Source organism: Cydia splendana, chromosome 9 (assembly GCF_910591565.1).
Source record: "Cydia splendana chromosome 9, ilCydSple1.2, whole genome shotgun sequence".
Lineage (NCBI taxonomy): Eukaryota > Metazoa > Arthropoda > Insecta > Lepidoptera > Tortricidae > Cydia > Cydia splendana.
This window is the reverse complement of record NC_085968.1, coordinates 20,643,404-20,871,398: the sequence shown is the minus strand read 5'-3', so window position 1 is coordinate 20,871,398 and position 227,995 is coordinate 20,643,404. Positions and strand designations below refer to the sequence as shown.

The 227,995-nt window shown below is 38.5% G+C and overlaps 16 protein-coding genes across 17 annotated transcripts; 6 read left to right on the top strand and 10 right to left on the bottom strand.

Moving 5' to 3' along the window:
* Positions 1-11,617: 11,617 nt before the first annotated feature.
* Positions 11,618-38,874, bottom strand: LOC134793831 (popeye domain-containing protein 3-like). The gene is made up of 8 exons (XM_063765532.1): positions 38,626-38,874; positions 38,476-38,534; positions 38,302-38,386; positions 37,708-37,889; positions 33,912-34,043; positions 25,743-25,850; positions 13,461-13,758; positions 11,618-11,920 (listed from the first exon to the last, which is right to left on the bottom strand). Exons 1-8 carry the CDS (start codon positions 38,750-38,752, stop codon positions 11,718-11,720), a joined length of 1,194 nt encoding a protein of 397 aa, XP_063621602.1. The 5' UTR covers positions 38,753-38,874; the 3' UTR covers positions 11,618-11,717.
* Positions 38,875-39,076: 202 nt separating this feature from the next.
* On the top strand, positions 39,077-63,995 carry LOC134793848 (polyamine-transporting ATPase 13A3-like). Its single transcript, XM_063765567.1, has 23 exons — positions 39,077-39,378; positions 40,657-40,884; positions 41,789-42,014; positions 42,555-42,759; positions 43,289-43,502; positions 43,817-43,947; positions 44,684-44,866; positions 45,812-46,000; positions 46,445-46,603; positions 47,163-47,216; positions 47,385-47,519; positions 48,208-48,321; positions 48,810-49,083; positions 49,657-49,784; positions 50,437-50,560; positions 51,516-51,677; positions 52,141-52,295; positions 53,258-53,422; positions 54,180-54,238; positions 54,606-54,754; positions 55,275-55,378; positions 55,769-55,852; positions 56,410-63,995. The coding sequence occupies exons 1-23, from the start codon at positions 39,345-39,347 to the stop codon at positions 56,509-56,511; spliced, it is 3,378 nt and encodes a 1,125-aa protein (XP_063621637.1). The 5' UTR covers positions 39,077-39,344; the 3' UTR covers positions 56,512-63,995.
* Positions 63,996-67,883: 3,888 nt separating this feature from the next.
* On the bottom strand, positions 67,884-77,319 carry LOC134793820 (sodium channel protein Nach). Of its 2 annotated transcripts, XM_063765511.1 has the most exons (11): positions 77,053-77,319; positions 76,836-76,933; positions 75,767-75,869; positions 75,199-75,376; positions 74,463-74,608; positions 74,184-74,289; positions 73,193-73,469; positions 72,643-72,781; positions 69,628-69,734; positions 68,731-68,914; positions 67,884-68,007 (listed from the first exon to the last, which is right to left on the bottom strand). In XM_063765511.1, the coding sequence occupies exons 1-11, from the start codon at positions 77,229-77,231 to the stop codon at positions 67,899-67,901; spliced, it is 1,626 nt and encodes a 541-aa protein (XP_063621581.1). In that variant the 5' UTR covers positions 77,232-77,319; the 3' UTR covers positions 67,884-67,898. The 2 variants fall into 2 exon arrangements, 1 of the variants encoding a protein (XP_063621581.1); XR_010144588.1 differs by lacking the exons at positions 68,731-68,914; positions 69,628-69,734; positions 72,643-72,781; ... (5 more) ...; positions 76,836-76,933; positions 77,053-77,319 and adding an exon at positions 68,569-68,711 and having other exon boundaries at positions 67,899-68,007.
* A 2,414-nt stretch (positions 77,320-79,733) lies between these two features.
* LOC134793796 (adenylate kinase 7-like) lies at positions 79,734-94,507 on the bottom strand. The gene is made up of 16 exons (XM_063765469.1): positions 94,184-94,507; positions 93,336-93,491; positions 92,344-92,489; positions 89,002-89,129; positions 88,279-88,431; positions 87,900-87,981; positions 87,444-87,530; positions 86,939-87,097; positions 86,303-86,422; positions 85,030-85,217; positions 84,021-84,112; positions 83,704-83,814; positions 81,555-81,836; positions 80,883-81,010; positions 80,279-80,437; positions 79,734-80,131 (listed from the first exon to the last, which is right to left on the bottom strand). The coding sequence occupies exons 1-16, from the start codon at positions 94,425-94,427 to the stop codon at positions 79,925-79,927; spliced, it is 2,442 nt and encodes an 813-aa protein (XP_063621539.1). The 5' UTR covers positions 94,428-94,507; the 3' UTR covers positions 79,734-79,924.
* A 2,556-nt stretch (positions 94,508-97,063) lies between these two features.
* LOC134793817 (band 4.1-like protein 5) lies at positions 97,064-99,765 on the bottom strand. Its single transcript, XM_063765506.1, has 2 exons — positions 99,642-99,765; positions 97,064-99,117 (listed from the first exon to the last, which is right to left on the bottom strand). Exon 2 carries the CDS (start codon positions 99,095-99,097, stop codon positions 97,079-97,081), a length of 2,019 nt encoding a protein of 672 aa, XP_063621576.1. The 5' UTR covers positions 99,098-99,117; positions 99,642-99,765; the 3' UTR covers positions 97,064-97,078.
* Positions 99,258-137,154, bottom strand: LOC134793818 (uncharacterized). The gene is made up of 3 exons (XM_063765507.1): positions 137,136-137,154; positions 134,816-136,855; positions 99,258-99,267 (listed from the first exon to the last, which is right to left on the bottom strand). Exons 1-2 carry the CDS (start codon positions 137,136-137,138, stop codon positions 134,849-134,851), a joined length of 2,010 nt encoding a protein of 669 aa, XP_063621577.1. The 5' UTR covers positions 137,139-137,154; the 3' UTR covers positions 99,258-99,267; positions 134,816-134,848.
* On the top strand, positions 99,916-117,055 carry LOC134793838 (eukaryotic translation initiation factor 3 subunit G). The gene is made up of 6 exons (XM_063765557.1): positions 99,916-100,053; positions 100,452-100,634; positions 101,183-101,347; positions 102,527-102,650; positions 103,582-103,799; positions 116,855-117,055. Exons 2-6 carry the CDS (start codon positions 100,452-100,454, stop codon positions 116,996-116,998), a joined length of 834 nt encoding a protein of 277 aa, XP_063621627.1. The 5' UTR covers positions 99,916-100,053; the 3' UTR covers positions 116,999-117,055.
* Positions 117,616-119,385, bottom strand: LOC134793847 (uncharacterized). Its single transcript, XM_063765566.1, has 2 exons — positions 118,961-119,385; positions 117,616-118,881 (listed from the first exon to the last, which is right to left on the bottom strand). The coding sequence occupies exons 1-2, from the start codon at positions 119,179-119,181 to the stop codon at positions 118,518-118,520; spliced, it is 585 nt and encodes a 194-aa protein (XP_063621636.1). The 5' UTR covers positions 119,182-119,385; the 3' UTR covers positions 117,616-118,517.
* Positions 120,065-121,514, bottom strand: LOC134793795 (tRNA N6-adenosine threonylcarbamoyltransferase, mitochondrial-like). Its single transcript, XM_063765468.1, has one exon. The coding sequence runs from the start codon at positions 121,307-121,309 to the stop codon at positions 120,071-120,073; it is 1,239 nt and encodes a 412-aa protein (XP_063621538.1). The 5' UTR covers positions 121,310-121,514; the 3' UTR covers positions 120,065-120,070.
* Positions 123,991-134,794, top strand: LOC134793821 (cytochrome P450 302a1, mitochondrial). Its single transcript, XM_063765512.1, has 8 exons — positions 123,991-124,283; positions 126,005-126,236; positions 126,692-126,876; positions 131,754-131,955; positions 132,440-132,593; positions 132,749-132,997; positions 133,285-133,491; positions 134,653-134,794. Exons 1-8 carry the CDS (start codon positions 124,100-124,102, stop codon positions 134,764-134,766), a joined length of 1,527 nt encoding a protein of 508 aa, XP_063621582.1. The 5' UTR covers positions 123,991-124,099; the 3' UTR covers positions 134,767-134,794.
* An 8,865-nt stretch (positions 137,155-146,019) lies between the features above and the next one.
* LOC134794048 (uncharacterized) lies at positions 146,020-146,401 on the top strand. Its single transcript, XM_063765751.1, has one exon. The coding sequence runs from the start codon at positions 146,083-146,085 to the stop codon at positions 146,365-146,367; it is 285 nt and encodes a 94-aa protein (XP_063621821.1). The 5' UTR covers positions 146,020-146,082; the 3' UTR covers positions 146,368-146,401.
* A 3,162-nt stretch (positions 146,402-149,563) lies between these two features.
* On the top strand, positions 149,564-150,301 carry LOC134793940 (uncharacterized). The gene has a single exon (XM_063765656.1). It carries the CDS (start codon positions 149,564-149,566, stop codon positions 150,299-150,301), a length of 738 nt encoding a protein of 245 aa, XP_063621726.1.
* A 6,067-nt stretch (positions 150,302-156,368) lies between these two features.
* LOC134794047 (uncharacterized) lies at positions 156,369-157,178 on the bottom strand. Its single transcript, XM_063765750.1, has one exon. The coding sequence runs from the start codon at positions 157,136-157,138 to the stop codon at positions 156,428-156,430; it is 711 nt and encodes a 236-aa protein (XP_063621820.1). The 5' UTR covers positions 157,139-157,178; the 3' UTR covers positions 156,369-156,427.
* A 2,522-nt stretch (positions 157,179-159,700) lies between these two features.
* Positions 159,701-205,730, bottom strand: LOC134793837 (uncharacterized). Its single transcript, XM_063765556.1, has 4 exons — positions 205,670-205,730; positions 163,313-163,478; positions 161,849-161,970; positions 159,701-161,694 (listed from the first exon to the last, which is right to left on the bottom strand). The coding sequence occupies exons 1-4, from the start codon at positions 205,694-205,696 to the stop codon at positions 160,996-160,998; spliced, it is 1,014 nt and encodes a 337-aa protein (XP_063621626.1). The 5' UTR covers positions 205,697-205,730; the 3' UTR covers positions 159,701-160,995.
* LOC134794046 (flexible cuticle protein 12-like) lies at positions 170,680-171,640 on the top strand. Its single transcript, XM_063765748.1, has 2 exons — positions 170,680-170,828; positions 171,270-171,640. The coding sequence occupies exons 1-2, from the start codon at positions 170,820-170,822 to the stop codon at positions 171,609-171,611; spliced, it is 351 nt and encodes a 116-aa protein (XP_063621818.1). The 5' UTR covers positions 170,680-170,819; the 3' UTR covers positions 171,612-171,640.
* Positions 202,711-204,524, bottom strand: LOC134794045 (uncharacterized). Its single transcript, XM_063765747.1, has 3 exons — positions 204,388-204,524; positions 203,866-203,901; positions 202,711-203,792 (listed from the first exon to the last, which is right to left on the bottom strand). The coding sequence occupies exons 1-3, from the start codon at positions 204,448-204,450 to the stop codon at positions 203,022-203,024; spliced, it is 870 nt and encodes a 289-aa protein (XP_063621817.1). The 5' UTR covers positions 204,451-204,524; the 3' UTR covers positions 202,711-203,021.
* Positions 205,731-227,995: the final 22,265 nt, after the last annotated feature.

Sequence of the window (227,995 nt, the reverse complement as noted above, 5' to 3'; positions counted from 1 at the left end):
TGTTAGAGGGGTTTAACATTGTCCGACCCGATATCGGTTGTCGCGTTGTCGGAAACGACTAGATAATGTATAAAACCAAAAAGTAAAAAGTACCCTGTTTGTTGTTTAAAACAAAGCGTTAATGCAAAAATGAATTAGGTACTTGATGCTATAACGAATTTTCTATCAGCGGTTTTTCTCCAAAGGCATGAACTTGACATGCTTGATTTGACAACATACTAACGGCTCGATTCGGGAAATGTATTAGATATTCACTAGATATGAAATAGTAAAGATATGTGACGTTCCACGGCAAAAGGTACCTTATGGCGGCTGGCGCCGCGATTCGGTAAATGAATTAGATATTCACTAGATATGAAATAGTAAAGATATGTGACGTCCCACGAGAAAAGGTACCTTATGGCGGTTGGCGCTTACGCTATTATTAACGCCGCTCCAATATTATTGCGGCGCTATTATGCGCCGTAACGTCACAAACATATATACCAACATACACACATAGACTTCTCAAATAACCCGTTCCTTTCGCCCTCGGCTAAAAATACCATTTCAAATTAACCAAGACTATTTTCACACCAGGAAGTAAACGCAAGTAATGCTGGTAGCCGGCCCTATCGATCTGGCAGGCGTTATTTAAAGCTCTTTGTTAGGTCCAGGCCATCAGATAACACGGAATGGTAAATCGCACGTAACTCAAGTGTTGGATAAGTAGGCATCGCACGTAAGCTGAGTAATTTACACTAAGTCACTGGGAAGTATAAGGCAGTATCGTGTAAACTGTGAGATACGCTCAGCCGCAACACTCAAATTTGACGAAATATAATTGGCACCAAATCGTCGTACAAGTTGTTCGAGAACGGTGAAATATGTAGTTATTTGTTTGTGGGGCGAGGTTGTTGTTTAACCCCTCGTGCTAATATTGATCCCATAAAAAATATTTTCATGTAAACTGTTGCCAGGACGAGATCGCACTGTCGAAAAGTGATCAGTTTCTCATGTAGAGCCAAGCTTCTAACTCAACATGCCCTAACTCTACAAGCCCTAACTTCACAACTACCTACGTACCTACACCTTAGTCAAAATATATTGCTTGGCCATTTAGTTACTTCAAGAATTATTGTATAACAGAAAAGTACTGGACAGTGAATACATTTTTCACCTAACGCCCATGTGACGGTAGCGAAACGGCCAAGCCACAATACATATTTTGACTAAGGTGTAAGTTTCGCGCGGCACGTCATATCTTCTATTCCTTTCTAATTGTTTGGCTTTACGCCCCTCTTAAGCTCAAGCAGGCTTTGTTGACCAAACCTTGGCAAGAGCAGGGTAATGCGATCATATCTATATCCAAGCTTAGTTGTTTTGAGGTCACTACTTACAATAATGATAGAGTGAGGGTGCCTTTACGACTATTTTATGTCGCTATAGTTAAATGCCTGACGGGTAAGTGCTTGGATTCTTAGTTCATTTGATACGCGGTGCTTGATAGTGGTTAATGGTGATAGAACTTTGCACCGAGACTTTTTAAATAATATTATAGAAATTATGCCTTCGGGAATCGAACACAGACTAATTGCAAAAAGTTGTAAATGCTGGCGGGCAAATGTGGGGCCAATTTATATGGTGTTTGTGTAATTGTGTATTAAGTGCTTACTTAAGTTAATAAGCCCGTCTTCTCCGAGACCACGGGGACAATGCCGCCCTCGAAACATCCGAAGTAATTTAACCCTTAAATGCATGATTTTTTCTTTTTACCCGAAATTAATATATGTATCACATAATTGTTTGCCGATTCTAGGAAAAATAGTAAAAAAAAAATTTTACTCCGATTTTCACTGCGAAATCAGTGTTAGAAGTTGAATTGGCTAAATCATATTTATGTAAATATGTAATTTTCAGTAATAGATATATGAATTTTTTTACTACCATTAGAAAGGTACACTATTTATTTGTGATATACCTACATATGATCAAGTTATTAAATATAAAATAATTACAAACCCCGAAAACACCGTTCAAAATCACATACTAAAAATTATCAACTTCTGGATTTTTCCAAGCTTTCCGACTTTTCGTCTTAAAACGAATGTAATTTTTATAAATTAAAAATATTGCGTAAATTTAACCCCTTAAATCATCACCACTACTTGACGTTTGGTATAAAGGTGCGTTCAAGAACGTAAGCCTTTTTTTTTAATCTGTGAGCTGTCTAATGCTTTGTAGACATTTGGCAACACTATGCATTTAAGGGTTAAAAGCTTAAGTACCTATACGCGATTAAGTCCCGTTAAAGTAAATAATAATGGGTCGATCCTTGGTTGTTTAACGAACGAATGTTTTAAATGAAAATATTGACGGTACACTACAAGACGGGTAGGTAGGTTAGCAGTGGCGAATTTGCAATCTTTGCCGCCCTAGGCCCTATAGCCGCTCCTTTCGCAGCGCCCATCATATTGACTAGGTACATTTTAGATTTCTTTTTATCATCAGCGAATTTTTTGTCACAATTTGCCGCCCCTAATTTTTTGCCTCCCTAGACCCGGGCCTACTGGGCCTTAGGGCAAATCCGCCACTGTAGGTTAGGTGGTATATAAGTACAACCTATAGAAACATATCTAATTCAAAGACCACAAATAGCCCGCCCGGAATGAGGTAAATTGGCTAAACACACGTACCAACCTACTCACAATCATGATTGGCAAACTTTTGATCTAGGTTAGTGTATCGATGCTTTGTAGGTTGTAGGGATAACGTTTGCGCACCTTAACGAGTTTGCTTTACTTCTGACCTGGATTCCGTGACAGGGTGCTAACTGCTGAATAAAATGTTTAGATAAAATAGACGTTACAGAGTAAAAAGCGTCCAGACCTGGAACGGCCCAGGAAGTTTGATTTCAGTACCACTAGACGCCTCGTTCGATCTTTTGTAACGAATTTTAAGCATGTTGACTATAGTTCGTTTTTTTTTGCATTAGGAAAAACGTAAACAATCTTGACGTGTCTTTTTATTAAAAAAACACTTTTGAAAAAGAAGTCACGGCAAATATGTAACAATTATGAATCATATACGATATTTACATTATTTTGCTTTCATAAGTACTATTAGTTACTGATTTTTAAAAAGCGTTTTTCAATCAAAAGACACGTCAAGATCGCGTATTCTTTTTCTAATGCTAAAAACACGAACTATAACAGGTCACATCAGTTTTTTCGGACCGACAATTTAATTCTAACAGTAGGTAATCCCAGGGCCGGATTAACCCTAAGTCAAAGTAGGCAACTGCCTAGGGGCCCCGCCTCGGCTAGGAGGCCCCGGCGGCTCAGCTCGCACCAAATAAAATTATGTTTCATAGGGTCAAAATTCACGAGTAACAATTGTTGCTTAATAATAATGAGTATGCTTTTGTTATTGTTTTTCTTTTGATCCATTGTTGAATTTAATGTAACTGGAATAAAATTGAAGCAATACGTTACAGTTTACGGGGCGTATATGCGTACCTGGGGCCCGTTTCTCAAATGCCTGTAACTTGTAATACAAGTGGAAGTCCCTTTCTAACAAAAGCTGTCAAAAAGTGACATCCGCTTGTATTACAAGTTACAAGCTTTTGAGAAACGGGCCCCTGTTAGAAAGGTTTTCTGAAAAAAATTTAACATATCCTTTTTTTTAACAACCAACAACTTCTGGGTTATTTCGACTCAGAATCACGAGGACTATTGATGAAAACAAAGAAAAAAAGTGTCTCCAGTTTTTTTGACGAATTTGGGGTGTCAGTTTAGTGACGATCCATACAAAATGTATGTATGTAAAACTGCGTCACAAAAGTGACCTTTTTTCGACGATTGGTTCATGTCAGAGCGCTGCTTCCTTACAGCTCAGCCTTCGGCGTCGCTTTTTAAGAAATATGAATATTGATTTCAGTAGCTTGGCCTCACATGAAAGCTCACTTCGCTAAAAGACGCTTCGGGCTTGTCAAGCAATGCGGAGATTGCTGAGCTCGATCTTCACTTCAGCCTCACTTTTTACCTCAATTTACCATTGGTTTGTGTTCCTCATCTCCTCTACTTCAGCTTAGGCTTTGGCCTCGCTGCGCCTAGCTGGGCCTGCAGTCTCGCTTTTTAATACAATGGAATTTGGTTCGTGTCTTTGCTCAACTATGTACTTATCCTGAAGCCTGAAGCACGGCTTTGACTTCGCGGCATGAAAGCTCGCCTCACTTCGGACTTTTAGGCCCAGGTGAAGATCGGTACCCGGCCTGGCCTTTTAAGAGGCTTTCACAATTTGCGATATTGTTAATAAAAATTTCGCGCTCGCTTCGCTCGCGTTTTTGGTACGTTTTTTGGTTGACCCTTTATCTACATGTTAGCTTGACTGGTAAATGAATACAATTAGACCACGAAAAGTCTGCAATGATTTTGATAGGATACGCAGTGCAAGTGTTATTTATACGTCATAATTTCATAGCAGTTTGACGTTTAAAATAACACTTGCACTGCGTGTGCTATCAAAATCGTTGCAGACTTATCTTAGTCTAACTCTAATAATTTTAATATATGGAAATTATTTATTACTAGGTTGATTCTAATCATGTGGCTCGGCGTTTTGTCTTATGGTCGGACAATCGTTGTTCAGTCTCGCAAAATTAAGCGTAGCCTCGCTTAAAATTTGCCATTGTTAGATAGGAAAGTGACGCTCAAGCTCAAAGCTTTGATATTCCACTGGGGATTGGCCTTAAGCCTAAAGGGCTCTTCCTACACATGACGCAACGCGGAATCGGCAAAAATTGATAGAAAAAAGCTTTATGTCCAAGCAATAAGAGCGAAAAAGACATCGTTCTGACTAGACTCGGATCGTCTCGGCTGAAGATTGAAATTAAAAACGCAAACTTATTTCCCTGTAGGTACTGAACAACTGAACATGCTGTATACAGAATTGACTGTAGGGGGCCCCGACATGCTTAATCCGGCCCTGGGTAATCCACCCTAGCCCAGTATACCTATCAGGTTAGATTAATACAAGACACAAGATATGTATTCAATTACCATGCAGTCCATGTTGTGTTCGGTAGAGCGTAATCAATCTATAAAGGCTTAGTAGTAATTGCAGTGTAGGTACATACAGATGAGCAATTCAAATGGGGTAATTTGAAACTAGGTAGGTAGGTATATCATAATTATAACATATAAGTATAGGTAAGCGTTTTCAGAAATAAATATCGAAAACCCGATTCTCACAGATCCCGGTGTTTTTGGGTTCTTTCAACTCAGAATGACTAGCATATTCAATTCTGATGATAAAATAAAATGTCCCAAAAATTTGTATGAAAATTGTACATTGCACTACTACGTCACGCACATACAAGTGAAAAAAATTTTCATACTAAAACGTGACGTAATGGAATGGACATTTTGGGACATCTTTTTTTAATGGTGGGATGGAGAATGCTGTCGATTCTGAGTAGAATGAGCCCAAGAACGCACGGTGGCTCGGCTTGTATGGAGAGAGGGTCAAAAATCAATTTCTCCGAAAGTATCAAAGATACTCTCAAAATAAAAATATGTTCGTGTTAGTTGTTTAAATATCTAGTAAAAAAGTAGTAATAAATAGTTCTACTTTGTATATTTTAGCATAAAAAAAATCTAACTGATAACAAAAAAATATGCAAAATACGTACAATTTTAAAGCCTTATAAAAATAGAATTAAAGAATAAATTACGACATATTCTTGAATAATATAATAAAACAAATAGTTTTTATCAATTATATTGTAAAAATATATATTTAAAATTAAAAAATATATATTTACAGAGATGCTAATATCGTACAAATTATGCAACAAAAATATTTCACGTCACGTGTCAGTCACCTTAAAAAACTAACCTAGATCAACTAATATTTTAGATTCATCTAAAATGTATTTTAAACATCTAGTTAAATAAGTACACATTGTGACAACTATTGATTTTTTGTTTTCGGTAGTTTCCTACGGCCCGTAATCATAGGGTCCGAATTTACTAGAAAATTATTTAAGATATTCGTATTCGTCTATGTGCGCGCACACAATTACTTTACCAAACGAAGGTAAAACAGGATAAACTCGAAAATTTATAAAAGTACGTAGTAATAAATATTGGTGTTTTGTTAGTATAGCTTCTGTGAGAAGAGATAGCACGTGCATCGTAAGGATTTGATTGGTCTCTAAATTAGCTAATATTCGTCAGGTTGTTGACTGCTGATGCATCCAAGGATGCTAGTGCTGCTAACCTTCTGCGTTTTGACCGCTTACTACAAGCCGAAAAGTCCTTTTTTTGGCCATCCGGCTGAAGTAGAGGGTTCCGAATTGCCCGATGATGACGGTTGTCCCAATTCAATATTTAACGTCTTTTCAGTCACCTTATTTTTATTGGAAAATTATCACTTTGCTTCTCACTTAACCAGTTCGAATGTTTCTTAAGAACTATACACTGATTTCGCAAAGATGGTTTCCAATAAACTACAAGTCTACTACCAATGTAAGTACTTTATTATGTTATACAAATCACTTGTATCTACGTTTTCTACATCTGGCAACATTTCTACTAATTTTTTTTAAGCACTTGACAACATCCTTCTGTATCTGAACTACTAAGTTAAATAAAAATCCCTTTGTAAAAGCTCCGACCTACACATCACCTGAAAAAAGAAAGAAAAAGGGTGAATTGTCTTTCGTAATATTTTCGTAGAGCTGCTACGCGTTCGCTTACCCAAGCGTAGCAGTCTTTTAACTATCAAACGCGCAGGCGTCTGCATATAATCTTTTATGGCCGTTAATTTAGAGATATCAAGCTTCAAAACAATACTACTTTCGATGTTAGAATTCATTGGGAACATAACTAGAAGTTTAAGTAAACAAAATATTCTAATCCTGTTTGTTTGACTTTTTGTTACCTCGTAGACCTATTATTATAAATATACTTTTAATGAAAAAGTTATAATTTGTATATGAAATGAAACAACATACCTGATTCCTTAAGCTCCATATTAATAATAATCACTAAAATTACTATTGCCTCAGGAATTCACTACTAATGACGTTCACTTAATGAGCCTTTGATAAGAGAACGCGTACAAACGGGAGTTGCGTTAACTTCAAGGATTGTTAGAGAATGAAAGTAATTAGTTATGCGGGATCTATTTATACCTGATAAAAGTACACTTATTAGCTAATAATATTCAGTCATTGGAAACCAAAAAATACCACATGCGTTTTTTTTGAGTTATGGCCTAAGGCCAGCCCACCGTGGAACGTCCAGATGTGAAAGAATCAGGTTTTCAATATTTATTTCTGAAAACGCCCAGGTAGGTTATTGAGTCAGAAGGCTGATGTGAGGAAAATAAAAACTGTCTTTTAATTATTTCTTAAAGCCCTTACATTCACACATCACACTCCGGGACATCATTATGAAATTTTAAAATCTACTTACATTACAATATCTGTTGTTTATCGTTTGCTTGGAAAAATATTTTAATGTGCCAATTACTGAATGAATGAAATATACTCTAATTCTGGATCTCATTGCAACAAATAATCTTCATAATTTATTCAATATTAGAAATGTTTAAATTACAAAATAGTAAGTCTAGGTAGTTGTTTACACTAAACGATGAGATTTGTTAAGAACAGGTACAGTCAGCAATACTATTCCCTTAGCACCTTTGCATACAAACTTCTATTCAGGGGCGGGAGGGGGAGTGGTCACTTCTATGCAGGGTGCACTGTGGGTCGGCTTTTGGCGGCAGTTTTTACCAGTATTAGTTGTGAGATCCAGAATTAGAGTATATTTCAATCATTCAGTAATTGGCACATGAAGTGTTTTTACAAGCAAACGATAAACAACATTGCATGCAAAACTTCACCTATCAAGCACAGCTGCATCAATACAGTTAATTACTTACCGATCGGGCCAACTTCAAACGCCAAATGGCACCAAAAAGCGTGGTCGAGATGGGCTTCATTTGGCGTGCATCTGGTTGGCGGGGCCGCCTGGCAACGTGGGCGCCGAGCCGCGCCAAACGACATCAGTTTGTGTTTAATTTGACAGCTGGATTAGGAGGGTACGCTGATCTGTGTGATATTCTTTATTCCTAGTGAAGAGGGGCTATAGGAATATCAGTTGTGTTCAGATTGTTTTGAACACCTCGGATTTTATCTAGATCTTAATTTCTTCCACTGATGGGTGCCTCAATTCAGAGCTTAAATTACACTGCTAATAATTATTATACACCTATCAGGAACAAATATTTGTGATGAACACACAAACAAATGCCCTTACCAGGATTTAAACCCGGGACCTCCTGCTTCGTAGCACAACTCCCACAGTAAGTACCTACGTAAAAATAGTCTGGCATGTAAGTTTTTTTATGATATAGGAGGCAAACGACCAGACGGATCACCTGATGGTAAGCGATTACCGCCGCCCATGGGCACCTGTAACGCCAGAAGGGTTGTAAGTGCGTTACCGGCATTTAAACTGGGAGTACGGTTTTTTCTTGAAGGTTTGAAGGTCGTATCGGTCCGCAAATACCGCAGGCGACAGTTCATTCCACAGTTTAGCTGTGCCATAGAGAAAAAAATACATAGAGTGCTCACTCGATACATCAGTTCTGGTACCAAAAAGACTATTATGTTCATAGTCGACATCAAGCATCGAGTAGTGGAATTATCAGTACCTACTGCTACTTGACAATAGATGTTGCACTGACCGAAAAGTCTAATGATCAACATTTTTCAGCTAATATTATAACCGGATTAACCAAGACTCTATTTTCAACTATTTCTGCTTTAATATTAGTTGTAAATTGTTGTTCAATACAATTTTTGTGAGACGCGATTCACGCGACATCTAGTATCAAGTAGCGGTACTGATAATTCCGCTACTTTATACTAGATGTCGACTACGAAAATAATAGTCTTTTTTGGTACCAAAACTGATGTATGGAGTGAGCACTCTATTCTTACTATATTTCTCTATGACTGTGCGAAAATTTTTATCGTGATGTCGGATATCAATACTTTTAGCACTGAGCGATGGTCTTTACATTCGATCAACCCACGTACGTATTACAATTAGGTGAATGCGCGGTATTAATCCACTGTTGATTGCTCTATCAATCATTTTCGCTACAATATATTCCCGCTGGGGTTTTCCTTTCAGGCAAACCTTTTATCCTCTTTCCTATTAATATATCAAGCATGAGCTGTTATAAAAGGCTACTTAAACTTCATGAATAAACAACACAAATTGTAATTTAAATCATTTATTTATTTCTAAGAACCCAGATTCATTTCTTACACTTAAAATAAGTTTTTCACTTCTCATGCTCAAAAAGTGCACCTTTATGTCGTGCGTAGACGACATAAAATCGCATTTTATGCTCTAGAGCATAAAAGTAAAATTTTCTTCTAAGAGTAAGGTAATCGGTCTCAACAGCCAAACAGTTAAAACATATTGCACAATTTTACTGAGCAATAAAATTGTGTAGATGACAAAACTTTTATATTATTTTATTTTTGCTACAATTTATTAGAAATCCGTATTTTCTGTCATTAAATTTAGTAAATCACATAAAATAGGAGTCGATTATCGTTCAAAAATGCTCCGAAATGTTTGACTTGGCAGAAAACCAAGCGTCTGAAACTCTGATCACATGTTGAAAATTTAAAAAAAAAATTAAAAAGTTAGTTGGCGGGAATTGGTTATGTATTCATATTCTTTCGCTTTACGACAATTTCGTAGTGTAAATTGCCGTGAAAAATATAATTTTATTTTCCTCGCAATTGAAGTGAAAAGCAGAGTGTACAACAAGGGCATAAATGTCCATTTTTACCCTCGTCTACTATTTTGGTCTTCGCTTCGCTCAGACCAAAAAATTGCCTCGGGTAAAAAGGGTCACTTCATGCCCTTGTTGTACAATCTACTATTATAGGGCTTTTCAACTTGCCTTTTAGTGAAACATGTCCCTAAGCTAGGGAAGCATAAGGAGCACCATAGGGCGCGCGAAAGGTGTACCGATATACATTTGGTGTTTTACCATCGCAAAGGGTAGCGTAACTTTTTTTTCTTGAAGGAGGTTCCCAACTTTTAACCTAACTTTACCTTTTGCAAGAATTCTAATTAAATATGTCCAAGCGAGTTAAAATTAGGTACGCTTGAATTCGGCATTTGATGACAATACAGATGTTATTCCTATTGCATTAGCTTATGTCCTAGTACTCTCAGTCTCACGAGTGAAGTATGATCTCTAGATTAAGACTCAACTCAGATTTTCAGACTGGTCATTATGTCTTAACTTAAATTAGACTTATGAAAAAACTCTAGTATTTCAATAGCGATAATTTTATTCATTAAGTACTCTTATTCCAGTCTCCAATAATAAGAAAGCAGTCCTCTCAAGACTCAAAAGACTGAAATACTTATTTTTAGCGCAGTCCGTAAATTAATTCGAGTTCCTCTAACAACGGCTCATAAGTCACATCTCAAACGAATATAATTAGTCCCTCCAGCACAAGTAGCACAACATGTCGGATCGAAAGACACTTATGATATTAGTCGGATACCGTTCGAGAAACTGTTTCCAAGTCTAGTCATTGGCGATCACGCAAAAGTGGTTTTACTCAAGCGAATACTCGGCCACGCTTGGTAACTGGGGATTCAGACTCAGGAATTTACTGCGTTAAGTTTTGGCGTAGCGCCATCGTAACTCCGCGCATCCGGCAGAGCTTAGTCCGAAACTATTTTAATAGAAACAAATAAAAATTGGAAAACTTGCAAGATGTTGTTCTTGGTTATTGTAAGCTTATGTTTGGAACATTTATATGGAAGTAATCAATGAAGTTGGAAGCAAACTGTGTTACCTGGATATACTTAGGCTGTAATATAAATTGAATGACTATAGATGATATTGAAAAGAATGGTGACTCAAAAAGACCAAAGAAAATACAAAATAGGCACGCTCAACATTCAAACAAGTAGGTAAATCAAAGGAAGACTTAGTGTCTCAAGTCTCAATCATCAGTCACAGAGAAATAGGTAAATGACTAAGGAAAGGAAGAGGAAGTTAGTTAACAAGTGAAAGTACAATCAAAGGAAGAAGTGTACTGTGTACTGAAAAGTCTCTACTGTTTCCCTAGAAACATCAGTATAACAGTAGCAGAGAATTTAATGTCTAAAGAAGGATTTACAAGAAAATAAAACAAGGCAAGGAAGACTAGTGTCTCAATTCATCATCAGTTTCCACAGCCTCACTACTACTTCTTCGGTACTTCGAGGAAGTGTCTAGACAGAATTCTGCAACAGAGAGGTCATTAGATGATACCGCGGGGCTTCGTGTTCCGCTAAAGGCATCAGTAAGAGTAGCAGATAAATTAATGACTACAGAAAGGGAAGACTAAACCGAGGATGATGTCGTGGACAGGGCGAAGTGGAGAAGGTTAAACAGGAAAGCTGACCCCGCCACCATGTGGGATAGATAGCTATAGGAAGAGAGAGAGAGAAAGGGAAGACTAGTGTCTCAATTCGTCATCAGTTTCGACAGCTTCACAGCTATGGTACTTCGAGGAAGTGTCTGGACAGCTTTCAGCAACACAGAGGTCATTAGATGATGCCGCGGAGCTTCGTGTTTCGCTAGAGGCATTGATCAGTAAGAGTAGCAAATAAATTAATGACTACAGAGAGGGAAGACTAGTGTCTCAAATCGTCATCAGTTTCCACAGCTTCACAGCTATGGTATTTTGAGGAAGTGTCTGGACAGCTTTCAGCGACTGACAGGTCGTCAGATGAGGCCGCGGGGGCCTCGTGCTCTGCTAGAGGCATTAGTTCTTCGTCGCCGGAGTACTCGGAGCCGTCGCGCCGGGTGTCGGCGCGGTCGTTGCGGATCCAGCAGGCTGGGGGGAAAGATAGGATGATAAAAAGGTGACATTAGCCTAATTAGTTTTTTGGTCATTATAGACACACTGGAAAAAACTCGATTCTACAATTTTTGTGTACCACGTCGGTGGCAAACAAGCATATGGCCCACCTGATAGCAAGCGATCCCCGTAACCTACGGACGGAGGTGCTACATCTTTGAAAACTCAATTAAAATAAGTAAGTAGGATAAAAACCCTGTAACCACAAGGAGTTGAGACGTAAAACCAGTTCTGGTCAATGGTCATATATGGATTAGTTAATTGAGCAAAAAACTCACATTGAACAAAATTGGGTCATATATACATGAATTAGGTTTACGCTCTCCTGTGGACCAAAGCTAAGGGCCATAGGTAAAGCCTCATTTTCTGTACCCTTGTCCTCATAATTGATACTCAGTTACTTTATCATCCCTTATATGCACACAAGCAGTTAACTATTATCCACAGGAGTGCCAGAGTTTGGTTTAGAACTCTGTGTGACCCATATTGTCTACAAAATAAACATTTAATATAAATTGCAAACGTTTTTCAAGATTTTTATTTTTAACGCCTGTTTTATAGTGCGCCGGATTCCGTAATAAAACTGCAATTAATGCAATCAAACCAGAACTTGGAACCAAAATACAAACTTCTGTGAAAATGGCCTCGCAGCGGAAACGTCCCGTTGCATATTCAAGTTATGATTTACGGTGGCGCTAACTTGGTAAATAAATTGGTTTCTACGGTGGCACGGTTGGACCGTGGCCGATGGAGGTTTACCACCTTATAGAACTTCCAGTACAACTTCATATAACTGTATCGTTAATTCGTGTTTACACGAGCGTCTTAGGGGAAACGTTATTCAGGTAACTTGTGCTAATATACAGGTAGTTTTGACAATAACTCTGAGAAATTATCAGAGGAATCCCGCTTGCTCCTACATCCCGCATCCTAAGCTCGAGAATCTGAACCTATACAGTATAATATATATACGAAGCTATTACACTGGTTACTTCGGTCCTCTGCGAATGGAGAGTATCGTTGAAATGCCTATTTAGATTGTTGTTTGTATGTAGTTTGTTCTTTAAAGTACAGTAACAGTACAGTTTTGGTTTAATGGTCCATATGCGAGCACTAATTTCCCGCAGCTCAGCCTTCGGCCTCGCGTAGAGACGCGCACCAGTCGGACGCTCCAACAATCTTGTATCAGACGTACAACTAATAAACTTGATCGTTTTTCCGATGGTACCTACTTGTATTTTACCCAGCAATCTAATGTAGAGTAGACCCTTCCCGTCAGTTACAATTATATTGCAACACAACTACAAATAACTTGGTTGATGGTGGTGTGGTGGTCGATTCAGCGCTTTCAATCTCCTTGGACTTTTAACCAAACCATGCCAAACAAGATATCCAGATGTGAACCTCTATCCGTCACAAATCTTATTATTCATCGCGTATAGCGTAGTAAACACATTGTGAAGATCAGTAACAATGTATTGTCACAGTAGGTATATCCAAAGAAGTAAGAACTTACTTGGTCGTTTCTCCGGTGGTACAGGTTGAACCGTGGTCGGCGGAGGCAGGCGGTTAACCGCCCTCAGTCTCCTTGGACTCTTTGCCAAAGCGTGAGATATACTCGGCAACCGGATATCCAGATGGGAGCCCCTATCCGTCACAATTTTATTATTCATCGCGTATAACTTAGTAGTTATGTCCCGAGCTATAAGGGTTGTTATGACGGAAGCGAGGTATGGCTCTTTTACGAAGAGGTATTCTAGAGAGCTGCGTTGCCAGTAGACGTAGCGGCAGGAGGATGCGGCTACGATGGATACCTGGATAAAGAAAAAATAATTTTTTTTTGGATAAATACTATTGATGAACGTTAAATATAGAGAACTGTAAAAAATTTCATACAAGCAAATTTTAACGACAGGACAGGGTGGTTTTATATAGCCGGAAACCAGAGCCATGTTTCCATAAACATTCGATGCCTTCTTGTGAATAATTTTGTAATTGAGACATTTCACGTAAACCCTAGATAAAGATAAGATAAAGATAAAGAATATCCGATAAGTTATGTTTTATACACATCGATTGCAATGAAATGGAAATATTGGTGGATGGTGGGTCATGGTGGGAATTCAGCAACCGCCACATTCTAACATCGCGCGTTAGTAAGAGAAAAACGCGATAATCGCGACCATACGCCTGGTGGTGTTTGTGAAACGAAAAGTTTTAAGCATTGAATACAATGTAAGTTTTTTCTAGTCGATATTTAACCCAATTTTCTGCTTTATGGCCACCTCGGCTGTTATTCGCCCGTATCAGACAGCAATTAGGTCAGCGGAAAGGGGTAGCCATAGATCACTTTACATTGGACAATGCAAAGAAGATTACGGTAATTCAGTAAGTATAAGGTGATCCAGCGAGCGGCAAGAGCTGACTTCCATGTTTACGGCTTGGGAACGTGCTTAAAGGGACACTGTTACAAGGCCACAAATCCAAACTAGCAATACTGAAGGCCTATTTGAATTTTACAAATTGATCTCATGTACAAACACACGGACCTACAACTAATACAAAATTTGTATGCGAGAGTGCCAAGCTAATAGCATTGCTTCGTAGATATTTTACACTGCGCATCTCGCTTGCCCCATTATAAATAAGTAAGTATAAACAAGATGTACCGTGAAACCTATTCGGTGTGGAATATTAAATTAGGAGGTCAAAAGGCCCTCCGTTCTATAGTCATCGGGCATGACAGTCTCAGTTGCATCACTGTTGCTGAATTGTATACGACTATGAATAGCAGAGTTAAGATAATTTTAATAACAAAATTTCCGTAAACACAGACATATTAAGAACGGGTCACTCAAAATACTACTTAAAATACGTGAGTTCTTAATACACTTAAGACGAAACGGGAGCTGAGCTAAAAGTCAATTTTGAGATTTCAAGCTGAATATACCCGTCGCTCTGACGGGGGGTGAGAGACTGTATTTGTGTGTGTAATGCACGCACACAGATGCGTACGCTTGCACCCGCGCGCGCCTCATTGCCGACAATTTGCAATGTTATTTTTCGTGCGTTACTGCCACGAGGCGTTCACTTATTACTTACTGTGTTGCGATTGAATTTTTTGACCCGGCTTACGTTTACGGAACTCGATAATCTTTCTACTACTGTGACTTGGCTTTGTTTACTTGACTTTGCTGATCAGCTTATTGTTTTGGACTCCGTGAGTTGTGGTTACCTATTGGACCGCACGCAATTCATCTACCTTTATTCAAGTAATTAAGCGTAATTAGCCGAAACCTTTATAAGAGTGTAATTCATAAGAAGTACATAAGATATAATTTATGTACTGGTTTGCTGTTAGCTTTTAATTGTATCACTTTACATATATGTTACTCAAATAACTAACACGGTTACACTGTTGTAAGAACATTATTTTTCAGGTAGGCCTTATTATACCTACTATAGGCCTTATTACCTCCTAGTACCTTAGTAGTAGTAGTACTACTACGGAAATTGATTCAAAGACTCAAGACTGACTTAAGTGGCAGTAGGGTGTAGGGTTTTTTCTAGGCTTAATGAGTTCGCTGAAGCTTATTTTTTATACTTAGCGCACAGAACCACTAGTTTAACAGTATCAGCTCTAACCACATGTCACCATTTTGTCCTTTACGTAACAAACTCAGGGGCCCAGAATATCCGATGTACCTATCAAATCAAGGTTCTGTACCAAATAAGGCCCGGTTATTATAGTTCGTTATTTTTTAGCATTAGAAAGAAGGTAAACAATCATGACGTGTCTTTTTATTAATAATTATTGAAAAACGCTTTCAAAAATTAGTTTATATTACTTATGAAAGCAAAAGAATATAAAAAAGTATATGATTAATACATACATACATACATACATACAATCACGCCTATTTCCCGGAGGGGTAGGCAGAGACCACGGATTTCCACTTGCTACGATCCTGACATACCACTTTCGCTTCCTTCACATTCATAACATTCCTCATACACGCTCGCCGGTTTAGGGTGCTCTTGCTCATTAATATGATTAATATGATTTATAATTCTAACATATTTGCTATGACTTATTTTTCAATGGTAATTTTTAATAAGACATGTCAAAATCTGTTACCTTAATGCAAAAAAAACGAACTTTAAGCGTGCTAACTTTCAAAATTTCATTTTTTATAAGATAGTATAAGTAGATGGGCAAAAATTTTGCGTCCATGTCCACCAGTGAGTAAGTGATTGAGATACCTAAACATTTAACTTTATAATGTAAAATGATATAATTTACTAACCTACTCGTTTAATTTCAGGTAGGTTGAATAAGGAACCAAGTAACCATGGGGAGGAGCAGTATTTACTAACATTTTCTTTTTGGGTCTTCAGTATCGTGTATCGTTTCCTTTTTTTTGCACATATTACACTTAAATATATATTCTCTGTGTAAACCCTTACGTCTTTCAATGACAAAGGCAAGATCAGCAAATGTACAATTTGTATGATCGTGCCTGATATTTGAGATCACAGAAAATAAATATTTTAAATCCACTATTCTGCGACCTTCTAAAATTTTGTTTTATCATGATTCATGATCAAAAAGCTCGGATTCAATAGTCATATCAAACGTCGATTATGCAGTTGATGATGAGCTTGCATTTTCTACCATTGGTGCTGCAAATGCATCAACCGGTGGCGATAAACTTTGCCCTCTTGTAAAACAAATTACTATTGTGATTGTGTCCAGCAAAAGGCCAAAATTCGGTTTACTTTCCTGTTTAAAATATTACTAATTTATTCATATTTCAGATTAGGTACATAGGTAACTGTCTGAATGTTACAATGCCAGCTGGCAAATTCTATCACATTTGTTTGTTTGGTAGTCATGGTAACATTCACTTACATTGATATCCTTATTAAGATCTGTATCTTATTATCCAGACCTTAAAATATTGCCACCATTGCCCTTTAAAAAAATACTGTTTAAATAATTGGCTACTCAAACAATGCTTCTATAGTATAAATAATGACTACACAAAAATGGGTAGTATTGTATATAATGCACGAAATAAGGCCCGATTCTTAAGCGGGTTTAAATTTTGAGGCCATGTCCGCTAATACTATAGACAAAATTTCAAGTTTAATAAACACAAAAAAAAAACATTGATGGGCCTTATTTTATAATTTAGGCCTTACTTTGTAATTTAAAGTAGAGTTAGGCCAAGAAAAATCTATAGCGATTTTGATAGAACACGCAGTGCAAGTATTATTTCAAACGTCGCTTCTATGAAATTATGACATATAAATAACACTTGCACTGCGTGTGCTATCAAAATTGCTGTAGACTTTTCTTGGTCTGACTCTAAAATATTCTTTATTACACCACAAACATAAAAACAAATTAAAAAAAAAACCGGCGAAGTGCAAGTCGGACTCGCACACGAAGGGTTCCGTACCATTATTTATAAAAACGGTCACCCATCCAAGTACTGACCCCGCCCGACGTTGCTTAACTTCGGTCAAAAATCACGTTTGTTGTATGGGAGGCCCCACTAAAATTTTTATTTTATCCTGTTTTTAGTATTTGTTGTTATAGCGGCAACAGAAATAAATCATCTGTGAAAATTTCAACTGTCTAGCTATCACGGTTCGTGAGATACAGAGATACAGACGGACGGACGGACAGCGGAATCTTAGTAATAGGGTCCCGTGTTTTACCCTTTGGGTACGGAACCCTAAAACCGATTTACAATGTAGATAAAGGTAGCAACAGGCGGTCTTATCGCTGTTAGTTCTTATTCTTCGTTTGTTTAGCATTAGAGTGAAGGTGACGTGTCTTTTTTAAGCATGCAATCGTATAATTATTTATTAGCTTTTTTTGTAATAGTTATGTACTTAGTGGTTAATATTAGTATTTACTATTTTTTTTTTCAATAATGCTTAAAAACGAAGTATAGACATGACAACCAAATATTAACGCCATTGTAGGACAGGATATACAGAACATGAATCATTTGTACTGTCACGCTCCGTGATTGTTGAGCCATTTAGGGTTCTAGCTAAATTGGACATTCCATAGAGCACGAGTAAGTATGGAACAACCAATTCAGCTAGGACCCTAAATTGCTCGACAATTACGAAGCGTGCCTGTAGGTACCTAAAAATTTTGTTAACCCATTTTAACCATGCAATAAAATATTTTTGATTTTGATTTCTAATTTGAAATATTAGAATCAAAAAGTTCATAATAGATTGTATATCATAACTACAAAAATGTGTTCCCTACTCTCAACCCAAAACCCCTTGTATCTTAGGATCTAGATATTTTCACACAAGACGGTTTATCGATAACTTCTTACATCACTAGATTATCGACATTAAATGTCGACTATTGCCCATCACTTTTCTGGCTGTGTACGTATTTAGAAACTTGACTCCGCCCCTAAAATTAGTGCGATAGGGACAACTGCAGCTGAGGCGAAAAATCCTGCGTAAAAATGACAAAAATCGAGGTTTCGTAGTCCTCTTTTTCCTCCCCCAAAACATAACCAATCGTAACCAAATTTGGAAATCTAAATGATTATGAAATTATCTGTGTCGGACCGTTTTGCTTTTTTGGCTAATTGATATCAGTTTTGAATACCACGCCTCTCATTGCGGCATAGTCTATTAGGCCATTTTGGCCGTTTTTGAAGGGCTCTAGCGCCTTAAAAAACAAAAATCTCAAAAAAAGCAAAACGGTCCGACACAGATATTGACAATATTAATCTGTGTTGAAAAAATCATTGCTCTAGCTTCAAAAACCACGGAGGAAAACGAGGACTACGTTTGTATGGAGGAATGACCACTCCTGTTGGCTCTTAATATGAGTTATGATAATATTTAGATTCAGACTGCACCAATGTTACTTCTATCCGAATTCGAACGTTACCTTTAAAGTCTTGATACAATGCAACATACATATCATTTATACAAGTAAGAGAGAGTCACGCAGTCAGAGAGTGGCGGACGCGCGTTTTCTCAAACACTTCATAATGCAAAGTCTATGGGAGGTTATCTGCGAGGGTAGGTAATGCCAAAGAGCGAAGTGACTTACGGCGAAGTAAACCGATCGTGAAATGAGAAATGGATGCCTAGAACATGCCCGACAACGGACCTACTCATTTACAAAATACAACGGACTCACTTTGAAAAAAATATTTTGAAGTGGATACTCATATTCATATTCATATTCATATATTTATTCATAACAGTTCGTATTACATGTCAAAAATATTATTTACAAGAAATTATTTACAAAATAAGATTTGTAACATTATACAATTAAAATTATATTAAAATCTAAGTTAAATACTTTGTTTGCCTTCGTGTATAATAGTTATTTACGATACAAGTGCGAAAAATGGGAACTTCCGTCCATCTGTCCGTCTTTCTGTCACCAGGCTGTATCTCATGAACCGCGATAGACAGTTGAAATTTTCACAGATGATGTATTTATCTGTAGCCGCTATAACAAGAAATACTAAAAAAGTACGGAACCCTCGGTAGTACTAGCGGTTGACCAAAATCAGCTGCAAATGGTGTTAAAGGTATGAAAATCGGCACGATTAATCTTTAGGCCATTTGAATCAATTTGACCCGAAGCACCAAAAAAATAAAACAAACGGAAAGGAGTTATGACGTCATTTATTTTTTGTATGGAATAAAAAAAAAATATTTAGAAACCTATCGTGTGTGGTATTAAATGAAAGGGCATTTTGAGCCGGTTTAAAAATATATCACATTATTATATTTCCGTCACTTGCATTCAATTAAAATAAAAATAATTTTCCAAACATACCAAGTTTGGGCTCCTCCAGATACGAAACCGTTGAATTATTTTTTGTAAAATATACCTCAAATAAAACCCAATATCCTCATATCTAACCCCAAGAAACTAATTTCGAAAATATTTAGTTTTAGTATGTTTTTATTATTACAAATTGTGATCTATCAATTTATCAATGAAACAGCCTCCTAGCCTAGTCGATAGTGACCCTGCCTATGAAGCAGGAGGTCCCAGGTTCGAATCCTGGTAAGGGCATTTATTTGTGTGTTCATCATCAGAATTTATGATAAGAACCGGCTCAAAATTCCCTTTCATTTAATACCACACACGATAGGTTTCTGAACAATTTTTTTTTATTTCATACATAAAATAAATGACGTCATAACTCCTTTCCGTTTGTTTTATTTTTTTGGTGCTTCGGGTCAAATTGATTCAAATGGCCTAAAGATTAATCGTGCCGATTTTCATACCTTTAACACCATTTGCAGCTGATTCCCGAATGTCAGGGTGTACCTCTATCGCTACGGTGGGCGAGTCCGACTTGCACTTGTCCGGTTTTTTTTTACAAAAATGGATGAAGTAAGAAAAGTATCCACTTGTAATTTACGGTTAACATTTATCGCTTTTTTATCGAAAGAGATATGAAAGTAATACTTAATGGTTTTTGACAGAAAATGTATCGGTTTTATTTGCTCATTTCGCTTTATTTCACGGGTCGTTAGGTTTGTTTTTACCGAGTGCCTTGAGGTGATTAATTATTTTAGCTAACGGTAGTTTGATTGAACTATGTAAATATGTTTTTGGATTAATGACGCTGATATTTTTATTAACCGTCTTCTTTTCCAAGAAGGAAGAGGTTCTGTAATCGGTTGGGGTTATTTTTTTTTATTATTCCATTATAATTTACATTATTATATTTCTTAAATTAAAAGAAACAATTTAATCACGGGTAATTAATTAATAGGGCAGGGGTATCCAACGTTTTTAGCTTCGATCCTTGTAAAAATGCAAGCATATCTTTTAGACTTTGCCTATTATTTTTAGAAACTAAATTATGATTATTGAGTGAGATTTTTAAACAGTCTTAATTAAATAGTGACATGATAAGATAATAATGTTAGCAAAAACACAAATTTTGTTGAACGTGAAAATAATCAAGATTAATAATTCAAATCAAAATATTCATTATTCAAGTAGGGCAAGTAGCAACATATGAATATATAATCTTAAGTAATTATCACAGCAACTTATTGATGTTATTATAATTACTCTTTTAAAATATTGAATTGTTATACATATCTGAAATTTAATACAGCTTGTTAAAAAACTAATCATTTTTCGTCATTCCTAAGCCATATAACTCCGCCAAATTGCTCTTACATTGATCATCGATCAATCCTAAATAATTGCCGGAACAAACAGTACAGCGACCTTCCGAACCCCTTCGGGTAGTTATATAGGTCACAGCTTTACGGAGCCGCGGGCGCCGTGAATAATTACGTCATCAGTGTGATGAACCGTGATAGACGCTATTGACGCATTAGTCATCTAACACTACATACCGCTTAGTTAGCATGACTTGTTGTAGCGCGCGACTCCATACATATGTCAAGCGTGACTTCAAGTAAGTCGAGACGAACAAACAGTACAGCGACCTTTGGAACCCCTTCGGGTAGTTATATAGGTCTAATAGGTCACAGCTTTATGGAGCCGCGGGCGCCGTGAATAATTACGTCATCAGTGTGATGAACCGTGATAGACGCTATTGGCGCATTAGTCATCTAACACTACATACCGCTTAGTTAGCATGACTTGTTGTAGCGCGCGACTCCATACATATGTCAAGCGTGACTTCAAGTAAGTCGAGACCAACAAACAGTACAGCGACCTCTGGAACCCCTTCGGGTAGTTATATAGGTCACAGCTTTATGGAGCCGCGGGCGCCGTGAATAATTACGTCATCAGTGTGTGATGAACCGTGATAGACGCTATTGGCGCATTAGTCATTTAACACTACATACTGCTTAGTTAGCATGACTTGAGTTGCAGCGCGCGACTCCATATGCCAAGAGTGGCTTCAAGTCACAGGTCTAGAATATACAAGATTGTCTGTCAAATACCCTAAAATGGGGTGAGTTGGGTGAAATTTGACTTTCAAACCTCGATAAAATTTTATTTTTACATGTGAAAACTGAATGATGTATATAATAAGTGGTTCGGACATAGCTACCCGCGAAACCTACTCACCCCGTTTTACGGTATCAAACGTGCAACGGACGAAATGATGTCAAGTGTCCGTACCTATTATTGCCCCTATTGGAAGTAGGTATTATTTGCTTCAAGATGCGAAAATGCTTTTCACCCCTGTACTGGAGTTTACGTTAGAGGTATCCGAGCTCCCTGACATACCTAAACTTATTAATAATGCCGAAGTGGGTACCGCACTTGGGCCAGATGTCGGTAGTAACATCTTGAGTTTAAACCGTCATCCCTCTCGTTACTCACCCTCTACCATAGACAAAAGAATATTAATACGTGTGACGTGTGAGAAATTTGTACAGTCAGCAGCAGATATAACTAGAGTGATGTGTTCAAAATAATCAGAGCACAGCTTTATTGACAAAATAATAAAGAGAGTGTAAGTGTACTGATTTTTGAGACCAGGCGTTTCTGCTACTGACTGTAGGTACTGCAAATAGTCAAAAATATTCTTAAAGAAGCTGGACCTAATTTGACTTGTCTTTTCTTCCTAATAATATGTTGTAGTAAAATTACTCAACTGGGCACTAGCAAACTAGGCAATGCGGCGATAATATGCATTTAAATTTAACTTCATTTTATTTCACTGCGTTTCATATAGCGACATCTTAAGCTCTGTTAAGGAAACATTATCGATTCGGTTCTTTTGTTGAATGTCGGGAGGCTGCACGTCTTCTTTAAATACATATAAGTACTTGTCTCTAGTATTACTTTGCCTATGTTCTCCAAGAAGCACTATTTGAATTTTGTATGAAACTTCGCTCCCAGCGAGTTTTGAGTGGTGAGAAATGAATGTTTTATACGATCTAGTACTTTGCAGTTTTCTAATATAGTGACTGGGTCATAGATCAGAAAACATATATTATGCTGGTTAGTATAGTTCGTATTGAAAAACCGGGCAAGTTTATTTATTTAATCGTATGGCATCATATTATATTTACAGATACAGAGAAATCATAAATCTAACTCCAGAGAATTAATCCACTTGATAGCTTCGTCGTTCAGTTTTATCAGGTCTTCCGGGGGGCCTCCAGTATACCGAGTAGATGGGCACTCTTGGAAAATATGTCGGATACTCTGTTCCTCGGCACCACAGTGACAGGCAGGAGACTCCACCCAGCCGCAACGGTACTTATATAGGGCACAGCGACCGTGGCCGGTGCGCAATCTATTGAGGTTACACCATGTCCGCCTCGGCAGATCAAACCCATCTATTTTCTTACCCGGGATAATCCCCGATCCAAACTTTCCAACTATTGTAGTAGTCCATAGTTGTGTCCACTCCCGGTTAGCGTTGTAGTCTCCTTGTGAAAGAGTTGACGCTATACTGTAGGGGGGGTTCCTGGACTTCAGGCGACTATTTACCGGGTGCGTGAATTCGCTGTGTATTGGTAAGTTTGGATTTTCCCTAATTTTGCGAGACTCTTTCATAAGCGCATCTTTCCTTCGCAGATCAGGTGGCAGGATCCCAAGATTACTCAGGAGACGAAGATTACTCGCGTCCGCAAGAAGATTACCCTGTGTTGCCTTGCACGTGTCTCCCGGGTGGTGCTCTCAATGAGTCTCGTAGCCTATCACTAGATGCAGAGAATTTAGATGCTTACCGGGCAAGTGCCAGTCGGACTCGCGCACGAAGGGTTCCGTGCCATAATGCAAAAAACGGCAAAAAAAAACGGTCACCCATCCAAGTACTGACCCCGCCCGACGTTGCTTAACTTCGGTCAAAAATCACGTTTGTTGTATGGGAGCCGCCCCTTAAATCTTTATTTTATTCTGTTTTTAGTATTTGTTGTTATAGCGGCAACAGGAATATATCATCGGTGAAAATTTCAACTGTCTAGCTATCACGGTTCGTGAGATACAGCCTGGTGACAGACGGACGGACAGCGGAGTCTTAGTAATAGGGTCCCGTTTTACCCTTTGGGTACGGAACCCTAAAAAGTAATGCAGGGGGCAGGATAGACAAAACAATAATTGTAATTTACGATATAAGAGCGAAAAATAGGAAATTCGCAACGAGTGGCGAATTTTAAAACACGACCGAAGGGAGTCAGTGTAATGTAGCCACTGTAACCAGATGTACCTACTGTAAAAATACTTACGATATTATCTGTAGAATTTTAATTAAAGAACCGTGATCTGACTGGGCGTACGCGCGGTACCTATGTACATGTTTTTGCATTCGTGTTCATAACTTTTTATATGTTTCATTGAACACTTCTCTGAAATACCTACATAAGACGAGCATAAGGATTACTCACGTTAGATCGGGCCGTGTCCGGGCCGGAGCTTCCGGCGCATCATTTTCTATGGAAAGCATCACGTGATCGCCTGTCATGCCAAAAGTAAGCACCGGAAGCTCCGGCCCGGACCCGACCCGTTCTAACGTGAGTCATCCTTTAAGTAACAACATAACGTAACTTTTATCTACTATTAATGTTTACTTTTTTTTTTTTAAGAACAATGGTAGAACATTTATTTACATACAATATATATACAGTGGTACTACTAAACGAAATTAATAACTAGCTTAAATCTAAAATAGGCCCTTGAGGCATTGTACCAAGGATGCTGGCGGCATTTCCTCGCTGTATCGCAATGCTATGTTTACTTGACAACCAATAGTGATCGCGTCACAGAAAACGAGAAGTTATTTTCGTAATGTTACACTATTATGGCCATTTGTACTACATATTACCTAATACAGGTGAACACTCCAAACCATGTAAGTAATTCGGTCATTCAGGCAATAAAATTGCAACGTTGCAAGCCGCTGGGCTATTTAGAATTTTACTGTCATAAAACGAGACCGACTAAGGTTATTGGTAGGTATAGATTTTAAACTCCTTTTTAGGGTTCCGTACCCAAAGGGTAAAACGGGACCCTATTACTGAGACTCCGCTGTCCGTCCGTCCGTCCGTCCGTCTGTCACCAGGCTGTATCTCACGAACCGTGATAGCTAGACAGTTGAAATTTTCACAGATGATGTATTTCTGTTGCCGCTATAACAACAAATACTAAAAACAGAATAAAATAAAGATTTAAGTGGGGCTCCCATACAACAAACGTGATTTTTGACCGAAGTTAAGCAACGTCGGGAGGGGTCAGTACTTGGATTGGTGACAGTTTTTATAGATAATGGTACGGAACCCTTCGCTTGCGAGTCCGACTCGCACTTGGCCGGTTTTTGAAAGTCTGTTAATGTATCCTATGTCATCCAATCAACAAATATGAATCGCTTCACATTGTCATTCATCAAAATCGGCTTAGAACATAGTTTGGACGTTACGGTAGAACACACGATTCATGACAAACATGATACTTAAAATGACCATGGCCAAAATTATCTCTTTTAATTTGTTATTAACTTAGAATAAAGCAAAATATGACAAATTTCCATAACATTTCTCAAAAGTGTGCTACCCTCTGGTATAGTACATATAATACAGGTTGGCCCAAAAATACGACGTCACATTTTTTTAAAGTGATTAATGTTGGTAATTTTAACAAAGGTTTGCATTTGTCTAAAAAGCCAAAGGAGAATATTTTTAAAGAAAATACATTTCGTGTCTGTTAAATGATTGTAATTTTAATTTATATTGACATTTAGTAAAAATTGCGTAAGTAAGAAAATAATACCTATATTTTTTTATTAAGTAACTTATTTTTGAGCCATCCTGTGGTATTTATAAAAGCGCGTACCTTGAATTTTTCATCAATAGTCGCCCGACTGGATTCAAACTCGGGCGAATCCAAAAACTCGCAGGGAAGGATCGGATGGAGGAACTGGTGGCCGCTCATCACGTTCACCTAAGACAAACAAAACGTTTTCACATTACCTATTCGGAAAAGGGCTTTTCTTCCCTGCTAGGAGGGATCAAATTCGCATTTTGCTCCCTTGTGTAACAATCTACTATTACAAGCTTACCAGTTACCAGCAATAGTATCACTAGCCTAAAGAACAACACATAAAGCATGCACAGCACAGCTCATAGGTATATTCCGCCCATTCACCAAACCATCTTTACATAAAACGGCATCACTTATTTTATTATTATATATTCTTTGGAGTGATAAAAATCCCACAGACCTTACTATACAAACACTTTTAGCGAACGAAGAAATGTGTAACAAATTAACAATACACACTAGAATCATTTAACGTAAATACGTCAATGCCCGACACTCCCCCAAAGTTGCTATTCTCAATCTTAATTGCTTCCCTGGCGATAGAGGTGGCAAACTAGTTGTCAACTATTGGAATAAGCTGTCAAGCACTAGGGCGTTTACCTTACGTACACTATCAAAGAAAAGTTCGCAAAACAAAGGAAGTTAAAACCATTGCCATTTAACAATCCTGTTCTCGCGTCTGTAGAATTACTACTCAAACTTCCAGTCGAACTACCGTTAAATAAATCTGGTGGCACTTAAGGTTCAGAAACTCACTCAAGCCTACATTTGTTGATCTTTATCGAGAGTTATCGATGTAGTTTAATGGTTTTCAAACAAAATCGACTTCGTTGATTGGACAGACGACACAAGTAGGTAATACAATTATTGATAGTCTCAAATGTATCAAAGAAGCAGAAAAAACGGACCAAATAACTTTATATTCAGGGAAACACGAACAGCTTTCTGAACAGATGTTCGCATTGGAGCACGACGTACTCGTATGCAAACAACAGATGCCACTTGTGTAATAAAGTTTGATTAGGTTGACGTAGAATGTAGGACCAGAAGGCCTTTCGTGCAAATCAAAATTTCGTTATCTGTCTCTCTATCACTCTTGCATATTCGAGCGATATAGAAGGCAGATGACAAAAACTGAAAAAACATTTTATTTTGCACACACAAAAATGGGTTTAGCAGTGGGAACATACTTGCATGAAATCAAGGTTGCATGCATACAGCAATACTTTTACGGGTCCCCAAATTAGGCATAGCCTGTATCTAGGGCAACCAAACTAACGAATCAGACATCAGCGTTCAATGTGAGAAGAAGATGTAAGCCAAGCATTTCTTAAACTGCTAGGTTTCTATGTGACAATTACAAATTACAATTTTACCCTGTATGCGGGTAACGGAAAAAACCGTTCACGTTGACAACCACACGTTTCTACATAAGCGTAAAACACAAATTTCCGACGTCTCACAAAATGGATGCGTTATTAAAAAGTATTGCCCCGTTAAGGGAATAGGAGCGTCGAGGAAGGCACGTCTGTGCCGTTAAAGGCGTCGCAATACTATCGGGTTATAGATTACTACCTTGTGAAACTCGTATTATGAGACATATCTAAGCTAAGACACCTAAGTATGACAATAGCAGCCGTAGGTAATTATGGTGGACGGAATTATCCAAATTATAAAGCAGCTATCAATTATTAACATCGCACGATTTAAAGACACCATTTCCGAAGAGAACTTACTACACTACTACTCCTTATAAAAGGCCTGGGATAGATATTACTCCACTAACTCACTAACTAACTTTAGCCGCTAGGTATATAATAATAGCTATTAAACTTAACAAAAAACAGTCAGTTAAAAAAAATAGTTACCACCACTGATCCCTTTAAAGGGTTGTATGGGAGACTAAATTTTTTTTCGCAATTTAGAGATTGGCCTCACGATAAAAGTTGCTCAATATGATTTCGCGAAAATTGGCTAATGTTTGAAAAACAATTTACTTTGTATCTACCTATTTAGGCACAGTCGCCCACACTGTTAACTGTACATCGGCCTTATGCCTTTTGTAATAAGGTCCACTGATGTATAGCCAGGAGTGTTGCTGTGTGTACTAGGCTAATCGTAAAAACAAGTTCAAAAGATCAACTGTTGTTGAGGAATTTCCTGATCTCCAAGTATGATATCCTATGGATATCCAATATCATGTCGATGGGATACGTAAGTTTTCTATTGTCAGATTTGGACCCTAGATGGATGGATAACGAATGGAAACTGAATTATTACTTATTACATACTCCAGCTTTAAAAAACCGGGCAAGTGCGAGTCGGACTCGCGCACGAAGGGTTCCGTACCATAATGCAAAAAAAAAAACAAAAAAAAAGCAAAAAAAAAACGATCACCCATCCAAATACTGACCACTCCCGACGGTGCTTAACTTTGGTCAAAAATCACGTTTGTTGTATGGGAGCCCCATTTAAATCTTTATTTTATTCTGTTTTTAGTATTTGTTGTTATAGCGGCAACAGAAATACATCATCTGTGAAAATTTCAACTGTCTAGCTATCACGGTTCGTGAGATACAGCCTGGTGACAGACGGACGGACGGACGGACGGACGGACGGACGGACGGACGGACGGACGGACGGACGGACAGCGAAGTCTTAGTAATAGGGTCCCGTTTTACCCTTTGGGTACGGAACCCTAAAAATATAAACTTTGATATAATCGGACTATCAGAAACTAGGCGCATGGGCACAAAAATAGAAGAGTATGAAAACTGTATTCTCTGTCACATAGGACTCAAACAGGGGTTATATGGAGTTGGCTTTTTAATAAACATACGTCATAAAAGTAACATTGAAAGCTTCATTGGAATCTCAGATAGAGTCGCTCTATTAAACCTAAATATACATGATAACAAAATGTCACTTATACAAGTCTACGCTCCCACAGAAGCAGCAAGCGAAGAAGATATCGAGCTTTTTTATGCAAACTTGTATAAAGCCATAGAACTAGCACACAACGAGTATATAATTATGGGAGACTTTAATGCAAAAATAGGCCAACCCAAACCTGATGAATTTTTGATAACGAAATCAAACGGATATGGTGAAAGAAATCAAAGAGGACAGCGGCTTATCGACTTCGCTATGGAAAACAAAATATCAATTTTAAATACATATTTTAAAAGGAAACCAAGCCGAAGATGGACGTGGCGTTCACCTAGTGGTGAATATAAGAACGAAATAGATTACATTTTGTCAAACCGACCTGCTACGGCACAAAACGTGGAAGTATTGAATCTCAACTTTTCTTCAGACCATAGACCTGTTAGAGCAACAATCACACTATCAAGTATAAAAAAGAGCCGAACTGGATTTAAAAATGACCAAAAACCAACATTGAAAAATGAAGAAGAGAAAGTCAGATACAAAGAATGCATCAGGTCACACTTGCCAAACCTAATGGACCCTCAAATAAACGTTCCAGTACAAACCTATCACTATAAAATACTTAACGCTATCTCTCAAAGCCTTCACGACGCTCGAATACCAAATAAAGATACAAATAAAAAACACAAAATCTTGTCCGAGAGCACTCTAGCGCTAATGAAGAGGAGACATATACTGCAAATTACTAAAAACAAAAACAGGACTATGAAGAATGAACTCTCAGCGTTATACAAGTTAATAAGCAAGCGCATAAAATACGACTATACAAGATACAGATCGGATACCATCGAGAAACATCTCGTACAGGGAGGCAGCTCAAAAAAGGCTTACAAGGAGCTACGAACAAACAAGATATGGATCGATGGTTTAAAAAAGGACGGAAAAACCTTAAATAGTCGTAATGATAAAATGTAAATGTAGTCGTGATGAAATAGCAACTGCGTTCTACAAAACTCTGTACAGCGCCCAGGAGACAGATAACACCGATCATAATGACGCTCAGAGTAAGGACCTAACTACAATGAGTTGTGCACCATTCGTCATCACCGAGGTTGGGGACGCAATAAATAGACTAAAGACAAATAAAAGCCCTGGTTCAGACAACATCACCAACGAAGCGATTAAATCGGTCTGTACATTACTGGCTCAACCGTTAACGCACCTTTTCAACCGTATTATCGAAACTAATGAAACACCGTCACAATGGTCTGAGTCAGATATAATACTAATTTATAAAAAGGGAGACCCAGGCGACGTTGCAAATTATAGGCCAATAAGCTTATTGCCATGCATATACAAATTATTCTCGTCTCTCATAAACCAAAGAATAGGCACCACACTAGAAACAGAGCAACCGGTGGAACAGGCAGGATTTAGGAAGCAATACTCGACTATAGACCATATTCACACTCTGGAATTATTGATAGAAAAATATCAAGAGAGAAAGAGAGCTCTATATGTCGCCTACATAGACTATAAAAAAGCCTTCGATTCCGTATCACATGCAAGTATCTGGGCTACGCTAAAAGAACAGGGAGTGGAGGACGGGTATATACAGGTAATAAAAAGCATTTACAGTAACAACACGGGTAGAGTAAAATTGGAAAGACACGGCCCAATCTTCCCTATTAGAAGAGGGGTAAGACAAGGCGATACGACCTCCCCAAAGCTTTTCATTGCCATTCTAGTCGATCATAAGAAAGCTAAATTGGAAAAACTGCGGCCTGAATATTGACGGAAATTACCTGAGCCACCTGCGATTTGCAGACGACTTGGTGCTTCTATCGGAATCAAGCGAACAAATAAAATTCATGATCCATTCTCTAAACACAGCTAGCAAAGAAGTAGGCTTAGAGATGAACCTCACTAAAACAATGCTAATGACAAACAGCACGCCAAAGACCATATCTGTAGACGACGAAAAACTGATATATACGGATAAATACACATACTTGGGCAAACAAATCAGCTTCGATAAAGAAAGCAACGATGCGGAAATAGAGAGGCGTATTCAACATACTTGGAATAAATATTGGAGTTTGAAGGAGATTTTTAAAAGCAATATGCCAATTAAAATTAAAACACAAGTAATTTCGTCCTGTCTTTTACCATGCTTAACATATGCTTGCCAGACCTGGAAGTACACGCAAAAATAAAGAAAAAAATTGTCACATGTCAACGAGGCCTCGAGAGAAGCATGCTAAATATAAAAAAAAATCCAAAAAATACGGCACACTGAAATAAGAAGCATATCAAAAGCTATTGATGCTCTAAAATATGCCCAAAAACAGAAATGGAAATGGGCAGGGCATATAGCACGACTGACAGACCACCGATGGACCCTAAGAGTGACATCCTGGAAATGCCCATGTGGGAAACGCGGTATCGGAAGACCGCGAACGAGATGGGCGGACGAGATAAGCAAAATAGCTGGTACTAACTGGATGCAAATAGCCCAGGATAGAACAAACTGGGCATCTTTGGAGGAGGCCTTCACCTGCGGAGGGGTTCTTGCAGATTAAATAATATTTTTTTATAGTCGCACAATAATTAAACAAAAATAGTTAATCTTAATATAAAATTAGTATTTAAGTAAAAATGTATTGTAACGGTTGCAAGAAATAAAAGGCTTTTTTATTTTTATTTATTATTATACATACTCCATCTAGTTGTATGCTGCTCTACCAGAAAGTCTTAACTTCATTATCCTAGTATAGTGCCATAAGTCCTATGGTATTTGGGTAGAATAGGTATTCATAGCAAACATTGGCGCGTGTAGACCTGAATTGTTTTAAATTTCCCCCTACGGCACTTTGCCGAATGGAAACTTTTACATTTGCATAATTTGCGGAGATACATATCTATCATGGCTCGTTATTCGGCGTATTACTGAATTGATACTTTTTTCCCTGTGTACCTTAAAGTATGAATCGCGATAACGGTCCGGGTCCGGGCCGATGCTTCCGACCCTTCGTTTTCAATAACGGGTGATCGTTGCTTACGTGACGATTTCTATAGAAAACTGAAGTGTCGGGCAGCTCCGTCCGGACTCGGACTGTTCTAGCGTGAGTCATCCTTTATGAATTTTATGATAATTCTCAGCTAAACGAACAGTTGGGGTATAGATAAGTACTGGATACGCTTCAAGCACGGAGCAAACGAAGGCTGATAAAGGACCTTAAGAACTACTGATTCGAACCCCATGTACCTACCTAAATATGTTCAGCGAAAATTAAATGGATTCGGAGAAATCATCGAAATTGGTACTAGGGAATGCAAATCGGTTATTTTCGGTTATTTTTTGTATGGAAATTATCGGTTATAAAAAATTAAAAAAATAACCGAAAATAACCGATTTGCATTCCCTAATTGGTACATTGATAAAATCATCAGACCAGTACAAGTATAGGTAGGTACTCTTACTCTACATAGTCTACATTCGACAATTGAAGGTATATTCGAGTTAGCCTCTTAGGTATTTACTGAAACCAACACGTTATATATGATCAATAAAGGTCTTATTTCAGAGGGTTAAGTGTCTAGACATAAAAAGTTTTATAAACAGAAAGAGAATTCGGGCGGAATTGTAAAAGTTCAGATTAACGACCTGGCAAATAAAACAAGTCGCCATTTTAGAGCCCAGCGTCGAACGTAATACCTACCTACCTCTCGAGACCACGTGCAGTGCAATAGGTACCTATGTATATGTACCTACAATACTTATAATATCTGCAAATCAAACTGATGACCGGGAGTTTGTAGGTAAATTGTAAAATTTCTCATTCACGCTAATTATGTATGTAACTTATTGTAATTGCTACAGCCATGCGGTCAGTTAAAAATAACTATCATCAGTCGAAAAAATTACCCTCCGGGCCAAAATTTGTGGTGTGAAAGGATTCCTAGTCTATGGAAGGTGCTAACATAAAAAATAAGTGTTCCGTGAACAAAGTTTTGCACGGAACACTAAAAATTAAAATGCGTTTTGTAATTTTAAATCCTATTTCTTTTTAAATGAAAGTTAAATGTAGGAACAAATGCTTTTGAGTCAAATGACGTCTTAATATCTGAGACCGTCTGTTGCCGTGAGACGTCTCCGGGGGCGGTCAACAGTTGAAACTTAATTTAGCCCGGCATGTGCAAGTGCTGGCATAATATGCGGTGTCATAAGGAACACCCGTGTGCTAGAAGGAAGTCGGAATTACGAAGGTGTTGAGGCATTTACGGAAAATGTAGACGCCAGCTGCCGACTGGAAGACATGTTACTTTATCTTACATCTTAAAATCATATTATTTTAAAATCTATATTTTTTTGAAATGGCATGTTCTTGTGTTGGAGGCCATGACTCATTTTGGGTCACCGCGCCAAACTATGGAACTTGCTAACTATGTACCGTAAACTCGGGTTACTTTGACCCAATGGACAGTAACTTTGACCCACATGAAAACCTTATTTAGAAGGATCTAATAAAAAACATAAAAACGTCAAAGGTTAGCTAAAACAAACCTCACGGCATATTTCCATAATTAGACTGCAATAATATAACCTGGACCGAGTAAATCTCAATGACCAAAGTTACCCTCCAGGGCTAAAGTAACCCGACTTTACGGAACAAAAGCCACTAGTAAGTTCATCATTCAGAGACAATTTCAATATGGCGGTTTGTTTTCATAGTTAGCAAGTTCCAATAGAATGACACTTATCTCCCGGATTCTACCTAATTACACGGTTATACGAAGAAGCATCCTCGAGTGCATAAAAATGGGTAACCTAATCAATAATCATTATCAGCGTGAACTGCATTTTCCGGACAATTACAAAAAATCATGGAAATCGAACTACCTTGTTAGACAACAACAAGCCAAGTATTAAGTAGTAGGTAAGCCTTCGAGAAGTTCTGCATAATAGGTCTCTTTCGCATGAACATTTATTCCTAGGCTACCGCCTGTTACCACAAGCCGTATGTTGGTTTTTGAGGCGTAAAGTCAGATGACATGACTAGACCAGGGGTCACCAAATGGGAAACCGCGGTCTGTACTTTCAATTGTAGCCTTGTAGGTACAATCATCCTACCTTGCCAGCCAACAACAAGCCAAGTCTGTCGGTCTTCGTTAGGTTCTGAATTGCGTAGGCCTCCCCCGCATGGAAACATTACATAGGCAAAGTCGTGTGACACCTTTCGCTCAAACCGCAATCACAGAACTGTATTCTCTATTGTACAATCAACCTACCTTGCCAGCCAGCAACAAGCCAAGTCTATCGGTCTTCGTAAGGTTCTGCATGGCGTAGGCCTCCCCCGCATGGAGAGACATTACATGGGCAAAGTCGGGTGACACCATTCGCTTGAATTGTAGTCGCGATACCTAGGAAACAATATATGCATGCAATTTAAGCGCATAAGTATATTCTGCGAAAAACTGGCTAGTAATTTTCGTAAAAAAAACACCGGAAGAAATACAGTAAGAGAATCTGAAGGGAAAAAATTTAAGGATGTTAAAGCTGCATTTCTGGAGGCCAATTCAAACACGCTTTGATATCTAAATTATATCTCGCTCGCGCCAATGTGCACAGACAAGTACGAGCGAAAAAGCACGCTCTCTTGATAACTAAATGACATCATTTTGATGTCAAAGTGTCATTCGAATTAGCCTTACTGGTTTGAGATTACATATTTACGAAACATTTTATTTATCTATTTAATTATAATTGCTTAAGTACATGTATGTATAGGTCTTCAGATCTTCAAGTGTTAATCGTTTCAATACATGCAGATACATATTACCCATATCGGATGTGGCAATGACAGATGGTTATAAAAAAAAACCGGTCAAGTGCGAGTCGAACTCGCGTCCCAAAGGGTTCCGTACTGCACACATTTTCGAACGAGCGAGCAAAGCGAAGTTCTTAAGTACATTCAACTGTTCATTCAATTGTTCCACACACGGCTGGCTAGGGGCACGCCCCGGCTTTTCCGTGTTTTTTAACTGAGCTATCAGAGGATATAATATTTAAAACTTCCGCGTTTTGAACACATATAAATAAATAAATTTTTGAATACATTTTGCGTTAGACCCGTCTATAAATGTGAGTTAGTATAATATATCTTATAGTTAATAATTTGTAAATATGTATCAGAGGATAGTTACGCAATATTTTTTTTTTAGTTTTGTTCAAGTATTGTGTTAAGCATAGTGCCTACATTTTTTTGCATTGGTTAGGCGGATCTCTGTTATTTCAAGATAACAGGGCTATAACCGCGAAAATCGAAGTTCGCAAATTGCTGGCATTTGTCTCTGTCACACTAATTATGGTTTCATTGGAGTAAAAGAGAAATCTCCGCAATTTGCGAACTTCGGTGTTCGCGGTAGAGCCTCTGATATACGGCAGTTCAGCCTTCTCATTTAGCTACTCGTACTTAAACCAATTATTTGTTATTATTATTTGTTCTGTTTGAGCCCTAACCTCCTACAGCTCATCCTTCGACCTTACGTGGAGGTGCACCTCTCTCGGATGCTTCAGGCCTTTGGCCCAACGCAGAGCTTGGCCTTCGACCTTCGCACTAGCTGTCCACACTACGTTTCACGTAAACAATTGCGGTTGTGGCCCTGATAGAGCTTATCAGCAATTCTTATTCTTAAGTCCGGCTCACGCTTAATTGCAGACTTCTTATACGTTTTTCTAGTAATCTATAGGTATTCAGGGCCTTCAGGGCCTTCGACCTTCGCATTCAGACACTTGTACTATAATTGTTTTGTGTTTGAGCACTAACCTCCCGCAACTCGGCCTTCGGCCGTGCGTTTCAAAAAGTCTCTGGGGGACGCTTCGGGCCTTCGGCCCTACGCGTAGCACGGCCTTCGGCCTTCGCTGTTTCACGACGTTACACCACGTTTCACGTAAACCATTACGGCTGTGTCCCTAAAACAGCCCAACCGCGTTTTTTTTTTCTTAAGTCCGACTCACGCTTGACTGTAGATTTCTAATAGGTTTTCCTGTCATCTAGAGGTGAAGAACTATTATGTGTATTTTTTTCAAAATTTTAGACTCAGTAGTATCGGAGTTAAGGGGGGGAATGGTCATTTTTTGCCTATTTTCTTAAATAACTTCTAAACTCTTCTTTACTTCCTGGCCTCAGGCAGCTAGACACCAACTCTTTTTATTTATTGGGGGCTCCGATATTTCCGTCCGCAGTTCCTGAAGCGCTACGGGTGAGCAGAGATCTTCTTCAGCTCGCTAGCGAGCGTCTCAAAGAAATAAGTCCGCATATAGCTTTGGTCCTAATGCAAAACTGCTTTGCCGTCCCGAAAATGACGTACCTGCTACGTACATCCCCAGTTTGGCAGTTCCCGGACGAAATAACTTCCTTCGACGACACCATTAAAGCCACGTTCGAGGCGGTTGTCAACGTCTCTCTCAGCGATGACCAATGGAGGCAGGCGGCTTTGCCGGTCCGGCATGGGGGCATAGGTGTGCGACGTATCCAGGACGTTAGTCTGCCGGCCTTCTTGGCGTCGGCCCATGGGGTGGCGGACCTTGTTGCTGATATTTTATCCTTGAACGGCGACAGGGCGAGCATACCTTTCGTGGCCGACGCGCTGAGGGAGTGGTTGGCTCTCAATCCTGGAGCAAACGTGCCGGAAAACCCGAAGGTTCAGCGGGCGTGGGATGACGTGGGGTGTAAGGACACGCTGAACGGACTTATTGGGAATGCTGTGGGCACGGATCACGCAAGACTTCTGGCTGTATCGCAGTCAGAATCCGGGGCATGGTTGCATGCGCTGCCTTCTCCACAATTAGGCACCCTGCTGGATAGTGACTCATTGCGGGTGTCCGTTGCTCTCCGCCTGGGCTGCAAGGTATGTGAACCACATATATGCATTTGCGGTACCATGGTGGGGGCCGACGGCCACCACGCTCTGAGTTGCCGGCGTTGTGCTGGCAGGCACCCGCGTCACCATGCCCTCAACGATATAGTTCAGAGGGCTCTCAGGTCGGCGGGCATTCCGTCGGTACTCGAGCCTCCAGGCCTTAGTCGCACGGATGGCAAAAGGCCTGATGGGCTAACGCTCGTACCGTGGGAGAGAGGGCGGTGCTTGGTGTGGGACGCTACGTGTGTCAGCACCTTCGCCGCCTCGCATATCAGTCGCACGGTGCGCGCGGCTGGAGCGGCGGCCGAGTCTCAGGCTGCAGTGAAGCGGCAGAAGTATGCCCCCCTGGGAGCAGGTTACATTTTTGTCCCTTTCGCGGTAGAAACGGCGGGCTGCTGGGGGGCGGACGCGAAAAACATGGTGCGCGACATAGGCCGTCGACTTAGGCAGAAGGGGGAGGACCCCCGCTCCGAGTCGTTTCTGGTGCAAAGGCTATCCATAGCCATTCAGCGCGGCAATGCCGCGAGTATTATGGGCACTTTTGCACCGGAAGCGTCTAGGAGCGGCAGCAATGTTTAGTTAGTAACTTGTGTGTGTTTAGTTTGTAAGTATGACTAACTGTATGTATGTTTTGATAGTTACCAATAAATTTTAACATTTATACATGAATGAGTGTATGCCAATAAAAACTTCTAAACTATTTCATATAATATTATAGAAAAAATATATTTGAGATCCTCAAATTAAGCCCTTTCATTTAATATGTAACACGATATGGTTTGAAAAACTTTTCTCATATTCCCCCTAAAAGTGCTTAAAATTCATTTGTTTTTATTACATGTCCGTCTTTGGGTCACAGACTTCCATATGTGTACCAAATTTCAACTTAATTGGTCCAGTAGTTTTTGAGCAAATAGGCTGTGACAGACGGACAGAAAGACGCACGAGTGATCCTATAAGGGTTCCGTTTTTTCCTTTGAGTTACGGAACCCAAATAAGGTACATTTTATCAATAATTCCTATAAGTAGGATTTACAAATTAAATTAGGTTTCCGGTTCTTTCTCGGGGTTCTTTTCATTAATAGCAGCTAATAGTCTTGATAGTAACTTTCACGCACACAGACAAATTGGAACCTACATCTACGCCATAGATTGTCCTCACCTTAAAAGGCTCAAACAGCGTGTGATAAACTTCTTCCAGCTCAGGATCAAACTTGACCGGCCGCATCTCATACACGAGGTACACGACCTGCGCCAGATTCAGGAACACAAAGCCAAAGTTCCAAGAGAACGCGTCGGGGGAACAGATGACGTGCCAGGCCCAGATAGAGTAGAGCATGAAGGCTGAAAACGGTTGATGGTTAGAACGGAGTACAGTCACACCAAACTCTCGGCAGCGATTTTGATAGCCCGGACTTTGCAAGTTTTATTTATAGGTACCTCATCATTTCATAGAAGTTTAACGTTTAAAATAACATTTCCACAGTCTGTGCTAACAAAATTACTGTGGAGTTATAGTTTGGTCTGACTCTATTGGGTTGGGAATGGAAACTTTTAAGTTTACAATAAGGCTCAAGTCTTTTATTTTCGTTTAAGTAATATTTAATATGTTTACAGAAATCTGTAACAGTATTAATAAAAATAAAAAGGAGAAAATGTATTGTTATTATTTAAAAATGTATACCTATTATGAATTATGTTGGTAAGTATAAAAACGACAAACTTTTAGGATTTTGAAAGAAAAGTATTTCTTTACCGAAAATCAAGATTGTGTGCATCCAAAGCTGCCCTTTCTTTGTACTTGGGGCGCAGTACGATGCCACGAATAGCATATTGGAAAGCTAAAAAGAGAGCAAAAATTTAAATTATCATATCAAGCAAAATTTGGTTATGAAACTTATAAAATATAACGAGTGTACAGAATACGCACCTGAAAAAGCGGGTGCTGTGGAACCCTCCATAGCGGACACCAGGGCCAGTACCATGGTCCTTTAAAAACGAAATTATTCATGTTGAACTTTTATCTACATAACAGTCTCTACTACTAAAAAACAGAGTGTGTTCCTGACAAAAGCCTTACCTGATGGCATTGTGTAATTCACCGAACCAAAATCATGAAGTGTTCCATTTTCTCCAGGCCATGAATAGTTAAATTCGCCAACTTCTAAATATTCTGTCCTACCGCTAGCTAGTCCTCTTTTTGACATAATTACTTAGGTTATCATTTATGTTCCGTGACGGTAATTCGCGATAAGCATTATTGTTTTGCATCACTTCGCGCCATCCAAAACAAATCAATAACATCCGCCACTGGCACGTTTAACCCACAGTTAACGATATCCGGAAAAATATCTATGCTAGCGCCATCTTTCGAGATTTTCTCAAACCTACGGTACTTCTGTATTTTAGGAGTTAAAACATTAATTTGTAACTAATTTAATTGAATTATTGATTTAATTTAGTTAAAGTTAAATTAAAAAACCTGTCATAACATTGTTTTTTGTTTAATTTAGTTAGAGTAACCATTTATGTAATCATGGATAATTATCGTTTTTCTATAGCACTCAAACATCTTTGACGTAATTTCAGTAATTAAAAAAAAGTTTGACGTTTATCCTTGCCTATGAATTGATTCATTCATAAGGTGTGATGTGAGTAGTGGGATTTCGTATCCTGAAATTCCATATCTATTTAATATTTTGAAATGAGGTAGCACCGGTTAACAAGCGACAATTAAAGACCATCCTAGTACTATGCCTTAATTTATTTATAAAGTGCAAATAATCAGTTTTTGCGGGAATGCCGAACACGAACAGTGCCACCGTTGCCAATGGTAAGTATGATATTTCACCATGCATATCCAACCTTTACTGTATGACTCACTAAATGTAAGGGAATTTTTGTGCATCTTGAGACTAGTGTCCACGTGACGAATTATTTGCTAAGTAAATGTAGTCGGTAATAACTGCGTCCCTGTTTTAGAGATAATGAACCAATCTTGTAACTGATACATTTACAGGGGTTCAAATCACATTAGATGCACTTCATGCACCTGAAAACTGTAATACTGTATTCTTGACTCATTTCCTGTATACTTTTCCTTGATAAAAACCATATCAAAGGCTCCTAAGAGTTGTATAATTCCTAGAAATTTGTATTAACCTTGTCAGTATTTAGTTTAATTATATGGGTCATTCCTATTGCTTCAAGTACTTGTTGAGATAACTGACTGTTCATTCTATAACATTCCATAACAAGATGCCTCATGATTCAGTCAATTGAAGGTTAAGATGAAACATTTGTCAATAAGATCTCATTTAAGATAATTATTGTACATATTTTATGCACTCATTTTCCTTTAAGATAGTATTTATAATTTGAGTTTTTTTTTAAACTGTAGAAAACCACAGTAGACTATAACTTTCGTATTTATTATTTATTTGCCAGGGAATTATTGAGTGGACTCTGTTTTAAGTATTTTAATATAGGTACTTATCATATATTAATTGATGCATCTTTCTTTCTAATATTATTAAATATTTTATTTATTATTCATCTAAGGGTTGTCTTAAAACTCTTAATACATTGTGAAATAAAATAATAAATATTAGAGTAATAATAGGTCCAGGAATATTTTGGTCCCATAATCATGACAGGTAATTGATCTGATACTATCAGATCAGATAGACATATATCTTTATCTTTCCTTCATCATGCAATAAAATTATGTTCTATCATAGCTACATAATTATGGAACCAAAACCCTTAAGAAATAGAGTTGCATTTGTAAAACAGTTAATTATATGTGGCCCACACTAATTTTGGTGTGTAGCAGTAGTAGTTGCCATGCACCACTACAGAACGGATGCCTGCTCGCGCTTGCGCCACCTTGCGATCATATCTGTAGTAATAGACGCGTTTTGTTAGAGAGTGAACCTTCTGTACCTAGTACCATTATTTATTCTGTGTTACTACTTGAAATCAAGTAACTACATTTCGAGAACTATTTGAAACTTGCATATCTGTAGATTCTGTAGATGGTACTGTAAGCATTACGAGGTTAAATACTTATCCCCAGTATGATTTGCAATCAATCTCTGTCCTGTTCCAGATGATTACGAAGTTATCGGAGAAGCCCAATGGCAAATACTGGAGAATGTTGTCGACGAGGAGATCTTCAAGATCTACGGCTACAAGTACTCCAAATTACGAGCTATCATATTCCACGCTGTGTGCATAGCACTATGTGGATTGCCGTATTTTGCCTTGGGGTATTATCCTTCATTAAACAGATTCAAGTACTTAAAATGCAGTTTGAAAATGGCTGAAGAGATTTGTGGTAAGATTGTTTTACATGGTTTTAATATTAGAATTGCTATAGCACAGCAAAATGGCATTTCTTGTCTGGCCTTTGCCCAGAGGATCTGTCTAGCAAAATTGGTACAAAAAAAGGATGATCAGAGAGCAGGATTGGTACAAAAGAAGGATGATCAGAGAGCAGGATTGGTACAAAAGAAGGATGATCAGAGAGCAGGATTGGTACAAAAGAAGGATGATCAGAGAGCAGGATTGGTACAAAAGAAGGATGATCAGAGAGCAGGATTGGTACAAAAGAAGGATGATCAGAGAGCAGGATTGGTACAAAAGAAGGATGATCAGAGAGCAGGATTGGTACAAAAAAAAGGATGATCTGAGAGCAGGATTGGTACAAAAAAAGGATGATCAGAGAGCAGGATTGGTACAAAAGAAGGATGATACAGATAATATAATGTGAAATGGGACTGTCATTACAATATTTGGATTATTAAACAGAACTTACAAAACAACAACTTTTTAGGGTTCCGTACCCAAAGGGTAAAAAAAAGGGACCCTATTACTGAGACTCCATTGTCTGTCTGTCACCAGGCTGTATCTCATGAACAGTGAGAGCTAGACAGTTGAAATTTTCACAGATTATGTATTTCTGTTGCCGCTATAACAACAAATACTAAAAATAAAATAAATAATTAAAAGAGGCTCCCATACAACCAACGGGATTTTTTTTGGCCGTTTTTGCGTTTTTTGCTTAGCCTTATTGAGCTTACTGTGGGACTAGGTTGATCTGTGTAGAGTTGTCCTATAATATTTATTTATTTAATGGTACGGTACCCTTCGTGCGCGAATCCGAATCGCACTTGCCCGCTTAAAATTATTTTTTCTTTTTAACAGTGAGCACACACCATAAATATTATCTCTTCTTGCAGTGATGGATGCTGAAGGCTCATTTAACATGGAGAAAGTGCTAGAAATGGACCTGAATATAGCCAACCATAACAACAAACTTCGGTATTTCATCTACCAACACACGCGGTTTGTGTGGCTGAACGACCAAGGCGTATTTGTGAATGTGCAGTTGCTGAACGAGAAATTGACTATCAACCTTCTGATGGATAATATGTTGGGGATCAATAAGCGACAGCAAAATGAGTTGTAAGTACATATTACTCAAACTTCATATTAACTTCACACTTCAAAAATGCTCTTAATAACTACAGTACCTAGGAATTAAAGAAACCTTAAGTCTTTGAATGTGTTAATTTAGGATTGCAAAAAGGCTGACGAAAAGACATGATCACAGACAACACTCTCTTTATTACTAAGACTCCGCTGTCCGTCCGTCCGTCTGTCACCAGGCTGTATCTCATGAACCGTGATAGCTAGGCAGTTGAAATTTTCACAGATGATGTATTTCTGTTGCCGCTATAACAACAAATACTAAAAAGTACGGAACCCTCGCACTTGTCCGGTTTTTTTAAATTACGTTACGAAACGCCGTTCTTACCTCCTAAGCTAAAAGGCGGTCTCACATAAAAAAATTAACTTAGAAATGAAACTTGCAGATTTTAAGGAACATGTTTGTATTCAATTTTCATTGAAAAGACTGCTTTTTCGCTTAGCAGGACAGTATTATAAATAATGCAGTAACTTCCAACCAAACAAAGAAATTATTACTGTATTATTTTTTTTCAGAATCAAACTGTACGGCACAAACTCAGTAGAAGTAGAAGTGAAGAGCTACTGGACACTGTTCGTGAACGAAGTGTTCAACCCGTTTTACCTGTTCCAAGTGTTCTCCATCGTGCTATGGTCGCTAGACGAGTATTACCAGTATGCTACGTGCGTTTTGATACTGTCAGCCGGATCATGCATGCTGGCCCTTTATCAAACTAAGCAGGTATTAACAACTCATTTTACCTGATCCAAGTGTTCGTCCTATACTTAGTCGCTCGAGCATTACCAGGCGACGTGTGCTGATTGCTGATATTGTCAGTGAGCTTGGGCGTGCTGGTCCTGTATCAAACTAAACAGGTATTTTCCACCCGTTTTACCTGTTCCAAGTGTTCTCTGTCCTGCCATGGTCGCTAGTCGAATATTATCAGTACGCGACTTACGTACATAGTTTTTTGCGGGATCGTGCATGCTGGCATTGCTTTCCCTTAGGTAATCAAACTAAACAGGTATTTATAACCCGTTTTACCTGTTCCAAGTGTTCTCCATTGTGAATTAATGAAAATATTTATTTCAGGCAACTAGTAATGGGCCACTACCCTATAGCACATACCTTAGAACTAGCATACGTATTATAAAAAAATATATCTTACAACTAAAAATCACAAAACACATTACGGTTGCAATGAATTACGCGACCCCGCAGTGTGAGGGACCGCCGGAACTTCTTTTTTTAAAATATTGATTGTCCCCAGATGAGCATAAACCTCCACAAGATGGCCGGCTCCACCAGCTCGTGCACCGTGTCCGTGCTGCGTCCGTCCCGCGCCGGCCGAGAGGAATGCGTGGTGAACGCGAGCCGACTAGTCCCCGGCGACGTGCTTATTCTACCACCTGATGGCTGCGTCATGCCGTGTGACGCTATGTTGCTGACGGGGAACTGCATAGTCAACGAGAGCATGCTCACAGGTGAGTGAACTGAATGTGTGAATGAATGAGCGTGGTGTACGCGAGCCGATTAGTCCCCGCCGACGTGCTTATACCTACTACCACCTGATGGATGCGTTATGCCATGCGACGCTATGTTGTTGACGGGGAACTGCATAGTCAACGAGAGCATGCTCACAGGTGAGGGAATGAACTGAGTGAGTGAAAGAGCGTGGTGAACGCGAGCCGTCTAAATAAACTAAGCTCTTGAAAGCTCTTAGTTTTCAACATATGATTAGTGGTTTTTTTTTTAGATTATATTGTGCTAGTTTATAATAATTAAAATTTTGTTCCAGGCGAAAGTGTACCAGTAATGAAAGGCCCGCCCTGTCCATCCCCAGAAATATACTCTACCGAAGGTCACAAAAGGCATACCTTATTCGCTGGCACCCACGTTATACAGACACGGTTCTATGGCAACAATCAGGTTAGTTCGAGTTTCAACCTTGTTTAAGTTGAGTTAAAGTTGAAATTAGAAGATTATATGAATTTACGGAAACAATTCAATATAAACCAAACGCACACCTTTGTGTTAATTATTAACCCCTTGAACGCCATGCCGTGCGCGGCGCGTCATCGTGAACCATTGTCGGAAACTACACGTCAAAAGTGTCTACCATTATTTATAGATTAACAAAAGGAGATATGTTAGTCAGTAAGTTAGTATACATAACACATTTAAGATTTTTTCATCGCACTATCTCAAATCTTATTTCATAAGAATAAGAATAAGAAACCTTTTATTGCCACACAAAAAACAGACAGGTTACAAATAATAATAAAATTTAAAAAAAATGGCATGTGCGGCAAAGGGAACATTGATATTTATGCGGGTTAAAGGAAGTTTTCCAGAGATAGCTTGAAAAACTTATGTACAACCAAAGCATAAAACAAAAAACAAGTACAAAGACAAACATCTCTAGTTAAAGTAGGTAATAGTAGTTCACAAGTTTTGTTATTGAATAAGTCTTATCTCAAGTAGGTATTATTTTACAGTTTCATGCAGGTGTACTGAAGCACAAAGGCCAATACCGTTTCCGCGAGATTTATGGTTTGTGAAAAAAAATCTGCGGCTGTCGTGGATGTATAGACTATCGTTTACAATATTTCACTTATTTCGTTGCATGGACTATTTTTTTTTACAGTAACTTGTTTTTCCTCAGGTGCTAGCCAAAGTAGTCCGCACCGGTTTCTACACTGCCAAAGGCGAGCTGATCAAAAGCATCCTCTTCCCGAAGAAGTTCGACTTCCAGTTCTACAAGGACGCGGTGAAATTCGTCATCTTCATGTTCTGCATCGCCGCTATAGGCATGGGGTATTCCATCTGGCTGTACTTACAAAGAGGCGTAAGTATCTATACATCAGGTTCTCATCTCTCACTCTCACAGCGTGAGCGTGAGCGAGACGGCTGTGTGGGACCGCGGCCACAGGCGAGCTGATCAAAAGCATCCTCTTCCCAAAGAAGTTTGACTTCCAGTTCTACAAGGACGCGGTGAAGGTCGTCATCTTCATGTTCTGCATCGCCGCTATAGGCATGGGGTATTCCATCTGGCTGTACTTACAAAGAGGCGTAAGTATCTGTATACGTCAGGTTCTCTCGCACTGAGCGTGAGCGTGAGCGAGACGGCTGTGCGAGACGAATCGCCTGATGGTAAGAGATTACCATAGCCCATGGACACCCACAACACCGGAGGGGTTATTATTATAAGTCCGTATCCTTTATATGGGTGCCCATCGGGTGTACCAATTTTTAATTAAATGGTCACACCATTTAATTAAAAATTGCTCCTACTCATTAAAATTACTAAAAGTGGCAGTAAATTCAAGGAGTCCGGATCAAAAATTAGTGTCTGATATTGGTGTCAGCATAGTCTGATATAAATATTTTGGCACATATGAACCGTATATTTAAGTCTAAAAAGTACCTATTGATTGAGTGATTCATCTATCTTCTTCTTCTTAGTCGGTTCCTCAAGGCTGAGGGTCGTGACCATCAGGAGTGCAGTTCTTCACCACCGCTCTTCAAACCCCCCTGTCTTGGGCCAGCTGTATTGACCCCTGGATGTTGACGCCCGTAGCGTCGCGTATGGCATCAGACCACCGACATCATCTATATATGTGACGTTTTAAGCAAAAGGTGCCACTTTGTCGTTTACCATAAGGACGAAATTTGTTTGTGTCTCTATAGGAATAACCTGTCAGAGCGTCGTAATGGCTAGCGACAATGTGCTACCTTTGACTTGAGAATGAAACCTAGGTGTACCTAGTGATAATATTTTTCTTGTTAACAGAGCCACGCTGAAACCATAGTGCTCCGTACACTCGACATCATAACCATAGTCGTGCCCCCGGCTCTACCCGCCGCGATGACTGCCGGCATCGTGTACAGTCAGCAACGGTTACGCAGAAACAAAATCTTCTGCGTATCACCGCCGAGGATCATCATCTGCGGGAAGCTTCAAGTCATGTGCTTTGATAAGGTAGTTAAACGTTTTTAGTTCCTCGCTACGCTCAAAGGTTCCAAGACCCTAGCCGCCACCATACAGTCGAAGTTATACCCTCATTTTAAAACGACATTTTGAATTAACATGAAACTTGGCATGAACATTCAACTAACATAATGTCAAAGAGAATTTGAAATAAAGAGTTACTGTCATGGTAAATTATGTAGCTACAGTACATTTTCTGCCATCTTTCGACAGACGAGTTAGAACGCCATTTGACTTTGATCATTATTCTATGTGTTAACTTGTTAAATATTAATATTAACGCCATCTACGCAATTGTATTTTGCCCATTCAAGAGCGTGCAAGAGGGGAGGGGGAGGCACATTCATTTGGTTACAAATGTTATTTTCTGGGACAAAAATATGACCAGTCATTTTGACGTCGAACATAAATTCCTAAACAAATGTTATATTTCAGACAGGAACCCTCACGGAAGACGGTCTGGACCTATACTCAGTGCTGCCACACCAGTCAGGAGAACGTTTCGGCCGCACCGTGGTTGAAGTGACAGCGCTTCCACCCCGCAGTCCTCTCATACAAGCTCTCGCTTCTTGCCACTCCCTTACTAGTATCCAGGTACAGTATTTACACAATATATTAGGCTGAACTCGGTTTATCAGTTGGGGGACAGATATCAAAGCGTAAGAGGCGCTGCCCCCTACCGCTCCCTAAACATCCATATATAGACTGTAGCGTACTCGGTGACGTCACCAGTCAGGCGAACGTTTCGGCCGCACCGTGGTCGAAGTGACAGCTCCCTCCTCGCAGTCCTCTCATACATGCACTCGCTGTCGCTTCTTGCCAGTCCCTTCCTTACTAGTACCCAGGTACTAATGCTCAAAATACATACTGGCAACATTAAATAGCTCTTTTGCTAGTATCCAGGTTCTACTATTAATTCACATAATAGATACAGTTGTTCCGTGTAATCAAAAAGGGGCGCTGCCCCCTGCAACTCCCTCACCACACCCTTAGTAGGCTGTAAACGATGATCTATCAGTCAGATGACGGTTAGCAACGTGGAGGGGAAGCTGCCTCATCCATTAGATCATTCATACTGATAAGAAATATGAAACATTATGAACTATTGACTAACATTATGAACGACGGCATTAAACCTAGTTATTATTTTCAGGGCCAGCTAAAGGGCGACCCGCTCGATCTCAAGATGTTTGAATTCACGCAGTGGGTGAGTTCCTTTTACATAATTAGTTCTAGTCTATAATAAAGTACCTAGCCCTTCTATCTTCAGTTATTTTTCCTATGTTATAATGTAATGTTAGTGAAGCCTAATCTATGTTTAGAAAACTAAACAAGATATTATCCTTAAAATAACTAGATATATTTATCTCAACAGGTGCTCGAGGAGCCTGGTCCAGAAAACACGCGCTACGACAACCTAACACCTGCAATCGTGAAGCCCAAGTCAGCTCAGAACGAGCTGCAAGACCTGGACAACTATGATCCTCTCACCATGGAGATGCCGTATGAGGTACATACACAAAATATTATAGTAACTGGCAATAACAAAATAAATAAGGAAATAGCTCAGCGAGGAACGAACTTCCATGGGGATCATCATTTGACTCGAGAGTTATTGTGAGCACAGCAAATCCTATGAAATAATGTTGTCTGCGCCCTTCTTCTTCCTCGCGTTATCCCGGCATTTTGCCACGGCTCATGGGAGCCTGGTGTCCGCTTGACAACTAATCCCAAGAATTGACGTAGGTACTAGTTTTTACGAAAGCGACTGCCATCTGACCTTCCAACCCAGAGGGGAAACTAGGCCTTATTGGGATTAGTCCGGTTTCCTCACTATGTTTTCCTTCACCGAAAAGCAACTGGTAAATATCAGAATCAGATCAAATGATATTTCGTACGTAAGTTCCGAAAAACTCATTGATACGAGCCGGGGTTTGAACCGGCGACCTCCGGATTGAAAGTCGCACGCTCTTACCGCTAGGCCACCAGCGCTTGTTTCATCTGCACCCATAATGCAATATAAGTTTAATCGCAGGAGGAGTGTAATCAAATATCAGCCTTACTACCCTTCAATAAGGTTGAATTCCAATTTTGGTTAGCTTAATTAATTATATAGTTTGAACTCAACAGGTGTGATGGAAAATCAGCCTTAACACTTGTCAATAAGGTTAAAACTTCTATTTATTCTTGGCTTGCAGGTGGGTCTGCTGCGGCGGTTCCACTTCTCGTCGTCGCAGCAGTCGATGGGCGTCATCGCCCGCGTTCTGGGCCAACCGCAGATGGTTTACTTCGTCAAGGGGGCACCGGAAAAGGTTCGTTTTATACTATTAGGAAACAAATTAAATTATTTTATGAGAATGCTTTTAATTTGTGTTATTTCAACACTGCTATATAAATTATAAACCGAAACGAAAGTCATATACAAAGGAAAAAGTGAGCAAGGCTTTTAGTGCCCAGGGCTGGAATCGAAGTAGGGGGCCCACTTTAAGGAATTGCATATACTTACTTGGGAAAACCCATGGTGCTGTGACCCGGGTGGCCGTGCGGTTTTAGTTTTATAGTCTACATTTTAGCATATAAAACTATTTTGCATGTGCTAAAAATGTTATATGTAGCAAGCAGCGCGCGGCGCGGTGAGCGGCAAATCAACACCATTCATACATTGCGCTCGACCAAATGTATAATCGGCCTTGATTTGCCGCTCGCCCCTGGCGGCCAGTCCGCGGCCTTACAATGGGACATTTTGCGAAAGGGGAAAATTGGGTATTATCCCCTAACCGTATATCTAACCATTATTCAGGTGGCCGGCATGTGTAGCCCGGACTCTCTACCCGAGAACTTCAGCTCGGTCCTCCACGACTACACCTCCAACGGCTTCCGGGTGATAGGCCTCGCGCACCGCAAGCTGGACCGCAAGATGAAGTGGGTGGACGCGCAGCGCGTCAAGCGGGAGGGCCTCGAGTGCGACATGACGTTCCTCGGCTTCCTCGTCATGCAGAACAGCCTCAAGCCGGAGACGACGCAGGTCATCAAGGAGCTGCACGAGGCCGACATCAAGCAGGTTATGGTCACAGGTAATAAAAAAAAACAGACAAATAATTCCATATAATTATCGCATCTTATGGGGAAGCTGCAAATGAAACACGACCCTTTTACGCTACATCTTCCTGCAATTTCCTAATAAGCGAACCCGAAAACTCGGAGCGTCTGACACGTGCGCGCCTCTACGCGAGGCCTAAGGCCGAACTGCTGAAATTTTGGTAGCAAAAGTCTGACTGCAAATACTTCTCCCATCGCAGAACAAACGTACATACAAACAACAACATTCACTCGCCCCTTTTACCTAGACTATTAAATTGTACTATTATCTTAAAGTACATGGATCCGTACAACGCCATCTACTTCAGCTGCAATAACTGACCATTTTGCAATACTTTATAATGTATTATTCTCGTGCGGCCAATGTACATGCCTGTGGCCTATGTTTCAATATTAGAATTTCAGACTTCATTGAAATAAACGAGGTAGTATAACAAATGAATTTCAACCCAAATAAAAATACAACTATGTATATTCAAATTTCCTTAACTAAATTTTTGTATGGTGCGCGACACGTGGCTTTTACTTAAAATTAACTTTTGTTACAGGTGACAACATAATGACAGCGATGTCCGTGGCAAGAGGGTGCTTCATGGTGCAGCCGCACCAAAAGTTGGTGCTCATCACGGTCGGCCATCAGCAGACGGACGACACGCGACCGCCGCTGTGTATGGAGGTGAGTCTTATGTCAATGTGTTGAGAACTGTAATAGTATGGCAACTGAACAGTGTGTTGGTGCTGCCGCGCGATAGACAAATTAGACAAGCCTTGAGAATGAGTCGGCCGTCCAGTGGCGCCCTCATTAGGGGAATTGTGTTTTCTAATTAACCAATTAATTTCTGTATAAATCAGTATTATTGTTGTCCTACTGATTCCCCAACTTTTGGCCTTTGTCACATAGTTTAATTTTGCTTATTTTTTGCTAACTAAACGGCAAACTGCACATTTTTCCGTTAGGTAATAAAGTCAAAAGTATTGATATAAAACTAGTCTTTCAAATTTTAAAAATGTAGGTGCGAAGGGTAAGCGTACCATAGAAAAATGAATTTCCCGCCTTTTCCTACTGACAAAGTTGTTTGACCGGCTATATATTACATAGAAAACACAATTCTCCTAATGAGGGCGCCGCTGGACGGTTGACTCAGTCTTAAAAGTAGCATAAATATTAATATAAAATATATCTGAAAGCTAAAAACCACATATAAATTGACAAGGAGCTTTGCTGATTATCGCTAGTTTACTTATCGATAGTTTATTTAATAAACTATAATACGAGTATCTATACATATAATAAATATACAATAAATAATACACTTTATTATTACCAGGTGGTGGGGGAAGGCGGGCCGCCGAAGCTCGCTAGCGACATCTACGTGCTGGCGTTGGAAGGCAAGACGTGGTCCGTCATCCGAAATTACTATCCGGAAATGATGTCCACTGTACTTAATAGAGGTTTGTGATTTTTGGTTTCTAATTTTTGGAGTTTCGTATACCGACTTAACCTACAAAAATGTAACGAAATAATATCGACTAAGGTCGGTATTCCACCTGCCCAATTTCTTGATCCAATGTGTATTGCGTCTCACTCTCTTACTAAGCAAAATGTGATACGCAAATACACATTGGACGAAGAAATTGGACAGTGGATTACCCTAACGGCCCGGCCACGACATTGCGCGACCGGTCATAGGTGGGAACGAAAGGTTCGATCGCTGTCTCGCTCCGACCTATGTTTGCCGCCGCCGCCGTCGCCGGTTGGGCAATGTCGTGGCCGGGCCGTAACGTAAGGCTTGCGTGACTTGGTTCCTTTTATAATTTTCCGTGATGTTTTCTGTTTATTTTATTATTGTTTCACAGTATATTTCATTTTAGTTTGTTTATTTACGTTTCACGTCCGTCTTTGGATCACCGACTTACACATAGTATCAAATTTCAACTCAATTGGTTTAGTGCTTTCGTGACAAATTGTCTATGTCAGACGGGGTTGCGTTTTTATCATTTTGGGGAACCGAAACCTAAAAGTACAAGGTTCTATTTGAAGCCAGCATTCTTACTCAGATTTTTATTTAAGGCCCATTTAGATGGTGCGAGAACTCGCGTGCAAGTTTCATTAGTTTCATTACATTGCATTTTTTGATCGGTCGGTTGAATTCGATGTAACCAACAGTAATTTACATTGCATTTTTTGATCGTTCGGTTGAATTCGATGTAACCAACAGTCCGCAATGTAACTAAAATCGCATGCGAGTTCGCGCGCCGTCTAAGGGCTCATGTAGACGATGCGAGTTACATTACGGTTTTTGATCGGTCGGTTGAATTGGGCGTAACCAACAGTCCGCAATGTAACTAAAATCGTATGCAAGTTCGCGCGTCGTATAAATCAGCCCTTATTCCCTGTTCTGCGCAGGCATAGTGTTCGGCCGCTTCGGTCCCGACCAGAAGACCCAGCTGATCACGGCGCTGCAGGGCGAGGGCCGCGTGGTGGGTATGTGCGGGGACGGCGCCAACGACTGCGGCGCGCTCAAGGCTGCGCACGTCGGCATCTCTCTGTCTGAGGCCGACGCCTCAGGTATTCACCATTCATAGTCTTTATATACTTGTTATAAGGCTTACATTTAGTCACATTGTATTCATGAATTATCTGTCTGAAGCCCATCCATCCAGGTACACACTTAAAATTTATCATTGTAAGGCTTCGTCAGACGCGTCAGGTAACTGAGAACAGCGAGAGCATACAGGCCAATTCAAACGTCCACCTCGTCACGTCAACGATAACGTCAAACGTCAAACCGATATTTGAATCTTTTTTGGAATAATATCAGTTATCTGTCATTCACGCGTCCGTCTCGCTCTGACTTGTCCGTATATGTTTTTACTTTTATTATATTAAAGCTTGGCCAGTTTTTATTATTACTGAGTTTGAAGATAATAAACACCTTTTTAAAAAGGGTTTTTATTTAATTTTCGTCAGTCAGTCTGTAAATCTAAAAGACCCTAGATTTATGGTTTTATATTACATATTTCTGTTTCAGTGGCGGCACCCTTCACATCTCAAGAGCAGAACATTCGTTGCGTGAAGTTACTAGCGCTCGAAGGCAGATGCGCGCTCAGTACTAGCTTCGCTATCTTTAAATACATGGCTCTCTACTCCCTCATACAGTTCTTCTCTATTCTCATATTATATAACGTAAGTATGCATTTAAATTGTTACCTTAATACAAATAGAATAAAGTCTATATTCAAATCGCAAGAGCAGAACATTAGTTGCGTCAAGTTACTAGCGCTCGAAGGCAGATGCGCGTTCACTACAAGTTTCGCGCTTTTCAATTATATGGCTCTCTACTCACTCATACAGTTCTATTCCATTCTCATAATAACGTAAGTATCCATTTAAATTGTTACCTTAATCCAAATAGAATAAAGTATAAGCTGAAAAATAGTACATTATTGTCGAGGCTCGGAAGTAGCTACTTGCAGGCTGAGGATTCGTTTTAAACGGACGACCTTGGGAGTCCGTTTAATTGAATCCGAAGCCAGCAAGTAGCCTTCCAGCCGAGTCATATATAGTGCTTTTCTCAAAAATGGTGCAAGAAATATAAATATCATAGAAATATTTTACAAAAGCAACGTTCTTACGTATATATTTTCACAGAAAAAAGTAGAAACAATTGAAAAAATTAGCTTTGCCGCCTTTTTATTTTTTTAATAAAAAAATAGAAGTGTATTTTTCTGCCGAAAATACGTCAACCTATTTGAGACAGCTAAATAGTCGCGGTACTAATCATCTGTTTGGCTGTTTAATGGGCCTGTGCCTTCATTTGATATGGCCATTTCAACTTTTAAAAAGTTTGGAACTCTACAAATAATGGAATTTGTATGCAACATTGCAGTCCCAAAATCGAGACTGCAATGTTTTTAACTTTTTAATTTTTGACTGACCATAAACTACGCGCTTCGCGACCTATTTTTTAAACGGCAAAGTCGACTTTGCCGTCCATTTTTGAGAAAAAATATATTTTTGAAACTTTGAGGTCTTGTATTTTTTATTATCTCCATATATTTTTTAAGTTTCCAATTTATTGTGATAGATAGCTCATTTTCTATCTATTTAACTAGATTTAGTTATACAATTCAAGTGTATTGTTTCAGTACTTCTCTATCCTGGGCAACTACCAGTTCCTGTACATCGACCTGGTGCTGACGACGCTGCTGGCGCTGTCGCTCGGCCGCGCGGCGCCGGGCCCCGTGCTGGCGCCGCGCTCGCCGCCCGTGTCGCTCGTCGCCGCCTCCAGCATCCTGCCTCTAGTGGCTCAGGTACGTTGTCAACCGTATTGCGAACGCATAAGGTCCACCGATAGTACCACTACCGGTTCCTGTACATCGACCTGGTGCTGACGACGCTGCTGGCGCTGTCGCTCGGCCGCGCGGCGCCGGGCCCCGTGCTGGCGCCGCGCTCGCCGCCCGTGTCGCTCGTCGCCGCCTCCAGCATCCTGCCTCTAGTGGCTCAGGTACGTTGTCGACCGTATTGCGAACGCATAAGGTCCACCGATAGTACCACTACCGGTTCCTATACATCGACCTGATCTTCGCCTTATCTAGCATCCTGCCCCTTTCGCACAGGTATAGTTTGTCGATTCGTAACTGGCCCCGAGCCGCTAATCCTTTGTCTATTGTAAAGTAAAACCGCACGTGCCTCTACCTGTAAAAAAAGGGTCGTGTAATTCTCTACGATTACTGAATGCTGGCGAGTCGAACCAGTCTAAAATGTGTCATCCAGATGCGTAACGTAGGCGCGTTATCGGAGAGCGCACCTACACTGGTTTTTGAGCGCTAGACTAGCCCGCGCTCAGGTGCCAATTAGAATAATTAAGACCCTTTTTTGCTGGTAAGTAGCACGTGCGATTTTACATAACAATAGACGAAGGATCAGCAGTTCGGGGCCAGTTACCAATCGACAAACTATACCTAGCACCACATCTACCGGCGCCTTTATGACAATGGGATCTACTTTCAAGTATTCCCTTTCAACATAAAATAATTTTCCTAATTTACTGATTACTTTTTTATTCAGGTGGCACTGGTGCTTCTCCTTCAACTCGCCGCTCTGTACTTGTTGCGAGCACAGGACTGGTGAGTGACCTTGATTTGATAACCAAAATATCGCATTAATCCTTTTCTTGGCAAAAAAATCGTGAGTCAAGCCTCGACTGCGCCTGATAGAGCAAAAAATGCTCTTAGAAAAAAAATACAAATAAGAGTTAAAAATTATGTTTGTAAAATACATTGCCAAGTAAAGGGTTACCGCCTAACCAAGCAAGCGTGGGGACTATAGCTTAAACCCTCTCGTGCTTGAGAGGAGGCCTGTGCCCAGCAGTGGGACGTATATAGGCTAAGTTATTATTATTATAAGTAAAGGGTTAAAACAAATATACATGCATTTTACCCCGTTTTAAATACTTTGTTATAATACAGTTGAAAACAATCCCCTTGTACTCAGGTTCCACCAAGTGGAAGGCAACCCGGAACTGGAAGTGGTACTTTGCTGGGAGAACACTGTGATCTTCATCGTCTCGGCGTTCCAGTACTTGGTCATGGCGTGCGTCTATGCCAAGGGCTGGCCCTTCCGCGAACCGTTCTGTGCCAATTGTAAGTAGCTTTGTAATAAAGTGAACTATACCTAACTTATCGAGATGAGCTAGCAAAGCACCCTCTCTTTTGCACTTTTGTAAGCAAATGAAAGGGACAAAATAAGATCGGTGGGTGTAAACATTTGCACCTTAACAGCCATGTAAACCTATCCCGTGAGTCTTGATCAATTATGTGCTTTCTTCGATTTCTGGTACTAGTTCGTCTCGATAAATGAGGTATACTAGTCTAAGCGGTATAGGAACACGCAAGCTTTGGTTTTGCCAAAGTCGACGCTATTACAACTAAGCTAGATAGCGTTTTTTTTTATTATGACTAACGAAATTCCAGTCTCATCTATTTGAAAGGAACTGTTTTACTGAAGCACTAGATATTCCTCAATCGGAAATTGTCTGCCTTGCGTTACTAAACGTCCTCGCTTCGCTCGCCCGTTTGTATCGCAATCGACCGGATATTCTTTATTTCGCCATCTTTGCAAAGATTTAATATGTCTACTTCTTTTACCATGACTTTTTTTCAGATTACATGGTGCTGACTCTAGTCACGCAGTCGGTGTTCGTGGTTCTGCTGCTGTTCTGTCCGTGGCAGGAGCTGGCCGACCTCATGGAGGTCAAAGTGTTCAAGGTATGCAATAAACTAATTCAAAACGGAAATGAATGTGGGTCAATATTCTTTGATTTTAAAAAGGCAATTGACACTGTCTGTCATCCCATTTTGATTCAAAAACTTGATACCATAAGGGTTAGGGGTATACTTTTCGATTTATCTAGAGGCTATCTATATAAGAGATCTCAAAAAACAAAATTTGGTAGTCGTATCAGCCAAGGGTGCAAATTCCTTTCGGAGTGCCCCAGGGTAGCGTTCTTGGTCCTGCCTTATTTTTAGCGATAATTTTTGGTTTTAATAACGTTATGTTAATGTCAACTTGCTGAATAAGGCTTAAGCCTGAAAGAAAATCACCTGATGATGACCTAGTTAACATTATACTTTTAATTTTTTTAATTTTTGATACAGTGGGAAGCTCAAGAGGAAAACATCTTCCGCATCTACCTGCTGCTGGTGCCGGCGCTGCATCTCATCCTGGCTATCGCCATTGAGGTGAGTTTTCTTTTTAAACTGTAAGCGTGGGCACATTTTTGGCCTATGCAGGGGGATCAATTATCTCTGAGGTGGACTGTACAATGTTGATAAGGTATTTCACAAGCCTGAATGCATAGAGCCCGTCTAAAGGGGCCCACTGATTAACAGTCCCCCGGACGGTATCGGCCTGTCAGTTAGAACAAAATTTTGACAGTTCCGAACAACTGACAGGCCGATACCGTCCGGCGGACTGTTAATCAGTGGGCCCCTTAAGACTTAAAGCTAACTTAGCAACGATTAGGCAAGAGTATGGTAGCGCCACCATAAACATGAAATTCATATCAACGTTGTTGGGTGCGTAGCCGTAGACGTGCACGTGCGCGTTGTAATATACAGATCCTTATGAGAGACGACACACCGTCTGCGTGACGTGTGGATGGGCAGCTCAAACATTTAGGCACACACACGCAGCCGTGCTCTGGCTTTTATAGTGGACACACGCCAAGTAGGAGCAGTTAGCGTACCTTTATTTCTAAACTCGTTATTACAACATTAACTGACCTCTTTCCTTCCAGGCGACCCTATCCGACACGCACAGGTTCCACGACATGTTCCGCGGCTTGAGGCGTCGATGCGACAAGCAGCCCGGCGCCGGCGACGCCGCGCATGTGTGCTGACGCCACACACACATACACGCATACACACGCGTCGTTATACCAGGCGAGATGTATCTCTGTTTATTTACTGTAGTCGTGAGGCGGAGCGTTGCATTATGCAGGAACTTCTGTCCCTTTTTAACGCCTGTGAGGTTCCTTTGCGGACACGCAGCGGCATATATCTCTGTTTCACTAGAAGAGTATTTCTGTTTCTCTCTAGCAGTCGCGAGGCGCGCTGCGGATTGTTTTGTTGGTAAATGTTTTTCAACGGCTGTGAGATCCGCAAACCACGCAGCATTAGATATCTCTGTTACACTAAGCCAGGGGTCTTCAAACTACGACCCACGGGCCGAATCTGGCCCGCAAAAAGAGCCAAATCTTATTCAATTCGGCCGGCGAAATGGTAGCGGACGCGTGGCCTTTGGATCAAAAAGTTTGAAGACACTAAGCGATAACCGTTTGTATCTCTTTTCGGCAAAAGTTGTGACGTTTGTACGCAGATACGCAGCATTGGATGTACGTGTTATGCTCGCGCGTAAATACTTTGTTTCTTTTCGTTACACTGTTAAAGAAATACTGAATTATCTTGACAAAACATACTCATGTTCGCCTAGTCTGAAAGACAGCGTGTTAATGACGTCAGAAATGCTTGTTGCCAAAAATTGGAGCATTTTTTATTACCAATTTAAATATGTATTTGTACTAGGCACACATAAGCAGCGACAATTCGCTATATTTAGTTTAAATCCTACCAAAAAGCCATATTTCGACGTTCGCTGCTCGCCTAGTATTTTAGAATCACTAGATAATTTTGTATTATATTTCAAGGTCAAACTATGTAGACCTGACTTTAGTTCCTTTTACGGGTTAAAAAGTCTTATTTCAATGCTTGCGTTCAGTTGCTGACCTGAAATCATCGCGGGTATCCGCGATATCATACATTTTGTATAAAAATATACATACATACAGTCTGTTTTCTAAGGAAAATGAGCCGGTTTTCAAATTTATTCAAGGTCAACCGGGATAAATGCAACTATAGGCTGTATTTAGTTTTTTCCCGAATACATATGGTCGGAACGCCCTCTATGTTTTATTTCCAAGCTAGCTCCGGCTATCATCACTAGATGACGGGAGCTTTTGTACAGTCTAGTTCATAAATATGTATCCACTTTTTCACCTCATCAATGAGGTGCAAAAATGTATACATACTTATGAACTCGGCTGTCACTTTGTTTGAAAAAACAACTCAAATCGACGCTATAATCCCGTAGTGGCATTTAACCCCGTATGACCCCGTCGACCTTATAAAATCAATATATCTGTCGCGCTCACGTAAATGGGGCCGCATATTAGCGCGATAAGGACAAATGTAGCCCACAATTATCCAAAACACAATCATACGTATTATCTGTTAAAACAGAAACACAATATGCATAACAAAAGTAAATAAATATGTGTCAAATTGTATGTAATTACCAAGTATTGTAATCTACTTGGGGGCTATTCATAAATTACGTCATGGGGATCTGGACATCGGATGATGGTAGCATGACGTAGGAGGAAACGGGGTCATTTGAAGCATGATTTTTGGATGATTTTAGGGGGTTGTCAAAAATCGATGACGTAATTTATGGACAGCCCCTTGGCTCTGTTTTGTATAGCCAGACTATACAATCAATACCAGTGGTAGTGACAGTAATTATATTACCACGATGTTTATGTTGAATTGATAAATATGATGAGGAGCGCAGTTTCTGCGTAAGAATGGGGGCGTATTCTATATAATTTAATTTCATAATTTATTTATTTGCTATACTATAAGTTAGAGAAGAACAGCGTCAAGAAAGAAACAGAATGCATAGAAAGACAGAGGCTTATATCGCGGCCAAATCACTATACATTATAAAACAAAGTCCCCCGCCGCGTCTGTCTGTTTGTGTGTTTGTATGTTCGCAACTCAAAAAGTACTGAACGGATTTTCATGCGGTTTTCACCTATCGATAGAGCGATTCTTGAGGAAGGTTTAGGTGTATAATTTTCAACCCGTGCGAAGCCGGGGCGGGTCGCTAATAGTAAATAAAAATAAGTTCAAATACAGTAAAGTTTCTTACGCAGAATTTGCGCTCTTAATCAATTCCGTCTAAAGGAAAAGGTTTCTTAACTCAAACACATCAAAGCTCATTTCAATTAGTCTGGCTCCGTTATAAAAACAACAATCTTACATTACAAACTCATCTTTAAACCGACGTTATTAAGATCCCTTTTCCCATGGCAACGCCGACGGCTTAGGAATCCGTGATTCGACAGCGTTTGCTATTTTGTTTTAAAAGTAGTCACACACTGTCCTAACCTGGCCGCGGCATTTGTTATATTGTTATAGATAATTTCTCTGTTGAGATATAGAGGGCCTACCGCGAACATCGAATTCTGCCTCTATCGCTCTTGTACCGAGAGAGGCAGATAGATTTCGATGTTCGAGGTAGGATCTCAGTTACGTTTACTGTTTGGAAGGTCGTTGTTAAGTTGGTTTGATTTTATACTTTAACTTTATTGATATAAAGGTTCTCTAAAAAGTACTTAAATGGGGAAGCACTTGTACTTACGTTACGTATACTCTTATACAGTAATTCATTAAAGTTATATATTGAACCAGTTAAACCTAAGATCAATGTGGGTAAAACCGTCTAAGGTAAGACTGTCTATAAGCTATACCAACACTTACAAAAGGTCGGTAAAGCAGAAGGAGCGAAACTTTTCCTTTCTGTTTCAGAGCAATGTCCGTACTCCGTATACGAATACGATAGTTCTTGCCCTATGGCGGTCTTAACCACATTGAACTTAGTTCTTTGTAGCAGGAGGCAGTCAGGTGCTAGATTGAGAAACTCATTTATGTACTTAGGTAAGCATTTTCATTTGACACTAGCAGATGGTGCCCTCTCGCTGTTCTGTAAGTACAAGGTTTCATAATCATAATAATCATAATCATAATCATTTATTCAATTTTAGTTTTATAACTTGTACTTAGTAATTGGCGTATTTATACGGAAATATAGGTACTTGTGTACTTTAACCCGCAGTGCCTATGTATCGGTAAAATAAAAAATATTAAGTAAAAAGTGCGAAGAAATTCAAAGGTGTATGTGAAGTCCCCAATCCGAATTGGTCTAGCGTGGGGACTATAGCCCAAGCCCTCTCGCGCATGAGAGGAGGCCTGTGCCCAGCAGTGGGACGTATATAGGCTGAAATGAATGAATGAAAAAGTACGAAGTCAAACCAAATGTCATGGACCTACTCCGTATAATTATTCTGTAGTGATTTACTTAATATTATACATGTATATTATTTCAATTTATTAGCATTCGTAAATTATTTTTCCGTCTAACAGACGTTAATTTTTAGAGAATGTTTATTTTATTAATAGTTGTAGCCAAATGAAGTTAAAGGTCAATTTCTATTTATGCAGCTGCCTAAGCTGTGTTAAATGTTTGGATAACTTTTTCACCGACAGCTAAAGATTCATTGATTCTAATAGGTAGCTGAGCATTTACAGAAAAAAGTGTAGGTACCATTTACTTTTATTCGAAAAACCATCATATTTTGGGCTATTTCTACGCAGAGTCACGAGAACTATCGATTTAAAAAGGAAAAAAGTATCCGAAAAAAATTGTCCGTTTTGTGACGGATTTTCACATATATTTTCTATTGACCGTCATAAACTGACTCCCGAAATTTGTATTAAAAATGGGGAAAATTTTTTTAGTTTATTTTTTTTCTTCAGTAGTTCACGTGATTCTGGGTCGAAATAACTTTAGTTTTTCGAAATAAAGTACTTACACGTCTCTACAATCTGTGAATCTTTAGCGCTACGTTTAGTACCAAAGTATTTGAATACAAACAATTATTGTCATGTAATGACAAAAACGGTTAGTGTTAGGAGGAACTCGAGTCCGTCGAGTCTACATTTGATGAACTAGACTCGATTTACGCGACTCTGCGCTTAAAAAACTTCTGAGTGAAAAAGTTAACCAATCGGAATGAAATGTTGGGTAAATCGCCTATTGGGTAATACTGGCCACTCCCTTAATAACCATGAACGAAAAATACCTGTATAAAACATACATACCTATTATGCATGAACATTAAATTTGTTTATCTTTTTTGCAATTAAATAATTAATATAATTATTTTAAACTAGTATGAAGTAAGTACCGTCGTGATCCGGGTAGCCTAATGGTTATGGCGCCTGCCGCGAATGCAAAAGGCGCAGGTTCGACTCCATCCGTCGGCACTGGATACCTTGATCACTTTTTCATTCATAAATTGGATTAAATTTAGTTTACTACGAAGGCGCTCAATTTATCAGTTTCACTCGGGATGATCGACCACTTCTAGGGCGATTTACCCCATGAACTAAAAACTCGTAATAGTAAATTTTCATTTATCATTGTCATCAAACACGGCAGTTACCTCATTACTACTTGAATATTAGCTGTATTGGGCAATATCTTAACTTTAATGTACTTACGATTTTAAGCGAAATCCTATTTAGTTAATTTTATTGTAAATAGAGGCTGAATTTATAGGAAAGTAGTATTTCAATCGATTTTCTAAATCGTTGCTTTGCATTTTACACATTTTGTCGCTCAGTGAAACGGGTGCTTAATGTTAGTAACTTTTTTAACCTAATGTATTTATTTGACTATTGCAAATATACATTGACTGTATAAAGTGTATAAGATGTGTAAACTCGAAGATAAAATTCTGCCTCGAATTAGACAGCTGATGTAGACGGTGCTGTACTTTTCCGTACATTATTTAGTAACTTTTTGACCACAAAATATATGGCCAGAGCCCGAATTTTCGTGGCAAAACAAAAGACTGTCGCAATCTTGCTAGAGTTAGTAACATTTTTTGGTCGATATCGATAGTTGTGTAGGTGTGTTGTCTAATAGAAGAAAAAACGGTCCACCTAATAAAAAACATATTTAGTAAGAAAATTTACGTGAGGTGGATACATAATGCAATAGTAAGTATACCACACAACTATCCATATCGACAAAAAAATGTTACTAGCCTAGCAAAATTGCGTCAGTCTTTTGTTTTGCCGCGAAAATTCTGGGCTCTGTATATGGCGTAGTACATGCGCCATCTATTTCAGTTATCAAACTATGAGGCACGGATTTTTCTTAGACTTTGCACCTCTTCTACAACTCTATCAATAACTCTTTAACCAATGTAAATTCCCACTAGCAAAGACAAAAACATGTCTATAGGTACAGTCAGCATCAGATATATCGGAACGGCCAAGGTGCTCACAGATATCTGAACACGCTTCTATTCTGGAGGCGTTAAGATATTTTTGAGCACCTCGAGAGCTCCGATTTATCTGATAGCGACTGTACAGATTGAATGTATCAATCGTATGTTATATTGAACTAAGCGATCATAATGGGAATTAAAATAATTATTATAACCTGCATTTTACTGTAATGAAATAAAGGGTAAATCGTCAATTACTGGCCACCCTAAACTAAAAATGAATTCTATTCACCTATAAACAGAATTCATTTTAGTATAAGGTTTCAATAACTGGTCACCCTTCAATAATTATAGGTATATCCACCTTATACTAAAATGAATTCTGTTTATAGGTGAATTGTTTACCAGTACTTGACGAATTACCCTAATAACTTCCTATTGTGATGACCGAAAGATAAAAGGTTTTCTGTTAAAAAATTACCGACATTTGAATTTGTTAGGAAATATCGTAAAAAATTGTCGGTAGTTTCCTCTCGTTACCTCTCGCGTCGAATGATGGTCCCTATGACAGTTTCTTCTAGCCTCTTTACCGTATTTTTAATACTTAAATGTTACATTTCTAAATATATGAACGTGCCAGTGGCGGATTTGCCCTAAGGCCCAGTAGGGGCCTAGGACGGCAAGATGTTAGGGGCGGCTAATTGTGACAAAAAATTCGCTGATGATAACAAAAATAACTCAAAATGTAGTCAACATGATGGGGTGCTGAGAAAGAGGCGTCTACTGGGCCTGGGGCCTAGGGCGGCAAAGACTGCAAATCCGCCACTGACACGTGCTATACTTCCAAAAAAATCCTAAAGCATTTAAGTGACAGATGCTCTATATAAAAATAAACTGTCATAGGGATCATCACTTGACGCGCGACATATAACAGAGTTAATGTTTATTAGATATATAATGGGTACAGTTTTGAAACCTAGACAGTTTGCTATGAATTGTACCATAATTTCTAAGATTTGACATATAAATAGGCTATTTAATTGGCTATGTGTGTAATGCGGTATAAAAAACTATGACAGCGCGCTTTATTGCAAAAATTATGAACTTTGGTTGGCACAAATTTTAATACTGTTCAACGTAACATGTCAAATGACTAATGTTGCCCATAGCCGCCAGGCGAGCCCCACTGTCGTGCACATATAACTAATTACATCATTATTTATGACGTGAAAGCCAAAAACGCAATAACAAAGTGTTATTGTAAAAAAAACCCATAACATTGTAAGTAAATTTACATTAGGTCAAAAATGTTACTATCGTATTTTTAATTAGCTGGTTTAAAATTACAGATGTTATTCATTCGATATACAGTAAACAAAATTACGTAAAATAAAAATGAAGATAAGTAGGTATATCTAGTAAATTATGTATTAACCTTTTAACCGCCGCAGTCTGATAAATAAGACAAAACTTCGTGTAATTTCGTACCAGCTGCTCAGCTCGATGAAAAATTCTAAACAAGGTTATAAGGACTCCCCAATCGCGTTTAAATCAATTTTATCAGTAGGTAAAGGATTGACCACACTGCTGCTCAAAATACGCTGACGCACCGAAAAATCGCAAGAAATTACATATTATCGTTTTAATGGACGCGATTTTATACCCTGCGTCAGCATATTTTAACTTAATCCTTTCCCAGACATAGTACGATTTATCGACCATATACGCGCCAATAGAATTTCAACTTTATCATTCGGAATTAAGGTTCGAATTAGATTGAACTTTCGGGGAATGTGACCTGTCTTGTCTTCAAATTAATCATCGAAGCTGGATTAATGGGGTTGGCAAGTATCAAAGGTTTGCATAGATGGCGCCATCATAGCTTGCCCCTTTTTCTATGAGATTTGGCAGGCCTGGCACCCAGGGCATTAAAAAAACAAAAATTTGACACAATTCTAGGTATTGACATGGCAAGATATGATGGCGCCATCTGCTAAATACTTCGACCGGCCAACCCCATTGGTATGTTTTTTTTTGGAAAAACCTTATAAATTTGTGCGGTCTGGAAAAGGGTTAAACAGCTGTGTGGTTCATATTTTATACCTATAGCTTTTATGCCTAGCTAATTAAAATTACGACTAGTTCCAAAATAAAACGCTTGTTATAGACGTTATAGTTCAGTTATTTGGTTGATATTTGTGTGATACTTAAATAGGAATAAAGTGAAACTATTCGAATAGCACAAACGACTTTTTTATTATACCTATGTATTTATTAACCTTTAGACAGTGAAATATCAGATCAAGGTTCTAGAGTATGTCAAGCTATCTCTGTACCAACTTTGATGTGAAAAAGTGTGGACATGCCACAATAACCCAATAATACTTTGTCATTGTGGTCTGTCCAGAGTTAGCTTGAGGCCAATTCGAACGTGCACCTGACATCAAACCGATATTTGAATGATATTGGAATCATTTATTCGCTCAGACTTGTCGGCACATGTATTAGTGCGAGCGAGACGCCCGCGCGAATGACAGTTTACTGACAGGATTCTGTGCCCGAACTTTAAGATACGTCGATTAATAGATCTAGAAAAGATATGGATTAGATGTGTCAGTGTCAAAAGTGACGTTTTTGTTTGAAGTAACGTCACATTTGACACTGACATATCTAATCCATATCGTTTCTAGATCTATGGATTAATCCCCTGTAGCCACGTAGTCCGACTGCTTAGTACGACTAGTAGGACGACGTGGATTTATATCTAAAATAAAGTTGTCTGGTAAAACTAACGTAAACAAACCGATGGTGCCGAATATCTTCTTATTTAAGTATTTTATTTCAAAGTTTATTTAAAGTTTATATATATTGATATTTTGAAGAAGGATTCGGAATATAATTTACTCAAGATGAAAGGTGCACTCTTGGAAAAAAGAAAAAGGGAAGTTTTACGACGAGACAACTTTATTTTAGATACAAATGCAATGCTTACAGATTTTGGTATAGATGTCGGTTTCTTTTTAGAGCGATTGGCTTGGAAAGGCTCGCTCTTTAAATATTGATAGTATTCATTTTAGTGTGGTTAAGGAAAGTTTTATTTTAAAACAGAAAAGTTGTTTTGTTATGTTAAATTATTCAATTAGATATATATAACAATAAAAAAACATGTACTTAATTGTTTTTATTATATTGATTTATCCCGGTGAGAGTTTTTAGTCCGATTAATCGATCTAATAGGAAAAAAAATGCCAGGTAGACCGATCACTCGAACTAAGCGGAATTGCGAATCCATGCAGGCCGATTAGTCGATCTAACAGGAATTAAAAAGGCCAGGTAGACCGATCACTCGGGCGAGATGGACTTGCGATTCCATGCAGTCCGATAGACGAACCAACGGGAAAAATAAATCCACGTCGTCCGACTAGTCGGACTACGTGGCTACAGGGTATTAATCGATGTATCTTAAAGTTCGAATCGGGCCGTCTGTTAGTCGGACTCTAATACTACTATAGTCAATTAGTCGGATAAGATCGCCATATGGCGCTCAACAATTATAAACATATGGCAGCATCAAATTACGTGTTAATAGATGATATGAATGTGACTATGTGACTCATTCTGATCGATTTTATGTAAAAGTTACGCGTACCGTCGATTTCACAAGCATCTTTACAAGCCAACGTTCCAAAAATATATTTACTCGCCTCAAAGACACTGACAATAAGGTCGTGTATGTTTTCTACTCGTTTAAGTGACAAAAGTATGAAATCGCAATAAACACTAGTCCCAATGTGAAGGCCAACCATACTTACACATAATGACCTTATATCCAAAGAAGCTTAACACGTGGAGCTCCCTGGTATCACACGTGTGATACTAACTCAATTTGGGTCGTAGCGACTCAGTATCAGACGTGTGTTACCTACTACAGATCAATATGAGTCAAATTGCTTTGCATCAATTTGTTGTATGGTGGGCGTTCGACGGGTTAATCCTTGTGCTGCTCAGACCTAACAGTAAAATAAAACAACAGTGTATTTAGCAAACTTTAATTATGATAGTATTAAAAGCAAGGCAGGTTAGGAATTAGGACAAATATAAGTATAGACCGACAAGAAATTGTAGAAATTAAAAAGTGGCAACATCGTAGTGTCGATGTCGTCCCATTTTCTTAGATTGATTTGAAAGGGACGGTGGGGAGACACTCCTGACTTCGGGTAAACTCGGCTCCGTTCGGCTCAGCATTGCTCCGAGTAATTGTTAGGGTTGGCATCACTTGACGTCCTCTTGCGTGTACGACCACAGATAAGATGGTATCGTCTTGGGTCGTCCCATTCGTTTTTCGTCAAGTTCTTAAATTAGTCCTATTCTGCTTTCGTCACTCATTCTACATTCGTCACAATCGTCGGTGGCTTTCAATGAGTGACGAAAGCAGAATAGGACTAATTTAAGAACTTGACGAAAAACGAATGGGATGACCCAAGACGATACCGATAAGATAATCACTTGAATTTTGACAACTCTAAATAGCCGAAAGGGATAGTGCCATAAGTTAGAAAGGGATAGCATGATTCGACCCTGAATCGCTGTCAAACTTCGGTTTTGGTATTGCGTTCAAACTTTCAAACTTTGGTATTGCGTTCTCTTAATGTATCTCCTGCAGTAGTTGACTGGTTTCACAGTTACTTAGTGGGGCGTCGGCAGCGTACAAAGGTGGATTCCTCTCGATCTTCGTGGTGCAACACGCTTGCTGGTGTCCCACAGGGCGGCGTGTTGCCTCCTCTTCTTTTTTCTATCTTTATAAACTCCATCACTTCCAACATTTTGTCCTCCTACCACCTTTACGCCGACGACCTTCAAATATACTCTCAGGGCTCTGTTGCCGATCTATCACAGACTATCTGCGCCATGAACACCGACTTGGAGAGCATTTTAGATTGGAGCAAACGTTACGGTCTCAAGGTAAACCCTACTAAAACTCAGGCTATGATAATAGGTAGCTCAAAGCTTACTGCTCGGATTGATTTTGGTTCTCTACCTGCCATTGTCTTTGACGGCATTCAGATTCCCTACTCTCCCCAGGTAAAGAACCTCGGTGTGATGATGGACCAGAGTCTCTCTTGGGCGCCTCAGGTGCGTGAGGTTAGCAGGAAGATGTTTGCAGCAAGTGCATCACTCCGCAGACTTCGAAATTTCTTGCCTTACGCCACTAAGATTGCGCTAGCTCAATCCCTCTTACTGCCCATATTAGATTATGCTGATATTTGCTATCTGGACCTTACGGAGGACCAGCTGAATAAGCTTGAGCGCCTCCAGAATCTCTGCATAAGGTTTATATTTGGCCTGCGCAAATATGACCATGTGTCACAATTCCGTTCTCAGCTCAAGTGGCTTCCTATTCGACTTCGCCGTGACTCTCATGTCCTCGCCCTTCTTTATGGCATTCTCTTTAATCCCGCTACACCACCTTATCTCAAAGAGCGTTTCAAGTATCTCTCTTCTATCCGATGTTCTCAGACTCATATTCTTGCTCCTCCTTCATCTACTTCAAAATTTTATAACACCTCGTTTACCTTTCGGGCTGTTCGGTTGTGGAATGCTTTGCCAGTAGAATTAAGATTAGCTAAATCTCTCCCCATTTTCAAAAATCAGCTGAAAGTATACTTTTTATCTCTGCCTTAAGTTGCCATTTTATATATTGTATATATGTAAGTATAAATATGTATTATGTATATATATATTGTATATTTATTTGTGTATTAGGTTTTGTTGTAATACTAATATAAGTAGTTTTGTAATATGTGTGTTTGTGTTTAATAGTCTCCATATTTTGCTCCGTGCACTACCTGTTGACTTTTGTTTGAGTTCTACATTTCCTGCTACCCAAAGGTTGTCTGGAAGAGATCGCTCTTTAGCGATAAGACCGCCTGTTGTTACCTGGTTCTATTTTTCCGTTAAAATTTCTTTGTAGTTTTACATGTATGTAAAATGTATAATTATTGGTGCAATAAAGAATATTTACTTACTTACTTACTTTTGTAGGAAGTGTCCTTTCTGTACGTGTACCTACTATTATGTATTCTGTGACACTACGATGTTGCCACTTTTCTACAATTTCTTGTCGGTCTGTATATCAAGTTGTAAACCTTCTAAGGTAAGAAAGTGGTGTAACCGGGTGGTGGGGAATATTGGGGTGGCTGATCCTTACTCTTTACAAGGAGAGGGCGCGCGCTGCGAGGGCCTGGCGGTTGCTTCCACCTGTAATATCGAGAATGGGGTTTTTATTTAGTCTTGTCAGACAGTCATCGCCTCACTGGTTAATAAATTGTGTGCTCTAATGGCTCTACAGGGCGGCCCATGGGCACTTGTAACCCTTTTGGTCTTACAAGTGTCCATGAGCGACTGTTAATGCTTACCATGAGGCGATTGGTCTCATTTGCCTACCTACCATGTCATTAAAAAGCAAGCTGAGGAACAGTATCTTACCATGGCACTAAACTGAGAATTGAGATCGTAAGGAGGCTTTGGGCGAGCGAGACGCTCCGCCCGATCGCGTTTCAGCGTGTCTCTGTCTCGCACGGCCGCGCACCAAGCCCGTAGAGTGAAGAAGTAGATTAGTTCAACCACAGATAGCAATCTGAGGGGAAGAATCTTACCATGGCACTAAACTGAGGTCGTACGGCGATTTTGGGCGAGCGAGACGCTCCGCCTGATCGCGTTTCAGCGTGTCACTGTCTCGCACGGCCGCCCACCGAACCCGTAGAGTGAAGAAGTTAGTTTAACCCCAGACAGGAAGCTAAGGAGAAGGATCTTTCTTACCATGGCACTAGGTTTAGGTCGTACAACGGCTTCGGGCGAGCGAGACGCTCCGCCCGCTCGTGTTTCAGTGTGTCTCTGTCTCGCACGGCCGCGCACCAAGCTCATAGAGTGAAGAAGTAATTAGTTCAACCCCAGATAGCAAGCTGAGGGGAAGAATCTTACCATGGCACTAAACTGAGGTCGTACGGCGGTTTTGGGAGAGCGAGACGCTCCGCCCGCTCGCGTTTCAGCGTGTCTCTGTCTCGCACGGCCGCGCACCAAGCTCGTAGTGTGAAGAAGTAGATCAGCTCTACTCCGGACAGCAATGAGAAGCCAAGGAAGAGGCCGGCGATGCCGCCGAATGATACTAAAAAAAATACAGAATTTAAGTATAATTTTTTGGCAAAGTGGCGACCAACGTGGGGCCAAAAATGCAAACACTGATTATCATTTTTAACCATTCATTTTGACCTTACCGTCGATACGGCTGTCGTTTTCATGCTCTAGTTACGTAACGTGTATATACAGGTAACCAAACTGGTGCCCAATAACGTAGGACCAAAAATAATAGTTTTTTGCCATAGGAAAGATAGCATTTAAATATATTTAAATAATCCTAAAAACATAGGATGTTTCTTTAAAACTTCGCAGTCCTCACACTTGATCATTTAATAGAAAACCTTAGAATAAAACGATTGAAACGGATTATATCAATAGTTTCATGAGTAACTATCGCGGTAACCGAAGATAAATATAAAATCTTAATTTATAAAAATATACAGGTAGATAGGCATGTTTTAGCAGTACGTGTAGGTGCGTGATGCGATGGGGCGAACAGCACGTTGCCAAAAAAGCTCTGAACCTGCCGGAGAGAGAGGCTAGGCCAGGAACGCCCACCATCAACAATACATGGCCAAACATGGTGGACCAGCATGACCTAACTAATTAAGAAAATCAATTTACCCGATCCGACAACCCTCGACAGAATCTCGTGGCGCAAAATGGGTAAGAGAGACAACCCCACCTGAAGTGGGATGGAGCAAATAAGAAGGCTTAAAAGTGCGTTATTTTGGCACGTACCCAACAAGTCCACCCAGCCGAACAACACTTCACGTTTGTACCGCACCATGGGCCAAGATACGAACTCCGTTTCCAGTGACGTTGTTGACATCGGGCCTTTGCTCGTACTGAAAGAAAATACTTGAATTATTACAACAGAAATTTGTTACGTGCAATCGTAACAACCTTGGTGTGATCTCAATTTAACAATCTTAGGCATCTTAAACTTAAAATGTATAACCTCGTATTTAATATTTAGATTCTCTGACATCAGACAGACCCTAAATGATGTGCCCTGTAGTACCCTAAAGCCCCATTTAGACGGTTCAAAAACTTGCATGCAATTTTCGTTGCATTGCAGTTGGTATTTGGTCGATCGACAGAATTCATTGTACACTGTAGTTAGCAATGTATCGAATATTGCATACATATTCTTGAAACGTCTAAATGGGTTTTATGTAGGTATTGCTGAAGGTTAGAAAGGCCGCGATTTTCGCGAAACACTCCAACTGCATGCACTGTAGGTATACTCCGAGTGTACATTATTTTAATTTCTTTTTTTTTTATTTATTTATCCAAACAAAATTTATACAGTCTGACAGTATAAACCAAATCACTGTACAATTTAGAGTTAACTTATACGCTACGGTAGGTACACAACACTTTACAAAAACAGTTTTATAAAATACCACTACCATCCATCGCCTCGCAATACCTCAGACAGATACTACATACACTTTCCCATCGACTTGCAAACAAATCACTTTCAGGAGCCCATGACAGAAGCGCGTTCAGAAATGTTAAAGCGCGAATGAGAGGAGATTTTAGGTGTGCTGCAGTACGCGTTGCTGGAACTGCAAGAAGGTTTATGGTGTCTAGGCCTAAGTTCCTGCTTGGATAGGAAAGGCACAGAGAGCCTCACTATCTGTGCCACTAGGTCGGGGCAGTCGGAATCTCCGCGCAAGGTTCTACAAGCCATTACCAGAAGATTATGGTTACGCCTCACTTGCAGAGAGTTGAATCCCAGGGATCCTAACAAAAATTTTGTAGGGTATAAAAATGGATAGCACTTGTAAACATTTTTGTACAGGAATCTTAGAAATGCCTTCTGTACCTTTTCTAGAAGCAAGGCATACGTACTTTCAGCGGGACTCCACACTATGCTAGCGGCTTCAAGCTTACTCCGAACAAGGGCTGTATAAAGTAATTTAATTGCCTTTGGGGTGTTAAAGTCGCGAGCATTCCTAATGATGAATCCCAGCCTTTTAAAACAGTCGGCAGCCAGAGCCTCAATATGATCACGAAAAGTAAGTTTGGTATCAAAGATAACACCGAGGTCTTTTATAGTATTTACGCGAGTTATTATTTCGGATTCAAGCAAATATTGGGCGTGAAGCGGTTTCAATGAGCGAGTATAGGACAAAACACAGCATTTGGAAACATTAAAAAACAGTTTATTTACTGTGCTCCCATCGACTACAGCCTCTATGTCCGCATGCATTGCCTCGCAATCTGCCACTCCTTCTAACCGCAAATAAGCTTCAAATCATCGGCATAAAGGAGACATCTTGCGTGTTTCAGCATAAGTTCAAGATCATTAATCATGATTCCAAATAAAAGCGGGCCAAGAATAGAGCCCTGACTAACGCCTGATCTTGTTGGATAGATGGAGGATACGAAACATCCGTGCTTTACAAATTGTTGCCTACTATGCACATAGCTAGCAAACAGTTTGAGAAGCCGAGGAGAAAAACCAATATGAGCCAGTTTACTGAGCAAGACATCGTTATCGACTTGGTCGAACGCCTTTTTAAAATCAAAGTAAAGAACGTCAACCTGTTTTCCTTTATCTAGGTACTCAGAAATAATGCTTGTAACAGTTAAAAGATTTGTTTCGACTGACCGCTTTGATCTAAATCCATGCTGTGAGTCGCATAAGAAAGGTCTAATCTGGGGAGAAATCAACTTCTGCAGAATAGATTCAAACAGTTTTGTACAAGAGGACAGAATGGCTATGGGTCTGTAGTTTTCCACGCGGGAAGTATCTTTGGTTTTGGGGATAGGAGTAACACGCGTAAGTTTCCACTTGCTTGGATACATTCCGGTAGATAAAGACAGATTTACTATGTGATGAATAGGAAGGGTAAGAAAATCGATGCATCCCTTAATCACAAATGCAGGAATATTGTCTGGCCCCACAGAACTTCGTGGCTTCAAGCGCCTAATTGCAGCTTTCACGTCCTGAGGGGCAATCAAATCAATGTCGACGCGAAGTAATTTGCAAAAGCTTCAGCTGCCTCCCTGCCAATATATTCTTCTCCGTTATAGTTAACAGAGGCCTCGAAGCCACCCTTTGATTTTAAGGACCCCACATGTTTCCAAAAAGCACAAGGGTCATGACAAATTTTGGCTTGAAGGCCATTCATATAGGTATCGTACGCATGGATCAGTTGCTGTTTTATATCCGCTCGCAGCTTTGAGAATTCGTTATAAGTAGATACACAACCCGTACGTTTCCACTCAAGATGTAGTTTAGCCTTGTGAATGATGTCACTTATTATTTCACTACTAAACCAGACCGGATATCGTCTAGTACGTTTTTTCGAGCGCGTTTTCCTGGGAGCTATAACGTCAAAAATGCTATACACAATGCTATAAAATATATCTACGGCTTTGTCAACATTATGAGAATTATACACCTCTTGCCAGGATACTTCGGATATTAGGTGATACAATGAACAAAATTCCAGTCCAGCTCGTTATCAACATTGCTTGGATCCATGTATCCAGCTATAGGATTCTCTTGATTTGAGACGAGGTGGAAAGCTATATCTAGTGGAGGGTGGTATGCATCACGAAACGGCACAAGTCCGCCTCCTACAGTCTCCATAATACCAGTAATCCGGACGCGTTCTGCCACGAGTACTACATCAAGCTTACCCCCATACATATTCTCTATTTCATTCTTCTCGTTCAAACCACAAGAAGTTAAAAAATAACAGTAATATTGCAAAACATTCATTATAGTTAACTTACTCGACTTCGGTAAGTTTCTCCACTTCGTACACCGTGTGCGAGCAGCCCAGCTCGCAGGAACACCAGGACACGTCTGTGATGGAGGCCATGTGATTCGCGATACACTCTAGCTCTAGTACTGTACAGTACCGGTAGCCCGCTGCAAGATATGAAAGGCTTTTAACGTTTGAGAAACTCTTAGAATCCATATGATTGGCTCACTGCCCTCACTGGTGATCGTAGGTCTAGCTTCTGGTATTTATTTTCTAGGGGCATTTTAATCTACGCGGGTGCTCAGAGCAGGTGCACGCACGTGGGTGCGATTGTAGGCAAAATCTGTCCCACCCGACCGCGCCAGTTAGCGTTGCTCATTAAATTTTTCGTAAATCCGCTCACCCGCTCCGTGCAACCGCGCCGTGCCAGCTTTTGACCCAATACTGACTAATTTAAGAAAACTTAAGGGGCTGCGAGACCTATACACGACGATCCTAGAAGTTGTGTAACGATTCCTTATGAAACTTCACAAAACTAACATAACAAGAAGTGTTCCAAGATTAAAACATTTCCTTACGTATTTTAGGGTAGAAATGCGGCACGCATCTGCACGCGGCCCTGCTCCGCTGCATGCGGCACTGCCTCATACAGGCCGAGTACGTGTATATGTCCGATGTCTCCAGAGCCTGCTCGTCGGCGAACACGCAGCGCCTCTGCCGTATCGACAGCTGCCGCGCGTCCTCCGTCGTATACGTGTGTTTCACGGAGAAAGAAACCTTTTCTACGCGACGGTCCCAGGAATGCTGGGCGCTTTGCTCTAGGCCCGCCATTTCTTCGGTTGCGTGGATATAAATCTGAAATGGAGGCTTATTTAAGGTTGTATACCACGACGGTTGCAATCAAACGTACAGCCATGATGGTAAGCGGTGACCGAAGCCTATGGACGATTGCACATTTTGCACATCTCCATCTAAAGAAAACCTCGGCAGGAAGTTCATTCTACAGCCGGACGTCAGACAGATAATTCGCGAAATGAAATTCCTCTGAAACACCACAGTGCGTAAACTCAGGTTCTAAGTAGGGTATGAAGATGTAATGAACGCCCAACAACGGCGAAGATTGGCCACAGTAGGGATAAGGCCAGGAGGGGGAAGGTCCACCCCGCATTATCGTCTCCGGAGCGTCTGCGTCTAATCAACTCTATGGCTGCTGGTGCTGCTCGACGCAACGTTGGCGCAACTGCGCGTCAGGAGGCTCTATATAAGAGAAACACTTGTAAGGAATCCTCAGAGTTGGACCACGCTAAGTTTTCATGCAAAGTACGTCAAGTATGGAGCTTATAGGGATATGCGACATATGCGTGCATTCTTAGTATTCTTACTGCCTTTGTGCAAAGCTAACGTGGTCAGATAGTCTGCTGTTTCTCTTGCCCCGAGCAAAATAAACTATATATTTCTCTTACCCCACCTGATGGGTTCTTGTTGACGGGAAATTCTTGTGATTTCCTACCATTTTAAAGCTGTGCAGTGCTACGTACCTACTAATATTAAATACAGACAACATCTTACGTCAATGATAGTGTCATTACGGTACGAGTTGAAGAGGAAGGACCATTTAGCATCTGTCTCGTGGATAAACGCCTCTGCGAAAGATTCCGATTCTGTTTGTGATTGCCTGTAATATAACAATGAATTAGAGAACATAAGTGCTCAGGTATATAACGGCACATTTCATTTAGCATGCACTTATGCGGCGTGTTCCCATTTGTTTCCGCCTGGCACATATCGGAAAAGGTGTTTTCATGTAGATAAATAATAAATTTAAATAGTGAATTGTTATTATCTTACCACGGCCAAGAAGTCTCGGCGTGCCGCGAGTTGAAGGCGTAACAGAATCCCATCTCAGTGAAGACCGGCGCCAGCAGATCGTAGCATTCCTCAGAATCGCCCTTCCATTCGCACTCGTAGAACAAAGAATCGGGGTGACGAACAATCTAAAAAAAAACATTTTACGATAAATATTATGATCATGAATAAATAGTATAATAGGTATACTAAAAAAAAATCAGGTCCTCTGGCTGAATTTGAACCAGCGTCGTATTACAAGATTTCAACATTCGCGACTCAAGCCAGAACCAGAACAGATCGGCGCCTTAGTAAACGGCAGCAATGGTCCGAAGCAGCGAGTTTAAAAGAAGACCTCTTGTCTAGCCTCTCGATTCTAAAGGCTTTCTATTCGAATCACTCGGGTTTCTTGCCATAGCTAGAGGGGTGGCCAGCGGAGCGCATCTGCTGCGTGTGAGGGTGGAGTGTTTCCCCATGTTCAACACAATAGTAATATGGAGTTATCAATGTTACTCACGCTATACACAGCCTTCTTAGGGTCCGCGGCTGGCGAGGACATCACCTCAGAGCCTCGGCCGACCAGCTCGGGGTCGATCGCGAACTCTTTAGCGCGCTCCACTATCGTGCGGTAGCTGAGGGTCGCGAGCCAGCGGAGCATGTCTGCCGCGTGTGAGGGTGGAGTGTTTCCCCATTTTCTACATAAATACAGCAAGATGGCGCTGTTATCAATGTTACTCACGCTATACACAGCCTTCTTAGGGTCCGCGGCTGGCGAGGACATCACCTCAGAGCCTCGGCCGACCAGCTCCGGGTCGATCGCGAACTCTTTAGCGCGCTCCACTATTGTGCGGTAACTGAGGGTCGCGAGCCAGCGAAGCATCTCTGCCGCGTGTGAGGGTGGAGTGTCTCCCCATGTCCTATATACACACGTTTAAAGTGAATGAAAACCTACCTATAGCGAAAAAATTTAAAAAATCTTTAAGCTTTTTGTGGCTCTTGAAATAACAGAGAAAACGTAAAGCCTGGGAAAATACCTGGTACTGGTACCTGTAACTACTCTAAAACAAAGCAAGATAAATTAAAACTTTCGACTGTCTTTGAAACCCATTTGTCGATGGGCAATTCTTGCATAACTCTCACCTACATAATCTTTAATTGTTTTGTTTTTATTTCACCCAGTTCCGGTGTTAACTAATGATTTAATTGATATCGTCACTTAATTGTTCCGTAAATCTGTTACAGTAATTTCACTCCCACTCAACTGATTAGCGACAAACAATGTTTGTCAAACGTCATTAAGTTCTTACGTGTTAATATATTGTTGCAATAATTCTTCATCGACAGGATTAAGATCGCATATTGTGACCGCCGGAAAAGGCACTTCCCAGTTGTGAAAATCCGTGTCCAAACCTGCAAAACATTGTCATTGATTTTATTATATTTATTATTAAATAGGATCCTTGTTGTTCTAAAAGGTTTGAAGAAAATGATACGTTTCTGCACTATAGAGCATTTTAGGTTCCAAGTAGGAACGATTTTATATTTGTTTTACGATAAGCAATTTAAATTTGGGAATAAATGGATTTGTTATACAATTTCCATTCTGATATTTGACTCCCCGTTCCATATATAACGAACACTTTTGCCTTAATTTCTAATCGAAAGTACCTATCCTCAAAAAATACTATAAAAATGTATTCTTAGTCATGTTAAAAAAAAACATATGCATTTTACTTTCCTCGTATTCGAAATGAAAAGTAGAGTGGTTAACTCGGGTGAAAGGCATCATTTCAGCCTCGGACTATTGGTGCTCTCACTGCGTTCGAGCGCCAAACTACCTCGGCAGGAATGAAGTGCCTTTCATTTCATCCCTTGGTTAACAATCTACTATACTTGATCTTTTCAATAGCAATGGTCTTCGGAGTTCTCAACTGTAGAACTGCACTCTGGGTTAAAATTTCAGGACTCAAAATTTTAAAGACTCGCTGTTTGACTGTATAATTTAGAAACTTAAAAATTGATAATGCTGTTTTTATTTTGTAGAACTCCATTCCCTTTGAGTTCAGATTCAAATATTCGAAAATTAACACTCGACTTAAAAGGGTTGAGAGATCGAAGTTTAAGGGTAGTCTCGTACAACCGAGTCGAAACAACTAAGTAGGGGAGACCGAGGTGAGTTGTGACAGAGGAGAGTTGTAACATAGCGCGCGTTTGTTAGTTCAAGTTACGAGCTAACAAACGCACACTGTTGCGACCTAGTTTCTAGTTAATAGATTCCAAAAAATCGACGATGTTACAACTCTCCTCTGTCACAACTCACCTCGGTCTCCCCTAATTATTATAGTGCATTTAGAATGGCATATTCGTACAATGCACCTGTTATCGTCGGGTTAGTCTGGAATTTCTCCCATAAACTGACAATGATGATGCAAGTGGTCACCGCTCCTACTGCGCAGAAACTGAACCACATAAATCTGTAAAAAAAAAACAATGTTTATTTTTTCAAGCGTTTCGAAATATATTAGGCATCAACAAAATGTTTCCTCATTAGGTGATTAATTCAGTAGAAACAAACTTCCCAAGATTTACTCACTTTTCACAAAATGGTCGATCCTTCTCAGCAATATACCTGACGCCATGGAGAGAAGAATTGTTGAAAAACTCCGTAGTCTGATGACGTAAGCTCGTTGCAAACAGAGAAATACCGCCATCATTTTTCTCCTTCCCATTTTTTAATACATTCCTCTGATAAACGCCGGGGTACACCTTCATTATTTACATTTTTCACTAGATTATCATATCAAAATAAACCACATTGTGAAAAACATACGAAGTTACTGAACAAAATGAGGCATGACAAAGATATGATCTATTTTATCGATCGCGGTTGCGTGACAAATTATTTTATAACCGTAGTAAGTTGTCGGTATAATGCAATTAATAAATAAACGTTTAACGATTTTTGAAGCATGACACCGTTTTTTATCTGATCAGACCCGTTCCTATTACAATTTATCCTTAGATAACACTATAATCCAGTAACTTTGTCGAATTTTGTAACCTGGCTCTTTTGCGTCAAATCCGGTAGTTCTGATTTTTTGCAGACTTGTTTATGATGTTGGCCCAATGAATAATCCAAGTTTGTGACTTCGAGCGCCGAACGCAACTTTGTCAACCCAGTTTTGGGGGGGGGGGGGTACGATCTTGTGGCTACCGGGCCAAATCAGCTTTGATTGACCTTAGAAACAATTGAGCCAACCCATGGTATAATAATATACTCCGCCTGGTACTCCATTCCGAGATTCGCGTATGACCTAACTGACACGCGCCTACGTCATCATGCTGTTTACAGGTTCTCAAACTTTGAAATGTGGGAGAATTTTAACCAACGGTGAAAATTATTTTAACGGCATTAATTTTAAGTTATTCATGTAGAAACATAGTAAAATAAAACAAATCTAATGTATTAAATTAAACTTTATTTATCTATACAAGACAAACGTTTAAAAAACTAATTCACAGTTACACATTAATTACCAAGCTTACGACCAAGGGCCCAACGTTTTCTGTTCTCTTTCACGGCGCAGCAACTAGTATCATTTCTCTCTCCTCGCTCTTTTAAAAATGCCGTTTGTCAAAAAAGGACAACCATACTGTTGACAAGATGGACTTCAAATCAAGTGTTGCCTTTTGTGATGCGCCCAGACTGTGTATGTGTGCGTAAAAGCGTATATGTGTGCTCTTTTAGGGATGTGAAAAGTCGATTTTAATCATGTTATATATCGATAAACGCTACACAGCGGAACGAAATAGCGATTAATTGAAGCTTCAATATCTTCGTTAAACATAAACATAATTGAAATGCTAATGGATAATGAATATATTATAATATAATTCAACTATTGCGGAACACCTATTTTAAGAGGTATTTATGTATTTTAATTAAATATCTGAACTTTCCCTTGGTTCCCTGCTGGGGCGTGACTATAAAATTGTGATCTGATAACCACAATAAAGAATAAAAGCGTTTTTGTTCATTTTAGGTATCGTTAAACCTTTGAAGTAAAATTAAAATTGCAAGAAATGTCGATAGTTTATCGATATGACTTTATCGACATGGCTACAGCAAGGTGGGCCACATTGTTAATCGTACACTAAACAAAAGTGGCAACAGTGACAGCTCGCTGAGACACCGTCTCTATATATTATAAGTCTATGCTTACGACGTGAAAAGTTTGGAAAACACTGCGACTGCTGACACTGAGCGAGAAGGAAATAACAATTAACACGCGTTCGACAAGGATGACGGTCAGGGCATGAAGTTATCTAGATCCGAATTGTCAAATGTCCACAGCGCTATCCTGTGTTGCCAGTAGTATAAACAGAATTACCCGAAAGTCTGAAATTTCTTTCGTGAATCGGAAGATATTGCTAACGAGTAATTAAAAATGACGTGTTATTGTAAAATTTAAGCTAAAATACATATAAATGAAAATTATAAAGAAATATTTTAACTTATTAACCATAGGTATAATGTACCCATGTAACATGTTATGTTGAAATAAAGTGGCAATGTTATTGTGACGTAATCGCGTGTCACTCTGGGAATGGAAGACCATGTTTTATTAGACCATGAGCCAACCGGCATCGCCTGAGACAAAAGTGTATACTCACTGCACTTACTTAGATATTAGATGTTCGGCGCTCGAGGTCACAAACTTGGATTATTCATTGGGCCAACATCATAAACAAGTCTGCAAAAAATCAGAACTACCGAATTTGACGCAAACGCAAAATGTATAATTTTACTGTATTACTAGGTATATAATTAAGCCCACGACTTCACCCGCCTGGGATTCTGTCTAGTTCATATTTCATATCCAACTCCTTCCTGACTGAAATAATTTTGGAAAATGAGTCGCCTATGATCATCCTCCGAAGACCCTTTACAATACCAAACTTGATCAATATCGATGCGATGGTTTAGATAGATTAGAAAGAATGTAGGTAGGTACATACATGTATATATACATCATTGACCCAACACTAAAAGACCAAAAAGCACAAGTATCTTATTAGTGACTGCAAGCAGGGGCCCGTTTCTCAAAAGCTTGTAACTTGTAATACAAGTAGAAGTCCGTTTCTAACAAAAGCTGTCAAAACGTGACATCCGCTTGTATTACAAGTTACAATCTTTTGAGAAACGGGCCCCAGGTGTTGAAGGTATAAGTAATGACCGATTAAATTTTAATTTTTTTTTTAATAATACATCCGTTTAACCATAATTCGTTTATTAATGAGCAGGCTAATGACCAAACTGATACAATTGTATTACGATGTACCGCGCGTTATCTCTCTAATGCTAACATACATACCTACTTTAACCATTTGAACGCCATTCGTTCTAATACCTTATTCTAATACGGTTTATTGGTCATTTAGCTGTGTCAAGGACTTCATATCATTCACAGGGCACTCATTGGTTTAGGTTTAGGAGGCGATGGAGGCGAAGGCAACTCCGCTTCTGGAGGCGCCAGAGGTTCAATCTGAATGTCGAGGTCTTGCAACGCATCGTCTAGAATCTTGATCTTGCCTAAGATTTTTTCGGCTTGGAGATTGTAGCCCGGCTCTAGCATTTTGCCGGCTGGATTTTGTTTGAATAGATGTTCCGCCTATAATACAATAATACAGAATTTTAATATCAGCCGAAATACGTCTATTACTGGACCAATACTAGAGACTAATCAATGGTCCCTTGCGGTCTTGACCAGACCATCGATCCATCTTGTGAATCGAGACTACATATTACATTTATTTACCAGAAAGTCGATAGGGTCAGCAGGTCTCAGCCTAGCGACTTCGAGCAGGGCTGGAGTGAGTGTGGGAAATATGTGGTGCACCAAATAGTTGCGCATCGGCTCGCCGGCCGCCGCTAGCGCCTGTTCCTCCTCTTCTCGCATAGCGGCGTATAGTTCAGACTGAAATTGAATATAATAAAATATGAGCCGAATACCTCCGGTTGTTGTAATGAGATGAAACGTCCGAATCCAAAGATATGCTGGTGAAAATTGGTTGCAGATGTCAATGGATCGACAAAGCTAGAGGATAATGGAGGCCGAAGCTGCTATAAATAGAAAGATACCTACATGTTAAATATTGGTAGATTCTCAATTCGTCGAGAATTTCTTATGTTAAGTATAATCATAACATAAAAATAAACATACACCCACACCTATCTGTAGATGGTTATTTTTCAGGCCATGCAACACCTGATGAAACCTAAATGATGGTTACGGAATTGTACCCTAGGTGCGTGAAATGTACGTGGTTTTTCAAAAGCACAGATTTATAATGATAAAACCCAAAAAAATACCCCAGGATTGCACGCGGCCGTATGCTTGTTAGCCACCATTATTCACTCACCCAGTATTCCATCTTGTCCTCACGTTCTTTCCTCATTTTTTCCTCGAGTATTTTCAGCGATTTGGCTTCTTCATGCCGCCGCAAGGCTTTGTCTTCTTTAGCTTTCTTTTCAGCGGCCTCGATCATAGCTAAGATACGGGAAGATGTTACTTACAATCAAGTGTAGTTACAAAAGGAATTGTGTAATTGCATAGATCTATATGATCGGCTGATCGTCAAAGAAAATTGAGGAATTCGAATGCAATGGAATGGAATTCTAATACATACCTACAAAACAGCAACACTCCTAACTGTACATACTTCGGTGGACCTTTATTACAACAGGCATTAGGTCCACCGATGTACAGTTAACGGTGTGGGCGATGATACCAACAAGAACCAACGAACAAAAAGAACTACAAAAATGTTTTTTTTTTTAGTCACGAGTGGATTGTTTTGTTTATTGAGTCTTTTTGAAACGGCAACCAAAAAAAATTGAGACTCGATTAAATGAAAATTAAGGCAATTTTGTGACAAAATTATATGATATAGACAACTTGCGAAATAACAACTTTTACAAAAATTCACATACTTAACTGAAAAAATCCTGTAGCTATCCGAGTTAGGGCACCACATCGGACATATCGGGCTGATCAATTGCGAAGGAACTCCGACGACCGTATAATTTCTTACCAAGTAATTTAGAATATCTGCAAGGCCGTCCCATCCGCAAAGCAACAGCCGCATACGGCCCCTTCATAGCATAGTCGGAATGCTCCTTCACAGGCACTATGAGAGGGTGTATGTCCAGCTCATCAAAGAAATTCAGTGGTGTGACGTCACGGGCGTCGTTGGCACGGAATTCGAAGAGACGGTCCAGCATGACCTCTTCATCGAGTCGGGAGTTACCCTCTGGTAGTTTCATAGCTTTTTCGCAGATGAAGTCGTCAGTAGCTTCAAGGCTTACGACGATATCTGTGAAGAAAGTAAAAAACTCATTGTCAGTGGTGGCTCTAGCATTTTTTAAGGAGGCGCGTAACTTAAAATTGGTTCAGCGGACATTTTTTTATTTTTTTTTTATTTATGCAAACAAAATCACAGTCAGTTGGACGGAGAAGAAAACAAACGAAGAGGTTTTACGCATGGTAGGAGAGAAGATGAGTTTGTTGAGAACCATTGAAAACAGAAGAGGAGAGATGCTTGGACACCTGCTACGACACGACGAATTTATCAAAAATATCATTGAAGGGAGAGTTGAGGCAACGAGGCGGAGGGGGAGACCAAGGAGAACGTACATAGATCAAGTAAAGGAAAAGCTCAACGTCGTGTCGTATCAGGCTGTCAAGGAGAAGGCAGAGGACCGACATGCATGGAAATCGCTCCACCGACAAGAGTCTAACTCTTAAATAGATGATGATGATGAAACAAAATTTATACAGTCTTTATACTACAATATTACTGCAATGTTCTGCCGCCAGAGTGCAGCACTACCGACTCTAGTAAATTCATAGACTAACTTATACATACTGTGCCTTAAACTGTTTTTTGACAAGTTTTCACAGACAATAAAATATGACATCAAGGCGGTTTGTTAACAAGGGCCTACCGGTAAACGCGAAAATAGAAATTTAGTTATCTGCCTCTTTATCGCTCGAATATGCAAGAGTGATAGAGAGGCAGATACCGAACTTTCGATTGTCGTGTTTCACGGTAGGCCATGTGATTGACGTAGTGTCATTGATGTTTGTTTACTGTATGTGCTAGTTGTGCGCAGAGCTTTGCCTAATATTCCCTATTTAGATTCAACTTATTAGGCTACGGTACACAACACTTATACAAAAACAGTTTTATAAAATACCACGACCATCCATCGCCTTGCAATACTTCAGACATATACAACATACACTTGCCCGTCGACTTGCAAACGTGTTGCAAACAAATCACTTTCAGGAGCCCACGACAGATGATATGGGTCCTCCAGCGCCAGATCCTTAAATCCGATTGAGATAGAGATAGATAGCAATATCACTTACTCCTCTAACATTTTAAGTGCATCCCGTAGAGTCAATGCATCCACCACACACTGGGTATAGACCCAATGTGGCTCCTGGCTGGTTCACACATTGGGTCCATGCATGCAGGATAGGCATCCTGCATGCATGGACCCAATGTGTGAACTCAGCATGATGCAATTTTCGTTTGATATTAGGTTTCATGGTTGATGAGAAGTGTAATACAATTTTCGTTTGATATAAGGTTTCATGGTTGATGAGAAGTGTAATACAATTTTCGTTTGATATTAGGTTTCATGGTTGATGAGAAGTGTAATACAATTTTTTTCAAAAACCCTCTAGGTACAGTAAGAACTCGAAAAATAATTTTGTTCAGGACTTATTGCATACCTACTTGAATCACATTAATATTTTAAATATTTGAATTTAATTTTTTTTGTCTGTTTTTAGTGTTTTTACCTACTACCTAAGAACTACCTATTCTTTATATGCCATAGAAAAGTGTGTACCTATGTACGTATATAAACATGTTACCACGCCCTAGTAGGGTCCATGACTGTACTCATTTAATTTTAAGAACACCTGAAATACCATGGTTTGCGACAACTAAATGATTATGATTAATATGTAGCCAATATAATTTTCTTGGAATATTTTACGTACCAGGCAAGAAGCGCTGGCTGGACGTCGTGACAGCGGACATGGGAGAGAACAATCTCACACCTGAGGATGCCGAAGACCGGGCAAAGTGGAGAAGACTGAGCAGGAAAGCGGACCCTGGCGCTAGGCCGGGAAAATGCTAGGTTGAAGAAGAAGAAGATTTTACGTACCAGGCAGAATTTTCTTAAAAACATTGCTATATAACTCAGCATCTTCCTCAAACTTGTCTTCTTCATTGTCCTCTTCGGCTTCAGAATCCTGTTCTTCGCCTCTGTCAAATACTGCGAAAATAATTATTATATTTAGTTTTGAAAACCTATAACATTTTATTACGATATTTCGTACATAAGTTCCAAAGAACTCGTTGGTTCAAGCCGGGGTTCGAACCTGCGACCTCCGGATTGAAAGTCGCACGCTCTCACCGCTAGGCCACTAGCGCTTCCTTGAGATGGTTCTATTACTACTAAATATTGAATAACGTGCTCACGCGCAGTGCATTGCGGTATGGTGTTCGGGAATCCGTCCAGCACCCAACCTCTGTTAAGAGCTTCTCGGCACAGCAACCTTTTTCGCATATACCTGAGACAGGAAAAACACGTTCGTATTAAGTACGAACGGATGTATTTAAAGGATGACCAGAGGCCATTCATTACTGACGTCTTAAATTTTGACATGACAAAGCCTCCCCAGCCTCGCCGCCTCGCACAGCTCCTTCCTCATTATATTTTATCCCCAGTTCTCTTTAGGCCATCAGATGTCCTGGGACTCCTGGGAGATTCTCCCATAACAGCTATAAGCCCGTAACGCATACCCATAATATCTTCCTCGCTGTCGACAAGCCCAATCACAGCCAATCCTTCCCTCACACGCCTCGTCTTCGACGTTATCCTACTCATTCATCCCCCACTTTTTAGGTCACTCCTCATAGCAGGAGCATCTTTAATCCCATAGTACCTACTAACCCCATAATATGGCTTGAGAGCCTACCGCGAACCACTTCTCTGTCGCACTTGTGAATTCGTACGTAAGTGTGACAGGGATGCAACAAACGTGGTTAGCGGTAGGCCCTGTGGCCGCCTTGCTCGCAAAAAAAAGGTCATCCTCAGCAGCGTTGTCCTCCTCATCATTCATACCCACCGCTACTTCTTATGGCGATACACCTCATTTCTTCTTAGAATAGTTAGGTATATTGTACCTCATATCTATAAGATCGTAGCGGGTGTCTATTGTTTCCCATAAAGTTTTATGTCATAATGTATTGTTTGTCCACATTTTCGTTACCTAATAGTCATAATTTGGTTTTTCTCAGAAACGCGTAACTGTTCAGGATTTCCATAAAACAAATCTAACCTAACTTAACCTATCTCTAGGATAACCTTACGAAAATCCTGAAAAGTTAACGGTTTCAGAATTATGACTAATGATAATCTGACAATCATTACATTATGACTTTCGATAATTATATCAAACAAAGGGATCCGGATCGTAGCACGTACCCCATAATCTCGTCCTCGCTGATGGCCAGCCCGGCTCGCATCACAGCCAACTCTTGCCTCGCCGCCTCGCGCGCCTCCTCATCCTCAGCAGCGTCGTCCTCATCATCAACCCCCGCAACTTCCTCTTCGGCGGATGGTTGGGGCAACGCGGATGTTTCTCCCTCGTCCCAGTGGGCAACACGGCGTGCCTATCACTAAATATTATTAGTTTACATGCTTGCTACATGGCAAGATATTTTTTTTTAATTACGCGGATTCGTGTCCGTCATGTACTTAGTCGCTCCACTTGCTCTAAGCAACTAAGTAATGACGAAAGCTGGCTCGACCCTGGTGAATCTTTTCATCAGTTCCTTTTTGGTTTCAAGCTTTGGGACATGCGTAGTGACATCTACGGTAGGATACACGAACACGACACATACTTAAGTCTTACCTCATATTGATAAACTTTCAAAAAAAAAACAATAATTATCTGCTGACAGTCAGCTAAATGGGTAATAACAACTCCCTTTGTCATGAAATAATAGAATCTTTTCAGACGTCCTAAGCACGTCTGAAAAGTTTCAAATTTAAAGTTCTGAAAATTTTAAATTTGCCGAGTGGCCTAAGTAAGGTACGTGATTGAAAAGCTTGATTACTTATATCAATATTGTATACAGTTTTTTTCTATGAGTCAACAAAAATTATATTTTTACTGTTATACAACCTATACAGTATAAAACAAAATTAGGTAAATATCTCAGTAGATAAAAGGATAGAACAAAAGACATCTACGAGTTTCTTTTTCAGTAATAAAAGCTCGTTGATGTCTTTTGTTCTATCCTTTGGTTTTGTCCTCTTGATCGCGACGAGACGCGATTGGTCGCAAAAGTGTTTTGTAATGAAGACATTTAATAGTTGAGTCGAAGGCCCATAGCAGAGGTGCGAAACTCCTGACTTCGGTCAAACTCGGCTCCGCTCGGCTCAGCATTGCTCCGAGCAATTATTAGGGTTGGCACCACTTCACTTCCTTTTGCGTGCACGACCACAGATAAGATAATCACTTAATTTTTGACAACCCTAAATAGCCGAAAGGGATAGTGTCATATATTAGAAAGGGCCAGCATGATTCGACCCTGAACCGCTGTCAAACTTCGTTTTTGTAGGAAGTTTCCTTTCTGTACGGTAGTACTATTAATTATTCTGTGCCCATAGTGTAAAATATGTCATTATAGTTTGGATTACGAAGTCTTGATTCAACCATTAATGTAGTAGACGACGTAGAAAAAACGCTTACCAAATCCTCCATAACATCTTTGGCAGCAGTCTCGGGTGATATGTAAATAAGACCGTAGTTCTCACAGATTTGCTTCGCCAGAGTCGTTTTTCCAACTATAGGAGGACCGTAAACAATGATCTGAAAAATTTCTATAAGTATTATGCTATCAGAATTCAAGGTTTTTGCTCGGTAAAAGCACTATTTTAAATACTCTTCCATTAGACGTTGGCCTTCTAACTGTGAGTTAGAGTTAGGTACCTGAACTTCAAGCAAATGTTCTTACTTTGAAAATGGTATATTCTAGTACGTAATAACCGTCGGATAATTCCGAAAAAGGACTTGATATGATGGAATTTGGGGTGAATTTCATCTGATTTTCGGAATTATCCAACATACGAAAGTAGCCGAATACACCCTATTACTTATTAGTTTATTTAATCTACTAAATATTTTAGCTAGGTACGTGGCTTGACTAAGACCATCTGAGTAAAATACCATTGTGTACATAGAAACATAATTTTCTCGACATCACGGCCATCGCGGTGGCCATCCATTTTCAACTGACATGACTGTACTGACAATGATGAAATTGTCAGTATATATAGTCATGTCACCTGAAAATTTGTGGCAACCGTGATGTCCAGTAAATCTCACTTTAAATGGCTTCAGTCCTTTTAGTTTCTTGAATTCCTTCATGAGATACGGGGCATATTCGGCAAAAGTCAGCTCAGTAGTCCACTGGAGACCCATCGTCTCCACGATAAATCCCGGTTCCATGTTCAGGTTCAGTGTCATAAGGTCGAAAATCCTTTGCTGTGAAATGGACAAGAATCTCAGAAACGTTTTGCATGAGTTTAAACCATAGAACGCAAATCTGTGTTCTATGATTTTCATTTAAATGTGTTGAAGACGATAATCCTATAGCATTGACTGAATGTGTTTAAGGTCAATATGGGGAATACCATCTATCAGGTAAGTCCGTCTACAAGCTCTTTCGTCGCTATTAATTCTTGCGATTGTACAAATACTTCACTTACAGAAAAGGTCCGCAGAGCAGAAGGAGCGAAACTTAAAGTGAAAATGTGAACTTTCGTGGGCTGAATCAGCATTTCAATATGAATTTAAATTTTGATGTATAATAACGTAAAAAACACGTTACATCGAGTTCCGGAATCAAGAAGGCGTCTTCCGGTGGAATGCATTTGAACATTCCAGTCCCAGCGCAGCGACCAAGGGGTTTCACTATCTGAAGAAAAATTTAATGTTTGAATTGAGGCATTGGCAAGTCATTTACTCAATCATCATCATCATCATTTTAGCCTTCAATCGCCCTGACTGCTGAGCATAGGCAGAGAGCTTCGTGTCCGCCACTTTATCCCGGCCCTGGGCTAATAGTCTCATCCAAAAGTGCCCTGCGAGTTTTCGAATGTCATCCACCCTACGAGCCAATCAGGGGAAAGGAATAGAATACGTATTTACGCAATCAGGGGGAAGGAATAAGTAAATGGATTTAGTTGAAAAGTAAGAGCTACACAATGAATAAATACCTTAGGGTATAGGTAACTCGATCGTGAACCTATTGCTAAATGTTGTTCCACAGTTAAAAATACGTAACCTCTCTTTGCTTCGTTACATTTTGTTCAACAGCCAAAATGAATAATTTCTTCGGGAAATCCGTCAGCAAATTGTAGATGATTCTGAAACCGTTAAAATCTCGTTTGAACTATAAGTATGCATTACAAAACTTGATTTAACATAACAGCTACCATGAAGATTTAATTCAAATATTAGTCTATGTAACGTAGTATCGCTCTTGAAAAAGACAGACAGACGAAAATTCTGAGAGCATTTGGCTGCTAGTCTGCATACATAGTACCTAGCTATACGTAATTTTATTCATTTCGTCTCGGGTAGTTATAACTCGTACTGTGTGAACAGTTGTGTAATGAAGCCTCATGAACGTCAGCCGCACCCCCTAATCACCAGGCACTTACTGCGCTAAATCCTGAACGTTGATAAGTGGAATAGCGTTCGCGCCTCTTCCAAGGATCGGCATCAGAGGTTCACACTCCCAAGCCTTCTGGAACCAGTAGTACAGTACGTCTTCTCGTCCGCCGTACGTCATTCCCGCGCACACCACTATGGCACTACAATTGAGACACAAAAATTACTTATTCACCGAGTGTGTTTTGAGTGTTTTAATTTATTAAATCACCCAGTTCGAAAGCGGGGTAATTTTGAAAATCGCTAATATCTAACCAAGCTAGAAAACCTTTCTACTGTAATTTTGGGCTATTGTGAGCTCTACGTATTTGACAGTCTTAAGCGTAAGTACAACATATTGACATTCGGTTAGTCACAGCATGCAAAGGTTCCGACAAACCGAATTAGGTGAACTAAGAAGTTAATAAAAACCTATAGGTACATTATAGATTTTGTTTGAATACTGAGGTTAAACCATAGCCATACAAGCTACGACATCAGAACGCAATGCTTAGATAAGACCATAAGTGAGTCACGGCCGTACTATCCACGCGTCACTACTCATAGAACAATAGATTGGTATTACACTCAAAAGCCACACGTTTGTAACTAATTAACCTGTATATTGTGACCTAGAGATCCGTAATAACAATGCGACAACAAGGGTCATCCTTATATTGGTTATTTAATTAAAACAAAGACCTTGCATCACGGCAGTAATTATAATGTCTTACCCGATCTGTCTTCGATACTTTCTCGCGATGCCTATGACTTCGTTTTCGGCATCGTAGTGCATTTTGTAATTGAGGTGAGGCTTTCTTTTGCGGAAATCTGTTTCGATGAATGGCATTTCTGGGTTTTCCTGGGCAAAAGTTGGGTAAAGTCGTTTTTTATTTGGAAAGATATTACAAATTTATTTATTTGTCCAAGATAGGTTATAGGGTGTTACAGTTCAGCCAGTTTCACTATGTGGCGCCTTACGGCATACCTACAAATGTTGAGAGCATGCATGTCAACATATACAGTGGAAACTGGATAAATGGAATCGCAAGGGACCGGCTGTTTAGTTCAGCTTATCCAGGTTTTCCATTTATCCAGTTTTCCACTAAACCAGGTTCAAATAAAACGTTTTCTCACTTACAGAGGCTCTCGCTAACAGAGGTTGTGGATGCTAGTAATGTCGCTTATAGAGGTCACGTATGGTATGATCAAGACTTAAATAATCATCTTTTATTAAATATGTATGTAGATATGTATGTATTAACAAAAATAGGTATGTAATCCTGACTTTAAAAAAAGCAATAAGTACTGTAAATAATCCACAGTACCTACTCGTATACAATTTTCAAAATTACAAAAACAAAATCACTCCTAATATTTATTTATGCAAGAGAAACCAGTATGGTTATATAAATAATGCAAAAAAAACTGAACGATGTGTGATCTCATACAAAATACGTAGTTAAAACACGAACCATAATGTTAACGAAACAAACTACCCTCCTTGTGACGGTTTATTAAAAATACAAATTTTATAACGCCGAGCTATTCCACTCATAGAGGTTTCGGAGACGGCTGCTTCCAGTTAGGATCTATATCTGAATCCCTAAAGTCTTTTCTCCTATCTTTGCATTCCCTAATATTGTTTCTCATAATGATCAGTTGTCCTAACACTCGTATACTCTAATTTTGGTTTCCCTATTATCGAATGGCCGATTTTTTTTTGTCCTAATATGTTTTTCCCTAATGGCACTTTCCGTATTGAGTATTTATCCTAATGTTATGTAGCATAATTCTTTTTTTGCCTAATTATTGTTAGGCCTAAAAATTATATATCCTAACCATCATGTTACCTAATTTTACTTAGCCTATCGTTGCTTGACCTAACACTCGTATGCCCTAATTTTGATTTCCCTAATTCGTTTCGTTTTTACAATGGTCGCAGTTCTAACCTAACCTAACCCACTTTTGTGGCAGCAGTTCGTTTTTGCGAGCATCACAGTTCTAACCTAACCTAACCCACTTTTGTGGCAACAGTTCGTTTTTGCAAGGATCGCAGTTCTAACCTAACCTAACCCACTTTTGTGGCAGCAGTTCGTTTTTACGAGGATCACAGTTCTAACCTAACCTAACACACTTTTGTGGCAACAGTTCGTTTTTGCAAGGATCGCAGTTCTAACCTAACTTAACCCACTTTTGTGGCAGCAGTTCGTTTTTGCAAGGGTCACAGTTCTAACCTAATCTAACCCATTTTTGTGGCAACAGTTCGTTACCATTCATTATGGAAAGTATTTTTTATGATAATTGATCAATAGGAAAAGTAACTGTTATGACAATTGATCATTAGGGCAATAGCCATTAGGTCAAAACAGTTAGAGCATGTTATTTTATGCCAAACATTGTTAGGGATTTCGAAGAATATGGTAAAAAACATTAGGGATCTTGATAGTTATGGTACAAATGCTTAGGACAAATGAGTCTTAGGTTAACCATTACATTATGGAAAATAATCGTTATGACAAATTGATCGTTAGAGCATGTGCCCATTAGGACAAACCAGTTAGGGCAAGTGACTTTAGGACAAACGTTGTTAGGGATTCAGAATGACACCCTCCAGTTATAGAGGTAAAAATAAGAAATTTTCGAAAAAATGGATTCCGCTTATAAAGGTCCCAAAATTCCACTTATAGAGGTAATTCGTTGCCAAGGGACTGGAACCGAGAACTTGGGTCCACTTAAAGAGGTTTTCCACTAACCCAGGTTCCACTTATCCAGTTTCCACTGTAATAGGTATTTACAAGTCCTTTACATCTAAAAAATCTTTTATTGAGTAGTTAACTCTTTCGAATCAGTAACAGTTTCAAGACTTTTTTAAACTGATTGAGCTCTAGTAATTGTATGTCTTGTGGTATTTTTTTAAATATTCTTCGGGCCATTACTTCCACTTTTTGTCAATTTTGTGTCTACTGTAGGTAGTTATTAGGTACTTGTTATGGTTTATGGTCAAAAATACACCCACATTTCAATGAATGGACAGGTACTTGGCCTGCAGAGCAAAATAATAAAAATGTGGCACAGCACAATAGACAGGATGTCGCAAAAAGGAAACAATGTTTCCGGCGTCCTTAACGTGGAAGCATTGACTCAATTTGGTAACAAATAATCGATCGGTCAAAAAAGCTTTCTTTCACAAAACGGAAATATAATTGTGTCATGTAGGTACTTTTACCTAACTTTTGGGACAATAGATAGGTAAGGACAGTTCACAAAATATTGGCACCAAAACAATAACACAATGATTTCTTTTCAACTTTTGTTTTAATGCAAGGACGAATACTTTCGTACGAATATATTACACGTGCAATTAATAGAGATAGGAACAGGCGGCGGGTCTATGTACGAAATTCTTCGTGCTTAGCGTCCGTACTGTACTGACTAAGCCAGACAGGTCGACAGATAATCGGGGAAACTTATGGGGTCCTAAGGTTTGGTGGCGGCCCAAGTCATGACAGTGGAGATGAGAACCAGGGCTATAACCGCAAAAATCGAAGTTCGCAAATTGCGGGCATCTTTCTCTGTCACTCTTATTACGCCTTCATTGGAGTAAAAGAGAAAGATACCCGCAATTTGCGAATTTCGCACTGAGAAAAAAAATCGCTTACAACAATTGAAATTGCATTAACGTTTAATGCTTTAAACAGTTCCATTTGAGCCTATCGAACCAAGCAGTAAACTGTACTGTTTGTACAATTACGTACGAACGCAGGTACGGTTAATATTGTACATAGTTAACCTTAATGAAATCACTTTAATGTGTGCTCGATAGATCTTTTTTTTTTTCAGTGCGGTTTTCGCGGTAAGCTCCCAGATATCGCTTGTTAGAGTCGCCTAATTGCTTTTACTTCACCATCGGGCTACAACGTTGCTATCACTAAGTATATAGCTTCTAGTGTTATGAAATCAGTTTTTTTTTTAATAAACTGATCGGCGATTGGCTCTAGTAACACCTGATGGAAAGTGAAGACAGAGCCTAAGATGCTTAGCAAGAGTCTGTCAACTCTGTGGTGGAAACTCACCGGATCCAAAGGTTTGGTTGCGGCCCAGGTCATGACGGTGGAGAGGAGGATGAGGTATCGCTTGTTAGAGTCGCCCGCGCCCACTTCATCATCGTCGTCGGGCTCTGAAGCGGCTGGCCCTTGTTTCTCCAGCAAATCTTTTAACACTGCAAGCATTTTGAATGTGTGGTACCTAATAAAACCCACATAGAAAGACATTTCTCGTGATTGCTAGATTTAGACTCTGACCACGCTATCTTTGAACTGAAAATATATTATAATTATGTAGATACATTAATTATTACTACAGCCTCTTTAAATAATATTTTCATGCGCGTCAAGGAATCTTGATACAATTATTACAATTAGCAAAGCAATGATGGTTCTGATTTACATGAAGATACATCAGAGCGGTCGAGGTGCTAAAGCCATGATAGAGGCGTGTTTATATATTTCCGATATATAGATATCCGATGGCGACTGTACCTATTCAAAAACATTACATTGGTAGGTATAGACGAATATGATGGTATCTAAATGCCTAACTACAAATCCCACACACTCCACTCCACTATACATTAAGGTCATGTTTCATTCATCTGAGAGAAACGTTAAAAGAAACCAATTTCTAATTTACTTAATAAAGTACTTATACTGAAAACTTGAAAAGAGTGACGCAAGACGCAAGTTTGTGCCGCGTGGTTACGAATAGAATTAAAACATTGTTTTCCTATTTTGACTCATTTAAACCTGCTTAAACCGTGTCGCGTGTGGTTAGTTGTTCGTCAACGGTACCTAAATACCGCAGTGAAACTTAATCTTACTGTAAGGCCTAATAGTGGGCGATCAAAGCGGAGCGTTCGGCGGGGCGTGCAGCATGGCGTCGGGCTCACAAGTTAATTTAGAACCGTGCACTAAGGCCGCTCCTATAGTTTGCATTTGTTTGGACGCCGCACGCACCACCCCGCCCCGCTGCACGCCCAACTCTGCGTCCACTCAGGTCTTACACTTACGCTTAAAGTAATCCATTGCGATTCTCAATTCTTCCCGATCGTAGCTGATGTCCAGCACGACCGTGCCGCATGTGAGCATGTCTGACAGAACCTGGTCCTTCGGAATGATCCGCGCTACGTTGTCCAGTGATTTTATCTTGGGGTCAGTGACGGTACCTAAGGAATTTATTATAATCTGATATAAAATAAAGCCCATTAGTCTCAACTATACAATACATGTAGCTTTAAAATCTTACAGCATTTATAGGTACAAGAAGCATGGAAATCAGGGCAAACGTGAAAAAAAAGAAGGGAGATAGAGGTAAAGAAGAAAGCCGACCACTGATCCTGCTTGTGCATCCTTCTCTAATCAAAGGATCACGAAGAAATGCTCCAAGCGAAATAGCTCAACTCTGAGAGATGAAATAATATAGGTAAAGTAGGTACCTATACTATACATAAGGAGAACAAAAAATACTTCCATATTTATTTCATTACCTACGATCCTACGAATGAAAAGTTTTTGTTTATTAATTTTCGCATACCATTCATCTTTGTTACACTCGTTGTTGAACATAAGCTCAACAAAATACGCAAGTAAGTATAACGGGTTAGCACTGATTGACTAGCACGTTATCTTTTCGCGGATTAGCAAAATAATATTTTGGTTTTGATGAACATAAGCTCGTCTCTTTCGTTACCACGTGCAAAGTTATAGCTTGCTAGGCGCGACTAACTGTACAATTTAAGCGCTTTAATTTTGGAACGCCTATAACATATAATGGATTTGCATCAACCGCGTTTTAATGAACTGAGTTTCTAGCAGCATACGCCGTCAATAGGTGGCAAGGCCTTCGGGTTTAACTCACCGATAATTTCATACGGGAGCTCCGGCGGCGGCGGCGGCAATGGCTCCGCATCCTCGGCCAACATAACCGCGGAAGGCACCTTCGTTTGTTCCGCACTCTTTTGGAGAATAATCTTCGACATAAGCTCTAGTATTCGCTCGCCATGGTACGAATCCAAATTGTTGATGAAATATCGCTTATACGAGAACTGGATGTCTTGCTCTGAAGATGAGCTGGAGGATAATATTACGCGTGATTTATTCATTTTACGAACTTTAAGCTATATTAATAATAGAGAATAAATAAACAATTTCAATTAAATTAATTAAGTTTCAGTGACAATGATTTTTATTTTCGATTAGTGACAATGACATTTGACAAGTACTTTTTCTCTTTATTTTCAGACTGTCTGTAAGAGGTTTGTTGGTTTTATAAAAACTCGCTCGCAACTTGCACGGTGCACAAGTGGTAGAGTTAGACCAAGAAAAGTCTGCAGCGATTTTTACAGCCCTCGCAGTGCCAGTGTTATTTTAAACGTCAAACTTCTATGAAATTATGACGTACTTATAAATAACACTTGCGCTGCGTGGGCTATCAAAATCGCTGAAGACTTATCTTGGTCTAACTCTACACAATTTCAGGTACAGTCAACTGTAAGATATAGATGTGTGGGTGCACACATCATACTCAAAAATATGTCCCGCTCTTGAATGCAATGTGATGGTAGTCTCAAGCTCAGTGGCGGATTTGCAGTCTTTGCCACCCTAGGCCCGAGGCCCTGTAGCCGCCTCTTTCTCAGCACCCATCATCTACATTTTGAGTTATTTCTTGTTATCATCAGCGAATATTGTGTCACAGTTTGCCGCCCTAGGCCCGGGCCTACTGGGCCTTAGGGCAAATCTGCCACTGACCAAGCTGATCCGATGATGGAGGCCGAAGGTGTACACATGAAGTCAGTAGCAAAACACCACTCACCTTAGTTTGAAAATTTGACCCACAACAGTTGACATTTTTGATATGGCGTGCGCCCACCTATCAACATCTCACACGCTGCGTGCGTGTGTGTAGGATGTGCACGTGCGCTAAAATGTTGGAGCCGTGCACGCATACCTATATACGTCACGCAAGCGGTGTGTCGTCTCTCATAAGGATCTGTATATTACAACGCGCAAGTGCACGTCTACGCACATGCAGCCGGTGTACACAGGCCGTAAAATTCGCATTGGCAGATATGTTGCGTGCGCCACCGTGGGCATTCTTGTAAAAAACTGAGGTCCTAAACAAGTAAAACTGCATATTTTTAAAGAATGAAGCATAATATATTATGTCCAGCATGTAAAACAAACACAATGATAATGATTTATTCTCTATAACAATTAATAAGTAAAATGTCATTCAATTTATTAAAATAATAAGTAGGTACTCAAATATTAAGTGAGAACTAAAATAGGTAAGTACATTTTTAAAATAGAAGGAGATAGAGTATTTGATTATATTTTAAAATATTCGATTATACTTAGTCTTATTTGAAATTGCTTAACTTATATAATTAGTCAATAATTGTTCCCAAGCACCTTGATACAAAAAATACCAATGATTATTGGCACTATTAATTTGTAATAAATATATCGACATATATATTTGATAAAATAAACACAGCACCCGTATTCTGCCGCCTTAGAGAACATACAGTTTATATCAATTAAATTTAGTTACATATATAAATTACACTCGAGAGCAATGAACAAGGCTTGGTTTGCTATTTTAAATTTTATCACTGTATAGCTGATGTATAGTAATAGTCGAGTTCATATACAATGTAGGTATCAGTGGCGGCGCGTCCATAAAAGCCGATTCCTACCGGCTTGCCTGTTTTTGGCCGTTTGAGCAGAGTTGTAAAGGAAATATGTAAGCCAAATTAGCCCCGGCTTGCCTATGGATATGTTTTACGCGCCGCCACTGGTAGGTATACATTTTTTCACCTTATTGCAATGGATTGAGGTAAAGACATGTATACATATTTATGAGCTCGACTCTATTGACACATAGGGTCAAATAACGATGAATCAATTGTACGCTGATAGTACGTAGTTAATTGTATTTTCCATAAGGCAGCAGATTAACAAATATTATTATACAAGTCATGTTTAAACTATTTTAGGTACAATGTTCAGAGTAATTAAGTAACATGAGCAATAAACTTATAATAAATTGGTATCTACAATAAACTTATAATAAATTGGTATCTACAATTTATTATAAGTTTATTGCTTTAGTCATACAGAAATTTAAAATTATAAGTTTACATTTTATTACTCATTTCGGTTATTTCTTATTATGATAGTTAACTGCGAGAGGTGAAAAAATTATGGCACCCCTGATTACACAAAATCGACGGTTACATTTGTTAATACTGACATTTCATTGTACTAAATTCTATTGTTATTGTTAATAATACAAACATTACGAACAATGTATATTTCATAAACATGCTTCAATAGGACGGTAAAATTCCATTTATATCACAATATTAAGTAGCTACGGAATGTTGTCATCATGTTAAAACTCTTTCAGTCTTAATGAAACTACTGCATTTTATATACGGCATTGTAAATCCGAATTATTAAATTCGACACAATATTAAATTATCAGTCTCGCTTTGGGTTTCCTTCGAAACTTAGAAAGCGAAATGATTATCAATGTACCAAGATGGTACCAGCTTATCCTTATTTTAAGGCGATTTTAACATAATAATTAATAGGGGGCTTGTTATAAGTACATATTTGACCAAAACAGTTATTCAATATTCTTAAGGCACAATCATAATACTCTCCTTAACAACAAATACTGAAATCAACAGATTTCATTCTGAATTCTATATTACCACTATTATTTTATATGGTATTAGTAAGTAAACTATAACTGTGTAGTGATCACAGACTTACGATGGATTATAGTGATTTCTTTCTCACCAATCCCGGACGGAGAACTAGGCTCTGATGTCACTAGCCAGGGAGACAGTGATGATATTGGTTGAACCTTAGGAGTGACTTCCTCTTTCCTCGGCGCTGGTTTTGGGGATGCTACCTTAGCTTGCGACTGAGGAGGCTCCACCACAACTATTGACACATACTGAGAAGACTGAGCAAGGGGCTCATTCAGAATCTTTGGGGATGGTGAAGGCTGTACAGATAAGTTAATATTCGTTGTTTCATTTATAATTTTAACTTCATTCTCACGAGCTTTCAGTATGTTATTGCATTTAAGCTGTCCTGGTGGCAGTGCCTTTGTAGATGTCAAATAACATTTAGCTTGGTTGTTAAACTCCTTGTCGCCCGCCGAGTCTAGTTGATCTCTCTTAACTTCGTTTTTCGAATCATCATTATTAAGTTTTTCCTTAACCAAACTCATTAGGAGATCATTAAGAGGATTAGAATCTGACACAGGTGTGGCTGGAGAGCAATTGCAAGTTGGTTTGTTGATAACCAGTTGGGTTAGGTTATTCTTCTTTTCCTCTACAATAGGTTTCTCTACCTTAAACAAAACTTTGTTGCTTATAGAATCTTCTTTCGACACCAGGACTTCTTTCGGTGGCTCTTCATCCATGAGATTCTTAGTTGATGGCTCTCCAACTTCAGCTAGTTTCATGTCTGTGTCAAGAATAGAAGACTTCTGTGACTTAGCGCTACTCTTCCTAGAAAGTGTGCCCTGGCTAGAGTCAGGCATTAAGCTTGCTAATTCAGTGGATACACTGGGTACTTCATCTGTTCCTTCGTTGGAAACTGAAGCCTCTGCTTTTGGAGTGGTCTGTTTTTCTCTTTCGCGGAGAACATGACTTTGCCTTCGAGCAAACCTTTGACTAGGCCGTCTCTCAAACTGAACAGTGCGACGCGCGCGATTCTGCTGAGTTGTTTGATACTCTGTTTTGCCAGAGTACTGGAAGCGCGATCCCATTCTAAAGAAGTTCTGTCGCGCTGATGGGCCTTTGACTGGTGCTCGTAAGCGGAAGAATGTGTGGTGCTCGACTGCACACTTCCACAGGTGTTTACAAGCTTTTTCATTGTGGAGGCGGAACACGAAAGTATGCTCCTGTTCGCGACCTTGGTCATCATCCTCAACTACAACAAGGGTGAGCTTCTTTTTCTTGAAATCTAGTTTACTTATTTTAGGCCAGAAAAACAGACCAATTTTCTGAGGGCCTTCAAAGACAAGAATTCCTGTTGGGGTGAGACCAAGGTGATATTCACACCCGTCTTTGCCAAGAACTATATGCATGTCGACACCATACATTTCCAGCCACTTGGCTTTATTCAAATAGTTGACTTCAGCTTGAGCTGGGGTCAGGCCTTTACATTTTTTGTATTCTTCTAATATTTCAATCTCCATCTCTTCTGTTTGATTGGGTACAAACCTGAATTCTGAGACGGTGGCAGGGGTGTGCAGCACTTCATCAAAGTCCCCGAGCTCTGATTGCAGAGCCAAAGCTGCCAATTCTACAGCCGTTAAGTGAGGGCATTCTAGTTTACTCTCCAGGATATCCTTCTTCAGTTGTAAAAAGAACTGATACCTAGTAAGCTCCTCTCTCAAGTTATTTGGCTCTGATGAATAGAACTTAACCTTAAGTCTTAAGGTGTATGGTGGCCCAATTTTAACTTGCTTCTTTATGGTTTTCGTTGGATCCAGCCAGTGCTTAACATTGTTTGTGTCAGTAAATTGCAAACCGAAGTAATCTTTTTCAATTAAGTCAAGTGAATAAAACACTTGTTCATACAGATCCACAGCGCTGGCTTTCTTGGACAAGTTAATAGACAAGTCGGTATCATCTAGTAACATTACTTTACATTGTATCAAGTTTTTATTTGTAGGTGTTTTCTGACCTTGTTTGTTTCTGTTCTGGCTCGATGAGCGCCCTCTCCGGCTGAGGAAGCGCAGCATTTTGCCTTCTGCTGCAAAACCTGTAAGAAAAACAACACTGAAATATTGGCATTTGCTAACCATCTATGTCATTAACCCAAGTTCATTTAAATAGGTGACATATGGTAATTAATATTTACCTACTATCAAAACAACCTAATGTTGCGATACACTTTCGACACAAAAAGTCGCTCGTGACATTTAAATTACCCATACAGTTTCTATGCAATCTATAGTGTCTCGCGCAAAACAGGTTTTTAGAAATAACATGTAAAGTTCATTCGTCACGGATTTGTGCTGCGAAAATTGTCGTGACCTCTCTTTTAGCCGTCGTAAGCTGTTTATTCCCTTCTCAACACTTCTACTCGCAGGCCTAACTTCATTCCTGAGCCTTTTTAATTTAATTATGAGACGTAAACTTGTAAAATGTACAAGACACTTTACTGATAACTTTGCTCGTTCCCACTTGTCATTAGTGTATCGATTGTGCAAACGTGCAATAATTCACTAAGATGTGAGAAAAATCACACTGTCGCGTACAGTATTAAGAGAATAACATAATTACCTGAATAAAAGGCAGAGCTCCTTTCAAAATACGCTGGGATTTATTTAAATCATTTGAAACACAAATTCACAACACCTCTTCGAGAAGCTTACAACATAGACTAAATATATCTATATCTATACATACGTATATTATATAAACATGAGGTTGACGTCAACAAAGCGTAAACTATATTTAAGTAGCGGGTTAAACCTTAACTTAAACATTTTCAAATCCCTTTTATCCATGTGGCAACCCTATTTCATTCGCGAATTGACAGCTTTTATTCGAATCATTCGTTCAATTCGTTCAATGTCACTGATTTCGTTTCCTTCATGCACCCTTTTTGTTGCTGATGTGTTGTGTGTGGATTCTAACCCTAAAACTCGAATATAATTCCTGATATTTTGTTACATTGGTAAACAATTCAATCGTAAGTACATGATACGCATTTCTAGTGGTTGCAATGTTATAAATTTTATAACCAAAGTTGGTAAGGTTAAGCCGCCTTTGAATAAGTCGTACATGCATAACAGTTGTTCAGTAATCTCGTCGAAAGATAAAAATTTGATGTCTTAGACTGTATAATCTAACACAAAAGGGAAATAATGCTATTGTTATATCGGCACAACTACTAGTAACTTTGATATGACTGCAACAACCTAAAAACTGCATGAAAGTTCGCTAGTTAGCATACTTTCAGGGGTAAATCTACTCACTACTCAGACTACTCTGTACTCTATTTACATGTTATTACACCAACCGAGTTTCTTGCGTAATGTAAAGCGTGATTTTGTTGTTTGTAATATAATTATATGGTCATTTTGTTAGATGAGGGACGAAATCCAGTCATCATGGGCGGACGAAGTCGAGATAGACCAGGGAGCTCTGCCACCGCCGTCAGAAGTTGTGGAGAATGGACTGAAGATAGTCACAGAATATAAATATGATAATGACAATAAAAAAGTCAAGATTGTCCGCACATACAAAATTGAGAAGCGTGTAGTGTCCAAGGTAAGGTGTTTATGTTTATTAATCTTTTTAATGATACATACATTGCTCGTCTGACATAATGTAATTCACACCAAGTTTGTAATTACAATGAATATAAAGTTGTAGCCATGATGCAACTAACAAATTATAAAATCATCTAGATATCCAGCTTGTCCAACAATTCAGTACCCTTTATATTGTTCCATATGTGTAATGTAATGTCATTGTAATGTTAATCATCATTTAGGAAAATTAAATATGCTAATACAACTACAACTATAAATGTAATTATAATCATTCTGTAACTCTTGTCAAACTTTAATAACAAAACTTCTGTGAGACACAGACACCCGTTCTTAATACATTAAATATATGTATTAAGAACGGGTCACTCACATATTTTAAGTCGAAAACGGGAGTGACCTGTTCTTAATATAATTTAATATGTCTTGTCAAACTTTTCATACACTTGCTATAGTATTTTAGAATTTTGAAAAATTTCAAGAATTACCAATCAGAATTAATAAAGTATTCAACGAGATTTCAATCCAATACTCTTCCCATTACAGAGCATCGCTAAACGCAAGACTTGGACCAAATTTGGTGACTCGGCCAGTGACAAGCCAGGACCGAACCCGGCCACCACCAACGTTGCTGAGGATGTGTTCATGCAGTTCATCACCAGCAAGGAGGAAGCCCAGCGGCCTGATGATGGACAACTTGATGGACTGAAGGTATATAAGGGCCATTTTACAGGTCAGGTTTAGATTTAAAAACTAGGACGAGTGACAACTCTCCTGGGCAAAAGTTTTTAACAGTTTGTGTGAATACAAATAATGTTTTTTCACACAGGTTTAATTTAAAAACCGGCGAAGTGCGAGTCGGACTCGAACGAACGAACCCAAAAATATCACATTGGTTATATGGGAGCCCCACTTAAATATTTATTTTATTCTATGTTTAGTATTTGTTGTTATAGCGGCAACAGAAATACATCATCTGTGAAAGTTTCAACTATCTAGGTTCATGAGCGTCTATCACGGTTCATGAGCTACAGCCTGGTGACAGACAGACGGTCAGTGGAGTCTTAGTAATAAGGTACCGTTTTTACCCTTTGGGTACGGAACCTTAAAAAAGGAGGATAATACTCCTTTTTGTGGATAAGGGTTCAAGCAGAAAATTAGGCTTTGTAGCCCTTATGTCTACAGGAGGGATGTGAACTTTATATTAAATGAAGGCGGTTAAAAATCGTTTATCTTGTTCTTCCTCGCGTTGTCCCGGCCTGGCATTTTGCCACGGCTCATGGGAGCCTGGGGTCCCCTTGGCAACTAATCCCAAAAATTGGCGTAAGCACTAGTTTTTACGAAAGCGACTGCCATCTGACCTTCCAACCCAGAGGGTAAACTAGGCCTTATTGGGATTAGCCCGGTTTCCTCACGATGTTTTCCTTCACCAAAAACGACTGGTAAATATCAAATGATATTTCGTACATAAGTTCCGAAAAACTCATTGGTACGAGCCGGGGTTTGAACCCGCGACCTCCGGATTGAAAGTCTTGCTGCTAGGCTACCAGCGCTTCAAGCGTTTCAGCGGTTAAAAATCGTTTATGTAGTTAAATATTTATTTTTTAATTAACAACATGTGTGTAATTGTAATTGATATCAAAATCAGAGACTACAGCCCTTTTGACTCAAAAGCCAAAGCCACACTGAACTTTGTGTAAAATGTGTGAAGCCCATAAGTTGGCTTGTTTAGCTTTCATGCTTTTCCGTGAGACGCAGTTACATAATTTTATTATGGTCACATATTAAAATGATCCCTTTACCAATTTTGTCGCCGATTTTTAGCCTAACAGAATCATTTATCAGGACACAGCAATTACATTATTTACAATTGTAATATTATCTTGACAGCCTCCAACCAGCAGCGTGATCTTCAAGTGCCGCACGTGCCAGGGCGAGCACTGGACCCTGAGCTGTCCCTTCAAGAACACGCAGATGGCGCAGAGCAAGGTTGGAGAGGCGGCCAAAGCTGCAGGTGGGTGTTTCAATGTCCAGTCATGTCCACTGCCGGGTCTTTTATGAAAGAAAAAAATTGCCGCTGCTGTGGTCGGGTTAACCCATTAACGGCTAGCGGTGTCATATTGATCTATTTTGATTTTGATTAAGTTTTATGCTACCTAATACGATTTCAGGGATAGTATAGGCAGGGTCACAGACTTTAATCGTTGATCCATTTAGGATTCAAGCTAACTTTGCAGAGGAATGGAGAATTTGTCGCTAGCGGCGCATTCGCTTTATTAGGATGTACACCCGGTTGTAGAAGGGCATGAATTCCATTCATAATGTGCCCATGCAATTTTGTACCAAAAGATCAACATTCGAATAGGGTATTCTTCTAATACTCAAATCAGTTTCTTTTTTAGAACTGTCAAAAGTAGTCAAAACGATTTGCTAATATGGAATTTATATGAAACAATATCTGGGAGAACGAGCTTTGCTCGGAAAACATAAAAACTCAAAAATGTGCGTTTTCCCAGAGATAAGACTTAGCCAGATAGATTCTATAAATTTTATATAAATATACATATATGCAAGAATTGCTCGTTTAAAGGTATTAGATTACACAATGACGTCACGGGCAACTCGCCTACCTTTTATATTTCTATCCGATTTATTAAATAGAAATTGTGTTTCAAAATAACTGCTATCTATGTTTTTGTAATAATTATCTGGTGCTTTATTTCATAAAGGTCTGAAAAAAAAATTGCCTATATACGTCCCACTGCTGGGCACAGGCCTCCTCTCATGCTCGAGAAGGCTCGGGCTATAGTCCCCACGCTAAGCCCAATGCGGATTGGGGACTTCACAATACCTTTGAATTTCTTCACAGATCAATGCAGGTTTCCTCACGATCTCTGAAATAATTTATTTTAAATACAGTCAAATACTCTATTGTGTTATGTCAGATACGAAGCCGGGCGGCACCACCAACAAGTACGTGGCGCCGTACCTGCGCGAGGGCGCCGCGGGCCGCGTGCCGGGCCGCGGGCCGCCGGACGCGCGCCGCGACGACGTGGCCGCCATCCGCATCTCCAACCTCAGCAACTTCGCCGTCGAGGCCGACCTCGAGGACCTGGTCAAGGGCTTCGGCCCCGTGCAGAAGCTCTACCTTGCCAAGGAGAAGGTTAGTTGTCGTTTAATGAGGTCACTTTTAATCTTTATCACATGTTCGTCCCGAAAGGCGCCCGATGTTGTCAATCGGTGTATCTGACCTCGGCAATTTTGTCGTTGAGGCCGATCTTGAGAACCCGCCGCATTTTGATCCCCGAGAAAAAGGCCATCTGTAATGCATGTTTGATAAGGTCCCGCCCGAATACTTCCGATGTTGCCAGATAGGCATTAATCCGATGACCGAATTTGTCTTCTGGTGGACATATCTAGTATAGGTATAGTCAACTGTCAAATTGAGTGAGAGAAAAATTCACCAGACACACGCAAGTTTTATCGCCCCAAAATAGTCGCCAGGCCACTATGTTATCTGTATAGAAATGAAATACCTAAATCGAATAAAAACAAAATAATATATGTATATAAAAATATATATATCTGGACTGGTCAATAATTTATTTAAACTAGCCTATCGTCACCATCGATTGAGCGGACCGTTTAGTTTAGCAATTCATATCAACTAGCTCAATAGGTTTGACACCACGGTGGAACATACAATACAAAAACACCCACCCACATACAGCTAAAATCAGAACCCTTCCTTTTGGTGTGGCTATAGTCGGGTAAACTTATAATTAAAGAAAAAAGGATAGAAAACCAAGACAAAAGGAAAAGGGTACCATCCTCACCGCCGTCCACACCAACAAATAATTCCAACGGGACCGAAGAGCAAGCAAAAATTATCCGGCCCAACAAACAATCAAAAACAACGCAGTCAAAAAACTAAAATCAAAATATAACCGGAAAAGTAAACCCCATAATAATAATACAACACCACCAACAAATCAAACTAAAACAATACTCCCCAAGCCGATTGGTCATCGTGGGGATTGCGACCTATACCCTCCCACAAATACACACACACATATGAAGGCTAAAAAGTGTTTAAATTTGAATACTACTATACGTATAGGAACATATAATGTCCGATCCCTCTCATCAAATGAGCGATACCTGCAACTCATGCATGCACTAGAAAACGTCAACTTTGATGTGCTAGGACTATCTGAAGTTAAGAGGAATGGCTGCCAAATCGAAGAATTCCAGGACTACATTCTGTGTTACATTGGTGAAACAAAAGGTTTACATGGCGTGGGATTTCTAATTAAGAAGGAACATAAACACAAAATACATAATTTTACAGGGATCTCTGAAAGGGTTGCCCTGCTACAACTGAAAATAGAAGACTTTAACATCTCAATTATCCAGACATACGCCCCAACAGATACAGCACAAGATGAAGTTGTTGAAGCATTCTATAACGACTTGGAGAAAGCACACAGTCTAGCGGATGAGAACCTCATAGTAATGGGTGACTTTAACGCGAAAATTGGACAGCCTAAGAAAGAAGAAAGCCCATGTTTTGGAAATTATGGATACGGAGAACGCAATACGAGGGGTCAACTACTAATAGACTATGCTCTCGAACACAACTTACTAATCATCAATACACTCTTCAAGAAAAAAAGCAGTAAGCGTTGGACATGGACATCTCCCAACCAAAAAATCCAAAATGAGATAGATTTTATTATGACTAACAAACATCATATGGTAAAAAACATGGAAGTTTTAAACAAAGTCAACTTCTCCTCAGACCACAGACTACTTCGAGCAACATTCAGTCTATGTCATAAAAGTAAAAACAGAAAAAATTATAAAAACCAGATAATAAGTCCTAAAACTGATGACGAAATTAAAAAATATATAGAAAATTTAAAAACAAATCTTAGCGATGAATTAACCAATGTGCCGGGAAGTGTTCAAACATATTACAACTACCTGGAAGAGAATATATTGCGCAGCTTACAAACTAACGAAGAAACTAGAAGGAAACAACATACAATACTTAGCAATCACACAAAACAACTAATCAAGAAACGCACAGAATTAATACAACTTAAAAACAAAACTAAAGATCAAAAAAAGGAACTCACTGAAATGTTTAAAATTACTAACAAAGCAATAAAACAGGACTACAATAATTACAGGGAAGAGATAATTACAAGGAACATACATACACACAGAAGTACCAAAAGAGCTTACAAGGAAATGTCTCTACATAAAAATTGGATACAAAAATTAGAGAACAGCTCAGGCGAGACCAAATCAAGGAAGGAGATATTAGAACACGCAACTAAGTTTTATAGAGAACTCTACAGCAAGAAAGAAAATACACCGTTACAGCAAGAACACAATATCACCAGCAATGGGTGCAACATAGCGACATAACATTTTACTTAAACACTTAAAAAAGCTATTTAATATTATATTGTTTGTTAAATTAGTAGTTATGTAACTATGTAATACCTAAACATAAACACCGGCTCGGCAATGCCCTCGCAAACACAATATAACTTCACTTCCACAACAGCACGTACAGCCCGCGGCCATCGTACCATAGACAGTGACAGTTACTTTTTTATGGCATTGCAGCCAACACAAGGACACACGAGACGGCGTAAGTATGCTATTTAAGCTACTCGCATAATCGCATACACTACATCCCTCCCTTGAAGTTAAATTAGATAATTAACAACAAGAGTTTTATGACCACAACAAATATATTTCTAGGTACAATACTAGAATCAGTCTTCCAAATTAAACAGTAACGAAACATATTATATGTACTTTTGAAACAGATAAATCAGGTATATACATATTATATTTATAAAGTATGAAAGTACATACTAATTAACAACATTACAACCACAACCTTGGTTCCACAAACAAAATAACCAAATCATGGCACATTAAATCACAGCTACATTCGCTCATTATCACTATCATTGTGTTCTCTATCAGTTCCTTCTTCCTGATCCTTCCTCTGAACATCTTCCCACTTTTCAGATGAACCATGTTCCTTCTGAGTATTTGCCCTGTTACATAATTCTCCACAGATACATCACCTCTATTAAAACTCTGTACAGTATGAGGTGTTGGGTTGTAGTTCGATCTGAATTTATTTCCTTTATCCATATTCTTAACATATATACTCTATCTCTTTCAGCTAGACTCATACTCTTCCCCCTTTTCTTTTTTTTTCTGTGGATGAATGAGGCTGTACCTACATACATTAATACGCTAATATAATATAATTTATACCTTAATAGGTGCATTAGGTACTCCATCAGACTTTCTTGAAAGTCCTTTGTCTCCATCCTAAATGACTAAATGTGAAACATTTCACTCATTCATATAGGGCCAATATAAGTACTAAACAATGATATTACACTCTACACAGAACGATCAAAACTCCTCCCTTACAACCTGCTAGAGCTGTCTGAATTCAAACTTCAACATTTATTCAGCAAATAGGCCACAAGGGCACTTTTACACGTGAACATTGAATTTACATACAAGCAAAAATAACAATACATCAATAATTTTATAAAATACAACTAACTGCAACTACCTACTTCTACCTACTTGGGATGGACATTTGGTTAATTGCTCTAGCTTCTAAACTATTCAAGGCATTCAAGGTTTCCAATTTTTCTACAGTAATAAGGTTCTGTTTACAACCAGAATTAACCAGCAATATTTGTCAATCAATACATATTAAAAAATGTAACCTACTTCATCTCTAGCTTTTTTGTTTCCTTTTGTGTTCATATTTGTCTGCCTTTTCATACCACAGAATTGGCGAAAATGTCCCATTTTTCCACATATAAAACAAGTTTTTCCTAGTGCAGGGCAATCTTTGTAATGCATTTGATGATTTTTATTTCCACAACGTCCACAAGATTTTATATTATTATTGATGTGTGTCCCTTCCCTTTTAGTTCTGTAAGTACCATATATTTTATTATTTCTATTGACTCTATTGTAAATAGCATTAACTTCTTCGTCTTCTTGTTTCTAATCTAGGTTTCCTTGTATTTATCCTCATATATGTATTTCTAATTTATCAGTGACATCCGCCGCGTTCAGATATATGAACAATGACCTCTTCCATCTCTCCCATTTGCTGCCGATGGAACTTCGGTCGCCTTCCAAATCTAACCCCTCCAGGGTCAGCGATGGTTGTTGATATCAAATTTGTTGGTAACCAATAGGTGACCCATCAGACTGTTCTCAATTTAATGAAGGTTGTCAACCCGTTCCAATTTAATGGAGGTATTCATTTGAACTACCAGACATTTTCCAATTTAATGGGGGCTGTCAACCAATTCCAATTTAATGGAGGCATTCATTTGAACTACCGGACATTTTCCAATTTAATGGAGGCTGTCAACCAATTCCAATTTAATTGAGGCATTCATTTGAACTACCAGACATTTTCCAATTTAATGGCGGCTGTCAACCCATTCCAATTTAATGGAGGCATTCATTTGAACTACCAGACATTTTCCAATTTAATGGCGGCTGTCAACCCATTCCAATTTAATGGAGGCATCCATTTGAACTACCAGACATTTTCCAATTTAATGGCGGCTGTCAACCCATTCCAATTTAATGGAGGCATCCATTTGAACTACCAGACATTTTCCAATTTAATGGCGGCTGTCAACCCATTCCAATTTAATGGAGGCATTCATTTGAACTACCAGACATTTTCCAATTTAATGGCGGCTGTCAACCCATTTCAATTTAATGGAGGCATTCATTTGAACTACCAGACATTTTCCAATGTAATGGCGGCTGTCAACCCATTCCAATTTAATGGAGGCATTCATTTGAACTACCAGACATTTTCCAATTTAATGGCGGCTGTCAACCCATTCCAATTTAATGGAGATATTCATTTGAACTACCAGACATTTTCCAATTTAATGGCGGCTGTCAACCCATTCCAATTTAATGGAGGCATTCATTTGAACTACCAGACATTTTCCAATTTAATGGCGGCTGTCAACCCATTCCAATTTAATGGAGGCATTCATTTGAACTACCAGACATTTTCCAATTTAATGGCGGCTGTCAACCCATTCCAATTTAATGGAGGCATTCATTTGAACTACCAGACATTTTCCAATTTAATGGAGGCATTCATTTGAACTACCAGACATTTTCCAATTTAATGGCGGCTGTCAACCCATTCCAATTTAATGGAGGCATTCATTTGAACTACCAGACATTTTCCAATTTAATGGCGGCTGTCACCCCATTCCAATTTAATGGAGGCATTCATTTGAACTACCAGACATTTTCCAATTTAATGGCGGCTGTCAACCCATTCCAATTTAATGGAGGCATTAATTTGAACTACCAGACATTTTCCAATTTAATGGAGGCATTAATTTGAACTACCAGACATTTTACAATTTAATGGAGGCATTCATTTGAACTACCAGACATTTTCCAATTTAATGGCGGCTGTCAACCCATTCCAATTTAATGGAGGAATTCATTTGAACTACCAGACATTTCCCAATTTAATGGAGGCTGTCAACCAATTCCAATTTAATGGAGATATTCATTTGAACTACCAAACATTTCCTAAGTTAATGGGGGTTATGTTAACCAATTCCAATTTAATGGAGGCATTCATTTGAACTACCAGATATTTCCTAATTTAATGGGGGTTATGTTAATCAATTCCAATTTAATGGAGGCATTCATTTGAACTACCAGATATTCCCTAATTTAATGGGGGTTATGTTAATCAATTCCAATTTAATGGAGGCATTCATTTGAACTACCAGATATTTCATAATTTAATGGAGGTTATGTTAATCAATTCCAATTGAATGGAGGCATTCATTTGAACTACCAGATATTTCCTTATTTAATGGGGGTTATGTTGGGGGGAGGGGGTTCTTTCTTTATTTCAAGACGAGGTAACAAAATATAAATTGGATACATGCGCGTATATATGTGTATACCTTACCTTGCAAGTTAAATAAAACTGAAATAAATATGTTTACTTATTATTTGAGACAAACTCATTCCAACCAAAATAGAACATTTGAACCTTGATTCCTATTTCACCATCATTATCATCATCATCATCATCATCATCCTTTTCACTTTAAGGTGTCACCAGTGAAACACCGTTTTTTTTGGGTGGCTGAATAGACCGATGCGAAACCAACATGGTCTACCACATGTCCGACAAGAGAAGTTTGCGGAAACCGGTACTGAGACACCTTGTCGTCGTTTTTACCTCTTGTCAGCGAGTGCGGCGAACCAGGTTTCATTACAAAACTAGCGACCCTCCACAACACGTTTGCGCCATTCCGTCCGCTGTTCACCGTCAGTTAAGTTGAAATTTAATAAAGTATGCAATACATGTTTCTTATGGTGTGATTATTTAGAGGCTCACTGTGTAATTATAATTTATCAGATAATAGATATTTGTGCAACTCACAGAAAGTATTGTTTCTTACACCCATATGGTATGACCCATATACAGTTAATGAAATGATTTGCCTTAATTAGACTAGTGTTTTAAATACTATATTCTTATAATATAATTACCATTAAAATAAATGTGTTTATAACAACCCAGGAATCATTTTGTATCTGTAGGTACTAGCAGTACTTGTCATTATGAGTGAATATGGACAACTTATTTTTTAAGTACTTAATAGCAGGAGGAAAGTAAAAACCACAAGTTAAATGCAATGTTAACATATAAATGTAATAAGATTGCAGAAATCCCAGAAAGAAACACTATCTGGTACTCGGAGTAAATATCTATGGAGTAGAGACGCGCACTAATTTCTATCTGAAAAATTCTGTCATTTTTGGCGCGGGGGACGAGGTAACGCACACAAATAATGTTAACACTAATGCATTTTTAGCATGCGTCGCTACACACGCACACGACAAAATTATCAAACACTAGCAAAAACTATATTCACACAAGTACAAGAACAAACACAGACAACCCTGTCCGTGAACGAGATGACGTCAGTTCTAAGTAAACTTAGATAGTGCGAGGGACGCGCCGATAATATTGTCGATACTTTATTGACAATGAATTTTAATTTCTGCTTTTATCAGTTGTAATAATACAATATCAAGTCTTTGTACCAGCATTTTACTAACTTTCAATTTTTGTATTGTTTAGATGTTATTTCTAATAGTTTGTCAATTTGTTTAGGGCGAATCTTGCAAGCTGATATAGAATGATATTTTATTGTCAGTTCATTAGTTAATATTTTACATGTTGGTTTACTTCTGAAAGCAATGCAATATACTATCGAGCCTGCAGATCTGATGACAGAGATGGAACGCGGCCATAGGATGTCATTTAAGGGATATTGAGTAGGGGATAATTAGTATATATATCGGCGGTAGATCGTAAAATCGGGCATATCGCGATATTCCTAGGCATATCATGAAATGCCGCCATTTAATAATCTGCCTTTTGCATTTTTTGCCACTGCTAGTGCTGTATTCTATGTGGCATTTGGAGCAGCATGCGTAGCTACTAGGTAGGTACTAAAATCATACGCTACCCAAACACGTACTATAAGTAGGCTGTCAAGCCATTTCAATGGTTATCATTTGCTAAAATTTAGGACATCCTACTTATTCGATATGCCTAAATGTTGAGGTTTGCACGGCACATGCCGGCGTTTCATGATCTGCTTAGGAATATCACACCTTGAAGTTAGCACGATATGGCTGGTGGTCACTAGGCAGATCATCATCTGCCTAGGAATATCACTTATTCTTATGCCAAGAGATATCTTGGTGGAAACCAGTTAAATTGATCGAAACCGAATTAAGAAATTACGTTCTCTCTCCTAACCGGTTCGCATGGAACGATATAATACCGGTTACTCTTGGCTTTCAGAGACTCTCGGTTAAACTCATTGTCATACGTTAAAGTGATAGCAATACTTACCATTCTATCTCGCTTCGATGTTTTCAATTTAACCGGTTAATTTAGTTCCACAAAATCGGAAGGCGAACGAATTTGGCATAAATCAGTATCTCAATAGAATAGTTATTTAACCAGTAACCTTAAACAGAAACGATATCCTTTTCGTTCCCTGGTGAATGAACGAAACCGGTTTGAAAAATAAAATGGTTTCCGAGCCCTGGGTGTGCGGCGTAAAAAAAGATGGAAATATTGATTCTCCTAATGTTTGTTTATTTCAGACCCCGTCCACTCCCCTCTTACTAAGCAAATGTGACAGGATTAATGGACAACCTCTAACAAACGATCTTGCAAAGACTATTAAAAGGATTATGGATTATTGGTCTGAATCTAGGCTCAGGCAGAACAGTTTTACATATTTTATGGAAATAACAGCTTTTATAAAACAGCAAAAAAACAAAACAACTTTTTATAAAATCTTTTATTCGTAAATATAGTAGTGTACCCTATAATGGACGTGGAAACGGTAATGGGACAAAAAACCACAAATCCTCTAAAATAAATATCTAAAAGTAGTTTATAAACACTGGCTGTATATTATCATAAATAAGAGTCCTAAAGCTGTTTCAGGTTGAATTTTTATTAAGTACGTTTAGGAGACCATGACACATGATTTTCACAGGCTCGGATCCAGATATCCCGTGTCATTGCATCTTTTGGAAATCTGAAAAATAATAATAAAGTTGGTCAAGCAAATCTTGTAGAAAAAGGTGCGAAATTCAAATTTTCTATGGAGCGATTACCCTTCGCGCCTACTTTATTTTTAAATTTGCCACCTTTTGCTACTGACAAGATTTGCTTGACCATCTGTATATTATTCATTATGTTTATATCGATTTTACCGATATTGGTTTTTATGGTGTCCCATCACTAATATTGGTACGGTGATACCAGAGTAATAAATTAAAAGTGCCTATTTATGGAAAGTGACAGCCGTAAATACCTTAAATTAATAAAATATTTGACATGTTAAATAAAAATATATAGCTGGTCAAGCAAATCTTGTCAGTAAAAAAGGCGCAAAATTAAAATTTTCTATGGGACGATATCCCTTCCCGCCTACATTTTTCAAATTTGCCGGCCTTTTTCTACTGACAAGATCTGCTTGACCAGCTATATGTAGAAACTAAAGGAAAAATTAATTTTCAAAAAATAGTCTATCGGTAATTTTACGTTATTTAGGGGTTGTGCACAAATCACGCGAGATGTTTTCGACTAGTTTTTGATCCCCCGTCCCCCTTTTCTTTATTCTTATAGATCTATTTATTTGATTAAATAGATTAGGTTGATATGAAACTAAGGTGTTATATAAAAATAATGTGTTACATAAATTATATAACAAAAAGCAACGCAAATAGGGCGTATTACTGCAATGTTATGCCGCCAGAGTGTAGCACTAAGCTAGCTAGTAAATTTTCTCTTTTCTCTTCGCTCAAAATATGCAATAGTGATAGGGAGGTTAGATAACGAAATTTAAATTTTCTTGTTCCGCGGCGGACCCCCGGATTGTGATGGATTGTGGTAGTCGCGCCCTCTACGCAGAGTTTCGCATAATATTTCCTATTAGAAATTCTACTCGTACCTAATGAATATTATAAAGTCTTCTTTAGAATTACCCTAATTTAGATCTAATACCATATCACTGGTATCACTGTCAGATTGACAATGTTTTTTAGTTATTTGCAAAGTTAATGCACTATTTGATAATATTTAGATGTAATAGTACTTACATATGATAAGAAACGTGTTCTTTTTGTAGACTAGACGTTTCCGATCTCATTTTGCACAAGAAAACGCTGCAATTCGGCATTTTCGGCTCCTATCATTCCGCTTAGACTGACGTTTGCTGAATGGCGTATGACGTGTGGCAACTAGTTTTATATAACCACCTTGACCGGCGGCCGCGGACTTTTTGCAGAGGGGAACGCCTGTTAATGGCCGCTCCATAGATATTTACTCCGAGATCTGGTATTTGTAAATACTAAATAAACTAAGTAAACGCTCTCCAGGCGGCTTAGCACGGTCGCGCTTTCATCCCTTGTCACCATGCCTGTCACGTTCTAACAAGTATGTAAGTGCGAAAGGGACGCGCATAGTGATAGTCGATAAAAATGGAACCGTGCCGAGCCCGCAGGTTCCTTACTTTGTTTATATACGAGCCGGGTAAACAAACCTTGTATTTGCATTAAAAATCCCAATTACATCATAATGTATGGAATTTAATGTTAGAAACGATCGAGTATATTGTAAAACAGTGTTTTGTATACGATGCTACGCAAAATAACGAAAAGATCTTGATTTTGGAATGCAATTATAACCTTAATTTTGTATCTAGACCGGTCATCCCCTTCCTTGAAATTTTAGCCTTAAAGCTTACCTTTTTCTCGTCGCCACTTATATTGTTTGTTAAATTAGTAGTTATGTAACTATGTAATACCTAAACATAAACACCGGCTCGGCAATGCCCTCGCAAACACAATATAACTTCACTTCCACAACAGCACGTACAGCCCGCGGCCATCGTACCATAGACAGTGACAGTTACTTTTTTATGGCATTGCAGCCAACACAAGGACACACGAGACGGCGTATGTATGCTATTTAAGCTACTCGCATAATCGCATACACTACAAATATGATACTAGAATTTGAAATAGTACCAAAACAATGGTGCTCTTCTGATATAGTACTAATATATAAAAAAGGAGACCCATTAGATATTGGAAATTACAGACCCATTAGCCTACTGACAAGTGTCTACAAGCTCTTCACATCGATTATACTGAAAAGAATTGCTATAAAAATCGACACCGCACAACCAAGAGAACAGGCAGGCTTCCGCTCAGGCTTTAGCACAACCGATCATATACATGTAGTGGAACAACTAATTGAAAAATTTAATGAATTCAGGAAACCACTATATGTTGCTTTTGTTGACTACAGCAAAGCCTTTGACAGCATCAGTCACAACTCAATCTGGAACGCACTAAAAGTGTCAGGAGTAGAACAGAAATACATAAATATCATCAAACACATATACTCAAATAGCACAAGCAGAGTTAAACTTGAAAGAAGAGGAGATCATATCAAAATTGAAAGAGGAGTAAGGCAAGGTGACTCTCTGTCACCCAAGCTTTTCATTGCCGTACTAGAAAATATTTTTAAAAACATAAACTGGACTGGATATGGTATTAACATTGATGGATGTCGCCTAACGCACCTGCGGTTTGCAGATGACATAATCATATTTGCAGAAAGAGCTAAACAACTAGAAAATATGTTACAGACAACAGACACTAGACAAGGAAAGCGATGAAGTAGGCTTACAAATGAACAGAAGCAAAACGAAGGTAATGACTAATAGCCTTGACACCCCCATCAATGTAAAAGGAAATACAATTGAATATGTAAAGAAATACATATACCTGGGTAAGCAAATTTCCTTTTCACGGACTAATAACGAGGAAGAGGTAGATAGAAGGAAAAATATTACATGGCGAAAGTTTTGGTCATTCAAAGAAATTCTGAAAGGAAAATTTAGTATGAAGATAAAAAGAATAGTAATGGACACATGCCTTCTGCCTAGTTTATTATACGGATGTCAAACGTGGACTTACACCAACAAGATCAAACAAAAAATAAACACCACACAACGAGCCATGGAAAGAAGCATACTGGGAATAAACAAAATGCACAAAATTAAAAACGACACTATAAGAATAAAAACAAACGTCAAAGATTGGCCGCAATGGGCAGGACATATTTCAAGATATACAGATGACAGATGGACAACACTAACAACAAGATGGAAAGGACCATTACCAGCCAAGAGGAAAGTTGGCAAACCAGTCAAACGGTGGACTGATGACATAGTAGAGGTTGCAGGAAAAGACTGGATGTACAATGCCAAACACAGACATTTATGGAAGAAATGGGAGGAGGCCTTTACCCAAACGGGATCCATACCTCACGAAAGGAGGAAAAACAACAGAAACAACAGCATAAAAACATATCTTAACAGAAACTAAAAAAGAGTTATGGAAATAAAGAGGCTATAATAATAATAATAATTCGACGATCATTGTCCCGATAGTCGTTTCAGTAAACGGTCTAATAGCGAAGAGTCTCGACCAACACCTTGAGAGACTCGCTAGGTGGTTGGATCAAGGGTCAGATGCAGAAGGCGGTGATCTTGGACACGGCGCGGATAGTCCGCCGGTTCCTCTCTCTGCAGCCCCTGACCACCGGTAGCTTGGGCCTTGCCCCGCTGCTGGCGGCACCCTAGGTTAGGTTTTTTATAATGTGTTTATATTAATTTTTATTGTTTTGTAAGTGTTTTTATATTTTACTTTTATATTCATATTATAAATAACCTAACTTAAGATGAGAAATGTTTAAAGAGAATAATAATAATAATAATAGTCGGGTACAAATTAGTAATATGGGCAGGGCAGCTTGTGGCGAGCTGTTGGGAAGTAACGACCCCACGGACCCGAGTGCTCCCGTGAGTCGGTCAGGGTCTCCGTCTCCGGCGTGTCTTCGTCGGTCGGAGTGGACCCCAAGGGGACCCGCAGGACTCTCAGCTCTGGCTTGCCTTAATTGGCCGTCCAGAGAGGAGTCGTTAGAGCTATATGCTCCAGGGGTGGAAGTGAAAGATGCATAAGACGCGAGTTGGCACAGTGGCTGCTAACAGCCACTGGGTAGAAAGCGGCGCACACCTCTCGACACCCCTGAGCCGCTCACACCGATGTTGCTCCTGGTCGTCTTCGCGACGGCAGTTTCAGGGGCCCATCTAGTGCGCGGCAAGTCACCACCTGCCTCGATAACTTGTGTGAACATTGTTATGGCAGGTGTCCGTACGTCTTTGTAATAACCCAGTCTCATAGTCCACCCAAACTTCAATCCATAGACCGGTATACTGTTCTCTTTTTCTACAATAGTCCCAATGCCTGCTGAGACCGGTTCATGGGTGTCTATTGTAGCACCTGTGAACGGGTTCCAGCAGGCGTTCTACATGACATAAAAGCTCTCCAAGGGGCCTCTACGTGTTGGATCTGTGTCCCCACGCAAGCCTATCAAAAAGCCGGGATTATAGGCCCGTGATATCCAAGGAGATACAAATAATAGTCGGGTACAAATTAGTAACCATACATATTCTAATGAAATGCCTGTTACAGAGCACCGGTCACTGCAAGGGCTTCGCGTACGTGCACTTCAAGTTCCGCGCCGACGCCGCCAAAGCCATCCAGACCCTCAACGGCCACGGCTACGACCATCTCATCCTCAACGTCGAGTGGTCCAAGCCGCCGCAGAACAATTAATTTTGTATTGTCAGCATTATCGTTCCATTATTCACAAAATATATTGTATAAAATGTATAGTTTTTTATTTTACATCACACTATGCCATGGACACTGAATAACCGCGAGTTCCGTAACAGAGAAACTATTACATGAAACTAGATACATACATATGTATAGGTACTCCTTGGAAACCACGAATTAATAAACTAGTAGATAATTATGAAATATGCTGCAATGCTGCCAGTAACATGGGGTTTCTGAACGCATAGAGAGCTTATTATATGTGTGTAGATAAAACAGGGTATGTAACTGTACATAATAACTTAACTAGGCATTCAATTTCAAACAGTTGTGTGATACTTTTAAGAAACTCACTTCGTTCGTTTCATAAACCCACACTACTTTCATTATGTAGCAGTCACATAAACTGCTAAATGTAAAATCGGACTTGTCGCCACTTGCTTTCTCTATTAGCAGTTTTGATCTTCTGCAATAAAAATAGATAATAGATCAGTCGTTTTGTATACTGATTTTCAATGTATGCAAATGAAACGAATGTATCATTTGAATTATTATTCAAACAGTTTTATTGAAGCATGTTTGACAAACATCTTAAAATAATATTCTACTAAATCTTCACTTTGTATACCAGCTACAAAAAATAAATCCATGTCTTGTATGACGATACTATATTTCTTATAGTTTAGGGCTTACAATTATAACAAAAAATTAAATACATAAAAAACAAGCACAAGTATTCGGAAAAGACTAGAATTCTTATGACTGCAAACAAAATTATAATATGAAATTTATGAATTAATTTTATCAGAAAATTTAAACAATCTCAAGCACATTCACAATATTTTCCTAAACCTCCAAAAATAAGGGTGTCTACTAGCTGGCGCGGTCGCACGCACACGGTGCCATTGTAGGTAAAATCCGCCACACGCGTCCGCGCCAGTTAGCGTTGCTCATACTATTTGGTGAAAAAGCTCTACATACTACTCTATTACTAGAAGTGAATGATTTAATTAATTCAATGATGATACAAGTTAATTGTCCAACACTTAGCAAATACCCAAACATGGGTTACCATTTAATATAAGTACTGCCAAAAATATTCTTCTTATGGCAAAATCTTAATCTAACTTAGTGCAAACAAACATGGAAGATTGAGGTAAAATCAGCTGTCAAAATAATTGATTACTCATCTAGACTAAAATAAAAGAAAGGACATTGACAAATTTCGTACATTGACGCACTTGTTCCTATCTTGTCGCACGCGCGTAAATATATTGCTGTCTCGCCCGTGACATTGACAAGCAGGACAGCAATATAATTATGTGCACTAAGGGTGCAATAGAGGGCCTTATGTGCAATAGAGATAGGAACAGGTTGGTCAATGCACGAAATGCCTCATGCTTAGCATCCTTTCTTTAGCTGCTTTGCTTCAATCATCTTGATTTTTGATTTAACTGCTCAACCCGTACATTAACACTATTTACATCATTTATACATTGACACATGACTTCACTTTTTAGATATCAATATCATATTTCTCATCGTCACTATTAGGGCTGTACACTTCATCAGGAAGGTGCACCTCCCCGCAGAACATTAGCTCTACATAGTGGAAGTAGTCAAGTGCAATATTAGTTAGCATTGCTCCTGTGGTCACTCCAAGAAAAGTGCCGATTACCGGCCTCTGTCCAACTGAGCTCCTCAGTATAGCCCACATGAATATTGAGCCAAGAGGCCAGAGGCAGCCCCCGAGGAATGCCCAGGAGAATCTTCTAGCTGGCACTGCCGCTGCCATGTGGGGACGGGCCCAGAGCCATAGACCTGCTCCACCACCAGCCGATAGGAACAAAAGGTCAGTGACATCTCGTCGTGGAAATAACCTGTAAATAATTATCAACATAACTATCTGGTGTAGGTAGTTTGAATAAAAAAGGTCTAAAATTCGTGTAACTTGCTCACCTGACCATTAAATGAGGATTCATAACAGATATTGATAGCGTTGTGTAACTGACCAGACCTTGCATTGGTAAATAGTAGTACAACACATTGTCCCTTGTGAATGGTGGTATTTTCACTTTTTGCACTGACTTATTAACATAATCCACAGCTTTAGGCACTGTAGCCGGCAGGTTGCAAAGCTGTCCTCGAATGTTGCGATAAATTCTTTCTAGGATATCCATTTTGAGAGGTAATGTAATATTTCAATACTAATGCACTCTAGACTATTGGCGCTGTTAAGGTTACGCTCATAGACATAATTTGGCAAGTGCAATGGTTTGTAATGTTATTTTTAATGCAATACTTTATTTTTTCAGTACAATGCACTCCGATACAATTCAATGCATTCATTCACTCACCACCTGTCATCATACGTCGAACCGTGTGACCGCTTGGCTATGCTCTGGAACTGTGAATGAATGAATGTAGAAGGTACGAGTAGATATAAAAATAATATAAAATAAAAATAAGTACAATTTACTGATTATGTAGTTTAAATAATATATTGTACTTTCCATAATAAATATAGCCAGTCTAAAGCCCCCTCCACACTCGTGCGCGAATCGCGGCGCGAAGCCGCGAACGCGAGTGTGGCGTCGATTTTCGCAGACAGCGAAATCGACTCCACATTCGCGATCGCGGCTTCGCCCGCGATTCACGCGCATAGTCTGGAGGGGGCTTGACAACTTTGTCAACAGTAGAAAAAGGCGCGAAATTCAAATATTCTACGGGACGATTACCCTTTTCGCTTACATTTTTTAAATTTACCGCTATTTTCTACTGACGGAAATGGATAATAGATTATATTTACCATATTACTTTGTCTATGGTCAACAACTTCACTCAAAATGACGCGGCATGTGCGCGCCATTTTATGAATTGAATGTTTCAAAACTTTCAAATCATTTCTCACTATTGTTGATAGAGAATATTAAGATGTACTTATAATGTTAGGAATTGTGATCTGTCGTGGTGTGGTTGTGTTTCGTTCATGTACGAAGCTGGGCCAATAAATATATTATATAAATCCAATCACTATAAGCAAATAAAAACAAGGCCAGTAATTTATATTCAAATTTTTATTTTCATTAGTTTTGTAGGTATTTTGGCATTAACAACTTCATCTATTAAACTTTCTCCTAAAGGACTAGCAGCTTGAATATCTAATTTACTTATATCTGTAATTATATCTATACCTCTCCTCCACTTTTCTAAGCCATTCCATGCGATCATAACACCATTATCTGTACACAGTTTTGGTAAGGGTCTATAAATCTTGTAATCCGATTCACCACATAAATAAGTTAATGCATTGAATATATAGTTATTACATGCAACTCCACCAGACACAACTAGCTGTTTATTATCTTTTGGTATCAGGTTATTTTGTTCACAAAATTCCATAGCTCTCTGGGTTCTATGAATCAAGTGTCTTGAGACGGCCATCAAAAGCGCAGCACATAAGTCATTCACTTCCGGAATCAATTTGTCAGCTACAATGTTATGTTCTTTTTCTTTCTTGTATAGCTGCGAGATGACAGAGGTCTTCAAACCGTTGAAACTAAAATTACAATCCCTGTACTCGGCTAGGGAAAGTGGGAGTTTAAACACATGAGGATTAGTAGCTTTTGATGCTGCTAATTCTATAGCTTGGCCTCCACATATTTTTGAATATTCTGCTACATTTCTTAACTTCATTCTCCTGGCAACTTTGTCAAACACTTCACCAGGTGCTATATCCATACTTTGTCCGAGTAACTGAAAATGATTTATGTCTTGAGCAACGGCCAGCAAACAGTGTCCCCCTGATATTAACAAGACTAGGAATGGGAAAGATATGTTGTGATGCATTCTTGCTGCTAGAGCATGAGCTTCCATATGATGTATAGGAATTATAGGTTTCCGATGAAGTCTGGCTAAATATTTTGCATATTTCATACCAACAACTAGGCTTAGAGCTAAGCCAGGTCTTAAAGTGACTGCTATGGCAGATACATCTTCCATTGATAATTTCGCTTTCTGTAAAGTTTCATTCACAGTAGGTTCAATATACTTTTTATGCAAGTCTTGGGCTACATCAGGTATAATTCCTCCATTCCGTAGATGCATAAGATTCTGTGAGTGCAAACTGTCTGATAATATATTTCCATCGTGGCTTATGATGGCGCAACCCGTATCGTCGCAAGATGTCTCGATTCCAAGAATAGCACTTCCAGAATAATATCTACGATTAATGAGAAATTTTATTTGCCTTTGCTGTGTAAGTTTTTGAGTTAAACATTTGTACAACGATCTTGAAAAATTCATCATGTTTGATTTAGGAAACTCATTAGTTTGCAACTAGCTTATGGTGAAATTCGATATTGTACCAATATTTACATGAAAGTAGGTTATGTTTTTTAATAGCATGAGATATTTTCTCATAAGTTCACATAACATTTGATCGATAAATATTTTTAAGGATTTCTATAAACACACGATGCCAACTGGTTAATCAGCAGTCTGTAATTTTAATGCAAAATAAAATACTCTTTAAAATTATCGTAACTAAGTAATCAGCTGCTTGATAGTTGATTTGTTGACATTATTGACATTGACACTTGACAGGAGTCAATTTTTTTTTTATTCGTCCTTTCTGGACAGGCTAAGACCAAAGGCTAGTCTTGTCATACTGCCTAGTCTTCGGTGAAATTAACTTTCATAAGTCATTTTAGTTCTAAAGTCTTCCGTTTTTTTTTCCATAAGTCAAATCCAATAAATATGTCTTCAGTATATTTGTCTTCAATAGTTTGTTTTATATATTGTCCAGTCCAATAATAAGTCTTCAATTTAGTAGATTACCTTTGTCAATATCAGGGTTACCATATCTAGGTATTTCTTCAAATCCAGTAGAAATTAGAATTTCAAGTTACTTCCAGATCATACAAAAAAATGTATACTCCTCACAGAGATTAATCTGTGAGGATTCAAAATTAAACTCGTACCAAGTCAAAACAACTAATTTACAAATTCCTTATCCTATATTTCACCAACAGTGCTAACTATATATTTATACAATGGCAAATATGTACATTTATTTACAATTAAGTCTGTAATGTTACGCGGGATACATTCTGAACGCTCAAAGATAAGTAATAATTCATCCAATAGCACAAGGCGCTGAATGCCAAAAAATGGGCAGTCAAAAATAATGTGAGATATAATTATGGTTTCTTCATTTAAATTACAATGTGAGCATTTCGGACTATCAACCATTTTAAGACGATACAAATGAAAGTTTAATCGACAATGACCAAAACGAAGACGCATAATAATGGAATAAAATTTTCTATTAACATAAAAATTACTTTTACAAAACCATGGCTGACTATTAAAACTTTTACTTTAAATGTAGCATACCACAATCCCTTATTATCTACTTGAATAGCATGGTTCCAATGTGTCATCCATTTTCTAGTCATCCTATGCTTCAAAACTGGAATAAGATCTGTATAAGGTAGCGCAACATTAAAATATGAATTTACAGTATTTGAAACATTAATTGATTTAGCCAAAAAGTCAGCACGTTCATTTCCTACTACCCCAATATGGGACGGAACCCACATGAAGCTTACAGTAAAAAACCTTCATAAAAAAGATCAACCCATAACACTTTAATAAGAAAAATTATATAATTTGTTTTAGCATGAAATTTATGATTTTGTAAATTTTTGAGCACACTCATACTGTCACTTACTATAAGCCATTTTCGAAATCCTTGATTTTGATGCTTAACATGCTTTAGAGCTGCAAGAATGGCAATAGCCCCTGCTGAATATATACTACTGTTCTTATCTAACTTATACCCTAGACCTCTACCCACAGTGCTATCAAATAAGGCAAAAGAAACATTAGAATCAATTTTAGATCCATCAGTGTATATCAAATGATGATCATTCCATGCAGATAATTTGCTATACACTTCTTCTTTAGAAGACAATTCATTGTCAATAAAAATGTCAATTTCAGGGAATTTACTATCAAAATTGCCTTCGTAACATGGTAACACTCGAGTAGAGGACTTGTGAATATTGCAACTGACAGGAGTCAAATTTGACAAACGCTAAAGATGCGTTCCATAAATATAGAGTGCGTTCAGAGTCAGAGGCCGCGAAAGACGAAATTCGAATTTCTTTATGGGGATGGCGATGGCACGCTGCCTCCGATTCGCACGTCGCTCCGAAGTTTGAGCGAGACAACGCTATGTGCGTTATAGCGATATCCTGCTCGCGACGTGCGAATCGGACGCAGTGTACCATGACCCTCTGCCTCTGAATATCTGCCTCTCTGTCGCTCGAATATGCAAGAGCAGATAGAATTAGGTTTCATAAATGTAGAGCAATATGAAGCTAGACAAAAAGCTAATAGTAGCTCTTTAAATGTTACGATTTACGATTCATATTGTATGTAATAGAGTTCAATGAAGGCCATATTTTATCCAATTCCGACGAAAAAAGCTAAGTACAAATACAAAGTAAAGATCGGCCCTAATAAGGATAGTAAGAAAACTAACGGTCAAGTTTCATTGCTCTCATTGTCATCACTCATCATGTACTTACCTACCATTTTCCGAGGCTAGCTCTCCGTGTATCTCCGGGAATCATGTAAACGGGCTAGTTTTTAATTTGTAGACGAAAATTTTTCCGTTACATTTGAATAGAATTTGGCATGTTTGAAGAGCTCCTCAATGTGGACTGGAAAAATACGAAATCACAGCGTTAAAGAATAGACCGGTACATTATTTAAATCAGACCCTGCTCTGCTTCAATACATATATTTATCTGCATATTAAAATCGAGGGGTCAGAGGACTACTGCGGGCGACGAAAATCGAAATTTCTTCGTTCTGCCTTTATCGCTCTTGCATATTCGAGCGATAGAGAGGTAATAGAGAGGATTATCGTTCGCGGTATCCTCAGTTTTTGTTCTTTATTTGCAATGCGCATCTTATTTCCAACGCATAACTTTGTAATATGAACCTCAGTATCAGCCTGCGTGTCGTGTTTACCGCTTTAAGCTTGTTCTATTTCATTTAGAAAACAAATACTTATTGCAAGTAAACATGTACAAAATATCTTCAACGGTAATAAAAAGACTTGAAATAGGGCCTGTTTGTGTAAAGTTAAGTTCAACGGCCGAGCGGGTAGTGCAAGAGCATGTTATAAAAATAAAACCGTTCGAGGATATACCTGGCCCAAAGAGCTATCCTGTTGTTGGTACACTACATAAATATCTGCCGGTACTAGGTAAGTAAATATTTAATAAAAAAATATAGGTATGGTTGAACGGGTTGAACTGTTTTTTGGTTTGGCATTTTTAAAATTAAGGGACAGGGTTAACTTTTTGCTGTAAAGTTAGACCTTAGCTAATATGTATGCAAAATAGGTAGGGTAGATGGTAGGCATTGACTTAAGATCAATGTGGCGAACCCTCTACAAGCATTGGTATCGTCTTGGGTCGTCCCATTCGTTTTTCGTCAAGTTCTTAAATTAGTCCTATTCTGCTTTCGTCACCCATTCTACATTCGTCACAATCGTCGGTGGCTTTCAATGTAGAATGAGTGACGAAAGCAGAATAGGACTAATTTAAGAACTTGACGAAAAACGAATGGGACGACCCAAGACGATACCCAAGCATTTAGTCGCTTTTGACTCTTGCGTTTGCACACATACTCTACTTACAGAAGTTCGGTAGAGAAGAAGGAGCGAACCTCTTCCTTTCTGTATGACATAATTATCTGCCACCGTCTAATACCTTTCCAAATAGAGATAAATCTCTTGAGTTCTCGTTCAAAATTATTCTACTTAAAGAGACATGTTTTATTTTGTTAATCTATCAGAAAATCCGCGTAGCTTGAGCCGCTATTTTTGATGCTGACTGTACATCATCTCAGCCATAAGACGTCCACTGCTGAACATAGGCCTCCCCCTTGGACCTCCATACGTGCCGGTTGGAAGCGACCCGCATCCAGCGTCTTCCGGCGACCTTAACAAGATCGTCTGTCCATCTTGTGGGTGGACGTCCTACGCTGCGCTTGCTAGTCCGTGGTCTCCACTCGAGCACTTTTCGACCCCATCGGCCATCTTCTCTGCGTGCAATGTGGCCTGCCCATTGCCACTTCAGCTTGCTAATCCGGTGGGCTATGTCGGTGACTTTAGTTCGTCTACGGATCTCCTCATTTCTGATTCGATCACGTAGAGAAACTCCGAGCATAGCCCTCTCCATAGCTCGTTGAGCGACTTTGAGTTTTGAGATGAGGCCGATAGTGAAAGACCACGTTTCGGAGCCGTAAGTCATCACTGGTAACACACATTGATTAAAGACTTTCGTCTTGAGGCACTGAGGTATGTCGGACGAAAAGACATTACGTAGTTTCCCGAACGCTGCCCAACCGAGTTGGATTCGGCGGTTGACCTCTTTCTCGAAGTTGGACCTACCTAATTGGACTACTTGTCCTAGGTAGATGTACGAGTCAACAACTTCGAGTACCGAGTTCCCAACAGAGACTGGGATGGGCACAACATTGGCATTTGACATAAGTTTCGTCTTGTCCATGTTCATTTTCAAGCCCACCCGTTGTGAAACTCGGTTGAGGTCATCGAGCATCATGCTGAGTTCCTCCATCGACTTTGCCATGACTACGATATCGTCGGCAAACCGAAGGTGAGTGATGTATTCGCCGTTGATGTTGATGCCAAGTCCTTCCCATTTGACTGGCTGACTGTACGTATACACACAAATACGAGAGTTCATACCCTGTGAGCTAGGGACTTCCCTGCTATATTTTTAATATGCCGGTGTTACGCACAGTGACCTTACAAGTCACATTTCGTTACCTAACAAGGAAGAAACAAATCCGTAATTAATTAGTTAAAAACCACATTTGCCAATTTTCGCATACTTTTCCCTCGATTACAAAAAAATTTGATAGGTACATTAATGGAACATTGCTATAAAACATTTCCAGGCGACTACAACGCCAACTCTCTAGACAAGAACGCGTGGCTTAACTACCACCGATACGGCAACCTTGTCCGTGAAAATCCGGGCGTCCGGCTGCTCCACGTGTTCGATCCGGACGACATCGAGGCCGTGTTCCGGCAGGACGACCGGCACCCGGCGCGGAGGAGCCATGTCGCGATGCTGCACTATAGGCTCGGCAAGCCGAATGTTTACAGCACTGGAGGGTTGCTTTCAACGTAAGATGTTTTACAATATCCTAGGTTAGCCTCGACAGACAGATTTTGACAAGACAATCAGGGGTCTTAGTCAAGATGACAATCGATCGTTTGTCGAGAACCACCATATCTCTCCATACCATACATTATATATGTTTGTAGAGTCGGGCCAAGCTGACAAAAGCCTGCATGACATTTGCAACTGATAAAGTGTAACTGTCATCATTAATGTCAAAATGACATCCTCTTACTTCGCCCTGTTCAAATCTGTGCAAAGTTAGCTTAGACGATAGTCCGTCTAATTGGCTTCGTAAAAACTAGTGCCCGTGCCAATTTTTGGGAATAGGTTCCCCAAGTGAGCCGTGACAAAATACCAGGACAACTCTAGGAAGCATAGAAGTTTATATGCAAAGGTGCTAATCTAATAGTACCTATTGCGGACCTCTAATGTAAGAGGTGTTCTTTTTTCATTTCAGAAATGGCCCGGACTGGTGGAGGCTTAGGAGCGCGTTTCAGAAGAACTTTACAAGCCCCCAAAGCGTCAAGGGCCATGTTGTGGACACAGATGACATTGTGAGGGAGTTTGTGGAATGGGTCAAAACAGAGAAGGTGACGTCTAACGACGATTTCTTGACGTATCTGAACAGACTGAACTTGGAAGGTAGGTAATTAATACGTGTGAATTCATTTTTGTGTTTTAAGACACACAAACAACAAATCGCTGGCCCAATATTACAGGGTTCTATGTTTCACTTTTATCAATCAATCAATCAATAATCATTTATTTCAAATAACAAAGATTCATAATACATAGTAATACATGGTTAGTAACACAATAAACTTATTATCTAGGTTAGTATTCTTATATCTATGGTATTTGTACATTAATAACTAAATAAATACTCCATTGCAACAGTGCGCACATCACTCGACCACTTGTGCATAGTTAGTGATGTGCAAACTGCAGCAATGCCGTATAAATGGACAATCAATCCTATCCGCTATCATGGCCAGGATGCTGTTGCGGCTATCCCGCACCCTCCGCACCAGGGACGCGCATTTCTTTCTAATTGTTGCATAAAAGCAGTCTACTCTCGCCTCTGCAAACATCCCCGATGCGCTGCAGCAGCGGGGCAGCCGCATCAGCATCCTGAACGCATTATTATATTGTACGCGTAGGGCTGAGTACGTTTTTCGAGTGTAGTTTACCCACAGGCTGCTCGTGTAAAAAGATGTGCAATAAGCTTTAAAAAGCGTTTTTTTAACTTCGTTGGAGCAACGAGCAAACCTGCGGGCTAACATATTGGCTCTCACTGACAGCGCCCTACGCTCCCTTTCCATATCACTATCGTCTTTAAGACTCGGAGTAAGTATATGCCCCAAGTATTTAAATTGCTGCACTCTATTTAGTGGAGAACCATACAATTTAACCTCCGGCACACTAGTAGGCACTTGATTCCAGTGTTGCCAGGGCTCTGGAGTCCTAAGTTACGTTTCGTTTCCCTAAAAGTCACGTTTTTGCTGCTTAAGTCACATTTTTATATTATTGTTGTATGGGTCAAGCAAATCTTGTCAGTAGAAAAAGGTGCGAAATTCTGATTTTCTATGAGACGATATCCCTTCGCGCCTACATTTTTAAAACTTGGCGCCTTTTTCTACTGACAAGATCTACTTGACCAACTTTTAAATCGATTTTGTTAGAAGAAATTCAGAAAATAATATATTTTCACAAAAAATCTATCATATAAGGTTAATATGATTTTTCTTATTGAAAGCAGACACATTTTCATACTTAATGCTATTTGTGATCGATTTCACGAATTTTAAGGCGTATCCAGACTAGTAAATTTTTCGCCAATCTGATTAAATTGCCCGATCGAATCAGGACGTGCGGACGGAAACGCCAATTTGGCTCGCCGAATTAAACCGCCGATTATGACCGATATTACCGATAAAATGGAGTGCAGACGGAAAAGTAAATCCGGGAAAAAAATCAAGAAATAATAAAAGGAACTTACAGGAGTGCCCAGACAGAGGTTATCAAATCGACCGATTGAAAAACTGCCCCAAAATGAAAATACTGGCGTCACAAATTGGTATTCTTGTGTCCGCACTTCATTTTATCGGTCATTATCGGCGGTTGAATTCGGCGATCCAAATTGGCGTTTGCTCCGCACGTCCTTACAATCGCTATCGCTTCGACAACGAAAAGCATTATGTCTCTCTATCACTCTTCCATATTAGCGCGACAGTGACAGTTGCGTTTCGATCGCTACGGAGCGTAAGCGATTGGCATCTTGGCTACGCGGCCTGATTCGATCGGGCAATTTAATCTTATTGGCGAAAAATTGACTAGTCTGGATACGCCTTTATTAGCTGGTGTGATGAAAATGAAATAACCGATCGCAGATTTTTTTTGCAGTCACCCAGACAAAGTAATATTGAATTGAACCTATGGTTGACGATATATTCCAAACATTTACGTTGATACGAAATCTTACTAAAAAACAATTATTAATCAAAGTTTACTTACCTATCTATCGAATCGTAAACAAATTCGGAAAAACACTGTTATTTTCACAGGTAAATAAATAAAAGCGCGAAGCGTGAAATCACCGGACCTAGTCACATGAGTCACAGTCAGTCAGTGCGAAAGAATAGTTTTAAAAGTTTCCACTGTTTCCATTGTTCACCGCTCGCGCGACTGCAAGACCGTGCAAGTGCAACTAGTGCAAGCAACGGTTCATTTATTGGCGTCTGTACTCAACTTGCGGCATTCATTATTAATTAAACTTAATCAAAAGAAAATACAAAACCGAACAAGTGCGTGTCGGACTCGCCCACCGAGGGTTCCGTACTTTTTAGTATTTGTTGTTATAGCGGCAACAGAAATACATCATCTGTGAAAATTTCAACTGTCTAGCTATCACGGTTCGTGAGATACAGCGTGGTGACAGACGGACGGACGGACGGACAGCGGAGTCTTAGTAATAGGGTCCCGTTTTACCCTTCGGGTACGGAACCCTAAAAAAGTACCTATATGCGTAAATAATTTACCCCCGGATAAAAATGACACAGTAATGGTTTTTGAGCGCTCAATTATCTCAATATAACTGATGCAGTGCAATGAGTAGTATAGATAGGTACAGACTAAAAGAAATGAACTAAGAAATGAACTAAAAGAAATACACTAAAAAAATAACTACTAGGTATACTATCAAACTAAATAACACCGTCATTCCAAGGTAACAAGTCTCATTTTGCCACGACTATTATAATAAACATGATGGTGGATGTAACGTCAAAGTGTCAGTGCAAGTGTCAACTTGGGTTCGTTCACTGCGTTCCTAAATAATACGAATTGCATAACTAAACTTGTCCAAAATTCGACTAGCTTAAAAAGTCACAAAAATTGCCTCATGATCGAAAGTCACGCACATGTCACACGAGAAGGCGAAAAGTCACGAAAAATGTGACTTTTGTGACCATCTGGCAACACTGCTTGATTCCCCCTGCCAAAAACCATGTATTCGGATTTATTTACATGATCTGAGGCATACTTTTCACAGGTACTCAGCAATTTCCTTAACCCACACACCGAGGCGCTCAGCAGGACCATGTCGTCCGCGTAACTTATATTGTTGACGGCTACGTCGTCCACATGGCAGCCAACATGTTGACCGCTAAGCTCCTCGATGAGTGAGTTAATATATACATTAAAAAGCGAGGGTGACGTCAGCCCAGTCAGTTATCGAACTGAAAGGAGAATGGGCAATTTGTCCCATGGATGTATACTATTGAGACGTATCTCGTTTGAAAGGGCTTACACATAGCATTATTTTATTGTATGACACCAACTTTGGATAACTTGCAGGGACTGAGCTATTTAAAAAAAAGAGTGACGCATACAAACCGGTTTTTTACAATATACTTGTTATGTAGCTAGTTGTTAGGTGTGTTATATGAAAGAACATGAAAAATTCTACACTTCTGTATACCAATACCTACGTTTAAGTACGTAAAGGGCTGGAATTAATTGATAAAACATATGCTTGAATTAAAAAAACTGTAATTAAACACTTAAGCTTGCTTGTATACGCAAGCCATATATAACAATTAAAAGCCATTTTTATAAGGTATTTTTAGAAAAGTAGACTCGCACTTAAATGCTTGCAGGGGCGGAGATAAAACTAGTTTATTAATTATTTAATTGTGGTAAATGCCGCTTTGATTGTTCTACCTGACACAAGATGGAGCTTTTGTAGCAGAATGGGCATTTTTACTATTTTTATACATAAATGAAACATATCTTATTTGGAAGGTATTAACTTTAGCATTAATTTCTTATATGAAACCAAAGGCCGAAAGTATCCAGGGAAGATACTATTAATTATTATGATCATGCACTGCGGCGTAAACTGGAACTAAAAAATGTCACTCATCTAGGGTTACTTTTCTAACTATTTACATCACTTCGCATGCCTGAAATATAAAGTTATTGCATTTCGTAAATAATTATTGATATTATTCTTATATTTTCGTATATAATCAAGTCGTACTAAACAACTTAAGTATGTATTTTCAAAACCTCTCTAGTACTGACATCTTGCGTGCAATAGAAGAACCAAATAAGCAGCAAATGCTGGATCCACATAGTCGCATTTAAACGCTCAAAAATGTCACTGAGAACTAAGAATTCACGACTTCATATGTTTGTTTAAATCGGAACGTTGACAATAAAACGAGAGGTCACCATGAACATCGTAAGTTTTATTATATTTGTCTCATTTTGTTGCTCTTACATATTCGAGTGATAAAGCAAGATAAACGAGACATAAGTTTCAAAGTTCGCGGTGGGGATATAACCTCCTAGTGAGTATTATATTCATTGGATATGACCCTGGCGGTCAGGCTTAGTGGTCTATAGAACCTAAAGTCAGTCCAGTCCAGATGATCAGGGAAAAAAATTGGCGTCAATTTCATCTAGCGTCCAAGGTACTTGAATTATCGCTCTTCAAGAAAATATAAGTAGTGAAACATTAGAGCCGATACAACTTATTATATCAAGCGTATTATGAAAAATAACTGCTTATGTGCGCAACTTTTTTTTTTATATAGCTCGGTCCCTGCAAGTTGTCTAAGGTTGGTGCCATACAATAGAATGATACTACGATTAAGAGCTTTAAACCGATATATATCTCAACAGTATACATCCATGGGACACTGCCCATACTGAAGTGCCCATTCTCCTTTGAACATTGTCATAGTGACATTAAGTCGAATTTCAACTATCTTGAAAATGTAACATAGAACCCTGTAATATTGGGCCTGCGAAAAGTCCTGCCGAGGTAGGGAAACTTTTAAGAAGAAGAGTCAACCGCAGTCGAACGAAATCACTACTATAAGGAACATCGAATCCCAATTTTACTATAGTCTAAATGGTAACGCCAGTCATAAGGTCATAATAAAGCCAAATATTATGGTGAGGTTTGATTAATTAATTTACATTAGACACGTAAAGTGTTTGTTACGTTTCAGTAATCGGCAAGGTAGCATTCAACGAGCGCTTCAACAGTTTCTCAGAGGAGGAACAAGATCCTCGGTCTCGCAGCAGTATGACGATCAAAGCTGCCTTCGGTTCCAACGCGGGGATTATGAAACTGGACAAAGGCTTCCTTTGGAGAAAGTTTAAGACGCCTCTGTACAGGAAACTGGCTTATTCTCAGGAATACTTGGAGAAGTAAGATCCCACATTTATCCTCATTCCACTTTCGCCCTTGCCATTGTAGCTTCCTGAAAGAAGCGCTACTTGGTAACGTAATGCTAAGTACTGAAGTGCCGTCAGAAAGTTTCCAAAATTGCTAAATATTCACCTGTAAAATTTTTGGTAACTTTTCATATTATATATATATATAGGAATACAAAATGAAAGTTTCCTTTGTTACCTGTGAAATATTCAGAAATTTCTGAGTACCTACTTATCCAACTTCTTGGAAACACACTCCGCTTTAGCGAAAAAAATGCAATCTGATTTTACATACACAGAAATTAAGTTTGGTTGGGCTAAGTGTTGGTCACGACGTTCTTCTTTATCGAAGAATTTCATTATATACTTACCTATTTTCGTTGCTTCTAACTGCTTATAAGTAAGTAATACCTACTTACCTAATAAGTATTTAAAAAATATTAGTTATGTAATTTTGATTATTATGATTGTTTTACAGGGTTGCGTATAGAATACTTTGCTCAAAATTTCGTTTCTTCTCAATAGATCCTCTGAACCATGCACTTTTGGCATCTTTCCAACAACAGAGCAATGTAAATTTGAAGGATATTTTAGGAATGATGGTCGATATTCTAATGGCTTCTATTGATACGGTACGTCTTAAATAATAAGAGAATACTTTGTATTGTAAGTTTGAGCGACAAATTAGGTAGTTTAAAGGAAACCAATCAACTTTCATCTTTATAAAATATTTTAATTGCGAAATATTATGTACCTACATACAATTTAATACTTATTTTGTATACAGACGGCGTATTCATCAAGCTTTGCCTTATATCATCTTGCTACGAATCCAGAGTGTCAAGAGGAACTCTTCCAAGAGGCCCTTACAATCCTACCAAGTAAAGACTCACCACTGACTCCGGAAGCGTTGTCAAAGGCGCATTATCTACGAAGCTGTGTCAAGGAAAGTTTGAGGCTAAATCCAGTGTCCATAGGTGTGGGTAGATTACTTCAAAAAGATATCGTTTTAAAAGGATATCATATACCTAAGGACGTAAGTAACATTATAACTTACGTGCTACGTCAAAACGGTAGACGTATAGCTGTTTCCCACCAAAGCTTGGTGGGAAACAGTAACCCGACTAAATTACGTAGGTTGTTTTTGGCATCTTGTCAGGAATGTTAAAACATGTTTTAAGTTCGTCACATTGCCTATGTTCTGTCCCTTACGGGAGCACGCATGTGGCAACTCTATGACATACCTAATACTTGTTTTGAGCCAGCCTTCGTTCGTAAACCGGACCTTTATGTATATTTGTATGATATTATTGTGTATTCCAGACAGTAATAGTAACCCAGAACATGGTCGCCAGCCGCTTGCCACAATACGTGCGGGACCCCCTAAAGTTCATCCCGGACCGTTGGTCTCGCAACTCGCCGCTCTACGAGAACCTGCACCCGTTCCTCAGCCTGCCGTTCGGCTTTGGGCCTCGGTCTTGCATCGCTAGGAGACTTGCTGAGCAGAATATCTGCATTACTTTGATTAGGGTAAGTAGGTACCGTTATCGCAAAAAATAAAATAAAATTAATGACCCTTAGTCAACCTTACTGAAATAATATAAGGTTCATCTAAATCTAGATTAGTTAGAGACATTTGGTCTCGCAACTCACCGATGTACGAGAACATGCACCCGTTCCTCAACCTGTCGTTCAGCTGTGGGTCTCGGTCTTGCATCGCGAGGAGACTAGCTGAGCAGTATATGCGCGTTATTTTGATTAGGGTAAGTATCATCGTCGACGTGACTAAATGACCACTCGTAAATCTTATTGATATGGCGTAAGTTCTACATTATGGTCCATCACACTATATGCTTGCATGGACGCTAAATAAAAGAAATGAGAAATATCTACAAGCATTTGAGATGTGGTGTTGGCGAAGGATGGAAGGAATAAGTTGGACGGAAAGAGTTACTAATGAAGCCGTCCTAAACAGAGTGAAGGAAAAGAGAAGTATTTTTAAAAATAGAAGAGGAAAAATGATCACTTGATCAGCTACCTGCTACGACACGACCAATTCATCAGAAACATCATAGAATAGAAAATAAATGGAAGGAGAGGGAGGGGAAGACCAAGGAAAAGTTATATGAGCCAAGTAAAGGAGCATGTAGGGGCCGTGTCGTACCAGGACACTAAAGGGCTGGCTTCGGACCGACCAAGGTGGATACAACTTCATCACGCTGCACCGACAAGAGCCCAGCTCTTAAATTGAATGTGTTCTACCAATGGCTAATGAATTTTAATTGTTAGTAATCTGGTATTTTATGATATATAACATCGTTTTCTTGGATAGCTATTCTACCGTAGTACAGTACTTTACATAGTTATAAAGATGACGAATTACTTAAAAAGTAAAGTTTGATGTAACATACAAATGTAGCAGGTCTAACCAGACTAAACGAACAGATCGATGAATTATGTCCACTAATGGAACATGGTGTGTATAATTAAAAAACATTAGTAGAGTTCGCATTGCACTTAATTTTTAAAATAGGTAGGTATATTAATCAGGTATAGCACGTTTTACAAATTATAATAATTACAGCAGGTTTATATAATTATCAATCAATATTTAATCATTAATTGCATTTTAAAGAAACGCTGCACTGTTAGGAACTGTTTGAAATAATTTTGTTATTTTTTCTGTTACAGGTGGTACGTGAATTCCAGCTTCATTGGGCAGGCAAAGAACTTGGAATCAAAACACTGCTCATCAACAAACCGGATCAACCGATAATGTTGGATTTCAAAAATAGAACTACGTAACAAACTTTTCAGAACAATTTTATTATAAGTTTTTATCCAAAAGAGTTACTTATTTATTTATTTTCTACTAAACTGGGAATATCTATGAACACGGCAAAAATGATGCAGGTTTGATTTCGATATTCTCCATAGGTATAAAGTCATTTGATAACATATTTGGCATCACATGTTGCATTACTAGGTTATACACGCATGGTGTAGATCCAATTGGTTGGCTGGGAACCAAAATGTTTTGCGGTTCCTTGGCTTTTTCATTATAAATTGTAACATAGTTCGGGAAGAGTTTTTGGTAAAACGGGTGAGGCATAACAGCTGGTGCACATGGCTCCTCGAATTCCACTTTGATAGGAAATTCCGGCATTTTAATCTCCGGCAATGCTGGTGGTTGGGGAATGATGATTGGCTCCGGCGCTTTTTCTTCAGTCAGCCAAGGCTCAGGTAGAGAAATCATTACTGGCAGTGAAGGTATTTCAACACGAGCTGGAAGCTCCGGCAGGCTAGCTGGGGGTAACTCGGGGGCCTCTGGCAAAGGGGCTAGAGGTCGAATATACTCCGGGGCTACAATAGGCGCTGGCAGTTCTTCTAGGCACGGCGCTGCGGGAGCGGGCACATCTGCTACATAAATCGGCATCGCTGACATCACATAAGGGGGCAGTTCTGGAGCCTGCGGTATCGGCATTGGTTCATAGTCTACCATATTGTACTCAGGCAACGGTTGTTGAAGGGCTGCGACAGGTATAAAAGGCATTGGCGCAATTTCAGGTTCGGGTGATTCAATTGGGAGCTCTGGCATTACGAATGCTGGTAATTCCGGGGCAGCGGGTAGTGGCGCTAGTGGTATCGAAGCTGGAATCTCATCTTCTAGGCACGGCGCAGCTGGCTTGGGCAATTCTAGTTCTACCATTTGAATTGCGGGGAGTTCAGGCATTACGAAAGCTGGTAACTCTGGAGCGGCCGGCACAGGTGCGAGTGGTTCGACGTAAGCGGGAATCGGCGCTGGAATTAGCTCATCTTCTAGGCACGGGGCAACAGGCTTGGGTAGTTCTAGTTCTACCATTTGAATTGCGGGGAGTTCAGGCATTACGAAAGTTGGTAATTCAGGGGCAGCAGGTACAGGTACCAGTGGTTCCACGTAAGCGGGGATTGGCGCTGGAATTGGCTCATCTTCTAGGCACGGGGCAACAGGCTTGGGTAGTTCTAGTTCTACCATTTGAATTGCGGGGAGTTCAGGCATTACGAAAGTTGGTAATTCAGGGGCAGCAGGTACAGGTACCAGTGGTTCCACGTAAGCGGGGATTGGCGCTGGAATTGGCTCATCTTCTAGGCACGGGGCAACAGGCTTGGGTAGTTCTAGTTCTACCATTTGAATTGCGGGAAGTTCCGGCATTACGAAAACTGGTAACTCAGGAGCGGCAGGCAGAGGTGCTAGAGGCTCAATATACGCAGGGATCGGTGCTGGAATTGGCTCATCTAGGCACGGCGCGGCGGGCTCCGCTGCAGCTACCACGTGAAAAGGAATCTGTGGCATTACGAACGCCGGTAATTCGGGAGGCTGTGGCACCGAGATAGGTTCAAATTCAATAGTATTTGAATTTATTTCGACAATCTCTTCAGGTGCAGGTTTCACTTCTATGTAAGATTCATGTATTTCCATAGGTGGTAGGACCGGAGCTGCAGGAATATTCACAGGCATTACAGGAATGTCTGCATATTCACCAGATTCAGGGATAGACGCTGGTGGTTCCTCAATGATGACGGGAACTGGAAACTTCGGGATCGTCATTGGCGGCAGCACGGGCGGCTCAGGAATCACTACAGGTTTGAATTCCTCAATCGGTGCTGGCAGTTCATCCATTTGCAACTGCGGACTATCGCATTTTTCAACTACCAGTGGTGCGATGTATGTCGTAGGCGCAATAAGCTGTGGCTTGAATTGTGAGAGCGTTGGCTGCATAAATTTGCAAATTATTGGAGCTAGTTCAGGGCCAGATGGGCAGCCATTTGATTTGGAGGCTATGCCCATACGAGGAAACCATTGGCAGGATGTTAATGTTGCTCCAAACAAGAACAGTATTGCCGCTTTCGTGATCTGAAATAATTAAGTATAATTATGACGATGAAATATTATGTACTTACCATCGTTCACACTATTAACTGACAATTTATAATCTTTATTGCAAAAACTAAAGGTCCACTAATTCAGAGCAGCTGTTAGTCTTCATAAATGTATTAATCTAATTAAATAAATAACAATAATTAAAGGATAGGCTTTCACTATATAAAAAAAGTTAATATACTTTGTGATTTAACATTGCTATTTAATTTTTTGTATATTTTTTATTATTTATGCAAAAAATCATAGTACTTACCATGATCCCGAAGTTTGTTGTCAGACAATTAGCTTGGAAATGATGTTAGATAAAAAAAGTTGCATCAATTTATACTTCAATCGTTGAGTTGACGAATCGATTAAAATTAGTATGTTCCTGAACCAGTCGCTTAATTAGCTAGTAAATAAATACGCATTAAATCTGCTACCTTAAGAATAAAAATAATATTTGCGAGAAGGGTTCCGTCATTTGTAATATTATTGTAGTAATTCTGTCGTTACAAACATAATTATAAAAATTAACTCTATTCCCTGCACTATAGGTTCAAATTTCAGTGCCGAATTTTAGGCTTTTTATTTGTATGGCTGGGCCTTAGGAGTTAGGAGGTTAAAGAACGTTTGTTTGGAAACATGGCTGAAGGTGGGATGGGAATTAAAAGTGCAGTAACAAGTCTCTTTAAGCGAAGCCTTTATGTATAAACATTCAGGCCAACTCGAACGTACACTGATAAAACATCGCAGACGTCAGTTTGGTTATTGGTAGAGTCTGTTCGGAAAGAGAAGAGTCGGGGAATGTATGTACGTCGTATGTATAATGAATGGCCCCATACATTCCACGACTCTTCTCTTTCCACACGGACTCTACAAGACACCTATTGTGCTATCGAACATCACATAGAGTTTAAAGGTTTCCCATTTCATTTTTAGCAAGTGAGGAACCTTAATGAAGTCAATTATTAGGTGAAGAAATAGTAGTATTGTCTAATTAAAAAATAATACGTTTCATATTATTTGAGGGTTAGAAAGCAATTAAGACTAATAACTTTCTGCTAAGCGGATGTATTCAATTACAACCGAGAGCAAATAAACGGGTCATTTTGTGTGGATGTTATTTACGAAATGACTAGTTTTTATTGTTATTAAGTGTACTTACACTTAAAAATTGACCTTTGATATGCCTTCTGGGTTTAGCAATGTCAATACATGTTTTACAAGGAAGTAATTAGTGAAGGGCTGGTATTCCGTACACCAATAGTTTCAACTGTGTCTACTCTACTATAAACCAGTAGGTGTATATCTAAGGCTTAGACTATACTGCCAACAAACTGTCCTGCAGTTTGGCAGAACAAAAAAATGTAGAAATAGGGTCTATTTCGCCTGAATAAATGATTTTTTTTTATAACTTAGAGGCTCTTACACCATGGCCATAATTATCTATTTCTTTCCTTACAGGAAAAGCTGTGGTCAAGTGGACCTTTAACCCTTTATTACATTTACCCACTAGGCCAGACGACCGGTCTGGCCTAGTGGGTAGTGACCCTGCCTATGAAGCCGATGGTCCCGGGTTCGAATCCTGGTAAGGGCATTTATTTGTATGATGATACAGATATTTGTTCCTGAGTCATGGTTGTTTTCTATGTATTTAAGTATTTATATATTATATATATCGTTGGCTGAGTACCCACAACACAAGCCTTCTTGAGCTTACTGTGGGGCTTAGTCAATTTGTGTAAAAATGTCCTATAATATTTATTTATTATATTTATTTATTTATTTACACGTAGGTGGGGCGGGATTGACTTATCGCTTATCGAGTAAAGCCTGGGGGCCTAGCTAAGAAGACGATCGTTGATTAGAAAATGAAAATCGAAACTTAAATAATGTACCTATGGAAGTATGGAAGTAGTCACAGTCAGCCGGGGTGAATAGGGATGGCTGGGGTGAATAGGGACAAAGCATAAAGTGATTTACCTGACTATTTCTTAAAAAATACCCACACAAATAGTATCATTCGATTGAAAATAGTAGTAGAATTTGTATGATACAATTGGTGTCAGTAGTTATTAAGAAATGAATGAAATCAATTTATTCCAGATTTTTTTTCCATATTTAATTAAAACTAATTACATAATACAATATAATTAATTAAGAGCCCATCAGCGTGCACACTAGCGCCACTGCTAAATAATCGTGATTATTTAAATATAACGACATGTATTAAAAGGGGGGGGGGGTAATTAAGAAATTGTCAGGTAAATCACATTTTAAGGTTTGTCCACCCCAGCCATCCCTATTCACCCCGGTTGACGGTATATTTATTTTCGTTTCGCGTTTGTCCCTCTAAAGTTTACGAGTATTTCAGGTGAACAAGAATATAATACTACAATATAGAGAGCGGTGGTGGCCGAGTGGATATGACGTCCGACTTTCAATCCGGAGGTCGCGGGTTCAAATCCTGGCTCGTACCAATGAGTTTTTCGGAACTTATGTACGAAATATCATTTGATATTTACCACTAGCTTTTCGGTGAAGGAAAACATCGTGAGGAAACCTGCATACATCTGCGAAGAAATTTAAAGGTGTATGTGACGTCCCCAATCCGCATTGGGCTAGCGCGGGGACTATAGCCCAAGCCCTCTCGCGCATGAGAGGAGGCCTGTGCCCAGCAGTGGGACGTATATAGGCTGAAATGATGAATGATGATGATGAAGAATATAATATATATTTGAACTCAGGACTCCGTATGATTACCTCAGTAAAACTATTCACCATAATGTCCCTTAGTACAACCGCCATGAGATATATTGGAGCGGCCAAGGTGCTCAAAAATATCTGAACAAAACACTTTAACGCCTTGACAATAGAGGCGAGATCAGATATTTGTGAACGCTTTGGCCGCCCCGATATATCTGATGGCGACTGTACTAACTATTTACATCAATGTGATTTAAACCTTTTTCAATTGGAACAGAGTTGCATTTCTTTTGTGTCCTTTGATTTGAAAATAAAAGAAAATTAACCATAAATGTCCAAAACTATTGATTTTAAATTTTACTATCAATTTGCAATGAGTCTAAGCCGACCACTGACTAACAGGCCGCCGGACGATATCGGCCTGTCAGTTAGAACAAAAATTTGACAGCTCCGAACAACTGACAGGCCGATATCGTCCGGCGGACTGATAATCAGTGGGCCCCTTAAGGATAGGTAAACGCTTTCGGTATGCGATTCTAGCACAGATGAAGCAAATATCACGATTTGTATTGAAACCAAGCGTGCCGACTTTTTACCACGTGATTCTAGTAATATGGTGATTATAGTGTGTGTAGATTCTAAAATGAGAAATTTTTGCGGTTGATTTTATAAGTTTTCTGACATTTTATTCGGTTATCTTCATTTGTTTATCAGGATTGCTGGCAATTTGACTTTTATGTGTCATCCCTTATAGACTACAGTGGCTCTGCTCTGTGAGCTATTGTAAACCTCGCGATTAGGGTTACTAATGGATTACAGATTTTTTTTGCCAGATTTTCATATCCCAAACAATCTATCCCAAAACTATAAAAGCCAACTAATCATTTCCCAACTAAACAAGTCGCATATAAATATTGTCCAAGAGAACGATATGCAAAAGGGGCATTCCACGAGACTGTCGCTTACATAACGCAATTCTTCTAATACTTCTGGAAATGCTGAGTTAGCGATATTCATCATCATCATCTCAGCCATAAGACGTCCACTGCTGAACATAGGCCTCCCCCTTGGACCTCCATACGTGCCGGTTGGAAGCGACCCGCATCCAGCGTCTTCCGGCGACCTTAACAAGATCGTCTGTCCATCTTGTGGGTTAGATATGAGCGCCGATAGGCATTTAGCCGGCGGCGGCGCGCCGGTCAAAATCGGTCGGCGGCGGCGGCGAATCGGCGGCGTGGCCTTGAAACACCTTTGATTAATGAAAAAAGAATTCAAACCAAAATTTTACTAATTTAAGGAAGTTTTAAAATAAGTGCATTTTTCAATTTCAAGCAAAATTTATTCAATAAAGGTACGAAAAAAGTTTTATAAAGTATGAACAGTATCGCGCGGCATCAGAGGCGGTCTTAATCTTGGCGAGGCCCTGGCCGGAAGATCTTTGCGAGGCCCTTATCTTTTGTGCTTAGTAAAAAGTAGCGGATTGACTGTATCAGGGAAACGTCTGGTCGACAGTCCAAAGAGCCGAAGTGAGGAAAATCAAGCTCCGTCATTAACCAATTACGACCCAAAAAACAGATTTATGTCAAAAAGTGAGGTCCAGGGCCGAGCTCCACCTAACACCGAAGACCTGTTTCCGACGCCTTCCCATGCGAGGCCAGAAGCTGCAGGTAATGCCAAGTGTGAGCTTGGCTGACGGCCGAATGCCCGGAGCGCCGATTACGGCGCGCCTCTGTGCGAGGCCGAAGGCCAAGCTGCAAGAGAGCAGAGCTTGGAATTGAACTATAGGTCCAGTGTAAGCAAGTCCGAAGGCCGATAAAGACCGAGGCCATAATGTTAAAGACCTGGAGCTTTCCTGCAGGTGCATTGGTGCGAGGTTAAAGGCCGTGCTGCAGTGAAGCTAAGATCGGAGAAGATCTAATGACCAAGCATTTATTTTAAAAGTGAGGCCGAAAGTTAGGCTCCAAACACGGCCGAAAATTTGGAGGTTCAGATAGCGTTTTACTTCTATGCGAGCGATGCGAGGCCAAAGATTGGGCTGCGAGAAAGCAAAGCTTGAAATTTGAACAATAGCCAAGCTTATATGAGACCAGATTTCGTTTCCGAGGCCCTTCCGTGATTCCGTGCGAAGCCAACGGCCGGACCTTTGGGCGTGAAAACACTTAATATCTGAAATTAACCCCTTTTAAAGACATTCAATCCATGCTTGCAATGATTAAATTCGCGGTGAATGACGGATGAGCACGCAGAGAAGATGGCCGATGGGGTCGAAAAGTGCTCGAGTGGAGACCACGGACTAGCAAGCGCAGCGTAGGACGTCCACCCACAAGATGGACAGACGACCGTATTAATGTCGCCGGAAGACGCTGGATGCGGGTCGCTTCCAACCGGTACGTATGGAGGTCCAAGGGGGAGGCCTTTGTTCAGCAGTGGACGTCTTATGGCCGAGATGATGACGGATGAGCTAGCCAGCTGGCAAAATTAATCATTTCGTTGCCCTAACAGTACTAGCGCGGTTACCAAACAGAAAAGTTTGAATTTACCATCAATATTTTTTAATTATATGGACCTATAATTATTTATTTATTTATTTATTTAGTTATTTATTATACAATAAGTTACAACTTACAATACCTTTTGAATGTCTATAAGCTATTAAGACTGGCGCTGTTAAAGATCTAAACTAAATAAAATATATATTTCTGATTCTGAAAGTAGTACTATCTAACAAGGTCACGCCGATGCCACGCCGATAGCGCAGCGTCGGCGGCCGCGGCGCGAAAATTTTGTCGGCGGCGGCGGCGCGCCGGCGCGGCGCTCATATCTATTGTGGGTGGACGTCCTACGCTGCGCTTGCTAGTCCGTGGTCTCCACTCGAGCACTTTTCGACCCCATCGGCCATCTTCTCTGCTAGTTCGTCTACGGATCTCCTCATTTCTGATTCGATCACGTAGAGAAACTCCGAGCATAGCCCTCTCCATAGCTCGTTGAGCGACTTTGAGAACTATGGAATGCCCTAAAAAAATATTTTGACATTTCCTTGCTTTGGCAACATTTATTTTACCAAATTTTAATTATTCGAAATTATTAGATGCCAAAGAATACAAAAACCATAACAAAATTTGACAAATGTAACAGTTATTAAAAAAAATTGCCAATTACTAACCAACTTAGGTAAAAATATAGGTAATACTGCAGTGTTTTTTTTTCAATGCTGACTGTTTAGTTTACTAAACCAAACTAAGCACCCACTTTACCTAACCTATCCGTAACACATTTTTACTAACATAATGTTTTGGATAGACATAATTTGTCAAGTAGTGGTTTTGCAATACCTACATTTATTTGAACAAACATTTTTCAAGAACCTAAAGATATTTTTGGACAAAATAATTTTGTCCAGTGATTTATTTGGAAAAATAAATTTGAGCGAACATTTATAGTCTAAGTAAAACAGTTCCCAACTGTTTTTTGGGAAAAAAACAGTTGGTCTTATAAAAGTTGCAAAGTAACAGTTTGGGAAATGATCATTGTCGGATTTTAAGTTTGTTAAATGTTTATATGGGATAGATTGAGTTGACAAACGTGCAGTTGGTAAAATTTGGTTAGGAAACGAAATTTGGTCAAAAAAGTTTCGGTAAATTAAAAGGATCCCGTCGCGATAAGCTTAATAAATAATAAGTTTAAAAACTAAAACCACAGCGTGCAAAATTACCTAATTTGCGACTGCAATTTTTTTTTTCTTTTTGACTAACTTTTTTGTACCTTATTTTTACGTTTTTTTTGTGGTATATTATTTTTTTCATTTTAACTCTTATATTAGTTTTGTTGTATTAAATTAACATAATAAAGATAGATACTAACCATCTTCTGGGGAGAAGCGTGTTAGGTTAACCTTGAGCAAATATCGCAAGCGCAAGCGGGGGCTTCGCTCGTCGTCACACAATATGTGCTTAAAGGTAAAGGTAGGTAAGCAAATTAAAAAAATAAGCATTTCACTTTTCAATTTATTCATCTCAAACTGGGACCTTAAATGCGATGCATGTACGGATTGTACGGGTTCACGAAAATATTGTGAGCAGGGAACAAGACCGGCCCAGTCGCTGGTGCAGGGAAGGCAGGCATCGTGATTGCTGGACGTACAGGCAATTTCACCACTGGTGCAGGCTCGCATGGATCAGCAACTATGGTTGGTTCAGGGATAGGAACGATAGGCATTGGCACAGGTTCTGGTAGCGGGATAGGAACAATCGGGATCGGCTCAGGTTCAGGTACTACGCCTGTAATGCAAGGTTTTTCGATGACCATCGACGGCGCTATCGGTGCAGGGATTTCTACACGGACAGGAATTTCGGGGAGAGGCGCTGGGGGGAGCACGGGGGCAGGCGGGATGGTTAAAGGCTTAATAATTGACCCAGGAATGGCCTCGGGAATTACAATCGCTGGAGCCTCTGGAACCAGCATTGGTTGATAGTCGATCCAATTCCCCACCGACTCCGACATATCAGCTCCATGATACTCAATAATCTCAGGGAAAACAGGCATCTCTAGCGGCGGCCACACAGGCGCAACAGGAACGCTTACAGCCGACGAAATTGCGATTGGAGCAGGTTCACAGGGCTCCACAATAGGCATCGGTGGGATAGGCTCTGGGATCACAGGTACCGGGAATTTCGGGACCGTGATTGGTGGTAGTATAGGCGCTTCTGGGATCACTATAGGGTCACGTGCTGGCAATTGGATTTCCAATTCAGGCTTGTCGCATTTCTCGACAACTAGCGGTGGGATGTAAGTTGAAGGTTTGATTAGCTGTGGCTTGAAGAGTCCCAGGTTTGGCTGCATGAATTGACAGATGACGGGCGCTAAAGCAGGGCCGGTGGGACAGCCACTTGAACGCAGATATGGCATTAGTGACATATCGTAAGGTGTGGGCCTTAGCAGTCTTGGCATGAATTGGGCCGACGCTATGGTCGCTCCAAAGACAAACAGTAATACTGTTTTTGAAATCTGGAAGAAACAATAATAAACTTAGTTGAGGATATAGCGGGATTAATGCGAAAAATGTATCTGTATTAAATTGTAATATGCCTAGGCATCACGCTTGTTTTAACTGTATTAAGCACATAAGGCCAAAAAGTAGGTTTTTTTCTATTCAAAACGGGAACTTACCATGATCACAGTAGTTTGATGACAGACTGCAAAAACTAAGTAATGATTGAAAGTAAGAAGTACTCCAATTTATATATACATTACTTTTAGTAGTTCCCGTTTCTTGGGAAATTCGGGCTGTCACGTTAAACCTGTGCGCTAATTATTCATCAATAGTTTTGCGCTAATCACTATTTAACACCTAACTTCTCCGTTATGTGTATACAATGCAAGATATGCGATTAATTACTAAGGTACTTAACAAGTATATTAACGTAGGTATTATATTAGCTCTTGAATATTATGTAAGTACGTCTGGTCTGGTCTGGTGGAAAAGGGTTCCGTACAAAGGAATAAATCGGTATCACAAGTCCACATCGTTTTTATTTTGAGAACCGTTCTATCAGAAAATATCTGATTCCTGAAAAATATCATTATATACTTATACTACTTATAAAATATCAGATGTGTATGATATTTTTGGGAAATTTGACTCTCAATCATCATTCTCTTGCCCTTGTCCCATTCACTTGGCGTCGGCGCAGCATGTCTTTCTCTTCCACACCTCTCAATATTTATCTTAATGCTAAGTAAGATTCTTAAATTAATCTAGTAGGTAACCTAATGATAATCAGTAAATTAAATCCAGAAGTTACCTATAATATTGTGGGAATAAAATACGTTTAAAATAGGAATATAGGTGTAAGTAGGTACACGTCTTTTACAAAACATATTTAAAAAATCTAAACTACAAGCATTTAATTAAAACAAAAAGTAGTATCTTCAAAATATTTTCCCTTAGATTTGTTAGTCAAACGCAAACGTTTGTTAAAATTATCAGGTAGGTAATATTATGCCGCAGTAATTTTGACAACATATTTTTAGGCCACCCTGTAATTAAAACTTCTAGTTACAGATGTGAAGTTAAATAAAAATCAAGACACATTCGGTGTACAAGGTAACTTGCACAGGACCCTAATTTCAAGTTATTGTTTCGAATCAGAATAGTAACCTTTGCAATAATGCGGATGTTTAGTCGAAGTTCGAGTTTGTAATTAGCAGATTATGACATATTTTTGTATTTAAGCTAACGCTTACATTGTATTTGACACCAGTCGGCTTTGAGTTAACCGATCATTCAACATGAACACCGTAAGTATTAATCTTCCGTACAAAACTTTGTTCACGGAACACTTAGGTATCTAACGAACCATTGAAAATGTACCTACTAAAACGTGAGAGTAACGTCGGCATTTGGCATATTTCAGTTACAATGCTTTCTAAGCAGCTATTCCGATATTTAAAATGGCGTTTTCTATACTTTACAGTTCATCATCCTGTCATGCCTCGTGGCCGTCTCCCTAGCCATGGGAGTCCCCCGTAGCCCTCTCGAGGCAGCGGCGGCCCGTCGCGCGCTCCCCGCGCTTCAACACGAGGAGATCCACGACGAATTCGGGCAGTACGCGCTCCGTTACGTCACGGCCGAGGGCACCGTGGTCTCCGAGCGAGGCCGCCTGATCCCCTCCCCCAGCGGTGGACATGTCCTCATCACCGAGGGCGAGACCTCGTACATCGGCGACGACGGCAAGACCCACATCACCAAATACAGCGCTGGTCTTGATGGCTACAAGGTTGAGGAGAAGACCGCTTGATTTTGCTTTTCGAATTCAGAACTGTTTGAAGACGTTGGTTATTTAAATTACTAACTTATATTTAACGTTTTGAATTTTGAAAGGTAGTTCAGTTAATAAACGTGTACAGTTTCAATATTGTTTTTTTACCCTAAATTATAAGCTGTAGGTTTTTAAAAATTTAGTTTATTAAGACCCCTATTCATACAAATACACACACACACACACATACACACATAGCTAAACTGTGGAATCTGTCGCGCGCGGTATTTACGACCTTCAAACTCTTAAGAAAAGTGCGTAGGTACCTACTTCCATCTACCCCTCTAGTGATGCAAAGTGTCTATGGGCAACGGTAATTGCTTACCATCAGGCGATTCATCTGCTGGGATGCCTGCTAAGTATATCATAAAAAACATAAAAATAGTAACGAAACTTTATGCTTTAGGTCTGGAAATATTATCATGAACATTTTACGTCAAATGCCCTATTGGTTAAGCAGAAATGAAAACTAGTACCTATTAGTAGACTGATTAATTATTGGTTATTGCCTAACTAAGTAAAATGTAATCAAATGAGCGGCAACTATAAGTTAAAGTGTCACTTATCTACAAATTCATTGCGTATTCATCTGCACCCACGTTAAGGTAATGTCTCAATAATTACTTCGAGTTTCGTCATAATCTTGTTAATTTAATCGGTTTAAAATTACAATGTTATTAACGTTATTTCAGATGTTACTCTTGACTCTGTGTCTCTTTGGAATTGCAATGGCGGCTCCAATCATTTTGGAAGAACTGGCAACAGCGGAGTCCCTTGTAGCAGTACCTTCATACATCACTATAACATACCCAACCCAATTCGTTCCTGTTACAAAATTGGATTTAGATACGTCTGTAGCTAAAGAAAATCAGCGATTTCCTTTCAAAGAATTGGTGCCAGAAGCAAAAGAAACAAATGGGGACGCAAATCGCATGGGGATGATTGCTCTCTGTCAAAGAAATCGGGGCATCTCTGATTGGTTCTCCTTTTTACCTTCATTACCATCCTTAACCTCCTTTTTTCCCTCATTACCGTCCGTATCATCATTATCATCCATGTTACCTTCCACGTCTTCATTACCCTCCATCTCGTTGCCCAATATAACACTTCCCCCTTTCATAAACAACTTGAATTTCTTCCCTTCTTTCACTTACAACAATCCTAAAAATCCTAAGAGTGTGTACAGATCTTATTATACAAGTTATCCAGGTGGTTTAGTTTTTCAGGTTCCTAAACCATAATAAATAGGATTTTAGTGTAGGTAATAATGTGTTTTGTACCTAATTTGTATCTGTACCTACCTGTTTATTTCAATTAGTGATTTATTGTTAGCTTGAATTATTATGGAATAAAATTCATGCTAGTGCAATGCAAACTACTTTCTAGTATATTGTGGTTTTATTTTTGAATTATAAGTAGGTACCTAAGTATTATAAGTTACCATAAACCTATTGGTAATGTTAACTTTGAGAAACTCTTTATAATACTCGTACTTATAGTTGGTCAAGCATATCTTGTCAGTAGAAAAAGGCGGCAAATTTAAAATATGTAGGCGCGAAGAGTTTTCGTCCCATAGAAAATTTGAATTTCGCGCATTTTGCTACTGACAAGATTTGCTTGGCCAAGTATAGTAACTTTTGCCAGTCTTCTATGTGTACTATCCTATGGCAATAATTCTAGCAGAAACAAGTGTATTAATCAGAAACGGGATCATTATGTATCGTTTTCAACGTAAATAAATGTCGATGACGATACTAGTTGTCGAGATAATGCAGATTTAATTTACATTGAAAGCAATACATTATTGATGAAAACATTTTATTGTTTAAAATAACATCTCGATTAGGAAATACATGTAAAAAGCACAACTTGAAAAACAACAGGACTAAAGTTTAACGGCATAATTGGTTTCCTGTTAGATTCAATAGGTACTGCAATGTAATTTTCTGTTATTGCCTGCCTTGCCCGTATCGCAAGGCGTATTAAACAATAAAGAAACAGTAAAAGTTACAAATCTTAAAAGTAGATGTAACACAATGGCTAAAATTTATCGCTAAAAAGAGATCTCTTCCAGACAATCTAAGGGTAGCGGAAATAATTGTAACAATAATTTTGTATAAAATGATTTGAACACAGTAGAGTGTTTTCTTGCTGATATATTTTAAATTTATTTATAATCCATTTTGAACTGTGTAGTTAGGGATTACTTAAATTGCAATTCAAAAAAATTTAACCCTGGAACCTATCCAATTTAATACAACGGCAGGTATGACATGACGGTCATATTATTACATTTATCGAAGTTACGAGGTGTTTCTAAAACTTTGGCCAGTCAAATACGACACTTTTTAAAGTGTAATTTTATTATACTTTGAGCATTTTGTAAACTGGCCACCACGTTATGGCAAGGTACCGGGGACAATAGTTTTTTTTTAAACAAATGTTTATTACCTATAGGGACTATGTTTACACAAACCGACTCTACGCTCGTCCTCTGTCGTGATCCTCGAAGTTTCTCCTGAATTTTTAAAGGCCGGAAACGCACTTGCTACCCCTTTGTTGTTGCAGGTGTCCATCATAAAAAAAGAATTTATTCCATTTTGTTACAAAGATCAGTACCTAGACACTTACCTACTTACCTATACAGAACTTTCTGAGCACTATAACGACTCCCACTTAGCCGGTTGAATTAATATAACGAATAATCTCTAATAAGCTATTTACTAATAGTTACAGCTGTCCAAATTTCATCAATCCTAATGGATTAATATGAGCTGTAATGTGTTGTGCCTCTAACCGCAAAAGTATGTAACCAAATTACAAACTGTTAGTTTTTATTAATTTCGAATGGGTTTAATAATTATGCCTACCATTTTAATCTGTATATAAGATGTGTTTTTCTCAATAACTTCATTACAGTTTCAACTGTACCAAAGTCAAGGTAAGATCTAAATAAGAAATAATTAATATTACAAAAAAAATATTTCCCCTTTATTACACAATTTAAACTCAAAAATAAAGAAACACAGTAAAAGTTACATCTTAACAGTAGAGGTAAAATACCTAATGGTCGATTTTTCACTAAAAATGCTCTCTTCCAGACAACCCTATTATTTATATAATTTACATTTGTTTTACTAAACGATCAATTATAAAAAAAATATTTTCTTTTCAGATGTTTCTCCTAGCAGTCCTATGCCTAGTCGCAACCGCGCTGGCTGCTCCAGCCATCCCAGCAGCACCACTAATACCAGAGGATTTCCGCATACTGTCATCCCCATACATCAATTACCCGGACCCAACACGTTTCATGATGATGAGAACCCTGGACATGAAGATCGAACCGGAGCCTAAGGAGGAGTACATTGAGCCAGAGCTGTATGAAGAGCCGAAAGAAGAGCTCCCTGAGCTGATTGAAGAACCGAAGGAAGAACTCCCTGAGCTGATTGAAGAGCCGAAGGAAGAGCTCCCTGAGCCGATTGAAGAGCCGAAGGAAGAGCTCCCTGAGCTAATTGAAGAACCGAAAGAAGAGCTCCCTGAGCTGATTGAAGAACCGAAAGAAGAGCTCCCTGAACCGTACAAAGAGCCAAAGGAAGAACTCCTTGAGATTGAAGAGCCAAAGGAAGAATTACTAGAAGAACCAAAAAAGCCCCTACCTGAGCCCCCAAAAGCCCCAGAACTCCCCAAACTTGAGACCAAGCCTGAGCCCGTCCTGATCAACCTGGAAGTCCCCAAGCCTCCATCTTTCATCTCCAACTTCATCAACGCCTTCCCTAGCTTCAGCAGCATCCCGTCTTACATAAGCAACTGGTTCAGTTCTAGCCCCAAACCTACTAAGATTTTGTATTCTCCAATGTACTATACTGCTCCAATGTACCCCGGTGCTGTGATCGTTGAGGCACCTAAGCCTTAAATAAAATTGACATGTAGTGTGTTGTTAACAGCTGTGAAATAAAACGACTGAAACTTTAGTACAAAATGACTGTCTTATTTTTTAACATGTTCTAGAAAGAAAACCACACGAGCAATGAAAATGAGTCACTAATGTTTGAATAGCATTTCCGTATACAATGTGATCCGTTTCTTTCTCGAGAGTGTATGAGTAAATAATAAATAAGTATCTACTTACAACCAAGCATATTTTAACTTATATCTAAAAGCGAATAGACTTGCACTATAAAATAATAATCAAATAGTGATCAGAATCTATTAATTGGAAATTAAAAATCAATTATGGGTACGAATTTAGATTGCGGTGAGAATCAGCACACTGCAGGATGATACCTACTAAAAGTTAATATACGGTTGGAGCCAATAAACAGAACTTTTACTACTACTTAATTCCTTATTATGTGATGATATATTATTAGGTACATTCCTAAGCCATCCTTGCAAATCTTGCAATGATATTATTCCAAAGATCTTACAAAGGCAACGCATGAAATAAGAGTGTAAACGGCGTTCTATGTTTGGATACCTACGTTCGTCCAGATTTTAGTTCCATACAAGAGTAGCAGGAATATACTATCTGCTTTCTTATTAGTGCAATTCGCATTTACTACTACCTAATTTATGATATCTTGGGACCATGGGAGGCATGCTTGGGGCCAAAGTCAACATCGCAGAGTCCCTTAAAGACAAGTTTGTTGTCATATAGAACGCCTGCTGGAATATTATTTATTATTTATTTATATTTTTTATGATCTAGAAGTTCTCTATACTGGCTCATTGTTTAACTAGTTATGAAGCGGGTTGAAAGGGATATTATTGTTTGTTTCGAAGTAATTTATAATTCCCAACATTCCAAAATGTTTATAAGAATGCAAAAGTTTTAATTTATACAAGCGTAAATTGCATTCAATACGTAATATCTAATATATAAGTCCGGCCCTGGGAGTTTGCGACTTGAAAACAAAGAATGTGCGATAGGCTCAATGCATTCAACTGCATTTTTTAAGATTGTGTAAACTTGTGTTGTGTGTTTAAACTTGTGTATAATATTATATTATAATGATTAATGATTGCTTAGTTAATAGGTACTAGGTACCTATATATATTTAATATTAGTTTTTATTTTAGATAAAATAGTGAGTACCTACTCATGTAAACTGCTCTTTTGATGCTCTTGTAATCCAAGATAAATATACTTGTATTTTATGTAATTTTTCTCATTAAGCGAAATGTAAATTTATTTTGAGAAATAAAGTTCTTTAAACCTATGTAGATGTATTTTTTAATTATGCTTTATTTAGATTGACAATAAAAGTTCTGTTCAACATGAAGTTGTATTATCATTTCCATTACCATTACATGATTATGATATTTAACTCCCGATTCCATAAATCCCGCCCATATATCCTTTTAGGTACTTAATTTGTTCAGCGAAAATTACCTCGAAAAAACATACTAAAACTTTGAATTTGCCTTCTATTTCTACTGACAAGCTGGGTGTGCCAGAGTATAAGACTTATGTACCTATAATTAAATCATGTTTCGTAAAATAGACATGTACCTACCTATTTTATTTCCTCTTGTATTCGAAATATGTAAAGTAGTGTGAAGAGACCCATTTCTGACACAATCTATTGGCAAAAACACAAAAAAAAATGTTTATTGACTTTCACAATAATCGTCTTAAATTTAGTGATTGGAACCTCCTTTTAAGCTTCAAAGCCTGTGCCAGGTACCGCTCTTCCTTATCTGGAGAATTTTAATAAAATTGTGCTACATTTAGGTAAGCATTGCAAAGTTACAATAAAAATGCTGAAAAGCTATATACAAAGCAAGCAAAAGGTATAAATAGAAAACAGATATACAAACGTAAAATGTAAAATCCCTCGTGTGTGTGTGTGTGTGTGTGTGTGTGTGTGTGTGTGTGTAAGTGTAAGTGTATGAATAAGTAAGGCTGTGCGTATTTTATGTTCGATAGGTTACTCGAGTGAGTAATTCTTTGGTTTCCTCGTATGTTTGTGTTATAATCACAATATCTCGTTAGAAATACTGTTCTATTCAACTAAGTAATTACTGACTTACTGAGCATAACATAAATAAGTCCCACACAACCCAATCTAAAATAATTTACAACGTAAGTGTATAGTAAAAACCTCAAAGTTAAGAATCTTCTATAATATGTATAAATCCTGACTTAAATCAACGCCCAGGTCAAACCAAATGACCATAAATAGAAAGCTGATACTAAGAAGATACTAAGAAGGGATTTTCACAAATTAAATTCTTAAGGGGGATCGGCATTTGAAGTTGTAGTTTTGTATGGATATCGTGTAATTGAAAACTCTTTTACATAAGTAAGTTTCGAGAGAGAACGCTTCATCACAAGATATGAAATGTACTTTCGCGGTATTTCAAAATTCACCCCATAAAGGGGTAAAATTGGGGCTGAAATTAAAACTTGTATGGAAAACACGTAATTCTATGAATAAAAAGTTATAGATATTTAAGTAATATTCCCCGTATAGGTACCTACATCTTCCTCAATTTCCTCATGAAATTTACAAAACTTCCTTAAGGTTGAAATTTTGTATCGGGAATATCGGGATCGAACTTTTTTTTAGTAGGACTTGAAACTTCGTAAATAAACACCATACAACAAGAAAAACTATTCCAGCGTTTGTAAAAATTCATTGTTTGCGGGGGGTTGAAAAGCGTTAAAAAATCAACAAGTAATTAGACATGTCTTTTACAATTTAAGGGTTCCGTAACTCAAGAGGAAAAATTATCTACGGGTATGTTACGTATTTACACCTTTAAAATCATAATTTGTACCACCTATTTATTTATTTTTATAAAATGGGGATTAGGTGGATCACCCGCTTATCGCTTGTTTATCACCAACGTGGTATAAATATAAAAAGCTGATTCTTACGAGACGTTGTTCCTCCACTGTAAAACTAATATCTACTAGCTTATTTACTTTGAGATTAATATTTAATCGAGAATACACCATTAATTGAAGCAATCTAAATCTCATTATGTTGTAGTTGTGCATGTGTCATTAGTCTTAAAAAGCTGTTAAATATATAAATATCTCTTACCGCAAAATAAGAAACCTAGAATTTATTAATTTCATATTTATTGTTTTATAATTATTTTTACTGATTTGTTCTGTATATAAAGCGTAGATATCTTTCTCAAGACATTCATAGCAGATTCAGCTGTACAAAAGTCAAGGTGAGTCAAAACAATTAAAAATAACTACTACTACTATTAATACTAAAATAACTTTTGCACCACCACCAATCAGAGAATCACTAAGGTGGCCAAACTGCCTGTTGAATACTTGAATCGTCAAATTATAAGTGGCATCGCATCGGGCATAATGGATAGGTAGGCCTTCTACGCCCGTGCCTAACCCTTGATCTAATGCTGTGAAAACCATTGAGGCAGGCTTCAGGAGGGTCTAGCAGTGCAAATATTTTGGTTCATTGATGCTTGTATGATTAAAGTTTTAAAATTACGCCTATTTTTCAGATGTTTCTCCTAGCTCTGTGCCTCGTTGGAACCGCTTTGGCTGCTCCAGCCATTCCGGAAGAAACGATCATTCCAGAGGAGACCCATGTCCTGATGTCTCCTTACATCACTTACCCGTCGCCAATTCTTCCTCTGAGAACCCTCATGATCGAAACGGAGCTTAAGGAAGAGAAAGAGCTAAAGGAAGAGCCTAAAGAATTGAAAGAGTTACCAGAAGCCCCTGAACTCCCTAAACTTGAGGACACTAAGCCTGTTCTGGTCAAACTGGATACCAGCAAGCCTCTTTCCTACTTCACCAACTGGATCAACTCATTACCGAGCTTCAATCTGCCAAGTCTCCCTTTCATAAACGGTTTTTTCCCTACCTCGAATGGTAAAGTTTTGGTGCCATCGTACTACCCTAGGTATGCTCCTTTGATCGTCGACCCAACTAAACTTTAATGATTTCCGCCGATTTATGATAAAGGAAAATAATTATTTGAATAAAATTGCAGCTTTTACATGACTATGTTTTTTTATTAAAATGTATTCATACTTATCATTTTAAATTGACTAACCCCATTATTAATGTTGCAGTTCATTGAAAATAAAGGTTGGCAATAACACTTAGCCAAAATTCGCCTTTAGTACATGACTTCGCCTTAAATCATAATGCCGCCATAAATTGTATCATGAGATTCACGGGCGTATTCAACATTTAGGAATTAAAATAAGTTTTAGTATAATTTTAATAATTTAAAAAGGTTAAGTTGACTGGGGATGGGTGGTGAAGATACTAAATTATATATTTTTTAATTTTTTATCTTTTACACAATTTTTATGCAGCTCATTTTATTATGAAATCAAGAATATTTATTTCTTAGTAAAAATATTATTATAATATTTTACAAGGGCGAAGTTGGTCACCGATGGCGAAGTTAGGGTTCCCTACAGTCAATACTTTTGCCAACCCTGATTTTTAGTGAATTGAAACATTGGCAATGCAATGGCAATCCCATCATTAATGTAATTTTGCTTATGCAAATATGACGTTTGTAATGACACTGATCATTTTGTTCTGCTCAAGTCAGTGCAAAGTTAGTCCAGACGGACTCTAGAAACTTTGATTATCGACATTCGGTGTTCGCACTTAGGTCTCCATACTGGTGACAATTTCATGAAAAGTATTACGAATATGGGCCGCGATAAGATGCAACCCAAGTTTGTGTTCCATAAGAATTTTAGCGTTAAAATTTCAACAAGGGCTGAATGGACCGAAGATCTTGAAGCACCAATTTCTGATGAAAACGACATCATGGTACACAGACGGGTCTTTTGTCCCTTGGGTTTGGGTCCCTTGGAGTGGCCGGCACTGGCCCATCGTGTAGAGGAGCCATAAGACAGAATCTGGTACGGGGGCAGGCATTTATGAAAATGACTTTAGTAGTATAGGTAAGCATGGGCAATTACGCCACTGTCTTCTAAGCCGAGACATTCGCTATAATTGCCTGTGTGCATGAGAATATAGTTAGGCAAACCCAAGGGAAGAATATCTATATACTCAGCGACAGTCAGGCTGCACTCAAAGCGCTTGAAGCGCCCAGAGTGGACTCTAGACTGGTATATAATGGCGTCCAAGCTCTGAACCAGCTTGGAAGGCAAAACAGAGTGCAACTGGTATGGATCCCAGGGCACGAGGGATTCATAGGCAATGAAAATGCAGATGAACTTGCCAGATCTGTAAGTAACCTTATAGGTCCGGAACCATTCGTGGGGCTCTCACAGGGAACCATCACAACGGCTATTAAAGACCATACCAAGACCAAACATCAGGATGAATGGGACAGTCTGACGGGTCTAAAGCATGCAAAGCTCTTTATGCAAGGAGTAGACTCCGGCTGGAGCAAAAAGCTTTGGAAACTTAGCAAATGACAACTCCAAATCATAACGGGGGTGTTTACTGGCCATTACGGGGTCAAAGGATTTCTGGCCAAGATGGGACACTCTGACAACACCGATTGTCGTATGTGTGGCGAAGAGGAAGAGACAGTGAAACACTTAATGTGTAAATGTCACGCCCTCGCCAGACAAAGAATGAAGGACTTTGGGGCAGGATATCTGGAACCAAAGGACTTTAAAACGCTACCCATGAGCTCCATCATCCGACACATGGATATGGTGGGAAAAGCTCTTGAGTAGTTGACGGATCTTCTCTAGGGGGTTATTGCACAAAAAATCCCTGTGTAGAAGTGTATCCGCAAGGGCCCCCGAAAACAATAAGATAAGATAAGATAGGTCTATACGTAAGATCATTTTGTAGTGATATCAGCGATTTTATTATTTTGAGAATAGATACGTAGTAAAACAAAAACCATTTTCAAGAAACATCACGAAACTTATTAAAAATCAATTTCATGAAAAAAAAGTGGTTATACTGGTCATGTTAGTTATGCAGTATATTTACAACGAATTTTTTAAATTAGGATTTAACTCGAAAAGAAATTAAGTCGTAATTGAAGTATCAGTCGTTTATTAATTTATATCTAATGTACATCATTAAGCCAAACCAGCTTTAGAAACCGTCATACCACGGGGACAGGGTGGGCACAGGTGGAGGCGGCATGCGACTCGGTGCTGCCGTAGGAACGTTGATGGGCGTCGTGGTTGGGACTTGAGTGTTTACATCGTCCCAGTTGAATCTATGGTTCCCTCTAGAGCTGTGTCGCATGGGTACCCTTGGAGCAAACGTCGGTGCAAACGTCACAGGCGCAAAAGTCACCGGCTCAAATGTTGACGAAAAGCTTGACACAGCACGGCTGCGAATCTCAGGTTCCTGCCAATGGGGCTCCTCCGTGACCACGATCGGCTGCCTGTATTGGTTCTCGTAATTGTTTTGGTTGTTTGCCAAGTTGTCCCAATGGGGGAAGGTAGGAGGGGCGGGCACGTTCTTCCAGTTTGCGACTGGTCCGTCATATTTCGGGGCTTTTAGCACCGCATTCCATTGCTCTGCCGTGTATGGAGTAGGATTTTCTGACCGCATCGGGCTCATGTCTCTGTTATCGATGCTGGGGATAGGAGTGGTCGTTCTGGGTCTGTTCATGTACTTGTGAATGTTTTCTTCCCTCATCTCGACTTGTGCGGGTTGGTCCCGTCTTATCTGCTGGAAGTTGAACACCAGGTTGGTGTCCGGCCCGACTGGATGATAACCTGTATTGTCAATCGGGAACGCATTTGCAGCGAATGCCGTTTTGGCCACCAACAAGCAGATTGTTAGACGCAGCATTTTGCAGGCAGTCTGGAAAAAAGTTACCTTGTCAGTTCTACCGTACACTACATAAAATAAATTGTTAAGAGTCACATGAACCCGCCGTCTAAAGTCGCTCCCATACAATCGAGGTTACGCACTCATTGTAAGTTTGATTGTATGACGGCGGGCGGCTAGGATCGTGTGACTCTTAATCATTAGTCGGACTCAACAAAAAATATTAAAATGTATCTACTTTTTTGCTATTTTATTTAGTGCATGACACTACCGTACCTTAAGCGCAGCTGCAACAACTGTTCCAGAACACACCTCGATATTGTTTATAAATGGCCCATTTCTGTCAAAATAAAACTTGAATAGATTTCACGTTTGCTTTTTGTATGCTAATGATAATTGGGTATGTTATTTATTTTTAATTGCTGTAGATGCATTGGGTAACTCGTTAATGGGAGCAAGTATCCGCATGCCGAAATTATGTTCAAGAAACGTTAAGAAATATACCTACAAGTCTAATATATGAACATACGAGTATATTATCGTATGCCTATATTTGCTTCCCACAGGTTAATTGTGCTCCAACAGTTTTTAGGGTTCCGTACCCAAAGGGTATAAACAAAACGCTCCTTTTTTTGTGCAGTCGTGTAAAAACGGGACCCTATTACTAAGACTCCGCTGTCCGTCTGTCCGTCTGTCTGTCTGTCTGTCACCACGTCACCAGGCTGTGCGGCTGTCTGTCACCGCATGAACCGTGATAGCTAGGCAGTTGAAATTTTCACAGATGATGTATTTCTGTTGCCGCTATAAGAAAAAATACTAAAAACAGAATATAATAAATATTTAAGTGGGGCTCCCATACAATTTACGTGATTTTTATGCCGTTTTTAGGGTTCCGTAGCCAAATAGCAAAAAACGGAACCCTTATGGATTCGTCATATCTGTCTGTCTGTCTGTCCGTCCGTATGTCACAGCCACTTTTTTCCGAAACTAGAAGAACTATAGTGTTGAAACTTGGTAAGTAGATGTATTCTGTGAACCGCATTAAGATTTTCACACAAAAATAGAAAAAAAACAATACATTTTGGGGGTTTCTCATACTTAGAACTGAAACTCAAAAAAATGTTTTCCATCAAACCCATACGTGTGGGGTATATATGGATACTTGGATAGGTCTTCAAAAATGATATTGAGGTTATTAATATAATCTTTTTCTAAACTGAATAGTTTGCGCGAGAGACACTTCCAAAGTGGTAAAATGTGTGTCCCCCCCCTGTAACTTCTAAAATAAGAGAATAATAAAACTAAAAAAAATTTATGATGTACATTACCATGCAAAGTTCCACCGAAAATTGGTTTGAACGATATCTAGTAAGTAATTTTTTTTAATACGTCATAAAACTCATAAATCGTAAACCGCAATTTTATTATGTTACTTGCTGCTACGGAACCCTTCATGGGGGAGTCCGACTCGCACTTGGCCGCTTTTTGCGTAATGGTACGGAACCCTTCGTGCGCGAGTCCGGTTCGCACTTGGCCGGTTTTTATATATTAAAAGTACGAGGATGTCACAACCTCATTTAAGTGTTGCAACGTGATGGTCTACTTTAAATCGATATACCTACCTACAAGCACAATATTGTCTATCGCCAACCTGTCAACCAGACATTTCAATCAGTTGGACCAGTTGGACGGTTAGATAGTTCTATTTTACCCAAGTATGGTTTATTGGTTATTAGTAAGGCGTTCCTGGCTGTAGGGTTGACGTCGAGGGCTAGACGAAATGAAACAGATACCGTGTCATCATAATTTTATAATACTTTTCCATATAACAAAACAATTAGTGACAAATAAATTGCTATTTAATTAGTTAGAATAAATTACATATTCGAGAGCACAGACAGTATGACTATGACGTGATAATGTAAATTACTCATTTAACATACTTCGACGGGTGAGAATACGTTTGTGCCATACGCCACTTACATGGTTTGTAGGAGAGCGAAACCAAGCAAAAAAAAAAATATTTTTCGAAAAGTTTTACATTTAGGAAATATTGAACGTATATCATTTAGGCACTTATGTTTACTATTTATAGTACCAAACAAATATTGTGAATACAGTGGTAATCATGAAATAAAAGCATTTTTATTATTGCCATATCCGTTTTTGATGAGTAAATGTTAAACGTATAATGTATGATATGACACAAAAGTTGTGGATATGTCACACTTTTGTGATAATTTTCTGTTAACAGAGTGTAATTATCCTATAGTACTCGTAAAATGAGGATATGGCACAACATTTTTCAAAAATAGTTTTTTTCATAAACCGATTAGTGTCAATTATAGCTATTTTTTTGTTATTTTAGGAATCGCTAAAAAACGATTTACTCAAAAATAGATGTGGCACAAACGTATTCTCAACCGACGACTTATTAAAAAGTTTTGACTGTGCTTTTTTTTTTGCGCACGAACACTAGTCAGTATAAATTAATTCCCGTGGTAGTCGCGGCAACAAGTCGGCATTTTGTCGTCGTCACTGTAGGCGCCCTATTTGACTCAAGAAAGTAACAGAGGGTTACCATTGCGATTAACGGCCAAACTGTCAAACGGCCAAGTGTTAAATCTTATCATATCATCTTCTGATACAATCTCAAGTCAAATAGGTCCCTGACAATTTGCACGATGTAATGAAGAATTATTGGCCGCGACATAAGACATGCACCAACTTACAACTATGTTACTGTGGAGCATCTACAGCCAATATTAAAATTAACATATTATTCATTAAAGTGTTTATTATTAAGTACTACCTTTTTAAATTTTGTGGTCGACTGAGTCGACTCTATAATTATTTTTTAGTGCCGTTATAAGCTGGTGGTATAAGTAATAAAATTCGTAGAATTCCCATTAAAAATATCAAGACGGCTAAATTGTAAATATATTTGGATGCATCATGTAATGATATGGTATAACTAGCAGATGTAATTTTGATGTCGGAATATTGTTTTTAAGGCTTTAAAGTTAATAAAAATATCTGCTTTTTGAAAAATTTTGTGTCAGAGAGTATAATTTTTCGACACAAAAAGTTTCGAAATGACTGGTCTCAAAATATTGTTTAGCGGCAAGCTACAATTGAGTTGAATATGAATATATATACATACTTATATTATAAACAGCGGTCAAATTAAGTACGCAGGTTTTTTTATCTGGATTACTTTTTTAGTCTGAATACATTAACTACCTACACTCTTCCTTTTACAGACAAAATCACCACACACGAGTTCACTGACCTTCACTTTGAGGCGTGGGTATAGTCACAATGTCCTTATTTGATAGTTTTATTGTCTTAACGGTATTTTTTCTAATTTTTACATAATATTGTAAATAGAAAGAATACTTTTGGAATCGCTGCATTGTTATCTTTTGTCTTATTAAGGTAATTACGATGTGATTTTCAATAAAATAAATAAGTAGGTACAATGTATGTGATGGCACTTACTTGATCTAAATATACATAAATATTTTGATCATATATTACACAATTAAGAATATTAAGCGCGTGCAGTTTCATAACAGAAATATTATTCCTGCTTTTATAATAATCGTGTTCATAAAGTATAATTAATATAACTCATTACTCATTACATCACTCATTTTATAAACTTAAGTTATGCGTTAAATAACTTAATTTATGAGCATCATTTTTTTACATTTTTAATTACTTAATTACACTTACAAGTAATATTAATGGCTAAGTGTTCGCGTCGTTCGAAAATCGTTTTGTCTCCATTAATTAGTCACATGTGAACAATACTGATTCATAGTTAATAATTTAATTAGGTAACTATATTTCACTTACAAAGTTTTTTAAGCACACTAATTTATTGGCCTTGGGTCGTAAGGCGTGGCGTCATGGCCGACATATCTATTGTTCTTGCGTACTTGGAACCCTTGTCCTGGCGAAGTGTTATAATATATCACTCTGCGGATACCGAATGGGTCTACGTATCCGAAGCTACCCGTTCGTTCGTCGGAACTATCAGTTTCCTCCTCATGGTACTGTTTCGGTAGATAATACCGGAACCCGTTTCTCCTAAAGGCTACGCCGTCGTAAGCAGGGAATTGAGGAGTGTAGCCATCGCCGATCTGAGCTCCGGCTCTCTGCCTTGCTAGCCAGGCATCCGCGTGTCTATAAGAATTTGGGTTGTAGATGTCGACTCTTCTGTACGGTGTGCTGGCGCTGGCGTAGTAGCCATCATCGAGGCTGTTAGTGTCGTACGAGTTTGGAGAAGGTGTGGCTTCGCTTGCGGTTATCGGTCTGAAGTCGTAATGAGGAGTTGAGGTATCGATAGAGTTTGGCGATACGTGGACGCGAGGTGTCGAGGTCGGGAGGCGAGCTGTGATGGATACCTCCGAGGGGAAAGGCGGGGCGAAGGTTGAAGATGGCACTGGGGTTTGGGTGGTGGTGCTGAAGCGAGGGGTCCCTCGATTCACTGGCACCTGTCGGTGGGCTGGTGCGGGTGTTACGCCGAAGCCAGAGTCTGTTGGTGCGGTTTTTGCTATTTTCAGCGACTCCTGAAAGAAACAAAATGATCAGCAAAATATAAAGGAAGATGAAAGGAAAGAATACTACAGCATTTATTTAAAAAATAATAATATGGTGAGTTGTGATAGTGAGGAATGATAAACAAAATTGATAATGTGTTAATGGAATTATGAAACATCATACCCCAATTGGTCGGTTCTGTCCCACAAAAACAGTCTTAGATTTGTATATTCTGTAGCCTTCATTGTCAGCTATGTAGTCTTGCAACCTTAGGTAGCCATCTGCACCGACCCATCCAGTCGTACCTGTATAAAAACAACATAAAAATAAATACATGGTCCAAATAAGTTGCAAGTCCATAAAAAATAATTGTGGGCGTGGTAAGTAAGTAAATGTCTCATAACGAGATCATAGTTTACCATACGGCCACCCACACTATGTGTTTTTTGTCTGTTATCATGTGTGATACATTTAAAGACATAGGAAGTCAAGTAGCAAGATTTAGTATACAAACACTATTCAGTTTTAATTGCGTCTTTACTAATTGTTTTGGAACAGCTGTTCTTGGGTTGATTATGCATGAAATACCTACATACTTATTTTAGAACTAACTAAATATTTATTTAATCAACCTTATTTAGATATGTAGATCTAATAGAAACGACAAGCTTTAGATAATTTTATATGCTGGAAAAAATTATGGAATTTTCAGATTTCTGAATGTGAACTGTAATATGACATCTACGCCATATCACTAAGCTCCGGGATACTATTGGATTGACAAAAAATATTGTCGAACATCGCTCTTATGTAGAGCGGTTTATCCGCCGCCGCCGACTTCAAGAGAGACGTGTCATTGTTAACAGATTTTTCTGTGAAAAGCTAATAAGTAATAAGTAGTGCATATATTATATTTAAAAACCGAGCCGTATTTCAGCCTATACGCTCCTTGCGGTATTGCCCGTTGCTGGTAGAACAGAGCTCTAATCGTTTACATCTTTATGTGTTGGTCGGTCCTGTACCTACTGTACTCATCGACAACTGATCCATCTTTCAGCCGACGCTCCTTCCTGTACTGCCCGTTGTGGGTCTGGTAATGGAAGTAGCGCTCGTCTGTATATGTTGATCTATACTCACCGACAACTGATCCATCTTTCAGCCGACGATCCTTTCTGTACTGCCCGTTGTGGGTCTGGTAATGGAAGTAGCGCTCGTCTGTATATGTTGATCTATACTCACCGACAACTGATCCATCTTTCAGCCGGCGCTCCTTCCTGTACTGCCCGTTGTGGGTCTGGTAAAGGAAGTAGCGCTCGTCTGTATATGTTGACCTATACTCACCGACAACTGATCCATCTTTCAGCCGGCGCTCCTTCCTGTACTGCCCGTTGTGGGTCTGGTAAAGGAAGTAGCGCTCGTCTGTATATGTTGATCTATACTCACCGACAACTGATCCATCTTTCAGCCGGCGCTCCTTCCTGTACTGCTCGTTGTGGGTCTGGTAAAGGAAGTAGCGCTCGTCTGTATATGTTGATCTATACTCACCGACAACTGATCCATCTTTCAGCTGGCGCTCCTTCCTGTACTGCCCGTTGTGGGTCTGGTAAAGGAAGTAGCGCTCGTCTGTATATGTTGATCTATACTCACCGACAACTGATCCATCTTTCAGCCGACGCTCCTTTCTGTACTGCCCGTTGTGGGTCTGGTAAAGGAAGTAGCGCTCGTCGTCCTCGTCGGTTTGTATGTGGAACTGGTCCGGGTCCTGCTGCGGGCTGTAGCCGTCGAGCGCTGCTAGCGCACCGCACGCACATATCTGGAGAAAAGGAAATAAAATATGAACATTACGCGGTCAGTATTTTGCTTTCAACGAACACTTCGGTGCCCAGGGGGCTCTTAGCAAAGGTGATAATCTTACATCAACAAGCGCCAAACGAAAATAAAAAATATATCGGGATGGTTGATGGTACGAAAAGTCACGTGATTATTTTCCGCACATTATTTTCGATAGGCGTTTTCTATCAACGATCGTCAATTTATTAGATGGTTGATGGTTGGTTCATATATTTACCGGGTTCTTCGTAGCCTAGCTAAACTGAATATCGTCATATTTCCTTGAACAGAGCATAAAATAAACTACCTAATTAATAATTTGGCCAGAAATTATGCCTCGAGGGCAATTTTTTAGTAACGTTTTAAGATTTATTTGTTGTTTTTGTTACCATTTTAATGGAAACTTTCATTATTTAATTATTAGTTAACTTCAAATGACAGGTCATTTTAAAACAATACTTACACAAAACCTAAAACTAACAACTAAAACTAAATACTATATACATTTTGTTTCTCTTGCTCACAATAATTGAATGTGCGAGATACTTATTGGTACCTATAGTTACCATTACTTCCACAACAGATAGCCCATTTTCTTACACATCTGTTTTCCAAGTAATATGTGGCCGTGCGTTGCTACACCGGCCTTCGGGGTTCGGTTAACATCTATTGTTTAGAAGATTACTGATTCCGTCTCTAATTCGTGGCAGCCATTGTTCCTCACAATCCACCCGATTTTACGGAAAACGCGAGCGAACAAAGTAACTGAACAATTTTAAACCTTACTACCATGAGTTAAAGTATTACAATCATCATTTCATTTAAGTGTTCTGCTAGTCCTGACAAGACATCAGTCTTCTCAAGTCTTCTCGAGAGACCTTCGAAGTCTTATTGTTTTAAAGGGACAGAGTAAATACATCATTGGTCACGTAACATAAAGAGCGGTAGTACTGGTTTCATGAATATGCAAGTTTGCGTAATGTTTATGGCATTATTATGTCGCTAAACTGTTGCTAATGTAGACTTGATACATTGACGCAGAATTAACGTTGATCCATTAGTACTTGTCTGGCCGAAACCGGATTTGTTGCCGAAACCGAAGATCTGGTTTTGCTCTAATTTCAGTAGATTTCGGCTGAAGCACGATTTTTATGCCGTGTTTTGCCGAAACCGATTATGTTATTGGCTCGTCTTTTTAGTCTTCCAATATCTGAATGTGCCTTAAAAAGGGTTAAGTCTCAATACTTACAGCGTGTCACGGGATTTTTTATATAAAATGATAACTGTGATAACTACCATGTTATTGATGGACTGCAGTCCTTGGCGCCGACAGTTGTTGCTAACGCTCCCACGCCCTGCCCGCGTAGATCTGACACGCTAATCGAGCGCAACTAGTGTTGGTATAATACTCGAGTCCCTCCAGTCTAACTTTAGGAATCAATTCTGTTTATAAACTCTTGAGATATGATTGAAACTTGGATTATTTAATGCGTGTAGTTGTTAAGCGTCATATTTAGTTCATATCATGGCTGCCGCCATAAATTCGGAGATCAAATCGAAGTGGAAAGTTTCATGTAATTAAAGCATGTCATTTTAAAATGACATGCTTTAATTACATGAAACTTAGACTACACACTCAAACACACACACTCACACACACACACACACACACACTGTCAGACTTAGATTTTAAAATGAAAACGTAACTTCGGTTGTATGGGAGATGGGAGCGGCTTTTTTCAGTGGCCGGTAACGAATAGGAACGCATAGGTAATAATACTAAGTCGGGTCTGTAAATAGACTCGATAAGGCCGGCGTTCTCACCACTAGCGTCAACCTTGGCTGTGCAATTGTGCTGCAACGGGAGCCTTTGTTGCACTAACACTGCACTGGTCTCGTTCAATTTGTACCTGTCATTAACTAAATCTCGACCTACGTATATCCGGACGCGCTTTATTCATAATATTAGAACCTACGAATTCCTGTATTTGAAATAAATTATTTCACACCATGCAGAAATAAAGCAACAGAAAAATATTAGAAAAACCAAGATCTCAGTTATTTTCAGACACGATTTCTGTATAATCCCAAATAAATCCCAAAGATCTATAAAGAGTAGGTAACTTGACCGTGACGTCATTGTTCTGTTTTTCATATAGATTCCATAGTGACTAATCGTTTTGACAGTTCAAAAAAAGAAACTGATTTGACCAAGCATTCCACGACCCTATTCAAGTTTTTAATTTGGTAAAGTAGGAAATTTACTATTGTAAATGCCGCCACTATTACAAGAACTATGAAAAATAAAGCAGATTAGCGTCCCCAGAATAATCACTTTGCGTCATACGTTGCAGTATTACATACATTAAACATGTCCTTTAAGAACAACTTTCAATCACCTAGATTTTAGATTTAAAACCACGAAATGTCACACCGAACTGGCTAACCTACGTGACAGGTGTACCTAAGTAAGTAAATAAATTTGAGATATATATTATTTTTTACGGCAGTAGGTAAGTGTAACGATTAAAACATTACATCATCATATCAACCGATACACGCGCCCTGCTAAATGTAGGTACAAAAAAAACATACGAGTACAACCGAATTGATAACCTCCTCCTTTTGAGATTTGGAAGTCAGTTAAAAAGCCCTCCCATTAATCTGTGGAAATCAGTTGGAACTATCATAATGTGTGTTTTTTTAAATTTTATTGTATGAAAAACTTAATTATTGATATGTTGATATAAAATAAATATTTGTATCAATTTGTAAGATCATAATAATTTCAAACAAAACTGATAATGTAAAACATGACGTTTGAAGCGCAATAAAGATTAGGTAAGTACATTTGAATTAAATTGGGATTAAATTGGTTGTTGCTATTACAGCCTCATTATCTTGTTCCATAACGAATCATGCGTCAGGCACTGAAGTGCAAATGCATTATTGATGGCAAATGTCTATGTCAAAATATTCTAAGACCCATGTAAGCCATTTTAGCATATATGCAGTATCTCTTAATAGTTTGTGCAAGTGCGAGATATCGTCATCAGGTGGTATAACACATGTCTAACTATTTAAATGTAGATTGAACGCTTTCTACGTAGCCTGGATGATGTATGCGAAGCCCTAATAGACCCGTAATAGGTCGGTATGTTACCTTTGTAAGAAATACTTAAATGTAAGGTTCATTAAGGAAGGAAACTCCGCACGACATCCGAAAATCACGTATAAAATAATAACTGAATTAAACAACAACATGTTAATAAATCTATTGTTTTTACGTTTTTGTCAATTGCCAAACGAATCATTGAAGACACCCATAACGTCCCGTAATAGACAAAGACTTTAAGGAAATGCCCATGTAAATTGATTACGGTTGGTGAATACCTATTGTGGCCTTACGGTCTCATGGAATAACAATGCTCATCTGACGACCTACGGACTCAACAGACGTGGGCTGGTAACTAAGGCCCTACGCGGAAATATTCTAATTTACCTCGATGTGAAGCCACCAGGAAGATAGTTTTTATTTCTAGGGCGGAAACCTAAATTATTTGTGGCATAATCTTTTAAATTATTTGTGGCATAATCTTTTTTTTTTTTTTTTTTTAATTTATTTAGAACACAAACAGTCACATAATGCAAATGGATTTTTAGTACAATGTAGTGTATTTAACATACTTAAGAAACAGACCTGGAGGTTCATTAATGAGTAGGTAATACATAATGTTAACATACATAATAACCGCAGAAAGAAAAAGAAATTTGAAATTATGAGCCATACCTACTATTACTACATACTACTATAAATTATACTTACCAGTCTTCCAAACAAAATCAGTATTGTGTGAAATTATATAGAGGGTAGGTAAGTTGAAGATTGGTAAATAGGTTTAACATCAATATCTATTTTAGTATTATCGGAAAATCTTTTAAATTATTATCTTTTAAATTATTTGTGGCATAATCTTTGTCTAAAGATAAACACAAATAATTTTTGAATGTTTTCTTAATCAAAGAGTTGTAGAGTATTTGTAAAGCTAAATAATTAATATTCAGATATATAGAAGATAGGGTAAGTGAGCCACTTAAGGTCGCACCAGAGAGTGGATCAGCTACACTCTAATAACACGAGTTAAAAATTGCCTACTCCAGAGCACACAGTCGCTGTGGCCGAAATCGGCCAGGAGAGCATCATCAGCATCATCATTCAGATATTTAAATACTTATAGCAATTACGCATAGGTATTAGGTAGGTACCTTAAAAAATTAGCAAATCGTGATCAATGAATCCATTAAAACGTTAATTGACGTTTTATAGGCACGTGATGTGCGATCAAATTGGCGAACTAAATTGTTAAGTTATTGGTTAAGTATCAGTCATTAGTCGTATTTCGCAATTCTAAAAAACCGGACAAGTGCGAGTCGGACTCGCTCACCGAGGGTTCCGTACTTTTTAGTAAGTATTTGTTGTTAAGCGGCATCAGAAATACATCATCTGTGAAAATTTCAACTATCACGGTTCATGAGATACAGCCTGGTGACAGACAGACGGGCAGACAGACGGACGGACAGCGGAGTAATAGGGTCCCTTTTTACCCTTTGGGTACGGAACCCTAAAAAAACGATGCATTGACACAGTCGAAACTTGCTTACTTATAGGTAAACTGATCCTACTATTCTTGGGGCCTATGTAAAGTGATAATCGTTTACCTATAGAAAATGAACCGGAACTTCAATAATAAAACTAACTTAAACTTGCGTTTTGGTATGTTATTATGGCAAATAAGCACCTAAGGTAATGTCAGGTTAAGTGTACAGTATGATATATTTAATAATCTTCAAAGAATCCCAGCTAATTGGTATAATATACACGTTCAGATGTGACGCATCGTGATCGTGCTTGTGTGACAAGGTCTTAAAATCGAGCACTTGGTTATTAATGTCGTTAGGTGTCACCAAGGGCATAGCTAATGTCTGAATTACATTTAAGGTCACCCAGTATGGGGTAAACAACAGCATATCGAATAATTAGTGATTTGCATATGGATGAACTGAAACATTAATCGATTAGTATTAACAAAGATATATATAACTCCGTATAAGATGTGGAAAGTTTAAGAAACAAACGTGCCTCGTAAAATTCAAGTGAAATTGACACTCGCTCAGATGGCGCTAGTACCTTTAGCCTATTCTCGACTAGATGGCGACCTAGGTGATACCAAGTATTAATCTAATGTACTTGCTTGTCTATCTATCTAAGTTAATCATTGTGGGCTTATCTTGAGAAGAAGCAAAATAATTACAGATAAAAACAAATTTTAAGGTCAGATGGGGTAAGAGGAACATACCTAGTACCTACTTACCTATATTCTGCTTGGGGCAAGAGAAATACTGCCCGATTACGAACTTCAAGATACGTCAAATATTATGATTAATACGATATGGATTAAATATATTACGTTAGTGTCAAAAGTGACGTTTCTACAAACAAAAACGTCACTTTTGACACTGCCATATCTAATCTATATCATATCTAGTCGTATTATTTGACGTATTTTAAAGTTCGAATCGGGCCGATAGTATGAGGAAGACCGCCTGTAGTCTACCAGAGTTTAATTTATAATATTATAAAATATATATGCTTAATTTGTATGTCATGTATCTTTTGATATGGTGGGCAGTATAGTATATACCTATTTGTATTGTATTCCCTACAACTTACAAGTGTTTCTCTTACCCCATCTGGACTTAGTAAGTAATATATTGAAATAAAATAGTACATATACTCGTAGGTACATACTTAAAAAAAAGATGAATGATTGAAGATCATGTACCGCGTAACTTACAGGTTCAACTTACCATCACCAGTCAAATTGACCCTTTACTACGTAGTTTGTAATTTTCGTATAAATATTAATTTAATATAAAACTTACGTCATTCACACAAAACATGTGTGAAGTCGTCATTTGACTTGTTTATTTTTTTGGCGAATACCATAAATATATAAAGTATTCGTATCGCATTGTGCCTCGCTAGGCATTGAATAATTATTTGTCATTCAATTGTAAACTTTAATCTTAAATGAAATAAGGTCAACAATTGATTTAATTCTTTTGATCTATATTAGTACTAGGTTGAGATTAGTAAGAATCAATAACAGAGCAGACGGAAAATTCGTATTCAAATGCCTTTTTATGATCATTATTTTTGACGGCGTTTACCTGTTTTAATTATGTAGACAGGATATTTACTCAAACTTACGAAACTTTAGAAACGAAAATTAGGTACCTAACCTAGTGGCTCTGTGGGCGTATAGTCCTCGCGAATCCGCATGGCTCCGCCATTTTGAAAAATTTCTATCGAACTTGCTCACCAAATTTCACGAGAATCGGCTGAAAAATGCGACATGGAGAGGAGAACATCCAGACAAACGAAAGAAATTTTGCCTAAGCTGAAACGGCGACCTTCGCTTTCACTCGGTCGGCTTGTAGGTGTGCTACAAGCATTTGCAATAGTAGAAACAAGTTTATTTCAATGTCTTATCATTATCAACGGATAAATTTTGGGTTTAACATATTGCCCTTGCACAGACGCCTACTCTCTTTCAACAATATCTGATAGTTGCACCAAACCTGTAATTTTCCTGCATCTAAATTTAATGTATGCAGTACGCGTAGGCTTCTAAATTTAATGTATGCAGGTTCCAAAGGTTCATAGAGAACGGAACTAAATATTAAAACAGTGGTAGGTAGGTAAAGAGGGCGAAAATAAATAATATAAGATAAAAATTAGAATTAACAATATAACAAATATATAGAATACCTACGTTAAATATAATAAATATATAATATCTATAGTCACGAACAAGTTAATTCCGGTCCGATAGCCACAGCTTTTTTTAGACAGCAGCAGCAACCAGGTCTTGTTGGGATTAATCCGGTTTCCTCACGATGTGTTCCTTCATCAAATGATATTTCGTACATAAGTTCCGAAAAACTCATTCGTACGAGCCGGGGTTGGAACCCGCGACCTCCGGATTGAAGACGCACGCTCTTACCCGCTAGGCCACCAGCGTTTCCTTCGCGCACCTAATGAGAGATATAAGTACTTTACGTTACTAAGCAAATCGTTGTAATTCTTGTATTATAACGATGAAAGTTAATTTCTCATTATGTTAATTGTATTATTAACGATTTGTGTCGTAATTTTGGATTATAGTTGATATTTTGATGATATAAATAGGAATGATTAGCCTAGTCCGACATCAGTCACTTGAGCTGCCTGCAATTGAAGAATTCACCTTCAACCCTCAAAATGAAACTGGTAAGTCACTTTTAAATTATGAAATTAATAGTTTTATTTTTGTTTAAAAAATACGAATGGGTACATATTAGCCAACTGCTATGATTTTATTTTTAAATAATCTAAAATATTATTTTTGTTGCGCTTTTTCTATTTATTCATATCTAGAAGATGTATCATGATAATTGTTGTGGGAATAGAACCTCTCCTTCTATTTGTAATTATATTTGACATGGGTTGAAGTTTTGAAACAATCATACCTATACTAGCTCAAATATTTAACTCGGACAAGGAAACGATTAAAAAAACATCGCCTTTCTTGATTTAATCTGTCTAAAAGAGGGTCGTTTAATACAAGCAGTTTAACAAAGTTTTTGCAGCAGATAAAACAGTCGTGTTCGTGGCCCGTTAGATAAATCTATACACCCCGTGTCCCCAGTAACTAACAAATGCTTTCTCCAGTTCGTAGTAGCCGTCTGCCTGATCGCCGCCGCCGCGGCCGCGCCCGGGAGCCCCGCTGAGACCTCGGCCCGTCGCGCTCTCCCGGCGCTCCAGCACGAGGAGATCCACGACGAGTTCGGGCAGTACGCGCTCCGCTACGTCACGGCCGAGGGCACGGTTGTCTCCGAGCGAGGCCGCCTGGTCCCTACTCCTGATGGGAAGGCCTACGTGCTCATCACCGAGGGTGAGACTTCTTTCATCGGTGACGATGGAAAGACCTACGTGACCAAGTACAGCGCCGGCCTGGATGGTACCCGCGTCGAGGGCGCTCATCTTCCCACCCCTGTTGAAGCTACCGCTTAATAAATTTGCTTGATATTGAAAAGAAAAAAGGTTTATTTTCTTCTACCCATAGTACCCATTTCTTCTAGTCATTGTAAAAGCCTTACCACGCGCCTAGGGTACCTATGTATACTCTACTCAAGAATTAGATCTCCTGAAGAAAATCTTACACATTTTTAATCACTTTTAAACATTATGGGAGATACAATGGTAGGTGTTTGACAACAGGGAATTATGTTAAATGTTGGCAGTAAAGTACTTACATAAAAAAACTGCTTGTATATAGTGCTTGTGTAGTAGTGTAGATGTGTAGTGGTATTTTGAAATACTATCATATACTTACTCCGACATACGACACACAAAGCTAAAGAACCAATACACCTAAGGGGGCATTAATCAAGTACATAATACCTTTAATCGACACACTTAAAATAATTTTGACCATCAAACGGCTTTGTGCATAAAATATGAGAATACACTATGTGCGATCAGGCTTAGGTATATTTTTAAATATGAACCAACAAACTTTTAAGGAGTGTCAACTCTAGCCAATTATCACTAGACACAAGGCCTTTTCTAGTGATAATTGGCTAAACTTGTAAGGCTAAAGCCTAATTTAAGTCAAATAAAGCTATTTTCAGAACCTCACCTAATCACCTAGCTTGGAATGCGGACTACAATGACTACATGCAAATCCATTTAGACAGCACGTTAATTGACGGCAGTTTTTAATTGATATTTGATTGAAGTCACCGGGTGACGTAGGTACAAGGTCCTATGAATCACAGCCTTGCCTAGATTTGGTCACCATTTTGCGTATAGTAAAGGTAGTTTTACACGATACATAGAGAACCCTGTTAGGTACTATTGGCAAATCATTTTCAACCCAATTGCTCGTAGCTTTTAGGCTCATAATCCTAGATATTAAACAGCGACCTTTTTTAATTATAATTATTATCGAACTTGTGCGGTAGGTATAATCCGATTATCCGATTGACACCTGGTAAAGGTCGCGGGAGTCCGCTGGATGCGAGTGACGCAAGAACGGTCATTGTGGCACTCTTAGGGGGAGGCCTATGTCCGGCAGTGGACGTCCTCTGGCTGATATGATGATGATGATGATGACCTACCTTTAAAGTAAAACAGAAGTTACTACGTAACCAAAGTAGTAAATCGTGTAACCTAGTCCTTATACAGAGTTTATGCGCCGCGCCGACGGCCTTATATGGAAACGAATTAGGGCTGGCACAGACGGGTGAATGTGAGCGCGCGAACGGGCGCCGGACGCTCGCCCACGTGTGACTGTCATGTGACTAAACTTGCAAGGTTTTTTAATTTTCTTTAAGGATTTCTACTTTACTTAATATTTGAAATCGATTGGTCACTTTAAATAGACGTGATAATTTTGTTTTCTGCTAGATTTTGCTCGCTAAGAACTAATTCATTAACAGCACTTCCTTGCCGGCAATTTCACCATCCGTTTAATTTTTAGAGTAAATAGAATTTAGATACAGGTTAGTGTCAGTTTTTTTAGCTACATCTCATTAGTTGGTTTGCTTGAGTGAGTAACAAGCATGTCGGTAAGTAGATAAATTGCCATTGGCATCATCATGAGCCTATATAGTGTAGTGAAACAGGTACCTGTAAATGATAGAGTCTTCTAACACTTTATAACACGAGGAAAATCTAGATATTAAGGCGTGCTTTTCCCGTACGAGCTAAGCGAACCAGTTTTTTGAATCCATCGGAAATATAAGAAACAATGTTTTAAAATTGTGAAAAAAATATATCTTATACTTAAGGATCTGGCAGATATGTTTTGGATCTCAAAAACATGATTAGATAAACTTTGCTCGATAGAAAAAAATTCCAAAGTTACGCCTTTTTTTAACAATAAATCAATCTCAGAGCTACAATACAAACTTTTTTGACTTGTTTTTTACATAAATGTATAGGTAATAAGATAATCTAGATGATTTGGATCACTTTGTCTCGGTAACATCATTAAAATAATTTCTATGTTTCAATACCTACTAAATCCGCAACCGCCATCACTCGCGAACGCACTTACGCCCTCTTCAGTCGCGCGGCAGCGCTTGTAGAGGACGGACCTGCGTCAGTATGTTCCGCGCGGTCACGTGATTTTACCATTTACAAACAATGGGAAACAAAGCATATGAAACGTAAGAAAAAGTCACTAAGTGCTATAAAAACACACTTTCTGATAACAGAAGCATCTAATACTTTACGAGGTGCTTGAAAGCGCCTAGCTTTCCTACATCAACAGTTAAAATATTTCAGTATTTTCACTAGGTCAGCAACCAATTTCAATGTAGGTAAATAATATTATATTTCTAGATAATATAATTGTGAGTATGTAAGTATGATATATTTACAGTATTTCACCTTTACTGATATACCTACATCCGATCTGCAAAATGATTATATTAATTCGTGCTCTTTGACTCCTTTGAAAATCAGAAATTATTTATTTGTATTGATACAGTATGGGGATGTTACAATATATGTATAGTGTTACGCTTTTAGTATGAGGGTGCCGAAGGCGCCCGGCTTTGGATCGCATGCAACGCGCCACGCCCGTCAAGCGTGCAAATTCATCATCATAATCATAAATTTAAATAAATATAAAATGTCAAATTGAAATAATTGAAAAAATTACCCTAATAGGCATATCACAATACAATTATTTAAGAACTAAATACATATCACTAATTTTAATATTTGACCACGGTCGACATGAATTAAATATAATTGAGAGTTCAAGGTGCCTACAGGCAGTTCATCTTGCGCTTGGTTGTATTAGTCTTGTTCGAGAAACTGAACACGGTGAAAAATAGAGATAATACTCCTAAAAATACGTGTGATACCTCATTAGATTCGTCATAATGCCTAGAAAAATGCATTCGAAGCGTGTAGTGGCACACACAAAATATCAAAAGTTATAAGCAAAAAAAGGGGGAAAAAGTAGAGATCTTTAATTTCCCCAATATCTCAAAAAGTATTCATATTACGGTGCGAGATGGGTGGAGGGTGCTCGACCAAATGTCATAGAGGGCCCCAAGACAAAAAAAACTGCAGTTAAATTTTTTCAAAATGGCCGACTTTATTTTTTATTTTTTTCAAGTTGGTCCGAGCGCGCTGAGATTTGGCATGGCGAAAGATAAAGGCCTCTAGATTCCTATGAAAAAAAATTTTTTTGGAAAAAATCTAAGATGGCGGAAATAATGGTCATTTTAATTTTGTATGGCAACTTTTAAACGGTGCGAGATGGGTGGGGGGTGCTCGATCAAATGTCATAGAGGGCCCCAAGACAAAACAAACTGCATTTAAACATTTTCAAACAGGCCGACTTTTTTTTTAATTTTTTTCAAGTTGGTCCGAGCGCGCTGAGATTTGACATGCGGCGAGCTTGGGGGCCCAAAATTACCATGTGAAAAGAAATTTTTGGAAAAATCCAGAATGGCGGCGGACACGGGCCAAATTCAAATTTCCAAGTAGGTTAGGCGAGCCCGAAGGGCGAGCTTCAGGCTGGGAGGCCGAAGGCCGACCCCGCGGAGGGCCGTCAGGCCCGGAACTTTATCTCGAATGTCCAAGCATGCTCCACCCCCAGTAATTTTGGGCGAGGCCGAAGGCCGAGCTGCGGGAATGACGAACAAAGCAAAATCCTATACAAAAAGTGTGTTAAGCGAGCCCGAAGGGCGAGCTTCAGGCAGGGAGGCCAAAGGCCGACCCCAGTGGATGGCCGAAGGCCCGGAGCCTCCACCCCGACTCCCAAAACGCGAGGCCGAAGGCCGAGCTGCGTGAATGCAGTTCCTCCAAACGTCCTACAAAGTCAACTTTCTTGATAAGCGGAGCCGGCGGGCCGAAGGCCCGACGGCGAAGCGTCAAGGCTCGCGAAGGCCGAAGGCCGAGCTCCGCGTTGGGCCGAAGGCCCGAAGCGTCACACGTGTGGAGGAAGTTGGAGCTGAAACACGACCCAATAGGAAAAGTTACGATTTCCCAAGCACGCGAGGCCGAAGGCCGAGCTGCGGGAATGAAGTTCTCGCATGCGGATCTTTTCTTTCTATCAAAAGTACAACTTTATTTATTTCTCCCTTTGGAAAACAAACTACTACACAACAATAACAACAGCAGGAATGGACTGCTACCAACAATGTGGGTTAGGTTAGGTTAGAACTGCGACCCTCACAGAAACGGACTGCTACCAGAAAAGTGGGTTAGGTTAGGTTAGAACTGCGACCCTCACAGGAACGGACTGCTACCAGAAAAGTGGGTTAGGTTAGGTTAGAACTGCGAACCCTACAGAAACGGACTGCTACCAGAAAAGTGGGTTAGGTTAATAGTTACAACAGCACAAACAACAGTAACAACAACACGTCAACAACAGCACCAACAGCAAACAACACGCGTACCGCGGGGCCCTCGGGCCCCGCGCACAGGGCAAAATCTAGTTAATATTATTAAAGAGGAGGATATTTCCAATACAACATTATATACTTGCAGGACTGTATCTCCATTATTTATACTTTTTATTCAACGCTGAACACAGTCCTCCACGCCTCATTTTCGGCGTGAAAAAGCGATTACGTAACATTCAATATAATTTTAAAGGTATTAAATATTCATTGAAAATTAAAAAAAAATTATGGTGTATTTAAAACATGTCAATAAATGTACTACTTGTAGAAATTTATCTTAAAGTTATTTAGGCAATTGTTAATTAACAAAATTTTCTCAAACTTCCTTCTTTATTGAAAACGAAAAAAAAATTATAAATAACTATCGTAAAATTTTGTCGCTCTTCTCATATAAATGCTTAATAAGATCACATTATAAAAAATTTAATACGTTTTAAGACGCTATTTTGGGTTTTACACATTATTACGCGATCAAGATCATAAAAAAAAACATTTAGTAAACTTTACTAAATCAGATTATTTGTGAAGGGTGCGGAATACGGGGTGTGATTACAGGGAGTTCAAAATAAGGCGGGTATAAGACAATTTTTTTTAATATTTTGTGTTATTCAGTCAGTTACGTGGTCTTTCACTATCGGCCTCATCTGAGAATTCAAAGTCGCTCAACGAGCTATGGAGAGGGCTATGCTCGGAGTTTCTCTGCGTGATCAAATCAGAAATGAGGAGATCCGTAGACGAACTAAAGTCACCGACATATACTGTGTGCATATTTATTTGCGTTATTTGACATCTGTCACTCACAACAGCAATACAACGTAAAATGTCTCGCACATCGAAATCACAAAGGAAAACAATTGCACTACGAACGTTTACGTTCTACGTCTTTTTTTTAATTTTAGGGCTAGCCGGACACCACCTTTATGAATCGGTAGTCGAGTAATCGTAATCGAGTAAATCGATATGAATTTTTCATTTTTCTTTTAATAAAAATAAGGAAAAGGTGGATAATCAACTGTAAATATGGATATATTTATCGTCACCTAACAGACAACAAATTTGACACAGAAATAACATAAATAAACTTTAAAATAGATCCCCAGTTAGTTTAGATTTTGACAATGGGTGCGACCTACTCGGTCGGTGTATTAAATGCCTTGCGCGAAAACCATATAATTCTAGCTTTATTTAAATCGCAAATAAAAATTCATTATACGTCACAATTCGATACCTCAGTCTACGTGCCATCCAATCGTAATCGCTTGCTGTGACTATCGATTTGGGTTAGTTACATCTCTATACAGAATGTCCAGTAATTAATGGACAACCTTCTAACCATCAACAGGGCAGCTTAGGCTGGTCCAGAAAATGCACTTATAGGTCTAGTAAAAGTTTCGTGGTTTTCGAGATAATCGCACTTTTGTTTTTTTTACTAGTTAGCACCATACTTCACTTTAAATACCATCTAGGCCATATCTTTATTTGTAGAAATGTAAATAGCATGTGTGATACCATTTTAGAATCAGTATTAGATAAACTATTTTTAAGAAAGTTGGCCACTCTGTTCTCCATACATTTTTTTTCACCACAAGCGACCAGACTTCTTGAAAATGTTATATATATATATATATATGGGCAGGCCACATTGCGCGCAGAGAAGATGGCCGATGGTGTCGAAAAGTGCTCGAGTGGAGACCACGGACTAGCAAGCGCAGCGTAGGACGTCCACCCACAAGATGGACAGACGACCTTGTTAAGGCCGTCGGAAGACGCTGGATGCGGGTCGCTTCCGACCGGAATGGAGGTCCAAGGGGAAGGCCTATGTTCAGCAGTGGACATCTTATGGCTTATCTGAGATGATGATGATGAGTCAGTTACAACTTAATTAAAAAATATATATATAATGTACTTAATAAAATGTAGGTACCATCGGTGCGCGAGTTTGACTCGCACTTAATTGAATTATTTTCTTGAAAACATTGTTTCGTTAAAATTGTGTGATCATTAAAGTAGGTATAAAGTCGATAGGTATTGTAAACAATAATTTATTAAGTTAGGCAACAATAGTTATTTGTACAACTAGAGATCAAAGTTTGATATTTCTTCGAGTGCTTATTTTGAGTCCCGTGCAAGCGAAAGATTCTATAATAGATTCACGAGCGTAGCGAGTGAATCTAATTTAGAATCTTGAGCGTAGTAAGGGATTCAAAAGCGCACGAGATGTAAATAACTTTGATCTCGTGTAGTACACAAAAATTTTCACCCTAAGCAGTGAGAACATACCTAGAGGGACAGAGATAAAAAGCAAAATCGCATTTTGCTCACTGTTTTTAAGAAGCAAAGTACCCTTGTTCGAGCTGCTGAGGTGAAAAAGTATTGGAAATTGTGATAATGAGACCCACCAAAAACATTTTCATGTAAAATGTTGCCAAGAAGAAACCATAAGGCTTGCACTGACAAAAAGTTATCAGAAATTTACTTTGAAACTGTTTTTTTTTGTTTTTAGAGCTTATAAATAAGTACTACTGATAAGTAACAACGTTTTAATTTCACGGCAGCGTTATTGAGTTAAAGGAATCTGTAAAGTAAAATTATTGATTAAGGTTAATAACCTTTATAAATAGAACCCTTAATTGACCGTCTCCTTTAAAATTGTTACTTTCCTTTAGGTACTTTAACTCGAACACGCTGCCATGAAATTAAAACGTTCTTTACTGATCAATAATAAGTACACATGTCTATATAAAAATAATAATTCTACATGAAATGATCAGAAATACGCAATGCAAAAAATACATACGTACATATACAATAAAAACTCTAAAACGTGACCATTTCCCGGTCTAGTTAAAATACTGCCATCATAAGATCATTATACTGTGACCCGTCTGCTATGTTTACCGTGCGCGGCGCGCGCTCACGATCTCGGCGAGCGGGTCGCGGGACGCGCGGGCGGGGCTTCACAGTTTGCCGCGCACCTCACCCCCTCAGATTCGTTGATGAGTCGAATCATATCGCCTTAAACAGGTCCCATCACAGAGAAAGGCCAAGGTCTGGTTCAGTTTACATATTATTTACTTATCTACATTATCTATAGATTTTTTACCTACCTAATGGTTAATGAGACGTTAATAAGACCAAAACAAACAATAAATAAACTTCGTATGATGAAGACGTACTTATTTAAATCTAAAATTGATTTTACTTTTAATACATAGGTAAATTTAGTCATATTTTATCTAATAAGTCACAGTCGTATTTGAATATGATTAAACTATCAAGTTTCGATACTCGCAAGTGATTGTGTCCGTTCGCCCGGAAAGAAAAGAAACTGATTAACCGTGAACTTCTCAAATGTAAATTATTGAACTTTGCATTTTTTGCTGACCGTAGTCAGTAACCTAGAGACACCGCGTGACGTCTTAAACCATCAAGTTTTTGCCGAGAATGCATCGCTGTCACTGCCTATTTGGACACAATGGACAAGCCATGTCATTATGTCATTGTTTCGTTTACGGATTCATGTTTTAATCATTTTGATGCGCAATCTACCGAGCGCCTGATACAACTAGGGAACGAATCAAATTATTTTTATGAGAGGATCATGGACGACATTTTTTCCATAGTAGTCCCCATTTTTCTCCCTGGGTATTCAAATTATGAAAAATATGTTTACACAATTTATTGTATGTTAACCAAAGCTCTATGTTTGTCTTTTTTGATTATTATAAGAGTTGGGAGCGATAAAATATAAATACTATTTTTATAAAACACATCACATTAAAGTGATTTCATTAAGATTAACTGCTACATACAATATCAACTAATAAATGCACGTACGTACGTAACGTACGAACAGTAATCTTTACTGCTTGGTTCAATAGGCTCATATGGAACTGTTTAAGAGCCAACGGGAGTGGTCATTCCTCCATACAAACGTACTCCTCGTTTTCCTCCGTGGTTTTTGAAGCTAGAGCAATGATTTTTTCAACACAGATTAATATTGTCAATATCTGTGTCGGACCGTTTTGCTTTTTTTGATATTTTTATTTTTTAAGGCGCTAGAGCCCTTCAAAAATGGCCAAAATGGCCTAATTGACTATGCCGCAATGAGAGGCGTGGCATTCAAAACTGATATCAATTAGCCAAAAAAGCAAAACGGTCCGACACAGATAATTTCATAATCATTTAGATTTCCAAATTTGGTTACGATTGGTTAAGTTTTGGAGGAGGAAACAGAGGAGTACGAAACCTCGATTTTTGAGATTTTTACGCAGGATTTTTCGCCTTGTCCTTATCGCACTACTTTTAGGTGCCGCTTCCGTTAGCGAGACGGGTATATTTACCTAAAATATTTAAAACACAGCTCCTGTTCGCCTTAATGCAATTTCAATTGTTTTTCTCAGTGATAATAATTATGTACATTTACATGACATAAATGGCGGGTCTGGACCAGCGCCTGATGTTTTGTCAATAGCATTAAAAATAAAGCTTCCGTGTAGGTTTGCTTTATTGCGCACTGGCAACCTTACACCATAACGTATACCACGCGTGGCTACCAATTTACAATGGAAATACACTGTTAGCATAATTATTGTGACAGGAATGCCAAGAGGAATGAGATCAGCTGCCTGTTAAGGCACTGAGCTAATAACAAAACAGTACCGCTTGTCTGATTAGTTTTAATTTATTTTTGGCACCATGAGCCTATAGAGTATTGTAAAGGCTCATTAGGATATGGAAAAAAAATATCACGTTTCAATTCGCATGATTTCATAATTAAATTTAGTTAGTTTACCTACTTTAAATAAATAAATGGTTGTTTTTATCGTTTTAAACATTAAAAGATATTATGAGGATTTAAAAGCATGAGACTGCGGGCTTTGAGGACGCCAAAAATGCTTTTAAAATTGCTTGCCCAGGCAAACAATTTCCAGACAACCCAAATTCACAAAGGAGTTGGGATAATGTTTACTGTGATTTAACTTACAATACTCTCCTAAACAACTGTACAGGTCCAGACCGCGCGAGGCTTTTGGCGGTCGGAGCCCGGGAAGCCGGTTACTGGCTACATGCCCATCCTTCGCCCAATACTGGTACTTTCTTGGATCCGGCCTCCCTTAGACTGGCGACTGGTTTGCGACTCGGGGTTTCGGTGTGTACGCCACACATATGCTCTTGTGGCACGGACGTGGACCGACTGGGACACCACGGATTATCTTGTCAAAAAAGTGCAGGCCGTTTTTCGAGACATGCGTCGCTTAATGACATAGTCCGTCGGTCTCTTGCCACCATCAATGTGCCTGCTCTTCTTGAGCCGACTGGCATTATCAGAGATGATGGTAAGAGGCCCGATGGAGTGTCCTTAGTTCCTTGGAGCTTGGGACGGATGTTGGTGTGGGATGCTACCTGCGTAGACACACTGGCACCGTCCCACCTCCAACGGACTACTGTAAAAGCGGGCGGAGCGGCGGAAAGCGCCGAAATTCTAAAACGTAACAAATATAAGAGCCTCGGTAGAGAGTACCATTTTGTACCATTTGGTGTTGAAACTCTAGGTCCATGGGGTCCCAGCGCGCATAAGTTGTTCGCAGAAATCGCGAAGCGTCTGGTTGACGTAACTGGTGACCGAAGAGCTGGCGGCTACCTCGCACAACGTATCAGCATTGCGATACAGCGAGGAAATGCCGCCAGCATCCTTGGTACAATGCCTCAAGGGCCTATTTTAGATTTAAGCTAGTTATTAATTTCGTTTAGTAGTACCACTGTATATATATTGTATGTAAATAAATGTTTTCTACCCACAAAGCATGCCAGCTTTAACGTTACTTATTAATTATTAAAATGTTAGATTATGGATTTCCTTAGTAGGTACCTACTAGTATTATAATATACATAATTCTAGTTCATATTATGATCTGTGTTAGTACCTACCTAATTAACGTTTAGACGTCAAAGCAAAAAACATATCTCAATCAAATGGGTTCAGATTTTTTAGTACCTGATGAAAATTTACTTTTTGAAGAAATTTACACCTGTAGCAATTCGGACATACTTAGAAGCATCATTACGTTAGAAGAATGAAAATGAAAATAATTTATGGATTCACAATAATAATACTATAATAGGTAAGTATTGAAATCCTGGTTTATGTTCTGTGTATTCTCTTTTGTTTTTTTTTGTCGTGGTGGTTTCAGGGTGGGTAGCTTTTCGTTTCTTAGTCTGGCGGTCAAAAGGTTAAAATGGATTATTTCAAATAGACTAATAGGTAGTTAAATTCGTTGAACAAATTGTACCTAAGTGCGTAGTAGTTTGCTATAAGTTTAATTTCGATAAGAGTGGAAATTTAGGTACCTAGGTCATTGGCCTTTGCGTCTCTTGCAGACGATTTCTGGTGTAAGATATTACACCGCCTGGGACGGAATTAAGGAAACGCAGGACTGCCCATCACCTGAATTACCATCTCAACTTCACTGTCTAATCCCACAGGAAAGGCGAGCCAATCCGTGTGGAGACAGGTCTTATGGCTCCTCTTCACGTTGGGCCAACGCCAACGAGGGACGCAGCCATGCGGTAAAATGAGATAGCAATATCACTTGCTCCCTCTAACGCATAAATGCGTCCCTCGTTGGCGTTGGCGTTGGCCCAAGGTGAAGAGGAGCCATTAGGTAGGTAAGAGTGGAGATTTAGGATACTTCTGGAAGCTACTACATAAAAATTGACATGATGTAACTTTCTGACGTTTTTGTTCGTAAGGATAACTTTTGAATTGAAATACATCATATTAGATCGTCATCATCCTCTAAAGGCGTACGGAATACATCAGTGTTTCACGCTGAACTAGAAAGGCCTTCAAGCAATTAAAAAAAAAACTAGCACAATACAATAGTTGTAGATGCAATTCAAAAGATACCTTGGAACTTTGCCGAGTGACGTCATATCTGTGAACCTATATCTCATAATCGGAATTTGCACTGAAGGTGCCTGCAGCAATGAACTAGGCCCTAACTTTATTACAAAAGACTTTGAACCCTAAATCAATACAAATATGGTCTACAATGTCAAAGTTTCCGCGTGTCCGGCGGCCGTGGGAGCCGCCTACGACGAAGTGGGCGGTAGGGCGCAAATCCGCATTGCGAGAAATAGGTACCAACCTTGTATGTCATGTTTTAATAGTAATTAATATTCCGTAAACATAGAAGCTTAATGCATGTAAGGTGCCGAAACATATGTGAAGCTATTACATTACCTACTACTATAGATAAATGAAAATTAAGACGAAAACTGAAGCGCATAATATAATATTTTTCACCACACCAGCTCGGAAAGAATTACTTTGCACTTCAAAAACGGATAGACTTTGCTATCAGTAATTCACATGTGAGGCAAAGTAATCAAATGCAAATTTTGAGTTGTTTTCTTATGTTTGCTAGTAGAATTGAATTTTAAATGATGATTTTGGATGATAAATATTTAATAACATTCATTTGAATTTGATTTGGTTTGATTTTGTTTGATATTTTACATTTAATATTTGCTTCGGGTTGGTGTGGTGAAAAATGTTGTGTTTCACTCAGGGGCAAATTTTGTTTAACCCTCGTGCTTTGAAAACCTCGCAACGCTCAAGATTCCATTTTTCGAACCACTCGCTACGCTCGTGGTTCTATTTTGGAATCTTTCGCTTGCTCGGGTATCAATATTAGCACGAGCGGTTAAACAACAACTTTGCCCCCGAGTGAAACAAATAACTATTGCAGCAACAATAATTGTTGCTGCAAGATTATTCGTTTTGTGGTAACTAGAGGCCTATTCGAACGTAAGTTTGATGTTAAAATGATATCTAAAGGATGTAATTTTGAAGCCAATTCGAACGTAGTTACACTGACAGCAAAATGACTAAAAGATGTCATTTAGTTATCACGGGTCTCGCTAATACATGTACGAGCGAAAATAGCGAAATACACTCATGTCTTTAGCGAATCTTGTCATCCTAGCAACATAATGTCAAGTTCTAGGGATTAATATAACCGCATTTATTTTATATTTGTAATTCAAATAATTAATTAAGTATATCAATTATGAGCGATCTAGTCACATCAAGAATGCGGCACATCTTACCTACTCGTTCATTTATTTTCACCTCACCTATTCAGAAAAGGGCGTTTTCTTCCCTGCTAGGATGGATTTAAGTGGCACTTTACTTCCCTGTCAGGAGGAATTATCACACAATTTACCTAAGTACTCGTACCATACATACGTTTATATATTAAGTATATATTTTCCTCACAACGCACTTCGCGTATGGCATAATTTCTCGAGTCATAACGTACTTGATTCAGCAAAGAATTTCGTCAGTTTGTCAAAAATGACTTACCCCTTTCCCCTGTCCGTGTCCACCAGCTTATTGTTACGTTAAGTGGCCGATTTCATCATAATCTAGGTTAGTGGGTTCTGAAGAGCTTAATATTGGATAACGCGAGTAATGTTGTAATTATTTTACTTGTCGTTAATTAAAAGGCAACGTGGGATTATATGATATTTTATCACTGATCTGTCCTAATATGATGCCATTGAGATTGTTTTGTAAAAAAGGTTTTTAACGTTTTAATGTGTTATTTTAAGATATATTTAATCATCCGCTAGATAGAAGATGCATACAATTATAATATACATACTTAAATAAGTAGGAATGTGGTATAAAACTGAATTGAAGTGCTACAAGAAATTCAACACATACTTGACAAATCGAGTTTCCTCATCTTTGTTGGGTTAATTACAGAATACAAGCACTCCATATAATTTGAACATTTTTAAATGTACTTCTCTTGTTCAAATTAGTCATTAGCGAGTACATCCTACTAATAGTGTAATATTAGCTTTACAGACAGCCATTTAAACTAATCTGTGTTCACAAAAAACTTGCCAGTTTTTCTTACATAAACTGACAGGCTGAGGTGTTTTGACGTATTACTTATCTGTAGGCTATATAATTAAGTTGTTTTAATCTTGTACGCTTGATTGTTCGCTATAAAATATTTTACGGTACCTTTTTTAAGTTTCTGATGTCCGATTACATAAGAGTTTCCGTTTAGAATATGTACGGTCGAAACTATTAATTTATGACCCATTTCGTACCTTGTCACAGAGACAATCAATATGAAAGTCGCTAGAGGGTCCTCATACTATTGTCACTGTGGCAAGGTACAAAATGGGTCATAAATTAAAACTTTCGACTGTACAGTCAAATAATTTAATTTCCTACCCATTTTGTATGTACTTTGTCACAGTGACAAAAGTATGGGGTCTCTAGGTACTTTCATATTGATTGTCTCTGTGACAAGCTACGAAATGAGTCAGATTTTTTTTTTTGTAGGTAAAAAATAAATGGAAAAACATTTTTATTCTTTAAAAACGTTGCAAACATGGACTGGTACTTTTGTAGTTAACGTAATATAATGTCAGCGTATATTTTATTTAAGCCTCATTAAATAATTCAACAGGTAACAGCGGATATTGCAATAAATAAATTTATATCACCGCATTATACAGCGTGGGCCCGAATAACTCAAATAACTTTGGCCATAGATTCCGCTACCTAATTGGAGTAAAAAAAGTTACCGATATATTCCTAATTTCATAAAATTCAGGAGTTGTTAAGTACTATCTGACCTTTGGTGCAACGGAATTTGTTTTTTTTTTGTTCGAAAACTTACTAAATTATAAATGGAAACTTATAGATATTAACATTATTGATATCATAGATTTATTAGGCATCGATCCCTAGTCCGTACACTCCCAGTGAAGCCATTTACTTTGAGGGAAATAAATGAATGCTGGCAACAGGTTTTTGTATACATATAGGTATGTGTGTGTTGCTGAGCGTAAAACACGAGCGTCGCACGCACACAACATTGATCTTGTTTCGGCTTCACTTTTGGCAGGTAAGCCGTATGGGGACTATCTGTCTATGCGTAATACGTTTATGATTGATATATCATTTTATATTCGTTATTGGTATAATAACGAATATATATCAGAAATATATCAGAAATGATTTTATACAATATTTAGGATTTTTGGAATTGGTAAGATTTTCTTTATTGTTATCAATTCTAAATCTGCAGCGAATCTGCGTCCAAATACTACCTATTTCATTTCTAGTAAGAAAAATACCAACTCCTAACAGACATTACTATTTAGTTTAAAACGATTAAATAGTTAAGGTTAAACAATTAAACAAAGCGTAACTGTCAACGTAGAAAGTTCGCATTTCAAAGAGTTCAGATGTAAAGAAACTCATTAGATCGTTTGGATAAGGCATTAAGTGCAAGCCTTGTACGGCGCTTTGGCATGTCGTTGCGAACGTGCACGGTGCACCGCTATGTTGACGGCCTAAGCGCCACTTGTACCTACCATCCCACTAACCCGGGTTACTGGTAACCATGGTAACTCTAGGTTTAACCGGTTAACCCTGTGTTATTGGAATGGTACAAGTGGCCCTAAGAAGAATATATGTGTGTATCCAACTTCGAACAAAAAAATGAGCGGATCTCGAGTAAATACGATTCGACAGATTTAACCAGGTTTAAGACTCCTTTTTTGAAGAACCCAATTCCGTAGCCCCTCGAGAAAATTTCCCCGGAGCGTGCGCGGGAGGAAATGTGCCATTTAGATCGCTAAGCATTTAAGGGTAACATTCCATTTCTGACCGCAGCTGCACTACTAGTACAAATGGGTCAGTGTTATTGTCAGTTTCCATAGTAAAATGAATGGTAGTGCTGATGTCGTTGCAAATGGACTGTCACCTTAAATCTATTTCTAGGAACCTGTGACATTGACCACTTCTAAGGTTGCATTCCCGCACCTGAACGAGTATGGTATTTAGAATAAAATGTGTATAATCTAAGCGATGACGGTGTTGGCGAAACATTTTCTTAATTTCTTAGGTTTAATTTATGTTGCTGGCACTCTTGGCATTTAAGATTAGTGTCGCTGAGAGCCACTCCTTGGAATAGATGACGTTTTTCCTATATTTATATAATATATTTAGTTGGTAACTAAAATGTCTAAAATTGTGGTTATTATGTGTCACCAAATCTTTTTTCGATTTATGATACGGAGCTTAAAAAAAAAACTGTTATACTCTAGATATTAGCAATGTCAGTCTTAGAAGCAATTATTTCATAAATCATACCTAAGGAAAACTTCGCAATTACATAATTAATCCCTACGAGTTACTACTTATACAAGAACCAAAGTATTTAGAGCAGCAGGCGTATTATGGATCGCTTTATCCACATTTATCCACGTGACAAAAGAACTGTCACTTTTTAGCTCTGCCGGATAGAAAGAGACGGACACCGTTTTATCACGCTGTCACGTAGACAAAAACGACCATCATATCCGTACGTGGTTGTATTCTTAAAAGACATAATTTCTAATTAAAATTTCCCGAATTAAGGCATTGTAGCCTAAATATTTATTCTTCACTCCGTTTCGAATAGGCTCTTGCCTACTTAGCTACGAGTATCCATACACACAAACTACCGTTTTCCAAGTTCAAAGAAAGTAAATCAGAGCGTGCTCGGATGTTCCACCGTGTTCCGCCGACAACGAAAGTGACGCACGCGCACAATGCGGTTCTCACGCGACGAAAGCTTCTGACGTAATCGTGCACATGCCCGTGCTCGTGCGCGCCTATTGGCCGAGTCCAGTTAGCCAGTGCTGTCACAACAATATCCGTTGTCAATATTCATGTCAACAGATTAAATAAAATAAAAAATTACTTTGCTAATCCGCGAAATAATAACGTGCTAGTCAATCTGTGCTCTAGTGCGTCTCGTGCATTAGAAAAGTAATGGTTTTGTTTTAATTAATGTGGATTTGCGCAAAGTCTCCAGATTCTATTAATTACATATATTGTTATGTTATCAATGGACGTCGATTATAGGACCGGGCGTTATTGGGCCGTGCTTTATCACGTAATGTACATTATTGTCTTCTAAAAGTTCGTCCAGTGTAAATTTGGTTCAAAGTACCTACAGTCACCACACGGGGTTATGGGATTTAGGGTTCTTAATAAATTTGAAATTCTTTAGCGTAACAATCAATTTAGCTAAGACCCTAAATGGCGCAACAATCGCGGAGCGTGATGGTACTAAGTGTATTTTTTAGTCAGAGTTCACTACTGGTTTTGGCTTATAGTCGCCTAGACACGGTAGGCGTTGGGAATTATTAGGTTTTGTTACCGCAACTACGATGCGACAATAGAATTAAGATAATGTGAAAATTCAACTTGTTATAAGACAAATTGGTGTGTGGTTTATGTGGCTTTACTCTTTGAGATTGTTATTATTATGGGATGACAAGTAATGGATCTTACTAATTAGCATATTTATGTAAATCTGCTTATCAGCAATAATAACGCTTTGATATTTATATTTTATATAGACAGGTTAAGTCTTAGAATTAATTTAAAACTACTCGTAGGACAACATTTAAACAAAAACAATAAAACTAAAGCGAATGACTACATGTTATATAAAATCATAAGGTTTTAAAAGTAAGTTAATAATCGAATACCTTATTATGTACATGTAAATAGTATTGTCTTCGATAACCGCGATAGTTACTCTGATTCATAATTCTTTAAAACAATTATTTTTCACACGTAGCTGTAGTTTGTTTAAGTTATGGTATACATAACATGACGAAGACATTTTTGGTTCTTCTTTTGGGATGTCATTTCTAGAATAGGAGATATCAATATGTCTCTCAACTTCGGACTAGACAAAAACAAAGGAAAGCAGAAACCGCAATAGTTTATAGATAAAGACCAAAGACCTTGTTTCAATAGTTTGACGTTTTTGGGTCAGTAAGTGGACGGCGTCCGGTACAGTTCACATAAAGTTGTTTTTGTGCGAACTCGCCTTTCGATTCATACCAACTGTTGGTTTTGCCGCCACACCTGCTTTTGTATTAAATACATACCTGAATTCATATCCTTCTGATGATTACGTATGAGTTTTACTATTGCTTAAATCGGTGCTTTCTAAAATTAGTATTAATTATCATAGCGCTCCTTTGGTGCTAAAAAGTGAATCTAACGAAAGCGCTAAAACGTATGTTTGTTTCTGTTATAACCACTGGAGACTGGAGATTCAGTATTTCGCAATGCACGTGTCTAACCATGCAAGAGCATGTCTCTACGATGTCATGTCCGATCGGAAGTCCAATACATTAAGCATGTGGTATACTAGTTACACAACTCTTGTGTAACATGCGACACTTTGGTATCTGCCGAAAATGTATCCACTTTCTAATTGGAATCTCTGGATAACTCAATAATAACAACACAAAGTCCGTAATCAATCAGTCTAAAGAGTGATTATTTAACAGTTATTTGTATTCATTACGTCTTAATCACATTAGGTCATCGCCTTATTTTAACGAAGCGCTAAACGTTTGTGAATAAATGCATAGAAAAGTTGACGTTTGAGCCGGTTCGCTTAGCTGTCAACATGCCGTTGCGTCAATGTGGTAATCAGGAGCAGTGTACTGCACAGCATGCGAGCGGATAACATTTTCACCCCGTCTTGAGACAAGTTACCGAATCGGGTCGTGTAAGGGCGACGGAAGGCACGGTCACTTTCACCCGCGCTGGGAGAGCACGGCCTCTGACGACAACATTACGTAAACATCGTGACCCGCCTAGAGTTTTTCTTAAAAGGATCCAGTTTGAGCAACGTCCGCGTGGGCTTTCGGCAGTCCTTGGCTTGCTTGCTTGGATAATGATCATCGAGCACGCATGATTACGAAGTGAATACAATTTTATAGCACGGCATTTGTAGCTTTCAATGCCATACATTAAACTCGCTTAATAATAACATTAGTTACATTGCAATGGTTATCGCAATGTCACTACTTTCCTGGTTGCTCCAGTTAAATCCATTGCCATAATCCATAATACAATCAGTGTAGTAAGTGTCCCGAGAGATCGCAACGTTGGCTAATAAAAGTAATAAATCAAAATGCTTGATGGAGTAATAGTATACACCGTATACACGTGGCTATTAGTTTACTAGGTATCATTATCTTAGGCATAATGACAAATGATTGTAGTAATGTCGTTGTTTTGGTTCAACGTCTATCAGTTGCATTACGTTTGAACTAAATACCAAAGATTTTTGAAGCGTTTGAGAAGCGGAATTTATTGCATTCGTTTGGTAGATCTTATAATCATACATTGTTAGGCTCTCCTACAATCATCTTTGTCTTCCTGCGATACCACGTTACCCAATGATGTGAGTTAAAATAACTCTGATGGTCTATATTAAATACTTAAAATTCTGGTAAATTAACTACGAGAAACGTAACGTGTGAAACGTAGCAATCGAACGGAAAATACAAGCAAAATACCTCTGTATACTATGCGAAAAAATAATTACTAAGAATTTGTATTACCAAAAGCCGGATCTTGTTGTTTTGGATACCATAAAACATTTAAATTCACATGAATGACGTAGCATTCTTAAATGTTTTTAATAATGCCATATTCCTTATGAAGGTCAGTTCTTACACGTCATTATAAAGATGAAACAATACAATTTATAACTTAATTCCTTGTCCAGTAATTAGTCGCCTTCAGTTTAATTACCGGGTGTCTTTTCCCGCGGTCATAACTGACATTGGATTGCTGCGATGTGTGTGTTTATCATTAGTTATGTGTGACATTGAGGTAGACATTTCTCACTTTAAGAATAAGGCCTTGCATCGCAGATGTGTGATTTAGGCGTGGTTTGATACTTATTGTGTGTTATCCTAGATGACCTTTAGTAAAATTCGCAAATATTTTAACCGTTGACCACAATCATAGGTACAGTAGGTACACTTTCGAAAAGGTTCATTCATTTTCGAAAGGGTTCATTTCTAACGTACGATAAAATAAAACACCTATTGAGGGCATTTTTAAGCTTTTAGTTCAAGAACTTTATATATTTCGGTATACGGATTGAAGTATTAATAGAAAAGGAATTAAAAAGAAACCTTTAACTCTTTACAGGGATTTAAATTTTATTAAAGCATCTGATTTCAAACCTAACATGTTTATGTCCGGAATGTCCGGATGTGTTACGTTTATAACATTAAAAATGTTGAAAGAAATGTCATAACTTGTTTATTTTTATAATCGAAATAAAATATTGACATAATATGTATAATAATCACGTAATCAGCGTCTCATGCTTACACGTCAAGTGTCTGACATTTAGGTTTCTTCTGTTCAAACGAGTTGATAATAGGAAGGGAAGGCTTCTCACGGAGGCCGGAACTTCACCATTCTAATCAGTAACATGGGCAACATTTTAATTAAAAGATAACATAAGATATTGACTGCTCCAAGCATGTTTGTTATCTAACTATTGCTCACTTGATACACCCATCAAGTTGGCAAGCATCGCTAATTACATGGCGATGATTAACTTTGTCGGTATTTGTCTGTTTTTTGGTGGATTAAGTGAATCATCAATGTATTTAGCACGTGACAAAAAATGTTAAACACGTAGATAATTATGACATTGTACTAATCGGTTATTTCGTTTTTATTCTTCTAAATTGTTTAGGAATGTGTTAAATATATTAAGAACACGTATTTTAAGTCGAAAACGCTGGACATGTTAATGTTTATAGGAATGTGATTTAAAGTTTCTTATTCTTATTCTAGTCTTAACTTGCAAAAAACTTCATGCAGACTAAATCAATTGACACCATATTGTGGTCTTACCAATTATGTCAAGAGGGCCAGTTGAGTACAGTGCTCTTATGACGTAAGTATTGTGTAATGCAATTTCAATGTCATAGTGTTCACTTGAATTGCTCAAAAAGTGTTTTGTTTCAATGTGTATGAATCACGGTGTTATGCTGTATTGTTATGTATCATATCAGTGTGTAGGTATTTTCGGGGGCGCAGCTAAATTACGTCTGTCATGTTACGATCCAAACGTGGGTACTTCTGGGACCTTGCATACAAAATTAATCCATTGTGAGCGATCCTTGGTTAGGCGTTTACCAGATATATCAGGTACAGCGAAGGTCGACAATTATTTTAAGTACTTAGGTATATTTTTTCCGTGTAAGGTGTCGGGATTAAATTTTAATTAGCCGTGAGCTTTAATCGCGAGGCAAAACATCGGCGCAAAAAAGGTTGTCATGTTTAATAATGGTTGGTTAATTACATGAGTTTGATGGATTGTAGGTAAGGGGTGTTGTGCACCCGTGATATATGTAGATCCGTTTTTGTCTTTATATGTCACTGAGCGACCCTTTTTCAGGGGTCGATTTTATAAAGCTGCAAGTATCTCAAGCTTTTAGTGTCCGTCACTTCTAGCTGAGTGCCCTTATTCACAATGTGACTCTACTTTTATCCACTTTTTCCCGTCTGATTCTTGTTCTCCTATAGCATTCGTGTAAATTTGTAGATGTACGTTGATATTTTTTTTTATTTGATCAGTCCATCTTACTTACATGATGTGCCGTCGGAAAGTTTTTCTCTCTTTTCGGACAATTCTCATATTTTTGTATAAGCACCTATTAATCGAAATTGTCTATTACCAAAATGAAAGTTTTATTTGTTCCTAATGTAGTCCATCTCAGTGGTGTTTTGCGCTATGCTCTGATGCCTTCGACTTAAGTTGACTCTGTATTATTGGATACTATTCACACTATTGATTTGCATCTTCGTCACGTTATATGTCCAAAGTAATTTAGAATACAAGTTTGTACTAAGCTCGACAGTCTCGAACAGCACAGTGTTGGTATTTACGTTAAAAATTTTGACTAGAAGATCGCATGACATGCAGTCACGGTGGTGGGATGTCGCGTGCCTCATCAGATGCGGCAGTGCCCACCTTGACTCCTTTTGTAATGCCTTTGGTTAAACATGCAATGTTATTACTTGTATTGTGATATACGCAAAGAGCCTTATATGGCTTACCGATTATAATTATAATCAGTTGATTATAGCAGCTGCGTTAACGACATGTATTAGGTATTGAGGTCAAATTAGAACTTAGATATTGTCATGTTACTCGCCCAAGGTAGTTGCTAGTCTATGGGGAGTTTCATCTTTATTTAAGAAGATAATTTTGGTGATGTCAGTAGGTATGTAGGTAGTTACTTATTAATTTAGTTTTATACTCTTGTCTTGTTTTATAAGTAAAAAGTATAATTAAGAATGTTCGGATTTAGACTGCACCAGCAGCCTTGCGGTGCAGCATTGTAATTTTGTCGACAACAAAAGCAAAGCAAATGTCTAAAATGAACGCGCTTTTGATGCTGACCTGAACCTTTCCTTATAGATTTAACCAAAGTTATTAGAGCGCTGGAGTATCGATTAGAGATGCCCCGAATAGTGAATTTGGCCGAATACCGAATACCGAATATTCGGCCCCTCTCTCGGCCGAAAACCGAATATTCGGCGACCGAATATTCGGCATGACATGCGAACATTTTAAGTCACAATTATTATGAAAACTGTTCGCCAACAAAGCACAACGTTTGCTAAGATATATTTTTATGTTGAACAGAATTAATGAATGTAGTTAGAGTCAATCAAATCAGACCCATGATAAAAATAAAATATTTTGTAATCAACAAATGCTCAAAAACGTGCCTTCGTATTTAACTACTTTCCAAGAATACATTTTAAATATTAAATATACCTAGTTTTTGGTTATTTTTATTGTAATTTTTCTCTTTAGGTAGGTGCAACATTACCGATATAGGCAACATTCGGCCGAATACCGAATATTCGGCAAAGTGGCCGAATAGGCCGAATACCGAATAGTTGCCGAATATTCGTGGCATCTCTAGTATCGATCCAGAGGCCGTGAGTTCAAGTCTCACCTAAGACAGTAATTTTTCCACTTTTAAATTTATTCTAAGCTTAGTAGCATCGTTAGCAGACGTTTCTGCTTGTTAAAAATTAAAGTTATTAGAGGCTATATTGGTGTGAAGTAGGTGGCCTCGGCAACTGCGAGCGAGTCCCAAAGTTGTCAAACGTTAGCGTCGATTTGCGGGTGCACGCATAAGCATTAATACAGATTGGTCTAAGTCAAAGACCTACGTTACTAGTTGTTTTAAATGTAGGTATAATGTATGTTTGTGGAAAAACTATTGCATTGAGCTCAATGCGTTGAGCTTTCCTAGCAAGTACCTACACCCAGACATACAAAAAAACATTTTAACCGAGCGGATGTTCTTCTCTACAGGTCGCATTTTTCAACCAATTCTCGTAAAATTTGGTGAGCACTGAGCAGGTTCCATAATTACGTAGATTTTTTTGTCGATTCACTCCCCGATTCAAACTTTAAGATACGTCAATTAATAGATCTAGAAACGATATGGATTAGATGTGTCAGTGTCAAAAGTGACGTTTTTGTTTGAAGACGCGTCATATATCTAATCCATATCGTTTCTAGATATATTAACTGACGTATCTTAAAGTTCGAATCGGGCCGTAAATTTTTGCAATATTGTCAAAAGGGTGGAGCCAAGGGGGGTCCGCGAGGTCTACAGTTAATCGAGCCACTAGTTTACCAATGCGCCGCTAACGCCTACGCCTTGCGCCCCGCGGCTCAGATCGCGCGGCCTTGACCGACATTAGCGGTCATAGTCATCGCTTTCAATTTACATAGGGACTACAACTCGGTTTCAAGTGCAAGTTTAGACACGGCTGATTGCTCGTGCGTTACCGATGCGCTCATTAAGGTCACATTCAAATGACGACTGCAACGCGTTGCTGTTGTAGCGTTGACGGAGGCGATGTCACAGTCAATTTATATAGGGACGACCAAGTGTATCGTATTCGGCTAAAAAGTCGATCCCCACTACACTTTAAGCTTTTCCACGCTGTATAGTAGGTAGTGTATAGCCACCGAAATCCGCTGCACCAAATCAATTAAAATAATTATGCATTTTATAAATAGGTACCGGGTGTGGCCTGTAACACGTGCAAAGAATTAAAACATAGATTGGTACTCCTCAAACCGTGACACTTTTGTTCAACAACTTTTAAAAATTATGAAGTATTTAGACTCCCTATTTTTCATACAAAATAAATATTATCTTCAATGGACGCCATCGCCACGCCATATCATTGTGATTAAATTGACTTTGCTTGTCACGCCTTAAACATAACAAAATTCGATGTACATTGCGTCTTAGAATAAACTTTAAAGTGTATTAAAAATCAAACCACAAGTTATTTTTAAAAGTCGCTGAACAAATGTTGGTCAGTATGAGGAATACAGCCTACAGTTTAATTTTTTGCTCTTGTTACAGGCCACACCCGGTATAATCAGATTATATAGGTGCCTTAAAGTGTTACCCTGTTTCATTGTCTGCAATTTTATGCCTTTTATGTCATGTATCATATTCATAATTATGACAGCTAAATTTTGCATTGCGCAAACAATGTAAAAACCGAAAGTGCAATTGTTTAACGTGTAGGTAAGTTTCTTAATTGTTATAAAAAAACATTGCGCGGCCCTGAAATGTAATGCAATTTGGTGCAACGCGCGTTTCACTCGACATTGTTTTTGTATGGAAATTAGCCATAACAGCCATAGGTTTACGCATTGACCTTGTACTTGTACTTGTTCTATTTTATTTGTTTATTAAGAAATTAAAAACGGATCTAAATATTGAATAGATTGAGGCGTTACTTTGCGGAAATCCATATTTATTAAAACCAAAATTTTACTTTGCTAATCCGCGAAAATATAACGTGCTAGTCAATCAGTGCTCACCCGTTATACTTACTTGCGTATTTTTACATGCAATTAATGTTCCCACCCTCCCACCGCAAAAATAAATACGCAAATAAATATAACAAACCACCACCAAAAGAACAATACTCGACACGTGTTTCGCCTCTCTACGAGGCATCCTCAGGAGATGAATCATCTAAAAAATACGCAAATAAGTATAACGGGTTAGCACTGATTGACTAGCACGTTATCTTTTCGCGGATTAGCAAAGTAAAATTTTGGTTTTAATTAAAAACTGTTCTTTCGATTATTTCTTGAAACGAAATTATTGACATGTGACGTGTGTATGACACGTTAATTAGGCAAACAGACTTATTGCTCTAAACTCTAAAGAGTCTGAAAGATATGCTAAAGTAAGGCGCTAAGCACGAAGAATTTCGTACATTCACCCACCTGTTCCTACACACACACGCACACGCGTAGTTATATTGCTGTCTCGCACGCACATTGGCATTGACCGCCGGCATCATGAGCGGGACAGCGCTATATTTATGCGCGTGCGATAGGGATAAGAAAAGGCAGGTCAATGTTCGAAATTTTTCGTACTTAGCGTAAGGACGCTATTTCTATACTTTCTAGACTAGACGAATGACATTAGGATCAAAATGTTCTAATTGTTTTTTTTTTTACTAACTTATCTAAGTCCCTGTCCCTGTCCAAATGGCGTGAAAGGGTCTTTGTCCAGCTGTGGGATACTCGTATATGCTAGTAAAAAAAATCTTAGTCGCAAAAATTTTCTCTACTCAGCCCTAAGTGCCATTTTTTACAAAAATATGGTTTACATATAAGAAACTATAGGTCTACATTATAAGAAATTCTAGCTGTTAGCTTATTTACCTACATGTTTTATAGGTAAGACTGTTTGTGTCCAAATAATTAAGACAAATTTAAAAAAAAAATTGGCTATCCGTTGCAATGTAGGTATCTAAGTCGTCCCGTCATCTCAAATGATCATGTTACCTAAGCCTAATAAGGTCAAATGCTAGCATCAGTATAATGTGTTTAGTAAAAAAGCTAATTGTATCGGGTCGGTTGAGCAAGATAAGAGTAAGTACCTGTATCAGCTATTACATCACAAACAGCTTTTGAACCGGCACTTAGCAGAACTCGTTTTTGAACCCCATTCTGATAGTATAAGTATACAAGTAATAAGTATACGGGAAGATGTAATGGTCTTAGAAATGTATAGTAATAAATAATTGCTAGTCGAGACAATATTAAAGGGGCCCACAGATTACCAGTTCGCCGGACGATATCAGCCTGTCAGTTAATCGCAAAAGGTGACAGTCTTTCTGAACAAATGACAGGCTGATATCGTCCGGCGAACTGGTAATCTGTACGTCCCTTTAAATTTGAACCTGACTAAAAAAATATCAAACGTATGTTTTCTTATCGACAGAGCTAAGTTTTATTACTCACAATGGTGCTCAAAAATATCTGAAGACGCACTTTAACACCCTGATAATAAAGGCCTTGGCCGCTCCGATGCAACAGTACCTAATAGTACGTTGCAGAAAATTATTTTTGATTTACTCAGACTAAAATCAAGATCTCACTAAATAAAAATTTCATTAAAAAATGTCACACATTGTTATTTCTAAACCAAGAAAACGTTATAAGTAGTTAAAGTTTTCTTAAATAGGTATACCTATATTTTTATCTCATGCTAGAACTTCTATAGGTAGTTAGGTACTCGGGCACCCAATCGCTTAAAACTTTGTATATTAGAAGACCAAAGAGAAATCTGATCATAAACATCTTGCACAAAAATCGTGATTTTGCAAGTGGGCTGATTTAATAGTTAACCGCGGTAAAATCGAGTTAGAATTAAATTAGTGGGTGTATACGAGAATACGAGTTCCAGTGGTCAGCGTGAGAGTGGCGGTTGCACCGAGGAGCCTACGCTTAGGGTTGTCACTCTTCACTAAAAAAAACGCAAATACTTTGCTACAAGTGGCAAAGTATTGCCAATTTTATTTGGGGTGTAGCTCTCAGGAGATCTTCCTAAGTGCACATCGTTGAGCACAAAGAATTCCGCCTCATGTGTATTGTTATTTGGGGGACTCCACACTTTCAGAATGTATCACCTTGTCGTCCGATTCCCCATTTCAGGAGGTTATCTTCTGACCGACAAACTCCCGCCCTAAGTCAGTTAACACATTCACTGCCCCCAACGCACCTGTGCGTTCACCGTCATATAAGTTTGTTCCTAGGCCACGCCCCCTGGCAGTGAATGCGTTAAGAGGGAAGGAAGTATAGCACGTGATCGTGCATACAAAAAGAGAAAACCTTTTTTCACTTCTAAATATTTTCCATTGTTCATGATTTTCAGTATGTTATTGACACAATGAATAACTAGGTTTATAGGTATTCCTTTTTACAAAATTTGCCATACAAAAGAAATATATATTATTAAAAAAAAAAAGCGAAACCTATAAACCTACAATATACAAGGTGTTCCAAGAAGTAGTGATATACTGAAGCTGGGAGGTAGAGGACCTAGAGGGCTATCTGAATCACCCCCATGTATGTTCCGCAATTTTTCGTATTTTCGGATCGACATCAAAATCAAAGTGATATGTTAAGATTTAGTTAGTGGAAAACAGTTTCTCCCGAAATGGAAATTGTATGAAGAAAGTTACTTTTGTCAGTAGCATACTTCCCTCTTAAGAGCTTTCCATAATTTTACAAGAAGGATTACAATTTGGAATAAGTAAAACCTTTTTCTTAAATGCGTTTTACCCAACAACACTAATATTACCAAAGAACTTCAAGGTTGACAGTCATAATCTCTAATGCAATCGCATATGGCAGCCCTACGGTGCGGTCGCGAGTTACGCAAGCATTAATAAGTAGCTCTAAACTCGCTCCACATTCGCTCTTTGTCTCGGCATCGAGAGCCATTGGCATTCCATCGGTCACAAAATCCTCCAGCTCTTTATAAACTGTTATATTATCTTTCTAACTAGAGTTACACCAGGAATAGTCTGCAGCGATTTTGATAGCCCACGCAAAGTGTTATTTATACGTCATAATTTCATAGAAGTTTAAAATGACACTTGCACTGCGTGGGCTATCAAAATCGCTGCAGACTTATCTCGGTCTGACTCTACGTCAATTCTTGGGATAAGTTGTCAAGCGGTCCCCAGGCTCCCATGAGCCGTGGCAAAATGCCGGGATAACACAAGGAAGAAGAAGATAGTATCTATCCTGACATCATGGGTACGGTAGTGATGATCTCTATACAATATATAACTTTAAAACGGAAAATCTTGCAAAATTGTACTGACATGACATCTGTCACCGCGCCCATGCTGTTTGAAAAATACTATAAGTACCTTTTGATTTCTAAGACTTGGAGGGAGTGATTTAAACATCGTACAGTTTAAAAATTGGCTACATTTGGTACCTATAGTTGCATTACGTGAGCCACCCACAAAGATTTGATATGAGTTGATTTCCTAATTCATTAAATCATTACCAATAATGTAATCGACACAGAAATCGATACTTTTAATCAATATTTTGCATAACGTTGGCATCTAGGTATTAATTTACACATTTTACATGTTCATTCGATTATGAATTTGAGAGAGAAATACTGTAGACAATGACAAATGGTCATGTTTATGTAAAGTAAATTAGTTAATTGATATGATATGATATGATTTATTTATCTCACAATATACAAAGTCCCTTAAAATTACACATGGTAAATTTTTAGGAATTTATATTGCGATTGTCAGTTTTTTTACATTATGAATAATTACTTAATCTCTAGCCGCCGGGAGGTATACAAAGAGAAATTGTATTAATGACCAACCAATACTAAATTTGTAACTCACAGTGAGTTACCAGTGAAAAGTAGACTAGGTAACATCTTTGTCAACTTTTCTGCAGGGGTAAAAAAAGCAACCGGATAACTTTGCTGATTCTACATTATATACCTGATTTAAGTTTTGATTCTGACCGTAGTTAATGTCGTCATCATTGTTTTCGAAATTAAGTACCAAATGAATATGTACATTTTAGGAAAAAAAGCATTTTAAAAATGTAAACAGTAAAATTATATGCGATTTGTATTCAAATCTGAATCACGACTTTGTGATAATGCTCACAAATCACGAGCAGTGCAATTTTCAGAATTATACACGCCAATTTGTTTAGTCTATATTTTTCAAATAAAAAATTGTTTCTTGAGGCATTTATTTTTGAATTTACATTGATTCATAATTCGTGGATTCCTAATTGCATCAATATTTCTAATCCCAGGCAGGCGGAAAGACGGCCATTTTAATGCAATTTTATACCTTGATCGGGATTTGAATTTTCGATACATTTTTATAATCTGAAATCGGTCACAAAAAATCTAGTGACCTAAAGCATCCTAAAGCCACGCGGTGTCAGTTATGTCATATGGGGTTCAATTTGACTCAAGAATATGAGAAAAAGTGATATGGATGAAACTGTTATCAGTATGACAAAAATAGCAAAACCAATGCTGTAATATTAGTCAAATCAATGGCTAGGCCTATAATGACTTTCTTACATTCCTATTCATTTTTTTATTACAGGAAAGACAAGTTCTTTTTAAAGCGTCTGACAATGGTACTGATTATCTGTTAATTATATCGGTGGCTAATAATTCTCACTGTTAACAATCTCGCAAGAATGCGTATTGTGTGTTTTTGTGCGGTCGTACTTCCGAGCAACACTAAGAGCAATCTGTGCAGTAATGTGGCTCGTATGAAAAAAGCTTAAGTGTACAGACAAGAGGTAGATAGAAAGTCCCGATGATTCACTAAATAATATTTATAAGTATTGTAAAAAAAATATTGACGCAATTTTTTTGTTTTACTTATACTCAGTAAATAAAAAGATAAACAAAAGTTAATTAAAAAGAATTAATTAATTGGTAGCGCATTGATGTCTTTTGTTCAATCCTTTAGCGACGCGTGATTGGTCGAATTCATTACAGTTGATTTAGGTAACTAAAATATTAACTAATAAGTATGCGATTAAATACAGTTGGGTATACGAAGTCTTAATTCAACAATTAAAGTCCACGAATAGAAAAAATATATCATGGCACGTACGCCTTATTTTATATTCACTGAAATACCCTGTCTGTTGGCTGACGTACGGACTAATAAACTAAAACCATGGTTAAGCTTAGAATAAATTTAAAAGTGGAAAAATTACTGTCTTGGGTGAGACTTGAACTCACGGCCTCTGGATTGATACTCCAGCGCCCTGCCATCTGAGCCACCAAGACCTCATCCATAGCCTTGGTCTCACCCAAGACAGTAATTTTTCCACTTTTAAATTTATTGTAAGCTTAATAGCATCGTTCCAGACGTTTCTGCTTGTTAAAAATTAAAAATTAAAATTAAAACCATGGTTGTTAGTTGTTACCTTGTCGTTTTTCCACGGAACGGCGGCGCGGGCGCATAGTTCTTGTCGCTATTGTTTGCCGCAGGCGATGCACGTAATAACTGATTTGCGTTTATTTTAGGCGTGTAACATGAAAAATGATTTACTTTGGAATCTATTCTGTGTGAAAATTAGTTTTGCTGTCCTCGTAAACATAATCAAATACCTAAAATACCTAAAAGGTACCTACTTAAATTTTTTTGAGGTGTTAAATGATTAAATGTGGGGCACAAATTTCGCAAGTTTTATTGATATCGAATTGAAGTCTTATTTTCTGTGCGTGCTGTTTCTAAATGTGCCTGCGCGTCCATATTGATATTAAGTAACCTATTTTATATATATTTTTGATAATAGTATTCTTCTATTGCTTATTTATACTTGGTAAATATACGGTATATAAAACATATACCGTACTTGCGTACGAGCACATGTAAGCACAAGTGTTCTAAGGTGCAATCATCGGGGAGTCCGACACTTCATTTTCTATTATAGGCGATCGGTGATCACGTGATGCTTTCATAGAAAACGAAGTATCGGACGGCTCTGCCCGGATCTGGATCATTCTAGCAGTCTTCCTTCCTTAATCTGGAAAGCTTTATCCCGGCATTTAGCCAGGGCTCACTTAGGGAGCCTGTTGTCTATTTACTCAGTAAACATGTACAGTCAACAACAGAGCTATGAATACAGGCAAAGTGCCAAAAATATGTATACACGACCTTAATGTACAGGCAACAAAGTACTGTATACATATTTTTGACACTTTGCCTGTATTCATAGCTCTGTTGTTGACTGTACCTATTCCAAATAGCCCCAATCGTAATAATACAAATGAACTGCTGATTTAAATATCGATTTGTTTACCAACAAATACCTAGATCTAATATTGTGATTGGATTTGTATAGCACCGAATACAAAGAAGGACGCGTTATCTGAAATGCATCTCGGCACATTAGGAAATCATTATACCGATACCGTTCGATTGTTATGTTGTGTAACGATACGTTATTGAGACTAAGCGGGCTTGGTTTTTAAACGATAGGTATGCGTTTCATCATTTTTACGATTTATTTTACGTTACTACCCATATATTTTAATTTAAATCATTAGGGACCAGCGCACGACTTAAGGCCAGGCCACACCGGCTACGTGTGCGTAGACGTGCACGTGCGCTAAAATGTTGTAGTCACGCACGCACACGTCACGCAAGCGGTGTGTCGTCTCTCATAAGAAACCGTATTTTACAACGCGCATGTCCACGTGAACGTCTACGCACACGCATCCAGTGTGCACAGGCCTTTATTCCTGGAAGCGATTAAAAAGATTTAAGCACAACGCGCGAGTCAATAAAAAATGTGAATTGAACCGTAAAATAAATTTAATGTTAGTATAACTCAAGAGAATTTGAAATCGATATAATTATGCACTTTATCATTAGCAAATCTATTTATTTTGACCAAAACATTTTGGGGTTCTTAGGTATACCATGTCGCAAACTTTAAAGCACAAGAATATAGAACGAAATAATTGGGAAAGAACAGAACCCAGTCCTTTGTTGCGATGACGAAATCAATCGTAATAATAACATAATGGGACCACCACATGTAATTTTATGGCGGCCAGTGTGGCCCGATTCACTTTCACTTCGCCTTATGGTATTTCGTTCCAAGGAAATGTGGTTAGGACTGGTTTAAAAATGCTTTTTGAAACTATTTCGACGCAAGTTTATTAAGCAATATTATTCACCCACTAGTGATCCTCGCTCTTCATATATGCTTGAAATTCTCTTGCAAATCTGTTGTCTTTTAGCATAAAAACAACGGTAAATATCACCACCGGGAGGTCTGTACGAAAAAGTTTGTCTCCTTGTTTTTAATACTCGGCCTGTGTATCCACACCACGGATTCCAGCACTTTAGTTTAAGCAGGACGAAAAATGTCTTAGTTTTTAGAAGAACTTCTGGTACAATTGTTGGGGATTCCTTGAATTTAAGACCTGTGGCTAAAGGTATATAAGGGTTGAGATCACAGAGGACTTCTCCCTCTGTGCTCTGCTGACATACGAATTCGTCCTGCGACAGTATGGCTGACTCGTTGGGTTTCGCTATATTCCCAGCGTCTACTAATTTGGCATGAGAGTCGACACTATCCTTGCTATGACAAATACGTTCACCCTTCTTATAAACTAAACAATCAACCATGTAAAACTGCTTGTCAGGCATAGTATTTTTCAAGAAAAGTAATTTGTCGATATTTTTTAAATAGTTGTATCTTACTCTCTCGCATTCGTACTTCTCAGGTGTTTTTAAATAGCATGATTGCAGGAACATAATGGGGGATGTGATCTGAGCTATGGATTCTAGTTTTAATGCATTGCACTCTGTTTCGGAGCAAGCGTACAACTTTACGTTGGATCTGGGTATGTAAGGGTCATATGAAGGAATAAAATCGTCCGTGGGATCTTTTACTTCATTATTTCTTCGAAGGACTTTGCATACAGGTTCTTCGCCCTACAAATGCGCTTTATTAATAAATTAATCATATAAATAATAATAACACATTAATATTTAATATTAATATTACCTTATCCAAGACGCAAACTACGTCCTTATTATACAGCTGTTGATAAAATGGTAAAATTGATTTAAGTATGAGAAAACTTTAAAAACAAACATTTAAATGGGGGGTTTTCAGAAAAAATGGTACCTACCATTTACATTTTTTCGATAATCCATCAACTTTTGTGTAATTTAGACTCAGAATCACGAGTAGGTACTATTGAATGAGAAGAAGAAAAAAATGTCTCCCTATTTTTCATACAAATTTTGGGTGTCAGTTTTGTAACAATCCATACAAAATGCGTAAAAAATGAAATTTTTTTTGGGACACTTTTTTCTTTTTAGATCGATCGGTAGGGAATACCTTAAGGAAAGTCCGCCATTTGTACCTTCATATATTGTGCAATAAATATGTATTAAAATAAATAAATAAATAATTCTAGTGATTCTGAGTAAGAGTTAGAAGTTGATGAAATTTCGAAAAAACGTAATGGTACACTTTTAAGTGAAAGTGCCCAAATTATTGAATGTTAAAGTAAAATGATACCCCAAAAACTCCATAGCTCCACGTAGCAACAGCGATAATTGAACAAAACAATTTAAAACTCATGTTTGTCTTACATCACATGAGTGAAAAGTATTCTAGCAAAGTCTAAGTGCAATCAGCAAACTGTAAGTCATCGTTTCGCTCGTTGCATTTTAATTGATAAGTAAATTGAATATCTCGAAGTGGCCAGGGATAGATTCTGCTGATTTAATAATTTGTTTAGAGTTTGATCATGTTTTGATGAGACCTTGACGAGCACTCACTCTGATTGGTGGGCGCGTGACATTAGGCATCTCGCTCGCACTTTATTGGTGCGCGTGAGGCGCTAAATGATATAAATAAAGAAAAGACGCTTAGCACGAGGAATTTCGCCTTTTCCTACCTCTACCGCACGCGTGTTAAGTACGATTACTCGTATTGCTGTCCCTCATGTCCCATGATGGCGGCGGCCAATGACATTGTGCGAGCGGAATTATTCTTATAATTATGCGCGTGCGATAGAGATAGGAACAGGTGGGTCAATGAACGAAAGTCCTTGTGCTATGCAGAATTGGCCTCCCGTCAATCAAGATTAGTCGAGGAAGTGGAGGAATTGAAAGAAAAAGTTGCATTGCACCCAATTTGCAGCATGCGTAGGCATGTAGCGTTACATGGTCGATTTCTTTTCCGTCAGGCTGACAGGGAACTACTTATATTATCTAAGAATAGTTTGTAATAAAAGTTAGTCGGAATTACGTCGACCTATACACTATTTTTGTAGAATTTTTAAAATGTTTTTTGAGTCTAACCAACACTTAATTCAACGTTTGGTTTGATCACAATTTACTTATAGGGCTATATTTGTGTAATCGACACCAAGTTATAAAATAATGCATCAATTTTACGCAGGATATTAAACAGATTATACACTGTACAGGTATACTCGTAGTCACTCACACGACGATTATCATGAAACTTTTATTTGAGTTTCCAGTAAAACGTGAGTCTAGTAAAGTGAACTATGGTAGAAAAATTGTTTAATTTTGGCTGACGTCGAGAAAAACAGCATGAAGATGTCATACAAAGTATCCTGTCTCTCTTCTTCCGATTTTCAACCTCATCATCATCCTGTCCCGGTCGGTTTCGGCCTTGGCGATTAAGTTTGTACTGGCTAGTGAGAGCGACGATCGTGAGCTCTCAGGTAGCTGACGTAGCCTATTCATCATCATATATTTCACATATATTCATCTAACCATTTTTACCGAAGTTCAATACAATCTTACCATATTTGGAATGCACTTACCAGTAAAATTAAGTCCTGCTTATACATTTTTCATCACAGTTGTGTCGGCGAGCAGCTGGACCTGGAAAACAAACAAATAGTTATTTACTTATTCCAAATCGGCAAGTCGACTAAATCTGTCTTTAACTTACACGTAGGTTAGATACATTAAGTTTAATTCGTGAGTTTTGTATGGCTACCCGAACGTATGACGTATGACATCACAGAATGTTATTTGAATCATGCCATTTACTTATCGTAGGTACATTTCACTCGTACGTATCCGTACATGTATTTAATTGGCGCGGGCGAGACGCACTACTAAATAACATAATTCAAATATCATTCTGATGTCAGTGTATATTTGAATTGGTCTGTCTGGCAGATTTGTATGAAATTATACATTTTATTGTAACCAAGCTATGTAAAATATTCTACTTACAATGAAACCTACAAGAGTAAAGCAAAATGCCTAAACGCTCTGCATTCCAAATAATCGGGGTCGATGGTTAATTTAAAAATCAATTCGTTTTACAGTCCGCAGCATGAAGGTTGCTTTTAAATACCGTGTACTTGGTGTGAAATCGCTGTTATTGTTTTAAACAGTTGATAGATTTGAGGCAGTTATTCTTAAGCTGAGCGTTTTGCTCTCGTGATGTATGACGGTCTAGTTTTGACAAGGTTGCGCGTGGGCACTAATCTTGCATTCTTGAGTCGCTTGTAGCTCATTGTCATCACAACATGTTCAACCATGGCTAGATTAAATGGGCAAATCGAGTTTTATAGCGATACTTTTCACGTCTCTGTCGTTACCCAATTTAATATTTGTCTAAATTTTAGATCTATCAGAGAGAAACTTGCTTGTTTTAACATAAAATTATATAAAAGTAATACATTATTTTTTATAAGCGAAATTTTTGATTGAAGTTTAAATGTCGTGGGTAGATTAGTATCGGCCTAAAACTTGATTCGCCCAAGTACTTGTGTTTTTACTTATTTCACACGACAATGTAGCAAGAAGTAAAGGGAAAATATAAGCTTGCTTAATATCTTGTATACTTTTACAAAAGTGCCCCAATTGAGTTAAAATTAAGTAATAATGTTTAAAATCATATTTTTATTTGCATGAAATTAGGTCTGTGTTCTGTAAGCTCATAATATACCTACTGTAGTGAATGCATGTCATAAGATGATAATGAAAATAAATGAATAAAAAGTATGCAAATGCTTATGGGTAAGAGATAAATACGAAGCGAAAGAATATAACTAATATACAAGATGTTTGTAGTGAAAACAATAGAAAATGTTTTTCTCAATGATTTCACGTCACATTATTTTATTTTGTTAATAAATAACCAACAGGCAAAAAATATTACCAAAATCGAGGCCTAACGTAAACGTAATTCAACTTATTATGGCAAAGTTCATTTAAAGAAAGTGTCGTAGGTGCACAATAAAGCATTGAACGATAGTGAAAACACCATCGCCTCCTGCATGCCAAGCAGGTATTTTATATTGACGCCGCTGCCACTAGCCTTGATCGACTATAACGTATCAACTCGTATGTCATGCACTGGCATGTTTTAGCGTCTCTGTTCAATAAAAAACCTTGTATTGAGCTAGTATTGAGCATTATACAAATGTAAGGTGCGTCAGTAACCGCGAAAGTGAATTTGAGGGTTAGCAAAACGAGAAATGAGATTTTATTATAGCGAAAGTGCCTGTAACAGCTGTAACCCTTGCCCTTAATGTAGTTCTAGTTTTATGTGTTACTGTTTCTATGAGAGATTTTGACCCGCTTGACTTTGCTATTCAAATTTAAATTGTCTCAAATAAAAACAAAATGTTAGGTACTCTGTTTTGTTGTTATATCGCACCTCGATCACATCTGTTTTCGATTGGGCAATTTACTACGCAATCATCCTGCTTTTCTACATGTACTAAAATGATAGATCAGCCAGAAAAATTGTGACAATCGAACTGTCAATATCGTATCAAGGATATAAATAACAAAGATTAGCGTGTATTTGTCGTATAACTTTTTAATTAGCGTAAAGACACTTGTTTTCTTACGGAAACGATCCATTGTTAATTTACAGAGTGTACTGTTCATAAAATTTAACGTTTTCCGTTTTAAGGCAATAACTAATCGTCGTTGAGAATGCCAAATCCGTTATGTGCACGATTTTTGATTGACAAATAGTTACCTAGCAACAAAATACATAAGGTATTAATTAATTTGATTAAAATCGCCCACATACCGTATTTGGCATTCTCAACGACGTAATACGCATAATAGTTACGTGAGAAATGCGGATGGGTAACTCTATACGCGTGTGCGTGATACGCAACAGTTGTGGTCTGCGTATAACCAGAAGGCATATGGTTTTAAGGACTCTATGTGATAACAATTGAAAACCATGTCATTATCTCGCTGTCAGATAAATGTGGTTAGGGGCTAGGTATAGGTTAGTGAACTGAATAAAAAAATAATTCTTTCAATGTAGGGACTGCGAGTGGTAATTTATTTAAAGGTTGTTTAAAGATTTTTGCGCAAGCAGAGTCTAAGAATAATGCCATAAAAACAGAAAAAAAACACAACAGGTTCCATACCATCAAAAAACCAAATCGTGGTGCTTTAGATTTGCATGTATTGATATTAAATAACTGGTTTGATATCAGTTTTTATGCAGAGACGAAATAAATAGAAATATTCAGATTCAAAACAGGATCTTAGCCAGAATGGTAAGATAAAACCAGATGTGGTCAAAATAATATTAAAGTCAGTCAACAACAACTTGAACCCATAAACTCTAGATGCACAGAAAATTACAAATTATTTATAATAAACTAAAATTTGAAGGCGTGTATTTAATAAAATTACCAAGGTATGCTATAAATCCTATATTTGTTAACTAATTTAGCTACCTAATATGTACAGTTAATTTTACTTCCAAAACCAAGCTAGGTCTGTTCATTTTGTATTAGAAATGGGACGCTCTGCACTGAAAGAAGGTAATTTATATGGTATAATATATCCGAGGTATATATATTAACAAAAAATAGCTTTATATACTACCGTATTTAGAATGTAGTTTTGAATTTACCATTTGATATTGTTTATTTTACAAATATAGTCATAATTTGAATGCAACAAATTATGTTAATCTTAAGATGAACGAACTGTTTCTATTTTTACCAAACCGTTATTTTTACATTTGAATATGTAACATTTGGGCAAGACGAGTTCTATATTAAGGCAACATTGTTGCTAAACTATTGGTTATTGGTAAAATTTGAATAATTACATAAATTCCGCAAATGTTTAAGCTTTAACTTCTATACAGATCTTTCAATATTGTAAGTAAGTAAATATTCTTTATTACACCAATAATTAAGCATTTTACATTATGTAGGTACTATCTAAAATATTGTCTTCATTTACCGCGATAGTTATTCATTAAATTAAAGTTATTTATACGAATTCACGTACGATAAATTTAGAATACATCTCGACGTTTCGAGCCCTTTAGAGCTCTTCCGAGCCCTTTAGAGTTAATGGCAGACGGAATCTTGAAACATCGGTTTTTATTCTAAATTAATTATACACGATAATAATCCGTTCAAATAATAAACATAATTTCAAGTTTTAATCTTAATGCACTAAAGATTTTATTGCACTTGTGATGCAAATGACGGTCAAGTTGAACTCATTTAATATCTCCATTTGTTTTTTAAGTATGTTTTCGGGTCCACGAATCAGGTTGATAGTAACTAATTTTGGCAATAAGCTATAAACCAGAATTGCGAAAAAGGCGATGAACCAATTAACTCGTTTTACAGATCTACAAAAACTAAATGCGTTCATTGATCCTCTATAAAATAAATTAAACGCTTGAAGTATGAATCTATAAAATCAGTCTAGACGTGGACGTAACTATTTATTAATTTCCCCTAAAGGTACTTATTTGCCCAAGATCGCTTTTTAGGGTTCCGTACCCAAAGGGTAAAACGGGACCCTACTACTAAGACTCCGCTGTCCGTCCGTCTGTCACCAGGCTGTATCTCGTGATCTGTGATAGCTAGACAGCTGAAATTTTCACAGATGATGTATTTCTGTTGCCGCTATAACAACAAATACTAAAAACAGAATAAAATAAAGATTTAAGTGGGGCTCCCATACAACAAACGTGATTTTTGAGCGAAGTTAAGCAACGTCGGGCGGGGTCAGTACTTGGATGGGTGACCGTTTTTATAGATAATGGTACGGAACCCTTCGTGTGCGAGTCCGACTCGCACTTGGCCGGTTTTTAGTGATAATACTGCCTGTTGTTTGCCTCTTCTTATGGTGCTGTATTTTCTGTATTCTTTCTCATATAGAGTAAGTATTTGTGTTGTGCCGCCCTGATTAGGGCAAGGGACATATAAGTACCTACTATTTAAAGCGGAGTAGGTACTTAGTTTATTTATCATGTTATAAGGACGACTCCATTAAAACTTAAAATGTCATTTGCACCAGTACCAAAATATCGAGAACTCAGACAAAAATACATGTTAAAAGCCCGGTTTAAATAGTCATTTGAATGTAAATGACAATGAAATCGTAAACTTTAGTCTTTTTCGTTTTGTAAAAAATACAGTTTCCGACGGAGATCACATTACTCTACACACACACGACGGGGATACATTGTAACACAAACAATCAATACTGTAAACAATACAATTGAAAGCAACGCAAAATAGTTACCAATTCACCAATCACGTAAAGAAGATTTCCTATTACGTCACGAAGTTAAACAATCAACAAAAACACTTCCGATCGGACACGGAGTGCGCACGCACAATGTGTGGAGATGCAATGTTCCATTACTAGAGGTAGCTACTAGCTAGTTAGGCGTAAACCATAGATATATAGCTTAAAAAGACTACGTATAAACATCGAGAGCCAACGATAATGGTCTCAATGATTAAAAAAAAACATGTCGGCGACACAGTTTAGGATTCGGCAGATTCCCACGGAACCTCATATAGCACAAGGAATACCTACATTTGTAGTCAAATTTGAGTTTGTTCTTCTCCGAGAATTAATTATTTGTCCGAGGTTAAATACAACGTGGCTCAAAAATATGTTGACAAATCATTTTAAGGATTTTTTTCTTAATTAAACTTCCCCCTCAACACAGAATACAGTTACTCAATCAGGGTGAAGAGAAAAAGTGCGTTTTACCTTTTTATTTATCTTGTTAACTGAAATAGTAGTTTATTTCTAATTAACTATGTATTTTTTGCCATAAACTACATACATCGCACTGATTTTCTCAATTTCATAGACAGCTACTTAAATATATGTCTGTGGCAACCTCACTGGCAACGCATGCGCGGTCAACTGAACACGGTAATCTCCTGGGCATGTCACACGCCACGCGATTTATCCTCATGACGATGACTAAGTGGACTGACTATGACTAACTTTAGTTAGTTTCATTTAAAATAATTATTATTTTGCAAAGATACCGTAAGTGACTCAGTTTAAGTTCTGTTTAAAAATAGTTTTCTAACTTACCTTAAGTGACTCAGCTTAGGTTTTAGGTTTTGTTTCCACTAAGATTCATTTCCTGGTACATTTTCTAGTTTCAAATTCAAATTTCAAAACATAAAAGACGAATAGAACATTTAACTTTTAACGCGCAAAGCGGTAGAAATTTTATAAGATCAGTGATATATCAAAAATACTATGTATATTTAAAGCCAAATTTTCTCTTAAATGTTTCATGATTGCTGCCGTCACTATAAATTCCCACAATGACGGCAATTTTCAAAGCAAACAGTTACGAATTCCATTACTTCATTAATCACACACCTTTAATGGTCTTTTAAGTAACTGGGCCTCATTAAAGTACAGCTCAAAGCTTTGTGTTTCTATGGGGCATAGGAATTGTATTGAGATTTGGGTAAGTAGTTGACACGACACAGTTGTCCCCGCTCTTTTGTCATGTGACTATTTATCATACATACATACATCACTGGCTCAGTGACCCAAAGAGGATCTTGGCCTCTGACACAAGAGAGCGCCACTCTGCCCTATTCTGCGCCACTTCACGCCAGTTGGGTATTCCGAGGGCGGACAGGTCTTTTTGGGCTTCGTCACTCCAGCGGTATCTGGGACGCCCCGACGGACGTTTTCCGCCCGGGTGCCCCACATACGCTCTTCTCACAGCACGATCCTCCCCCATCCTCTCCAGAGCCTCTACCATCAGTTTTAACATTGACATAACGCTCACGTCTACGTAATTTACTTTCTGTACATCTCGCTTCCACTATTGCTCGCATATGCGAGTACGAGCGAGATGCATAGAAAGTAAGTTACGTAAACGTGAGCGTTATGTCAATGTCAAAACTGGTGGTAGCCGTACAGGTGACCGAGCCAGCGGAGTCGTGTGGATTTATCATAGTTACAGTAAACAGTTAACAGTAAATATAAGTGCAGTTCTAAAGGGCGAGTCTGCATTGTTTTTGACAGCTTGTTACTCTGAAAATTTTGAACTTACATGGTATGCAGAACCGATAGTCACACTATATGCGTTGTGGATTTAATTAAATTAGTCAAATTATCATGTTATGCTACAAACATCTTGTTTAAAATATACATATATCAGTGGCATTTTCCCCATTAAATATGCTTAACTTTGATTATAAAAAGTATTTAAAAAATTCTACCAAATTCTATTCAATTCTGTTTTGTCTTTTATGGGAAAATCTTAACGCGCTTGAATGAAAATAAATAAAACGACACAACGGCGATCCTCGCTCTGGGTCTTTCTTGGTCCCACAAATATCACTGGCCTGGAGAATATGCCACCAGAGCCAGTACTTTTGGCACATTTGATCTGGGTGAAGATGAAAACATAACACGATCAAGTAATGTAGGTTAAAGTCAGGTTGTTCAGTGACAGATCCAGGCGGTTTTGTATTTGGTTGGTTAATCAATAAATGTTATAACTACCCGAAAGGCGAGGGAATAAATGCCACCAGAGTACTTTTGGCACATTTGGTCCGGGTGAATATCCGAGTGGGTAAAGAGCCGGGGCCGAGGCGTCCGACATGTCATTTTCTATGACGGCTGATCGGTGATCACGTGGTACTTTCCATAGAAAACGAAGCGCCGGAAGCTTCGGCCCGGCCCCGGCCCGGTCTAGCGTGAGTGAACCTTAATTTTGTATTTGTGTTTAAGTTTAGTGTAGGTACCTACTAGGTAAGCAGTCGACGAAACCTGATGTGGGTGTATATTACAAGCTCTTATTAAGTTTCACCTGACCGTTGTCTGTCTGTAATCAAATTTTGCAAGTTAACTTTGATCCACTTCCCGGTTTCTGATTGAGCTGAAATTTTGCATGCATGTATAAATCGGATGACAACGCAATATTATGGTACCATCGAGCTGATCTGATGATGGAGACAGGAGGTGGCCATAGGAACTCTGTGATGAAACAGCGCAACCTAATTGTGTTAGGGGTTTTTAGAATTGTCTCGATGAGTATTAGTTGTCTGTCGTAATAAAAGTACAGTCAGCGATAAAAGCTTGTACCAAAAATGAAATTTTTGCCAAATAGTTATTTTGTAGGTAGGTACTGTGCATATTTAGACGATGCGTGATGCTGTGTTTTTTTTTTTGCTAGATTATATTGACGATTGCGTTGTGGATTTTGCCTGCACGTGTATCTAAATCAGGGACCGTTACCGGTATAACTAAAAATCAAAATATCTCATAGCTTTCACAATATTTCTTTGATATTATATAATAGTATTTAGGTGAGGATAATGATTGATCAGATTAGCTAAATTAAGTGCAAAAATATACATAAACAACCAAGATACCGATAAATTAGATACCTACATCAATAAATATTATCAAACCTACCTGTCTCAACTCATGCTGGATTGCTGTTTATTTCAGCCACTTTCAGTCCATGTCCGATAGTCCATTAGCACTGTAACCGGCGATGCACAAAAAAGCTTAATGATCTATCGTTAATTAATTACGTTTACGTGATTAAATTGTTGATTAAGATAAAATTATGTTACTTAATGAAATGTTTCCGCGTCAATTGACTTCGTTAATGATATGTTTTCCGTTAATGATGATTTATGATTAGTTACATTACAATTGCAATTTTCTGTTAGATAGTTAGATTGTTAGGTTTTCTTTAAATTTTCAGGCTGTCAATACTTACTTATCTTTCTAGACAAAATTTACAGTAACACTAACGGTTGCTACTAGGTCTGTAGCTGAATGACTTCAGAATTTTAGAAAACTTATTCACTTTTGTTTAACTTAGGAAAGTAGAGCTAACATTGCTTTTGTACGTCAACAAAGCATAGTCACACCATGTTAAAGAGAATACAGACAAAGGGAAACGAGGTTAGTCCTCAATACTTCCATTTAAACAAATTGTCAAAACAAAAAGACGGAGACAAAACGTCGCGTTCGCGATCGCATCGGGCTTGGAATAACTAAAGAACGAACGCGTGAAACGCGCGCGCCGACTCTACAGCAACTGAGTGGGTTTCCCGCCAAAACCTGCAGATCGCCAATGCAATAGGCCAATTCGAGTTGTAGTTATTCGATCTGTTTCCGATATGATACTGACCTGTCAGTGTCAAAACTGACGTTTTTGGTTGACAGTATCATATGGGAAACAGATCGAATAACTAAAATTCGAATTGACCTGTTAGTCTCAAGGGAAAAAGACTACGACTACGTACAAAACTTACTTTGGGCGTTTTTACTCTGCGGGCTCGCCGCTCCCATTCATGGTGTCATTACATAACCCTTTCTTTATGATTACTGCTTATTATTTAATATTGGATCAATGTTGCCGGGTCACGAGTGGATTGTGAACTTCAAGGCTTATTTTGCTACCGATTTAGAAGTCTTTTGTTGTGTTTGGAAGGCTGCATTGTAATATTCATTTAATACCTAATCAAGAATCTCTTTGTTGGAAAATAAGATTGTTGCGGAAAGTATCGTGAATTGCCAAGGGCCGTTTAGTTATTTCTTCGATTACAAGACTTTATAACTTACAAGTCATCATCATCATCATCATCATCTCAGCCATAAGACGTCCACTGCTGAACATAGGCCTCCCCCTTCATCATGATGGGGGGTGAATGCCATAATCGCCACGCTTGGCAGGCGGGTTGGCGATCGCAGTCGAGTACACCGAATCTGAGGGACGCTGCTGCCCGTCCACCGGTGGTCTTGGACGTAGTTTAAGGACATACCCGGGTCCTTACAAGTATTGTACCTAAAAATAAATAAGGCTGGTTCAAAAGCTCGAATTGTTAGTTGGTACCACGAGTTGACACTTAACGTTTACGTTAGCGACTGCGTATGTTATTATTAAGTGCAAAATTGTTATATTAATAACATAACATGTCATAATACTTCCAACTGAATGTAAGTTACTGGCACCCAGATTATCATAATACGTCGTTACCGCATCAAAACATATTACTGGTCGCAGTTAATACGACAACACATACGGTTATAAACGAGCTATTATGTCATCCCCATCTATAAATGCCCATTAACATCGGTGATATTCCAATAATATTCAAACGCTTATGTACCAAACGCAAGTGATCGATTGGTTAGGTTAGGTTAGTTTCGACCAGAGAAGCTTAGCTATAATAATAACACTGATGTATTTAGTTCATCGCTTTCACAACGACTAACTAGTTCATTTTAGATTGCATCAATTCTCAATAGTCCTTACACTCTGCCGTGTGCTTCCTCTGCGTGCGTCCCGCGACACGGGCAACCCCTTGGATGACACGGCTGCTCGGTGTAGGTACCTACCCCTTATATCTCATTAAAGTGTCAAAAGGGCCCTCCCATATGGCCGGAACATAGCTCCGTGATGGATACACTGGAGTTAGCATGTAGAACAAAATTTGAAAAGAGCTCAATCTTATTTTATTTTGGTGTGATTATCTATAAAATATTATTATTCGTAAGTATGTAGTTGAGTTACCTTGAATCAACCCGTTTTTGAATTTTGAAAAATGTCTGCCGTTTTAAAAACAATAATCGATTTTTTTTGAGCCTTAAAATACTTCAGCTGTCAGGTTACGCTGGTCAGGTTCAAACGGGACAACTTTGCGGGAAGATTGCCCACGCTCGTGCAAGCTGTAAGAATGCACGGCTTGACGCCCCCGTGCCGCCATCTTGTATCGAAGTCTCAACTTAGCAAGTTTAACGTTGAACAAAAGTAACTAAGCGAAGCGAGCCAAGCAGCTTATAAAAAAGCCGTGTGCGTAGTGACGTTAAATGCGTATAGGTGGCGCTGCAATGTAACTATCGAATATTAACTGCTGTCTGTATTTTTCTATCAAGACAAGGATGATGATCATACCTGGGATAACTCGGAGCAAGTTCTAGGGATTTGATATCGATATAAAAGATGTCGATATAATTAAATTAATACATGTGCTCATTGAACGTTCTCCATTACTATAAAAGGTTCGAATGTCATATCTGATATCGAGCCTCTTAAGATAATAAAAGTATGCGGATGTAATTTCAATCAGAATGACAATTTACTGTCAGTACCATTTTAAAATAAATACACGTTTATATTTGTTTATTTTTTTATTTAAAAATGAGAAGAAAATAAGTAATATTTATTTATGTCGAATAATATTTAGATGTTGACAGTAACATCGATATATTTTTTTGTCGATAAAATATTTTGCTAACTACATCACTTTCGTATAGATGCCCCGAGTTATCCCAGGTATGATGATGATGATGATGTTTGATACAAAAAATAGTCTCAAACTATATCCATACCGAATTGCATCTAAATCGGTTCAGCGGTTTAAGGGTGAAGAGATGACAGACCGACATATATGTAGACAGGCAGGCTGAGTGACGTTCACATATTATATATTGGTAGTAGGGTGGCTTTAATACTGGAATCAAGAATTCCTAGCGAAACTCTTTTAATGATCCTAAAAATAGAGGCGACCATTACCGAAATTCTGTTTTCTCTTGTTTCAACACTTTCAACATTTTAAATTCTGTTTAATTAATTCAGTTAAATTCTTTTTTAAAGTTAATGGCCGTTCTCCATTTGAGTGTCTCTGATTAGAATTAATTAGAATATAATTTTTAATACTTACAGCGAAACGCCTTGGGACAGGTTAGATACTTTTAAATTAAACTTTAGTATTTAAAATACGGTTGACATTTAATTTGAAAATAAGTAAAAAAGCATTTCTGCTGTCACAAGTTAGTGGGATAAAGTTTGTTCGGTGACATTTTAAGTGCTCAGGTGCCTCGGGTGCGACGACTAAACTTGTTAGAAATTGTCTTAATGGCCAGAAATGTAATATCTTGTCCGAGTTACTTTCGTCATTCTGAAAGAAATATGGTGAAATGTAATTTTGCTGGCGTAATAAAAAAATATGATTAATCGTATGTACATATTACCATCAAGGGAGGCAACTAGAAACAGAGAGGTAACATTAAATATTTTTTTACTATGAGCTAAAGATAGCTAAAGTATGGACACGAAAAAAATCTGGTCGTGCATGATAATTATAGTAAATCTTTTATGAATCAAATTTCATATGTTTATGTTTAGTAGATTCTGAGTTACGCAGGGGTTAAAACTGTTAAAAGTGGCTTCAAATGGTTCGTGTAATATAACACACGGCCGCTGTGTCGCCAGTTCATTTTTCTTTTGAACTTAGCTTGACACGCTGCCGCGTGTCTAGAAATAAATGAGGATTTTCAGAAAGCACTTTTTTATGATTTGTGGATATCAAACTACATAATAAAGTATATAGTCCTCCACATCGATTTCGATGACGGCGACCTCAGCAATCAAGGGTTTTTCCTCTTATGAGCTTTTATGAGGCTGGCCAGGCCAAACTTGTTCTTGAAAACACATCACATTCATGGCAGTAGAGTTGACCGGCTGTGTTGAATAAAAATACAATCATAATACAACGTTAAGTTATTTGTGAGTTTCAGCATTATATATTCCACCTAGGGCTTCCAAATACCGGACTTCTCACAATACCGGTATTAATGCCGAAACTGTCTCTATCAATACCGGGATCCCGGGATCCCGGTATTGAATATGAATCGATTAAAAAATTATAGTTTTATTAAAAAGGGTTACTGTAACACCAGATATGTCCTAAAAGCTTTTAGAACAATAAACAATTAATTTCGCCATCTGCATTAATTTTATTTGACACAGGTTGGCAATAATTTTATCCAACTTGTTGACTTCACCAGTCACATTTTTAGTCCAACAACCCACGAGCCAACTTTTTTTCAAATTTCTGTCTAAATTTGTTTGCCATAGTACAGTACCTTGCCTTTTCCTTTAAAATTTTTGATAAAATTTTAAGAACTAACTATATTAACGTAATCTCACTGCCAGGATTAGGAAGTTAGATGCGTCTGACGTGTAGTAAGCTTCTTAATACAGCCGAATATGACCATTCTAATGTAGTTATATAAATGGTTAATACTGCAAAATTTCCTTGTTTTTCAAAATACCGGGATCCCGGTATTGCATTTAAAAATACGTTTAAAAAGACGGGATCCCGGTATTGGAAGCCCTAATTCCACCATACCTGTTTTGTTGAACAGCGTCCTCCTCATTCCTCCCAAAATCCTCATTCATTTAAAAGATTTACCATAATAATATATCATTCATGACCAGATTTTTTTCGTGTCCATACTTTAGTTGAAAAATGTACCTTAAGGCTGGTAGATCCTGATTCAAAGATTGTACAATGTACCTACACTGATGTCAGCTACGTTAATATAATTGGGGAATATTTCCTTTGTCTCATGTTATCCCTCTGTCCCCAGCTATCCCACTTGACAGAAAAAATTATAATTCAGCTTATAACGTACCCACTGCCGGGCACATACCTCCTCTCCAGGATTTGAACCCTCCGGATTGAAAGTCATCAGATCCACTCGGCCACCACCGCTCCGTAACTAGTTACTCAAAAAATACTTACACCTACATTTTGATTGGTAAGTACATTTCTTTAAGAATAACTTACAGTTTTGCTTTTGATATCGGGCTGTAAAAAAAAAAAAAATTTGCATATTAAAAGAAAGTTCGCTCCACTTCTTCATTTATAAGAACTTAGAAAATCTCAACTTGTCTTTTTTTTATGTACACAACAATAATGTATGAAACGAAACTAGGTATATATGTATAATTAGGCATTAAACACTCGTGTGATACTCGTTTATGATACACTTCGTTCGTTTCACAAGCCGTTTCATAAAAAGTGTAATTTAATGTATTTCATTACAGTAGTAAGTCGCATAAAGTATGTACAATTCATCATTAATATTTTTCAAAACTGTATGCCAGTCTAGAGCGCCTTTGAATTTTCTATAGCCAAATTGCTCTTGCGTGAAAAAAAAAACGCGCACAATACATTCAGCAAACTCGTGAGCGCCTTTGAAGTGGCATGACATGGAAAACGCACTCCGGCCGATACGATCTTTAATCTTCGCACCTTTTCGTGCGGTCGCTAGCCGAGCGTTTTATAAATAGAGCTCCGTGTCCGCTTTGTAGGGCGGAATGAGACCAGAGATAAGGCTCTTGAAAGTGCTCCGAGCCGTGTGTCCGTCAAGGATGGGATCTATTGCAATTTTCATTAGATGACGTGCGACAAACTCTGCAAGGTCCGTTATCTAGATGGGTTATCTCGCACAGTGGTCACATAGACGAATGGTCTAACTGAAAGGGTTTTCATGCAAATAAGGGATTTAGTATTGTATTAGTACAAATATTTGAGGAGAAGGGCCAAACGCAGAGTAAATCAGCTAGTAAAGGACACTCAATCTTATACAATGGATTTTCAGTTGAGTACCATGTGAGTAAAGTACGAGATTGAAAAGGTTGATTACATCACTATTTTATTATATAGGTACAATACTTTTTCTACTATATAACCTAAATAATGAAACAAAATTAGTAAGTATTTAGGTATCTCGGTACATAAAAGGGTAGAACAAAAGACATCAACTAGCTTCTTTTTCAGTAAAATGAAGCTCGTTGATGTCTTTTGTTCTATCCTTTGGTTTTGTCATCTTGAACGCGGAAAATCGTGATTGGTCAAATTCATTATAGTACCTATACTAAAAACGTTTCGTAATATAGTAATTATAGCTGAGGTAAAAGTAAATGGGATTATAGTTTGGTATACGACGTTTTAATACAACCATTAAAGTTGACGACAAAAAAAGCCTTTTTTATGTTTGAAGAAGATACTCTAAGAACTATTACTTACTTACTGCTGTGGCGCAACGACCCGAAGTGGATCTTGGCCTCCGACATCAAAGACCGCCATGCTACTCTGTCCAAAGCCGTTTCTGTCCAGTCGACGGCGCCGAGTTCGCTAAGGTCTTTCTGTACTTCGTCTCTCCAGCGGTACCTAGGGCGTCCAGACGGCCTTCGGCCACTTGGTACTCCAGAGTACGCCCTCCAGACTGCGCGATCTTCCCCCATCCGGACTACGTGCCCGATCCATCGGAGTCTAGCGGCTTTCGATTCTCCAATGATGTTCGGCTCGGACACTAGATCTTCAATCTCCTGGTTCTTGCGGAGTCTCCAAGTTCCGTCCTCTCGACGTGTCTTGCGGTAGATTTTCCGCTCAGCTACCAGCAGCGCGCGTTCCTCTTTTTGTGTTAGTGTCCAGGCTTCGCATCCGTACATAAGAATGGGCCTTATGACCGTTTTGTATATTCGAAGCTTCGTGTTCCTGGACATTAGCCTGGACACTAACACTTTGTGCAGGGCAGCAGTACAGCGTAGAGCATTCTGGATCCGGACTTGTATCTCGCCCTAAGAACTATTAGGTACCTAAATATTATTTGAGAAACTGAATGAGCAGCATGCAATTGTCCGTCTAAAGAGCCGGATACGGCTAGTGAGCCGCGGTTCGCTGACTCCTATCACAAAACAAAATATACCTATCTTAGTAAGTACCTATAATTTAAAGTGACCTGTTAACGTTACATTAGAGCTTTTAAAAGTATATACCTAGGTAAAAATTTGAAACATCTCATATAGACTACAAAGCTTTAATAACGCAACTAAAATGAAATTCACACGAATAGTGACTTTTATATTCCCCAGCATTGTCATATACCTATAAGATTATACACCCGTGGCTACTTTTTTTCGTGAAAAAGACCTTGGAGCGCATATAAAGGGTGACACTCAGGCGTAATACTAAACAAATATTGACAGACGTATGCCCCCACGATTAAGGTGACGTTCGGATATCAGCTGACGCCGCATTACTGCTGCGATTATGTCGTTCATTCCGTCACTCATTTTATCAAGGTGATTGACAGATACAGCGGTGGCAACAAAGACGCCGTGCAGTTGACATCCGAACGTCACATTTACTGAAGGTGCCGTTCGACGACGCAACAGTAACATAAATGCAGTTGACACCCGAACGTCACCTTTAGGGTAACATTCCATTTCTGACTGCAGCTGCACTACTAGTATGAACGCGTCGGTGTTATTGTGAATTTCCATAGTAAAATGAATGGTAGTGCTGCTGTCGCTGGAAATGGACTGTCACCTATAGTTTTTACGTGCGGGTTGTGGGTGTTTACTTTACACTACATTCGGGGTAAGTAAAAGCTAAAAATGATTTCATAGGTGCCCTTGTATAATTAAGTAGGTGTACGTAAGACGTTTTCTATTATCTATTTAAATATTTCGCCGTGTGCCTGCTACACTGCCACATCTCAAAAAACCGTTTTTTCGAGAAATCGCGTCTCAAAGTTGTGGGAGTATAGTTCAGGGTGTTTAATAGGATCTTACTCCTTTAGTTTTAGGTCTATGAATTTAAAATTTAGCTTTTTTTACTCGAATGATATAAACCTCCTTATGACCACGCCACTTTTTAAAACAAATGTATATTTTTTAAGACACAAGGCCCGAAAGACAGGTACTTATTTAGAGTTGTGGCCGTATTGCAGACACGTTTTTTAAAGATTTTGGGATGCGGCCAAATTTAAACACAAAATTATTGGATAAAGGTTACCATGCAAATATAAATAAAAACACCAAAATAGTTAAAATCCCTTTATTTTATCAACTTTGATAGGAACAAGATCACTGTACGCGATAATATGTGTAACTAGCTTATAATCAGCAACATTATCTAATTATTATTTTCTAGGACCCAACTCAAAAGCTTCATTTAAAACGTGTGCTATATAGCCACAACTCAAAAGGGCCGTCAGGTTCACGTGCGAACGCCGCGGGAGCAGGAGGCGGCAGACTGGCAAGTGGCTGTATTGCAGGGAATCGTCTGAAAATTTATGGTCAAATCCATAAGGCCACTTGTGAGAAAAAGGCTCTTAAAGACCTTTTATGCTATGGCTCTCGAAATAAGGTCGTAAATTTAACAATTTTGAATACGAATCTGCAATAATCCAGAAAATTTTTTTTTTGAATTGTGGCTGTATAGCAGGCACACGGCGATTTATCTTTATAAATACCTATATATGGTCTTCTAGTACCCACAATTCAGGTCTTATTGGGCTTAATGTGGGACGAGGTCGATTTGTGTAAGATGTCCTCACTATAATATTTATTTATTATCTAAAAATTGCGCGTATTGAAAGGTTTTCTGTAAATCAAATTCGAAACACGAGTGAACGTGGGTATCATATTTATTACGAAATAAAGTAGCCTCCCGAATTGAGCAATGCTATTAGCGCGAGAGGCCTATTCGAACGTACACTTGACATAAAAAAAAATTCATAATGATGTCATTCATATATCGCGCGTTCATTTCACTCGGACTTGTATTAGGGCGACGGGCGAATGAGATCAAAATTACATTTAGGCCTCCTACTAACGAGCGAGCTTTCAACGCGCGTTAAAAAAGCGCTTGAATCCGTCCACACGCTAAATTCGATTTAACGACCAACAGTTAAAGTCGAAAATCCAACAACGCTTGATAAAAAGCGCCACCGCCATCGTGTGAATAAATAAACACGTATCCATTTGTGTCATTCAAACGCTTTTAAACGCGCGTTGAAAAAACTCTCGTGTGAATGGGGCCTTAGATATTTTGATATAAAATGAATTGGCCTCCGAGTTCCGATCGTTTCGATTCAATTTTTGTTTTCCAAATATTGCCCGGGGCGGTTGAATGTTTCAATAATTCCAATTTGAATGACATGGGCTCGGTCTAGTTAGGTACTAACTTGCTAATTCGGTTTGTAAATTTTGTGAAAATATTAAAGGTAAAGTTATTATTAATACGCTATATGTTTGGAGCTACAAATAAAAAAAAAACATTGATTTAGTCCCATAATAAGCTACCTTCCATTCCCTAACTATTTCAGTTAAGAAGGTCTATATTTAGAAATTGTAAAGGTTACTATTTTTATGAAAACATGTAGGTATGTTATTCTATGTAAGTATAAGGTCATCATCATCATCATCATATCAGCCTTTTATCGCCCACTGCTGAGCATAGGCCTCTCTTCGAGTACGGCACTTATCTCTTATCTATTATATATATTATTAAGTATTCGATTGCCTGTAACGACATACCATGTAATGCACATATTACTTTATGGTGAATAAATGAAAATGAAAAAAATGAAATCCCGGTCCTGAGCCAGTCTCATCCAGAAGTGACCCGCAATCTTCCGAATGTCGTCCACCCAACGAGTCAACGGACACCGGGCACTCCTTTCATCTGAAAGCGGCCACTATTCCGTTAACATTTTGGTCCACCTGCCATCACTCTGCTTGGAAAATTTATACTCAATACACCGGTTTACCAAAGCTGCAAGAAACACCTACATGATATTTATTCACTACACTCGGATGTTTACCGGGGCACTATCAAAGTGTTCTCATTCATTATTAATACGGGCAGGATTTTTATAATAACCGCAGACGCGTAGGAAAATACAATGGGCGGCGCTTTATAAAAAAGAGCCTTTGTCGCGCGCTGGCGCGTAATGTGCCCAGCTCAGTGTTACGTATGAGGAAAATAAAGTACTGCACGGATTAGATGCATGTTCAGATTGTTCAGTGCATGGTTTCTGTATGAGGCCCTTTAAAAAAGGAGCGTGTAGTGGGAAGGGTGGCAACCGTGAAGCTACAAGCGTCCATATTTGGAATTTGGGGACAATTCCGTAGATCCACGTACTACGGGTAATGCTTGTACTATGGGTACTAATGCGATACTATAGATATATACCTACTTAGATATACAAACTTAAAGTTTTCTGCAAATGATCACCATGCAAATAAAAGCATTTGCTGGTATTCAAATCAGGATATCCAGCTACTTTGAATTATTACCAACTAGGCTATGGTCTTTAAATAATAAATATTATAAATAATATTAATAAATAAATAATATAGGACAATTTCACATAGATCGACCTAGTCCCACAGCAAAAAGAATAGATAGTATAGAGGGGTCCTGTCATTGTAAATTTTGTAGTCACTGTAAATTTACTGCCATCTATCGACACACGACTAAAACTCAAAATTAAAACGTATAAAGATATCAAAAAATGTATATATATGGATAAATGATTTTATTATTTTTATATCATTTTGATCCATGTTCATTCACTGATATCTATGTGTTAAAATTGTTAAATATGAAACGGTTTCGTCACGCCATCTAGCCGAGAATAGGCTAAAGGTGTGTGCGGCATCTATTCGAGAATGACTTTTACTTGAATTCCGAGGCACATTTTTTCCTTAGACTTTATTCGTCTTATACGAAGTTAGATATGTCTTTGTCCACAGTAAGCTCAATAAGGCTTGTGTTGTGGGTACTAGATATACATATATAAATACTTATATGCATAGAAAACATCCATAACTCAAGAACAAATATTTGTGATGAACACACAAATAAATGCCCTTACCAGGATTCGAACCCGGGACCTCCTGCTTCGTAGGCAGGTAGCTTCCTTTTTACCATTTGGCTCTATTTTTAATTAGAATTTGTTTATAAAAATATAGGCAAATACATTTTATTCCGTTTTAGTTCAAAAAAGGACATTGAACATGTTTTTTTTTTATTTTATTCGTCGTGTTACAAAGCCTCCATGAGTGTTATCACACGTCCGCCGGCAGCTGCCTCGGCCGAATAAAAAAAAAATAAACGTTCTCCTTGCACCCTGAATGAGGCAAAGGACCGCATGCCAAACAGCCAATCTAACTCACGAGAACACGCGTAGCTGGATTCGCGAAAACTGTATTTTGTTTGCATTGTCCTTTAAAAAAGTGTTGACAGCGATATGAAAAATGCAAGCTGGATTTTTTTCTCATTTGCTGTGGTAGTTACCACGTATCCTGGATAAAATTGCCTTGGTCACGTTACGGATGGATGTGTACAATTCAACTTTATTTTACTTGCAGGTTATTTCTCTAAAGAACTTTTAAAAAGATCCAGATTTATGTACATATCGATTCGTCAGTATCTGTAAGTGTAAATAAGTAAAGGACATTTGAATCGTCCAGGTATGTATATAGTTTTGGAAGAAATTTTAAGACTAGAAAGATATAAATACAACTAAGGAACTAATATTTTTTCTGACATTACATATTATGTGATGCGGGAGAGCTTAGTCACTTTTTTTTAGTATATGACATCTATTTCAGTTTACTCAGGGACCATACTTTTATATCCGCAACGCAGGACATAGGCAGGGTTATAGGCTCAACTACACACATCTTCTCATTCATCCATTCATCCTTCTTCTTTTTCTTTCAGTTTAGAAAGATATAGTTAAATTAACAGATAAGCTAAATGCGGCACTATAAATGATATAACACTGTCCTAAACATATCGTAGTAATAAAACATACCACTTTTCAGTTAACCCTTGTATCGCTCGACGGGCCGCGGGTGCCGGTGACATTTATCCCTATAGTTTAATAACAAAGAAAATGGTACCGTAATGTCCTGTGACGTACAAAGGCCTTTGTTAGCTGTAGCCGTGACACATTGGAGGCGCTTTAAGCGAGCTTTGGGTACGTGGATGTTAAAGACCCACTTGTTGAGAGATTTCAGGCCGTTGAGTAGTTTTATAGATATGATTATATCGTTGGCGATATCGAGTCGGAATCAAGGACTCCAGGGGTCTTTGCAATACCATCCTGCAAAACATTGCGACTCTGGAAATTGCCGAAGGACCAAAGTTATAATTTTGTGTCATAATAATATGACCTCCATAAAGCAATTGATCTCGTAGGTGTACCTACCATAATATGTATAGGGACTTTAATTTTATGCGACTACATTTTTAAATTCACAATTACAATTCACAAAAAGGCCACACTGAATGCTTCAACGTCAACATATCACAAACTCTCATTAAAACCAATTTAATCTGCTTTCACTACGGAAGTGGAATTACAAAAATACATTTTCTCTCGCATTTTATCCGAGCTCCTCATTAAAGAGGGGAAGTATTACATCATTTACATCAGCATGCTTCCTACATTTAGTTTTAGCTTTTTAAATAAAATAAATATTATAGAACCGCGAACACCGAAGTTCGCAAATTGCGAGCATCTTTCTCTTTTACTCCAATTAGAGCAAATGGCTTACCAAACTACGAGTATACTTACAGTTCACGCTTAATTTTTTATTATAGTCATAACCCCGCAAAACTCAACAATGAGTTTGACTGTTGGGTCATCAGTCTCTAGTTATGAAACTTAATAACTTATAGTAGATAATTAAATTACTACAATATATTATGGTAGTGTTTTTTTAACATAAGTTTTAAATTAAGGCTTATTATTTTCACGTCTTATGGCTTCAGGCAAACTATTAAGAAAGTAAGGAATTCTTTTCTGAATGGACTTAATAAGAAGTCTTAAATTAAACTTTAAGTAGGCAGATTAAATTATCAAGGAATCCTACTATTAGTATTTTCAGGATCTCTGTAAACTATTAGGATTTACGTATGTTTAAATTGGAGAGCTCCTTGGCACCCTATTTTATCTTAGAGGATATAACCAAACGGAGTAGCCATTAACAGGCGTTCCCCTCTGTCGAAAATAGGCGGCCAATGGTCATACACATTGTAAGGACTGACGTTTATCTGACATGGCTATTTTTACGTTACGTAATACATTTGACGTGCCCCTCCCCCGCAAATATCGGCAGACTGTTTTGTACCGAATTACAGACAAGGCGCCTCCGTTTGGTTATATCCTCTAAGTATTTTATAGTACGCTTGCATCTACTTTAGGAACGTTTGGCAAATTAAATTAGAATTGTAATTCTCATTCTCAGTATTTACTCTCGCGAAGTGCACTTTGCAATGGCTTCATAGTTTTCATTTAAGTATAAGGGAAAAGAAAATCAAAAAATCTAACTGCGTCTTTATTAATAATATGATTATTATATTATTTTATGATAAAATAAATAACTGCCCGATCCGAACTTTAAGATACGTCAATTAATAGATCTAGAAACGATATGGATTAAATCTGTCAGTGTCAAAAGTGACGTTTTTGTTAGAAGAAACGTCACATTTGACACTGACATACTGTATAATCCATATCGTTTCTAGATCTATTAACTGACGTATCTTAAAGTTCGAATCGGGCCGAATATCTATTTAACCCTTCGCGATACAATCCAATCTGATTGACTGTCGCGACACACTATACCCACATAAGTGGGTACCTACAACAAGATGAACAAGATTACAACTCAATCTGTTGACCGTTGACGTTGAAATTGAATTGAAAGTGTTTTTGATTTTTACTTTTTATAATTAAATTAGATTTTAATAATGAAACAATGTCGCGCTCGCTCATCAAGTACGAACGTATAAAACTAAAGCGGCATAAAGGTATAACAACCTGGAATTTTATTTCCAGCTCTTTGATGCATTAAACGTTTTAAATTCATAGTAGAAGTTACGTAGTTTTCTTTCAGAGGAATTTCCATGCTAAAGCACCTGCGGAATCATAAAAACCGGCCAAGTGCGAGTCGGACTCGCGCACGATGGGTTTCGTACCATTACGCAAAACACGGCCAAAAAATCACGTTTGTTGTATGAGAGCTCCACTTAAATATTTATTATATTCTGTTTTTAGTATTTGTTGTTATAGCGGCAGCAGAAATACACGATCTGTAAAAATTTCAACTGTCTAGCTATCACGGTTCATGAGATACAGCCTGGCGACAGACAGACAGACGGACAGTGGAGTCTTAGTAATAGGGTCCCGTTTTTACCCTTTGGGTACGGAACCCTAAAAAGCAATTT

Coding starts and splice junctions, on each gene's coding strand:
- LOC134793831 (XM_063765532.1), bottom strand. CDS start 38,752: ATGTCAAAAAGAGGACTAGCTAGCGGTAGGACAGAATATTTAGAAGTT. Junction 34,044..37,707: donor CGCTGTTTGAGCCTTTTAAG/GTGAGGACAATC, acceptor ATTGTTTCCTAG/GTATCGCGACTACAATTCAA. Junction 13,759..25,742: donor CTATTGATGAAAAATTCAAG/GTACGCGCTTTT, acceptor TTCTTTATCCAG/GTATCCATCGTAGCCGCATC.
- LOC134793848 (XM_063765567.1), top strand. CDS start 39,345: ATGCCGAACACGAACAGTGCCACCGTTGCCAATG. Junction 40,885..41,788: donor AATGGCTGAAGAGATTTGTG/GTAAGATTGTTT, acceptor CTCTTCTTGCAG/TGATGGATGCTGAAGGCTCA. Junction 53,423..54,179: donor TCCTGCCTCTAGTGGCTCAG/GTACGTTGTCAA, acceptor TTTTTTATTCAG/GTGGCACTGGTGCTTCTCCT.
- LOC134793820 (XM_063765511.1), bottom strand. CDS start 77,231: ATGAAGGTGTACCCCGGCGTTTATCAGAGGAATGTATTAAAAAATGGG. Junction 73,470..74,183: donor GTAATGACACTATCATTGAC/GTAAGATGTTGT, acceptor CCTCCATTTCAG/ATTTATATCCACGCAACCGA. Junction 68,008..68,730: donor GACCTCAGTTTAGTGCCATG/GTAAGATTCTTC, acceptor TCGATATTACAG/GTGGAAGCAACCGCCAGGCC.
- LOC134793796 (XM_063765469.1), bottom strand. CDS start 94,427: ATGAATAAATCACGCGTAATATTATCCTCCAGCTCATCTTCAGAGCAA. Junction 92,490..93,335: donor CGCAATGGATTACTTTAAGC/GTAAGTGTAAGA, acceptor AAATGCTTGCAG/TGTTAAAAGATTTGCTGGAG. Junction 81,011..81,554: donor CAGATATTCTAAATTACTTG/GTAAGAAATTAT, acceptor CCCGTATCTTAG/CTATGATCGAGGCCGCTGAA.
- LOC134793817 (XM_063765506.1), bottom strand. CDS start 99,097: ATGCTGCGCTTCCTCAGCCGGAGAGGGCGCTCATCGAGCCAGAACAGA.
- LOC134793838 (XM_063765557.1), top strand. CDS start 100,452: ATGAGGGACGAAATCCAGTCATCATGGGCGGACGAAGTCGAGATAGAC. Junction 101,348..102,526: donor GACAACTTGATGGACTGAAG/GTATATAAGGGC, acceptor TTATCTTGACAG/CCTCCAACCAGCAGCGTGAT. Junction 103,800..116,854: donor TCTACCTTGCCAAGGAGAAG/GTTAGTTGTCGT, acceptor TGCCTGTTACAG/AGCACCGGTCACTGCAAGGG.
- LOC134793847 (XM_063765566.1), bottom strand. CDS start 119,181: ATGGATATCCTAGAAAGAATTTATCGCAACATTCGAGGACAGCTTTGC. Junction 118,882..118,960: donor AATCCTCATTTAATGGTCAG/GTGAGCAAGTTA, acceptor AATTATTTACAG/GTTATTTCCACGACGAGATG.
- LOC134793795 (XM_063765468.1), bottom strand. CDS start 121,309: ATGATGAATTTTTCAAGATCGTTGTACAAATGTTTAACTCAAAAACTT.
- LOC134793821 (XM_063765512.1), top strand. CDS start 124,100: ATGTACAAAATATCTTCAACGGTAATAAAAAGACTTGAAATAGGGCCT. Junction 126,237..126,691: donor ACTGGAGGGTTGCTTTCAAC/GTAAGATGTTTT, acceptor TTTTCATTTCAG/AAATGGCCCGGACTGGTGGA. Junction 133,492..134,652: donor TCTGCATTACTTTGATTAGG/GTAAGTAGGTAC, acceptor TTTCTGTTACAG/GTGGTACGTGAATTCCAGCT.
- LOC134794048 (XM_063765751.1), top strand. CDS start 146,083: ATGGGAGTCCCCCGTAGCCCTCTCGAGGCAGCGGCGGCCCGTCGCGCG.
- LOC134793940 (XM_063765656.1), top strand. CDS start 149,564: ATGTTTCTCCTAGCAGTCCTATGCCTAGTCGCAACCGCGCTGGCTGCT.
- LOC134794047 (XM_063765750.1), bottom strand. CDS start 157,138: ATGCTGCGTCTAACAATCTGCTTGTTGGTGGCCAAAACGGCATTCGCT.
- LOC134794045 (XM_063765747.1), bottom strand. CDS start 204,450: ATGAGTTTTAAATTGTTTTGTTCAATTATCGCTGTTGCTACGTGGAGC. Junction 203,902..204,387: donor GGAGCTATGGAGTTTTTGGG/GTATCATTTTAC, acceptor TTTTATCAACAG/CTGTATAATAAGGACGTAGT. Junction 203,793..203,865: donor TAGTTTGCGTCTTGGATAAG/GTAATATTAATA, acceptor GCGCATTTGTAG/GGCGAAGAACCTGTATGCAA.
- LOC134793837 (XM_063765556.1), bottom strand. CDS start 205,696: ATGTATAAGCAGGACTTAATTTTACTG. Junction 163,479..205,669: donor AGCAGGACTTAATTTTACTG/GTAAGTGCATTC, acceptor CCTTTTCTCCAG/ATATGTGCGTGCGGTGCGCT. Junction 161,971..163,312: donor GAAAGATGGATCAGTTGTCG/GTGAGTATAGAT, acceptor GTTTTTATACAG/GTACGACTGGATGGGTCGGT.